The 206,961-nt window shown below is 42.9% G+C and overlaps 4 protein-coding genes, 1 long non-coding RNA gene and 1 pseudogene across 7 annotated transcripts; 2 read left to right on the forward strand and 4 right to left on the reverse strand.

Annotated features, from left to right (window-relative positions):
* The first annotated feature begins 5,719 nt into the window (after positions 1–5,719).
* LOC117389506 (uncharacterized) lies at positions 5,720–9,646 on the forward strand (annotated as a pseudogene).
* A 3,630-nt stretch (positions 9,647–13,276) lies between these two features.
* Positions 13,277–21,434, reverse strand: LOC129457310 (scavenger receptor cysteine-rich type 1 protein M130-like). The gene is made up of 9 exons (XM_055230724.1): positions 21,355–21,434; positions 19,013–19,039; positions 17,375–17,680; positions 16,738–17,016; positions 16,544–16,671; positions 14,979–15,168; positions 14,367–14,693; positions 13,677–13,765; positions 13,277–13,342 (listed from the first exon to the last, which is right to left on the reverse strand). Exons 1-9 carry the CDS (start codon positions 21,398–21,400, stop codon positions 13,277–13,279), a joined length of 1,458 nt encoding a protein of 485 aa, XP_055086699.1. The 5' UTR covers positions 21,401–21,434.
* Positions 21,435–48,363: 26,929 nt separating this feature from the next.
* Positions 48,364–49,763, forward strand: LOC129457283 (uncharacterized). Its single transcript, XR_008649169.1, has 3 exons — positions 48,364–48,470; positions 48,562–48,612; positions 49,559–49,763. It is a non-coding gene; the product is annotated as an uncharacterized LOC129457283 (long non-coding RNA).
* An 8,451-nt stretch (positions 49,764–58,214) lies between these two features.
* Positions 58,215–62,698, reverse strand: LOC129457311 (scavenger receptor cysteine-rich type 1 protein M130-like). The gene is made up of 7 exons (XM_055230725.1): positions 62,657–62,698; positions 61,209–61,284; positions 60,265–60,537; positions 59,895–60,191; positions 59,213–59,539; positions 58,891–58,979; positions 58,215–58,280 (listed from the first exon to the last, which is right to left on the reverse strand). Exons 1-7 carry the CDS (start codon positions 62,696–62,698, stop codon positions 58,215–58,217), a joined length of 1,170 nt encoding a protein of 389 aa, XP_055086700.1.
* A 12,467-nt stretch (positions 62,699–75,165) lies between these two features.
* On the reverse strand, positions 75,166–85,859 carry etv5a (ETS variant transcription factor 5a). 3 transcript variants are annotated; one of them, XM_033987375.2, is made up of 12 exons: positions 85,725–85,859; positions 84,253–84,386; positions 84,039–84,126; positions 83,917–83,964; positions 83,761–83,811; positions 81,234–81,357; positions 80,709–80,930; positions 80,308–80,618; positions 79,261–79,320; positions 78,063–78,298; positions 77,794–77,895; positions 75,166–76,697 (listed from the first exon to the last, which is right to left on the reverse strand). In XM_033987375.2, the coding sequence occupies exons 2-12, from the start codon at positions 84,298–84,300 to the stop codon at positions 76,461–76,463; spliced, it is 1,527 nt and encodes a 508-aa protein (XP_033843266.1). In that variant the 5' UTR covers positions 84,301–84,386; positions 85,725–85,859; the 3' UTR covers positions 75,166–76,460. The 3 variants fall into 3 exon arrangements, with proteins under 3 accessions (XP_033843266.1, XP_055086444.1, XP_033843264.1); XM_055230469.1 differs by having other exon boundaries at positions 84,039–84,123; positions 85,725–85,844; XM_033987373.2 differs by having other exon boundaries at positions 76,245–76,697; positions 83,761–83,964; positions 85,725–85,834.
* Positions 85,860–94,246: 8,387 nt separating this feature from the next.
* On the reverse strand, positions 94,247–189,343 carry LOC117389718 (diacylglycerol kinase beta). Its single transcript, XM_055230644.1, has 27 exons — positions 189,084–189,343; positions 175,210–175,622; positions 167,888–167,964; positions 163,319–163,339; positions 162,280–162,430; positions 158,206–158,514; positions 156,927–157,079; positions 155,573–155,622; positions 154,265–154,339; positions 153,830–153,949; positions 152,542–152,659; positions 152,118–152,206; positions 150,236–150,352; positions 149,860–149,958; positions 147,460–147,570; positions 147,291–147,364; positions 145,068–145,142; positions 142,981–143,066; positions 141,450–141,539; positions 140,157–140,317; positions 127,408–127,472; positions 116,606–116,696; positions 115,152–115,353; positions 99,398–99,518; positions 97,594–97,654; positions 96,831–96,975; positions 94,247–94,465 (listed from the first exon to the last, which is right to left on the reverse strand). The coding sequence occupies exons 2-26, from the start codon at positions 175,274–175,276 to the stop codon at positions 96,877–96,879; spliced, it is 2,682 nt and encodes an 893-aa protein (XP_055086619.1). The 5' UTR covers positions 175,277–175,622; positions 189,084–189,343; the 3' UTR covers positions 94,247–94,465; positions 96,831–96,876.
* Positions 189,344–206,961: the final 17,618 nt, after the last annotated feature.

Here is a 206,961-nt window from a genome sequence, read left to right on the forward strand (position 1 = left end):
TTTATTGACTTAAACATGATCGAGTGAACGAGTTTGCTGTATTTTGAGAAATGTGGCCTTTTTACTCGTGGATTATTCTAGACGCAGCTCTGACCTGAGGACGTGACGTGAGGACCTGAAACGTGCGGCGGGCGGAGTTTGGAACAGCCACGTGTAAATCCACCAATCAGAGCGCGGGATTTATCATTTCAAATAACACAACTATTAATCCACAAAAGTTATATTTTCAACACACACAGATTAGTTGTTTAGGTTAAAAAACAAAACAAAAACACGATTATCGCTATAATTTGACCATAAAACGTTCCACAAAAGTTGCTGCTAATTAGCTACATGACGCTAACAGACGTGATGCTAACAGTGGTTAAGCTAAATCTAAATGAATGTGTTTCTGAATGAAGGGAAAACATAAAAAAATAAAATAAATAAAAAAATATACATAAAAAATAAATTAATAATAATAATAATAATAATAATAATAATAATAATAATAATAATAATTTAATCATATCATATTTGTGCTAATCACCCAAAAACTCTTATTACACTTGATTAAGGCAGTATTTTAAAGGCACTTACTTGTTACTTGTTGATCTGATATTATCGTTAAAGGTGGAAAAACTCACGTGGTCCTGAGATGAGATGTGGCAGAGTCCAGACGTGTTTGTGCAGGATTTAATATCACCACTGATAAAATGTTCGAGCTTGCTCAATAACACTTTTTAATCGAGCTAAAACCAGTGTTGTTTTTGCTCAAAAGCTAAACGTTATTTATTTACTGAGCTAGTTACCGTTGTCTATGTAATGAACCTGCAGTTGTAGTTTGTAGTTGTTCTAGTTGCTCACATGTGTTGCTCTTATAATAACACATCTATAACATGGACCTATAAAAAGAATCGTATTATTCTTCCATGGGGCTTACGTACTAAACTCGTAAATGCAGAAACGTTTAAAACGAGTTCAAATGTGTGAAATTACGACGGAGTATAAGGATCAGTTAAATAAAATAAATTATGCGAGTGCTACGAGAATAAAGTCATAGTACTACGAGAATAAATCGGAATTTTACGAGAATAAAGTCGTATTTTTATTTGAATACAGTCTGCTGTGCGTGAATGAGTGACCAGTGCGTTATGAAGAATTTGGAGCATTTTGTTCAGATAAAGCATTTTCTTCCAAATCTGTCTGGTTCCTCCGACTAAACAAACTCAAACTCTTGCAGTGTCCCTTCAAAGTACTTATACTGATGATAGTGCGGTGATGGTGGACTAAAAGACACAGTATTTCATCCTGCGTAAACCCCAGTTGAAAGTTTATCTGAACAAAATGCTCCAAATTCTCCATAAGACACAACGCACTGGTCACTCACTCACACACAGCAGCCTGTATTATCATAAAAATACGACTTTATTCTCGTAGTACTATGACTTTATTCTCATAAAATTACGTCTTTAATGTCGAAATGCTACGACTTAATCTCGTAGCGCTCGCATAATTTATTTTATTTAACTGACCCTTATACTCCGTCGTAATATCCCACTTTATGTACAACTAATCAATGTTCTGTGGTTTATAGACTATGAATGTAAAATGACACTGTTACCTCCGTCTCTGTTATTACATTTTCACAAGGTTTATTTTGTTAAAGTAATGAAGTAACAATTGGGGGTAAAAAATCACCTCGAACGTTATATTTGCCTATTGATATTAAGTCTAAACAGAAATAAACGGCTGTGACGACGACACCTTGACTTTTTTTCTATTAAATAATAAATAATTAAAAATAACGTACGTAATGTTCGTATCATAGCGGTGGACGTGCGGCCCGTGGTTTAGGCCTGTCCCATTTGGACAAGATGGCGGCTGCACTGAGGAGGACACATTCTCGGCCCGGTGCTTCGAAAGGAACTTTAGAACGGTGTATTTGGCGAATTGGGACACGCCGCAGAGCACACACACAACTAGAACCTGAGCTAGAACCAATGTACTAAATCTAAACACATCAATATTGAACTGAGAATCGAGAGATCAGAGGAAATGACCTGACCCATCTCTGTAACCACTGTGGATTTGAATCAACCTGGTGAGTGGAAACAAAGCGCTAACTGGAGAGCTAACATGCTAATGTTAAGTTAAATGTTAAGCTAAAAACAAATCCACTGTTTTAGATGTGCAGGGAACTGGACTCTCAATGAAATATAACATCGACGTCTCGGTGAGTGACTTTGTACAGAGCTGGAGTGTGTGCTAATTAGCGGCTAACTTAGCAGCTAAAGCTAAGCTAAATGTTTTGGCCATGGGGAAAAATGCTCGGGGTCTCCCCCCGAGCTGTTACGTGTCGCACGGGCACGTCTAAAATGTGTGATTATGGAGAATTTAGTATTATGGAAAATAAGAACCTGAGAACAATAAAATACACCATTGAAGCTAAGCTAGTTCAATAATATAAAGAGATTTAATTTCTCTTCTGTTATGTTGTCGTCATTTGCTAATATTGCACTGTAAAAACACAGATTGAGGTGTTTATTTTTATTTGGTTATATTGCAAATACAAATGTATTATATTGCAAAGAAATGTGAATGTTATTTTGCAGGATTCAGAGTAATGGTTTATTACAATGGTTTTCAGTACAATTTTAAAGTTGCTGTACTATAAAAGTAGTTTACCATAGTTTGGTTTAAACATGTTTAATTGTTTAAAATGAAAGTTTTGATGTTTGAATATGCTTTTATGAGATATATTGTTTACATCTCATGATTATAAGCTACACTGAGAAGACCTATTTGAAGAATAGAATTGTTAGAAATAATTGTTAATGTTAAAGTGTTAGTTTTAAACTACTTGCATTAATACTATGGCCATAATAATAAGCTAGAAATACGAAGTCTATTGTAACAGCTCTGTTCTCCATACAGGAGGAGGTTTTTAGAGGGGACTTTGGAACTGGATTTCTCCCTGACGAGGAGGATGGCGAGCCTGAAATGAGCTGAACCAAACCAAAGTTTGCTTCAGAGAGAGCAGCCTGTTCTCCCACCACTACGGACAATTGAAGTGTGGTAGGATTGTGCCACGCTGCATCAAAGGAGTTTTGACTTGACTAACTAATAACTGACTACTAAGCCGGCAGGACTTTATATAAACTGAGCTCAGATAGGGATACAAGGGTATATTTAGTTTTGTTTTGTGAGTGAATGTTACTCTTAATGTTATTTTCAATACATTTCACCTAAGCTTTACCTGTGGCTCCAGTACTTTTTTGGCTCTTTGCCTTTGTAACCCTCCTTCTGAACCTAATCACTGCTCCATCTTGTACAAATTGCTAGCAGAACAGTTAATGTGCGTCTTTATGGTCACCTGTGCATGTGCACCATTATATAATGTTGACCATTGTGAAAAATATTACCGTAAATGTTGGACTATAAGCCGCAACTTTTCCCCCACGCTTTGAACCCTGCGGCCTATACAGCAGTGCGGCTTATTTATAGAATTTTACTGGATAACGGCCCCTGGGGGGCGCTCTCTACCTTTAAACGTAAAAGTGAGACAGACGTGGGGAAAGATTCTGCTCTGAAGAATTCACTAGTTTTGAACGATCATTTTGCGCATCATGAAATGGATATGATGCAGTTTTTAAGATAAAGAAGGAAATAGAGCAGGGGTCGGCCTTTAACACGCAAAGAGCCATTTGGACCCACTTTCCACATAAAATAAAACACTGGGAGCCGCAAATACTTTTTGACATCTAAAATGAAGATAACACTGTGTATAATAATAATAATAATGTAATGGAATAATGTAGTTTTTATTTTCACGGACAAGCCTTCTACACGTGGCAGATAAATATGGCAAAAATAACTTAAGTGCATAAAAAAATACAACTCACCAAACCGCTGCATCAGTGTGAGCCCTGCGCTGATTATGTGATTATGTCTACTCTGCTCCGCAAAAAAAACCCCTCTAAAGGCGTATCTTTTAATCCCAGGTGCTTATTCTCCATGTGCCAAAGCAGTTTTGAAGGTTTCATTGCCTCATTTGCTTTTCCCGCATATCTTATCACAGAGTCTGCTCTTCCCGCAGAGCAGACTCTGTGCGTGAGAGTCACCTGCAGCGACAAACCCAGATTTTAAGTAGGCATTGTCTGTTAAATTTATCTTTCTTTTTCTTGGAGGTCGTAGTCTCAGTTGTCCTTTTCCCCTTTGTTAAAAGCTCTCCAAAGACTTTTGTTTTGGCTCATTTTCACTCGGTTGTGGCTCTACTTTTGTGCGTCGTGTCTGATGTGTTATACGTGAAACGTCATCGCGGAGACAAGAGCAGATAATATACTTGCTACTACATCAAATAGATTTCTGTGGTGATTTCCAGCAGGATTTTCATGATACATCTACGGACGAGCTTATTAGTGTGTCATTAGGGATGGGCGAAAGTTGCTCCTGACCCCTGTGCGCACAGCGTCTGAAAATCAGGGCTCTTTACGCAGGACAGTGAGCTGTGTCAGTGTCAGTGTCTGTGTCTGTGAGACGTGAGCGGTGATTGTTTTGAACATTGTTCCGCGAGTGTGACGCTTATTTTGAGCAACGAAAAATAAGAAAATATAATTTTATTTTAAGATCATAATAATCTTCCAATTTAAACTACAATAAAAAAGAGCTAACACAAATAAAATACACTACAATTAAATACTTAATATACTTATATTGAGGTGCGCTCTATAGTCCGAAATTTACGGTAATTATGGTCACCTGTGCACATGTGTGTCTTTATGGTCACCTCTGTGCACATGTGCGTCTCTATGGTCACCTGTGCACATGTGCGTCTTTTTGGTCACCTGTGCACATGTGTGTCTTTATGGTCACCTCTGTGCACATGTGTGTCTTTATGGTCACCTCTGTGCACATGTGTGTCTTTATGGTCACCTGTGCACATGTGTGTCTTTATGGTCACCTCTGTGCAGTGCTCAGCTCAGAGCTCACTGTTCTTTTGAGAGATGAGACGTCAGCGTCAAACAAGAGGCAGCACAGATACAGTGGTATCGTCTGTTGGAATCAGCAGCACATTGACGAGTATGAGTACTGGCACCTGATACTGAGCATCTCTAATTATTAATGCACACGTGAATTAATTAATTAATTAATGTGCCTTCTCTGTGTGTGTGTATAGAGTGTGTGCGTCAGTGACTCCTGTGTGTGTGCGTGAGTGACTCCTGTGGGGGTGTGTGTGTGTATAGAGTGTGTGTGACTCCTCTGTGTGGGGGGGGGTGTGCCTGTGTGTGTGTGTGTGCCTCCTCTGTGTGTGTATATAGAGTGTGTGCTTGAGTGACTCCTCTGTGTGTGTGTGTGCCTCCTCTGTGTGTATGTAGAGTGTGTATGTAGAGTGTGTGTGTATAGAGTGTGTGTAGAGTGTGTGTGCCTCCTCTGTGTGTATAGAGTGTGTGTGCCTCCTCTGTGTGTGTGTGTATGGGGTGTGTGGGGGGGGGTGTGTGTGTGTGTGTATGGTGTGTGTGTGTGTATAGAGTGTGTGTCTCCTCTGTGGGGGTGTGTGTGTGTGTGTGTATAGAGTGTGTGTCTCCTCTGTGGGGGTGTGTGTGTGTGTGTGTGTATAGAGTGTGTGTGCCTCCTCGGGGTGTGTGTGTGTGTATAGAGTGTGTGTGCCTCCTCTGTGGGGGCTGAGTATATAACAGAGCGTCTCACACATCTGCAGAGCACAGCTGTGGACGACGTCATGAGGGTCTGGACTCTGCTGTGGACGCTGCTGTGGACTCTGGGGCTGCTGCTGAAGGAGGTCCAGACCTGGAGCTACCAAAACGGCATATTCCACAACTCCATCTGGTTAGGTGAGTACACTTATTTTTACTTTTAACTTTACGCCGAGATAGTTCCATCAGTTCTTGTATTTTAGGATAAAGGGCTCATAACTACCTCCCGTTGTCGTTAGCGTTGGTTTAGACCTGATGTGCACACGTGTCTGCAGGACGGGTTTATTTATACACTCATTACAGGGTCTTTAATCGTCTAAACACGAGTCCAGCTGTGTCTTGTGCCCAGCAGCTCGTTTCTGAGTCCTAATGTGAGAGGTGCCAGTAAAAGGGAATGACTTGACTGTTTTACTTCTACCATTTAAATAAACTGTTGTATTGAGATGATACGAGCTGTGTGTGCTCTTCTGTCTGATCTTCTGCTGTTCACGAGTCTCAAATACAAAAGGAAAAACACAATATTTTAAATTTCAAGGTTTGTCCTACAGCCTTTTGATTATTAACATGTGGGCTTTGCAGTAGGTGTTTTCTCTAGAGCAATGGTCCCCAACCTTTTTTGCACCACGGACCGGAACAATGTAGGTTTTATTTTCACGGACCGGTCATCTACGCATGGCAGATAAATATGGCAAAAATAAGTTAAGTGCATAAAAAAATACAACTCACTACAGTATACCGCCGCATCAGTGGGAGCCCTGCACTTGTTTCTTGTTTCTTTCTTTCAAAAAACTCTAAATCTTATCTTTTAATCCCAGGTGCTTAGTCTCCATGTGCCAAAGCAGTTTTGAAGGTTTCATTGCCTCGTTCACTTTTCCCGTATATCACACAGAGTGGACTCTGCACGTGAGAGTCACCTGTAGAGACAAACCTGTATTTTAAGTAGGACTCCTGCTGTTGTCTGTTAAATTGATCTTCCTTTTTCTTGGAGGTCGTAGTCTCCTCTTCTGGCTCATCAGTTGTGCTTTTCCCCGTTGTTAAAAAGCTCTCCAAAGACTTTTGTTTTGGCTCATTTTCACTCTCTTGTGGCTCTACTTTTGAGCGACGTATCTGATCTGTTAAACGTTATACGTCATCGCGGAGACAACTGCTCTAGAGGAATATCGTCTAAGTTTAAACACCTATAAGTTGTTGTGACGTGGTGCTGAGAAACAAAACTGCTGCACTTTGACTTTTCTGATGAATAAGGCGCCTTTCCTCCAGAGCCAAAAGAAACAGATCCACAAACACCAGGATGAAGGTCCAACTGCTGGAACAAGAGCGCCCCCTGCAGGTCCACAGGGTCAAACACACTGGAACATGAGCGCCCCCTGCAGGTCCACAGGGTCAAATATATTAGAACATGAGCGCCCCCTGCAGGTCCACAGGGTCAAATATATTAGAACATGAGCACCCCCTGTAGGTCCACAGGGTCAAACACATTAGAACATTAGCGCCCCCTGCAGGACACCACATGACAACAGTATTATTTACAGGGGGAAAGAGGTCAGTGCTTGGACTTTTCACACTGCGATGGCACCATCCAGTGGTCAGAAAAAGTCACTGCGTTCCCTCCAGTTTACCTCAGTGTTTTTCACTGGAAATACTTTTATTTCAGTGATTCTGTTTTTAATATTCTTATTCTTGACAATGACAAACCAAATCCTGATTTGTTCTTCCTGATTGGCAAAAGAATCAGTTTAAACTGGTGATGTGACGTTCGTGAACGAGTCTGCTCTTTTGAACGGTTCCTTAATGTTGAACTGTTAGAATCGGATCATTTTTTTTAAAGAACTGAATCTTTTTTTCCTACTTTTTACGTATTTTTACACTTTACACGAGGTAATTCAAAGTGCTTTACAGAATAATAAAGACATTAAAATCTCAATACAACAAACTGACACATAAATAGTCACAAATAATCATCATAAAATTAATATTAAAGGAGAAAAGTGCAGAATAAAACCCTTTTAGTCATATGCACATCTAAAAAGAACTGTTGAGAGCCTGGATTTAAATATTGTCAAAGTCGAGGCTCAAAGTCTCACATCTTCAGGAAGAATGTTTCAGGTTTTAACTGCAGAAAACTGAAACACTGATTCCCCGTGTTTAGTCCTGGTTTAGTCCCGGTTTAGTCTTCTGCTGGTCCCAGAGTCAGGACTAAACCAGGACTAAACATGGGGAATCAGCGTTTGAGTTTTCTTCAGTTCAAACCTGGAACATTCTTCCTGAATTTGACACAGACCTCGACTTTGACAATGTTTAAATCCAGGTTCAAACGGATCTGACTGAAAGGGTTTTACTCTGCCTCTTCTCTTTTAATGTTTATTTTATGATCATTTTTATGTTTTGATTTGTTGTATTGTGATTTTAATGTCTTTCTTTTTCTGTAAAACCCTTTTTAATTACTTTGAGTATGAACTGTGCTGTACAAATAAACTTTCCGTGCTTACTGGTTTGCAGATCTTAGTTTCTTCCTAACTCTTAGTTCAAATGTATCTTATCTATTTGACCTTTGATCCAGTGCTGTGCTCTGTGTCCACTGTCTTAGTGTTTATGTCCTGAGAAGTGTTTTGACCTTGTTGCTCCTTTATCGGCTCTAAACTGGTTTTGTGGTTCATGTGATTCTCATCTGTGTCGTATAAATATGTTGTATGTCCTGACACTGACACAGCTCAGGGACAGGTGGCTCTTTGTGGCTTTAATAAATCAGACTCTTTGATTCAAGACTGTTCTAGCTCCTAGTGTCATATACATCAAGTCCCTGCAGCTGATCCCTGCTTCTTTGTGGAAGCTTTGATCTGACAGAGCTCTCTCCTGATTGGAGCTTTTGCTCACAAGCTGGCACCTGATTGGCTCCTGGACCCTGTGTTGGTGCGACGCCCTAGAGCTCGGCCAATCCTGGGCCTTCACCTGCGGCAGCCACACCTTTAAAGGACCTGCCCCCTGTGCCTTTTTAGTCTTTGTGCCTTTGTATATTGGGTCCTTCGAATTAGCTCTGAGACTGATTTGTTTTGTGTAATTGTAAACCCTGTACTTTTGTTTCTGTTAGTTTTTTTGTTTCTACGACGTCCAGCTCAGCCAGCTCTCCGTCTTTTTCCGCAACTTCATTGTTGAGTTCCAGAAAAATGTCCAAGTTTCCTGGATGCTGCCATCAAAGTGCTCAGGAAGACCCAGTTCCGTCTTCCTGGCTCTGAGGAGATGACCACCCTGCCTGTTGTTCTGAAGGATCTGACCACCAGCATTGCTAAAGTTCTTCGCACCACCATCCAAGTTGCCTATGACAGCATGGAGTACTACTACAATGCTTTTGTGGACACTTTTAGCACCGTGGAGCTGCGCATGCCAATCGGACATGTGATGACGATGTTGGTCAAACCATCGACAATGTCGAAATAACTGGCAAAGGCATCTCTGACCAAATGGTGGACTTCGTGAACAACATGGAGAGTCTGGATACTATGCTGGTCAAGATCAGCCAGACCCTGAAAGCGGTTGTAGACAAAACTCAAGAATTTGTCGATTCCATCAAGTCTGACTATCTGGATGGTATTTTGGCCAATGTGAACGCAGCATACAGATGAGTGGTGACCGCTGTGAAGGACATTGCAGACCGAGTGTCCACCCTGGATATGGAACAGCTGAACCCTGTCTTTGAGTCTGTTGTAGATATGTTTATTTACGTCATCGACCAGTTCAATGTGACCGTGCACAGCACTGTGCAACAAGTGTCCGAGGAGGCTCAGAGATATGTGAAAGCCAGCAATGGCCGCCTGGAGATTGAGCTGCCCCTCCCTTGCTTCAGTGAGGAGCCCAAACAAACATTACCACCACCTCACACAAAGAAGGAGACTGAAGAACAGAAAAAAGTTGGGACTAGCTACTGTGAAGTTGCAATTGCAGAAATACCAAACTGAACTTAAAGAAGAAAGTAGTCAAACACCTAACTGCTGATGTTTTTCCACAATTTGGGATTCCACAAATCATAAGTCAAGGAGTTGTGAACGAATAAATGCCACTGTCAAGAGAAAACATATGAAGGATGAAGAAAGTCGATCAAATCTGGACATCACTGGACACGGTGACCCTGAGGAGCAACCCTGACCACCTGCTACCACTGGGGCTCCAGAGAAGGAGGAGAAAAGGGGGAGAAAAAGACAAAGGAAAAGAGAAGAAGACGAAGGAAAAGGAGAGTATAGGCCATATTTTTTGAAAAATGTTTTGAAAATTTTCCATGTGTATTCTTGATTATGCTAATTTCTGTTGTTCTAGTGTGTGGTACATTCCCCTTATTCATGGAAGTATTGAGAATGGCCTCGGACAGCCAACAATCAAAACAACAAGCTACAATACAACCGAGCTGACAACAAACAATACAGGTAAGAGACAATGGGCACTGAAAAGAGTAAAGAGAGGGACACCAAAACTTGTAAAATATTGTTATAAGGGACAAACTTGCAACATACTATTCAATCTACAGTATGTGAAGTGCTAGACTGTGTGCGAGATGTACCCGCTATAGATCATGCATTAAATGTACAAATTGTCTGTAAGGACACATGTCTGACCAAAATAATGTTTATGATAATAAAGTTATAGAGATCGCCAGAGTTATAACCAGCACCAATGGACAATATAATAAAGAAAAAGATATTTTTGAAACTGACTTACAACAGAGAATTACTTTAATAAAAAATAGGAAAATTATGCTTCTCATCAAACGAACCTAAAACATTGTACAGGGCGCAAATCAATTACTCAACGATGCAATGCTTTAATATTATCTATTAAAAATCCAACATTTATGACTCTGGAATATTCCATAGGATTCAGTGTTCCAAAATTGATACTGTACCTGCAAGAGAAAACTAGTTAAATTTTGAAGGCTACATCTAAACGACAATTTTGAAACCTATAAACCTGCTCCAGAAAATGATTTAATCAAAGCAATAAAAATTGAAACAAATTGAAGCAAACAATATTGAAACATGAAATTAATGAAAATACTTGGCTAAAATGGGTACAGTATACTGCTCATACTTTAACCACGGAAGATTGCATTGTATGTTCTGCAGCTAGACTACAATTAAATACTACATCAATACCATATTCTAATGAAAAAGACCTGACCTGCATACTTAAACTCTTCACTAAAAATCATATGATAAAACTGATGAATGCTATCACTTACATAATAAATTACCAGTAGTAGCTTTAAAAGATGTACCATCTTGGACTATGGGAATGGCTACTTGTTTCCTTAAACATGCAGTTATACATATAGACACAAGAAGTAATGATAAAAATGAAATAGAAAGTTTTACTAATGATTTCTGTTATTAGACTTTATCTTCTGATAATTATGAAGAATTTGCTTTTAACTGAACACACTACTGCTTGTGCAGATATTTGGTGGTTATGTGCAAATTCATGTTTGTATGCCATTCTATCAAAAACATGGTCAGGTGTTTGTACAATAATTATGTTAATTATTCTATTCACTATAAGGTCCAGCAAATTCACTAAATTTGAAACTAATTAAATTGTCATACAGAGTTAACTCAAGAAATAATCATGCATTTAAGAGGTCATTGTCTTATCAATCTAAACCCAAAGGATTGCCCTAGACATGTTACTTGCCAAAGAATCATAAATATGTATCAAGTTTGAAGCAGAATGCTGTACTTATATATATATATACTAAATAATACCTCTCCTGATGGGAGTATTACTAAGGCTCTGAACCACCTTAGGTTTTTGTAAATGGAATTTGCTAAAAATTCTGGCGCATCTGAAAACACTTGGTCAAATTGGCTCTACAAAATGTTTATCTTAGTCATAATTGGATGTTGCGTCATGCCATGTCTTAGATTGCTGGTAGAGATCGAAGACATGGGCAGGGCCACTGTCCTAATGAAGAAGCTCTCTCGTCACAAATTTAATTATTCTCAGTAAGGTCTCAATTCTCATGTCCCGAACCAATTGACGAATTGACGAAGTTTGGTCAAAACTATGTAGATTGATCATTTTTTTTAAAAGATATAAAATCCAAATTCTGAGTCGCAGTAAGTGCTCCTTGTTTCTTATTTGCTGCCCGAGAGTCATGTGTTAATTTATGTTTTATGTTAGCCTAAGGGCTGGGATGTGTTATATTGCAGTGATTAAAGCTAAAGCTAATATTTTACTCATTAGGGGAACTTTAAGTTGAATGCATTATTATGTGAAAGTAGTGTTTTGTTTTTAATTTTGGTTTTGTGATCACATGTGATATGTGATCAGAAGGGGAATTGTGGGATTAATGTTTCATGTAACATGATATTATTATACTTGATATATTATACTTTGACCTGTATGTTTTCCTCCTCCACCAGCGGATCAAACTCACGACCAGGTGGTGATCGGTTGACAGCTCAACTGTGACTAGCACAGAAGTCCAATAACAAAACAACACTTGGGTTCAGATCAGGGAGGCCATTCTTCCCAATCACACCCCTCCAGGTGTCAATGTCATTACCCACATGGGCAAGTCCTGTTGGCTAATGCTAGCTAGCTTGTGACTAACTGATAAACTGTTGGCTAATGCTAGCTAGCTTGTGACTGTGATGTTATTTGAGAGGGACCTGTTTAACAGCACAGATCTGCTCATCTGTTGTAGTTCAGATAAGTCAGTTGTTTATTGTCAGATTGTGTTAAAACAAAGTTCAGATTAAAGTCTAAACAAGCCTCAGACAGAGCAGTGCTTACAGTTAGCATCTCACTCCCAGGGAATGTAAATGACATATTTATAACATTTGTGACCTAAAAGGAAATATTTATAATTGTTCAATATTTCTTCACATGACTTTTCACATTAGATAGAACATTAGAACAAGTTTATAAAATAAATAAACATGAAAAAGTCACATAATCACAGTATTTCACTTAGTTATCTTTTAGAAAAAACTCTCTTAAAACTCTGTTGGTTTGAGTGAGTTCTTTATAGAATACTGAAGTCACCACATGGCCGAAGAGACTGGATTTAGGTTATTCTGGTTACCACGGCGATAATCTGTCTAGCCTTTATAATACATTTATGCCCCCTGCTGCTGGAGCAAAGAACGACACACACACAAGTTCAAATGGCATATTTAAATGTTTTATTTGTTTTACAACTCATTTATTTTGAAAATCCACAGGTTTGTGTGATACAGACGTTTACTACACATTTAATAAACATTGGAGTTATTCTTATTCATGGAGTTATAAGGATAATATGGACACATGTATATGTAATATCTGTATAGAACACACACGTACCAGGCCGGTTTAACCAAAGTACAGAGCAACTCAGGACAAGTTTAAATTCACAAAAGGATGAGGATTAAAAAGTTTATCAAAAATCTGCTAAAGTGTCCTATACAAAAATAAACACAAGCAAAAGAATTCTCACTTTTCACTTCCCAGAAGTCACTCTGTATTTACACAAATGTCCTGAGCACCAGGAGCTCACATCTGGACCGGTCTAAGTCCAGGTCTCATGTGGATCTGAACTGGTCTAAGTCCAGGTCTCATGTGGATCTGAACTGGTCTAAGTCCAATGAGGTCCTCTCTCTAGCGCCCCCTCTGGCCCGGACCTGAAACAACAGGAAACAGCACATCCACATATCAAAAAACAAAGTGTAAACCAGATTTTAAACCAGACCTTAAACCTTAACCAGGACTAAACCAGGACTTAACCAGGACTAAACCAGCTCTAAACCAGTAGTACACCAAGTTGAAACCAGGTTTAAACAATATCTGAACCAGGTCTAAACCAGACATTAAAACTGACCTTAAACCAGACCCTAACCAGGACTAAACCAGGACTAAGCCAGGACTAAACCAGGACAAAACCAGGACTAAACCAGGTTTAAACCAGGTCTAAACCAGGACTACACCAGGTTTAAACCAGGTCTAAAGGTCCAGTACCTTGCAGTAGTAGTAGAGCATTGGAAGGATGTAGAGGAGCTTCAACAGTAGAATGAGCAGGACTCTGATGATCAGGGCTGAGTCTGAAGCTGCAACACAAAAGACCCAGATCAGTCCAGACCAGGACCAAGACCAGGACAAGGACCAAGACCAGGATCAAAAACAGGATAAGTTTGTGTGATGACTTGACCCTCACGTGACCCTGTGTGACCCTTGACCCTGTGGGATTAATGTTTCATGTAACATGATATTATTATACTTGATATATTATACTTTGACCTGTATGTTTTTGTGGGTGCCAGTGTGGCAGGGATATGTCATGATGTACTTGGAACATACATGGATGTGGAAGTGCTATGCTATGCATTTTGTATTAACACATGTAAGTTTCCCAAGAAAGATCAGATAAGAATATATATTTTGCACACTGTGTCTTCATTGAACCCAGATAACATGTACATGTCTGTATATTCTAAGCTAATCATTAAGAGAATGTGACGTGTACTACTAGTATATAGAGCCCACTCTGGAGATGTAAAATGGGGAGATCGTGTCGAATCAGTTTGAATGATGCCTCTGCCGAAATAAAGAACCTGGTTTATGGATCTACTTGAGCCTACTGGATTTTTATTTGCGGTGTGCCTCCGGGAAAAGCTCACAACCCTCACATGAGGTTGTTGCTGGACGTACCTCCCAGAGAGAGCTGGAGGCTGGGGCTCTGAGAGGAGAAGCTGTGGTTGAACACATGCAGGTGGTAAACACAGGTGTAGTTTCCTTTGTGGGCGGGGCCAGTGTCAGAGAACAGGAAGTGTGCGGAGTGATTGACAGCGGGCAGGGTGTGGTTCTGACCGAGGGGCGCCGTGGGAGAGAGGAGCTGGAAGGAGCCTCCCGGGTACTGTGGCTCCACAGAGCATTTGACCCTGAACTTTGACCCCAGCAGCACCCGGACCCCCTGCGGCAGGGCCTCGGAAACCCCGTCAGACACAGACAGAGAGATGACCGGACGATTCAGTAAGTCTGTGGAGAGAGATGATTGGACAGTGAAGAGGAGTGTGACGCAGAGGAGTGTGTGTGACGCAGAGGAGTGTGTGACGCAGAGGAGTGTGTGACGCAGAGGAGTGTGTGCGACGCAGACGAGTGTGTGCGACACACATTTTACACCTGACACTCCTCTGTAGCAAAAACATCTGAGGAAAAATGTAATGTAAATGTTCATTAATATGAGCTGTCCCTTTACAAAGAAATAAAATAAGACGAGAAAAAACATCTGAGGAACATAAAAATGTAAGATCAGACTTTTACCTGAACACTTCACCTCCAGACCCCAGGAAGAGGAGGAAGAGGAGGAAGAATCATAGACACAGTCTCTCACTGCAGACTTCTCCACACAGTCAGATAAGACCCACCACACTGGACTCTGTGGAAAATCCTCTCTCTCTTCTCCATAAACAGCAGAGCCACAGTCCAGGTCTCTGCACACAGCAGCTGTGTCCTCCAGGAGCCAGAGTCTCTTATATTCATAGGGCTGCACCCGTCTCCACTCTCCTCTGTGTCTCACCTCCACAGTCCCAGCACAGCGACTGGCCCCTCCCACCAGCCTGAGCGGCTCTGAACAGACAAGAGACAAAGTGAGCCCCGCCCCTTTACCTGAGCAGTGTGACCCCGCCCCTTTACCTGAGCGGTGAGACCCCGCCCCTTTACCTGACCAGTGAGGCCCCGCCCCTTTATCTGAGCAGGTGAGGTTGACAGCGGCTCCAGAGGAGCAGGTCTCTGAGCCGGAGCGGGGACAGTCCATCAGAGCAGACTCATGGCCCTCACAGTGGAACGTCTGCTCCAGAGGAGAGAGCGCCCCCTGGAGGAGAGAAGGAGCCCCACAGCCCAGCTCCCTGCACAGCACCTCTGCCCCCTGCTGGTCCAAGGCCCCTTCACAGACCCAGGTCCAGGACTGGTCCCAGATCTGCACTGATCCTGAGCACAGACTGGGCCCCGAGACCAGACGCACTGAGTCTGTGGACACACATGTGTGACATCACCGCTCTGAGCCAATAGGACACACACAGGGCTGTGACATCACCGCTCTGAGCCAATAGGACACATGCTGCATTCATCTGAGAGACGTCGTCCTCTTTAGTCCTGGTTCAGTTTTGATTTATTCCCGGTTTGGTCCCGGTTCGGTCCCGGTTCAGTTCCGGTTCAGTCCTGGTTCAGTCCTGGTTTAGTCCCGGTTTAGTCCCGGTTTAGTCTTGGTTCAGTCCTGGTTCAGTCCTGGTTCAGTCCTGGTTTAGTCCTGGTTTAGTCCTGGTTCAGTCCTGGTTTAGTCCTGGTTTAGTCCTGGTTCACTTGTTACTAAACACGTGAGAAGTGAATCTCTCTGTAGTTTTCACAGTAAACATGACAGACACCAGTCTAAACTGTGTGTGTGTGTGTGTTTGTGTGTGTGTGTGTGTAGTGAGTGTGTTGTGTGTTACATTTCCTTTTGTGTGATTGTTGTTCTTTTCTCTGTTGTCGACTATTTTACATCAAGCTGTCGAGGGACTGAAGATGGAAATGTTCCACGTTGGCTTTAATCTTTACATATTAACATTTTTAAATGTTCATTAATATGAGCTGTCCCTTTACAAAGAAATAAATAAGAATAAGACGAGAAAAAACATCTGAGAAACATAAAAATGTAAGATCAGACTTTTACCTGAACACTTCACCTCCAGACCCCAGGGAGAGGAGGAAGAGGAGGAAGAATCAAAGACACAGTGTCTCACTGCAGACTTCTTCACACAGTCAGATGAGACTCTCCACACTGGACTCTGTGGAAAATCCTTTCTCTCTTCTCCATAAACAGCAGAGCCACAGTCCAGGACTCTGCACACAGCAGCTGTGTCCCCCAGGAGCCAGGGTCTATTATATTCATAGATCTCCATCCGTCTCCACTCTCCTCTGTGTCTCACCTCCACAGTCCCAGCACAGCGACTGGCCCCTCCCACCAGCCTGAGCGGCTCTGAACAGACAAGAGACAGAGTGAGCCCCGCCCCTTTACCTGAGCAGTGAGGCCCCGCCCCTTTACCTGAGCAGGTGAGGTTGACAGCGGCTCCAGAGGAGCAGGTCTCTGAGCCGGAGCGGGGACAGTCCATCAGAGCAGACTCATGGCCCTCACAGTGGAACGTCTGCTCCAGAGGAGAGAGCGCCCCCTGGAGGAGAGAAGGAGCCCCACAGCCCAGCTCCCTGCACAGCACCTCTGCCCCCTGCTGGTCCAAGGCCCCTTCACAGACCCAGGTCCAGGACTGGTCCCAGATCTGCACTGATCCTGAGCACAGACTGGGCCCCGAGACCAGACGCACCGAGTCTGTGGACACACATGTGTGACATCACCGCTCTGAGCCAATAGGACACATGCTGCATTCATCTGAGAGACGTCCTCCTCTTTAGTCCTGGTTTAGTCCTGGTTCAGTCCTGGTTCAGTCCTGGTTCAGTCCTGGTTCAGTCCTGGTTTAGTCCTGGTTTAGTCCTGGTTTAGTCCTGGTTCACTTGTTACTAAACACGTGAGAAGTGAATCTCTCTGTAGTTTTTACAGTAAACATGACAGACACCAGTCTAAACTGTGTGTGTGTTTTGTGTGTTACATTTGCTTTTGTGTGATTGTTGTTCTTTTCTCTGTTGAAAAAACATCTGAGGAACATAAAAATGTAAGATCAGACTTTTACCTGAACACTTCACCTCCAGACCCCAGGGAGAGGAGGAAGAGGAGGAAGATGAGGATGAACTAGAGACACAGTGTCTCACTGCAGACTTCTTCACACAGTCAGGTGAGACTCTCCACACTGGACTCTGTGGAAAATCCTCTCTCTTTTCTCCATAAACAGCAGAGCCACAGTCCAGGTCTCTGCACACAGCAGCTGTGTCCTCCAGGACCCAGGGTCCATAGGGCTCCATCCGTCTCCACTCTCCTCTGTGTCTCACCTCCACAGTCCCAGCACAGCGACTGGCCCCTCCCACCAGCCTGAGCAGCTCTGAACAGACAAGAGACAGAGTGAGCCCCGCCCCTTTACCTGACCAGTGAGGCCCCGCCCCTTTAGCTGAGCAGTGAGGCCCCGCCCCTTTACCTGAGTATATCTTTCTTTGTTACTGGGGCAGAGCAAAACAAAAGTTTCACTTCTGTCACCTGAACAAAAGCTTTAGTGCAGTTGTGGCAAAGTGGGGCCCACGAGCCAAACTAGGCCCTCCAGGGGCTCTAATTTAGGCCACAAGGGGGCTCTGAGATTTTAAAAATGATCTGTTTTGATTCAGTTTTGTCGTGAAAAGACTGTCAGGAGATGGAAGGAGGACAGTCCTGTGGATTTCCTCATTTTTAAATCATATATTTGTTTGCAGAGAAACCACAGACTGTATAAAGAAATAGACTAAATGTGTGTGACGTCACCCACAGCGTTTGGCTCCACTTAGTGATGGGACTTTTGGCTCTTTCATGGGATCTGAATCTTTTGGATCTGTTCATTTCAAAGAGCCGTTCAAAAGACTGGCTCTTTTATTATTTATTTCTATGACAGAAGCCAATGTGAGAACTCATTTTATACAAACTAATGACAGAGAAAAGTGAGACCAAGGCTCAGATGTGTTTAAGACGGTTCAAACTGAGAGTGGGAGAGTTTACACTTTGGAGTTATGAACATCTAAACTAAATGTTGGACTACAATATTAATAATAACGAAGAATCTGTTACTGTTCATATGATGATCTGTTTTTCTGCACAAGTCTCTCGCTCGTGTCGCTCTGATGCTGAACTGACACAAGAATCAGAACAGAATCAGTGTAAAAATCCATATAAATTAAAATGAAAAAGATTCAATTCTTTTTGAAAATAGGATCTGTGTCCAACCGTTGACGTTATGGAATCGTTAAAAAAGACGACCTGTTCACAAACGTCACATCACCAGCTCCAGTCAAATGAAGCTCATCGAGGCCTGCAGTTATAGGGCCAATTTGGAGCCATGTTCCATATTGGGAATTACGACTGTGAGTATCATAGCAACCAAAGAGCCAATCTTTAGTGAGGCTGCTCCACTGGTTTAGCAGAGAGCAGGCGCCTAGCAACACTGTCAATCAAACCTGTTGCTAACTCTAGTGAGAGAGACGTCGGGGAAAGAAGACGCCTCATTTGTCTTTTATTAATATTTCTTGATGTACAAACACAATAGTAAAAAAACAAAACAAAACAGGATCATGTAAAGCGAGTTAATAGAAACATTTTAAAACCAAAATGACTAGTTGATCTGAGTGGAGTGTGCATGTTCTCCCTGTGTTACTGTGGCAGAGTGGTTATCCTGGTGTGTGAGTGTCTTTACCTGAGCTGTTGTCTTCTGCCAGGAGCCCTGCACACACAAAAGTCATGTCACAAAATGGCGGTTGTTGGTCACATGACACAGAGCTTCACACAAAATGGCGGCTGTTGGGCTCATTAAAGCCACAGGCTGGTTTCATACGTCTGATGGAAACAGGAAACAGGCCTGGTCTGATCAGGCTGTGTTTGAGTTTAGAAACACTTTTTTATTAAATAAATGTACATTTATTTTCACATGTTCTGAGACAGTTTCAGACACACACGAGCCAGTTCCCCTAAGACTGAAGTAGCTGCAGAGTGAGGCCAAAAGACACTTTGACAAAAACAGTGGTGGAAGAAGTACTTTCTGTTAATTAAGTAAAAGTACAGACACCAGAGCAAAGAAATACTCGAGTTAAAGTATCACATGAAATGGCTCTCTCTCTTTATAGAGAGCCATCTAACCCTTTGTCAAACACTAAGGTCATGATATTGTTGATTTAAGTATCCTAAAGTCATGTATAAAGCAAAGTGCCATGTATCACCTGTAAACATTCAAAGACTGAGATAAGAACAAGTTACTACAGCCAAAAACAAACAAAAGTGTTCAAACAGATTCAGAACCAAGAATATGGAACGAAACAGTGAAAGGAGTTCATTTATGGAGTTGTAACTCAGGTTAACATAGTGATCTTCAAAGTAAAAGAATGTTGATAAAAACAGTAATAAATGCTTTGATTAAAAAGTCAATAAATCTGTGATATGGTTCAAATTAATTTAAAAAGTGTATAATACTTCATTTCATGCTAAAGTATGTTACAAAGTTAAAAATATGTGCATTTATTTGTCTTTAGATTTTATTTTGAAATTCACGTAGCTGTGTGAGAGCTTACACATATTTTATGTTGTCTAAGACAGGATTTTAAAGTATGGTTTGAAAGAATCCAGCTAAATAAGAACTTTGGGAACCACGTGTGTGAAACAAGATGGAGAGTCTCCCACGGACCTTCTGAGCTGTGCATGCGCCAGGAACCCTGTGCTTTCTACTGGACACTGCAGAGTTTTCATCAGAACTGGGAGGATTTACCCAAACTGCTGCACAACGGACACTGGATTAATACGTAGGAGAAAGAGACTTTATTCTGTGCAATACAGAGTGATTCAGCCTTTTGCTGAATTCATTTTAGTTTTGTACAATTTTACCTTTTTATTTGTCTGACCATAACTAAGGGTCACTTAAATAAAATAAATTATGCGATCGCTACGAGAATAAAGTCGTAGCATTTCGACATTAAGGTCGTAATTTTACGAGAATAAAGTCGAAGCCTGAAAAAGTCGTAATATTATGAGAATAAAGTCATATTTTTATGAGACTACAGGCTGCTGTGTGTGAGTGAGTGACCAGTGCGTTGTGTCTTATGGAGAATTTGGAGCATTTTGTTCAGATAAACTTTCAACTGGGGTTTACGCAGGATGAAATACTGTGTCTTTTAGTCCACCATCACCGCACTATCATCAGTATAAGTACTTTGAAGGGACACTGCAAGAGTTTGAGTTTGTTTAGTCGGAGGAACCAGACAGATTTGGAAGAAAATGCTTTATCTGAACAAAATGCTCCAAATTCTTCATAACGCACTGGTCACTCATTCACGCACAGCAGCCTGTATTCAAATAAAAATACAACGTTATTCTAATAAAAATACAACTTTATTCTCGTAGTACTATGAGTTTATTCTCGTAAAATTACGTCTTTAATGTCAAAATGCTTTATTCTTGTAGCGCCTGCATAATTTATTTTATCTAACTGATCCTTATACTCCGTCGTAACAATAAAACAGATAAGAGAAACTTAAACTAGAACTAACTAAAAAGGTTGCAACCGATTAATTTAGAAACTTAAAACTGAAACAAAATCTTTAAATCAAAAGAAAGGTTTAAAGTAAAAAAGGGTTTAAGAATTGAATAATTGTATGTTTAACGTTAATGTCTGTCCATGTATTTGTCCATTTACAAACTGTTCAATATAAGACGACAATTTAAACTTATTTCACTGGTCTGTGGTTCTTCTTATTGCTCGAGTTCTTTCAACAATTTCTCCAGTAGTCGAATCTAACCCAAATTCACAGCTCCATAGAAGAGTTTTGCATAATTTACTTGTTATTCCCCAGTAGTTAACACTTTAAGGTGCTACAGAGTCATCTGGACAAAGACCAGGATCCACAACAATAATGAGATTTAAGAAACATATGAAACCAAACGGCTCTTTCTCCTCCGTTTCATTCATGTCTCGTATGTTTCACTTTATGACACTGTTCATGTCGTTTTATATTTTTGGAAATAAATCAAAGACAAACAAGTCTCACTTACCCAAAGTGTAGACGAACCAGACCAGGACCAGTGCTCCCAGAGCCATAACCAGGACTGAACCAGGACTGAACCAGGACTGAACCAGGACTGAACCAGGACTAAACCAGGTCTAAACCAGCACTGAGACGTGTCTTTAAGAGTTTCCTGTTTTAAACACATTCTTATCTCTTCATCGTTTGTGGGTTTTCTTGGTAAAACTAAATAACATCGTCATAATCTGATGTTTTTTATAATTCAAATATGTGTTTGTTCACTTTTTTAAAACTGTGACTAAACTAAACCAGTGAGGAGCGATGTCCAGTGTGTCTGTGTCCAGATGTCCCCCATGGTCAGTCTTTGCGTTTGGACCATTTGCTGATGTGATTAAAGGTCCTATATTACACAAAATGGATTCATGTGAGCTGTAAGACGTGTTAGGATGTTGTTTTTTCATCAAAAACAGACCTGGAGTTGTGTTTTGTTTCATTCACACATGTTTGAGTAACACTTTATTATTAGTCTGTTACATCTCCAAAGCTCAAAATGCTCTGTTCCACCTTGTGATGTCATGAAGTGGTAGTTGTCAAGTGAACAGCTCCTTTTACCTTTAGTTCTGTAGAGATCGACAAATCCAGGTCTGAAATGATCCAAATGATTCAAGTGAAAGTTTAAAAACACAGCAGAGCACTTCCTGTTTTACCACATGACATCACAGAGTGGAACAGAGTGTTTTCTGTGAGAGAGAAGAAGAACATTATAACATAGATCATAAAATAACCAGACCAGGACCAGACCAGGACCAGACCAGGACCAGACCAGAACTAGATCAGGTCCAGACCAGGACTAGACCAGGTCTAGACCAGGTCCAGACCAGGTCCAGACCAGGACCAGACCAGGACCAGACCAGGTCCAGACCAGGTCCAGACCAGGACCAGACAAGGTCCAGACCAGGACCAGACCAGGTCCAGACCAGGTCCAGACCAGGACCAGACCAGGACCAGACCAGGTCCAGACCAGGACCAGACAAGGTCCAGACCAGGACCAGACCAGGTCCAGACCAGGTCCAGACCAGGACCAGACCAGGACCAGACCAGGACCAGACCAGGACCAGACCAGGTCCAGACCAGGACTATAACAGGAGTTGGAGTCCTGTAGTGTAGAATAGGCCTGTGCTCACACACAGTGGCCTGTTTCTATTCAGGGAGAGCTGATATGACAGGGGTCATCAATAGGCGGCCCGCGGGCCAAATCCGGCCCATTGGCCAAAGGTTTAACAATATAATATTTTTGTGGTGTGACTGTAGCACGAGGGCCGTGTGCTCCGTGTGCTCTGAAGTCTGCTCGTTAGGGTTAAGGTTAGTCCGCTCGTTAATGAGGAGCATTATGTGCAGCAGTGATGTCGTCTTGAGTTGGTCATAAATATGAAAACAGGGGCCATTTAACATTTTTACAGAACATGGTCTGCAGTTGAAATCAGTTTGAGATCTGACATGTTTTGAAGCGTGTGCAGCTCAGAGCTGCTGTTCTGAGAATTGAACCACAAAGGCCCATTTTATCAGAGTGAAGGAAACTCACTATCAGCCAGTATCACGCTCTCATATTTCACACTCTTACTGTGTTTTTACATAAGTCAAGCAAATATATAGATTATACAATATAGAATAGGTTATAAAAAAATAAATAAAACAAAACAAAAAAGTGAAGAGTGAACAACAAGAGGATTCATCCAATATTATCTGTTCAGTTCAGTTGAGTTAAACCTTATTTTTTGTAATTGTAGATGTTTCATGACGTGTTTCATTAAGATCAAATGAGATGGGGGTGTTTTTTGTTTCCAGTTTATTAAATTTAAAAGTATCACAAAATGCACCACAGACTTGAGGGTTTGATAGTTCGACAGCTGCCGACTTCACTCCAAAGAGAAACTATTGGAGCAACTTCAGCGTTTTTTTAAGAGTTTTGGACAAAATATCAAATAGGCTTTTCCAGTAAAATATAATACTAGAACAGTTCCAAAACATGTGAGCTAATGAGGCTGACTGCTGTTTACATGTGTCACATAAAGGACAGTGTGAGTTTTGATAGATGCAGTCTATGCAACACTTTAAACTGAATAAGATTGAGTCAAATACAAACAGAGGAGGAGTGCTCATTCTCTGGAGCTTTTGTCCAGTGAATATCAGTAATGATCATGCCCAGGTCCTTCTGACACACATCTTGTAAGTGATGTAGTTTGGTGGTACAGTCCATAACTGACACAATATTATGAATTTTAGTCACCAAAGCTTTTTAAAATGGACAGAAATAGAGATAGCAATACACTATACAATACAATAGCAATGACACTTGTAGCTTCTGTGCTTATCTCTGTCTGAACTATATTCTGCCAGATATCAAAAATAAATAAAGTCTGATCCATAACTCTCCACAGGAACGTGCCAGAGCCTCCCCCATGTGCACAGATGAGATGCTAATGTGTGCACATCTTATATTTTTACCTACAATAATGCAAACTGCAGAATAAAAAAACACGAGGTCTAATTCTGTCATGAGGCACGTATTATCTGCCTCTCTTGTGTCTCCCTGTGTGTTCTCCCCCTCCCACACCTGCCTGAGTCCGGAGCGGGGCGGAGTTGCTGACTCCTCCCGCGCGCACCTGGAGCGCATCAGCGCAATCACCTCCACCTGCTGCGGAGCTTAAGATGGGCGAGCTTCAGACACTCAGTGCCAGACCGTCCGCGTGTCAACATTCCTGCTCTCGCTCCAGCCCCGGTACAGTCCTCCTCACTGCCTTCCTCCTGTCCCGTCTTGGTCTCTGGCTTGCTTCCCGTCTCCGGCCCTGGCTGTCTTCGTGCCCGCCCTGGACATCTCTGCCTGGCGTGCCCTGGTCTCACCCTGAACCTGTCCTCGTCTCGGTCTTGGTTTCCCGTCCCTGCTCGGCACCACTCCCGTCTGGTTCGCCTCCCGCTCCCTGTGTGTGTGTGTGTTAGATGAACTATTAAGACTGAACCTTTCACTAACTGTAAATAAAACACTGTAAACCTGTCCCGAGTCCTGCACGTCCTTGGTCCGCTACACCCACCTTTACGACAAATTCATACAGCTGACCACAAATGTGCCAGAGCATGGTCCGAATGAGCACTATGTGCACAGAAGCAAAGCTAATGATTACATACGATATATTTTACCTACAATGAAGTCAATAGCAGAATAAAACATGCTTACCGATCGAGAACAGCATCCAATCCATCAAAACATAATGTCCTCTCCTCCTGAGTCCACTGTGGGATTTTTACTCTTTGCCACGAACCGCACCGGGTCAGAGATGCCTCTAGTTTAAGTTTTACAACCATCCACATTGTCCTCGATCACGTACTTCCTTCGTTTTGTCCATTTCATCATGTTTAAAACACAAAACAACAGTGTGTAGAGTGCAGATTTCTGCATCCACTCGGTTTGGCCATGTCCCAATTCGCCAAAATGGCCTTAGATTCACCATTTGAAGTGTGCGCCTACTGAATGCGGCCGACAAACCTGCCCTTCCCTTTGCACCGTTTCCATGGAGATCAGACGTAACTGAAGCGTGCATCCGTGCACACTTCACGCACTTCTATATCCCATCATGCACCGCGGCTACGCAAAAAAGAGAAGAAAATGGAGAGCGCGCAGGAGTACACATTTAAAATGTAAGTACTGGTTCACATGGATTCAACTGGTTCAACAGTGCGACATGAAACTGTTGCTACATGAAACTGTTAGAATTAAATTCAGATCTGTATGGGGCGACTCAACTTAGTGAAGTCCCGTTAAATTGAGTTTACAGTCATCGCTATTTAACTGTAACAATGAGCGAATTATCACTTACACTTGTATATTTGTGTATTAATCGTAATGTTTAATATTGTTCCTTATTTAAGAATATTCTTTGTCTTTAGGGAGCAAGGAGCAGACTTGTTTATCCACCTGAGGGGGGGAAATGCGCACCTCTTTAGTGGCGCCAAATTCTCCGCGCAGGCGGCGTGGAAGTAAGGGCTAAAACACTGCGATATACCCAGATAATATAAGAAGGACCCTAGAAATGCATAAAAGTTGCCCTTACTGCAAATTTAACACCTTTACATTTGTACATACGTGGATAGTAATGACTTAAGATGGATTTCCCTATTTCATTCCCATCTTATCCACAGCCTGTACTTCTGTGAGCAGAAGTACAGAAGAGGCTAACTGATGGCCCTGAAGATGCTTATCTGAGTGGAGAACTAAACGTACCTGTTTTTCAGTAGACTGTTGCTCACAAAAACGTGGGAATTATTCATTTGATTATCATCAAAACCTTCTTTACCAAAGAAGACTCAAAAATATGTAAAAAAAAAAGACATAATGAACTACATAAATGGAATGATAGAATGTGCTGCATAGTAAGTGAACAAATCTTTCCAATAACTGTAGGAAATGTGTAACAGTGTTGAAAAACATTCTGATTGTCAATGTATTATACACTGCTGTATTTATAATTGGGTAAATTGTCAATGTTTTTGTGTGTCACTCAGAACAATACTGCAGAAGATGGGCCTGGAGGGGAAGGTCAACCCCCTTCAGGCCAAGAAAAAGTGTGAAAACCTACAAAAGAAACATAAAGTATGTACATGATTTGAACGTGTACTGTTTTCATTTGTACTTATAAACCATTGTGTTAATCTTGTTTTCACATGTCTTGTATTAATATTTATTCTGTCAAAGGACTGCAAGTATTCACAAAAGCGGGGAAGGTGTGGCAGGGAAGGCGACAGCTGAAACTTGGCCCTGGTTTGTCCTCATGGATGAGGTGTTGGAGCAGAGGGCCTCCATCAACCCCCCTGTCCTCATCGCCTCTATCCCTGAGGACACACCAGGGCCAAGTAGTGCCTGGCAGCCACAGCCGCTGGAGGAGGAAGAGGAAGAGGAGGAGAAGCAGGAGCAGCAACAGCAGCGGGAGGAGAATGAGCCACAAGAAAGGAGAAGAGGCCAAGGAAGGAAAAGGAAGCGGGAGAGTGAACTAGTCAAAGTGTACAGGAAGGATTTAAGGATGCAAAAGGAACATTATGAGAGGGATGCGGAGGAGAGGAAGGAGCGTTTTGACAAGTTATTTGGTTTGTTAGAAAAATTAATAGATAAAGATTAAAGTTTGATTTTGAAACATTTATGAGTTTTTATTTACATTCATCTTACATGTCCTAAAGGAAAATAAAGTACTATTTACAATTTATTAACGTAATAAGTTTAAAGACTAAATTAAAGTGCAAATGAATAATAACCTAAGTGTGCGGGAAGGACCAAGAGGTGCAGACTCGGGGCAAGGTTACAGTGTTTATTTACAAAGGCAGTGAAATTCAGTCTTAATTAGTTCATATAAGTTCACACGGAGAATCACGGAGAGGGAGGCAGACCAGGCGGTCGGAGTGCAGGTCGGGGACGAGGAAACCAGGACCGGGGTGCAGGCAAGAGCAGGGCAAGACCGGGGCAGGCTGGTCCGGCGTAGTCCAGAGAGCGGAGTCCGAGACCGAAGGTAAGCAGCAAACCGGAGACCAGGAGGACACAGGTAGCGAGACGGAGGGGTGACTTTACCGGAGCCGGAGCGCAGAGGCAGGAGCGGGGATGAGCGAGGACAGGGATGTTTACACGCGGACGGTCTGGCGCCGAGTGTAGTCTGCCGAGCCCTCAAGTACTCAGCAGCAGGTGGGGGGATTACGCTGATGCGCTCCAGGTGCGTGCGGAGAAGTCTCGAACTCCGCCCAGCTCCGGGCAGACAGGTCGGGGAGGGGTAGAGAGCACGGGAGGACAGGAACAAATGGGCAGATTTACAGTTTGTGAGAAATCTCTACTTAGGATGCATAAATGTTGAATAAGGATAATTTCACTTTTACACTTTTTTTGAACCAGGTGCGCACATCAGAGAAGAGAGAGGGCGCGCGCCAGAGAAGAGAGTGGACGTAATCTCAAGTAGTTTTTTTTTTTACATTTGTTCAAATGTGTTATTGCTCAGATCCTTCGGTTACATCAAACTGAAGCATCCAGGCACTCGGAAATAACAACACAACTGCTTACATTGCCTTTACAATACACAACCTTTGACGCAAAGTGGGTCGGTTGAAAAAAATGCCGTGGCGTGGGCCGGGTCTCTGAATACCAAATTGCTGGACCCGCGCTACAATACATTTGTGTGGATTGCAGAGACTGAGGCCGTGTACCAATTCGCCAAATGCACCGTTAGATGTACTGTTCGAATGGTGCATTTGGCAAATTGGGACTCTGCCTGAAATGCATCTTCGCGGCAACGAACACAAAATGGCGGCAGCGCGAGACTATCTAAAATTAAACCTTTCACTCATAAGAATATAATTCCACGAAGTGTCAAAAATAAATCCCCCCATATTCTGATGTCCAAATTCATTAATTCAATTTGTTGTAGAAAAGGTGTAGGTCTGACGAGGTCTCGGTCACTTGTTGGAACTTGCCCGAACATTTAGAGCACATGGGACGCACTTCTTCTGCACATCTTTTGTTGCATTATTGAACAGAATCAAGTAAAGTTGTTGCCGGTGCTGCCTCCTGTGTTGGAGGATTGACTTGGCACAGCGCATGCACAAGAAAGGCACAATGAATAAATTATGAATTGGGTCAATGTAACTTGTGAACCACTGTTGATTTGCACGAGCCAAATTGGATTTACATAAAAAATATAAATACAAACACAAGTTTAAATCTGTATCATTAAAATTGTACAGCCCAACTAGATTTTGTTAAATTAAACCAATGGGAAAAAAAACACATTGAATGAACAACAGCAATGTTTCACTTTTTTCAGTGATATTAGTCTCCAGTATAAAAGCACTTGTTGATGAAAAGAGGACAGTTGAATGGGTAGTTTTTTAACATCGAAGTCACATTGGTGAAGAAATTGTAAGCCTCCTAAGTTTGAAAATATTTTAAAAGGAATAATAAACCATAAACTATTTAGATTTTTAAAAAAGGATCTAAGCCAATTTATTTTCAGAGTGCCATTCAGGCTGTCAAATTTGATCGCTTGCAAACCTCCATCTTCACATTTCTTGATTAAATTGAAATTAAAGTTAATTTGATTAATAGATTTAATCGCTGGTTTAGGGATTCCTATAGAATAGGCAGGGTGTATAAGTATAGATATACTCTCCATTTTGGTGAGCAGAATTCTACTGAAGATGGATAAGTCTCTCTGTGCCCAATTATTCAGAGAAGTTGTGCAAATCTGAAGTTTGTCCCAAATATTGGGTTTTTCTAAATCGTTCTTATCTTTAGTTATTTGCATGCCAAGGTATTTAACAGTGGATTTAACAGGGATGTTACAAACACTGGAAACTGCACATGGCTTTAGAGGTAAGATTTCACATTTGTTTAAATTCCATCTGAGGCCTGAGGCTTTAGAAAAGCATTCAATAAATTGGAGTATTTTAGGAATTTCGTTCAAGTTGTTTAAAAACATGGTTGCGGGGTCACGTGGGAGCACCGAACAAGATGGTCGCCTAAGTGAGAACTGCCCGTCAAGGCCCTCATTTTCATCTGAATTCGGCTTCTTCTTAACGAACTATTAATGTTCAGTGGTCATAAGTGGTTTTCTGCTGGATTTGTGATTTTGGAGTAATGACGACCAGAACAGCGTCTGCCAAACACGGTGCTACGGCTCAGTTAGAGGATGAAAACCGCCAGTTACGCAAATCTGCAGACAAGAGTACCAAGAAATGCGAGGAGCTTCACCAGGCCATAGAAGATGCAGCTAATAGAGACAGGAGACAAAATCTGCGTTTGATCGGTCTAAAAGAAAGGATGGAAAACGGCAAAGTAGAAGAATGCGTGAGGCAGATAATAGCGGAGGCACTTGGGGTTGAGCTTGACCGCACGCAGTTACAGCGGGTGCACCGCACCTCAGGGCCGGTGCCGGAGGACGACAAACCACCCAGGCCAATTATTATGCGATTTCTGAGCTACTTGGAACGAGAACGAGTGCTGGCGGCCGCTAGAGCGAAATATAAAAGTAAGGAGGTCATCGTGTGGAGGGGATGCAGGTTGTCTTTTTTCCCTGACATGACAAGAGAAACCGCAGAGAAACGGAAAAAGTTTACCGACGCCAGACGGAGGCTTCACGAGCTGGATGTGCGCTTTACCCTGGCGTACCCGGCAGAGCTGCGCTTCACATGGAGGAACGGATGAAGTTTACTGATCATCGTCAGGCTCTGGCATTTCTAAATAGCGGTGGGCATGAAGATGAGGATCCCCAGGAGTAACGTGGCATCTGGGCTAAATGGACAGACAACAGTGAGTAAAAAAATAAATAAAAACAAAATCACTCCAGAAAGCTATTAGGTTAATATGATACCACTGATTCAGAAAAAGTAAGAAAATGGGCATTATTTCATTTTATAATTTTTCTTTTATTAGTATTATTATTATTATTGTTATTATTATTATTATTATTATTATTTGATTAATTTTCTTTTGATTTATATATAATACAACTTTATTTATTTGTTTATTTTTTACTTATGTATTCATTTATTTATTTATTTTGTGTGTTGTAATTTTTGAATTTTAATTTATTTATATTTATTTTTACTAACCATTACCTTTATTGATGCTTAGAAGAAACACAAAGGGGGACGGGGGCATCAAGGGGTGATCATTCGTGTGTCTCATGGGTCGTGTTTATGGGAGGTATTTCTCTAAAGTGAGAAGTAGGGGCAGGGTTAAGTTGTTCATGTTTAGGGGTTCATTTTGTTTTTCTGTTCCTAATGAAAGTTCTATGTTAGTTTGTTTTTTTGGTGTTTGTAACATTATGACAGCGACACATTTGTTTTCTCTGGCAGTGGAGCTTTATTCAAACTACAAATGTAGTATTAATGGCTAATTGTATAAGAATAATATCCTGGAATGTGAATGGGCTTCAAAATCCAGTAAAACTGAGGAAATGTTTGACCTATCTCAAATCCCACCAGGCTCAACTGGCATTTATACAAGAAACACATTTATTGGACTCAGAGGTGCGTAGACTTAAAAGAGACTGGGTGGGGCAGGTGTTTCACAGTTCGTAGTAAAAAACACGGAGTTGCCATATTAGTACATAAAAAATTGAATTTCACCATGGTGAAGGAGCAGAAAGACTCAGATGGCAGAGTAATATGTTTGGAAACAATAATTAATGGAGTGAAAGTTAATTTATGCAATTTATATGGCCCGAACTTAGAGGATGCAGTTTTCCATAAAATAAACAAGATGATAGGGGACATACCAACAAGTAATACTATAATAGCAGGAGACTTTAATCAGGTCCTGGATGGGGCTCTTGATAAAACTACTTTTTCTAAAAGCAAGTCAAAGGATAGAATGGCTATTGAATTGATGATGAAGGATCTGGGCCTGGTGGATATATGGAGGCTGGTCAACCCCAAAGAACGAGAATATACATTTTATTCTCACAAACATAAATCTCACTCCAGAATTGACTATTTTTTAATTAGTTATAATCTCATAGTAAATGTTTCGGGTAGTTTCATAGGACCAATTGCACTGACTGACCATGCTGCTGTACATATGGGTTTAATCCTGGAGCCGGACCTGGTCAAAAAGAATAGGTGGAGATTAAACGTTTCTTTGTTTCAAAGCCCTGAGTTTAGTAAATTACTGGAGAAGGAGATTGATGATTTCTTTGAGTTTAACATGGGTTCAACAGAAAGAATTGGTACAGTTTGGGAGGCATCAAAAGCCTATATAAGGGGAAAGATAATAGCATATGCCAGTAAGAAAAAAAGAGAACAATTAGAAAGAGTAAAGACAATGGAAGTGGAGCTTAAGGAGTTGGAAAAGAGGCTGTCAGAACGTTACGAGGTGGCAACAATGAGACGTATTTGTGACCTAAAACTGCAGATTAATGAAATATATAATAAGAAAGTAGAATATGTTTTATTTAGGTTGAATACTAATTTCTATGAGAGTGGAGAGAAAGCTGGAAAGCTTCTGGCTAGGCATCTTAAAAAAAAGGAGGCTAACTTCACAATACCTGCCATTAAGGATGAGTCAGGAATGATTAAGACTAACACTGGGGATATCAACAAGGTTTTCTTAACATTTTATAACAAACTTTATGGGTCACAGGTTAAACATGATCTGCGGGAATGTGACAATTTTTTCTCCAAATTTAACTTGCCAAAGTTAACAATGGACCAACAGACAGATCTGGATAGTCCCATAACAACTGAAGAGGTGAAAAAGGCAATTTCCCTTATGAAAATTGGAAAAGCACCAGGATTAGATGGGTTTCCATCAGAGTATTACAAAAAATTTGTAGATAAATTGGCCCCTGTTTTGACTGAGGTGTTTAAAGAATCATTTGATCTGGGAAAGATGCCAGGGACTTTTAATGAAGCTCTAATTTCTTTAATCTACAAAAAAGATAAGGACCCTACAGATCCAGGCAGCTATAGATCGGTGAGCCTAATCAATGTGGATTGCAAAATCCTGACAAAAGTTCTTGCCCTCAGAATGGAAAAAGTATTACCTCACTTGGTTCACACAGATCAGGTGGGATTTGTGAAGGGAAGGACATCATCAGATAATGTTAGAAGACTCCTGCACCTTATGTGGCAAAATCGGAATAATCTTACCCCTGTGGTTGCTCTGTCATTGGATGCCCATAAGGCTTTTGACCGAGTAGAATGGGACTTCCTTCAGTATACACTCAAGGCATTTGGATTTGGGGAGGGCTTACTTAGGTGGGTCAGAGTGATTTATTCGGATCCTAGAGCTGCAGTGTTAGCAAATGGACTAATCTCACCTTTTTTAAAACTGGAACGTGGAACTAAACAGGGAGACCCACTAAGCCCCCTACTATTTACATTGTTTTTAGAGCCTTTGGCAGCTGCAGTTAGACAGGACAGTGGTATTAAAGGAGTGGTGCAGGGATCGGAAGAACACAAAATGTTCTTGTATGCTGATGACATATTGCTTCTTATTAGGGACCCTTCCTCTTCAATTCCAAATATTCTGTTTACAATTGACACTTTTTCAAAATTATCAGGCTATACACTCAATTGGCAAAAGTCAGAGGCTATGCCAGTCTCAAGGAATTGTTTTCCAGCTCACCTTTCTCCATTCAATTTTAGGTGGATCCCGGTTGGTATGAAATACCTTGGTATTAAACTTTGCCCAGAGTTAGCTAATATAATCCCAATTAATATAGAACCACTGGTTCAAAATTTAAAAAACAATATAGATAAGTGGAAGCTACTGAACCTTACCCTGTGGGGTAAAGTCAGTACTATTAAGATGCTGGTTGCCCCACAGTTCAATTATATTTCAATGATGGTACCTAGAACTATTAGTAATACCTTTTATAAACAATATAATGCATTAATTAAAGCATTTCTTTGGAATGGCAAGAACCCAAGAATAGGTTTAAGAAAGCTTTCGACATTGAAGAACATGGGAGGGCTGGCACTCCCAGATTTGGAATTATATAATATTGCTTTTGAAATGAACAAATTATCCAAACATTGGAAGAATCAGGTAACGGATAAGGGGTGGGTTGGAGTTGAAAGGTCATGGGTGGCTCCATTTAATATCATCCAACTGCTTTCACAGAAATCTAAAAGTGAATTACAGCAAAACCCGATCATACAACATTCTCAATGGGCGTGGACCAGGGCGCATCAAAGAATGGGAATCTCTCCATATAAACAGTGCTACTCCTCGGTTTGGAATAACCCAGCTATACGCATAGGCAAGTCTCCCTTTTTGTGGCAAAAATGGTTGATACAAGGAGTTCAAAAGATAGAGGATCTATACAGGGATGACAATTTCTTGTCATTTGTTATGCTGAAAGATACATTTAAGTTGATAGACAAAGGGGATTTCTGGAAATATTTACAAATCAGAAGCAGTGTGAATTCCGTTTTTAGTTTGAACCACCTGCAGAACGAGAATGCTCTACAGGCCAGGCTGAATTTGCCAGTGAATATGCAAACTGCATCATTGTATTATAAGATGCTTTTAAATAACCAGGGTGCAATATGTGAAGGCTTGAGATTAAGTTGGCAGAAAGATCTAAATATTAAGATGAGTGAGGATGTGTGGGATGGGGTGGTTTCAAATGTAGGCTGGGCTACAAGAGATGCTAGAAGTAAGCTTATTCATTATAAAATTATTCATCGATTTTATTTTACTCCATCAAAGCTACACAAAATGGGCCTGTTGCAGAACAATAACTGCTGGAAATGTAAAACCGAAAGTAGTACTTATCTTCATGCCTTCTGGGAATGTCCTGTGGTGTCTCCATTCTGGACTGATGTTATTAAAAATCTGGAAAAGTGGATTGGCCTACCTATCCCAGCATCACCACAGATGTGTCTTTTGGGAGATAAGTCTCTCCTGCCCTCTGGATTCACAATGGACATGTACGGGTTGGCGGTGGCTGGTTTTATTGTGGCTGCCCGGCTAATTCTAAGGGTCTGGAAAAGCCCCAACGGGCCACGGATTGAGGACTGGTTTGGGCTGATGACAGAGACTGCTGCATTTGAAAGACTGAACTCAAAAGAGAACAACACCCACGACAAAACGAACAGGATATGGAGTCGCTTTTTGTCATTTGTGGGGAGTAACAGCTCTGCTGTACAGAAGTAATAGACTGATTGATGTGATCAGCTGTCATATATTTTGTTTTTGAGTTTGTTTGGGTTTGGTTTTTTTGTTTTTTTGTATTTTGTATGTCTTTTGTTCTTATAATGAAAATGAATAAAAACTTTAATGACAAAAAAAAAAGATGGTTGCATCGTCAGCTAGCTGACATATAGATAATTCTGTATCTGCAATTGAGAGCTTGCCAAAGTCTGCATTGATTAGTATGGAAAGCATCTCTGCTGCTGCAATAAATAAAAGGGGTGAAATTGGGCATCCTTGTTTTATTCCTTTGTTTATCTGAAATCTCTGAGATGGTCCCATGGGGTAAACAAACAGAGCTACTGGTATCATTATAAAAGATTTGTATAATGTTAATAAATTTACTCCCAAAACCAAACGACTGCAATGCTTGGAACATAAAACTATTCTCAATCATATCAAAGGCCTTGTAAAAATCTAACAGTAGAATGAAACCTTCATTGTTAATTAGAAAATCATAGTCTATTAAATCTAGGACAAGGCGTATATTATTATGAATAGAGCGACCTTTTATAAAACCAGACTGAGTTTCAGAAACTATTTATGTTATGCTTAGTTTGAGTCTGTTTGCAAAAATGTGAGTTAAGAGCTTGTAATGGTTATTTAAGAGGGTTATAGGCCTTACATTGTCAAGGCGGTTGGGATCTTTACCCGGCTTGGGGATAAGAGTGATCCCTGTTTCATAGTATGAGTGAGGGAGCCATTTTCTAGAACCTCGTTAAGCATTTGGAAAATAAGATCTTTGATGTGATCCCAGAAGAATTTATAAAAGTCACAACCTGGAGCTTTATCTTTGGACAAACAACTAAGGGCTTTATCCAATTCTTGTATAGTTATTTCTACTTCACAGATCTGTTTGAAACTCATCAATTTTGGGGATTAAATCTTTACTCACTTAGCTTCCTGCTTCTGAAGAGTGCAGACGCAAACCTTGCTTGCTCCTGCTGCTTCCTCCTTACTTTGCTTTTTAAATAATTTTACCTCTTCCATTGCTGGGAGATTTGTTTAGTTATGATTTTCTCTTAAGTAAACCAAGATTTTTAAACCATTTTGACGAGCCAACAACATGTCTGCGGGAAGAAACAAAAGGAATTCTTTCTGCGAACGCTGTCGGAACTATCAACAACAAATTATTGAGCTACAAGCACGGATATTTGTTTTAGAATCTGAAAAAGGACTTCACCGAACGCTCCCTGTGACCTCCAGTGGTAAGCAGCCTACAGTTACTTTCAGAGAAGAGAGTGAAAAAACTGCTACTTTCAACTTAAACCTGAGTGATACGGTGTCTTTTCCAAAACTTTGTAAAGACAAGAATTTCAAGCCAAGTGATAAGAGGCAATGCTAATATAGTTACATCACCCAAAATACAACTTACAAACAGATTTTTACCACTGTCACAGACTGATGTTGATGTTAATATACAAACAGAAAATGGATTTTTGTCGCAAAACAAGAGCAATGAAGTTGGCAAAAGAGCGGCGGCAGACAGGCGGTCTGTGCCAAACGTCAAGGTCAGAGATACGCTGCTGCTAGGAGACGGTGCTATCAGAGATGTGACTCACAGAGGAATCCAAACTTGCTCGTACCCCAGTCACACTGTCTCTGAGATTACAAAACTCCTTCCAAAAGTTTTGTCAACACACCAAGGAGCTAAACAGCTGATTGTGCACGTGGGTGCAGTTGACACCAGAATGAATCAGACTGAAATCTTGAAAAAGCATTTCATTGAATTATTTGAGGAGCTTGATAAAGTGGAGGTTAAGACTTTCATCAGTGGACCTCTTCCTACCATAGACAGAAGGAAGATGAACAAATTTACCCGGCTGCTTCAGCTGAACACATGGCTGTTCAACGGATGTGCAGCCAGAGGACTGCACTACATTGAGAACTTTGATCTGTTCTGGAAACGAGAGGACCTGTTCAAGGGAAATGGCCCGCACCTGAGCAGAGGTGGAGTAAGAGTGTTGACGGATAACCTCCTCCACGCTCTGAGAAACCGGCCTGGACAGGGTCCTGGGCCAGTGAGAGAAAAGAGGAATGAGAGAAGCATTCCTGCTGCACCAACCACAGACCGAGCCAATGTGTCAGCACCACCAGCAGCACCACAACTACAACCACCACCTCCCCCAGCGAAGGAGTCACCAGCAGCACAACCATCTCCCCCAGCGAAGGATTCAGCAGCACCACCACCTCCCCAAGAGAACAAATCAGCATCACCACCACCTTCAAAAGTGAAGGATGCATCTCCAGCGTCACTTCCCTCAGGGCCCACATCACAGGCCTTGAACCTGTCTGTGACAGCCCCAGCAGAGGTCCCCTCCCCTGCCCACAGACCAACCCTGGGTCCCCTTTGCTACATCTACTCCCTCTAGGGACTCCTCACTCTCCTTTTCCTCCCCACCTTCACCTATGGCCCTTCCCGACCATCTAGAAAGTCTCATCAGATCAGGAATTAAGATGGCTCCTCTCACACCTAATATAGAGCGATCAAGAGTTCTGGCATCAACTATGCTGAACTCTTCCCCATACCCACCTATCCCCCCTCGTCTTTCACGCAAACTCCCCCCTGCTCCGCCTCCTCGGCCCTCACCTGGTCCCTCACCCAAATTCCCCCCTGCTCATTCACCTGGTCCCTCACCCAAACTCCCCCCTCCTTGCCCTTCCCTGCCTTCCCCCAGAGCTGTTATCAACAAGAGCTAGGACACACAGGGCCTCTGCTGTCTCAGGACATACAGTCATGATAAAGATAATATCATGCTGAGGCCTGTGATGGAGCTATATCTACAGTTACACCACATAGACTGATTAACAGAAGGACAGTTAGACTGTCCAATCAGAGACATTTAGTTCACATTCCCTGTAAGACGATAACATCCAGTCCTACTGAAACTAATCTGAAACTTGCTGTGCTCAATGTCAGATCTTTATGTAACAAGTCCTTTTTAATTAATGATTTTATTTCTTCTTTTAGTCTTGACTTTATGTTTATAACCGAAACATGGCTTGACAAAAACACAGGTAATGCAATTCTAGTGGAATCAACTCCACCCAACTTCAAATTTGAATCTGAAACACGAGTAAACAAAAAGGGTGGAGGTGTGTGTGCATTTTTTAGAGATAATTTAGTTACTCACAGATTGTCATTTGGAGTGTTTTCATCTTTTGAGTATGTTTCATTCAAAATGGAGCTAAAACAATCCCCCTCCATACTCTACTTATCCATCCATCCATTTTCTTCCGCTTATCCGGGGCCGGGTCGCGGGGGCAGCAGTCTAAGCAGGGACTCCCAGACTTCCCTCACCCCGGACACGTCCTCCAGCTCCTCCGGTGGGACCCCAAGGCGTTCCCAGGCCAGCCGAGAGACATAGTCCCTCCAGCGTGTCCTGGGTCTTCCCCGGGGCCTCCTCCCGGTGGGACATGCCCAGAACACCTCCCTAGGGAGGCGTCCAGGAGGCATCCTGAGCAGATGCCCGAGCCACCTCAGCTGGTTCCTCTCAACGTGTAGGAGCAGCGGCTCTACTCCGAGCTCCTCCCGTGTGACCGAGCTCCTCACCCTATCCCTAAGGGTGCGCCCGGCCACTCTGCGGAGGAAGCCCATTTCAGCCGCTTGTATCCGCGATCTTGTCCTTTCGGTCATTACCCAAAGCTCATGACCATAGGTGAGGGTAGGAACGTAGATTGACCGGTAAATCGAGAGCTTCGCCTTCCGGCTCAGCTCCTTCTTTACCACAACGGACCGATACAGCGACCGCATCACTGCAGACGCTGCACCGATCCGCCTGTCAATCTCACGCTCCATCCTTCCCTCACTCGTGAACAAGACCCCGAGATACTTGAACTCCTCCACTTGGGGCAGAGACTCACCACCCACCCGGAGAGAGCAAACCACCTTTTTCCGGTCGAGAACCATGGCCTCGGATTTGGAGGAGCTGATTCTCATCCCAGCCGCTTCACACTCGGCTGCAAACCGCCCCAGTGCCTGCTGCAGGTCCTGGCTCGAAGAAGCCATCAGGACAACATCATCTGCAAACAGCAGAGATGAAATCCTGTGGTTCCCAAACCAGGCCCCCTCCGGCCCCTGACTGCGCCTAGAAATTCTGTCCATAAATATAATGAACAGAACCGGTGACAAAGGGCAGCCCTGGCGGAGTCCAACATGCACTGGGAACAGGTCTGACTTACTGCCGGCAATGCGAACACAGCTCCTGCTCCGGTCATACAGGGACCGGACAGCCCTTAGCAAAGAGCCCCGGACCCCATACTCCCAGAGCACCCCCCAAAGGACACCACGAGGGACACGGTCGAATGCCTTCTCCAGATCCACAAAACACATGTGGACTGGTTGGGCATACTCCCATGAGCCCTCGAGGACCCGATGGAGAGTATAGAGCTGGTCCAGTGTTCCACGACCAGGACAAAAACCACACTGCTCTTCCTGAATCCGAGGTTCGACTATCGGTCGGATTCTCCTCTCCAGCACCCTGGAATAGACCTTACCGGGAAGGCTGAGGAGTGTGATTCCCCTGTAATTGGAACACACCCTCCGGTCCCCCTTTTTATACAGAGGGACCACCACCCCGGTCTGCCATTCCACAGGTACTGTCCCCGACCGCCACGCGATGTTGCAGAGACGTGTCAGCCAAGACAGTCCCACAACATCCAGAGACTTGAGGTACTCAGGACGGATCTCATCCACCCCCGGAGCCTTGCCACCGAGGAGCTTGCCAACCACCTCAGTGACTTCAGCCAGGGTGATGGACGAGTCCGCCTCTGGGTCCCCAGTTTCTGCTTCCTCCTCGGAAGACGTGACAGTGGGATTGAGGAGATCCTCAAAGTATTCCTTCCACCGCCCGACAACATCCCCAGTCGAGGTCAGCAGCTCTCCACCCGCACTGTAAACAGTGTTGGTGAAGCACTGCTTTCCCCTCCTGAGGCGTCGGACGGTTTGCCAGAATCTCTTTGAGGCCGTCCGATAGTCCTCCTCCATGGCCTCCCCGAACTCCTCCCAACCCCGAGTTTTTGCCTCTGTGACTGCCCGAGCCGCGGCACGCTTGGCCTGCCGGTACTCATCAGCTGCCTCAGGAGTCCCACGAGCCAACAAGGCTCGATAGGACTCCTTCTTCAGCTTGACGGCATCCCTTACTTCCGGTGTCCACCACCGGGTTCGGGGATTGCCGCCGCGACAAGCACCACAGACCTTACGACCACAGCTACGAGCAGCCGCATCAACAATAGAGGTGGAGAACATGGCCCACTCGGAGTCCATGTCTCCAACCTCCCCCAGGATCAGGGAGAAGCTCTCCCGGAGGCGGGAGTTGAAGACCCCCCTGACAGAGGGCTCCGCCAGACGTTCCCAGCAGACCCTCACAATACGCTTGGGCCTGCCAGGTCTGTCCGGCTTCCTCCTCCGCCAGCGGATCCAACTCACCACCAGGTGGTGATCAGTTGACAGCTCAGCCCCTCTCTTCACCCGAGTGTCCAAGACACGCGGTCGGAGGTCAGATGACACGACAACAAAGTCGATCATCGACCTCCGACCTAGAGTGTCCTGGTGCCATGTGCACCGATGGACACCCTTGTGCTCGAACATGGTGTTTGTTATGGACAAGCTGTGACTAGCACAGAAGTCCAATAACAAAACACCGCATCGGGGAGGCCGTTCCTCCCAATCACGCCCCTCCAAGTGTCACTGTCGTTACCCACATGGGCGTTGAAGTCCCCCAGGAGAACAACGGAGTCCCCGGTTGGTGCACTGTCTAGTACCCCTCCCAGGGACTCCAAGAAGGCCGGGTACTCTGCACTGCTGTTTGGCCCGTAGGCCGACACAACAGTGAGAGACCTGTCCCCGACCCGAAGGCGCAGGGACGCGACCCTCTCGTTCACCGGAGTGAACCCCAACACGCAGCGGCTGAGCTGTGGGGCAATGAGCAAGCCCACACCAGCTCGCCGCCGCTCCTCGCGGGCAACGCCAGAGAAATGGAGAGTCCAACCCCTCTCAAGAAGATGGGTTCCAGAGCCCAAGCTGTGCGTGGAGGTGAGGCCGACTATATCTAGCCGGTAACGCTCAACCTCCCGCACAAGCTCAGGCTCCTTCCCCCCCAGCGAGGTGACATTCCATGTCCCCAGAGCTAGTCTCCATGTCCGGAGATCCGGTCGTCGAGGTCCCCGCCTTCGACTGCTACCCGGATCTCTCCGCACCCGCCCCTCATGGCTCCTCCCGCAGGTGGTGGGTCCACGGGAGGACGGCCCCACGTCGTTTCTTCGGGCTGGGCCCGACCGGGCCCCGTGGGGAAAGGCCCGGCCACCAGGCGCTCGCTGCCGAGCACCCACCCCAGGCCTGGCTCCAGGGTGGGGCCCCGGTAACGCCAGTCCGGGCGACGTAAACTGCCTTGTTGTATTTTTCTTCATGAAGGGCTTCTGAACCGCTCTTAGTCAGACCCGTCTCCGAGGACCTGTTTGCCATGGGTGACCCTACCAGGGGCATGAAGCCCCCGACAACATAGCTCCCAGGATCATTCGGGTGCTCAAACCCCTCCACCACGTTAAGGTGGCGGTTCGGGGAGGGGATACTCTACTTAGTCATATACAAACCTCCCCAGCACTGTCTGAGTTTTATTGATGATTTTACTGAGATGCTTTCAGTCGTATGCACAGACTTTGATGGTTTAGTCATTACAGGTGATTTTAATGTACATGTGGATAATGTGTTTGACAGAAACACTAAAGAGCTCAGTTCTGTCCTTGAAACCTTTGGTCTGACTCAGCATGTCAGTGAGCCCACCCACAACAGAGGACACACTCTGGACCTGCTCATTACAAAAGGAGTAAATATTTCAAATGTCAATGTGGTGGATGTTGCTCTGTCTGATCATTTCTGTGTCTTCTTTGACCTGTCTGTTATTCCCAAACCAGCGGCTGGTCCTGCAGTTGTTCGAAGGAGACACATAAATGATAAGACAGGTGCACTGTTCATGGAAATGATACACTTTGAAAATGCCTCATGTTCTGATGTTGATGATTTGTTGAACTCTGTAACTTCAAGTGTTTTGAATGTTCTGGACACCATTGCCCCGATGAAGGTTAAAATGGTTAAAGATAAGCAGAAAGCACCATGGAGGAATGATGACTCGGTCAGGGCACAGAAAAGGGAGTGCCGGAGGGCCGAGCGGGAATGGCGCGAGTCAAAGCTCCAGGTTCATTATGAGATTTACAGAGAAAAGATGCACATGTACAAACACAGTTTATGTAGAACAAGGCAAAGGTATTTTTCTGACATTATTGGAAGTTGTAGTAAAAACTCTCGTATCCTGTTTGCAACGGTAAACAGATTAACAAACCCCCCAGCTCCACTGCTGTTAGAACTAATTTCCACATCTAAGTGCAATGAGTTTGCAGTGTTCTTTAATGACAAGGTTCAGGGCATTAAAAATGCCATAAATTCCACAACGCAAATAACAACCCTGCACCCACCTAGACACTTAGAGCTGACTCACTTTGCACCTGTAACTGATAAAACTGTCCAAGAGATTGTCACCAGTCTGAGTTCATCTACATGCTGCCTCGATGTGTTACCCACTAAATTTTTAAAGTCTGTGCTCAACAGTTTGCTATCACCACTCACTCACATAGTTGATATGTCACTTCAATCTGGAACATTCCCAAGAGCTTTGAAAACTGCGGTTATCAAGCCTCTCCTAAAGAAGAACAGTCTTGATGCCACAATATTGAACAATTATCGACCGATCTCAAATCTGCCGTTTTTAGGCAAAGTCCTTGAAAAAGTTGTTTACCAACAGCTTATTAACTTCCTCGAAATGAACAACTCCTTTGATGTTTTCCAATCAGGTTTTAGACCCCACCACAGCACTGAGACTGCTCTTATCAAGGTGACAAATGACATCCACCTGAACACTGATGCAGGCAAAGTCTCAGTCTTGATCCTGTTAGATCTGAGTGCTGCATTTGACAATGTGGATCATGGGATTCTCTTACAGAGACTACGGGACTGGGAGGGCATCTCTGGTACGGCACTAAACTGGTTCAAGTCCTATTTAGAAAACAGGGAGTACTTTGTTGAAATTGGAAAATGTATATCAGATAAAATGTCCCTGACCTGTGGGGTGCCCCAGGGTTCAATCCTGGGACCCCTGCTGTTCAATCTCTACATGCTGCCGTTAGGCCAGTTAATACGCAGCAATAATGTGTCTTACCACAACTATGCAGATGACACTCAGATCTATGTCTCACTAGCAGCAGGTGAATATGGACCAGTGGATTCACTCTGCCACTGCATCCAACAGATCAGTGTGTGGATGTGAAACAACTTTCTTCTGCTAAACTCAGACAAGACTGAAGTCATCATCTTTGGCCCACAGAAACATAGAGAAAGTGTCAGCAGTCACCTCCAGCCTCTCTCTCTAAAACCTTCAAATCAGGCTAAAAATCTAGGGATAATAATGGACTCAGACTTGAACTTTAACAGCCACATCAAATCAATAACATCTGCAGCTTTTTACCACCTAAAAACATTGCAAAAATCAAAGGTATACTGTCAAAGCCAGACTTGGAGAGACTTATCCATGCATTTGTCTCCAGTAGGTTAGACGACTGTAACGGCCTGCTCACTGGCCTCTCCAAACGAGCCTTAACACAGCTGCAGTACATCCAGAACACTGCTGCTCGGGTCCTGACTAGAACCAGGAAGTACGAGCACATACGTCCTGTGCTCAGGTCTCTGCACTGGCTTCATGTAGCTCAAAGAATAGACTTTAAAGCAGCTCTGCTTGTGTATAAGTCTCTCCATGGCCTAGGTCCAAAGTATATCTCCGACATGTTAGTGCCATATGAACCATCTCGCAATTTGAGGACTTCAGGGATCGGCCTCCTGCTGGTGCCCAGAGTCAGGACTAAACATGGGGAATCAGCGTTTAAGTTTTATGCAGCTAAAACTTGGAACAGTCTTCCTGAAGATGTGAGACAGGCCTCTACTTTGACAATGTTTAAATCCAGGCTCAAAACGGTTCTGTTCAGCTGTGCATACGACTGAAAGATTTTTATTCTGCACTCTTCTCTTTTAATGTTAATTTTATGATGATTATTTGTGATTATTTATGTTTTGATTTGTGTGATTTTAATGTCTTTTTTATTCTGTAAAGCACTTTGAATTACCTTGTGTACGAATTGTGCTATACAAATAAACTTGCCTTGCCTTGCCTAATAGTTTGGTAAAAGGACTCAATGTGAGGTTTAGAGTAAGATGACGTGTGCAGCTGCTATAAAAGGAAGAGATTTCTGTGGAGATCAGTTGAGGGTCAGTACAAAGTTGATCATTAATATAAAGACTTTGAACTGCATTTCTTAAGTTACAGAAATATGCTGTACTTTTAGCACCAAACTCCACCCATTTTGCCCTAGATCTAAGATATGCTCCTTTGGCTTTTTTAGTGTAAAGATCATCAAGGGAGCACTGAAGAATACTTTTTCGTCGTTTATCGTCATTATCAAAATGAGGTTTAGATCAGATTTGCTTTAGTTCCTTTATAATTTCAGTTTCTTTCTGTTTACATCGTTTACCTTTTAATTTGCTATGCTCAATAGAGATCTGGCGTACTTTGAATTGAAAGAATTCCCACTTATCAATGTAACCCTTAAGATTTTTGTCAGAATATATTGTTTCTAAAAGTTCAATAACATCCCTGCAGAAGTCTTCATTAGTGAGGAGTGAGGAGTTAAATTTCCAGTAGCCTCTGCTAAAGGGTTTTTCACCTGAGGAGTCAGATTAAGTTGAATGAGACAGTGATCAGTCACAGGAGCAGCAGAGATATTAACATCTACTTCATTTTGGATAAAGTTGTTTGAGATTAGCCAGAAATCAATGCGAGATTTAGCTGATCCATCTGGTTTGAACCAAGAAAATGACTGTGTTAATGGACGAGCAAGTCTCCAGGGATCATGTACATTAACGTCTAAACAGAAATCTTGTAAAACTGTGTTTCTATGATGGGAATGGAATTTAGAAGGCAGTGTATCCAGCCATTCATCTTGAACCATGTTAAAGTCTCCTCCTAAAATAATATCGTCTGTGCAGTATTTTGGACCAAGGTTTTTGATATGATCTGAAATTTCAGCTAATAATAATTTGTTAAGGTTGGGAATGTTGTAACCATAAACATTACACAAAATCAGAAAATTATCAGTCATTTTGAGGACACAAATAAGCCAGTGGCCATTACTGTCATATTTGTGAGTGATTATTTTAAATTGACAGTTTTTAAAAAGCAAAGCAACACCAGAGGATTTGTTTGTACCATGAGAGAAAAGTATTTTTTCCCCCCATTGATTGGCCGTTTTCATCTGCCTCCACAGAGTGTTTTTCCTGTAACAAAATGCAGTGAGCATTTACATTTTTACAAAATAAGAAAATAGATTTTCTTTTGACACCATCTTGTAAACCCCTAGTATTTAAGGATACAAAATTTAAATTCCACATAAATAAAATTCAATAAATAATATAAAAAAAAAAAAAAAATAAGAAGGGTAACAAGTAGTGTGAAAGTGCTATTGAACGTTGAATCTTAAATACAATGAAGGTGTGGTAGACCTCAAGATGTTCCTGCGCAGAACCAGGTGTATGACCTTAAAATGTCAACTACAACATGCCTCTGTGGACTTAAAGCATAGAGCAAACCCTTAAACTGTCCAAAATTATATTATTATTTTTAAACACGCTTTGACAACAGTAAACAGATAACTCAGAACTTCAATTCAACTTCAGGTCAACTTCAGTTTGAAAGAAATCATTCAACCTGGTAGCACACGGACTCCGGTAACGTATGCGATGTGCCCTGGATAGTAGACGTTCTGACCTGCCGCTCTCGCCTGCTCCATTTTAGGCCAGACAGCAGCCCTGGCCTCTCGGTCGAACTTGCAGAAATCTTGCTTGAAGAAGATTCCCATCTCTTTGCAGGCCTTGGAATCTTTGGTGAGCTTCCAGAAAATGTCTCGGTAGTGCCTCACGGTGAACTGGATAATTATCTGGCGGTGCCTCCCGACTTCCCTCTTCCCCAGACGATGCACCGTGTCTACCACGGTATTCAGGGATGATGCGTGTTGTGGCGCGATTTTAGCCAAGATCTCCAGGACTTCTTTGCGGGTGTTCTCATCAAGTTTTTCTTTTAAACCCTGTACTTTCAGATTCCAGCGCCGTTTATAGCGCTCCATCTCCAGCACACGCTCTTTCAAATCAGCATTCTCTTTAACGAGGGCAGGGACTGACTTCTCCAGATCAGAGTCTGCCTTCACAGTGTTTGATTTCATCAGCATTCATTTCAGTCATCTTGGTCAGGTTGGCTAGTATTATAGAGTTTTCCCGAAGTTTCACATCAAAGTCATGAAATGTGTCAGTCAGCTTGTTAATAGCTGCGGTGAGGGCTGTCAGCTCTGGCTCGTTTTTGTTTGAAATGATTACCTCACTGGGTTGTGCAGCGGCCGGCTTTGTTGGTGTAACCGGGATTTTCCATTTGGTTGACGGCACCACTACTTCCATGGCATATTCATGGTCAGTTGCCGCCGCTGGGACCGGGCTTTTGGAGGCTGAAGCTAGCTTAGCCTGAGCATCAGGTTTTTCCCGGGTCATCTTTAACTTCTTCAAAGAGTGCTTAAAGTTCGTATAAGAGACGTCTAATATTGAGTTTTGTTGTTAAAAAAGTAAAGAGAACAACAAATTCCCATTTAGCGGTTCAAAATCGAGGTCTAAATTCATATTCTGAGATTCAAATACCACAACTCAAGGAGTACTGCCCGCCCGGACCAAACATCACTCAACCACCTGTCCCACTTCTGCAAGATGGCGGTTACACTGAGGAGTACACATTTTCTTCCAGGTACGTCTGTTTTTTGTTTGTTTTTTTTATTAAATAATGGTCATTGTAACAATGACACGATACAGAACACAACAACAACATAAGAACAGTACATAGAAAATAAAATGCCAGGGGGGAGGCACACACAGGGACATTTAGACAGTTCCACTGTTACGTTGCACAAAAATGTTCAAAGACAAACAACCTTCAAATGTTAATGTGGCTTTTTTGTTTAAACATTTTGAGATAGTGGATATATAGGATTCTGTTTGATTAACACAGGAACGAACAGACATGCACAAGAAAATTTACTTTTATGGATATAAAACATAATACACATAACAAACATAATAATTAAATTAATTGCTATTTTTAAATTTGTTTCCAAATGATCAGGGTGATCAGCCCTTGGCTTAATGTTGGAGGACGTGTGCCTTGGCCAAGGCTTTATGAAAATACTTTTATGAAAAAGGAGCCATTTGGTCACTAAATAGTTTATAGAATTCTCCTGTCAGTCCATCTGGGCCCAGGCGATTTATTATTTTTCATTTTACTTATAGAAGTGAGTATTTCATGAGCGGAAAAAGGAGAATCACAGAAATCACGTTCAGAAGATTGAAATGTTTGAGAATCAATATTATTTAAGAATGGCTCAGGAGTTTCAGATGTATCATTATAGGCAAACAACTTACTGTAAAAAGAACTAACACATTTGGCAATTTTTAGAGGTTCAGAAGTTATTTGGCCATTGATGTTTAATTGATGTTGTGTGTTTGATGTGACACGATGCTTTTGCAGTTGAAAGAAATAAGATGAGTTACTCTCACTCTCTTCTAACCACTTTAGTGGAGATCTTACAAAGGACCTTCAGCTCTTTTTTAAAGATCATCTCATTTATTTAGTAAAGAGGCGAGACTAATTTTGTTTTCTTCTTCTTCTTCTTCTTTTGGATTTATTGTGGATAGTGTCATAAGGTCCTGGATAATTTTATCTTCTTCTGCCCTCCTGTATTTATTTAAATCAGATCTAAACTTTCTTAAGTTGCAATTTCATATTTGAAAAGTTCCCAGTTTTTATTCTAATAGTTTTCGATGTTCGCTTCATTGAAGTTGTGAGAGGCAGTTTCAGAAATATTTTGTTGTACAGTCTCCAGCCTGAGAAAAGAATAATTTAGGATCCAGTAGGCTTTCTTATTTTGGGCTTTACTTTGTGGTAATTTGATGGAGATGTGGAGTTTTATGATCAGTGAGCGGAGTCGGGAGAATATCATTAACATCTTCTATATCAAGACAATCAGACACCAGCCAATAATCGATTCATGACTGGAACCACTACTGTTTCTCCATGTAAAATCTGATTCTGTTTGGAATTTCTCTCTCCAAAAGTCTTCATTGTAGTTGGCTCCTCCCTTCAGGCAGATATAGGGTAGTGTTCATCAACATCTGACCAGAACTGAAGAAGCAGCTTGGATGAGCTGAGAAACATACTCGACTAAATAAACTTTTGTCCAGTTGACAAATTGAATTTCTCCTTTGCCATGGATTCTACCTGGATGACTGAGGGATTTTACATACATTTCTAAAAACGAATTAATGTTCCATTTGTTACCTGATAGAACATGTTTTTGTTTTTTGTTTTAAGAAAAAATAATTGAAGACAGTGATGCCACAGGCAGCGAAAATGAGGACTGCCTCTTATCCCAAGATTCTGAGGCGTCATCTAATTCTTCAGGCTGGTATAATCCGTCATTATTCCAATCCAATTAAGAAAAGTAGTCAACTGGACAACTTCCTTAACAACTGACACATTTTGATTTTCTACAAAAATTACTCAAGATCATTGTTGAGATGATTACCCTTGAAGCCTTTTGTATATAAAAATCTCCAGGTAGTTGAACCTGACAATGTGGCAGGAAGTGGCAGTTCTTTGGTAATACTTATTATAATTATTAGTGTATTAAACTATACACAGATGTTAAAATAAAACAAATGTAGATCTATATCTTACATTTTGTTCATTGTAAACCGCAGTATTGATGGAGAAGGATTTCGTAATAAAAATTGGAAAAGTGAATTCTTGTTCAAAACTGCAAAACTGATAAGCCCTTCAACATGCATCAATCCAAATCCAACTGAGTAAACTAATGATGAGCAAACACTGTTAGAACAAAGTTAAAAGCTCAGGAAAATGGATTTTGCGGAATAGGTCTCCTTTAAAGTCTTCGCATGTTTTTTCCTACTGCACAAATTATTTGTCTAATAACACCAGAGCCTCTGGGATAGTGATTTGGGTTTTTATCTACATTGTATCAAATGAATCAATGAGTCAGTAGGAGACAAAGACTGAGAGTGTAGGGAGGTAGATGTGGGACAGAAGGAGAGAATGAATTTACAAAAAATAACTGGATTGATTTTGTGATTCTAAACCAAATTATTGTGCCCATAGAGAACACGCAAAAGAGGCCCAAAATTGTTTCAGAAAATGGCACAGACCAATCGGGAGGAAGCATGGGTTGTACCTCAACGCAGGATCCTGAGGTGTCTTCTAAATCTCCAGGTATTTGTACAAAGGGGGAAGAAGGTGATTAGGGGTAGAATAGACAAAAAGCAAAGAAAAATGATAAAATATTTACTTTTTATTCCCATAGAATCATCCCAAATGATATCCACAGATGCATCACAAATTGAAAAAGGCCAAGGTGAGTGCTGATGTGTTGCATAGGTTTATAGGAACACGTAGTTTGAAGGGATCTTGGGTGAAATATGTTGTAGCTGCACTACTGTGAATCTGTTGTACATGACAGAGGCTGAATCACTCATGTTAATGTTAGAAACACCTGAAACTAACTTCAGTTTGTGATTTCATTCTTTTTACCGTCAACTATGCACACTGTTTTTAGGAGCATTTATCTTATTTATCACTAGTCTCTCTTGCTTAAAAACATTAAATATTAGTTTTATTGTTTGTGCTGATGGGGACAGACGAACGCTGTGGTGAGCCCGGTTAAAACTCAAATGAAGAGTCAGGAAGTGATGAGCTGGTTTAATGATCTTGACAGAATCACTGAACAGTTTGCAGCCTCTAGACATTGATGGTAAGATGAATGTATTGCTGGTGTGTGGTTCTAAACAACACAAAAAAATGCTTATTAATAACTATACAATAACATTATCTGTACACAAAAAAGGGGTAAATTACAACACTAACTCATTACACATCTTTAGAATATAGAGAGCACAATGGTGCTAGCGCCTCATTAAAGAAAAGGACACGTGATGGATGCATCAATTCAGGGATTAAACAGCTCAAACTTAACATTACCATGCATTGCAAACTCTACTACAGAGTGCAACTTGAGAGTGGGATGCTTTATAGATTTATTATCTGTTCTTGCATCTGCACCTCATAGATTTTTGGTGATTGTACTTTTTTCCTGTAGGGAACATTTGAAGCTTTAATAAATTGAAATTAGCATAGGCTGTGTAAATGTCTTCAGTAAAACACTGGGCCACCAAATTTAAGTTTAAAAGTTCTCTTTTTGTCGTTCTGTTTGCAAAATGTATTAGCATTTTTTTATTTGTAAATTTATATTTATATATTGATAATTGTATCTTTTTTTTTTTTTCTTTTTTTTTTTTTTTAAGCCTCAAAAGGACAGAAGAGGAAATGGACAGCTGAAGAGGTGGAAGCTGTGGAAAAAACGCTTCTGAATTCAATCCTGACTGGTAGAGTACCTGGTAAAGCACTGTGCCTGGAATGCATCGAGGCCTCTCCAGAAGCCCTGTCAGGACACTCTTGGCAAGGAATCAAATTCTATATAAAAAATCGTATAGATTCAGCCAAAAGAGAAAGCTTTAAAAGAAAGTAGTCAGCTTTGTAACTCATTTGTACGACAGAGTATAAGGGTCACTTAAATTTTAAAAAAATTATGCGGGCGCTACGAGAATAAAAGTCGTAATATTACGAGAATAAAGTCATATTTTTATGAGAGTACAGGCTGCTGTGCGTGAATGAGTGACCAGTGTCTTATGGAGAATTTGGAGCATTTTGTTCAGATAAACTTTCAACTGGGGTTTACGCAGGATGAAATACTGTGTCTTTTAGTCCACCATCACCGCACTATCATCAGTATAAGTACTTTGAAGGGACACTGCAAGAGTTTGAGTTTGTTTAGTCGGAGGAACCAGACAGATTTGGAAGAAAATGCTTTATCTGAACAAAATGCTCCAAATTGTTCTTAACGCACTGGTCACTCATTCACGCACAAAAACTTTTTTCTCGTAGCGCCCGCATATATATATTTTAAGTGACCCTTATACTCCGTCGTAAATTTTGACTTTAATATTGACAAAAATGTTCTGTCAAAATACGTTTTGCTGACATTTGTTGTAACTGTTCACATTAAACCAATTCTGCCATGTTCAGTCATTGCATTTTTTAATGCAGATAATATCCTGTCTTAAAGAAAACCCACTAATGCGAAAAGTAGCCCACCCCATTCATTTACCCCAGTCTCCCCTAAACAATAAATGGGATCACTTATGCACATTTGTGAATAAAGGTTTTGAATAGTTTTCAGATTTAAATAATTCCTGAAATGGAAACCCCAATTAATGCCAAAATACTTGTAGCTTAATTAATGTGCTTTTTGACTCACTTCAGTCATTAAGCTGCAGAAAGTCACTTCTCCAATCAACACTGAGCTTTTGTCAGTCCGGTAAAGTTCTGTCTTTGAACATGTGTAAATCCTGGTACAAAAATAATCCAGTCTCTAAAAGTCTGTCGCTGATGTCATTGGTTTAATTGAAAAATGATTGCCACATTGGATTTACACGCAGCTCTAAACTTATAATGTGGCCAATATATGTATCATTTTCTATGTATTAGTCTTTCATCACTGAAGAGCATTTACATCTAATCTTTTATTAGGATATATTGTCCTAATTTGTCAGATTTCAACTTAAACTGTTGCAATTTTGAATGATGCAAATATCATAAGTCAATATTCATGGAAAAATATAGCCAAAAAGGGGAAAAAATAAAAATAAATAATATTGCCATCTGGTGGTTGTACCCAGTACTACATAATTGGTGCGACCCCAAAAGTCACCAAAAACAAGAAAAATCTCAAACAAGAAAACAATGGACATTTTGGTTTACTTTTTTTTCCTGGACCAAGAAAAAATATTAAAAATTTTGAGTGTGGTTTTGGTGACTCTAAGTCCCTCAGAAAAGTAGGGTCCCCATATGTGACAGTACTGCATGAGGTCCCCAAATGTCTTAGAAAACGTGTAGGTGTGTGTGTATAGAGTGTGTGTATAGAGTGTGTGTGTGCCTCCTCTGTGTATGTGTGTATGGGGTGTGTGTGTGTGTGTGTGTATAGAGTATGTGTGTAGAGTGTGTGTGCCTCATCTGTGTGTGTGTATAGAGTGTGTGTGTGTATAGAGTGTGTGTGCCTCCTCTGTGTGTGTGCGTGTATAGAGTGTGTGTGCCTCCTCTGTGGGGGCTGAGTATATAACAGAGCGTCTCACACATCTGCAGAGCACAGCTGTGGACGACGTCATGAGGGTCTGGACTCTGCTGTGGACGCTGCTGTGGACTCTGGGGCTGCTGCTGAAGGAGGTCCAGACCTGGAGCTACCAAAACGGCATATTCCACAACTCCATCTGGTTAGGTGAGTACACTTATTTTTACTTTTAACTTTACGCCGAGATAGTTCCCTCAGTTCTTGTATTTTAGGATAAAGGGCTCATAACTACCTCCCGTTGTCGTTAGCGTTGGTTTAGACCTGATGTGCACACGTGTCTGCAGGACGGGTTTATTTATACACTCATTACAGGGTCTTTAATCGTCTAAACACGAGTCCAGCTGTGTCTTGTGCCCAGCAGCTCGTTTCTGAGTCCTAATGTGAGAGGTGCCAGTAAAAGGGAATGACTTGACTGTTTTACTTCTACCATTTAATTAAACTGTTGTATTGAGATGATACGAGCTGTGTGTGCTCTTCTGTCTGATCTTCTGCTGTTCACGAGTCTCAAATACAAAAGGAAAAACACAATATTTTAAATTTCAAGGTTTGTCCGTTTGTCCTACAGCCTTTTGATTATTAACATGTGGGCTTTGCAGTAGGTGTTTTCTCTAGAGCAGTGGTCCCCAACCTTTTTTGCACCACTTGTTTCTTCTTTCTTTCTTGCTCACGTTTGTTTCTTTCAAAAAAACTCTAAATCTTATCTTTTAATCCCAGGTGCTTAGTCTCCATGTGCCAAAGCAGTTTTGAAGGTTTCATTGCCTCGTTCACTTTTCCCGTATATCACACAGAGTGGACTCTGCGCGTGAGAGTCACCTGTAGAGACAAACCTGTATTTTAAGCAGGACTCCTGGTGTTGTCTGTTAAATTGATCTTTCTTTTTCTTGGAGGTCGTAGTCTCCTCTTCTGGCTCCTCAGTTGGCCTTTTCCCCGTTGTTAAAAAGCTCTCCAAAGACTTTTGTTTTGGCTCATTTTCACTCTCTTGTGGCTCTACTTTTGAGCGACGTGTCTGATCTGTTAAACGTGATACGTCATCGCTGAGACAAGAGCAGATAATAAACTTGTCACTACATCAAATATATGTCTGTGGCGATTTCCTATCAGGATTTTCATTATACATCTACTGTTAAACCTTTCCTGCTTCAGTCCCTTGACCGTGGTCGGGAGACACAGGGGAGATCCGTCTTCTCCTGGGCCCTAGAGTCACTCTTCCTCCGGGGTTTAACTCCTTGTTCTTAACCTCAAAGTTGTTTGGAGTGTGGTGCGAGCTGAAAGACCCCAGTCTGTTGCTCAAGAGTTGGTGGCTTTATTATCTGTACTGCACTGTAATAACACATCACTTCTGCTCTAACTCACACACAGGCCGTGTCCCAATTCGCCAAATGCATCTTTTGAAGGGTCCCTTCGAAGTACTCTTCAAAGTGTAGTTTGAAGGTTCCGGTCGAGAATGTGTCCTCCTCAGTGTAGCCGCCATTTTGCTGAAGTGGGACAGGCCCACACCACGGACCGCACTTCCACCGCTGTCTTTGAGCGTACGATACGAACATTACGTACGTTATTTTTTAATGATTTATTATTTAATAGAAGAAAAGTCAAGATGTCGTCGTCACAGACATTTCTCTCTGTTTAGATTGAATATCAATAGGCAATTATAATGTTCAAGGTGATTTTTTTACTCAATTGTAGCTACTTCATAACTTTAACAAAATAAACCTTGTGAAAACGTAATAACAGAGACAGAGGAAACAGTATCATTTTTACATTCATTGTCTATAAACCAGAGACACTGATTAGTTGTACATAAAGTGGGATATTACAGTTTAATGGTTCGGTATTTTGGCCAGTGGCTACACCACTTTAATAACAGTAGAGGGCGCTGTTTCCCTTCTATGCCAGTTCTTTTCATCTGATTATTATAAGGTATTTTCTAGCAGTGCAGCTACATCAAACTAGTGTCTTGATTTATTAACACGAAGGTAAATGACATATGGAATGTACCGGAACTCATGAAGATTTTGTGCACGTCTCAGGACTCTCTTCTGTCCTTTCTGGAGAGTCCGTTGCTTCATTGTTCACATTACCTGTGTGGATCATTAAACTCTTCTGACTTTATGTTTCAGTCTCTTGGTCTTTGACGCTTACAATTCTTACATTATTCTTATTGCAGTAATAGTTTTTAATGATAATAACGTCTTCGTATTGTCTAGCAATAACTCCACATTCCTTTATTCCATGTAACTTCCCTCCTTTTTAATCATCAAACACACTGTACAGATCTTTATTCAGATTTAACAGTTTCATGTCGCTCTGTTGTAGATGAGATAAATCAGTATGAACATTTGAACGTGTATTGCGCAGTGGACTCCATTTTCTTCTCTTTTTTGCATAGCCGTGGTGCATGATGGGATATAGAAGTGCGTGAAGTGTGCACGGATGCACGCTTCAATTACGTCCAATCTCCATGGAAACAGTGTAAAGGGAAGGGCAGGTTTCTTGGCCGCATTCAGTAGGGTGCATTGAAATGGGACAGCCCTTGTCGCGCCGGAAATTGCGTAACTGCCCTTCGATGCACACTTTGAATGGTGATTCTAAGGCCAGTTTGGCGAATTGGGACACGGCCACTGTCTTTTTCCAAGTGCATCTGTAGACTCTCACACTCGCCACTTCTCCGCGCTACACTATGCGCCACATGCACGCGCACGTCACGCTCACACACCACACTGAACTAAAGCACATAGGAGCTAGACACACATCTCACAACACTACAGAGGAGCTTATGAGTGCGTCATGAGGGACGGCCGAAAGTTACGTCGGAGAAGATGCGGTCGCTGATAAATTATTTACTGTTTTTGTGCAGCCCGGTAGCAAATGCCTCACGGCCCGGTACCGGTCCCCGGCCCGGTGGTTGGGGACCACTGCTCTAGAGGAATATCATCTAAGTTTAAACACCTATAAGTTGTTGTGACGTGGCGCTGAGAAACAAAACTGCTGCACTTTGACTTTTCTGATGAAACATTTGGAATAAGGCGCATTTCCTCCAAAGCCAAAAGAAACAGATCCACAAACACCAGGATGAAGGTCCAACCACTGGAACATGAGCGCCCCCTGCAGGTCCACAGGCTCAAACATATTAGAACATGAGCGCCCCCTGCAGGTCCACAGGGTCAAACACACTGGAACATGAGCGCCCCCTGCAGGTCCACAGGGTCAAACATATTAGAACATGAGCGCCCCCTGCAGGACACCACATGACAACAGTATTATTTACAGGGGAAAAGAGGTCAGTGCTTTTCACACTGCGATGGCGCCATCCAGTGGTCAGAAAAAGTCACTACGTTCCCTCCAGTTTACCTCAGTGTTTTTCACTGGAAATAATTTTATTTCAGTGATTCTGTTTTTAATATTCTTATTCTTGACAATAACAAACCAAATCCTGATTTGTTCTTCCTGATTGGCAAAAGAATCAGTTTAAACTGGTGATGTGACGTTCGTGAACGAGTCTGCTCTTTTGAACGGTTCCTTAATGTTGAACTGTTGGAATCGGATCATTTTTTTTAAAGAACTGAATCTTTTTTTCCTACTTTTTACGTATTTTTACACTTTACACGAGGTAATTCAAAGTGCTTTACAGAATAATAAAGACATTAAAATCTCAATACAACAAACTGACACATAAATAGTCACAAATAATCATCATAAAATTAATATTAAAGGAGAAAAGTGCAGAATAAAACCCTTTTAGTCATATGCACATCTAAAAAGAACTGTTGAGAGCCTGGATTTAAATATTGTCAAAGTTGAGCCTTCAAAGTCTCACATCTTCAGGAAGAATGTTCCAGGTTTTAACTGCAGAAAACTCAAACACTGATTCCCCGTGTTTAGTCCCGGTTTAGTCTCCTGCTCGTCCCAGTCAGGACTAAACCAGGACTAAAGCAGCACTAAACCAGTACTAAACCTGGACTCAACCAGAACTAATCTGGAACATTCTTCCTGAATTTGACACAGGCCTCGACTTTGACAATATTTAAATCCAGACCTAAACGGTTCTGACTGAAAGGTTTTTACTCAGCCTCTTCTCTTTTAATGTTTATTTTATGATCATTTTTATGTTTTGATTTGTTGTATTGTGATCTTAATGTCTTTCTTTTTCTGTAAAACCCTTTTTAATTACTTTGGGTATGAACTGTGCTGTACAAATAAACTTTCCGTGCTTACTGGTTTGCAGATCTCTTAGTTTCTTCCTAACTCTTAGTTCAAATGTATCTTATCTATTTGACCTTTGATCCAGTGCTGTGCTCTGTGTCCACTGTCTTAGTGTTTATGTCCTGAGAAGTGTTTTGACCTTGTTGCTCCTTTATCGGCTCTAAACTGGTTTTGTGGTTCATGTGATTCTCATCTGTGTCGTATAAATATGTTGTATGTCCTGACACTGACACAGCTCAGGGACAGGTGGCTCTTTGTGGCTTTAATAAATCAGACTCTTTGATTCAAGACTGTTCTAGCTCCTAGTGTCATATACATCAAGTCCCTGCAGCTGATCCCTGCTTCTTTGTGGAAGCTTTGATCTGACAGAGCTCTTTCCTGATTGGAGCTTTTGCTCACAAGCTGGCACCTGATTGGCTCCTGGACCCTGTGTTGGTGCGACGCCCTAGAGCTTGGCCAATCCTGGGCCTTCACCTGCGGCAGCCACACCTTTAAAGGACCTGCCCCCTGTGCCTTTTTAGTCTTTGTGCCTTTGTATATTGGGTCCTTCGAATTAGCTCTGAGACTGATTTGTTTTGTGTAATTGTAAACCCTGTACTTTTGTTTCTGTTAGTTGTTCATTAAATACTACTCTGAGTCTGGATGGATGGAATCCACTATCCATTCGTACATTTTCTTCCGCTTATCCGGTGCCGGGTCGCAGGGGCAGCAGTCTAAGCAGGGACTCCCAGACTTGCCTCACCCCAGACACGTCCTCCAGCTCCTCCGGTGGGACCCCAAGGTGTTCCCAGGCCAGCCAAGAGACATAGTACCTCCAGCGTGTCCTGGATCTTCCACGGGGCCTCTTCCCAGTGGGACGTGCCTGGAACACCTCCCTACGGAGGTATCCAGGAGACATCCTGAGCAGATATCCGAGCCACTTCAACTCAGCTGCAAACTTCCCCAGTGCTGCATGTCCTGGTTCGATGAAGCATCAGGACAACATCATCTGCAAACAGCAGAGATGAGATCCTGTGGTCCCCAAACCGGACCCCCTCCGGCCCCTGGCTGTGCCTAGAAATTCTGTCCATAAATATAATGAACAGAACCGGTGACAAAGGGCAGCCCTGGCAGAGTCCAACATGCACCGGGAACAGGTCTGACTTACTGCCGGCAATGAACACAACTCCTCCTAACCCCGAGTTTTTGCCTCTGCGACCACACGAGCCGTGGCACACTTGGCCTGCCGGTATTCGTCAGCTGCCTCAGGAGTCCCACGAGCCAACAAGGCCCGATAGGACTCCTTCTTCAGCCTGATGGCATCCCTTACTTCCAATGTCCACCACCGGGTTCAGGGGTTGCTACTGCGAGAAGCACTGCAGACCTTACGACCACAGCTTTGAGCAGTGGAATCGACAATAGAGGTGGAGAACATGGCCCACTCAGAGTCCATTTCCCCAGCCTCCCCCGGGATCAGGGAGAAGCTCTCCTGGAGGTGTGAACTGTGAAGACCCCCCTGACAGAGGGCTCTGCCAGACGTTCCCAGCAGACCCTCACGATACACTTGGGCCTGCCAGGTCTGTCTGGCTTCCTCCTCCACCAGCGGATCAAACTCACGACCAGGTGGTGATTGGTTGACAGCTCAACTGTGACTAGCACAGAAGTCCAATAACAAAACAACACTTGGGTTCAGATCAGGGAGGCCATTCTTCCCAATCACACCCCTCCAGGTGTCAATGTCATTACCCACATGGGCAAGTCCTGTTGGCTAATGCTAGGTGCTTGTGACAAAGTGAAAAAAGTGAAAAACTGTTGGCTCATGGTAGCTAGCTAATGCTAGCAATTCAGATTAAAGTCTAAACAAGCCTCAGACAGAGCAGTGCTTACAGTTAGCATCTCACTCTCAGGGAATGTAGATGACATATTTATAACATTTTTGACCTAAAAGGAAATATTTATAATTGTTCAATATTTCTTCACATGAGTTTTCACATTAGATAGAACATTAGAACAAGATTATAAAATAAATAAACATGAAAAAGTCACATAATCACAGTATTTCACAGAGTTATCTTAAAAAAAAAAAAAAAAAATCTGTCTAGCCTTTATAATACATTTATGCCCCCTGCTGCTGGAGCAAAGAACGACACACACAGAAGTTCAAATGCCATATTTAAATGTTTTATTTGTTTTACAACTCATTTATTTTGAAAATCCACAGGTTTGTGCGATACAGACGTTTACTACACATTTAATAAACATTGGAGTTATTCTTATTCATGGAGTTATAAGGATAATATGGACACATGTATATGTAATATCTGTATAGAACACACACGTACCAGGCCGGTTTAACCAAAGTACAGAGCAACTCAGGACAAGTTTAAATTCACAAAAGGATGAGGATTCAAAAAGTTTATCAAAAATCTGCTAAAGTGTCCTATACAAAAATAAACACAAGCAAAAGAATTCTCACTTTTCACTTCCCAGAAGTCACTCTGTATTTACACAAATGTCCTGAGCACCAGGAGCTCACATCTGGACCAGTCTAAGTCCAGGTCTCACGTGGATCTGAACTGGTCTAAGTCCAGGTCTCATGTGGATCTGAACTGGTCTAAGTCCAATGAGGTCCTCTCTCTAGCGCCCCCTCTGGCCCGGACCTGAAACAACAGGAAACAGCACATCCACATATCAAAAAACAAAGTGTAAACCAGATTTTAAACCAGACCTTCAAACCTTAACCAGGACCAAACAAAGACTAAACCAAAACTAAACTAGGACTAAACCAGGACTAAACCAGCTCTAAACCAGTACTACACCAAGTTGAAACCAGGTTTAAACAATATCTGAACCAGGTCTAAACCAGACATTAAAACTGACCTTAAACCAGACCCTAACCAGGACTAAACCAGGACTAAACCAGGTCTAAACCAGGTCTAAACCAGGTCTAAACCAGGTTTAAACCAGGACTAAACCAGGACTAAACCAGGACAAAACCAGGTCTAAACCAGGTCTAAACCAGGTCTAAACCAGGTCTAAACCAGGACTAAACCAGGTCTAAACCAGGTCTAAACCAGGTCTAAACCAGGTCTAAACCAGGTTTAAACCAGGACTAAACCAGGTCTAAACCAGGTCTAAACCAGGTTTAAACCAGGACTAAACCAGGTCTTAACCAGGACTAAACCAGGACTAAACCAGGACTAAACCAGGACAAAACCAGGTCTAAACCAGGACTAAACCAGGACTAAACCAGGTCTAAAGGTCCAGTACCTTGCAGTAGTAGTAGAGCATTGGAAGGATGTAGAGGAGCTTCAACAGTAGAATGAGCAGGACTCTGATGATCAGGGCTGAGTCTGAAGCTGCAACACAAAAGACCCAGATCAGTCCAGACCAGGACCAAGACCAGGACCAAGACCAGGACCAGGATCAGGATCAGGATCAGGATCAGGACCAGAACAAGAACCAGGACCAAGAACCAGGATCAAAAACAGGATAAGTTTGTGTGACGACTTGACCCTCACATGACCCCGTGTGACCCTCACATGACCCTGTGTGACCCTTGACCCTCACATGAGGCTGTTGCTGGACGTACCTCCCAGAGAGAGCTGGAGGCTGGGGCTCTGAGAGGAGAGGTTGTGGTTGAACACATGCAGGTGGTAAACACAGGTGTAGTTTCCTTTGTGGGCGGGGCCAGTGTCAGAGAACAGGAAGTGTGCGGAGTGATTGACAGCGGGCAGGGTGTGGTTCTGACCGAGGGGCGCCGTGGGAGAGAGGAGCTGGAAGGAGCCTCCCGGGTACTGTGGCTCCACAGAGCATTTGACCCTGAACTTTGACCCCAGCAGCACCCGGACCCCCTGCGGCAGGGCCTCGGAAACCCCGTCAGACACAGACAGAGAGATGACCGGACGATTCAGTAAGTCTGTGGAGAGAGATGATTGGACAGTGAAGAGGAGTGTGACGCAGAGGAGTGTGTGCGACGCAGAGGAGTGTGTGCGACGCAGAGGAGTGTGTGCGACGCAGAGGAGTGTGTGCGACGCAGAGGAGTGTGTGCGACGCAGAGGAGTGTGTGTGTGCGACGCAGAGGAGTGTGTGCGACGCAGACGAGTGTGTGTGACACACATTTTACACCTGACACTCCTCTGTAGCAAAAACATCTGAGGAAAAATGTAATGTAAATGTTCATTAATATGAGCTGTCCCTTTACAAAGAAATAAATAAGAATAAGACGAGAAAAAACATCTGAGGAACATAAAAATGTAAGATCAGACTTTTACCTGAACACTTCACCTCCAGACCCCAGGAAGAGGAGGAAGAATCATAGACACAGTCTCTCACTGCAGACTTCTTCACACAGTCAGATGAGACACTCCACACTGGACTCTGTGGAAAATCCTCTCTCTTTTCTCCATAAACAGCAGAGCCACAGTTCAGGTCTCTGCACACAACAGCTGTGTCCTCCAGGGCCCAGAGTCTCTTATATTCATAGGGCTTCATCCGTCTCCACTCTCCTCTGTGTCTCACCTCCACAGTCCCAGCACAGCGACTGGCCCCTCCCACCAGCCTGAGCGGCTCTGAACAGACAAGAGACAGAGTGAGCCCTTTACCTGAGCCCTTTACCTGAGCAGTGAGGCCCCGCCCCTTTACCTGAGCAGGTGAGGTTGACAGCGGCTCCAGAGGAGCAGGTCTCTGAGCGGGGACAGTCCATCAGAGCAGACTCATGGCCCTCACAGTGGAACGTCTGCTCCAGAGGAGAGAGCGCCCCCTGGAGGAGAGAAGGAGCCCCACAGCCCAGCTCCCTGCACAGCACCTCTGCCCCCTGCTGGTCCAAGGCCCCTTCACAGACCCAGGTCCAGGACTGGTCCCAGATCTGCACTGATCCTGAGCACAGACTGGGCCCCGAGACCAGACGCACCGAGTCTGTGGACACACATGTGTGACATCACCGCTCTGAGCCAATAGGACACACACAGGGCTGTGACATCACCGCTCTGAGCCAATAGGACACACACAGGGCTGTGACATCACCGCTCTGAGCCAATAGGACACATGCTGCATTCATCTGAGAGACGTCCTCCTCTTTAGTCCTGGTTGAGTCCTGGTTCAGTTCTGGTTTAGTCCTGGTTCAGTCCTGGTTTAGTCCTGGTTTAGTCCTGGTTCAGTCCTGGTTTAGTCCTGGTTTAGTCCAGTTTGGTCCCGGTTCGGTCCCGGTTCAGTTCCGGTTCAGTCCCGGTTTAGTCCCGGTTTAGTGCTGGTTCACTTGTGAGAAGTGAATCTCTCTGTAGTTTTCACAGTAAACATGACACACACCAGTCTAAACTGTGTGTGTGTGTGTGTGTGTGTGTGTATAGTGAGTGTGTTGTGTGTTACATTTCCTTTTGTGTGATTGTTGTTCTTTTCTCTGTTGTCGACTATTTTACATCAAGCTGTCGAGGGACTGAAGATGGAAATGTTCCACGTTGGCTTTAATCTTTACATATTTACATTTTTAAATGTTCATTAATATGAGCTGTCCCTTTACAAAGAAATAAATAAGAATAAGACGAGAAAAAACATCTGAGGAACATAAAAATGTAAGATCAGACTTTTACCTGAACACTTCACCTCCAGACCCCAGGGAGAGGAGGAAGAGGAGGAAGAATCAAAGACACAGTCTCTCACTGCAGACTTCTCCACACAGTAAGATAAGACCCACCACACTGGACTCTCTGGAAAATCCTCTCTCTTTTCTCCATAAACAGCAGAGCCACAGTCCAGGTCTCTGCACACAGCAGATATGTGCCCCAGGAGCCAGTCTCTATTATATATAGAGGGCCCCATCCGTCTCCACTCTCCTCTGTGTCTCACCTCCACAGTCCCAGCACAGCGACTGGCCCCTCCCACCAGCCTGAGCGGCTCTGAACAGACAAGAGACAGAGTGAGCCCCGCCCCTTTACCTGAGCAGTGAAGCCCCGCCCCTTTACCTGAGCAGGTGAGGTTGACAGCGGCTCCAGAGGAGCAGGTCTCTGAGCCGGAGCGGGGACAGTCCATCAGAGCAGACTCATGGCCCTCACAGTGGAACGTCTGCTCCAGAGGAGAGAGCGCCCCCTGGAGGAGAGAAGGAGCCCCACAGCCCAGCTCCCTGCACAGCACCTCTGCCCCCTGCTGGTCCAAGGCCCCTTCACAGACCCGGGTCCAGGACTGGTCCCAGATCTGCACTGATCCTGAGCACAGACTGGGCCCCGAGACCAGACGCACCGAGTCTGTGGACACACATGTGTGACATCACCGCTCTGAGCCAATAGGACACACACAGGGCTGTGACATCACCGCTCTGAGCCAATAGGACACATGCTGCATTCATCTGAGAGACGTCCTCCTCTTTAGTCCTGGTTTAGTCCTGGTTTAGTCCTGGTTTAGTCCTGGTTTAGTCCTGGTTTAGTCCTGGTTTAGTCCTGGTTTAGTCCTGGTTTAGTCCTGGTTTAGTCCTGGTTTAGTCCTGGTTCACTTGTTACTAAACACGTGAGAAGTGAATCTCTCTGTAGTTTTCACAGTAAACATGACAGACACCAGTCTAAACTGTGTGTGTGTGTGTGTTTGTGTGTGTGTGTGTAGTGAGTGTGTTGTGTGTTACATTTCCTTTTGTGTGATTGTTGTTCTTTTCTCTGTTGTCGACTATTTTACATCAAGCTGTCGAGGGACTGAAGATGGAAATGTTCCACGTTGGCTTTAATCTTTACATATTTACATTTTTAAATGTTCATTAATATGAGCTGTCCCTTTACAAAGAAATAAATAAGAATAAGACGAGAAAAAACATCTGAGGAACATAAAAATGTAAGATCAGACTTTTACCTGAACACTTCACCTCCAGACCCCAGGGAGAGGAGGAAGAGGAGGAAGAGGAGGAAGAGGAGGAAGAGGAGGAAGAATCATCGACACAGTGTCTCACTGCAGACTTCTTCACACAGTAAGATGAGACTCCCCACACTGGACTCTGTGGAAAATCCTCTCTCTGTTCTCCATAAACAGCAGAGCCACAGTCCAGGTCTCTGCACACAGCAGCTGTGTCCTCCAGGACCCAGGGTCCATAGGGCCCCATCCGTCTCCACTCTCCTCTGTGTCTCACCTCCACAGTCCCAGCGCAGCGACTGGCCCCTCCCACCAGCCTGAGCGGCTCTGAACAGACAAGAGACAGAGTGAGCCCCGCCCCTTTACCTGAGCAGTGAGGCCCCGCCCCTTTACCTGAGTATATCTTTCTTTGTTACTGGGGCAGAGCAAAACAAAAGTTTCACTTCTGTCACCTGAACTAAAGTTTTAGTGCAGTTGTGGCAAAGTGGGGCCCACAAGCCAAACTAGGCCCTCCAGGGGCTCTAATTTAGGCCACAAGGGGGCTTTGAGATTTTAAAAATGATCTGTTTTGATTCAGTTTTGTCGTGAAAAGACTGTCAGGAGATGGAAGGAGGACAGTCCTGTGGATTTCCTCATTTTTAAATCATATATTTGTTTGCAGAGAAACCACAGACTGTATAAAGAAATAGACTAAATGTGTGTGACGTCACCCACAGCGTTTGGCTCCACTTAGTGATGGGACTTTTGGCTCTTTCATGGGATCTGAATCTTTTGGATCTGTTCATTTCAAAGAGCCGTTCAAAAGACTGGCTCTTTTATTATTTATTTCTATGACAGAAGCCAATGTGAGAACTCATTTTATACAAACTAATGACAGAGAAAAGTGAGACCAAGGCTCAGATGTGTTTAAGACGGTTCAAACTGAGAGTGGGAGAGTTTACACTTTGGAATTATGAACATCTAAACTAAATGTTGGACTACAATATTAATAATAACGAAGAATCTGTTACTGTTCATATGATGATCTGTTTTTCTGCACAAGTCTCTCGCTCGTGTCGCTCTGATTCTGTTCTGATTCTTGTGTCGGTTCAGCATCAGTGTCAAAATCCATATAAATTAAAAAGAAATGTCACATCACCAGCTCCAGTCAAATGAAGCTCATCGAGGCCTGCAGTTATAGGGGCCAATTTGGAGCCATGTTCCATATTGGGAATTACGACTGTGAGTATCATAGCAACCAAAGAGCCAATCAGAAACGAGGCTGTTGAAGGTAACGCCCCTTCCTGTCTGCACCACAGCGTAACAGGGAGCAGGCGCTTAGCAACACTGTCAATCAAACCTGTTGCTAACGCTAGTGAGAGAGACGTCGGGGAAAGAAGACGCCTCATTTATCTGTTATTAATATTTCTGGATTTAGAGACACAATAGTTAAATAAAAACCCCAGGATCATGTAGAGCGGGTTAATACGAATATTATAAAACCAAAATGACGAGTCTGACAGCAGCAGGTGCAGAGAGAGGGGACACAGTTTTTCAATGTAAAGTGATGGAGCCAGAAGTACGCCCATGATCACTCCCTGTCTGGAACGTGGTCGCTAGCGTGTTATCTATTTTTATGTAGAAAATACTTTGAGCCTCCCTGAGGGAGCAGCTAACTCCCCTGAAACAGTAGTTAGCTCCTCCCTTCAGACACATATAAGGCAGTGTCCACCAGAAATCTGACCACAACTGAAGAAGCAGCTTGGACGAGCAGCCAAACGTCTTCACTCAAAACGTTTTGTCCAGTGACAGAATTGAATTTTTCTTTTGCCCTGGATCCCACCTGGACGACTGAGGGATCACACAGACTCTGTGGCAGAGTGGTTATCCTCCCTCTCACCAGGAGGTTGTGGGTTAGACTCCTGATCTGAGTGGAGTGTGCATGTTCTCCCTGTGTTACTGTGGCAGAGTGGTTATCCTGGTGTGTGAGTGTCTTTACCTGAGCTGTTGTCTTCTGCCAGGAGCCCTGCACACACAAAAGTCATGTCACAAAATGGCGGTTGTTGGTCACATGACACAGAGCTTCACACAAAATGGCGGCTGTTGGGCTCATTAAAGCCACAGGCTGGTTTCATACGTCTGATGGAAACAGGAAACAGGCCTGGTCTGATCAGGCTGTGTTTGAGTTTAGAAACACTTTTTTATTAAATAAATGTACATTTATTTTCACATGTTCTGAGACAGTTTCAGACACACACGAGCCAGTTCCCCTAAGACTGAAGTAGCTGCAGAGTGAGGCCAAAAGACACTTTGACAAAGAAACAGTGGTGGAAGAAGTACTTTCTTTTTAATTAAGTAAAAGTACAGACACCAGAGCAAAGAAATACTCAAGTAAAAGTATCACATGAAATGGCTCTCTCTCTTTATAGAGAGCCATCTAACCCTTTGTCAAACACTAAGGTCATGATATTGTTGATTTAAGTATCCTAAAGTCATGTATAAAGCAAAGTGCCATGTATCACCTGTAAACATTCAAAGACTCTGAGATAAGAACAAGTTACTCCAGCCAAAAAGGAACAAAAGTGTTCAAACAGATTCAGAACCAAGAATATGGAACGAAACAGTGAAAGGAGTTCATTTATGGAGTTGTAACTCAGGTTAACATAGTGATCTTCAAAGTAAAAGAATGTTGATAAAAACAGTAATAAATGCTTTGATTAAAAAGTCAATAAATCTGTGATATGGTTCAAATTAATTTAAAAAGTGTATAATACTTCATTTCATGCTAAAGTATGTTACAAAGTAAAAAATATGTGAATTTATTTGTCTTTAGACTTTTATTTTGAAATTCACGTAGCTGTGTGAGAGCTTACACATATTTTATGTTGTCTATGACAGGATTTTAAAGTATGGTTTGAAAGAATCCAGCTAAATAAGAACTTTGGGAACCACGTGTGTGAAACAAGATGGAGAGTCTCCCACGGACCTTCTGAGCTGTGCATGCGCCAGGAACCCTGTGCTTTCTACTGGACACTGCAGAGTTTTCATCAGAACTGGGAGGATTTACCCAAACTCCTGCACAACGGACACTGGATTAATACGTAGGAGAAAGAGACTTTATTCTGTGCAATACAGAGTGATTCAGCCTTTTGCTGAATTCATTTTAGTTTTGTACAATTTTACCTTTCTATTTGTCTGACCATAACTAAGGGTCACTTAAATAAAATAAATTATGCGATCGCTACGAGAATAAAGTCGAAGCCAGAAAAAGTCGTAATATTACGAGAATAAAGTCATATTTTTATGATAATACAGGCTGCTGTGTGTGAGTGAGTGACCAGTGCGTTGTGTCTTATGGAGAATTTGGAGCATTTTGTTCAGATAAACTTTCAACTGGGGTTTACGCAGGATGAAATACTGTGTCTTTTAGTCCACCATCACCGCACTATCATCAGTATAAGTACTTTGAAGGGACACTGCAAGAGTTTGAGTTTGTTTAGTCGGAGGAACCAGACAGATTTGGAAGAAAATGCTCCAAATTCTTCATAACGCACTGGTCACTCATTCACGCACAGCAGCCTGTATTCAAATAAAAATACAACGTTATTCTAATAAAAATACAACTTTATTCTCGTAGTACTATGAGTTTATTCTCGTAAAATTACGTCTTTAATGTCGAAATGCTTTATTCTTGTAGCGCCTGCATAATTTATTTGATTTAACTGATCCTTATACTCCGTCGTAACAATAAAACAGATAAGAGAAACTTAAACTAGAACTAACTAAAAAGGTTGCAACCGATTAATTTAGAAACTTAAAACTGAAACAAAATCTTTAAATCAAAAGAAAGGTTTAAAGTAAAAAAGGGTTTAAGAATTGAATAATTGTATGTTTAACGTTAATGTCTGTCCATGTATTTGTCCATTTACAAACTGTTCAATATAAGACGATAATTTAAACTTATTTCACTGGTCTGTGGTTCTTCTTATTGCTCGAGTTCTTTCAACAATTTCTCCAGTAGTCGAATCTAACCCAAATTCACAGCTCCATAGAAGAGTTTTGCATAATTTACTTGTTATTCCCCAGTAGTTAACACTTTAAGGTGCTACAGAGTCATCTGGACAAAGACCAGGATCCACAACAATAATGAGATTTAAGAAACATATGAAACCAAACGGCTCTTTCTCCTCCGTTTCATTCATGTCTCGTATGTTTCACTTTATGACACTGTTCATGTCGTTTTATATTTTTGGAAATAAATCAAAGACAAACAAGTCTCACTTACCCAAAGTGTAGACGAACCAGACCAGGACCAGTGCTCCCAGAGCCATAACCAGGAACGAACCAGGACTGAACCAGGACTGAACCAGGACTGAACCAGGACTAAACCAGGACTAAACCAGGTCTAAACCAGGTCTAAACCAGCACTGAGACGTGTCTTTAAGAGTTTCCTGTTTTAAACACATTCTTATCTCTTCATCGTTTGTGGGTTTTCTTGGTAAAACTAAATAACATCGTCATAATCTGATGTTTTTTATAATTCAAATATGTGTTTGTTCACTTTTTTAAAACTGTGACTAAACTAAACCAGTGAGGAGCGATGTCCAGTGTGTCTGTGTCCAGATGTCCCCCATGGTCAGTCTTTGCGTTTGGACCATTTGCTGATGTGATTAAAGGTCCTATATTACACAAAATGGATTCATGTGAGCTGTAAGACGTGTTAGGATGTTGTTTTTTCATCAAAAACAGACCTGGAGTTGTGTTTTGTTTCATTCACACATGTTTGAGTAACACTTTATTATTAGTCTGTTACATCTCCAAAGCTCAAAATGCTCTGTTCCACCTTGTGATGTCATGAAGTGGTAGTTGTCAAGTGAACAGCTCCTTTTACCTTTAGTTCTGTAGAGATCGACAAATCCAGGTCTGAAATGATCCAAATGATTCAAGTGAAAGTTTAAAAACACAGCAGAGCACTTCCTGTTTTACCACATGACATCACAGAGTGGAACAGAGTGTTTTCTGTGAGAGAGAAGAAGAACATTATAACATAGATCATAAAATAACCAGACCATGTCCAGACCATGTCCAGACCAGAATTAGACCTGTAACAAGGCCAGACCAGGTCCAGGCCAATTCTAGACCAGGACCAGGACCAAAACAGGACTACACCTGCTCAAGACTAGGACTAGACCAGGTCCAGACCAGGTCCAGACCAGGTCCAGACCAGGACTAGACCAGGACCAGACCAGGACCAGACCAGGACCAGACCAGGACCAGACCAGAACTAGATCAGGTCCAGACCAGGACTAGACCAGGTCTAGACCAGGTCCAGACCAGGTCCAGACCAGGACCAGACCAGGACCAGACCAGGACCAGACCAGGACCAGACCAGGACCAGACCAGGACCAGGCCAGGACCAGACCAGGACCAGACCAGGTCCAGACCAGGACCAGACCAGGACCAGACCAGGACCAGACCAGGACCAGACCAGGTCCAGACCAGGTCCAGACCAGGACTATAACAGGAGTTGGAGTCCTGTAGTGTAGAATAGGCCTGTGCTCACACACAGTGGCCTGTTTCTATTCAGGGAGAGCTGATATGACAGGGGTCATCAATAGGCGGCCCGCGGGCCAAATCCGGCCCATTGGCCAAAGGTTTAACAATATAATATTTTTGTGGTGTGACTGTAGCACGAGGGCCGTGTGCTCCGTGTGCTCTGAAGTCTGCTCGTTAGGGTTAAGGTTCGTCCGCTCGTTAATGAGGAGCATTATGTGCAGCAGTGATGTCGTCTTGAGTTGGTCATAAATATGAAAACAGGGGCCATTTAACATTTTTACAGAACATGGTCTGCAGTTGAAATCAGTTTGAGATCTGACATGTTTTGAAGCGTGTGCAGCTCAGAGCTGCTGTTCTGAGAATTGAACCACAAAGGCCCATTTTATCAGAGTGAAGGAAACTCACTATCAGCCAGTATCACGCTCTCATATTTCACACTCTTACTGTGTTTTTGCATAAGTCAAGCAAATATATAGATTATACAATATAGAATAGGTTATAAAAAAATAAATAAAACAAAACAAAAAAGTGAAGAGTGAACAACAAGAGGATTCATCCAATATTATCTGTTCAGTTCATTTTCTACACATTTGTGGAGTTACAGAATCTATAAACTGTTGCCCAGTAGAAGAAAATGTTCTTAAATTTCCCTTGAGTTAAACCTTATTTTTTGTAATTGTAGATGTTTCATGACGTGTTTCATTAAGATCAAATGAGATGGGGGTGTTTTTTGTTTCCAGTTTATTAAATTTAAAAGTATCACAAAATGCACCACAGACTTGAGGGTTTGATAGTTCGACAGCTGCCGACTTCACTCCAAAGAGAAACTATTGGAGCAACTTCAGTGTTTTTTTAAGAGTTTTGGACAAAATATCAAATAGGCTTTTCCAGTAAAATATAATACTAGAACAGTTCCAAAACATGTGAGCTAATGAGGCTGACTGCTGTTTACATGTGTCACATAAAGGACAGTGTGAGTTTTGATAGATGCAGTCTATGCAACACTTTAAACTGAATAAGACTGAGTCAAATACAAACAGAGGAGGAGTGCTCATTCTCTGGAGCTTTTGTCCAGTGAATATCAGTAATGATCATGCCCAGGTCCTTCTGACACACATCTTGTAAGTGATGTAGTTTGGTGGTACAGTCCATAACTGACACAATATTATGAATTTTAGTCACCAAAGCTTTTTAAAATGGACAGAAATAGAGATAGCAATACACTATACAATACAATAGCAATGACACTTGTAGCTTCTGTGCTTATCTCTGTCTGAACTATATTCTGCCAGATATAAAAAATAAATAAAGTCTGATCCATAACTCTCCACAGGAACGTGCCAGAGCCTCCCCCATGTGCACAGATGAGATGCTAATGTGTGCACATCTTATATTTTTACCTACAATAATAAAACCTTTAGAATAAATCAACACCGTTCAAACGATCTCTCGGGGTCTTGTTCACGAGGGAAGGATGGCGTGTGAGATTGACAGGTGGATCGGTGCAGCGTCTGCAGTGATGCAGTCGCTGTATTGGTCCGTTGTGGTAAAGAAGGAGCTGAGTCTAAAGACAAAGCTCTCGATTTATTGGTCAATCTACGTTCCTGCCCTCACCTTTGGTCATGAGCTCTGGGTAATGACCGAAAGGACAAGATCGCAGATACAAGCGGCTGAAATGTTGTTCCTCCGCAGGGTGGCCGGGCGCACCCTTAGGGATAGGGTGAGGAGCTCGGTCACACGGGAGGAGCTCGGAGTAGAGCCGCTGCTCCTACACGTCGAGAGGAACCAGTTGAGGCTCAGGCATCTGCTCAGGATGCCTCCGGGACTCCCTAGGGAGGTGTTCCGGGCATGTCCCACTGGGAGGAGGTCCCGGGGAAGACCCAGGACACGCTGGGGGGACTATGTCTCTCTTCTGGCCTGGGAACGCCTTGGTGTCCCACAGTGCCAGACTAGAGTCAGGCTCAACAGGGTCTTCTTTCCCCGCTGATTCTGCCAAGCCCGTTCCCTTGGCTGTGGTTTCCGGTGGTAGATAGGGACAGTGGGAATCTCGTTCATCCATTCATGTGCGTCACTAATTAGATGACGAGGCATTTGGCTATATTAATCGACTCATAGTTACTAGCGCGTTCATTGAATTTCTTCACTTTGACATTCATGGGCTCGGGCGGGAGCAGGGCCGGCCCTAGCCTTTAGGGGGCCCTAAGCTGAATTTGCCCTCGGGGGCCCTCGCCACTTCATCACAACCACTGATAAAAAAGACTGCAAATTCTAGAGGCTCACAACAGCAATAACCACAAGTACAACAGTATGAAAACACGTATGGAAGGGCGGTCTGCCATTTTTTCTTGGTTTCTGGTGCATTTTTATTTTCGCTTTATTTAAAGAATTTATCAGTTCTTTAAGTCATAAAATGCAGAATTGGACAGAGTAACCAAACGATGTACTTAAGCAAAGGTACACTTACTTCAAAATCATATCACTCAAGAAGTACAAAGTAGTGATCCAAGTTAAGAGAAACATCCTGGACAGAACATCAGATTTATAATCATCAGATCATTTGGACTGAACATTAAATAAGAGGATTTTAGGATCACATCATTTTTATGTTTATTGTCAGATTTTGGATGCTGTGATTTCGCCTAAATTCACATATTAATGAGTAGAGATGCACAGATACTGATACCAGTATCAGGTCCCAGTACTCATACTTGTCAATGGACTGCTGATACCAAGAGCCGATACCACTGTGTCGGTGCGGCTCTTGTTTGAGGCTCACGGCTCATCTCTCCACAGAGCCGCTCTGGACATAAAGCTGCACATTCACTGTTTTGCACATTAAACTCAGCTGTGACACATTTTTATATTTCACAGAGGACATCAGCACAATGCTGTGTTTACAATAGTAGCATGCTAATGTTGCTAAGTAGCACTGGTGATTATTTGCTTGTACATACGTTGTAACTTACTGAACTTAACAAACACATTTAGCGACTGAACAGAGTCGGAGCTTTTAAAAGACGAACAGCATGAACGTAAGTGTGAAAGTGTGGCCTTGGTAAAAGTAACACAACAGTCACTGTTATGCTAACAGTGGCTCTTAACACTTAGCACGTTAGCAGTTAGCGCGTTAGCAGTTAGCGCGTTAGCAGTTAGCACGGAGCAAAGAGGAAGTGGCAAATATTAAAGCCAGATGTTTATCTAAATAAATTACCACAAAAGGACGAACCACAACCAAAAACAGCCAATGTAATAAACAGACTCACCTGCTGTCCTCTGTCCCTCTGAGGTGTGTCCTCTGTCCCTCTGAGGTGTGTCCTCTGTCCCTCTGAGGTGTGTCCTCTCTGTCCTCTGTCCCTCTGAGGTGTGTCCTCTCTGTCCTCTGTCCCTCTGAGGTGTGTCCTCTGTCCCTCTGAGGTGTGTCCTCTGTCCCTCTGAGGTGTGTCCTCTCTGTCCTCTGTCCCTCTGAGGTGTGTCCTCTGTCCCTCTGAGGTGTGTCCTGTGCAGAATTCTACACGTCCAGCGTCACTGTTTTCTCTGCAGATCCACTGATGTAAATATATATATTTTTATTATTATGTCTCAAGCCCGTCCTACTTGTCCTTGACATTTTATTGACACAATCATTTGTTTACACCTCTTTAAGACGACTTTCTATTTCCTCAGATGTCTGATGTTAACCATCTATTTTCACGTGTCATATACATTATCCATGGCCACTTTTACTTGTATGTGTGACCCTCCTGTTTTATTGGATCTGAAGATTGGGTTTAAGCAGGGGGAGGAATTATGTCTGAGGCCCTGTCAGTTTCTGTTCTGTTGTATAAAGAACAGGCGCAGAGGCTCGGGAATCGTTCTGCAGATCTTTATTGTACAGTCGGATTAAAAGCAGCGTACAGCAAAATTCAAAGCAGAATCAAATGCAAAGTCTATGCATCCAACAATTTGAGATTACACCAGTGTTTTAAATCATCCCAGAGAAAGAAGCTATTGTGAAGAAGTGCGAAATGTGAGCTTGGCCAAAATGTAACGTTATGTCTGTTTTCTGTGATGACAAGAAATGACACTGTTTTGTGGGAAACAGAACATTTTGTAAGCTCTGTACTATATTTGTATATTGTTCACAGGGCCAAAGATGATGACTTGAGTCTTTCTGAGTTTAGCTGGAGAAAGCAGTTTTGAATCCACACACTGGTCATATTCACCTGCTGCAGTGAGACACAGATCTGAGTGTCATCTGCAGAGTTGTGGTAGGACACGCAAAAAAGAGAAGAAAATGGAGTCCGCTGCGCAGTACACGCTCAAACGTTTGTACTGGTTTATCTCATCTACAACAGAGCGACATGAAACTGTTAAATCTGAATAAAGATCTGTACAGTGTGTTTGATGATTAAAAAGGAGGGAAGTTACATGGAATAAAGGAATGTGCAGTTATTCCTAGACAATAAGAGACATTTTTATCATTAGAAATTATTACTGCAATAATAAGAATAATGTAAGAACCAAGAGACTGAAACATAAAGTCAGAAGGTTTCATGAGTTCCACGGGTAAAGTGAACAATGAAGCAACAGACTCGGGAAAGGACAGAAGAGAGTCCTGAGATGTGACTGTGACAGCTTTTATGAGTCGAGTAACATCTTTATGAGCTCAGGTTCATTCCATTGGTCCGCACCCCCCTGTTGGCACGTGTCATTTACCTCAGTGTTAGTCAATCAAGACAACAGTTTAGTGCTGCACTGCTAGAAAATACTTTATAATAATAAGATGGAATGAACGGGCACATGGCATAGAAGGTAAACAGCGCCCTCTACTGGTATAAAAGGGATTTGGTCACAGATGGTGTCAAAATGCTGATGTCCCTCTCTGTTCAGGCCCATAATGATGATCCTTTAAAGGAGAAGCTGTTTATTGGTCACTCTGAACCATTTTTGAGCTTTAAAACAAATAACAAATGTATAAGAGAACTTATTATAAGGGACGCCATCAGTAAACCAGCTTCAATTTGTGTTTGGAACAACTGAAATCAACTGGAAATATGTTTGGCTTTTGCCTAGGAAATATTTTATAACAATAAGATTTGTGAAGTTTGCCTGAAAATCCCACATAGATGTTGTCCTGTTAATGTGGTTATTTCAAAATGACGTTTAAACGTAGATGATCTAATTAGGAGTTTTAAAACTCCTAATTATGAGTTTAAAACTGGAATTTTTGGGAATGTAACATTTACAAAATGTGAACCTTATCAATTTTGATTAAATGAATTTGGTATTTTAATAATTTCCTCAATAAACCTGCGGGGTTTTGATCAAAGTAGCACTCAGACCAGGAGGACGAGCCTCACAGACCCAGAGCAGAGGTCAGAGGTCAGAACAGCACCCAGGGCCCACTGATCTGTTCAAGACGCCAGAAACTTTACTGGAGCTTAATTTATTCATTTATAAAAGTGTAGGACCTACACTTTCTGTCTGAGCACCCCTGGTGTAGGTGATAAACACAACAGTCCTGTCTCCTCTGCTCTGTACACTCAGTTGCAATGTGCGCACGCGCTACAAGTTTAATTAATTAATAATTAATCATAATTAGGAGTTTTAAAAGTCCTAATTACGAGTCATAACTACGAGTTTAAAACTAATAATTATTTCGACTTTCTGTGGGGCTTTTCTTTCTTTTCATAGCGGAAACGGGCTTCCATAATTATGTATGTAAACAACAGAAAAAAAACATTAAAAAAAGAGAGAGACAAATACAAATAAGAAAACTTGCAGCAACACAATAACGAGAAAACAACATAATAATAAAAACTTAAATAAAGTTACATTTACAGTAAAACAGATAAAACAGATGAGAAGTAGATCTCCCAAAACCACAGTTAAGATCAGTTTATTTTGGTGACGTCACGCGTGGACTTCCGGGTTTGTCCACAGACTGATGTGTAAAGACTTTTTTTTTTTTTTTTCTTTCCGAAATGTTGAAGTGAATGAACAGTTTCAAAATAAGTGGAGCACAGTTTCAGGATGAGTTTGACCCGAGTTGTGTTTTCGACTTGTGCTGTATTCATGTGCATTTCTCAAGTCGTAAAAAAAAACACACTAGGCTGACGCTGCGTAACAATTTAACCTTCGTAGCATAAACTAAAATGAGTGAATGTAATAATTTTGTATTATAAAAAAAAAAATACTGTTTTAAACGAATATAATGCTTTTAATCTTAAAAAAAACTAAAAAAAAAAAAAAAACTAAATGTGATTCATGTCGTAATAACAGGTCGTGTCCACCAGAGGGCAGTCGTCCATAGTAGATGACACAAAAGAAACGTCATTGATCTGTCCAGGCCTCGGATTTGGAGACAGAGTTGTAGGAAATCTAACAGTTTTACCTTTAAAGTCCAATCTTAAGTGTATTATCTAAACTCCATGATAATATCAAGCACATTACAGTCATAATATGGACAAACACTGCATTGGCATTTATGTTTCATGTTGGTGTACGCTTCTATGTTTTAATGTTGCTCCTGAAGAGGTTTTAGATGTCATCCGTGCAGGTTTGAGCAGGTTTCAGACCAGACCAGACAAGACAAGACCAGATCAGACCAAGACCAGACCAGAAGAACCAAGTGAACCACAGTGGATCTACTACTACTACTTTCTACATTTAAATAAACACAGAAGACTTCAAATATATGATGCAAGATATTATGGAGATATGGAATTACGTAGCAAAAAAAAAAAAAAAGTCAAATTACTAAACTAAATGCTTTATATTTCATATTCAGATCCTCAGAGTGTCTTTCCTTCTTCTCTCAACGAGCTTCATGATGAATCCCTGACATTGTTTTCAAGAAATGCAAAGCAAAGACTAAAGGATGTTTATTATTTATTTATTTATTTATACCTAAAACAAAATTGGAGTTATTTTAAGTTTATTTTTAGTTTGCTACATCCCATATGTGGTATTCAGTTTTGATGCTTCAGTGAGATTCTACAGCTCAGGTCTTTTAAACATTAACCTGCACAGTGACTCCGACCATTAAACTGGCACCTTTCTCTGGTTTAGTTTTAGATTTTTACCACATAATCATTGTAAAGTTTCCGCGTACAGTACATGAACGCAGTGTAAATGTCATTTCCGTGTTGCCGTCTCACCTCAGAATCTTCAGCGCCGTTAACAAACCAGCCCAGAGTCTCATAAGGATCAAGATAGTTTATTTTAAAAGGTACATTTCTATAGAGCCAGAACTAATAGCTTATACATGAAAACAAATGCAGCCTTATAGCAAAAATATATACTTTAGAACAGTTTGTCCTTGCCCCGACTCAGAAACAGGAACACGAAAAAGAACCGCAGAATATCACAAATATCTTCGTTGTCCAAAAACTGAAGCGATATGTTTGTGACGCCATGCAAAGAGAAGCTGAGAAGTGGTAACTTAAAGGTGGCAGATGCCCATTCCGTTGCGGCGAAAGTCAATGATTGTTTTGTTTTTTTTGCATGCAAAAGGTTAGCTCTGTGGTACAGTGGTGCGTTTACGTGAGCAATGCCGAGGTGAAACTCAAAGTAGAACACACAGAATACAAAAGAGAGGAGCTGTCTCGTACACGGGAGAGCGACGGGTTAGAAAAGTGAATCTGGACTTTAACTGGGAGTGCTATTTTTTTTAAAAGTTGAGTAACGAGTAACTGAAAGAAGAAAAAAAAAGATACAAGGAGACTACTGCAGATTCTTACATTAAATAAAAGCTGTTTCACTTCTGTTCATGTTACAAGTAGAACATTTAGATAGGAAACCAACTACAGCGTGAAATACAGCGACAATCCCAGAATCCTTCACTCCGGGTAATAAAAACAAAACACACGTGGCGAATGTCCAAAGCAAATATCTACAGAAATACATGGTTTGTGGGGACTGTGGGGGGACTTCTATAAGGTGAGGTCGGACCAGGCCCGTCGGCAGAAAACGCGGGGGCCCGGGGCAAGAAGCCTCACGTGGCCCCCCCCCCCCCTTTAATATAAATGGATAGAAAGGTCCAATTTTGGGCCCCTGAGACCCCGGGATCTGTTGAATCCCCTGGTTTCGGACAATCCTTTTTTTAGTTAAAGCCCTTTTAGTGGATTTCCAGAAAGAACTGAGGGACTAAAAGGCATCTGTATAAGTAGTGCTGCAAAGTTCATCCCCAATATTTCATTTTGTGATTGTCTCATAGAACCAGATTGTAACAGCTCTCGCAGTCTCTTACCAAGAAAAAAAAAAAAAAAAAAAAAAAAAAAAATCACACAGCTTTTTTGAAAGTCCTTGGACCTCGCTGTTTGGTCTCCATGGAAACAGTAACTCCATGCTTTAAGTGTAAAAGCAGGTCCTTCCTCCCTCGTTCGCTCTCAGTTGGGACGTGTTGCCGAGGCGTCCGGTGGAGGAACGCGAGCCAAACGTGTCTTTTCAAAGCTCTGTACAGTTTCGAGCGCGCAGTCTTCACGTACAGAGGCGTTTCAGTAGCCGTAACCGTCTTGGAAAGGTAACCCCGCGACGCACTGCTCCCCTCCTTCCAGCAGATAGGGGGCGGCGTCCTCGTAGTGCGTGAGCGGGACGGTGTCGTCGTCCAAACCCAAACCGGGGAGGCTGTCGGGGTCGGCCTTCAGGTTCGGCCTCTGGTTGTCGGGGAACGCCATGCAGAAGAGCGCCTCGGGGTCGCACACGAATTTGTACACGTACCTTTCACCGGCCACCTGGAAAAACACGAGGGAGTTAGGATGGAAAGGAAAAATACAAGAAAGTGAGGATGAAAAGGGAAAAAAGGAGCAAATGAGGATGAAAAGGAAAAATACAAGTGAGGATGAAAAGGGAAAATACAAGAAAGTGAGGATGAAAAGGGAAAATACAAGAAAGTGAGGATGAAAAGGAAAAAAAACACAGTAAAGTGAGGATGAAAAGGAAAAAACACAGTAGGAAATTGAGGATGAAAAGGAAAAAAAACAAGAAAGTGAGGATGAAAAGGGAAAATACAAGAAAGTGAGGATGAAAAGGGAAAATACAAGAAAGTGAGGATGAAAAGGAAAAAAAACACAGTAAAGTGAGGATGAAAAGGAAAAAACACAGTAAAGTGAGGATGAAAAGGAAAGAAAACAGGAGGAAATGAGAATGAAAAGGAAAAAACACAAGAAAGTGTGGATGAAAAGGAAAAAACAGGAGGAAATGAGGATGAAAATGAAAAAAGAAAGTGAGGATGAAAAGGAAAAAATACAAGAAAGTAAGGATGAAAAGGAAAGAAAACAGGAGGAAATGAGAATGAAAAGGAAAAAATACAAGAAATTGAGGATGAAAAGGAAAAAAACAAAGTGAGGATGAAAAGGAAAAAAACAGGAGGAAATGAGAATGAAAAGGAAAAAATACAAGAAATTGAGGATGAAAAGGAAAAAAAACAAAGTGAGGATGAAAAGGAAAAAAACTGGAGGAAATGAGGATGAAAACAAGGTCAAATAATACTAAGAAATAATAATATTCTTCTTATTAATAAGAGGAAGAAGGAAGGAGGAGGAAGAGGAACAAGAAGAAAGAGGAACAAGAAGAACGAAAAAGAGGAGGATGGAAGCAGAAGAAGAGGAAGAAGAAAAAGAGGAAGGGGAAGAAGGAGGAACAAGAAGAAGACAGAGGAATTGGAAGAAGAAAGGAATAGGAAAAAAAGGCGAAAGACGAAGAGGAAGAAAAAGAAAGAAGAAAGAAAGCAAAAGAAGGAGGAGGAAGAGAAAGAAAAGGGAACAGAAGGAAGAAAAACTAAGCCCGTCTTTTCTACATAGTAAAATAAAAGTGTGCACGTGCCTTTACCTTCTGCATGATGCCCTTCTCGTAGTAGTAGCGCAGGGAGCGGCTCAGTTTGTCGTAGTTCATGGCCGGTCTGTTCTTCTGGATGCCCCAACGACGAGCCACCTGGAAAATGTGTTCAGTACATTTATTATAAAAGAAAGAACTTAAAGAGAAAGTCACAAAACTCCACAATGGGTTTAACGGCTTTTATAAGGGGGCTCATGTGACTTTTCTTACCCCGGGCCCCCAAATGTCTGCAGATGGTTTAACAAAATTCTGCATGAACCAACCTCTTCAGGCTCGATGAGTTTGAACTCCATGCCACGCCCAGTCCACGCGATGAAATGCCCGTTGGCCGGGTCGTCTAATAAAGTGACCAGGAACTGCCAGAGCTGCAGAGAGCCGCGGCGTTGGTACGGGGGGCCCTCCCGGTACGCAGACGGCTCCTGTTTGACCTTCCCCTCCAGCCTCTCGGGGACCACACACGTGTCGTCGAAATAGAGCTGAGAATCTCTGTCGAAAAAGTCTGAAAACAACAAGAGTGAAGTCAGACATGTTCCCCGGGTTTGTTTCGCTGTGAGGAAGCAGATCTGAGTCTAGAACCAAATCTGAGACGTGTTGGAGCCACATGAAGCATCTCTGAGGACTTTAGAGACTCGCCTCCTGGTTTAGTCCCGGTTTAGACCCGGTTTAGACCCGGTTTAGACCTGATTGTGTTTCTTCTTCTGTAAAGCACTTTGAATTACCTTGTGTATGAATTGTGCTGTACAAATAAACTTGCCTTGTCTTGGTTTAGTCCCACTTTAGTCCCACTTTAGTCCCACTTTAGTCCCACTTTAGTCCCACTTTAGTCCCACTTTAGTCCCACTTTAGTCCCACTTTAGTCCCACTTTAGTCCCGGTTTGGTCCTGGTTTAGCCCCAGCCTCCTGCTGGTCCCAGAGTCAGGACCAAACCAGGGCTAAACCAGGACTAAACTAGGACTAAACTAGGACTAAACCAGGGCTAAACCAGGGCTAAACCAGGACTAAACTAGGACTAAACCAGGGCTAAACCAGGACTAAACCAGGACTAAACCAGGGCTAAACCAGGACTAAACCAGGGCTAAACCAGGGCTAAACCAGGACTAAACCAGGACTAAACCAGGACTAAACCAGGACTAAACATGGGGAATCAGTATTTCATTTTTCTGCAGCTAAAACCTGGTTCTGTTCTGTTTATCTGTGCATATGACTGAAAGGGTTTTATTCTCTTTATTCTATTCTGCCTCTTCTCTTTTAACGTTACTTTTATGATGATTATTTATGTTTTGATTTGTTGTATTGTGATTTTAATGTCTTTCTTATTCTGTAAACACTTTGAGTCACTTGTGCTCTACAGATAAACCTGCTTTGCTTCGACATAGAGGCGTCTCTGAGATTCAGTGTAAACACAGTGAACTACAGACAATATTGAAGTATTTAAGTCAAACTGTGCTGTAAAGAACTTACTCTCTTGATTATTCTGGTAGAAGCTCCCTGCTCTGAACGACGACTGACACTGAGGCACTTCTGTAAAAAAGGAAAAAAGGGACATTTCAGAGGATTATTGCTTTTCACTGCAGCGCAACACGTCCATCATAAAAATCACGTTTATTAAATTTGTCCTTATGCACATGGTCGGGGGGGGGGGGGCGGGGTTTTCATGGTAAAGTGAACAGCTCCCATCATCCTCAGAACGATGACCGAGCCCTTCAATAAGATTAACCCGATGGACTCGATTACGTTACACCAGCCCTCCTCACCCCCAGGGGTCGCCATCATCTCAGCCTCTGATAAAAACATCGATCAACGTGGCCGCTCTCGATTGTCCTCACGTTAAAGAGTCTGCAGGACAAAGACGCTATGTGGATTTTAATAAGGCACCGCGGTCAAATATAATGTTTTCGGAGCTGCACCAAAGAGACGAGAATCTGTGACGCTGGTATTTAAAGGCCGTAAGAAGCTAAGAGGATTTGTTATTACATCACTACTCTACAGTCTGCAGCCGCCGAGCAGAAAGCATGAAACCGACGACGAGGGAGAGATTAAAAACTAGTTGAATTTGAAGTGAAAGCTGTCGGTGGAGCAGCAGATGGGTGTGTGGGCTTCAGATGACACGGAGCAAAACTGGCCTCACGTCTTCAGACACCAGAGTATATACTAATGTGAGGCTAACGCGAGGCTAACGGGAGGCTAACGGGAGGCTAACGGGAGAACGCTGTAGCCTCGGGTCAGCGTCTCCTCTGAGCTGTGGCCTACATCCATCTATTCCAGGTAGGCTCAGCGAGGCGCACCTGGCCGTCTAACCCATTTACTCGTTGCCCGTGAAGCTTAGGCCGAGTGACAAGACCCACTTTCCTCTTTCGGACGGGGCTTTGCAGGATGAGGCGATTACGCGCGTGTGTGCTAACAGCGCTGTTAAAGCCACACTCATGAGTAATTGGCTCAAATAAACAAGACTTTCCCAAACCTCGACATTAAGGCAACACAAAGCCTCCTTTATGGTCCGGGACTCACCAGAATCAAAACAGAAGTCCCGAGGCTCCTGCTTGATGCTCATGGGGTGAAAGGGCGGCTGTTGTGGGCCCGGGGCAGATGGGACCATCGTGGGAACGCCCTGCTCCGTGTAGCGAGGATCGAGGAACTCCTGTTTAAAACTCTGCGGAGGTACGGCCACCAAAGGCTCAGACATCTGCCGGTGGTACGGAGGCCGGCTGTCCCGGGGCAGAGCGCTGCTGCTGCTGGGGGGCTGTGGGAGGAACGGCGGGTGTCCTTGGTTTTCTGACTGGGGAAAAGGTAGACACGGTTCTGACATCTGCCTCTGAAACCTAAACGCAAACACAGGGGAGGTCAGCATTTTATATTCCATTTTTACAGTGAAAGAAACGACCTTTGTGGCATTTGAAGGCGACACAGACCTGGTGTTTGCATCCTGGGTCACGGGCGTGCAGGGGACAGCGAAGGGCAGGCTGTGGAGCTGGTTTGGGTGTTGCTGCGTGGGCCTCGGGGTGGGACTGGGCCCATGTTGGGGTGTGGGAGGGGTCTGCTCCCTCAGTGTGTTGGACGCCCCGCATGGAGACACTGGGGTGGAGGGAGGGGTTAATGGCTTGAACCCAGGGGTGGGTTTCCTGTCGCAGGCACTGTGGGTAAGTCAGAGGTCAAAGGTGAGATATTTCTTGAAATCAGATATTTCTGATTTGTCTGTTATTAATGTTCGTCTCTTGATTTACAGACACAATAGTGAAATAAAAACCCCAGGATCATGTAGAGCGGGTTAATACGAACATTTAAGACCAAAATGACGAGTCTGACAGCAGCAGTTACAGAGAGAGGCCACAGTTTTTCAATGTAAAGTGAATTGGAGCCAGACACGATCACTTCCTGTTTGAAACGCGGCGGCTAGCAGGTTAGCTATGTGCATTCATATACATGCTGTAACGTACCTGTAGCTGTAAAGGCACTTCTCTGTGTAGGGCATGGGACTCCTGTCCTGACGACAGGGCGACAGATCTTTGGACGACGTCTGCTCTCGTTTGATCTTGGTGGGAGGAGGGCCATGAAACATCACTGTACAGAGGAACAGACACACACAGACACACACAGACAGAATAATGCATTAGATGAAGTCCAGATCTGAGATGACCACAGCCATAAACAGAAGTGCGCTCTTATCTTAACCACATCTTGAGCTGATGGGCAGATGGAGCATGGTCAGTGTCTATTCCCTGGACCGGCAGAGACACTTAGCAGCATTAATGATGGCCGACTCTGGTTTTTGAAAACAACATCCCTCCACCAGCGTTCGGAAGCATGATCCTAACTGCACAGAACACACTAAAGCTCTCAAACGGCTCGTCTGGCTCCCATTAGGGCGAGCCAATCCCAATGCCCATGAATCAGAGCTGTAACCTAATGGAGCCCAATGATTTTCTTTCTCCCTGCTGTAACCATTAGACACTCTCTGCACTGCTCCTCCGCCGGCTGCAGTTTCCGGCGCCACATAATATCCAGGCCGAAACCAGATCCCCGGGCGCAGACGGACCGAAGGGGGGCACGCAACGGGCACGCGAGACGGACCCAAGAGACGGGCGAGGCTTTGCCCACGAGACCGGAGCAAACGGGGACAAAATCTCAAACTATTTCATTCAAAATCTGGACTCCCATAAGAGCCAGGGTTCTTTCTTTTCGTTTTATTCATACATGTAAACAAAAAAATTGACTCGTTTACTTGTGTTTTTGGTTTGTTTTTCTGGTTGTATTGTATTTTAAACAGGTCGTCTAAGAAAAGGAGAGTAAAGAGAACCCAAGTCTCCTGTAGAAATAAAAATAACGAAGGAAAGAGACAGAGAACACCCTTTTTAAAATACAACACAAGCAGAAAAACAAACCAAACACACACGTAAACAAGCCCATACCAAACATTAAAAACAGGAGCAGGTGTTTGTATAAGTTCGTTAGCAGATTATTAAATTACGATCGTGTTGTGTCCAGTTTTGCTCGTTCTTGGAGTGCGTTTGATTTTTGTCAAGCAGCTAAAAGCCCGTTTCCCGTCTCAGTTTTGACGCGGCTCGTCTTTTGCGTTAAGCGTCATGTGATCTGAGATTAAATGTTCTGGTATCAGTGAACATGGGCTTTAACAAACATCCACTTCTCCAGATATCACAAACAGGATTTAGCTCGCCAGACGCACTTCGGCGTCTAATCAGAGTCTTGTTTTGTTGTCAACTTGTGAAACTAGAGCCACATATTTTCTTGTCATCCAGAAGTCGCTAAACAAAACAAAACACGGCCCCCCCCCCACCACCACACCCTGTCCGCCCACACGCTACGGTTAAAATTAAACGTAAGGAAAACCGAGGGGTAGGGTCCAGAAACTGCCCCGCTGAGTTTGACCTAAAATCCTTTCACGGCCGTAGAACCAAAACACTGGATGTTCTTATCTTTCAGGCTGTGATAAACTGAGCCTCACACTCGAGCTGCTCCGGTGGATCTGGCTCCAGCGGCTGAGTGCGAGAAAGTGTGAAATCAGATTATGACTTGGGCTCATGTGACGCCCCATGCCAATCGGCTGATTACACTCAAAATGGAGGAGAAGGAAGCAGGGCCGCTCCGAGCTCAACTTGAAAAACACTGGATTTATACAAAGAGCAGAGAGTGTGTGGAGCGGTGAGTGTGTGGAGCGGAGAGTGTGTGGAGCGGAGAGTGTGTGGAGCGGAGAGTGTGTGGAGCGGTGAGTGTGTGGAGCGGAGAGTGTGCGGAGCAGAGAGAGTGTGGAGCGGAGAGTGTGTGGAGCAGAGAGTGTGTGGAGCAGAGAGTGTGTGGAGCAGAGAGTGTGTGGAGCAGAGAGTGTGTGGAGCAGAGAGTGTGTGGAGCGGAGAGTGTGTGGAGCGGAGAGTGTGTGGAGCAGAGAGTGTGTGGAGCAGAGAGTGTGCGGAGCAGAGAGTGTGCGGAGCAGAGAGTGTGCGGAGCAGAGAGTGTGCGGAGCAGAGAGTGTGCGGAGCAGAGAGTGTGCGGAGCAGAGAGTGTGCGGAGCAGAGAGTGTGCGGAGCAGAGAGTGTGCGGAGCAGTGAGTGTGCGGAGCAGTGAGTGTGCGGAGCAGTGAGTGTGCGGAACAGAGAGTGTGCGGAGCAGAGAGAGTGTGTGGAGCCGAGAGAGTGTGTGGAGCGGTGAGTGTGTGGAGCGGTGAGTGTGTGGAGCGGAGAGTGTGTGGAGCGGAGAGTGTGTGGAGCGGAGAGTGTGTGGAGCGGAGAGTGTGTGGAGCAGAGAGTGTGTGGAGCAGAGAGTGTGTGGAGCAGAGAGTGTGTGGAGCAGAGAGTGTGTGGAGCAGAGAGTGTGCGGAGCAGAGAGTGTGCGGAGCAGTGAGTGTGCGGAGCAGTGAGTGTGCGGAGCAGTGAGTGTGTGGAACAGAGAGTGTGTGGAGCAGAACTGAAGCCACAGAGAAAAAGTTTGTAAAAGCAACAAGATACTCACAATTATCAGACTGAAAATCAGGGACAAACTGCTCATCGTCGGGCACCTGAGCTGTGGAATCAAAACACACAAAAATGTTAGAAAAGTTAAAAGGATAATATAAGAAAATATTAAAAAAATTATTATCTGAACTTAAAAAGTAGAAAAAGTCAGTACCTTCAGCGATCCAGATCTCCTGTAGTTGGCTGAGGTCTTGGAAAAGTTCTGTAAAAAACAAAAAGAATCATTTAAAACATCATTAAAACAAAAACAAAACAGTCACAAGAAAAACGCCAAACCTTCTGTGTCCTGAGCCAGTTCAGTCTCCACAAATTTCCTTTTCCTGTCGCTCAGAGGTCTGTGCGGCTCCTCCAGGCTGGACTTCTGCTGTTCAGAGAGAGACAGTGTAAAGACCAGAGCTCCAAGAGGACGTCACACACGAGGACGCCGCACGTTTACTCCACAAAACTCAGTTAAAGTGTTGGTTTGAAGATGCGCAGATGCTGCACTTACATTGGGTGGGATTATAAAAGGGACTTGCTGGTCATAGAATCCATCCATGATTTGGTCAGTGGCTCCGGGCTCTGAGTTTAAGGGGAGGGGGGTCGCTTTAAAGCGATAGCGCCACCTGGGACAACCTTTAGATCCTGTAAAACAGAAGTTCGTGGCATTAGAGACATGATGGAGCAAAGACACAAAACTACTGTGATTAAAGGGAAAACATTTTAGAAATAAAATAAAAATAATATGAAAACAACAAGCGCTTCAGGAGGATTTGACACAAAAGTCACTACTGCTGCACGCGCGTGTTTACTCCAAACACGTAACTGTTACATAAGCCACGCGCACGGACCATCTGCGCGCGCTGCTTTCAACAGGAGGAGGGCGCGCGACTGAACCAAACCTTTAGACAGTTTAAAGGGTGAACAAAACTGGATTTAAATCGGTCTGAAAGAAACATAAGTGTAGGTGACTCTAAGGCGCGTTTAAGTCCCAGAGATGAGAAAGTTCCTTTAAAACGATCCTCACTGTGCGCTCTGCTCCGTGACTGACTCACTCCACACTCTGCTATTAATGGATGACGAATAAAGGCTGGCTCCAGGGCAATGATTACAGGCGCCGAGTTTATGGTATTAGAGCGCACTGGACCAAGAGCGCACTGGACCAACAGCGCACTGGACCAAGAGCGCACTGGACCAAGAGCGCACTGGACCAACAGCGCACTGGACCAACAGCGCACTGGACCAAGAGCGCACTGGACCAAGAGCGCACTGGACCAACAGCGCACTGGACCAACAGCGCACTGGACCAAGAGCGCACTGTGTCAAGAGCGCACTGTTCCAAGAGCGCGCTGTTCCAAGAGCCCAAGAAGCAAGACGAGGAGACAGAGACTTTCCACTTTAAAAAACAAACTGCGTCACCGCAGAAGAGCCGCACACCGCAACAGAAGTGAGTTTAACGCAAAATAAACTGGAGACTCCTGTTGTGTTTGATTGACAGTTCAATCCCAACTCTTCTGATGCGCGCGCAGTGATCGGATATTTCTCTTTAAACTTGTTTAACACTTCAAACGGCGCTGGGGCCTCCACGGGGCAGAGACCCCCCACCCCTCCCCGCGGGGCAGCCCCCCCTCGCGGCCCCGCTCCCCCCGCACGCGCGCGCCCTTCCCCCACCGCACGGTCTCTTGTTTTTCTCAATGAAGTGAAACTCGATCCCTGTGGAAACACGGGGAGGACAGAAATGTGTCGTCCATTCATAAAATCAGTGTCCTGACCGCGGCCACAGCTCGGAGCCGCAGAGGAGCCGCAGGGGAGCCGCACTCAGGCACAGCTCGCGTCCTCCGAATATGAAGCAGGGCAGAAAATGGTCGCTCCTAAATGTTTATATAAAGATGGCGTGCGCTCGTCTGTCACCACTAAAATCATGTTTTTTTCCCCTCCTGCAGCAAATCAAAGCTCGTGTGGTAATAAAACCCCGCATCCTACCTGCGCCTGGTGTTGTGCGCCTCTCGCTGGAAAAATGCACAAGTTAAATCCCAAAGAGAGCAGCGGCGGAGTGGAGAGTCGGATCTGCGCACTGACGAGCCGCTGCGCCTCCGTCGACTCACAAAACTTGACTGAGCCGTTGGTTAATGGTCCGGCTCTCTCCAGGGCTCGAGCTGCGCGCAGAGACGCGCGCTGATTGGCTGGAGCCGTCTGTCTGTTTACGCTCCACCCAATTGACTTTCAGACGCTCATTAATTATACATGAAGCCCTCAGCAGCCAATCACAGCGAGGCACTGGCCTATTTTTATGAATGGCTGGACTTCATTCACATTTTTTTTCAACCCTTAAAGCCAAGCTGCATTTAAAGAGCCAGAGCCACACAAATGGAAATGTACTGGCGCGTAAAGGCACTGGCTCTGGCGCACAGGGTCCTCTGAAACAACTACAATAACTAAGAATAACTATAGTACTTTTTACTTTTATTCAGGCTATTTATGTAATGTGGGAAGAGAATAGTATGTCATTTATATATAAATATGGGCAGTCAGCATTTGAGTTTTGTGCAGTTAAAACCTCCTCCCTGAAGATGTGAGACAGGCCTCGACTTTGACAGTGTTTATATCCAGGCTTAACGTTACTTTTATGATGATTATTTATGTTTTGATTTGTTGTATTGTGATTTTAATGTCTTTCTTATTCTGTAAACACTATGGGGCTAAGTCTTACATAAAGCACTATAAAGGCGTTCATTGCGGTTGATCAGTGAAAGTGGCTCCTCTGTGTTTTTAAAAGTCTGACAGAAAATATCCCACGACGACGCTAAATCCTGGCGGTCACATTCAGTCCGACTCCACAGAGGTGAGCCGCGTGCCCCGGGTCCTCGGCTCCCGGAGGATCACTTTCAACATGGCCGACAGAACACGACCTTCTTCGCGTGTTGTCTTGTCTTAAGGGTTTATCGTCTTTGCTATTTGCAGTGAAGAGAGAGCAGCGTATCTATAAGTGTGTGATACGAGCCTCAGAACCACGTCCTTGAACAACCAGGACGATACGTGGCTCCACAGACCGTACGGGGAGTGTGACGTCACCACGGCTCCAAACGAGTCTGACAGCAGCAGTTACACAGAGAGGAGCCACAGTTTTTACATAGAAAGTGAATTGGAGCCAGAGTCGATGGAGCAGGAAGTGCGCACATGATCACTTCCTGTTTGGAAGGCGGCGGCTAGCGGGTTAGCTACGTCCGTTTATATATATATACAGTTTATGGTGGACACTCGCCGTCTTTCCGTCTGGTTTTTACAAGAATCAAACCTAAAACCAAAATGTGTCAGAAAGAAATATCCCCCCACCACTAAACACAAAAACACGAGAAACACTAGAAAAAAAAAAAAACACCAGTGCAGTGTTTTGCAGCAAAGATAAAGATTAAAACTTTCCAAAATGATTAAAATATACAAATACTTTCCGAAATACTTTACATGTACTTGAAGGAATATCCTCTCTTGTTCCTTCAACCTTTGACGTCAGCCAGTGTTTAAAGTGACCTGCATCAGGAGAACTGTAATCCTCTGTAATCCTGCAACCAACAGAGATTTAGCACAGGCCTGAGTACTGGAAGGAGTAGTGATAGTAGCAGTAGAAGTAGTAGTAGTAGTAGTAGTAGTAGTCGTAGTAGTAGTAGTGATAGTACTTTAAGACAGTACTTCTTTGGTTGTTCCATATGTGCAGAATCATCATGAATCCTGGTGTAAAAATACCTCTCTGTGTTTATTTGAAAGCAGAGGGCGCGTGTGCTCGTGTGCGGCTGAGGGGGGCGCTCATGCGGAGGCGTCTGGACACAGGACATTTTGTTATTCTTATTCTTTCCAAAAATAAAGGTGCCGTGTGCAGAGGGGACGTGCTGCCTCTGTTCAGAGCTCTGTGTGGTTGGGATGGGGGTGCCCTACATGGACGCGTTGGTTATTTTCCTCAGCGTTCGGGCTCCTCCTCCTGCCCTGTGGGTCAGTGTCACGCTGACTTCAGATCAGGTCAGAGCTGCAGCGGAGCGAAACGGACTAATCCAAACTGTCCCTCGGACGACAGAAGAGTGAACGAGTGTAAAGAGTGAATGAGTGTAAAGAGTGAACGAGTGTAAAGAATGAACGAGTGTAAAGAGTGAACGAGTGTAAAGAATGAACAAGTGTAAAGAGTGAACGAGTGTAAAGAGTGAACGAGTGTAAAGAATGAACGAGTGTAAAGAGTGAACGAGTGTAAAGAGTGAACGAGTGTAAAGAATGAACAAGTGTAAAGAGTGAACGAGTGTAAAGAATGAACAAGTGTAAAGAGTGAACGAGTGTAAAGAGTGAACGAGTGTAAAGAATGAACGAGTGTAAAGAGTGAACGAGTGTAAAGAGTGAACGAGTGTAAAGAATGAACGAGTGTAAAGAATGAACGAGTGTAAAGAGTGAACGAGTGTAAAGACTGGACGAGTGTAAAGAGTGAACGAGTGTAAAGAGTGAACGAGTGTAAAGACTGGACGAGTGTAAAGAGTGAACGAGTGTAAAGAATGAACGAGTGTAAAGAATGAACGAGTGTAAAGAGTGAACGAGTGTCAAGAGTGAACGAGTGTCAAGAGTGAACGAGTGTAAAGAGTGAACGAGTGTGAAGAGTGAACGAGTGTAAAGAGTGAACGAGTGTGAAGAGTGAACGAGTGTGAAGAATGAACGAGTGTGAAGAGTGAACGAGTGTGAAGAGTGAACGAGTGTAAAGAGTGAACGAGTGTGAAGAGTGAACGAGTGTGAAGAGTGAACGAGTGTAAAGAGTGAACGAGTGTAAAGAGTGAACGAGTGTGAAGAGTGAACGAGTGTGAAGAGTGAGCGAGTGTAAAGAATGAACGAGTGTAAAGAGTGAACGAGTGTAAAGAGTGAACGAGTGTAAAGAGTGGACGAGTGTAAAGAGTGAACGAGTGTGAAGAGTGAACGAGTGTAAAGAGTGAACGAGTGTAAAGAGTGGACGAGTGTAAAGAGTGAACGAGTGTAAAGAGTGAACGAGTGTAAAGAATGAACAAGTGTAAAGAGTGAACGAGTGTGAAGAATTATGTAGCAAAGAAGTCCCACAGGAGGAGCTCGGAGTAGAGCTGCTGCTCCTCTACCTGTAGCAAAGAAAAAAAATGAAATAACTAAACAAAATATTTGTATATTTAATATTGAAACCCTCAGAGTGTCCTCTCTGCTGGAGCTCAAACCCGTGTCCTTCTGTCCATGAGCTTCTTGACGAAGTTCCTGACACGGTTTCCACAGATCTGACTCATGAATCAAAAATAAAACCTGACTTTGACCTGTTTCTGCCAAACCTCCGTCAGAACATGTCTCAGATGCTGTGGACAAGATGAGGCCTGTTGTTGATGTCTCTGAGTTCACTCCTTGTTTGCTCTTCTGTTTTTCTATTCACGCTTTTCTTTGGCACATTTCTACAGTTTAAGTCGTTTACTGAAGGTTTTGTTTCCGTGTCAACGAAGCACTCGGCCAAAGTGTTATAATTACACAGAATTATAGTTATTTTATTGATAATCAGTTTGGTCACATTTAGTCATTCATTTCACTTTCAAAAGATAATATTTAGTTTTAAATTCTATATGGCAACGGTCCTAGTTTCTCATCAGTCTATAACCCACAGACTCCAGCGACGGGACCGTACACTGTGTAAAGAAGTGGACTAAGTGACTGTGTCGGAGCGAGGCTGTTGAAGGAAACGTCCCTTCCTGCCCGGACCGCTTAGCAACGCTGTCAATCAAACCTGTTGCTAACGCTAATGAGTGACCTCCAGAAAGAAGGCGCCTGATTTGTCTTTTATTAACGTTCATATCTTGATTCACAGACAGAAGAGTGAAATAAAAACCCCAGGATCATGTAGAGCGGGTGAACTTCACGCTGAACAGAACAGTTTGTAGGACAGCTCCACTTCAATTATTTAAGTTCTTATGTATTATGTATTTCAAACATATTTCATATTTGCTCCTGTCGTCCTTGTATTTGTTCGTGGTCTAAGGACGTTGTTGTACTGATTCTGCAAAGGCTTTGTTCACTCACTGGCTCTTCCTCCATCAGTGACTCATAACACAGTGACCTCTGACCCCTGCGTTAATGTAAACACTGTCACTGTGGGGGCGTGTGGAACGTCTACAACTATTACTATTACTATTAGCCTTTCAACGGTTGTGAAAATTAAATACACAGCAGAAGTCTTACATTTTGTCTGGTTTACTGCTTCGACAAAGTAGTCATTTTGTTGAAGCGCCCCTCACAGGTCAGACCTGTCACTGCACGAAAATACAGATCGTTATATTTAAGACTTTACTAAACTTGACTTTTTTTTATATGTATATATTCCCAGTTTCACCATTTTTTAGGTTTAAAATGTACTTGTATGTAATGTACACTTTTGTTGAAATCATGTTTAAAGTATTGAAAAAATGTAATAAATACCAAACTTTTGGATAGAATTCTCCAAGTGTGACATCATCAGTGTGACGTCATCAGTGCGACGTCATCAGTGTGATGTCATCAGTGTGACGTCATCATTGCGATGTCATCAGTGTGATGTCATCAGTGTGACATCATCATCTTTTCATCACAAACTGCTTCCTGATTTGTGTAAAACTCTCATTTATATTTACAACAGGTTTTATCCAACAGATTAAGTCAAAATTAGAGAATCATCAAAACCCGTCATACCAACTTTAAAAAGGCACTATGGAATTTTTCTTGTTGAGGACGGCCACCTTCTTGTCTCCATGGAGAAGTTATTATTTTGCCTGTTTTGTAGTTTGAGGAATACAAAACATGTAACTGAACAACGCTCGATAAATTAGTTTACTGTGGAAAATTACAGGCAAAGTCCCACAGTGCGACTTTAACCCAGATTTAAACCTATGGCCTGTGCCCGGTGTTCACTTTAGTCAATAGTGTTGTGCCATGTGAAACCGCACACAATGGCTGACTATAGAACTCGTATTGATTATATTACTGTCCAATCACATGATGCAGAGCGAGCGCATGACCTTGACCCCTCCCCAAATGACCCGAGGGGGCGTCGATCCTGACACGTTCAACATCTCTCTGTCCAAAGCCCCTCAGGTCCCTCACACTGGTGTCAGGTCTTTGATTGGAAGCTCTTCAGTCTCTGTGTTATTCCGTTGTGTGTCCTGTGTTACGACATATAGACCTGTGATGTCACTTTGTACAGAGAATCTGATTGGACAACATGTACTTGTGCGTTAAAGGGGGAGGTGGCGGGGGAGGAGGAAGCCGCCCAAAGAACATTAAAGACGACACAGACGGAGACGATGACTCACCGTACTGGTAAATCAATCTCTCAATGTATAATGAGGCACATGTAGGATGTTAATATATATATGTGTTTGTTTTACTGAATTTAAAAGGCCTGTACACGATTTCTTTGTGTTTTTGACCAAAATTTGTCTTATCAGGAAGTGCGCATTAGCATGCTAGCTGTTGTTAGCGTTAAAGTGATGGTCCATCTAAAGACAGATTTAAAGGCCCACCTAAAGGTCCATCTAAAGACCCACCTAAAGACCCATCTAAAGGTCCATCTAAAGACCCACCTAAAGACCCATCTAAAGACCCACCTAAAGACCCATCTAAAGGTCCATCTAAAGGTCCACCTTAAGGTCCATCTAAAGGTCCACCTAAAGGTCCATCTAAAGGTCCACCTTAAGGTCCATCTAAAGACCCACCTAAAGGTCCATCTAAAGACCCACCTAAAGATCCATCTAAAGGTCCATATAAAGGTCCACCTAAAGGTCCACCTAAAGGTCCATCTAAAGGTCCACCTAAATGTCCACCTAAAGACCCACCTAAAGGTCCATCTAAAGACCCACCTAAAGATCCATCTAAAGGTCCATATAAAGGTCCATCTAAAGGTCCACCTAAAGGTCCATCTAAAGGTCCACCTAAAGGTCCACCTAAAGGTCCATCTAAAGGTCCACCTAAATGTCCACCTAAAGACCCACCTAAAGGTCCATCTAAAGGTCCACCTAAAGGTCCATCTAAAGGTCCACCTAAAGGTCCACCTAAAGGTCCATCTAAAGGTCCACCTAAAGGTCCACCTAAAGGTCCATCTAAAGACCCACTTAAAGCTCCAAATTTTCAGTGTATACTTTTTACTTTTACTTGAGTACATTTGAGAGCAGTATCTGTACTTTCTACTCCACTACATTTTTGAACAGGACTGGAAAGTAAAAGTATTTTCTATTATTGTGTGAGACCTGCTGAAAAGGCTGAGGGTTTATTTTTAACACATTCAGAATCTGAAACAACAAAAATACACAAATAAAAACTAATTCAATTGTTTCACTACATGAAGCTTTGTTCTATTTTTATTTATTCTACTTAAGTAGATTTTTTCATGTGATACTTTTACTTTCACGTAAGTACAATAAAAGAACTGAAGAAGCCTGTTTTTGTGACAGACTTTAATACTGTAGTTCTTTTCCGTTGGCTCCTCCCTGGACGACTGAGGGATGACACAGAGTACTTTTACTTCAGTAACTTCTTGTGCCGCTGTGTTCTTGGCTAACACCTGGAGTGGCGTAAGGTCGTGTACATATCCAACTGTACTTGGTTCTAGCGTGTGTGTTTTTTCATCGTCAAACAGAAAACCGTTTACACTTTAAAGTTGTGTTTTTTGATGTTCCTGCTGATGACGCAGACACGTTCTCCGCCGTGTTCCTGTTTCAAGGACGACTCGACTGACTCATCGCTGTAACCGCACGGATCTTTAGAAACATGAACGTTTATGTTATATACTGTGATGGGAGAATACTCTGAAAATGTGTTTAGGTACGGAATACTGAAGTCCTGCAGTAAAATGTACTTTGTAGAGTATTCAGAGTACTGTAATCTGAATATGTGGAATACTCTTTTACACAGAGTTGCATTTAAATTATGAAAACGCAACACGGGATTATGTTTATGTGATCAGAGAAGTTAAAATCTCACCTGCTTTTTCTTATTAATTCTGTGCAGTTTGAGCCTAAATTGTGTGAAATACTGAAATATATCCATAGATTTTATAAAAGTAACTGTACTTCTTTTATATCAGGGTCAAGAGATGTTAAAGTAAATGTGACTGGGTTCAAATAATATAAAAAATCAAATATCTGAACTCGCTGACGTCTTTAACTCAACACTTCCAGTTTTTTTTTGCAGAATTTTGATCCTCAGTGTGTTTTATATACTGTATTATTCTATTTGTACATACAACAACAATACAACAAATCTGTATATTTATGTTTTTATCTTAAAGGGCTCAAACGACTCTACTCTCTGATCTGTGTTCTAATGTCGTTTCCTCGTCACAAACAGACCTGGAGTTGTGTTTTTTTTTTTTTTTTGTTTCATTCACACATGTTTAACACACAGACCCTGCACATTTAGGCTGAACGCTCTGTTCCACCTTGTGATGTCATGTAAATGGTTTAAATAGTCACATTTTTATACAGCACTTTTCCCCCTTCAAGGCTCAAAGCGCTCACACATTCATTCTCACATTCAGCCCCCTTCATGCCCCCCTTGTTGCCCCCCTCGACACCCCCCCCCCCCGTTGCCCCCTCGTCACCTGCCTCACTGCTCCCCTCTTGTTGCCAACCCTCCTTGTTGCCCCTCTCGTCACCTCCCTCGTTGTCCCCCTCGTCACCTCCCTCGTTGTCCCCCTCGTCACCTCTCTCGTCACCTCCCTCGTTGCCCCCTTCGTCACCTCCCTCGTCACCTGCCTCACTGCCCCCCTCTTGTTGCCAACCCTCCTTGTTGCCCCGGCTTGTTACCCCCCGACACCACCCTCGTTGCCCCTCTCATCACCTCTCTCGTTGTCCCCCTCGTCACCTCCCTCGTTGCCCCCCTCGTCACCTCTCTCGTTGCCCCCCTCGCCACCTGCCTCGTTGCCCCCCTCTTGTTGCCAACCCTCCTTGTTGCCCCCCGCTTGTTACCCCCCGACACCTCCCTCGTTGCCCCTCTCATCACCACCCTTGTTGGTTGCCCCCCCGCCACCCCCCTCTTTTTGCCACCCTTGTTCCCCCCTCTCCTTGTCGCCCCCCTCGTCACCTTGCTCTTTTTGCCAACCCTCCTTGTTGCTCCCGCTTGTTGCCCCCCCATCACCTCCTTCGTCAACCCCCTCTTGTTGCCCCCCCCATTACCACCCTCGTCACGCCCCTCTTGTTGTCACCCTCGATGCCCCCTGTTGCCACCTTCGTCGCAACCATCGTCACGCCCCTCATCAACTCCCTTGTCACCTCCCTCATTGCCCCCCTTGTTGTCCCCAGGTGCCCCCCTCGTCGCCCCCCTCGTCGCCCCCCTCGTCGCCCCCCTCGTCGTCCCCCCTCGTCGCCACCCTCGTCGTCCCCCCTCGTCGCCACCCTCGTCGCCCCCCCCCTTGTCGCCCCCTGCAGTCAAACACAGGTCATGACAGACACAACTAGAGGCACAGCGTCGTCTCTTTTTGCACCAAACAGTTTATTGTCCCTGTCTTTATATGTGATGATGAACATGCCAGAAAATATCACAACAAATTATAAATAGAACAGATTGAGCAAAGCAAAGTCATGGTCGTCTGGATGCACACGCGCCGTTACGTTCTCCGGTCGTCTCGATGCACACGCGCCGTTTCGTTCTCCGGTCGTCTCGATGCACACGCGCCGTTTCGTTCTCCGGTCGTCTCGATGCACACGCGGCGTTTTGTTCCCTCGCTGTTTGAGGCATGCGGTGATGGAGTTCAAATATTATAAACAAATATATACACTTGTAATATAGTGATTTAAAACTATTCTTCATTAACTGTAATCACTGTAAACATGCACTCGTTTCACACTGCTCCCTCACACCCAGGCTCCGTCACCATAAGCTCCGCCCACAGTGATGCGTTTACAAAGTGCCTGTTGTGTTTCTAAATATCAAACTCGTGTAGAAAGAATCGTTGTTTTTTTTTTTTTTTTCTTGAATACTGAAAAAAGTGGATGTGTTTCTGGGCCCCTGGGTTTTCCGAGGGCGTCCCGGTGTGGTTAAAGGGAGGCGGGGTCAAAGCGGCTTGGCCTCACCCCACAGTGGAGCGCGCGGCCCGCAGTCACTCTCGGAGGAGTCCAGGTTTCCGCGGTAACACAGTGAATGGTAGAAACGCACGCGCCCCCCCCCCCCAAACAAACAAAAGGTCGTTTAAAATATTGTGGCATTGAAGAATTAAAATAAACATCATAAGGACAAATCGCAAATGAAATGACGAGTTTGATTTGACTTAAACAAAGTGAAAAATATTTGGAATTTAAAAATGACACGCATAGACTGTGTAGAGAAGCTAATCGAGGCTAGAGCAGTTACAGCGGCAAATTTGGAGCAGCGTTCCATATTTGGGATTCTGACCACGAGTATCATAGCAACCAAAGAGCCAATTAGGAGTGAGGCTGTTGAAGTTAACGCCCCTTTCGCTCACACCGTTGGTTTAGCAGGGAGCGGATGCTTAGCAACTGTTATTAATGTTCATATCTTGATTTAGAGACACAATAGTGAAATAAAAACCCATTTTAAGACCCAAACGACGAGTCTGACAGCAGCAGTTACAGAGAAAGGGGGCACAGCTTTTCAATAGAAAGCGAACTGGAGCCAAAGTCGATGGATCCGGAAGCACGCACACGATCACTTCCTGTTTGTAACGCGGCGGCTAGCAGGTTAGCTACGTCCCTTCATATAAACAGTCTATGATGACGCTTCGATACTCGATGTGCGCGAAATGACGTAAAAATATAAATGTTTAAAACTCGCTGTGAAAACTCGATGAATTTGATTAAAAATAATAAATAAAAAAGTAACAAAACAAACCTCAGAAAACCCACAGTGTCACAGATCGGGCCGTCACAGTTCTTCTGGCATTATAAAAGCTGAGAGGAGCGTTAGTAATCTCATAATCGCGCAGTAATATTCGGCGCTCTCGGTTTTCAGGTTTCAGATTCTCCCTGGATGAACGGACGCCTCCAGAGAGTGACTGCAGCAGCTCAGTGAGAATACTCGTCCAAACCCGTCTACGCTAAGACTTTTTTTCTTTTTTTTTTTTTACATTAACAATGATTCAAACACATTCAAGTGTACAGTATATGTGCTCTAAGCCTACGGTCCGGAGACGTACATGTACTTACTCTATATGACTTCATTTGCAGTATTTCGGGGACACGTTTATACATTCGTTATCACCGACAGAGACCTAACGCCTCTTTTTTAACAGATCCTTAATGAGTATTTTCTTCGACACAAGTCCGTCGTTCTCCCCCGTGTGTGTGTGTGTTTTCGGTTCTTAAAATAATAATGAATAGGCTGCGGATGGTTGACGTTGTAATTAGGCGCAGTCTCTGTCAGTGAGAGATCGTTTTGAGGTCCCGTCTCAATGCGCTGGTAAATAAAAACCCCTCAACGCTCTCTCGAAGGTTTATTTCGATCCACGACGTCAAATTACAACGAACCGAGCCGCCGAGCTGAGTCAGAGCGTGAGTTAAGACCGTGTCCTCGTGTGCGTTTCAGTCTGTAAGTGGGTACTTTCTTTCTTTCTTTCTTTTCTTTCGTTCTTTGCGGTTAAAGGTTTGTGTTTTTTTTTTTTAGGTCAGTGACGCTTAAGGGGCTCCTGGTCGTCGCGTGTTGCCAGATTCGCGTCCGGTACCGCCGCCGTCCAAGCAACAAACAAAATAAGTCAATAATATATGAGGCATTTCCTGTGGCACGGCTCCACTCAGCTGTCGTCAGTGTGTGTGTGTGTGTGTGTGTGTGTGTGTGCGTTTGTGTGTCTGCGCAGCCTCTTACAACCAGCTCTATTATTTATATAGAGACGTTGTTATGCCCCAAGCTTCAGCCGACTCAGCGTTCGTCGTCCGTCGTCCAAATGGTCGCAGTTCTTGGAGTCCAGGGTCGTGTCGGTCGGGCAGTGCTGTACCGAAATCCACGAGGGGCTAAAAACGATGATAGTGACGATGCTTCCACAGGGATTGGTCAAAAAGTCTTAGTAGTTCGGAGAGAGTCCTGATTTTTTGGTCAATCGAAATCCAAACAAATCCACGTTCTCGCGCTTCACCTCACCTCACGGAGCTGCCTGTGTTCGACGTTCCCATTTTCAGTTGTGGTTTTAGTCGCGACTCCGATTGCGCTTTTTGAAGAAGAAAAATGGAGTCTTCTGAGGCGGGCCCAGCAGCATCGGGACCTGGTTCTTGTGTGTGATTCGAAGCTGGAAAAAAAAAATCACATGAGAAACAGAAAAAGAAGAATTTACAAGAAGAATTAACAAACGTCTCAAAAGTCAGATTCCCCCCGACGCCACTTCCACAGAAAACAAACGTCTGTTCTAAGTCAAGGTGAACGCACGACTGTGACTTTGGCAGACGGTTTGTTTTGTGAACGTGATTAGAACGTCTGCAGCGTTTAGACACGGGCCAAATGTGTTTATGGATAATGAAATAAATACAGCGATGAGTTTAAACCATAGACTGTAAATGTATCTGGACATAGCAAACCTGCCAGCCGCCGTATTAACCTGCTCTACATGATCCTGCGTTTTTTATTTCACTTTTGTTTCTGTAAATCAAGATATGAACATTAATAACAGACAAATCAGGCGTCTTCTTTCCCCGAGGTCACTCCAGCGAGCGTTAGCAACAGGTTTGACTGACAGTGTTGCTAAGCGTCTACTCCCTGTTAAACCAGCGGTGTGGGCTTGAAGAGGCGTTACCTTCTACAGCCTTGCTCCTGATTGGCTCTTTAGTTGCTATGATACTCGCCGCTATAACCGCTCTGTCCACTTCTTTACAGTCTGTGGTGTAAACTTGTGCCTATAAAGTTCACTCACCGTACACGGCGGCTGCATCCAGGGCTCACCATCGATCTGCATCGGCAAACGCCGGGACGTCCTGTGACGGAAAGAGAGAGAGAGAAGGAGGGAGGAAAGAGAAAGAGAGAAGACAGAGGAAGAGGGGAGGGAGAGAGGAGAGAGACAGACAGTGAGAGAGGAGAGTGAGAAAGAAATAGAACAGAGAAACAGAGAGAAGGAGAGAGAGAGAGAGAGAGGGAGGGAGGGAGAGAGAGAGAGAGGGAGGGAGGGAGAGAGAGAGGAGGTTATGAAGGTCAGATCACACACTCCTCTGAGGCCGATCTCTCTATCCCAGGACAGAGTCACACACTGCAGCCTTTGTCCCATCAGACTCACCCCCAGACAGGCCCCCCCTGTGCAAACTGTACTGCAGTATACACAGTACTACACTACTGTATACAGAGTACTACACTAATGTAGACACAGTACTACAGTATGTTAACACAAAGTCACAGTTTAAAGCTTCTGTTTGGCCCCTGCAGCTAAAGCCAGTTTGAGAGAGGGGGATTTCACTCGTCTGTTCAGTTTGTGAGAGGGGGATTTCACTCGTCTGTTCAGTTTGTGAGAGAGGGATTGCACTCGTCTGTTCAGTTTAAGAGAGAGGGATTTCACTCGTCTGTTCAGTTTGTGAGAGAGGGATTTCACTCGTCTGTTCAGTTTGTGAGAGAGAGATTTCACTCGTCTGTTCAGTTTGTGAGAGGGGGATTTCACTCGTCTGTTCAGTTTGTGAGAGAGGGATTTCACTCGTCTGTTCAGTTTGTGAGAGAGGGATTTCACTCGTCTGTTCAGTTCTTGGAAAATGAGTGACATGGAGTTAGAGGAGGTGTTTGTGTCGCCTTTATTAGGCCCTGAGGAGAATATCAAATGTTTTAAAATCGTTTAGTTCATCATTTACAAACTTCTCCAGAGACATAAACATCTGAGACACTGAAAACTAAACTAAAGTCTGAATCCCACAGAGTCTAAAGTCCAGGACACGTCTGGAGACAAAAAAAACATTCTGTCGAAGCCTTTGCCATTTCATTACTAACCTTAACGATAAAACTATGTAATTTTTCTGGTGAAGGGGTGTGTCTCCAAGGAGACAAAACACTGACACCATGCAGATCCACCAAAAAAGTTACACAGAGCATCTTTAAAGTTAGACACTCATTTGACTTTTTCTAACTATTTCTTTCAGCGTTTGATCATTTTTTAGGTGTAAATATTTACTTCCTTGTTGCAAATCATGACACTACACTCTGGAGTTTCATAACTGTTACCAAGCAACCGTGTGGTCCACTGGGCCGAGCGCCGCTAATGTCACAGATTATCTGACAAATAAAATAAAACACCTTTATTTTGTTGAAATCATGTTGAAATTGTCAGAAAAATGTGTTTCTTGTGTAAACTGTGTCAAACTTTTTGTGTGATGTCATCAGTGTGATGAACAGTGTGTGTGTCTGTGTGTCTGTGTGTGTGGGGGTGTGTGTGTGTGTGTGTGGAGGTGGGTGGGGGTGTGTGTGTCAGTGTGTTTTAAAACACTCTACTTCCTGTAATATTCTTCATAAACTGTTTCTTGATCGGTGTAAAAGTATTATTTTATATTTATAACAGGTTTCATCCTCCAGATTAAGTCAAAATGAGAGAATTGTAAAAATGTACGTACGAATTTGTACTTGTACATGTATATTTGTACTTGTATATTTGTACATGTTTGTACTTGTATATTTGTACATGTATACTTGTACTTGTACTTGTACATGTTTGTACTCGTACACTCACAGGAGCATGTGTGACTGACCTGATGGTGACACTGGAGCACTGGGCCAGTCTGCGTCCCGCGCTCTTCAGGCCGGTGTAGATCTGTCCCATCTCTATGGCCCCCTCCAAACCCACCACCTCCAGCAGAGTGTCACTGAGGTCTGCACACACACAGAGGCACTTACACACTGCACACACACAGAGGCACTTACACACTGCACACACAGAGGACACACTGCACACACACAGAGGACACACTGCACACACACAGAGGCACTTACACACTGCACACACACAGAGGACACACTGCACACACACAGAGGACACACTGCACACACACAGAGGACACACTGCACACACACAGAGGACACACTGCACACACACAGAGGCACTTACACACTGCACACACACACAGAGGACACACTGCACACACACAGAGGACACACTGCACACACACAGAGGACACACTGCACACACACAGAGGCACTTACACACTGCACACACACAGAGGACACACTGCACACACACAGAGGCACTTACACACTGCACACACAGAGGACACACTGCACACACACACAGAGGACACACTGCACACACACAGAGGACACACTGCACACACACAGAGGACACACTGCACACACACAGAGGACACACTGCACACACACAGAGGCACTTACACACTGCACACACACAGAGGCACTTACACACTGCACACACACAGAGGCACTTACACACTGCACACACACAGAGGCACTTACACACTGCACACACACAGAGGCACTTACACACTGCACACACACAGAGGACACACTGCACACACACAGAGGACACACTGCACACACACAGAGGACACTCTGCACACACACAGAGGCACTTACACACTGCACACACACAGAGGACACACTGCACACACACAGAGGCACTTACACACTGCACACACACAGAGGACACTCTGCACACACACAGAGGCACTTACACACTGCACACACACAGAGGCACTTACACACTGCACACACACAGAGGACACACTGCACACACACAGAGGACACACTGCACACACACAGACGACACACTGCACACACACAGACGACACACTGCACACACAGAGGACACACTGCACACACACAGAGGACACACTGCACACAGGTCCACACGTGCTGGTCCGGGTTTAGTCTGGATGTAGATTTGATCTTGTTTTTCCTCTGGTTTTACGGCTCCATCGACTCTGGCTCTAATTCACTTTCTATTGAAAAGCCGTGTCCTCTCTCTCTGCACCTGCTGCTGTCAGACTCGTCGCTTTGGTCTTAAATGTTCGTTTAAACTCTCAACATGTGACTGGGGCTGATGTCACACTCTCAGTCCACTTCTTTACACACTACATTACATAAGCATTTTTCATATCGTCAAAAGAACTAAATATTTACTGAGGCAAGGAAAAGATTACGTAAACTGTGTCTGTGCGAATAAATAATGTAAAATTCCGAATCTGTCTTTAAACAATGAGGTACAGTGAGACAGCATCGTGTTTTTTTTCCACGGCGCGTTCGGCTGGTTCGGTTTTGCTCAGTAAAACAAATTAGCAAAAAAACGATTGTGAGAAAAATTTCATCTCCACAGCTGGTCCGATAATTTGTGAGCTGTCAAAATCAATCCTCATACTCACTTATACATCTGCGCTGGTGTCAGTTACACTAACCGTCAGACACAAACTGCAATGCCGCCGTGCAACAGAAAGCACAAAACACTCTCAAAACACTCTCAAAACACTCTCAAAACACGCACTCCTCTTCACAAATACCGAGCGTTTTGTTTTCATTCAACCTCGGCAAGTTCCTGTTTCATTTTAAAAGCTCAGAATTACACGAAACTGACTCTTGTAGCTTTAATCCATGTTCTAACGCTGTTCCCTCCTCAAAAAACACACCTGGAGTCGTGTTTAGTTTCATTCACACACATTTGAGTAACACTGTACGACATCTCCAAAGCTCAAAACGCTCCGTTCCACCTTGTGATGTCATGAAGTGGTAGTTTTCAAGTGAACATCTCCTTTTACCTTTAGGTCAGTACAGATTTGGCAATTCCAGATTAGCTGAAATGATCCAAATGATTCTAGAAATGAAGGTGTGTGGAGTTTAAAAACACAGTGGAGCACTTCCTGTATCACCACACGATGACATCACGAGGTGGGAGTGATATATCTGGTGTGAGTCGTGTCTGTTTCCGTCTGTTTATCGTCCAAACACAAATCACGAGGTCGAGACGTGTCTGAGAATAAACAGAGACACAGAACCAGAGCAGCCAACGCCCGAGGGTCTGAGCGCCCACACATGTCTGCTCCTCTGTCTGCTCCTCTGTCTGCTCCTCTGTCTGCTCCTCTGTCTGCTCCTCTGTCTGCTCTGTCTGCTCCTCTGTCTGCTCTGTCTGCTCCTCTGTCTGCTCCTCTGTCTGCTCTGTCTGCTCCTCTGTCTGCTCCTCTGACTGCTCCTCTGTCTGCTCTGTCTGCTCCTCTGTCTGCTCCTCTGACTGCTCCTCTGTCTGCTCCTCTGTCTGCTCCTCTGTCTGCTCCTCTGTCTCCTCTGACTGCTCCTCTGACTGCTCCTCTGTCTGCTCCTCTGACTGCTCCTCTGTCTGCTCCTCTGTCTGCTCCTCTGTCTGCTCCTCTGACTGCTCCTCTGTCTGCTCCTCTGACTGCTCCTCTGTCTGCTCCTCTGACTGCTCCTCTGTCTGCTCCTCTGACTGCTCCTCTGACTGCTCCTCTGTCTGCTCCTCTGTCTGCTCCTCTGTCTCCTCCTCTGCCTGCTCCTCTGACTGCTCCTCTGTCTGCTCCTCTGACTGCTCCTCTGACTGCTCCTCTGTCTGCTCCTCTATCTGCTCCTCTGTCTGCTCCTCTGCCTGCTCCTCTGCTCCTCTGCCTGCTCCTCTGTCTGCTCCTCTGACTGCTCCTCTGTCTCCTCCTCTGCCTGCTCCTCTGCCTGCTCCTCTGACTGCTCCTCTGCCTGCTCCTCTGCCTGCTCCTCCGCCTGCTCCTCTGCCTGCTCCTCTGCTCCTGTGCTCCTCTGTCTGCTCCTCTATCTGCTCCTCTGTCTGCTCCTCTACCTGCTCCTCTACCTGCTCCCTCCTCTTTCTACGTATCATAAAACACAGAAAACATAAACATGAACAACACGGAGCAAAGTCCAAACTCCATGTGACAGAAAAACCGTTCCAAGCCCCTCGCTGCTCTTCAAACGTCTTTTGTTTAAGTGAAGGACATTTCTGCGTCGGAAATGAGCGTTTGGCATTTCAAAAGTGCCGCCATTTTGTCCAAAGTTTCAGCGTTGACGGAGAAGCATAAGGGAATGTATAATTGTGTCTGACTCAGTGACTCTTTAAAATCTGAAGCAAAATGTCAATCCAAAAAAGGAAACGAACATCTGAAACAACAATAATTACGTATGTAGAGAGAACCTTTTACCTTTTACCTTTTACCAGAAATCTGCGAGGTAAAAACGCATCTACACACATCGAAAATCTAAAAAAGATAACGAGCACTTCCTGTTTATAGCACAAAGCTCCTTTACAAATCCAACTCTAATTATGTCACATATCGCACTGGTCTCTCAACACAGCACCTTAAAAAAACACATAAAACAGCATTGACTGAAATGTATTTATCTCCATGGAGACGAGGAGATGATGTAATAAGCCCGAGTCACAAGTCACAAGTCTGATCTGTGGAGAAAATGCACGTTTGAGCAGTAAAAAAACGCAGGAAAACAGAGATATTAAAGTCCCCGTGTGACTCTATTCTCTGTTCTAGTAACTTTAAAACTACCACTTCATGACATCACGAGGTGGAACAGAGCATTTTGAGCTTTGATGTAGAGTCCAGGGGTGTCAAATTCACCGAGGGCCACATCAGCAAAGTGGTTTGTGTCATGTTTGTGTAACTGCGTAACTTCTGATAAATTGACATTTTAACATGACATACATTTAAATTTACCTTGTCGCGGACCATATAAAATAATATGGCGGGCCGCATTTGTCCCCCGGGCCTTGAGTTTGACACGTGACGTAGACAGATTATCAATAAAGTGTTGCTCAAACATGTGTGAATGAAACAAAAACACAACTCCAGGTTTGTTTTTGAGGAGGGAACAGAATTAGAACATGACTTAACACTCACAAGGTTCAACAGGAGCTTTAAAGCCGTACAGCGGAACATTCCAGGTAGTTACATTTATATAGAGACTTGTATAAAACGCAGCTAAATCTACATTTACATTTGCGGCTGAATACAACGGTGGCGTCTTATCGTTACATAAAGCCTTTTTTTTTTTTACAGTAGATGCCATGTCGTCCCCGTCGCGCAGAAGGTCAAACGTTCGTCTACGTCAGCTGCCATCTTAAGACCCCAGGAACAACCGCCGCACGTACGGACCAGATGTGCCCCTCTGTCCAGGCCTTCCAGGAATCACTGTAATAGGATTTGGCGTCCATTAAAATGCAGCGGGCAGTTGGGAGGCTGAGTGACCGGGACGAGGCCGGAGTGACAGATGGAGGACATGACAGCGGTGGCGTTTTGTGTCGGGCTAAGGAGATAAAAACGTGTTCTATTTTTGTAGTTTGGATCTGATAAAAATGACAGTTTTCTTTGGGTTTCGGTCATTTTGAAGTAATAATGTTGTTGTTTTTTTCAAATGAAACTCAGCAACAGATGAATATAGAGCAGGGGTCGGCGACGTTTAACACTCAAAGAGCCATTTGGACCCGGTTTCAACGAAAAAAAAACACAGAGACGCAAATACTTTGACATCTATACACTATATATTGTTTTTTTTACCTTTAGGCTTCGTATAAACAACTATAGTGTGTTGCTTATGAAATTCATGACGTGTTACAGAGACTTGTGCACAGCGTCTGCGTCTGTCAGGGCTGTACGAAGTCGTCTCTGAGGCGTAAGCGAGGTTTGTTTTTCACATAGTTCATGGTGGAGAAAAGCTGCTCATAAACGTCTGTGGATCTGAAGATCGACCGGACTCCTTATGCAGATGTCTTCGTGTTTACGGATGAAGAGTCTCGATAAATGCGCGGCGTTTTGGCGGGTAGACCGGCGTCCGCGAGTGTGACGCTTATTTTGAGCAAGAAAAAGTTGACGAGCAGCGAAACGTCTTCACTCTTACGACGATTTGTGCAGTTGAGAGATTTAAAATTGATCAGACCTGGACGACGGCGGGATTACACAGACAACAAAATAATAAAATATCGTTTGATTTTAATATTTTAACATCACAATAATCTTCCAATTTAAACTACAATTTAAAAAGGAACTAACCCAAATAAAATACAGTTATAATATATTTTCTTTCTTTTTTTTTTTTACTTTTTTAAAATTGATTTTATAGTACAAAACATGCATATATTGTACAATTGACATACATCTTTTTTTTATCTTAAGTAGAAAAAAAAAAAATTAAATTAAATAAAAAATAACAATAATATTAAAAATAACACATTTGAGCAGCAGAACCAAAACAAGGGGGAACAATGGCATTTAAATAAAGAATAAAGTCAGATTTTAGTGGTTTTACCAAATCCAACCAGTCTTTCCATATATTTTCAAATGTCTCTGTCACATCAACCCAGTTTTTCCATTTTTGGGGCCTCTGCCTTTAACCATTTCCTAATAAATATATTTTCTCAAGCCACGTGGAGCCGCAGTGTAAGGATGAAAGGTTGTAGAAGATAGAAAGAAGAAATGAAAATGGACAAGCAACAGGAACAGGGGCTAAACCTTATCTCCACATGACACCGACTGAGGGGCATTTACGCGCGAAGAAGCTCATTTTCTGCAGCTCTGCCGTAATATTTCAAGTTAGGCAGAGCGAGGCGACCTGCTGATTTTCGTCTTCGCAACGATCCCTTTCTAATACGCGCCGAAAACGAGACAAGAGAGGGAGAAACCGAACTAAAACTCGGAAGTCTGGAATCATCTCAAGGACCCACAACATTAGCTTAGCGACGAAGCGACGCCAAGAGGAACAAACGCAACATGTCAGCGTCTTATTTTAGCCGTTTTAAATTTGTCCTTTATATATATTTATCCCTTCTCACGTACTATTAAATTTATACTCCTCCTCTGCCCGCCCACGCGTACACCTCTACTTCCTGTTTCCAAATTTGGTCATGCCATCCTGCCCGTGTCCCGTTTGGGCGCCCGATGGCAGAGTAACCCACTGCGCCGTTTGCACCTCACTGACTCCTCCCTCATCAGATCTGTGCGCTTTGACTCTCAGGCAACCGGCGCAGTTACTTTCTCAGCGAGGTAGAGCTAAGAATAGACCAGAACAGTCTCTTACATAACCCGGCCGCGGTGCAGTGCATTATGGGATGGGATGGCTTCAGCTCTGCCAAACAGCGGGGCAGCTCGGATTGTGACTGCTGCGCGCGTTACTTTCTCATTGTTAAGTCGACGGAAACGTGTTGGAGGCGTGTAAAGATGCAAACGCTCGTAGTAAATTAGACAAACGCTGGTGTTAAAACGCTAACGGACAAAATGTTTATACTTTGATATCGTTAAAGTGTAAATTAATAATCCATCTCTTTTTATGAGAAATCAAAAATGTGTTTCTTAGGAGTAGAAAATACACAAAACGATGGACTGACAATTGGTTGATGTGTGTACGACAGATTTTTGATTGTTTTCCTGAAATGATGTAATTTTAATGTACTAAAAACTCACCTAGTAACGTCTTAATTAAGAGGTTAAGATTTAAGATTTAATAAAATATCTGTAAATTCATGTTTTTTTTTAGAAAATGCAACACTCAAAAGTCCATTATTTAAAAAAAACAACCTCAGACCTTTATTTGGCAATTACAAAAGATGAAAATGTGTCATGTGTTTTATTATTATTATTATTATTATTATTATTAGTAGTAGTAGTAGTGGTAGTAGTAGCTAGTTGGTCAGCACCAGTGGTGGAAGGTAACAAAGTACAAGTAGTACTGTAGTAGTAGTGTACTTTTTACTTTTACTTGAGTACATTTGAGAGCAGTATCTGTACTTTCTACTCCACTACATTTTTGAACAGGACTGGAAAGTAAAAAGTACTTTTCATCTGATTTGAGGGGTTATTTTTATCATGTTCGTGGAAACATCCTGACTAAAGTTTTTGAGTTCATTAAATAAGGACAAACAGATGAATATTTTCTCAGCACTTTACACAAAGAGTAAAAAATATCACATGAGATAAAAAGTCAACACTCGTCCAAACACTGTGTTTCTGCAGGCGGTTCATTCTTGTTTTATTGTTTCTGTTCATGAAGTATTTACATTTACCGCCCCACGTTCTATCCCGCCGTCCCCGAGGTCCGCTCCACGTTCTATCCCGCCGTCCCCGAGGTCCGCTCCACGTTCTATCCCGCCGTCCCCGAGGTCCGCTCCACGTTCTGTCCCGCCGTCCCCGAGGTCCGCCCCACGTTCTGTCCCTGAGGTCCGCCCCACGTTCTGTCCCCGAGGTCCGCTCCACGTTCTGTCCCCGAGGTCCGCCCCACGTTCTGTCCCCGAGGTCCGCCCCACGTTCTGTCCCCGAGGTCCGCCCCACGTTCCGTCCCCGAGGTCCGCCCCACGTTCCGTCCCCGAGGTCCGCTCCACGTTCTGTCCCTGAGTTCCGCTCCACGTTCTGTCCCGCTGTCCCCGAGATCCGCTCCACATTCTGTCCCACTGTCCCCGAGGTCCGCTCCATGTTCTGTCCCTGAGGTCCGCTCCATGTTCTGTCCCTGAGGTCCGCTCCACGTTCTGTCCCCGAGGTCCACTCCACGTTCTGTCCCACCATCCCTGAGGTCCGCTCCACGTTCTGTCCCCGAGGTCCGCTCCACGTTCTGTCCCCGAGGTCTGCTCCACGTTCTGTCCCCGAGGTCCGCCCCACGTTCTGTCCCTGAGGTCCACTCCACGTTCTGTCCCGCTGTCCCTGAGGTCCGCTCCACGTTCTGTCCCCGAGGTCCGCTCCACGTTCTGTCCCCGAGGTCCGCTCCACGTTCTGTCCCCGAGGTCCGCTCCACGTTCTGTCCCCGAGGTCCGCTCCACGTTCCGTCTCTGAGGTCCGCTCCACGTTCTGTCCCCGAGGTCCGCTCCATGTTCTGTCCCCGAGGTCCGCCCCACGTTCCGTCTCTGAGGTCCGCTCCACGTTCTGTCCCCGAGGTCCGCCCCACGTTCTGTCCCTGAGGTCCACTCCACGTTCTGTCCCGCTGTCCCTGAGGTCCGCTCCACGTTCTGTCCCCGAGGTCCGCTCCACGTTCTGTCCCCGAGGTCCGCTCCACGTTCTGTCCCCGAGGTCCGCTCCACGTTCTGTCCCCGAGGTCCGCTCCATGTTCTGTCCCCGAGGTCCGCCCCACGTTCCGTCTCTGAGGTCCGCTCCACGTTCCGTCCCTGAGGTCCGCTCCACGTTGGGTCTGTTACAGTCTGCTCGTAGCAGCAGGGCTGAGTAATTATAGTCTGTAGTTTTCTGATGTGTGAGAATAAAGAATCTCAATCTGGAGCCTCTCGTGCTGAGGCTTAAAATAGTAATAGTGATAATAATAATAGAGTCGTGTGTGAGTTTAACGATGCAGGAGGCTGGACAGAGCTTTGTCCAGTGAAAGGATCAGTGAGGTGATAATGGAGAAGTAGATAATGAGTCGTGGTCACAGGGAGCTCTAACTCTAACCTTGACACTCACACTAACCTCTGACCTTAACTCTGACCTGAGCAGACTCATAATTAAAGACCAACTGGTTTGATTTACAGACATGTCAATGAACAGACATGAGATACATGTTAAAACGTAAGACTGGAGCCTCTGGGGGTATAGGTCCACACACACACACACACCCACACCCCACACACACCCGCATGCCCACACTCACACACCCACACCCCACACACACACACCCACCCCCCCCACCCCCCCCCCCCACACACACACACCTACTGCTAATGCTTCTACTGCTAATTCTTCTGATGCTAATGCTTCTACTGCTAACGCTTCTACTGCTAACGCTTCTGATGCTAACGCTTCTGATGCTAACGCTTCTGATGCTAACGCTTCTACTGCTAACGCTTCTACTGCTAACGCTTCTGATGCTAACGCTTCTGATGCTAACGCTTCTGATGCTAACGCTTCTACTGCTAACGCTTCTACTGCTAACGCTTCTGATGCTAACGCTTCTACTGCTAACGCTTCTACTGCTAACGCTTCTACTGCTAACGCTTCTGATGCTAACGGCCTCATTAACAGCTGGAGGGAAACGCCTGATGAAACCTGAAGCTGCGGAGGAAACAGGGAGGAAAGTGATGTGGCTCAGATAAGTGAAATCAGGCCTTGGTTTACATCTACTCAAATCCTCTTCCTGTGAACACACTGCATCTTAGAGTTTCCCAAAACATTCAGAACGACCATCTGACACAGAGCAAACAAGAGCTCAGTACTGTTTAAAAAAAACACACGATTAAACAAACATCAGAGCCATCAACACTTGTTCCTGCTCAAAACTGGAAGATTTAATTTTGTTCAGTTTCTTTTTTACTTTGTGAATTTAGTGGAAAACGGCTAACGGCCTGTTGTTAGCATCAAGTAAGCAGCATTTATTTCTGGTGTGGTTGTCCAAAATCAAGTAAAAAAAGAAGTAAGTTAAAAAAAAATAAAAAAAAGCGATTCTAGCTCCTACAGATGAACGCTGTCGTTGTGTCCTTGGGCAAGACACTTAACCACCTCGCCCCAGTGTGTGTGTGCTCTGGTGTATGAGTGTGTGTGAATGGTTGAGCGCTTTGAGTCTTGAAGGTGGAAAATCGCTGCATAAAGACGTCACCATGACCTTTGACACTGACAGGTTCTTCTTAAACGCCTCATGTTGTTTTCTGGAGTATTTTCTCTTGAAGCTAAAGTGTAGACTACAACATATGATCTGGTCTTTTCCGATCAATAGACATTATATATAAATGGACGTCGCTAACATGCTAGCCGTCAGACTCATCATTTTAGTCTTAAATAAGATAAGATAAGATAAGATCTGCCTTTATTAGTCCCACAGTGGGGAAATTCCAGTATTGCACCGCACAGTTAAAGAACAGAAGGAAAATGGTACATGCAATAAAACAAGATACTAGATAAATGGCTTAAAAAAAAAAAAAAAAAAGACTTAAAAATAAACTAAAAATAGACTCTAAATAAACAAAAAATAGACTCTAAATAAACAAAAAATAGACTCTAAATAAACTAAAAATAGACTCTAAATAAACAAAAAATAGACTCTAAATAAACTAAAAATAGACTCCAGGCGAAATACAATAGAAGAAAAACTGAAACTAAACAGAAACACCTCGTTTCTGAAAATGCACACTATTTACAAAAAGTGCCAAACAAACAAAGAGGGTAAAAAGTAAAAAGAGTAGAAAAAAAAAATGTTAAAAAATAAATGTTCGTATTAACCCGCTCTACATGATCCTGGGGTTTTTATTTCACTATTGTGTCTGTAAATCAAGATATGAACATTAAAAACAGACAAATCAGACGCCTTCTTTCCCCAAAGTTGCTCCCGCTAGCGTTAGCAACAGGTTTGATTGACAGTGTTGCTAAGCGCCTGCTCCCTGCTAAACCAGTGGTGCGAGCGGGAAGGGGCGTTACCTTCAACAGCCTCGCTCTGGATTGGCTCTTTGGTTGCTATGATACTCGCCGCTATAACTGCTAGCTTCATTTAGAGCATTTAGAGCGACTTTTTTTTACACAGACTATGGTACAAACAGCCACTGGTGAAAATGGATGAACGAGGAAAAACATGATCTGCGTAAAACGAGCTTAAAACACTGCTACCTGCACGCGCCCAGACGTCCACAGATGGCGCTGTAGATCACACATGTTATCACAGATGCTGAACGTTAGCACGGAGGCCCTTTGAATGTGCGCGCTGTCATTTTAGAACAAAAGCCAGGACAGAGTCTGAAACACCTCAGGCCTCGTTCGCTCAGCCTGATCACATTGTCTGAGCTAAATAGATTCGAAAGATTTATTTTATCGTTCCAGAGAGAGCTCACTGCCATAAACAATTACACTGAGCGTTCACGATGTCTGCAGCAGCGTGCGCACGGAGCCGCAGAGGGACAAACGCACGGACACATTTGAGGCTGATTTCAAACAGCGCTTGCAGGAGATGCTATTTTTGCGATGCTAACGGCTAACGTTTTTTTTATCTAGGTTAATGGTAAATGCATATAGACCTGTTTTGTGCGCGAGGAGTTAAGTTGTAATGAGATAAACACAATCCCCTCATGAGAGGTCAGTGTGTCGACCTTTAAGACACAACGAGAGGATTATGACTCGGAGTCAGGTCAAGAGTCAGGACTGGGCTAATTGATACTTTGGAGTGACGTAACACTGGGGCCGTTCTGCATGGATCTCTACGGCGGATTGTTCAGCAGTTATCGCGGTGAAACGACGCACACATTAGCATTAGCGAGCACTGACAAAAAAAGTTCTAAGATCGTCTGAAAACATTTAAAGAGCACATTTCTAGGAGTCTGCGATCACTCCGAGTCTGATTTTCTGGAAAAAGGCGAGGGCGACTAACTGGAAAAACTGTTGGCTAATGCTAACGCTAATGCTAATGCTAGCTAGGTTGTGACTGTAAGTTTATTCGAGAGTGAAGTGTTTAACGGCACAAATCAGCTCACCTATCGGAGTTGTAGTTCCAGTTAACCCAGTTCTTTACGGTCAGATTGTGTCAAGACAAAACTCAGATTAGTCTAACTGAGCTTCAGACAGAGCAGTGCCTCCAGTTAGCATCGCACTCCCGGGGAATGTTAATGACATCAGCTGCAAAGTGTCAGTAGGGCAAAGCTCCTTGTTGTGTACAGGTAACGTCAAACACGCCTGTTGTATTAATCTATGACATTTTTTGATTATATTTTATTTAATTTCATCAGTAAAACAAACAATTAAATATTAATTTCACTCCTGATGAAAAAGATTCATGGACTAAATTCGAAGAACTACACACCCCTCAAAAGCAGACTCCTAACCGCACGTGGACGAGTGTGGCTTTTCACAAAATATCATATAACTGATCAAGAAAGAAAATCAAGAAAATATAATTATATTTTTTTCTCTTGCTGATAATTTCATTTTGACATTTGCGAGTTCAGGCATTGATGAAAATGTGCCAAAAGGATCATTCTTCTGGATATTGTTTCTGTGATTAATATTTAGATTTTTAAAGCACTTTATGTATTTTTGTCGTCCAAACTCTAACACATTGAATGAACCAACACAGTGAAAAGTAAACACCAAAGAAAACGATAATAGTTACGTTAAACTTGTAAAAAAAAGCTATGAGCCACTGTCAAACCTCTCAAAACGCTCCATTATTCACTCACTCCAGCCTCAGTGATGGTGAGGTACTACCGCAGCCACGTCCGCCCTGGGGCAGACCGGCAAAAGCGAGGCCGCCCCTTCGACTAGACCCGTCACAATAATCACTATATCGACTCATCGTTCGATACGTGAAGCTGGAACTGCATGTTTTGGGCCTCAGTGTGTATCGTGAGTTCTTTTTCTTTGCGAAAGTGGGAGTTTTGGAGTGTTTTTGTTGTAAAATGTTCAAATTCGAGCTGTGGAGGTTGAATAAGTCACGTTTTATGGCTGATTACAGGAACATTCTGCTGTTAATTTGCTCCAGCTCATGTCTTTTAATGAAACAGCCTAATTAAAAATGTTTCACTGGGATGATCTTGCATTATTTTAATTTAAATAATGACATTAAGTAGTTTCAGTGTTATCATTTATCGCAATACAGTGGTCCCTCGTTTATCGCGTGGGGTTACGTTCTAAAAATAACCCGTGATAAGCGAAATCCGCGAAGTATCAGCTTTATTTTTACAGTTATTCTCTACGTTTTTGTCTGTAAAACCCCTCACCACACACTTTATACACTTTTCTCACACAGGCGTTAACATTTTCTCACATTTCTCTCTCGTTTAAACTCTCTCAAAGTTCAAACCTTCGTAGGCGTCTTTGTCGGTGCAGAACGTTTCATCGACATTGTGGGTTTTGTCGGGGAGGAAACAAATTGCAAACGTACAGCACTTCAGAATCACACTGAGATCCAACGTTTATGTAAATTTGCCACTAACATATTACTCTCACCTTTCTCTTGAGGCTGTGGTTTGGCGGGTCACAATTAGATTTAATATGACGTATTTTCTCGCTTCAATAGACCGACACGGCAGGACAGTTACAGCTTGTCTTTATTCAACAACTTTCATTAGTTTTATCTGTGCGCTCCTCAAATGTGCTGTACCGCAACAATAAGTAGGAACCAATATTATTATGAAGAAAGTAAATAATGTGTCCAATATAATGTAATAAATAATAATCATTGTTAATAACATAAGCACAAAGTAATAAACAAAATACTAATCACCCAAATAAATGTTAATTCGTAAAAAATAATATACGTCAAATAAATCGAGGGTTACATAAATTTGTCTGAACACATTCTGGACTGTACAGGAGACACGGCACGGAGGAGACTGATGGACAATGGTCTACAGTCCAACAGCCAATCAGGACGCACGACACAATGGTCTACAGTCCAACAGCCAATCAGGACGCACAACACAATGGTCTACAGTCCAACAGCCAATCAGGACGCACAACACAATGGTCTACAGTCCAACAGCCAATCAGGACGCACAACACAATGGTCTACAGTCCAACAGCCAATCAGGACGCAGGACACAATGGTCTACAGTCAACAGCCAATCAGGACGCACAACACAATGGTCTACAGTCCAACAGCCAATCAGGACGCACAACACAATGGTCTACAGTCAACAGCCAATCAGGACGCACAACACAATGGTCTACAGTCCAACAGCCAATCAGGACGCAGGACACAATGCACGTTCATCAAAACATGTAAAATTGAACTAAAAAAATCCACGAAACAGCGAGACGACCGAACCGCGATACAGCGAGGGACGGACCTACCTCCAACCACTCACGCACACACAACGCTTTCATACCAGGCAATGTGGGTGAAGTGTCTTGCTTAACCTCCTGAAACCCGAGCTCTTGCAGGACTTTATTTGCAAAAACTATTAAGAGCTTGAACACAGACATTTTGTGTAAAAATCAAAATGAGAAACAATTGTGCCTCTAGGAACAATGTGTCTCATTTGTGCGGCTGACAGGTGCAGGAAGACATATACCTTTAAATAAAATTTAAATTTAAATTAAAATAAGTAAATAAAATAAAAATAAAATACAATAAAAAAATAAAATAAAAAAATAATAAAAACAAAAAATAAACAAAATAAACAAAATACATTAAAATACAATAAAATAAAAATGATAAAAACAAATAAAAAGAAATAAAGAAATAATTAAACAAAATTTAAAAAAAATTAAAAAATACAATTAAAAAAAAAAGAAAGAAATATTCTAAACTCTTAGAAATATTCAAAATTGAACATGTTCTTGTTGCTGTTCTTCTAAAAATTTGCACTGTGGCCTAAACAACCCAAAATGTGTTGTCCACAGATGAGGACACCAGGTCTCAGGAGGTTAAGGACACAACGACAGAACCTGGTACGAGCGGGAACCGATCCTCTGACCTTCAGGTTGAGGGACCACTGCTCTAACTCATTCCAGTGCCCGTCGTTCCTGGAGGGGCCACACCTGAGGCTCATCGGGTCAAAGTCGTTCAGACTCAAACCAGCTCAGGAAACAGACTGTGTGAACTCAGACCTACTTCTCGTGTCCTTCTGTGTGATTCAAACTATGGTATATTTGTTCAGTTTCTGTTTGCTTTCCTCGGCTTGTGTCTTTGCTCAGGGATCTCCATGGAAACAGTCGGCAGAGACAGAGGATTGAAGCGAGACCGAGCACGGCGTTTTCAAAAGTGAATCTGGATGTTTAAGGTTAAATATAAATGTTTTAAGTTTTGTTTTTTGTTCTATTAGACTATAAGGCTCGGCTGAGTCGATCGATACTCTGCGGCGACGGGTTCTACGTGCGTGTATGTCTATGGTGGAATGTGCAGCTGCGTTACCATGGAAACGCAATGCACACTGTAGCGAACGCCGTCAGAAAAAAAGTTTGAAAGATTGTTTGAAAATGCAAGAAAAAAACTCAAAATGTTATTAAAGAGCACATTTTCAGGAGTACGTGATCAATCTGAGCGTTTATGGTCCTGTTTAGAAGTTTGATTTTACACAAAAAAGAACTGTCGAGGTGCTGAAAAACTGTTGGCTAATGCTAATGCTAATGCCAGCTAGCTTGTGCCTGTAATGTTATTTGAGGGGGACTTGTTTACATCACATATCTGCTCACTTCTTGTACTTCAGCTTCCTGGTAAGATTGTGGTAAAACAAAGCTCAGATTAAAGTCTAACTCGAGCAACAGAGCTTCAGACAGAGCGGTGCCTCTAGTTAGCGGCACACCCCCAGGCAATGCTGATGACATCCGCTGCAAAGTATCAAAACTGTTTGGATATAAATGAGTAATTTTTACATTGAAAAGTGGGACTTAGATCTCGTCTGCGCCTGTCCCTTTTATCAATTTATGTTTAATTTTTAATATTCAAGCAAAGATATTTATTTAAATTATAGTTTCTGTCATTCTGATTACTTTTTATTTTGTTTTAATTAGCAAAAATATGCCTGAGAAAAAATATTTTAGCTGACAAAATGAACACTGTCTATAATAAGTATTTTTATTTTTATTTCTACTTTAATCTTAATGTAACAGTGCGGTGTCTGTGATCTGCTCTTTCACTCACCTTGAACACAAAACTTGAGTTCTTTGGCGTCGGTGACCGTGCTGGACGGGAGCCTGTCAGGGACCTTCTTACTCATGCGGTTGTAGTTCCTCCTCTTCTTCGACTCGCCCCACAGGTTAGAGCCGCCGTGCATGCTGGGAATGTTGAGGACCGCGATGCCCTCTAAAGACGTGTTGCTGAGGTCCAAGATGATCCCGTCACACTGAAGAAACACAACAGCACAACATGAAGACGAGAGGTTGGTTTAATGTGTTTACTGAAAAATACTCGTTTACTGTAAAAATGACACAAAGATGTGTCCCATGTGGTCAGGGTTTTATGCAACCAGCTGATTTCATCTGCAAATGGATGTGCGTTAGTCCTGGACACATCTGTAACCTGCCTGTCCTGGTTTAGTCCTAGTTTAGTCCTGTTTTAGTTCTGATTTAGTCCTGTTTTTGTTCTGGTTTAGTCCTGGTTTAGCTCTGGTTTAGACCTGTTTTAGTTCTGGTTTAGTCCAGGTTTAGCTCTGGTTTAGACCTGGTTCGGACAGAGTTTCATCCGGGTTCAGTCTTGGTTTAGTTCTGGTTCTGCCCTGGTTCATTCCTGATTTAGTCCTCATTTGGTCCTGGTTTGGTCCTGGTTCAGTCCTAGTTTAGTCCTGGTTCAGTGCTGATTTAGTCCGGGCTTGGTTCAGGTTTAGTCTCAGGTTTAGTCCTGGTTTGGTCCTGGTTTGGTCCTGATTTAGTCCTGGTTTGGTGCTGATTTAGTCCTGGTTTGGTCCTGGTTTGGTCCAGGTTTAGTCCTGGTTTGGTCCTGGTTTGGTCCAGGTTTAGACCTGGTTTAGACCTGGTTTGGTCCTGGTTTGGTCCTGGTTTGGTCCTGGTTTGGTCCTGATTTAGTCCTGGTTCGGTGCTGATTTAGTCCTGGTTTAGTCCTGGTTTGGTCCTGGTTTGGTCCAGGTTTAGACCTGGTTTGGTCCTGGTTTGGTCCTGGTTTGGTCCTGGTTTGGTCCTGGTTTGGTCCTGATTTAGTCCTGGTTCGGTGCTGCTTTAGTCTTGGTTTAGTCCTGGTTTGGTCCTGGTTTAGTCCATGAGTCGTCTTCACTGTGTTTCTCCTCGAGGTCGGGGTTTGTTGGAGTTGTTCCTGCAGGAGGAGGGTCTGAGCACAGGGGGCGCTCTGGGACAGTTCTCTATTTGCTTGTTTTCTGTGTTGGTTAAATTGGTTAATCTGTGTCTGTTTTCGTCTGTTTCACTGTTTCTAACTTTTTATGTAGGTTAAATCCACGATCTTGCTCAGAGGCGACTGCTGCGGTGAGTTTTTTGGAGAAGTTTGATAAAAAGAGACAATCACCAAATGTGTGGAGCATTAAAATAAATAACCCAAACTTTTAACATCACAAAACTCGCAAAGATGTTGAAAAATGAAATGAACGGAGGATGTACGAAGCACACGGTACAAAAAACAGAACTCACCTCCACTTCGATGCATTCGTTCAGTTTCTTGCACGTCGCCGATATCGTCTCAGTGGTGCCAAACTCAAAGTACCAGAGTTTATTCTTCATTCTGAACAAGACAAAAGACACAAATATGTACGTGAAGTTTGATTGCGTAACCATAGCAACCAAAGAGCCAATCTGAAACATATCTGTCGCACCACTGCTTTGGGAAGAAACGGGCCCTTAGCAACGCTGTCAATCAAATCCGTTGCTAACGCTAGTAGCAGCGAAATCGGGGAAAGAACAACTGATCTGTCCGTTATTAATGTTTATATCTTGATGTCTGTGTAATCCCTCAGTTGTCCAGGTCCGGTCCATAGCAAAAGACGAAGTTTAAACGTGTCAACTGGACAAATCGTTGTGGGAGTGAAGACGTTTCGCTGCTACAGATTTAAACTTCATCTTTTGCTGTTTATATCTTGAGGAAAAAAAAACATAAGATCATGTAGAGCGGGTTAATACGAACATTTTATGACCAAAATAACGAGTCTGACAGCAGCAGTTACAGAGAGAGGAGCCACAGATTTTCAATAGAAAGTGAATTGGAGCCAGAGTTGATGGAGCAGGAAGTGCGCCTATGATCACTAGCATGTTAGCTATGTCCATTTATACACACAGTCTATGGGTGTAACAGTTTTTTCTGTCCTGTGGTGCAGCAAAACGCAAAAACTCAAAAACAAATCATATTTTGTATTTTGAATTTAACAAAACTAAGAATAGGATCATTATTTCTTTTGATCTGTATCTTAAACCATTAACCCCAGAGCGCCCCCTGTTGGCATAAATGTCAGCTCCTTGTTGTTTTTCTTTTCAAATATGTGATTTTTCATGTCATGTATGTATCTTTTTTTTTACAAAGCAAAGAAATGAAACATGACTTCATTCTAAAACTGTCACTTTAATTGTTGAATTGAATTTTGGAGGAAGAAAAACATTTAGAAATTCATCTAAAGCGGCGAAAATGGGCGTCACATGGAGCACTCGTCACAAATTTCGAGACACGTTTAGCTTCTGCTGACATGGACACGCTTACGCAGTCACAGTATCTACATGTAACTGCATCGCTATGACAACAGCGCCAACTCCACGCCAAGGCCCCCCGCAGCGATGAGCTAACAGGTGAAGTAGGTCGGGCACGTGAGGCCCCAGACGTCATTCGCACCATCTGTCAAAGGGGCGTTCTGCTGCCGTCGTCCATTTTGAATCCACGTTTGTGCCGGGGCCAGGCGTTAGCGCGTCAGCAGTGTCGGGCTCCAGGGGCCGCGGGGTCGTGGTCCGTCAGTGTAAATATTATTATGATTCACAGCGGTCGGCACATGGACACGGCTGGACCCGGTCACAGTGAGGCCGGTCAGACGAGTCCAGATGACGTGGAGAAGATACTGACACGTTTTATAACCAAATGAAAACTGATGGTTTATGTGGTTATGTCACGATAATATGTTTATATTTATTATTTATGTTTAGTTAAGTGGTCGTCATAGGCAACCACGGTCAAATTAATGTACTTTACTCCTCTTCGTCCAGATGTGGTCCTGGTTCAGCCCTGGTTCAGCCCTGGTTTAGTCCTGGTTCAGTCCTGGTTTAGTCCTGGTTTGTACTTGTTTAGTCCTGGTTCAGTCCTGGTTTAGACCTGGTTTCGTCCTGGTTTAGTCCTGGTTCAGTCCTGGTTCGGTCCTGGTTTAGACCTGCTTTCGTCCTGGTTTAGTCCTGGTTTAGTCCTGGTTCAGTCCTGGTTTAGTCCTGGTTTAGTCCTGGTTTAGTCCTAGATTAGTCCTGGTTTAGTCCTGGTTTGGTTCTGGTTCAGTCCTGGTTTAGTCCTGGTTTAGTCCTGGTTCAGTCCTGGTTCAGTCCTGGTTCAGGACTGAAGCAGATTTTGGGCCACCCCCAGACAGTTACGCACTGGACCCTCCACCTTCAGACCCTCCACCTCCAAACCCTCCACCTCCAGACTCTCCACCTTCAAATCCTCCATCTTCAGACCCTCCACTTCCAGACTGTCCACCTTCATATCCTCCATCTTCAGACCCTCCACCTTCCAGCCCCACACCTTCAGACCCTCCACCTTCAAACCCTTCACCTCCAAAACCTCCAGACCCTCCACCTCTAGACCCTCCACCTCCAGCCGCTCCATCTCCAGACCCTCCACCTCCAGCGTGTCATTTTGATATTTCCCAGGTGTCAGCGTGTTGTGGCTGACCTCTCACCCCGCATCACTTCTTCTGAAATGACTCACACTCGTTTATGGTGCGACAAGGCGCTGCTGATACTGAAAACACTCCTATTGACACAACAGCTGCGTTATGGGGGTGTGCTGAGGCTAAGAGCCGCCGTATTGTGAAACGGGCTAGGACAGGATCAAAACATGAATTACAGGAACAAAGCTGCTTACTGCGCCGTTTCTCTTATAATGCTTCAGTGAGGAAACTAAGGATGGAACGCTATGGGATTTTCAGTACAGTATAGCGCGGACTTGTGTAATTTATAAAGACTGACGAGGATTTGGTGAAACACAGATCAGTAAAAAAACAGGCTGCAGTTAGCTACACGTGGATTTAAACATTACTAAATATATAATTGACTATGGAAAGATATTATTTGGGCGTTTGAGATGGAATTTGACCAAATTTAATCATAGAGTCAATGGGTTTTCTTTGCAATTTTAGCCAATAATGTTCTCGTGCTCATCAGTTACCGCCGTGGATTTATATGAACGTGACGTGACGCCGTTCATGTCCACGTCGAGCAGCTGTGTGCACCTGAAGAAGTTAAACAAAGTGGAGACAGGAGGAGCGTTTCATCCTCTTGAGCCGATTGGACAAAGTTTTGGGGATGAAAAATGAGCAGACGAGACAAGAGAGGACAAAAACCATGTGGCACCACCCAGAGACTGTTTAAAGAAGTGGACTAAGTGAGTGTGACGTCACCCACGGCGTTCAGCTCGACATGAAGCTCATCGAGACGAGCGGTTTTGGAGCCACGTTCTAGCTGCGAGTGTCATAGCAACCAAAGAGCCAATCCAGAGCGAGGCTGTTGAAGGCTCCTGTCTCTGTAACTGCTGCTGTCAGACTTGTCATTTTGGTCTTAAATGTTCGTATTAACCCGCTCTACATGATCCTGGGGTTTTTTATTTCACTATTGTGTCTGTAAATCAAGACATGAACATTATTAACAGACAAATCAGGCGCCTTTTTTCCCTGAGGTCACTCCTGTTAGCGTTAGCAACAGGTTTGATTGACGGGGTTGCTAAGTGACTTCTCCCTGCTAAACGGTGCGAATGGGAAGTGGCGTTACCTTCAACAGCCTCGCTCCTGATTGGCTCTTGGATTGCTATGATACTCGCAGTCGGAATTCCAAATAATGAACTCTGCTCCAAATTAGCCGCTATAACCGCTAGCCTCGATGAGCTTCATTTGACTGGAGCTGAACAGTCTATGGTGTTAATCTGTACCACTGCTACACCTACTGCTACAGGCCTTTTCACTTGAGCTGGGGAACAAAAACCCAAGAATTATCATTATTTTTTTACGAGCAGATGTTCCGATCAAACATCTTAAGCTGCTGTTGTCGACTCCCCTGTTCCACTTTTGCCTAATTGGCTCTGCTCACCTAAATACCTCCCCAGAAACCTCCGCTCTGTCAAATCACAGGATTAAGTCCATATTTGAGATCACAATTAGGAACCGTAGCGACGCTCACACTGCCTAACCTCATTAAGCCGCTTCCACATGAGACGCGCAGTAAAAAAAACACAATTTGCTTTTCCTCCTCTCAAATGGACCGAGCGACAGGGAGGCCCACTTACTTTTATAAACCTTCCTGCGCTATTCCCACGTCTCCGCGTCCGAAACGACGCCACAAAAAGCCTAAAAAAGACTCCCCCCCTTTTGCTAATCGTCACGAGGAAACCATTTTTATCTCTCTATTTTGTCTTCGACCCTGGGGCTTTTTTCTGGTAAAGAGGCTAATGAGGTCGCATGAGCATTACTTCAGCGGCTCACGGTTCGCGCACAGCTGACGCCCAAAACACACAACAGCTCCCGCCATACTTTGGACCTTTTTAATATAACTTCTGGGGCACAAATAGACTCACAGTTCCTTTGAAAGAGCAGAGGAGTGAGGTATGTTGATATGAAAACAAAGATCACATGGCCCGTCGCAGCTGAGTGCCTTTTAAAACCGCCCTGTTGTGTTCGTTCCCCCTCGCACTTTCGAGATAAACATCTTTGTTAATCCCACGCTCGCTTCGGCCCGGTCCCTGATTTTTTACGCCTTTAGCCTCTCCCAAACCAAGAACATTGTGTTTTATCAGCCCAAAGAGAGTCCCTGATAAGACGCACACAAACGAGCTATCTGAGAGCGCACTGTAACCTGACCTGATTAGTTTCCGCACAGTTTGTATTGATTTGCGTTTTATCTTTATTATATTACAAAACTAAACAAACGCAACACTTGGACTTTACGAAAAGAAGCATTTGAAGAGGTCAGTCAATAAAAACGCACATCTGTTTTGAAAAAATGCCCCCAAAAAAGTGTTTATTTTGTAGATATTAGCCATGACAATATGTAAAGTGGATTTTATCATTAATGAGGTTATATTTTAATAGCAGTAAAATAAATTTGGCTTTTGAAAACGTGACTATACTAAAGTAAACTACAAACTTCTGATGATTTATCTGTTTTTGCAAATTAACTCTTAAATTGTTCTTCAGTTTTGATTTGATTAGGAATTTAGCAATATCCAAATCTCTCGGTACAATGTTGACTGCAATGTTTTGTGGAGGCAGAGCAAAGGATCATGGTCTATGTAGTTCTCTCTGTTTTTGCTGCACCGTAACAATGAATGTTGATATTATTGTGAGACCACAGACTGTAAAAAGAAGTGGACTGAGTGAGTGTGACGTCACCCACGGCGTTCGGCTACAAATGAAGCTCATCGAGGCCGGACCGGTTATAGCGGCCAATTTGGAGCAGAGTTCTGACCGCGAGTATCATAGCAACCGATGAGCCAATTCGAAGTGAGGCTGCTGAAGGTAACTCCCCTTTTCCATTCGCACCACTGGTTTAGCAGAGAGCGGGCAACACTGTCAATCAAGCCTGTTGCTAACGTTAGCTGGAGCGACCTCAGGGAAAGAAGGCGCCTGGTTTGTCTGTTTTTAATGTTCATATCTTGATTTACAAACACAATAGTGAAATAAAAAAAAAAACAGGATAATGTAGAGCGGGTTAATTCGAACATTTAAGACCAAAATGATGAGTCTGACAGCAGCAGGTGCAGTTAAAGGAGCTACAGTTTTTCAATAGAGAGTGAATTGGAGCCAGAAGCGCGCCCATGATCACTTCCCATTTCGAAGCTAGCAGGTTAGCTACATCCATTTATACATACACAGTCTATGCGTGAGACTTTTGACGACACGATCTCACGATATTTTGGTTATTGTTACATCGATATATTTGATTAGAACCAGATCAAAATGACAAATACAATCACCGTAAAAGATTTGACACAGAGCTGATCCGTAAGCAACAACAAAATGCCACTGACAGAGAAGGGCTCCAGGTGCAGAGCAGTGGCCAAAAGTGGAAGTTGTTGATGCCAAAGCTCTGATCTCTAATCCACTTAGGTCTGTGAGTTTTACAGGGCTAAGGCGCTTATGAACAGAGCTATCTATACGACTTAACATCGCCAATGGGAAAAAAAAACGCAGGGTTAACTGTCCTGTAAAAGTGGAGCCCATTGTTACATGTGTACGACCTCGTCCTAAAGGGCAAACTCGACCCGGGACGACCACGACCAGAACAAAAAGATCACAAAGTTTCATTTATTTATGTATCTTTATTTATAGAGATAGAGAGTCCAGACTCTCCCTGATCAAATGCTGAACAAAACAAACAAAAACAGACCAAGAAACTGCACAGGTCCATTTGAAACGTTAAAAACAGGAGCAGGTTGATTATAAATGTTTATCTCCACATTATTAAAGTGCTGCAGTTTTTCATGTCATTCAAATTAACTCCATTTTAGTAAAAAAAGTAAAAAGTAAAAAAGTAAAAACAAAAACAAAAGTGCGGCCAGTTTTTAGACAGAGATCTTGGATTAAAAGTTCTTCTCTACCTCTTCTCTTCCCCCTCTTCTTAAAGCTCCTCCTCTCCTTCTCCCCCCTCTCTCCTTCTCTCTATTGTTCAGTTTTTAGACCTAGACCATCACGAGATCTTGTATTAAAAGTTCTACACCTCTTCTCCCTCTTCCCAATGCTCCTACTCTTCTCTTTCTCTCTCCTCCTCTTCTCTCCTCCTCCTTCCCTCTCCCCTCATCTTTCTCTCTCCTTTCCTTTTTCTCTCTTTTCCTCCTTCCCTCTAACTCCCTATCTCCTCCTTCTTCCCTGTCTCCTACTCTCCTCTTTCTATCTCCTCCTCCTCTCTCTCCTCCTTCTTCGATGTCTCCTCTTTTAATCTTTCTCTCTCCTTCCTGCCGCTCTCCTCCCGTCCTCTTTCTCTCTCCTTTCCTCTTTCCTTTTGCCTCCATCCCTCTAACTCCCTCTCCTCTTTCTCTCTCCTCCCCTCCTCTTTCTCTCTCCTTTCCTCTTTCCCTCTTTTCCTTCCTCCCGTTAACTCCCTTCCCTCCTCTTTCCCTCTTTCCCTCCATCCCTCTAACTCCCTCTCTTCCCCTCCTCTTTCTCTCTCCTTTCCTCTTTCCCTCTTTTCCTTCCTCCCTCTAACTCCCTATTCCCCTCTCCTCTTTCTCGCTCCTCCTCTCCTCTTTGCCTCTTTTCCTCCATCCCTCTAACTCTCTCCTCCCCTCCTCTTTCTCTCTCCTCCCCTCCTCTTTCTCTCTCCTTTCCTCTTTCCCTCTTCTCCTTCCACCCTCTCTCCTCTCCTCCCCTTCTCTTTCTCTCACCTTTCCTCTTTCCCTCCGTCCCTCTAACTCCCTCTTTCCTCCTTCTTCCCTCTCTCCTCCTCTCTCCCTCTCACTCCTCCTCTCCTCTTCTTTTTCTTTCTCTCTCCTCCTCCTTCCCTCTCTCCTCATCTTTCTCTCTCCTTTCCTTTTTCCCTCTTTTCCTCCTTCCCTCTGACTCCCTATCTCCTCCTTCTTCCCTGTCTCCTACTATCATCTTTCTCTCTCCTCCCCTCCTCTTTCCTTCTTTTCCTTCCTCCCTCTAACTCCCTCTTCTCCTCTCCTCTTTCTCTCTTCTCCTCTGCTCTTTCCCTCTTCTCCCCTCCTCTTTTCCTCCATCCCTCTAACTCCTTCTCCTCCCCTCCTCATTCTCTCTCCTTTCCTCTTTCCCTCTTTTCCTCCGTCCCTCTAACTCCCTTTCCTCCTTCTTCCCTCTCTCCTCCTCTCTCCCTCTCACTCCTCCTCTCCTCTTCTTTTTCTTTCTCTCTCCTCCTCCCTCCGTCTCTCTCTCAGATCTTGTATTAAAGCTTTAAAGTGTTACATTAAGTCAGCCTGTCGTCGTAGTAACACATTTACAAATATATTTCATACATTTACACAGTGTTATTGTTCTGATAGTGATGTTCAGTCTTTTCATGTCGTGTTCACTCATGGGAACTGAGACTACTACAAAAAGTCACAGGTGAGATCTGCGGAGGAGGCGCCTGTCTACAGTAAGCATTAATGTTTTCCAATGCATTTATGAGCAGCAAAAATAGATACGTTTAATGCCATACTGTGGAACATTCTAGGCAAAGCAATAACATCTCCATAGAGACAAGACGCTAGCGGACCGTCCACCGTAAACGTAACACAGAGCGACTTATGTGCTGCATTTAAACCTGTGTTACACCCCTTCCTGCAACGTCGCTGGGTTAGCAAAGAGCGGCCCCTTAGCAACGCTGTCAATCAAACCTGTTGCTAACGCTGGCAGGAGCGACCTCGGGGAAAGGGGAAGGCGCCTCATTTGTCTGTTTTTTAATGTTCATATCTTGATTTACAGGCGCAATAGTGAAATAAAAACCCCAGGATCATTAATTTAAGACGAAAATGACGAGTCTGATGGCAGCGGTTACAGAGAGAGGAGCCACGTTTTTTCAATAGAAAGTGAATTGGAGCGAGAGTCAACGGAAGTGGAAGCGCAGCCCATGATCACGCGGCAGACCAATCATATTTATATTTATTTTTTGTTGTAATACAGTGAGTTTTTTGGGTCTAGTAAAAAAACATTTGTGCTTTTACCTTTTGGATATTTCATGGTAAAGTAAAGCACAGTGTGACCTATGCCCCCATCTGGGAGTATGACGTCATCACACCTCCAATTCTCACTCCACAGACCCTCGTTCTTTCAAGTGTGAAAAGCAATGTCCTCCCACGATGGGGCATTACAATCAGCATCTCCACGACCGTCCCACTGCCGCCGCCCCCCTCGCTCCAGATAACGCTCACATCGCCGTCGCCGGGGGGGAAGCAGCGGAACAAGTAATTAACACGACGAAGGCTACGGGCTCCTGAAGAAGAGCCCAGTGTGAGGTGTGAAGAGCAGCACCTCAGTATGTGCCCCCGTCCCTACCCCCAAAAGCCCCGGGCCGGCAGACGAGCGGGGGGAGGGGTCATCAGTCAGATCAGTCAGATATATCAGCTTCTCGTTCAGTTTATAAAAGATGGGTTTTCAGTTTATATCTTTGGGGTCAATATTATGATGCATTGCTTTTTCTTTCCACTACTGGGAATTTTTTGGGATATTTTTACGTCAATATGATCCGATTTAACCTGTAAAAGTTGGATACATAACTTGTCTGACTCAAACTAACGACTAAACGGTTTCATTCTGCTGTCTGCAAATATCGCACATTGAAAATTGCTGCTGTGAAAGGCCTAAGTACGAGACAGAAAACACATCGAAATGCAATAAGATAAGATCTTTGAATGACACACAAGATAATGAGGCTAAAAGTGCCGACGGGCTTCTCTCACGAGGTCAAAGTTCATGCGTCGTTTGGCTGCTCCACAGACTCCAGTTAAACGATGACGCCACCACTCACTCAGGTAACGTAAAAACAGGTTAAGTTGCCTGTCGCTGGTTTGAGATTTTCAGGAGAGCAGTTGTGGTTAGTTTTTGTCCATATAGAACGTAAAAAACAGGCAGAAAATAATACAACCCCCCAGGACGATGACAGCGCCCACGGCAACGTCCAGAAGAACGTCTTCACTCCTACAAGATTTGTCCAGTTGACAGATTTAACTTCGTTGTTTGCTGTGTCCAGAGGAAGGCGAATAATCCTTAAAACCTGTGCGTTACATCAGATGTAGGGCCAGTGCTGGGTTTATCACATTCTATGGACCAATCATATTTAAGACAGATGACATCACCACATTTTATAGACCAATCATATTTAACACAGATGATGTCACACTTTCTATGGACCAATCATATTTAACGCTAATGACATCACCACATTTTATAGACCAATCATATTTAACGCAGATGATGTCACACTTTCTATGGACCAATCATATTTAACGCAGATGATGTCACCCTTTCTATGGACCAATCATATTTAACGCAGATGATGTCACCCTTTCTATGGACCAATCATATTTAACGCAGATGATGTCACCCTTTCTATGGACCAATCATATTTAACGCAGATGATGTCACCCTTTCTATGGACCAATCATATTTAACGCAGATGATGTCACCCTTTCTATGGACCAATCATATTTAACGCAGATGATGTCACCCTTTCTATGGACCAATCATATTTAACGCAGATGATGTCACCCTTTCTATGGACCAATCATATTTAACGCAGATGATGTCACCCTTTCTATGGACCAATCATATTTAACACAGATGATGTCACCCTTTCTATGGACCAATCATATTTAACACAGATGATGTCACCCTTTCTATGGACCAATCATATTTAACGCAGATGACATCACCACTTTCTATGGACCAATCATATTTAAGACAGATGGGGGCAGATTTTGAAGCAGATTTCGCTCCTCGGGCCCAGGGCTAACACCGACGTTAATCCTCCTCTGGGATAAAGCCTCTGGACGTCCACATGTGCATCTGGGCTGAAGCGTTTGGACTTCCTCGTGCGCAGAGTGTTCGATCTGTGACGGGTTTTCAGACTGAAGTGTGGAACAAGTGAGCGCATCTTTGTCCCACGCTTTGAATATAAAAGGCGGAGCGTTTGCATTTTCTGACAAAGCTAGGAACGGAGCGGAGTTCACACCTTAGCGGCCCTTAGTCACAATTGTATTTGCAGTATGGATAATGCCCTGACTCCCCGTTTGCTCTTTCTCCGGTGTGTGTGTGTGTGTGTGTTAAACAGGTCAGGAGATGTTTCTTTGCACGCCACAGTCTCCTCTGTACCGACACGAGCGTCCTGTTTGACGTCAGCGCTCTGCCCCCTCACACTGCAGCAGCATTCTTCAGCACATCATCTGACTTTTGAATTAGTTAAAAAAAAAACAAAAAAAAAACGTGCGCAGCAAACGGAGTGTTCTCAAACTGGAGCCGGACACAGGCGTCATCCGAGCAAATATTAGGAAACGCCGCATTGATTTGAGCGTCCTCTCCGTGACCCGCTGACCACGAGGCTCCGTGTGGTATTAGGTTTCTAGATAAGGGTCATCTGGTTCACTAATGACACAGCGGTCAGACCATAGACGGTGTAAAGAAGCGCGAGCGTGATCACTTCCTGTTTGGGACGCGGCGGCTAGCGGGTTAGCGATGTCCATTTATATAAACAGTCTATGGGTCAGACGGAGCGGCAGACGAGACAGAGTGAAAGAAATCTACTGTGAAACGTATAAAATTGCGTGTTACCTGCTGTTGAACTTCTCCGGGTGCTTCTCTCTCATCAGATGGAAACGATGTGCGATGGAGGCGTCCTGGAAACACAAGACGTTTCGCGTAAAGTTCAGCAAAACAACATTTAAAGAGCTGATCTGATCTGGTCTGATGTCGTTTCCTCGTCACAAACAGACCCGGAGTTGTGTTTTTTTGTTTGTTTCATTCACATGTTTATCACACAAATCCTGCATATTTAGGCGTTAGTTCTTCTCTCAAACTGAAAACACTCTGTTCCACTTTGTGATGTCATCGGGAGTACAGGAAGTGCTCCACTGTGTTTTTAAACTCCACACACCTTCATTTCTAGAATCATTTGGATCATTTCAGACCTGGAATTGCTGAAAAAAAGGTAAAAGGAGCTGTTCATTTAAAAAAAAACTACCACTTCATGACATCACAAGGTGGAATGGAGCATTTTGAGCTTTGGATGAATGAAACAAAACACAACTCCAGGTCTGTTTTTGAGGGAACAGCATTAGGACACGACTTAAAACTACAAGAGTCAGTTTTGTTTAATATAGGACCTGACATTTTACTACATTCTCAGTTTATTTATGTCCGATGGAGCTTTTTCAGTCCCGATACCGATTTCGATATTATGGGTTTAAGCTTCTACCAATTCCCCACATCAACAGCAGTTATTTTATTTAAACAAAAATTAAATAAGACGGAACTGATGCAAATGTGTTGTACAGCTGTTTTTATCTCTAAAGTAACGACAAAACAACTTTGTATAAATAAAAGTTAAAATGTTATGAGACTTTCTGCGCAATTTATGACGAGTGTATCGTCTTTTTACATCAGTTTGTGTTTCCAGAGCCGATATTTCAAAGCCGATATTTCAAAGCCGATATCCTGTCCTACAAATAGTTCAGTAACGGCGCCAATATCGGTGCATCTCTATAAAAAAAATAAAAATAAATCAACGTACTTAAAGAGACATCCACCAAGGCAATAGCACACTGTGTACTCTGCCCCCTGGTGACTGGAGTCAGTATTTACATTAAAGTCAGTAAGTACATTAAAAGTACAGCTGATCCATTATGGTTTGTCTGAATGTTTCCAATTAACTACAATTCACAAATACAACTAATATAAAAATCCAACAGTGAAACTTTGTGCTGCACACGCTGTTTTACACAACAGGTTGTGTTACATAAGGTGTTGGGTTTAGTGTAAACTGCACGTAGCTTTAGATACACACACAACCAGGTCACACGCTCGTCTGCGCTGGACCCAGTTCTCCTTGTATTTAACCTTTGCCCCTGGGGTCAAAGGTCAAAGCAGTCCTGATCAGTCACAAGCACAGCCTCTGTGACCTGCCGCTGTCCACACTCTGAGTCTGACCAGTGACGTTTGTGAGATTTTACTACTTTACCTCTGTTTTCTACAGAAAATAGAGGTAAAGTAGTAAAAAGTACTGCACTTGAGTATACATTTTAAGTATCCATGCTTTACTCAAGTACATTTTACAGTGTGTACTTTCTATTTTTACTTCAGTACATTTGAGAGCAGTATCTGTACTTTCTACTCCACTACATTTTTGAACAGGACTGAAAAGTAAAAGTATTTTTATTATTGTGAGACGCGCTGAAAAGGCTGAGGGTTTATTTTTAACACGTTCATAATTTGAACAAACAAAAACATATATATAAAAAAAAAGATCGATTCAGTTGTTTCTGTTGAACAAAATTCATCTCAAATCTTTATCAAAATCACCACATTTGAAGCTTTATAAGACTCAGAATCTGTGAGAAATACTTTTACTTTTTACTCTTTAAGTATATTTTACACAGGTACTTTAATACTTTTTCTTAAGCAGATTTTTTTCTTTTTTTTTTTCAATTTTTCTTTTATTTCGGGAGGAAAATTCAAGCACATTCCTTCCAATTCAGATATTACATGAAACAGCATTATTATTCAAAGTACTACTTACTTATACTTAAAAGTAACATAACTACACCATGTTTTTGGTCCAGTATGTGTACTTTTACTCAAATATAACACAATGCAGTACTTCTTCCACAGCTGTAATGAACCACATAAACTATTATGAACGGTGCATTCACAGTGTTTCTCTTTATAATCCTATTTGTGAAATTATCCCAGTGTTTCACATGGTTTTGTCTTTGAGTTTAATAATAGAAACATCATTTGAAGTGAACCCTGAGGCTGCGCTTTGGCCAAAGTGAATCCTGATGGAACAGTTTGCCCCTGAATCATAAAACTCACCATAAAAACTGCAGAAACCACATGTTCTATTTCTAATGCTGCTTTTTGATTAAGTTATGGCTCATGTATTTGTGACTGACCCCCAGGGAATCGCTATAAACCTCGTAACGCCTCACAGCTCCCCCTAGTGTTGAAAGAAAACTGCGTACAGAGGAAAGCTTTGGAATTAAACATTTGTGAATAATCAGAATGAGTGACATCAGCAGTGGTGGAAGAAGTACTCAGTTTTGTTACAGATAGAGGTAAAAAGTTAAAATAAAAGTATCACACATAAACTGTATATATAAAAGGACATAGCTAACCCGCGAGCCGCCGTGTTCGCGACAGGAAGTGATCGTGTGTGCACTTCCAACTCCATCGACTCTGGCTCCAATTCACTTTCTATTGAAAAACCGTGTCCTCTCTCTGTAACTGCTGCTGTCAGACTCGTCATTTTGGTCTTAAATGTTCGTATTAACCCGCTCTACATGATCCTGTTTTTATTTCATTCATTTATTTTATATAAGTATCTAAGTACCTGTTTAAAAATGTACTTTAAGAGTAAAAAGTTAAAGTATTTCACACAAGTGTTGGTCATTTGTTAAAGTGTAAATGTAGCGACACTGAATCAAAAATGAGACATATTTTGGTCACAGTAACAATACAAATCATGTACTTTTCTTCTGAATTTTGCATATTTATTTTTATTTTTTTCTCAAAAACGTTAGTCAGGATGTTTCCACGAACATGGTAAAAATAACCCCTGAAATCATATGAAAAATACTTTTACTTTCCAGTCCTGTTCAAAAATGTAGTGGAGTAGAAGGTACAGATACTGCTCTCAAATGTACTGAAGTAGAAATAAAAAGTACACACTGTAAAATGTACTTAAGTAAAGTACAGATACCTAAAGTACAGCACTTTACTACTTGTACTTCGTTTACCTTCCACTTCTAGAGAAATGTTTCCAGGTAATTGCGCAAAGATGAACCATTTTCAGCTACAAAACAAAATAATAACTTTCCATTGAGCCGCCTCAGCTGCAGTGCGGCACAACAAGAACTGTAATCCTTTTATAAACGTAATACAATAAAAAACATTCTGTTACACAAGTACATAAAGACGTTTAGATGCACCAGATCCACGAGATGAGATCTACAGACAGAACATCTAGTTTGAACCACGGCCATCTGCTTCACTTTTAAATGTGCAAAGTAAATCTGAAGAAGAACGATTCAGGAGTCCCACGTCAGATAAGAAACAGAACAGAGACGAGTCCAGGAGAGGACGGGCGGGTCGTTACACAGAGGGACGAGTCCGGCAGAGGACGGGCGGGTCATTACCGCTGCCCTGAGGAAAGCAATACTTCCTTTAGACGTGACTCTGGTAATGTAATATGACAGAGTTTTACTGCGGGGCGGATCAGGTTGTGGCATCGATGGGAAATGCTCTTGCACTGCCATGACGAGCTCAATCTGATCTGATATTTCTGCACAATCCGATGACGGGATAGTGTTTTTTTTCTCTATGTGGCATTGAGCACGTTCGCACGGGAGAGGGGAACTGAAGGTTACGACGGGACAGGTGAACAAACGCTCGTAAACGCACCTCCTGAGCGTCTGTAAGGGCTAAGACGCAGCATGACGCGCCTCCTCCAAGCCACGTTTTTTTCAAATCTCACAGCCTCAGCGAACATCACATGGTAAAAATAGCTGTGCTCTATCTGCTCTGGTCATTTTATACTTGAAGGTGGAAGTAAACACGGAGATTGGGCGCTTTGGTGATTAAAAAAAAAGCCTAAAAGTGTGCGTTACCGAAGAGAAACACGGAGCAGATGTTTACGTTTGTTCAGAGCGTGTTCCTGTTCTGTGTTTTGGCCTAAAAACATGTTTTTCTTGCGTGTTCAAAGCCTCCGCCTCCGCTAAAACCAGTACACAGTGAACCTCTATGTGAAATGTATTCTCAGTGATAGAAGCTCGTGATGATGGACAGCTGTCGGAGAGTGAGGCCATCTACAGGCAGACATGGGAAGAACAGTCGCCCGCGAGGTCTACACGAGTCACCCTTATGTTTATATAGGCTTAAAAATGACAATATCTTAAAAATATGTTCGTTATACGTGAATTTAGATAAGTTAAGGTGAACTCTGACCTACTTAGTTCAAAGGTCGGTATTGTGCGCGTGACAAAACCAGTGCTCCTCTCGTGAGCGCTGTGGAGATGCTGAATGAAGTTTACCCACAAAAACATGTCAGAAAAAAAAAATCTTTCACAACGAATTTTAAGACTGTAAAAGAAACCTGCGTGTGTCTCATCTGTGGCGACGGCAAAGGCACAACGCGGAGGGACACTTCACTACGTGTCACAAAAGCTCCACGCTAACCACCACCAGGAGGCGCTCTACAGGCAGAAAAGGCCCCCGAGCTAAAGGCAGATTTGGGTAAACGACAGATTTATTTCATGAGAACAGCGAAAAAGTCACAAAAAAGCAACTGAGATTTATTAAAAAATATGTAAATGTATTTTTCTTTGACATGACATAATTGAAAACTTTTTGAAACACGGTGCAATGTATATTATTCACGTTTTGTTAAATAGGTAATAAATAGGTTTGTCAGTGGCTCGTGAAAATGTGACACTTTTCCAATGAGATGTAGTGATGTGAGTGTCATCTGGAAATTTTACGTTAAAGTGCTGAATATTGTTATCCGTTTCCCATGTCGCTCATTGTTGATAATCGTGAGAAATCATTAACGTGATCAGTGTTTTCACAAAGATAATTACCATTTATTATTATTAATAAAGTAGAACTAAAGACAAACTGAGTAAATGTGTTATTTCAGAAGAGCGTCTCAAACCGGTCGCTCTTCGTACGTCCCAGCGCTCATGAAGTCGCTCTCAGGGTAAAAAAAAGGTTGGTGACCCCCAGATTGGACCGTGTTTCAGAGTCCTGTGTTCTGCTCATGTGACTGGAGCTGGACGCTGTGGGGGACGTCCCTTTGTCCTCTTCTTTAAACAGACTGTGGTCCCAACACTGTCTATAAATCACAGTCTCGTTTAAGAAACCCCCAAATCACCAGCACGTCCATGTGACAGCGGCTCTTTTCTGACCCTTTGCATTGCACCGCTTCTGTAAATGGCCGGTGAACATCCCAGCAAGGGTCAGAAGCACAGATTATAGGCAGTTTTTTATCAAAGGTCAAAGGTTACATGACAATACTAGACCCTATAGAGCGACCTCTTCACCTCAGGCCTTTGCGCAACAGAGAAAATGGACCCTACAACTCACTAAAACACGTTGTATCATTTAAAAACAAGCCAAGTGCGCGCTGTCTGGTTCGTAATACTCAGCAGTCAGCGGATGTCATCAACATTCCCTGGGGGTGTGATGCTAACCGGAGGCACTGCTCCGTCTGAAACACTGTTGCTCGAGTTGGACTTTAATCTGAAGGTTGTTTTAACACAATCTGACCATAAAAAACTGACTTGTCTGAGCTGATTTGTGCTGTTAAACCAGTCTGTGTGTAATAACATTACAGTCACAAGCTAGCTAGCATTAGCGTTAGCCAACAGTTTTTTCAGTTAGCCACTTTCACCTTTTTGTTGAAACACAAACTCCAAAACAAGACCATGAACGCTCGCTCCTCCTGAACATGAGCGCTTTAAATCCAGTTTGAGTTTTCAGACAATCTTAAAACTTTTTTGGCAGTGCGCGTTACCGCCGAACATTCCGCCGTAGACATCCGCGCAAAAGATTTAAGCTCCCTGCCTCTTAAACGCAACATACGTGCGGCGTTTTTACATAACCCGCGTGGTGTTTTCCCGTTTTCCCGAGCGTGCCGTCCTGCGTGTGGCCTCGGGAGCAGCCAGGTGTCACTCAGCACGTCCGTTCATCCCCGCGGTAACCTGGTCTGAACCTGGCGCCGCTCGCTTCCTGTCACCGATACTCCCCTGACCTTCAGCGAACGCCAGAGCTGCTTCAAACCTCGCCGTCGCTCTCACAAAAAAACAAAAAACCCAAAACACTCGCCCTCTTTGTTTGCCCCGCTTCTGAACAAATACTAAAAGCACAACCGGCGAGAAAAGAAATCATTTGTTTAGCGCTTCGCCTGGACCTGAGAAGTGCCAGCTGCTGTAGAGACACAATATTACTCAGCTCATTGCCTTTGGTTTGGCAGGACTCACTGTCACGGCACAATTGATGTTTGAATCAACTGAAAGACAAATTTTGAGAAACATTTGGATTGCTCCGAAATGCAACCACATTTTTTGTTCCAGCGTTCAAATTCTAGCGAGGGACTTATCTCTGCACCGGCCCACAATCTCTAAATATAAAAGTACAAAAACAAGGAAGTAAAAATAGCACAAAACAATGATGACATAATGGAGACGGGTCCAGTCCTTCGATCATAAACCACATAAAGGAAAGTAGCAGAAGTGTCTTGCCTAAAAAAAAACACTGACCCGAGCTAAAGTAAACAAAACGGAGCAGAATCGTAAACATATTTTGATGCCGGTCAGATTCAATACAAGATAATGGGACCCCCGACTGTTTGAGGCGCCGTCCCCTTCGCCGCCTGAGGTCCAGTTTCACATCAGGAGCCGCCACTTCACACGGACTCGTCTTTCAGGTTCTTCGCAGATACAATGGCTGCTGACACAGTGTGACTTCCTACTCTCCAATTCCTCGCACAAGATTGTTTCCAGGCTCCAGGTCCAGCGCTGATCCTGGACAGTGCTGCTAATGGGGACAGATGAAACAGATGGTGGTGTCTCCTGATCGGTGCTAAAGGCGTGGTTTGTCTCAGTTTAAATTTTCTTTTCATTCTAAGATATATATCGTGATAAATAAGGTGACGATGATGTGAAATTACAATCGCCTGGCCTGGGGAACACACGGACACTTCCTCTGGGCTGAAGGTGTGAACGTGTCAAACATGGAGGTTTATAGAAGAGTTTTGGTTCGTTTGTTTCCTCTTGATGAAGCGACAGGTTTTTGCTGAAGTCAGATGGAGCTGAGCTGGAAACAGGAGGCACAAACTGTTCACATGATCTGACACTGTCCTGTGTTTAGTGTAACACCACCAGCCCCCATACACACACACACACACACGAAGAAACACACACGTACACAGAGAAACACACACACATACACAGAGAAACACACACACACATACATGCACACACACATACACAGAAACACACACACACCCACGTACACAGAAACACACACACAGCAAACACACACACATACAAGCACGGTTACACACAGGAACAGAAAAAGAGCATACACAAACACACACACACCCACTGACACAAACGCAGACACACATACACACACAGGGCAAACATACACAGAGCATACACACACACACACACTGACACACACACATGCACACCCCCACACACACACAGAGCATACACACACACGTACACCCCCCCATACACATTGACACACACACACACAGAGCACACACACACACACATGCACACACACAGACACACACACACACAGAGCAAACATACACAGAGCATACACACACACACACACTCACCCCCCACACACACACTGACACACACACACAGCAAACATACACAGAGCATACACACACACACACCCCCACACACACACAGAGCATACACACACACACACACAGACACACACACAGAGCAAACATACACAGAGCATACACACACACACACACCCCCACACACACAGAGCATACACACACACACACACACACAGACACACACACAGAGCAAACATACACAGAGCATACACACACACACACACCCACACACACACAGAGCATACACACACACACACACACAGACACACACACAGAGCAAACATACACAGAGCATACACACACACACACACACACACAGCAGAGCATTTTCCAAACCACAGCCCCTCCCCGACTCAAGACCTACATAACTTAAGTACATGTTTTGTTTATCCCGAGGTTTTGTGTTTCAAACTCGGTCCAAACTACTACATTTGGTCTTCCTACCTGTTCTATTTATACTTCCTTTTAGGCAGATCAGTGATGTAACAGTGTGAGACCAGACCGCACAACGTAACCAAAACACCGCTCTGTGTGTAACTCGTCTTGAGCGACGCACAAATATTAAAACGTCTTGAAATCACGTAACCATTTGCAGTTACGGGGTCTTGGCTGAAGCGGCGGCGCGCTCCCCACCATGTCAGCCCCTATTAAGTCAGCGAGATAAAGGACAGATGACGAGGAGCTTTCAGAGTCGGCCTTGCCAGCCTCCCGTCACCATGGCAACCGTATCCCGAGTAGCAAGCCCTGCGACGGGACAGCAGGAAACGAGCGCCGTGTATGGTTAGTAAAAGGCGAGTTGAGGGTTAGCGGTGGCGTCGCGGTGAGTCACCGTTGGGTTTGTTCAGGTGTTGTGCCTGTGACAGATATAAAGGCATCTGTCAGCCCGGATCAAGCGCCGTGCCACAGGAGCAAAGAGCTTTACAACACTGCCCTCCATTATCCTCTCAACCTGTGATTTATGATCCACAAACGCACGTTAAAACACAAACGCCAGATCCACACGCGGCTCTGGATGGGAGACGTTGGCCCGGTTGTATCTTTGAGCTCGTTACAATTGGACCAACTCACAATTTTGGTCACATGATTTTTAATTGGTTTATTTTTATATGTTGTGTTTTATTATGTGTTGATCATAGATGGTGTAAAGAAGTGGACTGAGTGATGTCACCCACAGGCTCCAAGTGAAGCTCATCAAGGCTACGGAGTTTAGTCCTGGTTTAGTCCTGGTTTAGTCCTGGTTTAGTCCTGGTTTAGTCCTATTTTAGCCCTGGTTTAGTCCTGGTTTAGTCCTGGTTTAGTCCTATTTTAGTCCTGGTTTAGTCCTGGTTTAGTCCTGCTGTAGTCCTGCTGTAGTCCTGGTTTTAGTCCTGGTTCGGTCCCGGTTTAGTCCTGGCCTGACTCCCAGACTCAGGGCTAAACCAGGACTAAACTAGGACTAAACCAGGACTCAACTAGGATTAAACCGGGACTAAACTAGGACTAAACTGGGACTAAACCAGGACTAAAAAAAAGAACTAAACTAGGACTAAACTGGGACTAAACCAGGACCAAAAAAGGACTAAACTAGGACTAAACCAGGACTAAACTAGGGCTGAACTGGGATTAAACCAGGACTAAACCGAGACTAACCCGGGAATGAACCAGGAATAAACCAGGACTAAAATAGGACTAAACCAGGACTAAACCAGAGCTAAAATAGGACTAAACCAAGACTAAATCAGGACTAACCCAAAACTAAACCAGGACTAAACCAGGACTAAACCAGGACTAAACCAGGACTAAACCAGGACTAAACCAGGACTAAACCAGGACTAAACCAGGACTAAACCAGGACTAAACCAGGACTAAACCAGGACTAAACATGGGGAATCAGCATTTGAGTTTTGTGCAGCTCAAACCTGGAAAAGTTTTATTCTGCCTCTTCTGTTTTAATGTTACTTTTATGATGATTATTTATGTTTTGATTTGTTGTATCGTGATTTTAATGTCTTTTTTATTCTGTAAAACACTTTAAATTACTTTGTGTATGAAATGTGTTACACAAATAAACGTGTATTGTATTGATTACATTTGGTAATTAGTGTAACTTCTCCCCAAAAGATTGTTTTGACCCTGATGCCAAACACGTTATGCATTCGTTCCACAGTTTATTTAGATGTTCGCGATCAGTGAAGTTTTCCTTATAAATCTTGTTTATAGCTGTAGAAGGTTGGAGAGGAAAAACAGCAGATGGCCGACTGTAAGTGATGACTCAGCTCCAAACCTGGCAAAACCTCAACTCCAACAGGATGATGGCACTTCTGAAAACCTACAGTAAAACCAGCTCCAAAACCAAGAGTGAAAAACCCCCAAACTGTAAGAGTCACTCCTCGGAGCAAAAGGCCGAGGTCTGGAGCAGGATTTATCGTCTGAAGGACAGGTCCATCAAAGTCTGATCAAACTGCTACATAAAGATGATGTGGAAGCAGCAGTTTTGTGCATCATGTTACACAGACACGTTAAAATCTGCACCAACGCTCAAAGAAACATGTGTCTGTGCAAAGAAAGAACTTTATTATGAAATACTGAAACTAAACCAGGACTAAACCGGGACTAAAACAGGACTAAACCAGGACTAAACCGGGACTAAACCGGGACTAAACCAGATCTAAACCAGGATTACACCGGGACTAAACCAGGACTAAACCAGGACTAAACCGGGACTAAACCAGGACTAAACTGGGACTAAACCGGGACTAAACCAGGACTAAACCGGGACTAAACCAGGACTAAACTGGGACTAAACCGGGACTAAACCAGATCAAAACCAGGATTACACCGGGACTAAACCGGGACTAAACCAGGACTAAACCAGGACTAAACCAGGACTAAACCAGGACTAAACCCGGACTACATCGGGACTAAACCGGAACTAAACCAGGATTAAACCAGGACTACATCGGGACTAAACCGAGACTACATCAGGACTAAAACAGGACTAAATCAGGACTAAACTGGGACTAAACCAGGACTAAACCGGGACTACATCAGGACTAAACCAGGAATAAAACAGGACTACATCAGGACAAAACTGGGATTAAATTGGAACTACACCGAGACTAAACAAGGACTACACCAGGACTAAAACAGGACCAATGACGATATGTATCTGGAATCACAGCGCCAGCCTGTGGGTCAGTGGATCTGATCGCTAAACCAATAACGTTTATGTTGAGAACGAATTTCGAACTACCAACCTTCACATCGGAGAACAAATGCTCGACCAACTGAGCCACTGTCGCCCCAAGATTTGCGCTGAAACACTTCTATGGTTAATGACTGGTTCAATGTGCCATTTATTCCTTGCAGTTTGGCCTTTTAATGGCACTGTTTATTTAAAACGTGTTTACTGCTTTGTGACAGTGTCTTAATAGTAGTTTCAATATCATCGTTTATCTCTAAATTCCTTCTGGTGCCAGGCCGGGCGTTGCGTTGTGTAACCGGGGCGGCGTCTGTCAGCTCCGAGCCCACAGCGAGGACAGGTGAGCAGTATTTAAACACGCTTACACATAAATCAGTGACTCGCCCCTGTTTATCTGCTCACATAAACGTCTCTGAGCAGAGCACCACTTTCTCCATCAGGACACACCATAAAAGGTTACCTAGCAACTGCAGCCTGGCACCAAACGACTTTCCTCCAATCAAACGCGAGCTGGCGGAGTGGGAGCAGATATTCACTGATGAAACCATTAATTGCTTAAGTCCACACAGACCTGTAATCCTCACATGGGCTCGCGCAAAACAAGACACTATAACACAAGACAACACAAAGCAACGCAACACACTGTAATAATAAACAGGTCCGTACCACTCAAGAGGACTGCGATTGTTCTGCCACATTCCAAACAGGCTCGTACTTAAATATTTTTCAGCTTTGACCACAGACTGTGTAAAGACGTGGACTAAGTGAGTGCGACATCACCCACAGTGTTCGGCTCCAAATGAAGCTCATCGAGGCCAGAGCGGTTATAGCGGCCAATCTGGAGCAGAGTTCATATTTGGAATTCCGACTGTGAGTATCATAGCAACCACAGAGCCAATCAAGAGAGAGACTGTTGAAGTTAAGGCCCCCTTCCTGCCCACACTGATAGTTTACCAGGGAGCAGGCGCTTAGCATCGCTGTTAATCTGTCAAGATCCCAGTCTGCCTTGTGTTTTGTGCTGTTTTCCCTCTTCCTTCCGTGTCAGAGCCTGGAGCTGGGCGGAGATTCGGGCTCCTCCCACACACACCTGCAACTAGTTAATCAAGCTGCACCTGGGGAGGACAAAGGGACCCAGGACTTGAGACTCAACGCCAGATCGTCCACGTATCCACGTTTTTCTAAGTTGGATGTTTTTTGCTCCTCGTCAGATCCCGCTCAGCTCCTCTGTCTCCGACCCAGCTCTCCATGACCGGTTCGAACCTCACACCCTTTGACCCAGCTCACCACGCCCGGTACTGCTCACCTCATCTCTGACCCCGCTGCCCACGATCTACTGAAGGACAACTGCAAACAACTCTCAAATGTTTGATCCATCTACCTACTACTGCACTATATTCCTTGTAAATAAACTCTGTTAAACTGTTACCCGAGTTCTGAATCTTTGGCCCCTCTGTTAGTCATTACGACATAATCAAACCTGTTGCTAACGCTTAATGTTCAAATCTTGATTTACAGACACAATAGTGAAATAAAAACACCAGGATCATGTAGAGCGAACATTTTAAGACCAAAATGACGAGTCTGACAGCAGCAGTTACAAAGAGAGAGGCCACGGTTTTTCAATAGAAAGTGAATTGGAGCCAGAGTCGATGGAGCCGGAAGCGCGCCCATGATCACTTCCTATTTGTAACGCTCCAGCTAGCGCGTTAGCTATGTGCGTGTATGTATAGAGTGTATGGTTAACACAGAACACGGGCTCACCACTCCTATAGAGAAGTAGTTGTTGACGATGCTGTAGGGCACCGGGTCGCCCTTCTCCTCCTTATCGTCTGGAACAATGTCGATGTTCCAGCGATCCAACACCACCTCTGTGCTGTGCTCGATGTCCCGGAGGAACTTCACCAAACTGCCACCCTCGTAACCTGCGCAGGGCAGAAGAACACAGCACAATATGAGGCTAGTGTTAAATGCCAAGGAGAAGAGGCGGGTCTAGTGTTAAATACCAGGGAGAAGAGGTGGGTCTAGTGTTAAATACCAGGAAGAAGAGGTGGATCTAAAGTAAAATAACAGGGAGAGGATGTGGAGGTGGGTCTAGTGTTAAATACCAGGGAGAAGAGGTGGATCTAGTGTTAAATACCAGGGAGAAGAGGTGGGTCTAGTGTTAAATACCAGGGAGAAGAGGTGGATCTAGTGTAAAATACCAGGGAGAAGAGGTGGATCTAGTGTAAAATAACAGGGAGAAGATGTGGAGGTGGGTCTAGTGTTAAATAACAGGGAGAAGAGATGGGTCTAGTGTTAAATGCCAGGGATAAGTGTTAAATACCAGGGAGAAGAGGCGGGTCTAGTGTTAAATACCAGGGAGAAGAGGTGGGTCTAGTGTTAAATACCAGGAGAAAGAGGTGGGTCTAGTGTTAAATGCCAGGGAAAAGTGTTAAATACCAGGGAGAAGAGGTGGGATTTCAGTGTAAACCTCAGCTACAAAACATAATTCTCGATATAGACACTACTTTCAGAAAAATAAAGTAACGACAGGGACTAAATTCTGAGAAAAGACTTGCAAAGGAGATCTCATCCCTACGGCAGCTTCATAAACTCACAGCCAGATTGTCAAGTTAAAGTTTGCGGTCCACAGAGCTTTCTTTGTCTTCAAATACATGGCAACTTATTGACAAAATTAATTCAAAAGCTTTTGTTGGTCCTTCAAGAAGCACAATGGCGCCGTCATGAGCCCTCACTCCAGTCACTGCCAAAGCGTTTACACCACAAGTGCTCTGCATATTAACTATTTATAATTCATGCATAAACGCCCCTTTGTATTTCCCGCCTCAATATTGTAATAATAATAATAATAATAATAATAATAATAACACATGAGCAGGTACAGGATGTTCTTGAGTCACCAAAGATTATCCAAAACGCAGCATTATCATCGCACCGCCAACCTCTGGGTCAACGGATCTGACCGCTCTACCGACTGAGCCACCGTACGACATCGTGTTGCATTTGCGGAGTTGGAAAAAGACGGCGTTTGGACGGTTGGACCTCGGCTCTTACCTCCTCCCCAGCGTAAACACCGCGCCAAGTCGTTCCCTGTGCCCAGAGGGAGGATGGCCACTGGGGGGTGCCGCGCAAAGCTGGCCTTGTCTGAAAAACAAACACAAACACATGACCTGCTGCGCGCGCGTGTATTTGTGTGTGTGTGTGTGCGCTCCTCTCAGAGTGATGGGAAAAACATTACACATTTACAAATTATAACGTCAGATTGTTATAGTTTCTTGTATTTTTTGTTAGTCCAACTTAAAGGCGACACATTATGAAAAACGAAAGAAGAGTTTTAAGAGTTTTAAACCGTGATACAAAAGGTTTGATCACCTGCAGCTTAAGATCATTTAAATGAAACCACAGACTGTGTAAAGAAGTGGATTAAGTGAGTGCGACGTCACCCACAGCGTTCGGCTCCAAATGAAGCTCATCGAGGCCAGAGCGGTTATAGCGGCTAATTTTGGAGTCGAGTTCAATATTTGTAATTCTGACCGTGAGTATCATAGCAACCAAAGAGCCAATCCAGAGCGAGGTTGTTGAAGGTAACACCCCTTCACACCTGCACCGCTGGTTTAGCAGGGAGCGGGCACTTAGCAACGCTGTCAATCAAACCTGTTGCTAACGCTAGCAGGTGCGACCTCGGGTAAAGAAGGCGCTTGATTTGTCTGTTATTAATGTTCATATCTTGATTTACAGACACAATAGTGAAATAAAAAACCCAGGATCATGTAGAGCGGGTTAAAACGAACATTTAAGACCAAAATAATGAGTCTGACAGCAGCAGTTACACAGAGAGGGGACACAGTTTTTCAATGTAAAGTGAAGCGCGCACATGATCACTTCCTGTTTGGAACGCAGCGGCTAGCAGGTTAGCTATGTCCACATACATACAGCAAAATCTGATAATAATAATAATAGATTTTATTTATCAGGACTTTCTGGACTCAAGGTTGATTTACAACAGTGAGCAAAAACAAAAGCATTATAAACACAAGTCAAATATATACATTAAAAACAATAAAGCTTACAGTTAAAGAGACAGTGCACTGCGGTCTGTGCTGGAGTAAATAAAACAGTTGAGTTTGGAGTTTGGATTTGAAATGTGGGAGTGCGTTGGTGTTATCGAGGTCAGGAGTGTTCCAGAGCTGATGTGAGTAATCAGAGGGATCATGATCACACAGAGAGATCAGAACATTTTCATTCTAACCTCATAACAACAGAAATGGGATAATAATCAGATTTAGAGTGTGCACGTAACCGCAGCTAATGATTTATGCAACGCACCCCTATCCCCGCCCACTGCTCTGTTCTTACCATACATTTTTTATATAAATGGACGTAGCTAACCTGCTAGCCGCCGCGTTCCAAACAGGAAGTGATCATGGGCGCGCTTCCGGCTCCACTGACTCTGGCTTCAATTCACTTTCTATTGAAAAACTATCTCCTCTTTCTCTGTAACTGCTGCATTTTGCTCATTTTGGTCTTGAAATGTTCGTATTAACTCGTTGTTTTTTTTTTTTTTTTGCATCTTTTAAAGTATTACCTATGCAGTCCAGGATCCAGCCCACAGTCCCATCGCCTCCGCAGGCCAACACTCGGAAATCAGGGACGTCATGAAAGAAGTTCAGTCTAAAGAAGCAAAAGTACAGTTATCTTTGACATATTTATGATTTTAGTTTGACTCAATGAACTGAACGAAACGGCAGAGAAAGACACAGGCGATATAATCAATACGTTTCTTCTGTAGCATCGCTGCCTTGAAACGGGGGTAAGGGGAGGTGCCCTTCAAAGGGACCTTTAATGCACGTGGGACAAAGAGAGGACAGAGCTTTCATCTCCGCTGGTCCTAAACAGATGCACACAGCCCCAGAGGAACAGCTGGAGAAACAGATTAAAGCTCCTGTATCACACAAACTGACTCTTGTGTGAGCGCCGTGTTCTAACGCTGTGACCTCCTCAAAAACACACCCGGAGTTGTGTTTTGTTTCATTCACACGTGTTTGAGTAACACTTTATTATTCGTCTGTTACATCTCCAAACCTCAAAACGCTCTGTTCCACCTTGTGATGTCATCAAGTGGTAGTCACACTTTCACACAGTATTAAAAGTGCGCGGTCTAACTTTTTTTTTGTGAAGATCTATTGGGTTATTGCTTTCCTGTGAGTGTTCCTCTTTATGGCTTCAAACTTAACTATGGACACACAACCTACTGCTCAGATCTACGGAAAGGCGAGCATGTTTTTGGACTAACAGATGAATGATTTCCATACAGACAAACACATAGCGCATTCTCTCATATATAGCAGCTTTAACTTCATAATATAGTCACAATTTCAAACTAAATGTCGATGATCCTTATGGATGCGTCTCCAAAGTTCAAAACGCTCTGTTCCACCTCGTGACGTCATGAAGTGGTAGTTTTTAAATTAACAGCTCCTTTTACCTTTAGTTTTGTAGAGATTGGCACTTCCAGATTAGCTGAAATGATCCAAATGATTCTAGTGAAGGTGTGTGGAGTTTAAAAACACAGTGGAGCACTTCCTGTATCGCCACATGATGACATCACAAGGTGGAAGAGAGTGTTTTCAGTTTGAGAGAAGACTCTAAATATGCAACAAAACACAACTCCAGGTCTGTTTGTAATGAGGAAACAACATTAGAACAGATCAGAGAATAGTGTAATATGGGCCTTTTAAGGATGAGCATGTGACCTGAGGGGGAGGAGCATGTCACCTGAGGGGGAGGAGCATGTGACCCGAGGGGGAGGAGCTACACTGTTTTGAGCCTAAACTCTGTATGACTCTGTGGAAACGGCTGTGCTCATTTGTGAATATTTAACAGACCTTGAGGTAAAAACCACTGGATCAGTAATGACTTATCAAAGTGTCAGGTCCCAGCACAAGTCCCATCAAACCATCTGTCACTGACACTTTAAAATGTGCTGCTTGTTGCTACGGACGACAGTTCACAAACACGATTAACTCTTTGTGATACAGAGGGGTTTATTTGTGATCATTCTGAACCAGTCCCATCGTCACAGTATAAAACTTATAACTGTATAACGTTTGATTCTGTAAAAACTGAAACATGTTCTGAACGTCATCTCATTCTGCTCTTTGTGAGTCCAGTGTTTTGGCAGGAGCTCGCCCTTTAATGATGAGTTTAACAAGTTATTACTTTTGTCTTTAAATAAATACATTTTTCTGCACTGTGACTGGTACAGTCAATGATGGACAAACGGCTCATCGAGAGCCGCTCATCGAGAGCCGCTCATCGAGAGACGTTCATCGAGAGCCGCTCATCGAGAGCCGCTCATCGAGAGCCGCTCATCATGACCAGAGACACGAGGAGGAAGGAGGTGCTGTGGGGCTTCTGAGTCTGAGGTCCATTGTGCTGTTTTAACACATGAACAGTGACAGAAACAGGATCGTCCTCAAGAACAAACTGAGCCCAGAAAACTGTCCCTCCTCTGACCTCAGAGCGACGCTCATGGAGCCTCAGTTTCTGGTCTGTCCTTCTAAAGTCCACATTAAGACTCGGTATTTTGAGGGTTCTTGAAAAGAGTATTTAGTATTTTCTCTTTTAAATTTGCCACCACACATTAAATCACACACATCACTACAGACTTACCCCACCATGGGCCCGCCCTGGTCCAGAGTGTAGACCTGCCTCGGGTTCAGTAAGTACCGGAACTTTCTGAGGACCCTAAACATAAACACAGCACAATGAGACAGAATTAGACAAGAAACAGCAGATCCCATCAAGGACAGAAGGACAGAAGGACACAAGAACAGAAGGACACAAGAACAGAAGGAAGCAAGAACATAAGGACGCAAGGACACAAGAACAGAAGGACGCAAGGACACAAGGACATAAGAACAGAAGGACACAAGAACATAAGAACAGAAGGACACAAGGACACAAGGATACAATTCATGAGGACAGACAAATACTATTGTAATTGATCACTATTATACTTTTATAAAAAAATATTACATGAATTACTTTGCATATATTGGTTATATGTGCACTAAGACTTATGCAACATTATTATTATTATTATTATTATTATTATTAGTAGTAGTAGTAGTAGTAGTAGTAGTAGTAGTAGTAGTAATAGCAGTAGTAGTATTAACTCAAACAGGCCTGTTTTAACGGCGTTAGAGTGAACAGATCTCCCTCTGCCTGTCGTTCCCGTGGACTCTGAGGACGCTGTGTCACGCTGAGTCCTTGTGAGCGTTACATAAACTGCCCTAAACTCACAAATCATTTACTTCCACGTTCCTTTAGTGGAATAAAAACAATCATGGACACGGTGTTTTATAAAGCGTCAGACCAGCTTCCAGAGCAAAACACTACGACCAGAGATGGAACGTAACCAAGTAGAAGTAGTAAAGCGCTTTTAAGTAGATTTTTTTCCATGTGATACTTGTACTTTTACCTGAGTATTTCCTTTGCTCCAGTATCTGTACTTTTACTTAAATAACACAATGCAGTACTTCATAAACATTTCAGCAGTGGAGAAATATTTTTACTTGTTCAAGAGTTCCAGCTCGTTCAAACTGACACTTTTCCAACACGGGGAGCTGTTTTGTTCCAAACTGAAGTGATTTTTGTTCTTGTCATGTCTATTATTAGTCAATAATTTTCTTTTGTAATGGTAAAAGGGCATGTTGCTATGGTAATGTGTGAGGCGGAGGCAGAATAGCCGCGTCTGATTGGCTCCGTGGTGTGCTAAATGCTGAGCAGCGCCACACTCGACACATGTATTTAGTGCTTTGTGGGCAGTATACAGCCTGTCAGCTTTAATGACAGTGTTCAGCCCGAGCAGAAGGGGGCGACAGAGAGCAGCAGCGTCGACATCTGAGGTTTATAAACAAAAGCCGTGAACATTCTACAAGATCATCCCATAGTCAGAGATCCACGAAAACATAATACACGTTTAGTAATAGTTAAGATTCTGAGGAATAAGCTGCAGTTTGTCCTTTTGCTGCCCCCTTGAGGTCAGAGGTACAATCTGCAGTCGAATCTCGCAGTGGTGTGGTGTTTGAGACATGACTAGAGGCACTTCACGAACCAAAATCACTATATTCTCCAGCAGTAGTGGAACGTAAGAGAGTAAAAGTAATAAAGTACTATATTTACGTACAAATTGAGGTATCTGTACTTTACATTTTACAGTGTGTGCTTTTTACTTTTACTTCAGTACATTTGAGAGCTGTATCTGTACTTTCTTCTCCACTACATTTTTGAACAGGACTGAAAAGTGAAAGTATTTTTATTATAGTTTGAGACCTGCTGAAAAGGCTCATCATTTAGTTTTTTTTTTTTTTTAACAGGTGTATAATTCGCGCAAACACAAACACACAAGAAGCCGTGCGTTCTGGCTCCTCATCGTTTACCGCTGTTACCACGACGACAAACTGAAATGTGCCGCCTGTGAACGTCAAAAGCCTGTTCCCCGTCTGTAAATGTCTCAAATCTGAGTTATTTTGGTGTTTTAAAAGAAACTAGTCCCTGCCTTCTACCCAGAGCGTTTGTTTACCCGTTGCTATGGTGATGTCATGGCGACGGACGCGGAGCAGTGATACGGAATGTGATTTAACCGTTGCAGGAACTACTTGTGAGTTATGCAGAAATACGGCGCTGCAGTTAGACTTTGGGATTCTCGTTAACGGCGGTATAATCCAACCACAGACTGTATGAAAAAGGCGGCTCCAGTCAAATGAAGCTCATCGAGACCAAAGAGCCAATCGGGAGCGAGGCTGTCGAAGGTAACGCCTCTATTTGGAACGCGACGGCTAGCAGGTTAGCTATGTCCATTTGTATATACAGTCTGTGGATGCAACTTACCGCTCTCCTTGCCTTCCTCCGCTTTTCGGGTTGACCATCACGAGGAGCGGGTGAGTACCTGGCAGTGGGGTGATCTGAACAAAACAAAACAAAGCAAAAATAAATGTACGCTAGCAGAGCCGCCGCGCACACAGGAAGTGCAGTGGTCGAGATGACGAGGAGCCTCTACCTGCAGAGCCTGTCCATCACCCGGGCTGAACTTGAACGTCTGATTGGCGTCTTCGGGACTGGTGCTCGGCGGCGAGTCTCCTTCACCGCGCTTTACCACCGAGTGACGATCCTAAAGCAAGATGAGAGTGTGCAACATGGTATTTATAATGTTTATTTATAATGTTTATCCAGGTTTTTGGCCAGATTCACTCAATTCAATTCAAGTTTATTTCTATAGCACATTTAAAACGACTCTAGCTGACCAAAGTGCGTCACATTAACGTCAACAAAAAACATTCAGAGAACACGATACGCAGGAAAAAAACTATAAAACACCTGTATTTCCTGTCTAGTGTTAAATACCAGGGAGAAGAGTGAGGTTTTCGGTCTAGTCTTAAGCTGCGTTAACGACTGAGAGGAACTGACAGGCAGAGGGCGCTGTTCCGTAGTATGAAAAGGCTCTAGCTTTGGGCACATAAGGTGAAAAGAGGGGAGAGACATTCAGAAAATAACTGGAGCCAGGAGCTTTGTGTAGATCTGCCCCAAGACCCCAAGATTAATGCACCAGCGCAGACCATCCAGGGTTTGAACCATTGAAATGAAGTGTTTTTGACGCTAAAGATGGCCGCCAGGTTAGCTCTTGAATGATCCAAATGATTCTAGTGAAGTTGTCTGGAGTTTAAAAACACAGTGGAGCACTTCCGGTACTACAACATTTGAAAAATAACCCCCAAATCTGTAAAAAAATATCCCCATAATCTGGTGTTCTGTTGGTATTTTCACGCAGCAGGTGAGGTCAGCCTGTTATTCAGCTGTTCAAAGTCAAACCTCATTATAACGTATAACTAGGAGCACTTTAAATAGACGTGAAAGTGCGGTATATATAGTTTGTGTTTGTTCCGAGCTCATCTCAAGTCCCAAAATAGAGCCATAACAGAGTGTGAAATTGAAACAGGTGTGAGCCGTAACTCGGAGGCTCAGTGTCAAGCTTCATTCAGCCATGAAATAATCACTTATCAGGTATTCGCCCAGCTGTGTGTGCCCTGTATCTGCTCTGAGAAGGACAGTAGCGTGGGAGGCTCGTGTTTGTGCTCACTGTTGACAGCGCCCTCTGTTGGTGCGGCACACACACCTCCAGCCTCGGTTTAGACTCTGCTTCACACAGCAGCTGACGCGCACACTCATGTCTGTCACTTCTGTGCAACCCAGATACCTATTAACCCAGAGGTAACGCTCAACCCAGCAAACAAAACCCAAATCCTGATATCACAGGGTTTTCATATACTTATACTGACCCCTTGTGGCTGGAGGTAGAACTGCACCATATATAATTTTTTATTTTTAATATATAAACCAAGAAGATCAAGACAGTTTGTTCTTTGACCTATTAATCAATCATGTAAAAAATCAGATTTTTTTAAAATATATATATTTCTAGGTACGTGAAACAGCTAAAGGCGAACAGACCCGGCATTACGTGCTCTGATAATAACCTAATCAGTCAAGTCTGGACACGTTTTTTCCTCTTTATTCTCTACTTTCTACATTTTATATACATACTAAATATATTTTGGACTTTATACTCAAATCCTCAGTAGAATTAGTTCACTTTTTTTTCGTTACTGCATAATTCCATATATCTATCTTCATATATCTGATAAAAAATAAAATGTAAAAAGTAGTAAATATATGTGTCCAGACTTCTGACTAGTCGTGTACGTTAACGTCGACACCATAATGTGCTAAAGAGGAAACACCAGCTTTAGAGTATGAGTATGTATTTGAGCGTCACAAAAAGTCTCATTTGTGGTGAAGGATGTTTTCAGTCTTTATAATGAAACTATTGCGAGGTTTATATTTCTGTAGCTATTGTCCCGTAAAACCACAGACTGTGTAAAGAAGTGGACTGAGCGAGTGTGACGTCACCCACGGCGTTCATGTAGAGCGGGTTAATACGAACATTTTAAGACCAAAATGACGAGTCTGACAGCAGAAGTTACAGAGAGAAGAGACACAGTTTTTCAATGTAAAGTGAATTGGAGACAGAGTCGACGGAGCCGGAAGTGCGCCCAAGATCACGTCCGGTTTGGAACGTGTCAGCTAGCAGGTTAGCTACGTCCATTTTTATATACAGTCTATGATAAAAACCTAAAATGCTCAATGCTCCTCAGGATTTATCATAATTTCCATCACACACGTCACAATCTGAGTGTTTTTTTTATTCACCAAAACCATCTTGATTTGCAACATTTTAAAATATTCCCAATAATCCCAATTTCTCTGCTGGAACTGCTTAATATTCGACTGGACTTTTGCCTCCAGATCCATCCATTCCATATATAAGCATGTCATTTATAAACTTTTAAAGGGTTTATTAAAATGTTCTGAATTTGTGCAGTAGAACAGAAATCGTTCTCACCAGGACGGCGGGGCAGATGTACGAGGGCAGCAGCGTGTGGTCCCTCAGAGCGCCGCCGTCACATTCGGGCTTGACATTAGATGCACATTTATTATGGAGCTGTGACAGAAACAGAGGAACTGTGGGAGGGACCCATCTGTGACACTGAGTCAATCAAACGCTAATGAGGACACACACACACGAGGTCATTAATCACGTCATCTTCTGTACGTGCAGACAAAGTAAAACAAATATGTGTGTTTCTATAAGCTCTGACTAACTTAAAAAAAATACTTTCCTTTTAAAAATGACTCCCAGTTTCAATAGTATGGCAGGTAAATGTAAGACTGTGGCGCCATCTAGTGGAGATACAAGGCACTGCATAACCATTACTCACAGTGATTTGACACCAGACACAGTGGAGTCCAGTCAGACCCTGGTAACACTTGATGCTTCTGTGGCAGCGGTCACACTTTGTCGGAGAATTCCCCTCCATCCACACGTGCTGCATAGCCTGATTGAGTCACAAGAGAAGGACACATGTACAAGAGACGCGTGTACAAGAGACACATGTACAAGAGACGCGTGTACAAGAGACGCATGTACAAGAGACAAATATACAAGAGACGCGTGTACAAGAGACAAATATACAAGAGACACATGTACAAGAGACGCGTGTACAAGAGACAAATATACAAGAGACGCGTGTAAAAGAGACAAATATACAAGAGACGCGTGTACAAGAGACACATGTACAAGAGACAAATATACAAGAGACACATTTACAAGAGACAAATATACAAGAGGCTCATGTACAAGAGACAAATATACAAGAGACACATGTACAAGAGACAAATATACAAGAGACGTGTGTACAAGAGACACATGTCAGAGCAGTTTAGTCTGGGTTTAATCCTGGTTTAGTCCTGGTTTAGTCCGGGTTTAACCCTGGTTTAGTCCGGGTTTAATCCTGGTTTAGTCCTGGTTTAGTCCGGGTTTAACCCTGGTTTAGTCCGGGTTTAATCCTGGTTTAGTCCTGGTTTAGTCCTGGTTTAGTTCTAGTTAAGTCCTGGTTTAGTCCTGATTTAGTATTTCTTATTGATGATGATGCACACACTCATGTCATTTCTTATAGCGGCTAATTTGGAGCTAAGTTCCAATCGCAAGTATCATAGCAACCAAAGAGCCAATAAGGAGCGAGGCTGTTGAAGGTAACGCCCCTTCCCGCCCGCACCACTGGTTTAGCAGGAAGCGGGCGATTAGCAACGCTGTCAATCAAACCTGTTGCTAACGCTAGCGGGAGCAACATCGGGGAAAGAAGACGCCTGATTTGTCTGTTATTAATGTTCATGTCTTGATTTACAAACACAATAGTGAAATAAAAACCCCAGGATCACGTAGAGCGGGTTAATACGAACATTTAAGACCAAAATGACGAGTCTGACAGCAGCAGTTACAGAGAGAGGGGACACAGTTTTTCAATGTAAAGTGAATTGGAGCCAGAGTCGATAGCCGGAAGTGCGTCCATGATCACTTCCTGTTTGGAGCGTGACGGCTAGCAGGTTAGCTACGTCCATTTATATAAACAGTCTATGGTTCAATCTTGGGCAGTCACTTCTACTGACATTACGATTATATTTACTTGAGTATAAGTTCTGAGGTCTGAGTACTTCTTCCACGTCTCACAATACAATTAAAGTAAAGAGTAAACAACAGGGTAAATACCAGGTTAACGTAATACTGACTGTAACTGTTTAAGACAAGACTGACTTAGTTATTTAAGTAAAAATACAGATACTGCAGCAAGAAATACTCAAGTAAAAGTATCACATGAAAAATTGACTTAAGTAAAAGGATTAAAGTACCTGTTTAAAAATGTTCTTAAAGAGTAAAAAGTAAAAGTATTTCACGCAGATTTTGAGTCTTATAAAGCTTCAAAAGTGGTGATTTTGATAAAGATTTGAGCTGAATTTTGTTTGTTGACAGAAACAACTGAATCGATCATTTTTTTCTGTTTTTATTCAAATATTTTTGTTTTGTTCAAATTCTGTTAAAAATAAATCCTCAGACTTTTCAGCAGGTCTCACACAATAATAAAAAATACTTTTACTTTTCAGTCCTGTTCAAAAATGTAGTGGAGTAGAAAGTACAGACACTGCTCTCAAATGTACTCAAGTAAAAGTAAAAAGTACACACTAAAATAAACTTAAGTAAAGTACAGATACCTAAAACTAGCTACTACTACTAGTACTACTACTCCTCGTACTGCACATACTCACGTTTGTGTGCCGGCGTGACTTGGCGTAGGTGCTGATGCAGGCGGCGATGTCTTTGGACACACAGCGTTCGTGTACTGTGTATTTGCATACTGCAGAAAGACAAACAAACAGCATTAGGGACTTTTGTACTTATATTATTCAAATATATTTACACTGCAGTCGGTATTTGAAAAGTTTAGAAAAGGCTGAGTGAAAAAGAGAGAGTGAAAAAGCCGGAGTAATGGCCCTAAACGCTCCTGTGTCATAAAGTCGATCGATACTCGTCATCATCAAAATACAAAAATCAATCACGTCATTACACATAACGACTTCATAATGATTTCTGTGAAGACTTTTAATGAAATAACAACTTTAACTCTGATAATGACGGATGTGACGAGTGGAAAAGAGGAAACAGACAAAATGGAGGCTTGTTCAGACTCACGGGAGCAGCACAGGCCCTGCTTCCTCACGCCCAGCAGCATCGTGTGGCAGTAGTTACAGTACGCGGGTTTATTAAAGTGTTTCAGACGCCACACGTGCTGCCCGTCCTCTTGTACATTCTGAGAACACAAACAAGGAACACAAGAATGAGAAAGAAGAAATGCACAAACAAGAAATACAAGAAGAAGAAATACAAAAAGAAGAAATACAAGAAGAAATACAAGAAGAAGAAATATAAGAAAAAACATGAGAAGAAATCCAAGAGTAAGAAATGCAAGAATAAGAAATACAAAAAGAAGTAATACAAGGAGAAATGGACGAAGAAATACAAGTACAAAAAGAAGAAATGCAAGGATAAGAAATGCACGAAGAATAAATACAAACGAAATACAAGAAGAAATATAAGAAGAAAGAAGAAACAGAAGAAATCCAAAAATAAGAAATGCAAGAAGAAGAAATACAAGAATAAGAAATACTAAATCAGGACTAAACCAGGACTTAACTAGAACTAAACCAGGACTAAACCAGGACTAAACCAGGATTAAACCCGGACTAAATCAGGACTAAACCAGGACTTAACTAGAACTAAACCAGGACTAAACCAGGACTAAACCAGGATTAAACCCGGACTAAACCAGGACTAAACCAGGACAAAACCAGGATTAAACCCGGACTAAACCAGGACTAAACCAGGACAAAACCAGGATTAAACCAGGACTAAACCAGGACTAAACCAGGATTTAACTAGAACTAAACCAGGACTAAACCAGGACTAAACCAGGATTAAACCAGGACTAAACCAGGACTAAACCAGGACTAAACCAGGACTAAGCCAGGATTAAACCCGGACTAAACCAGGATTAAACCCGGACTAAACCAGGACTAAACCAGGATTAAACCAGGATTAAACCCAGTCTAAACCAGGTCTAAACGAGGACAAAACCAGGACCAAACCAGGACTAAACCAGGACTAAACCCAGACTAAACCAGGATAAAACCAGGCCTAAACCAGGACTAAACTGGGAATAAACCAGAAGTAAACCAGGTCTAAACCAGGACTAAACCAGGACTAAACCAGGACAAAACCAGGACTAAACCAGGTCTAAACCAGGTCTAAACCAGGTCTAAACCAGGTCTAAACCAGGTGTAAACCAGGTCTAAACCAGGACAAAACCAGGTCTAAACCAGGTCTAAACCAGGTCTAAACAAGGACAAAACCAGGTCTAAACTGGGAATAAACCAGAACTAAACCAGGTGTAAACCACATCATGTCAATAGCAGAGATTCACCGTGTCCATGCCCAGAAGGACCAGTAAAGGGATGGTGGTGAGGCCTCCTCGGATCCACTCCTCCAGTGTGACGGTGCCGTCCCGGTCAAAGTCGATCTCCTCCATCATCTCCTTCAAAATCTACAGAAACACAAACATGATCTGCTCAAAAACACTCCACCAAATACAGAAATACAGCCCGATTCAGACGAGCGCTTTAAGACCCATTTAAACGCCCATGTTACACTATTCTCTGATCTGTTCTAATGTTGTTTCCTCATCACAAACAGACCTGGAGTTGTGTTTTTTTGTGTTTTTCTGTTCCACCTTGTGATGTCATGTGGTGATCCAATAAACTGTATATAAAAGGACATACGTAACGCACAAACCGTTGTGTTCCAAACAGGAAGTGATCATTACACCATAGAGATACACGTAGAACACCCCAGTACTCACCGGCCTCAGTTCTGTTGAGTCCCACTCCAGATACTCCGCCACGTGGACCATCTGATTTATGATGCGATCCAACTCCTAGAGAAAGAAAAACAGATATAAAAACTATTAACGCCAACAGTCACAGTGACCCGCCCACTTTATGTGACGTTTAAAATGTACATCTCCATCTTTGAATCATCTGGAGGTGAAAGTGTCACATGAAAACACTTCACACTTGGGCTGACCTTTTTGGACTATTGGACAAATCAAAAGGATTTTTGCTTCTAAAACTTGTATAATTATATATATTTTTAGTTTTTATGATTATACTGTGAGTTGAACACTCTGTCGCCCCCTGTAGGTTCTCTGCAATTACATAACATCTATGTAACTTACTACTCCTACATTTAGTTTTCTTATATCACACAAAACTGATGCTGCGTTCACACCAGGGCGTCAAGGACGCGCTGGATGCCTCTATTTGCACGCCTGTACATTTGAGGGCAGACACCTCCGAGGCGTGTCTTGGACGCTCTCGACGTGCGTCAGCGTCTGTGTTTTCCCGCTCTTTTTGTGTACAATGGCAGACTAAGTTGAGAGAGTGGCTTTGGTGTATTTATTGCACAAAAGTCATCAACGGAGGCCATCAGCTCGGCGGCGGCGTGTCTGGGTCCATAACATAATTCAGAGGCGTTCTGAGTTTGGAGAGTTTTATCACTTGCTCCTGGAGCTCCGCCTACATGACCTCCAGCTTCCAGCGGTACTTTCGTCTGTCTCTGATTGGTTGACGCTGTGCGTCGAACGCCAAAACGTTCAGCTTTTTCAACTTTTGGACGCGCGTCTTGAATCTCTGACGCCTGGACACTTGGGACGCGCCGCGTCAATGCCGGATTCGCACCACTGTGCAAAAACGCAGGATGCCCAAGATTTGCTTCTACCATAGATTTTGAATTTAAACTGGACGCCCCTGATGCCCCGGTGTGAACGCACCATCATCTTGTAGCTTTAAGTCTAATGCTGTTACCTTCTCAAAAACAGACCTGAAGTTGTGTTTTGTTTCATTCACACATGTTTGAGTAACTTTATTATTAGTCTGTTACATCTCCAAAGCTCAAAATGCTCTGTTCCACCTTGTGATGTCATGAAGTGATGGTTGTCAAGTTAACAGCTCCTTTTACCTTTAGTTCAGTAGAGATTGACAATTAAAGAACTGAAATTAACCGAATGATTCTAGTGAAGCTGTGTGGAGTTTAAAAACACAGTGGAGCACTTCCTGTATCACCACATGATGACATCACAAGGTGGAACAGAGTGTGGGGGGGCACTCACAGAGCTGTCCAGGACCCCGTTTCCGTCCGTGTCGTAGAGCCGGAACATGACTACAGGGAAAGAACAGAGCAGAAATGATCGTGATATAATCGTTAATCGTAATTATTTTTATCCTGACGATAACACATGATGTCACTCTAGATTTATTAGCAGGAAAAAGCTGAGGAAAAGTCCGCTAGCATGAGACGCTAACTAATGCTACCATGGCATTTTCTGAAAAAGTTGTTAACACTTGTTGCCACAGTGGGTTCATCTACGCAGTTTACCCTGGTATAAAACTTATTAAAATGTTCACAAAGCATCATAATATCACATAAAGGCTTCACTGTACATAAACCAGTTCAGCCGTCGCCACAGTAACCACGGTCCCTCTAGCCCCGCCCCCTCTGTCTAACAAATCAGTGACAAACTCAGTGCAACGAATGTCTCAAAACTCGTAAAAGTGTCATTTCACATTTGGACTTGTTGTGAGCATAAAACAATATTTGTAAGTGTAAAAAGTCTATATTTTTTGTATGTACAAATTAACACTGACACATTCAAACTTTTTGGAACAATTTTACCTTCACAGACTCCAGACTCTGAACGATCCTGTTGGACTTGGCGTTGGCAGATTTGAAAAATCATGTGACTGACCAGTCCCGCCCCATCCCTCCATCCCTCCTTCTGTCACCCACAATTTGGTCCCACCCCCATCCCTCCGTCTCTCCATCCCTCCGTGTGTCACTCACACTCCAGTCCCGCCCTCCGTCCCTCCATCTCTCCTTCCCTCCTCCCTCCATCTCTCCATCCCTCCGTGTGTCACTCACACTCCAGTCCCGCCCTCCGTCCCTCCATCTCTCCTTCCCTCCTCCCTCCATCTCTCCATCCCTCCGTGTGTCACTCACACTCCAGTCCCGCCCTCCGTCCCTCCATCCCTCCTTCCCTCCTCCCTCCATCTCTCCATCCCTCCGTGTGTCACTCACACTCCAGTCCCGCCCTCCGTCCCTCCATCTCTCCTTCCCTCCTCCCTCCATCTCTCCATCCCTCCGTGTGTCACTCACACTCCAGTCTCGCCCTCCATCCCTCCGTCCCTCCATCTTTCCTTCCCTCCTCCCTCCATCTCTCCATCCCTCCTTCTGGCACTCACACTCCAGTCCCGCCCTCCATCCCTCTGTCCCTCCGTCCCTCCATCTCTCCTTCCCTCCTCCCTCTATCCCTCCATCCCTCCTTCTGTCACTCACACTCCACTCCTGCCCTCCATCCCTCCTTCCCTCCGTGTGTCACTCACACTCTGCCCCTCCATCCCTCCATCCCTCCGTGTGTCACTCACACTCTGCCCCTCCATCCCTCCATCCCTCCGTGTGTCACTCACACTCCAGTTTGTCCTCGGGGGTCCCTCTCTCCAGCAGCGACAGGTAACACACAATGTCCTTGAGAAAGACGACCTGAGGGGAGGGCAGGGGGAGGAGCTTCTGCGGCGACGGGCTCCTCCGCAGCGACAGGTGTTTCTCTGAGTGACTCCGCTCTGTGGATCCAACACACAGAAACTTACAAGCTGAGCCATAACAAGATGACGCTAACTGTATGAAACAACGGGATGGGCGTAGTTACAGGTGTGAGGAGGAGGTGGAGGGGGAGGGGGAGGGAGAAAGAGAGAACAGGAAGACAGAACAAAGAACAGAGGAGGAGGAGGAGGAGGAGGAGGGAGAAAGAGAGAACAGGAAGACAGAACAAAGAACAGAGGAGGAGGAGGAAAAGGAAGAGTCAAAAGTAAAAGTATTTCACGCAAGTGTTGTTCATTTGTTAAAGTGTAAATGTAGTGATATTGATTCAAAATGACACATATTTTGGTCATAGAAACAATACGAATCCTGTTCTATTTTTTTTGTGAGTTTTGTGTATTTACTTTTGTTTTGCTTAAAGTCAAAGCTTGAACTCAAAAACTATAGTCAGGATGTTTCCACGATCACGGTAAAAAATAACCCCTCAAATCATATGAAAAATACTTTTTACTTTTCAGTCCTGTTCAAAAATGTAGTATTAAGTAGAAAGTACAGATACTGCTCTCAAATGTACTGAAGTAAAAGTAAAAAGTACACACTGTAAAATGTACTGATACATAAACACTCCACTAGAACAGTATTTTACTACCTGTACTTGTATCTTCCACCACTGCTAACGATCATAACTTCTGTCATTTTGTGCTTCTCAAATACAATCAAATGTGTCCGAATGTCTCCCCCTGACCTCTGACCCCTGACCCCTGACCCCTGGTGCACTCCACAGCCCTGCGCTCTGTATCAGACTCTACAGAGACTCACAGAGATTCAGACTCACAGCTCACTTCACTCTGGTCATGTGACTCTGGGTCTGGGTGTAAAAAGTCTAGTTTAAACTGTGATAAAAGTCGATTTGTGTCATAAACTCTGCTCAGATTGGACTCACTCAGGTCTTTATGGTCTAATAATAATCTCACAGGTTTATGTCAAACTGGATCTCACATAAACAGACTGGAGTTTTCATGTTTTAATCTGAGACGTGGAAATGAACGCTCAGTTAACAGCTCGAGCTAAAGAACAAGTGTGAAAAATCCTGCTCTGTAAATCCAGGGCATTTAAATCACATGTGTTACGACGCTCATAGTTTTTTACCTGGGGAGAGTTTGGGGGACACGGGTGACCTGGAGGGGGCGGTGTTGGGCGTCAGGGCGTTGTTATTGTTGCCCTCGTTGGATTTGACTTTAGCGCAGGGCGACCGGTGTTGTCCCTCGGGCGTCTGGATCCCGGGCGTCTGGATCCCGGGCGTCTGACCCCCCGGCGTCTGCCCCCCCGCCCCTGACCGCTGTGAGGAGGAGCGGGAGGAGCAGGGGGAGGTGGTGGCCCCTGAACCGGCCGTGCTCATGACGCTGTGCTCAGGAGTGTGGCGTCCCATGGCGCACAGGATGCTCTTACCGTTCATGCCTGTTTGGAAAGAGAAAGAGAAAGAGATTTAGATAAAAACACGTAAACGAGCATTAAAAAAAAGAGCATGATCGGTAAATATGTGAAAGCAAAACTGCACTTAGGGCTGCAACCCGTACTCAGCCATCGTCTCTAAAAAAAACACAGCTGTATTTGGTGATTGTATCTTTTTTTTTATAACAAAAACATCAACTTTATGTAATTAAAATGTCACAAAAGAAGAAACGAGCTCAGATCAAAACCACATTAGTCTCAGTCTCCAAACACGACCAGCCGAAAGTCCGACAGTTTTTATTTATTTTTACTACTTTAAACATTTTATAAACACACAAGACATCAGATCAAGTATGTGACGTAACATTTATGGAATTATGTAGGAAAGAAAGAAAGTTAAATCACTCTTTCTACAAGACAAAAAGGAGGAGACTTTGAGGATTTGAATATAACATGTAGAAAAACTATTTAGTACAGTTTTTTTGTTTTTTTTTATTACATAATTCCATATATCTTACTTCCTATATTTGATGTCTTCTGTGTGTATATAAGACGTAGTAAAAGTAGTCAAAATAAACCCAAAAAAAAGCACTGAATGAGAGGGTTTGTCCAAATTTTTGGCTGGTCGTGTACAGTTGTCCCTTGTTATATCGCGTTTGTGGATTATTTTAGTGCTATTTTACATGCTTTTTTTCCCAGTGTGTTCAGACAAATTTACATAAACGTTGGATCGCAGTGTGACTCTGAAGTGCTGTACGTTTGCAATTTGTTTTCTCCCCGACAAAACCCACAATGTTGATGAAACGTTCTGCACCGACAAAGACGCCTACGAAGGTTTGAACTTTGAGAGAGTTTAAACGAGAGAGAAATGTGAGAAAATGTTAACGCCTGTGTGAGAAAAGTGTATAAAGTGTGTGGTGAGGGGTTTTACAGCAAAAAACATATAGAATAATTGTAAAAAATAAAGCTGACGACTTGATTTCGCCTATTGAGGGTTATTTTTAAAACGTAACCCCCACGATAAACGAGGGACCACTGTATTTCAACATCTATTTTCTCAATAATGTTTTGAAAAGTCTCACTAAACAACATAAATAAAGGTTAATAAATGTTGCAGCCCTATTACACTTTCACAAGGCAGTTCAGACGCAGGAGAGATTTAAGACAATAAAAAAGTACAAGAGCAAAGTACAACAGTGTCCACGGCTCCACAGGCAGACGTCACAGAAATCACAAAAGCAGCATCACGACATGAGCTCAGCCCGAAGCCGGCGGGGCTCGTCCCACTGAGCGGCCGCGCCTCTGGTACCTGTGATGGGGGCACAGGCCACTTCAGTCTGTATAGAGATGCCTGCGTCTATGGAGCGCGCGTCTGCCGGTGTGTGGATGGAAAAAGGAAGTCATAAGAGGTGTAATAAATGAACAGCACATCCTTCAAATCAACTGAAATAAATCATAAGTCATATCTGAGAGTTGACCGAGGTCATTTCAGATATAAACGGAACAGAGTTATAGCTCAAAACTATAACTGCAAAAGCACGGGGGCGACCAAACACGGCACGAAATTATAAACTGAACAAAAATGAGGCTGCGGCTGTGTCCGAATGTCCGCGCTATCACCAGCAGGGGGCGATATTTAGGGGTCACGTCATTTTTAGCGGTGTCCAAATTGTCCAGTTGGCGAAAAAGTAGCGCAATCACAATTTACCACAATGCACGTTAAAAAGTAGTGGGCAACCGTGGTCACTAGAGCTGTCAAAATATCCCACAATGCACTGGGAGAGTCGTGAAAACAGCAGTGGACAGAGACAGGTGTTTAACTGGACACAACACGACTAATGAAGCAGAGAGAAGCGCTGGTTTATCACTGTGGATCCTGATTATGAATAATAATCTACCCACGGCCACCAGAGGGCCCCCAAGAGCCCATATAATAATATAATATGTAAAGTTATACTAGAAACAGTGCGCAGGTGTTTACAGCAGCCTGAATATCTCTCTATAAAGATGACGTTTTTGTTTTTTTATATATAGAGTAGCAAAATATCTGATGCCTACATTTGTTTTATTTATGTGTTTTTACCCCCCGAGATGCGCTGAGGTACTTTTGAACAGCTGTTTTACAAGTTAGATTAAAATGTTTCAGTCTTTTCGTCATATAAATGGAAGCACAACTGCGAGTCACCAACAGCTGAGCCCAAGAACATCCAGTGTCCAGGGGCCCACAGACACACTCCGCTTAGGGTCCCCTGAAAACTAGCGTTAGCCGTGTACCTTAGCTCGAGCTGTTGACAGAGCGATTATTTCTACATCTGAGACTAAAACATGAATACGTGTGAGAGTATTATTAGTCCATCTGAGCAGTATTTATGACACAAATCAACTTTTATCACAGTTTAAACTTTAGATTTTCTTCAAACAGACCCCGAGTCACATGACCTAAAGAGTCCAGGTCTGTGGAGCAGGGGCTGGAGGAGACATTCGGACACAGCCTTTAATGTTGCTTAATAAGAAAAAAATCCTGTTTAATCAGAGCGGCCACAAGAGGGCAGTGTTGCACATGTGTTTTGTATGTCCCGTAAGAAGCTCTACAAAAAGGGGAGTCAATATACAGTGTTTAGAAATGTGAATTGTGAAAAATGTAAATTATTTATAAAGCAAAAGAGTGGGAGATTTTTTTTTTTTTTACTTAAACAAGAATTTCTGGAACCCACATGATGTATTTTGAGCCACACAAAGCCAAACATATTTCAGAAACAGAAGCGAGGAGGGAGAGAAAAGGGTGCACCATCAGCCCACGGTATAAACATCTGAGCACAAAATCCACATAATCTTTGAAAAACAACGCGGCAGATGGAGCGACGCCGACGGCACCGGTTTATGTGAAGTTTGGACTCGTAAACGCCCAGCTCCTGTGACCCTCGACGTACGCGCTCGCCAGGGGTGGAAGGTACTTCAGTAGAATGTTTATGTTTACTCTAGTACATTTTACAGTGTGTACTTTTTACTTTTACTTCAGTACAGTTGAGAGCAGTATCTGTACTTTCTACTCCACTGCATTTTTGAACAGGACTGAAAAGTAAAAAGTACTTTTCATCTGATTTGAGGGGTTATTTTTACCGTGTTCGTGGAAACATCAAAGTAAAGTTTTTGAGTTCAAGTTTTGGCTTTGAGCAAAACTAAAATAAACAAAACAAACAAAAATAAATACCCAAAATTCATTAGAAAAATTAAGATTCATATTGTTCCTGTGACCAAAATATGCTTTGTTTTTAATGTGCTGTTTAAATCCAGTTTATATTTAAAAAAAAATCAATATATCAAATATATCAATAAAAAAAAAGGTCACTTTGCTGTCCACAAAACATTATTAATAAAATCCTGTTTAAGAAAACCCTCCATTTTGTATTTTTTCTCGAGTTTTCAGACTAATAAAATAAACAAAACAAACAAAAATAAATATGTGTATAAAAAAATAAAAAAAATAATGTAAACATAAATAATAATAATAATAACAATAATAATAATAAATCTCTTTGCTAGCCACAAAACATTATTATTAAAATCTTGTTTAGAGGTTAAAAAAAACAACTCCATTTTGTATTTTTTCTTGAGTTTTCAGAGTGGTCTGTTTGCTAATATGTGTATTGCGTCACCGCGGTAACTGCTGAACACTCCACCACAGACACACACGTACAACCCCCCTTCCCCAGAGTGCGAATCCCGAGTGTATTTCCCACCTCTGACGTGATGTGAGCGGACAGGACTCACCGAGGAGACTGGTCCCGGCTCTGGACTGTTCGGGGGAGCAGCCTCCAGACTTACTCTTGAAGGAGGTGAACAGGTGCTGACACAGCTCCTCCGGGAGGTCGTTCTCCAGGTACGTGGCCATGAAGAGCTGAAAGCCTTCATAGTCGATGGGCTGAGGAGAGGAGACAGGGACGAAGCGGTCAGAGGAGGTTATTTCACTGCTGTGGTGAAAGAAAAGCACAAAAAAACAAGGAAAAAAAAACAAAAAAAACATGCGAGCCTTTCAGAGCGCTCTGTGGGAGAATGACCTTTACAGAGCCATAATTTGCATGATTTAAAACAACTTAATTACAGTTTGGTGTTAAGCCGTTACATAAAAACAGTTTCCTCATGATATTTTTAAAGGGCCCGTATTACGCTGTGTGCTCTGATCTCTGTTCTAATGTCGTTTCCTCCTCACAAACAGACCCAGAGTTGTGTTTTTTTGTTTCATTCACACACGTTTAGCGCACAAACCCTGCAGATTTAGGCTGAGTTCTTCTCTCAAACTACCACTTTATGACATCACAAGGTGGAAAAGAGCATTTTAAGCTTTGGAGATGTAACAAACTAATAATAAAGTTACTCAAACATGTGCGAATGAAACAAAACACAACTCCAGGTCTGTTTTTGAGGAGGAAACAGCGTTAGAACATGACTTAAAGCTACAAGAGGCAGTTTTTACGGAACATAGGCCCTTTAAGACAGAAAAATGTCACGGCAGATCAGAGGCAGACAAAAACAAACATGTAAAACTCCTGAAAATGAAAGTATGACAAAAGAACCTTACTCACACTCCAGGTTTAGTTTAGCTAGCGAGTTTATGACGTTATAAACCATCCGTCACACTGTAAAAGCTCTGAGTTTAAGTCCGTGGAGCGACCCCATGACCTCCTGACCCTCGCCCCCACGGCGGGCCCCTCTGTGATGGTGAGGCGTGTGTATGTTGTGCGGGTGAATGATGTGCATGCGCTCCGCCGACTGACACACAGCACACAGCATGCAGACGGCCCGGGCTTACTTGGTTCAGAACATCTTGCTTCTGATTTACAGTGGAGAAAGTGAAAAGGAAGGAAACAGTCAGTGCCATTTTTTTATTCGTTTTATTTTGAATAGATTCTTTTTCACGTGACCACTCTGAGAACGAAACCTTGGTCTGGAAAAAGAATCTATTAAAATAAATTATGGGAAGAGCAGATGGACCATAGACTGTGTATATCAGGAGTCTCAAACTCACGGCCCGGGGGCAAATTGTGGCCCGTGAGACGATATTTTGTGGCCCGCAGGACAGTATTTAGTTTGATGTTAGTGTGGCATTACCATGTTGCGTGTAGAAGGTTCCGCCAAATCGGTAAACCCCAAACACACCTATCACTCACGCCGTCTACCCCCGTTACAAAAGATTAAACAAATAACGACGTATATCCATAAAATACACAAGAACTGGCAGATTTCCTCACGTATGTTGCAAACAGCGACGATGTTTGAGAAGATTTTAACAAAGCTTTTTTTGTGGAATACCTGATACGGCCCAGCCTCACCCAGACTCTGCCTCCTGTGGCCCCCAGGTAATTTGAGTTTGAGACCCCTGGTGTATATACATGGACATAGCTAACGTGCTAGCATAATGGCCCCTCGCGCTGTACCTGCTGCTGTCAGACTCGTTGTTTTGGTCTTAAATGTTCGTATTAACCCGCTCTACATGATCCTGGTGTTTTTATTTCACTATTGTGTCTGTAAATCAAGATATGAACATTAATAACAGACAAATCAGGCGTCTTCTTTCCACTAGGAGGCTCTCGGTAACGTTGGCAACAGGTTTGATTGACAGCGTGGCTAAGCGCCCGCTCCCTGCTAAACCTGCAGTGTGGGCGTGGGGTGGGAAGGAGCGTTACTTTCAACACCCTCGCTCTGGATTGGCTCTTTGGTTGCTATGATACTCGCGGTGGGAATTCCAAACACGCAACTCGACGAGCTTCATTTGACTGAAGCTGAACGCTGTGGGTGACATCACACTCGCTCAGTCCACGTCTTTACACAGTCTACGGTCCATCAGAACGGGCAGTGAGATTCTCCTCCAGCCAGTCCTGATATAACCCAGCGTTTCCTTTTTTGGACAAACCAATCACGAGACTTTAATTTGCGTTGCATGACTCCTGAGCTCATAAACAGCGGCGGTTCTCACACAGAAACAGTCGGCGCTCTGCTTCTGCTTCTTAAATACACCCAGATGCATTTGAGCAAAAACACTCCCCGAGGACGGCACGTTTGGAGTAGCCACATTATGTTCCTCTCGCTGAATGATGTCAGTCTGTCGCCGCGTCCCCAGGGTCACCCACAGTTTACATGCACCATTTATCCGCTTTCATGCTGGCGTTTGGGATGGACTCAAACTGCTTTTTATAGCGCACAAACTGGGCTAATGTGGGGTCACTTAGTTTACACACTAACTGTTAACACAAGATGAACACGCTAAACACTGCACTTAAAGACATTATTTTGTTCCTTTCAACACGGCAACACAAGCAGAGATGCACCGATCCAGTACTAGTATTGGATATCAGGCTCCAAATATCGGTTCAGTCGATATCCTTAGACTTTTACACGTCAAAACTGGCCCAAAAAGTCTCATTATGTTTTATACAAAGTTCTGTCATTACTTAAGAGATAAATAAAACAGCTCCATTACCATCCGTCACAGGCCTCACACTTTAAATGAATAATATCAGCTTATAGAACGTTGTCATGAAATATAACTTACATTGATTCAATTACACGTGTTTCTACAAGTGCAGAAAATACCTGCAAAAACATTCTTACTGTGAGTGGAGTCGCATCTCCACAGATCAGACCTGTAACCTGCCTAATGGTGTTACCTGCTTGTCTCTTAAACACAAAGACAATTTACCGGCTTACCGACTTAAATTGTGATGTAATTGTAATGTAATTGTACATAGTCCCTTTATAAATAAATAAGTAAAAAAAAAAAAAAATAAAAAAAAAATAAAAATAGCTAGTTTGCACCAAATTTAAAAAAATAAAAAATAAATAAAATAAAAAATAGAGAATGCTCCTAAAATACCATGTTGGTCTTAGTCCCACTTTAAAGGTCCTTTTCTGGTCTGAGATCCACCAAATGCTTGTATTTGATCTTGCAGGTGTTTAAACTCCTAAAATATCCTTAAAAACACGCCTTTCAACCTGACTGGGCCTGGTTATCTCCATGTAGCTATACATTTGACATACTGTGGAACATTCCAGGCAAAGCAATGTCATCTCCATGGAGATGAGCAGGTGGTGGACCCTCAACCTTAAAAAGTGACATAATGCACGTTTAACATAATATGATCCCTTTAAACGCTCAGAGAAGAACCTTTAAGAGACTAATAATGGACTCAGACGTGAACTTTAACAGCCACATCAAATCAGTAACATCTGCAGCTTTTTATCATCTAAAACATGTCAAAAATCAAAGGTAAACTGTCAAAACCAGACTCAGAGAGACTTATCCTGCATTTGTCTCCAGTAGGTTAGACGACTGTAACGTCCTGCTCACTGGCCTCTCCAAACGAGCCTTAACACAGAACAGAACATCCAGAACACTGCTGCTCGGGTCAGGACTAGAACCAGGAAGTACTTCACACATGTGTCCTGTGGCTCAGAGAATAGACTTTAAAGCAGCTCTGTGTGAACAAATCTCTCCATGGACCAGCACCAAAGAACATCTCCCACATGTTAGAGCCACATGAACCATCTCACACCTGGTTTAAGTCTGATTTAGTCCCGGATTAGTCCTGGTTTAGTCCTGGTTTTGTCCCGGCCTCTTGCTGGTCCCAGAGTCAGGACTAAAGCAGAACTAAACATGGGAAATCAGTGTTTCAGTTTTCTGCAGCTAAAACCTGGAACATTCTTCCTGATGATGTGAGACAGACCTCTACTTTGACGATGTTTAAATCCAGGCTCAAAACGCTTCTGTTGTTCTGTGTCTTCTCTTTTAACGTTTACTTCACGATGATTATTTATGTCTTGATTTGTTTTGTGATATTAATGTCTTTCTTATTCTGTAAAGCACGTTGAATCACACCAGTTGTTCTGTACAAATAAACCTGCCTTTCACTGTCATAATATTGATGCTGTGTTTAATATGGTGATTTTTCGTTCAGATACTGCGGCTCGGTCAGATGCTGCGGCGTCTCTTCTCTCTTCTCCTCAGACATCACGGCAGCGCGGCGCAGAGGGGGGAGGTGGCCTCGTGCCCCCAGCCCAGATAAATAGATTTCACTACAGCTGGGACGACGCGCTTCATTTTTTTTTTTTTACACTGACAAATTAGAGAGAGCCGTGGGCCGCGGGGGTAACGCCGGCGCCAGGTGACAGTTCCAGACACGGAGCATAGGGGGGGCCGGTGGCGCCTTGGTGCTACCCACCTCTGAGTCACGACGTCACAAATAAATACTCACGAGATAAAGACCAGAGAGGAAGTGCAGATGTAGAAATGATTGGCTTCTACCGAGAATTGGAGGGACGTGATACCTTCAACATCCTCGCTCTGGATTGGCTCTTTGGTTGCTATGATACTCGCCGTCGGGACTCAGCTCCACTTAGTCCACTTCTTTACACAGTCCACGGTCTCAACGAACACATATTAAACGGACAAATATTTCCGTTGGATTCACGTAAAATCATCTCAATATTGTTATCGTCAATATCGTCCATTCCTGGTCACAAACACTGTCCTTAACCTAAGATAAAATCACTAAAATCATATATAGAGATTTAATTACATGAACAAAAACGTCCCAAGTTCAGGTCTTTAGCTTCATTGCGTGGGTGGATGCTTTGGTGGTAGAAGTACGTACACTCTCGACTCAATGTTCTGTAACCTGGACTTTTCAGATCTTTAACCATGTTCTAGTTGTTTCTTCTAAGTTGTATTTGGAGCGATTCATGTTTGAGTGATCGTTAATCTCTTATTTTGTCGATCTACGCCTGTTTTCACCTCTCTGACGTACGGCGTTCAGTTCAGCGTAGATATTCAGACACACATAAGGCAGCGTCCAGCAGTAATCTGACCAGAACTTGGATGAGCAACCAAACGTCTTAAAATTTTTCTTTTACTATGGATCATTGCATGTCTGAAATAACAGAAAAGTGAAAAGAATCAATAGGGTTACCCACAGTGCACAGTCTAGCGTCAAAGCAGGTGGTTTTACGGTTTCAGGCTGCAGTAAATCGTGTGCATTTTGTGCTGGTTAATGAGTCAGACGGTCCAAAGTGACACAGCTACAACGCTTTTTACAGAACCAGGCCTGAAGAAACACAGGGCTGGTTATAACATGTGTCTGCGTTCTGTGGCTCGGAGCTCATCGTCTGACGTCATGGTTTGATGCTGATGGTGTGATCAAGCGCTTTGGCTTTTCATCTAAAAATGGAACCAGTGAGTAAGCACTTCGGTAATGGGTATTACACATGAATCAGACGAACCAAACAGGCCCAACACCCGCTAAAGTCTCATAATGTGTTTCCAAATCGCAAACAAGAAGGAGATGCTGGGAGTTATTACTAAAAATCCAATCGAACTAAGACTTACTTGCTCTGGGTTGTATTTAGAGAGGACGCCGTCTCCGTGAAACTCATCCAGGACATCTTTAAGCTTCTTTGTCGAGTCTGCAAAGAAGATGATCATCTGTTTTAGATTTTCCATGTGACGCAAACATACAGATCACAGACTGTATCCACCCGCATCACTGGTTTGTCTGTTATTAATGTTCATATCTTGAGTTACAGACACAATAGTGAAATAAAAAACTCAGGATCATGCAGAGCGGGTTAATACGAACATTTAAGACCAAAATGTCGAGTCTGACAGCAGCAGTTGCAGAGAGAGGGGGAACGGTTTAACAATGTAAAGTGAATTGGAACCAGAGTCAGTGGAGCCGGAAGTGCGCCCATGATCACTTCCTGTTTGGAACACGCCGGCTAGCAGGTTAGCTAACTCCATTTACATATACAGTCTCAACCCACGTTTTGGTTATCTCTCATCCGTATGTTATGTGTCAGGATCTTATGATTAAAAAAAACTCTTTGTAGGCAGCCATTTTGGTGTGAAACATTATCGGGGGCAGACATTTTAGTTTGAACGAGTTTTGGTGGAGCTAAGGCCATTTGAACATGTTTAGTTGAAATTGGATGTGCTGTGAAAGTGGGGCAAAAATCTTTGAGGGAGCCATGGGGGAGCAATGGCCATTCTAGGGGAGGCTCGTGACCCCTCTATGCCCCCCCCCCCCGGCTCCGCCGCTGAGCATTATAGAGAGCAAAATTTGTCAGGTTATTATAGAAACAAATCTTGCGTCCAGTGAATTACAGAAAAGAAATAGTTCTGTTCTGGATTCTGTAGATTCAACACACACAGACTTTACACCTGTAGATTCACTCTTTCACTCCGCCCTGCGTTTCATAACAGGTGATGAGTTTAAACACGTCACTGTTCACTCTGTGGAAAAGCAGGTCGGCCATCGCTGTGTCAGAAGAAAACAACACTGTGTAAATGTTTTTATGGGACAACGACGATAGACTGGCTCAATACGCTACATGTTTGTTGAAAAGGAGAGAGAGGAGGAGTAAGAAGGAGGAGGAGAGGGGAAGAGGAGAGGAGAGAGGAGCATTTGGAAGAAGGAGAAGAGAAGAGGTGGAGAAGAACTTTTAGTCCAAGATCTCATGATGGTCTACGTCTAAAAACTGAACAATAAAGAGGAGAGGAGAGTGAGAGAGAGGGGGGAGGAGAGAGAAAGAGGGAAGGAGGAGAGAGGGGTAAGAGAAGAGGTGAAGGACTTTTAATACAAGATCTCATGATGGTCTACGTCTAAAAACTGAACAATAGCGAGGAGGAGAGAGTGAGAGAGGGAGGAGAGGAGGGGAGAAAGAGGAGAAGAAGAGAGGAGGAGAGAGGGAGTGAGAAGGAGGAGGAGAGGGGAAGAGGAGAGGAGAGAGGAGCATTAGGAAGAAGCAGAAGAGCAGAGGTGGAGAGGAACTTTTAGTCCAAGATCTCATGATGGTCTATGTCTAAAAACTGAATAGAGAGAAGAAGAGAGAGGGAGGGAGAGAGAGAGAGAGAGAGAGAGAGAGAGAGAGAGAGGGGAGGGGAGGGAAGAGGAGAGGGAAAGAGGAGAGGTGGAGAAGAACTTTTACTCCAAGCTCTCCCAATGGTCTGCACCTAAAAACTGAACAATAAAGAGGAGGAGAGATGGAGTTAGAGGGAGGGAGGGGGGAGGAGAGAAAGAGGAGAGGAGGAAAGAGGGATAAGAGAAGAGGTGAAGAACTTTTAATCTAAGACCTCATGATTGTCTACGTCTAAAAACCGGCGGCACTTGAACTGAAATGGGAGAAAAAACGTTTGGGTATTTTCAAGTAACATGCAAAATCTCCCTAATTTTGCAAAGAAAAAAGTCCCCACAACAAACACTGAGCCCCTCCGAGGTTTTATATGTAGAAGATGTGGTGATTTTTGTGACAGGCCTGGTCCACTCATAGAATCATTAAAGGAACTCCTATTATTTGGTCTTGAAATCTAAATTCTCTTGTGCAAAGGTGTGTTTTAAATGACTCACAAAAACAGTACCTTGGTGTCTAAAAGTATTTAAAAAAAACATTAGTATCGTGACGGCACTAACCTCTTCATACGAGCTCACTCTAACGACCTGCCGCGATGACCTCCCCCTCCGTCTCCTGCCAAACAATTACCGAGGACAAATGGACAGAGGCTAAACCGTCGTGTGTGTGTGTGTGCGTACAAACTCAACTCCCCTCCTCCGTCTCATCCTCCCATCGCTCATAATCGAGTTGAGTTGACAGTTCACTTCATTATTTTTAGTGCTGTGTATCTTTTGAGGGCATCCAATTTTAGAGCTCGGTTACATATTAATGTCAACAAGAGAAAAGGAGCCGAGAAGATCAGGAAATAGAGACGTGATTAAAGATGGAGACGATATTTTAGAACCCGGACGCGCTGTCGGAGCCGCGCAAAAACACAAAGCTTTAAAGCGTCGGTGCGGTGAGGCGTTACTATGGCGATGATCAGGGCGCTACATACATCCGAAAAAGCATCGCTAAAAGTATTCATCGTCGTCGTCGCTGGTGGTGGTGGTGGGGCTAGAGTTTGCGCGTTCTCCCCCGTGTCTGGGCGGGTGTTCTCCAAATCTAAAAACACAAACCGTGACAAGACCAAGACCAAGTCGAGAAGCGAGGTCCCCGTTGGCGCGGGATCTGACACGACGCCGCAGCGGATTTGAACGATGGGTCAAATTTGCAAACTGCGATAGTAAAATCTTAACAACACTGGTTCAGTTCATCAGTAACTATCATTACACAGGTTTTATTTTAGACGACTGTTTATAGAAATGGACAGAGCGAACCTGGAAGATGCTGCGTTACAATTTCATATTAACCCGCGCTACATGATCCTGTGTGTTTATTTCGTTATTGTGTCTGTAAATTAAGATAAGAACATTAAAAACAGATAAATCGTAATCATTCATAAAAGATGTGATTTGATGACATCTTTACTCGAAAAGACCGATATAATTTTTTCCACGGCTGATTTTTTTGGCTGATTTCCCAAATATATAATTTTTTCCCAAATATATAACATTTTTTTTTCCCAAATATCTAACATTTTTCCCCAAAATATATATATAAAAAAAATGTTCCCAAATATATACATTTTTTTCCCAAATATCTAACATTTTTTTCCCAAATATATAACTTTAATTGATTACAAACTCATCTACCGCTCTGTTTTAATACAAATTGTGAGGCAATTGTGAGGCAAATTTTGACATTTTTTCCCAAATATATAATTTTTTCCCAAATATATAAAAAAATTTCCCAAATATCTAAAATTTTTTCCCCAAATATCTCATTTTAATTGATTACAAACTCATCTAATACAAATTGGATAAATTTTGTGCAGTGTCGTCTTCACGCCATTTCCAAAAACAAAATATCGCCCTCTGCTGGAGATTTAACGCGGACAGTTGATACGCTAAAAAGTACAAATAGTGAAACGATATACGTGCCAACCTATCTGTGTTCTGTGTGACTTCTACGGCCTCGTCCGCTCGCCATATTGCGTGTATTTGCGTGTTCATCGCCATCACCAGAAGCGCGTCCCTTAAGCTTGGCGTGTCTAGACTTATGCAGCCAAAATGAGAAAGAGATTACCCAGAATCCACTTTGCGTGAGTGGCTGCGGAGGGTAAAAAAGTCTGATAAACCGTTGTGTCTGGCTAACGACCTTCCTGTCAATGTGTCACACCTGACGTGATTAAAATAAAGAGATTTGATTTTAGCTGTGCATAAAAAAAGTCTGCCCCCTCCTGGTGCGGATGTATAGTGCGGCGCTAAAATAAGCAAATCAACACCTGCAACAACGTGAGACAAGAAAGAAGATTTTTACTAACGAAATAAACGTGCGCAGGGGTGAGACGTAAACAGTATGAAGTAAAAATAGTACTGTACTTAAGTATACATCTGAGGTATCTGTACTTTTACTTGAGTACATGTGAGAGCAGTATCTGTACTTTCTACTCCACTACATGTTTGAACTGGACTGAAAAGTTAAAGTATTGTTTATTATTGTTTGCAACCTGCTGAAAAGGCTCAGAGTTTATTTTTAAGACGTTTGAGCAAAATAATTTAAGCAATATGCAAATAAAAACACAAATTCAGCTCAAATCTTCATCAAAATCACCACATTTGAAGCTTTATACGACTCAAAATCTGCGTGAAATACTTTTACTTGTTACTCTTTAAGAACATTTTTAAACAGGTACTTTAATACCTTTACTTAAGTACCTCTCCCGCCTCTGAAAATGTGTCCTGATTCACGGTTTCGCAGTGGGTTGAGTCATAATGACGTCACACGGGGGATGTACGGGGTCTGTTTGCGAATTCGGAAAAAAACGAACCAATTTCCAGGAGGTCAGCGTTCCCGTGTGATATGATCTCATTTGTCACTGCAGTTTTCTCCTGGCCTATTGATCCACTGTGTATTAAGTCAGGTCCGTGCACAGGAATTTTGGGGCCCAGGGCAAGAAGCCTCGCACGGGCCCCCTCGAATATAAATGAACTCGTCATTTTGGTCTTAAATGTTCGTATTAACCCGCTCTACATGATCCTGGTGTTTTTTATTTCACTATTGTGTCTGTAAATCAAGATATGAACATTAATAACAGACGAATCAGGCGGCTTCTTTCCTCGAGGTCACTCCCGCTAGCGTTAGCAACAGGTTTGATTGACAGGTGATAGAATATAGTCCTGTTGTATACTATCGGCTGTAAGTGTGGGCGGATCGAATCCAACAAGGACAACACTGAATAAAATAACAAACAAACAAACAAACGCGGGGTTTAAAAGTTCACATTCACAATAGAATAATCACATCAATGCATCTGACTGAATCTGTTCAACTCGTCTTCTGTGTCCTTGTGTGAAACAGCTTTTCCACCTTCAACACTCAAAGCGCTTTACATCAAGAACTACTCACCCACACACCAGAGCACACAGACACCGGGGCCGAGGGGGGTTAAGTGTCTTGCCCAAGGACACAATGACAGCGTTCATCTGTGGGAGCTGGAATCGCACCGGCAACATGTGGGTCTGCGTATGTGACCGCTCGACCAATGATGTTTATGTAAAGTGGATAAAGACTCTACCAACTGAGCCACTGTGTTTGATGCAGTTTAAGACAGTGGTATTTAACACTAGACCCGCCTCTTCTTCCTGGTATTTAACGCTAGACCCGCCTCTTCTTCCTGGTATTTAACGCTAGACCCGCCTCTTCTTCCTGGTATTTAACACTAGCCCCGCCTCTTCTCCCTGGTATTTAACACTAGACCCGCCTCCTCTCCCTGGTATTTTACACTAGACCCGCCTCTTCTCCCTGGTATTTAACACTAGACCCGCCTCCTCTCCCTGGTATCTAACACTAGACCCGCCTCTTCTCCCTGGTATTTAACACTAGCCCCGCCTCTTCTCCCTGGTATTTAACACTAGCCCCGCCTCTTCTCCCTGGTATTTAACACTAGACCCGCCTCCTCTCCCTGGTATTTAACACTAGACCCGCCTCCTCTCCCTGGTATTTAACACTAGCCCCGCCTCCTCTCCCTGGTATTTAACACTAGACCCGCCTCCTCTCCCTGGTATTTAACACAAGCTACACAGTACCAATATATATATTGGTGTTTTATCGTGCAATTTCTCTCTCTCCCTCCTCTCTTTCTCTTTCTGTATCTTCCCCTTTCTCTCTGTATCTCTCTCCCTGTCTCACTCTTTCCTTCTCTCTCCCTTTCTTTCTCTTGCTCTCTGTCTCTCTCTTTCCCTGTCTCACTCTATTTCCTTCTCTCTCCCCCTCTATCTCTCTTTCTGTATCTCTACCGTTCTCTATCTTTCTCTTTCTCTCTGTATCTTTCATTCCCTGTCTCACTCTTTCTTTTTCTTCCCCCCTCTCTCTCCCTTTCTGTATCTCTCCCTCTCTCTCTGCATCTCCCTCTCCTTGTCTCACTCTCTCTCCTTCTCTCTCCCTTTCTATATCTGTCCCTCTCTCTCTGTATCTCCCTCTCCCTGTCTCACGCTCTCTCCTTCTCTCTCCCTTTCTATATCTCTCCCTCTCTCTGCATCTCCCTCTCCCTGTCTCACTTTCTCTCCTTCTCTCTCCCTTTCTGTATCTTTCCCTCTCTCTCTGTCTCTCTCTCCCTGTCTCACTCTTTCCTTGTCTCTTTCTTTCTCTCTCTCTCTCTCTCTCTTCTCCCTGGTATTTAACACTAGACCGGACACACAGATGATGTATTGTCCTGTTCCTGTGTATTGTGTATCTGTATATTTGTGTGTATCTGTATATTTGTATTAAGTATCTATATATTTGTTTTGTTTATCTGTACATTAGTTTTGTGTGTCTGTACATTAGTTTTGTGTATCTGTGTATTAGTTTTGTGTATCTGTGTATTAGTTTTGTGTATCTGTACATTAGTTTTGTGTATCTGTACATTAGTTTTGTGTATCTGTACATTAGTTTTGTGTATCTGTACATTAGTTTTGTGTATCTGTACATTAGTTTTGTGTATCTGTACATTAGTTTTGTGTATCTGTGTATTAGTTTTGTGTATCTGTGTATTAGTTTTGTGTATCTGTACATTAGTTTTGTGTATCTGTACATTAGTTTTGTGTATCTGTACATTAGTTTTGTGTATCTGTACATTAGTTTTGTGTATCTGTACATTAGTTTTGTGTATCTGTGTATTAGTTTTGCGTATCTGTACATTAGTTTTGTGTATCTGTACATTAGTTTTGTGTATCTGTGTATTAGTTTTGTGTGTCTGTACATTAGTTTTGTGTATCTGTACATTAGTTTTGTGTATCTGTGTATTAGTTTTGTGTATCTGTACATTAGTTTTGTGTATCTGTACATTAGTTTTGTGTATCTGTGTATTAGTTTTGTGTATCTGTACATTAGTTTTGTGTATCTGTACATTAGTTTTGTGTGTCTGTACATTAGTTTTGTGTGTCTGTACATTAGTTTTGTGTATCTGTGTATTAGTTTTGTGTATCTGTACATTAGTTTTGTGTATCTGTACATTAGTTTTGTGTGTCTGTACATTAGTTTTGTGTATCTGTACATTAGTTTTGTGTATCTGTACATTAGTTTTGTGTATCTGTACATTAGTTTTGTGTATCTGGTTTGAATAAGTCCAGGGCCGTCCTCACAAACAACACACCACAACATTTGCTTCTTCAAACGAAGCATTTACGCCGCGACCACTGCCCCCGACACACAACGCACAACTCGCCCAAATCATCTCCTCTTTACACAAATGAACAAACCCGGTTTTATCTACACTTTACACACACAAACACTCACACTCGCTGTACTGCTGCAGCTGGCTGAACTCAGCTGGGCTCAGGCACACCCAGCCCCGATCTCCCATGATGCTTTGGAGCCACAGTCGGATCTCGGAGACTTCAGGAGCCACGAGTCAGCCCACGAGCGGCGCCGAGGGGACCGACGTTATCCTCGGATCGATGGGTGAAATAAGGAGAAGGTTTGGGAAGTCAGGACTGTCCATGTCGTTGGAGTTTCATCAAAAAACGTTCGATTATAATGTGGTTTTCGGCGGCGGTTTGTCACTCCGGAGTTTGGGAGGTGTGAATTGGTGCCACGGCCCTCTGCTCCGTAGACGGGATTAGTCCAGGCGGAATCTATAGCTCCGCCGTTAGCGACTTGTCATGGCTCCGCACGCACGACGGGACAGCGGATCTCTGCAGTGAAACGATCTGGAGACAAAGAGAAAAAGAGGAGAGAAACGAAACATCAGAATAATAATAAATAGCATTTCATTTGTAGTGATTGTGACGAGTTAATTACTGAGCGCGTCTGCGGAGCGGCGGGATCGTGTTCTCTGGACGTAAGAGCGGAACTATGAAAATGTCCAAAGCTGCGCGTTAACGTTACACACGAATGGTCATCGGTCGTTTAGTTTTATTAAGGAAACAAAACTCGTGACTTCAAATGCAAAACGATGCAAATGAGAGATGTGGTCAGGATCTCCACGGCGACAGATTTTTATAAAAATAAAACTGAAAATGACCCCAGGCAACTTTTTATTTATGCCGATATTTCTGTACGACAATAGAACTTTATGTAAATAGAGATCGACCCGTGTGTTTACTTCAGTGACAACGACAAGACTGATGGAATCTAGAGCAGTTTAAACTCACAATAAACTCACAATAAACTCACCATAAACTCACAATAAACTCAAGATTAACTCACAATAAACTCACTATAAATTCACTATAAACTCACTATAAACTGACGATAAACTCACTATAAACTCACTATAAACTCACTATAAGATCACTATAAACTCATTATAAACTCACAATAAACTCACTATAAGCTCACTATAAACTCATTATAAACTCACAATAAACTCACTAAAAACTCACAATAAATTCACTATAAAGTCACGACAAACACAATAAGCTGAACTGATGATAAACTCACTATAAGCTCACTATAAACTCACTATTAACTCATTATAAACTCACTATAAACTCATGAAAAACTCACAATAAACTCATGATACACTCTCAACAAACTCACTATAAACTCATGATAATCTCAATATAAACTCACTATAAACTCAGGATAAACTCACTACAAACTCACGAAAAGCTCACGATAAAGTCACTATAAACTCCCAATAAACTCACTATAAACTCACGATAACCTCTCAGTAAATTCACTATAAACTGACCATAAACTCACTATAAATTCATAATTAACTCACTATAAACACATGACAATCTCAATATAAACTCATGATAAACTCACAACAAACTCACTATAAATTCATCATAAACTCACTATACGCTCACTATTAGCTCACAATAAACTCACTATAAACTCTATAACCTCACTATAAACACACTTGAGACTGGTGAATTTAACCCATCAGAGTGAAGTGTGACCTCCAGAAGAAGACGATCGATTTAATTAGTTTTAAGGCTGATCTCAGGTTTGTGTCTGAGGAACTTTACATCAGCCTCTCTCTCTTTAATAGATTTAAACAAAATGAACTGATGCAACACGATCTGCAACACAACCTGATAATATAATACACACACACACACAAAGCACACACACACAGACACACCCCGACACACACACACACAGACACACACCCCCCCACAGACACACAGACACACACAGCACTCACAGGCACACAGCACACACACACCGACACACAGCACACACACACAGACACATAGAGACACACACACAGCGCACACACACAGCACACACACGCAGACACACAGCACACACACAGACACACCCCACACACACACACACAGACACACAGCACACACACACAGCACACACACAGCATACACACAAAAACACACAGCACACACACACACAACACACAGCACACACACACCACACACACACACACAGAAAAACAGCACACACAAACAGCACACACACAGCACACACATATACACACAGACACACACACGCCTATACACACACACACCCCCACACACCCCCACACACATACATACACACAGACACACACAGCTCCACTGCTAACTGTGTTTTCATAATGGATTTATATTTTTACACCTGTCTTTTTACACCTGTCGAGCTTAACGATAAAATAAATAAATAATAAATTTTTAAAAAAGTGATAAACAAGTATATTTTTGTCTGGGGAGGTTCCGCAGGTATCGTCAGCCTCATCACCTCTCGGACAAAGACTGTGTGAAGAAGTGACGTCACCCACAGCGATCAGCTCCAGTCAAATGAAGCTCACCGAGGCTGGAGCAGTTATAGCGGACAATTTGGAGAAGAATTCCAACCACGAGTATCATAGCAACAAAAGAGCCAATCCGGAGCGAGGCTGGTGAAGGTAACGCCCCTTCCTGCCTGCACCGCTGGACTAGCAGGGAGCGGGCGCTTAACAACGTTGTCAATCACACCTGTTGCTAACGCTAACATTTATTATAACTTGCCTTTAAAGATAAAATGTCTGTTCTCAGTCTTGGTTTTTGTAAAATAAATTTCCACAAAAAATGCGAATTATATATTATTTTTCTCCATTATTACGCATTTTTTCACTGGTGCGACTACGGTAGGCACCTGATTTGTCTGTTATTAATGTTCATATCTTGATTTACAGACACAATAGTGAAATAAAAACAACCGGGATCATGTAGAGCGGGTTAATACGAACATTTAAGACCAAAATGGTGTCAATGTAAAGTGAATTGGAGCCTATTAGCACTTCCTGTTTGGAGCGCGGCGGCTAGCAGGTTAGCTCTGTCCGTTTATACATACAGTACACGTCTCCGCTCTCAGTGTGAATGGAGGTACGTTTGCTGAGAGACATGTCCAGGCGTGTGATTGCGTGAGTTAAGATTTAGATGCAAAGCAGGTGGTCAAGACGAGTTTGACAGTTTTACGACAAATAAAAGGCTTAAAAGGTTATGATAATGAGGCACATGCAAATACAGCACTGAGCTCCAGTCAACACAATGTTCCACTGCGTTTGAACGATTCACACACAACAACCACGACCCAAACGTGAACTTAAGACCATTCAGCTTTTAAATTTAGCATAAAAATATTAAATACACAAATCTAAAAAAATACAGCTTTTTATTATTATTTTTTTGTGTCTTAGAAATGATAATATTTAAACAATAGCCATGGAAAACACCACACTCTTCAATTTCAAGTCAAAATCATAGTGTATATATAAATGGTCATAGCTAACCTGCTAGCCGCCGTGCTCCAAACAGGAAGTGATCATCGGCTCTGGCTTCAATTCACTTTCTATTGAACAGCTGTGGCTCCTCTCTCTGTAACTGCTGCTGTCAGACCCGTTATTTTGGTTTTAAAATGTCCGTATTAACCCGCTCTATATGATCCTGGGGTTTTTAATTTGCCATTTTGTCCGTGATTCAAGATATGAACATTAATAGCAACAAATCGTGCGCCTACCGTATTTTCTGGACTAAACGTCGCTCCGGAACATAAGTCGCACCAGCCAAAAAATGCGTAATAATGAAGAAAAGTCGCATTTTTTGTGGGAATTTATTTTACAAAATCCAAGACTAAGAACAGACATTTTATCTTTAAAGGCAAGTTATAATAAAAACAATAAAATGTTGAACAACAGGCTGAATATCAGTACATCACGCTAACGTAACACATTTACATTTATTCAGACAGAACTGAACACGTGTCTGATTTGTAAACGCAACAGTTAATCAGATAATTAAAGAATAAAAACAAGCAATAAGTTTACTCTGGATCTCACTCCAAATCACTAAATCCATGGAATTCTTCATTGTCGGTGTCGCTTCTGAACAACTCCACCACTCCGGAGGTAAATGAAGCGTAGACGTCATCAGACTGAGCAGAAAACGATTTCTTTTAGGGGCATTTTTTTTCCGTCTTTCTCAAATGTCTTTTAAATTACCGTAATGTTGAAATTACTGGTACAGAAGTCTAGAGTGACCACGCGCGGTTGTTAGCGTGATAATAACGAAGATGTGAATTTATATATTTTAATAATTTCACATATAAGTCGCATCTGAGTATAAGTCGCATCCCCAGACAAACTATGAAAAACGTGCGACTTATACTCCGGAAAATACCGTACTTTTGTCGCACTGTCTTAGTCACTTCTTTACACAGTCTATGGTCTAAACCAGACATGGGCAAACTACGGCCCACTGGCCACACAAGGCCCTTTGATTTATTAATCCGGCCCACCGTATGTGATCAATCTATATTAAAATAGGTAAGGGTAATCCTTGTTCAAAGTTTTTCTGCTGTGTTTATTTAACTGAAATTCAAGAAATTAATTATTAATTTAATGAATGCATTTGGAAAACAATTTGCACAATATTCAGACTTTGCTACATGTTACAGGCCAAATCTCTAATATAATATATACATATATGTCCTGGCGTGGCCCCTCTGTCAAATTTTAGAACCCACTGTGGCCCGTGTCTCAAAAAGTTTGCCCTCCCCTGGTCTAAACCCTGGTCCACGTTTCTCAAAGAAGAGTTTTTGAGTAAGATCATTCCTATTTTATCCTGTTAACCTCGTCCCATCCGTTATGTTTTTATTAGTGCTCTTTAAACACCAGCCTTATCTTCTCCAGAGTGCGTTCACCGGCTGGACCAGAGCCTCAGGAGCTGCAGCCAAAATAGGAGGCTGATGATGATGAAAGACCACAGACGTCTGGGGTCATAAACAGAAACATGAGCCCACACTTAAGAACAAGCCTTACGACGAGGAGAACGATCGGGCTAAAAATAATCTCGAGGAGGTACTGTTACTTTACTAGAATATTTACATACAAATAAAACATGAGTTAAATCACACGGATTCTGCAAAATGGACTTTTCAGAGCCTTTAAACATACAGTTATCTCATTTTGGGGTTGTTTTATTTTGCATTGGGCAGATTTTGAGAGTAAATTAGTTCTATGGGGACAGAGGCGTTGTCCACAGACATGTTGGTCACATAAACACTGAACTTTTTACACAAATTAACTTATTTTATATCAGATTTTAGCTGTAAAACTTTCCCAAACTCTCCATTGAAATGAATGAAATTCCACCTTCACCGAAAGAGCCGCCACAAAGAAAGTGAGTTTTTAGTTCCATTTAGGCCGAATAAGGTTGAGATCAGGAGCTCATCACCAACCTGCCAGCCCTCTGACTACTGCAACTACTACTACTACAAATACTACTACTACTGCAACTACTACTACTACTACTACTACTACTGCAACTACTACTGCAACTACTACTACTACTACTACTGCAACTACTACTACTACTACTACTGCAACTACTACTACTCCTACTACTACTACTACTGCAACTACTACTACAAATACTACTACTACTGCAACTACTACTACTACTACTACTACTACAACTACTGCTACTACTACAACTTCTTCTGATTTGCACCAATATAAAAAATATAAATGTTAAATGTGATTAAATGTTATTCCATAAATAATATATATATATGTGTGTGTGTGTATATATATATATATGCATACACACACACACACACACACACACCCCTATGTACACATATACACACATATATACAAACATTCACACTGCAACTGCATATAAAATAAAGGGACGTCTCAAACGCCTATGACAAAACTTACACCTACTCACTCTGAACAGGAAGAGTGTGAACGGCGCGATAACAACAGCAAAGTTCACGACTGACACACACACGTACACACGCACACGCACACCCCCACACATGCACTCACACCCACACACATACACACGCGCACACACCCACACCCACGCACACGCGCATACACACGCACACACACACCGCTGTTTCACAGGCAAAAAGTTATGAAAAGCTCAGGAAAACGGCGGTATATGTTTAAATGGATAACATTTTTGTCTGTGTCAAAGAGCCGACATTTACAGCACAGAGATAATCTTCATGATCCAAGCAGATGCTAAATATAGACGTCAAGTTATAACTAGGTCGGTAGCTTACTGAACAAGTGCACAAATGTCTAATTCAAGCGTCACTTTGCATATGAATTATGCACCGCCCCCTAGTGAAACAATGCTCACGTAAAACACCATATTTAGAGAGGATTATGTGAACTTTGACTTTAGTGAGCTTTTCATGCCACGACATACGAGGCTGAAGACGACGAATAACAGTTCAAATCAAGTCAAAGATCTAAACCCTATTTTCCACAGACTCAATGAGCTCATGGCACAAACCACATCAGCTGCCGTGCAAAACAAGCCTCAATATTGGTCTAAATATACATTTCAGATTTGTTTTTGTTTTTTTATAACTGCTACAAAACTGGAACATTCTAAACATAAAAGAATGTGCCACCACCATCGCAAGAGCAGCTCAGGACCACAATCTGCTGTACAAAGAGGCAATTTTTGTTAGGAAAGACTCCATCTTTGAACAGGAATCTCTTATTTATAACTCCATCCTCAGACCTAGATGTAAACAAGGAAAACAACAGTGCTAGCCAGTATGCTAATAGCCTGTATGCTAATAGATGTGAGAGCACCCATTAGGGGCCTGACTGATTATGATAAATCTGACTCAGGCACAGTTCACACTTAGTGTAGCTCATTAAAGCCAACAAACAGAAACTGTAAACAAACAGGTGTGTTAGCTTCAGTGTAGTTAGCTCCTCCCTTCAGACAGATATAAGGCAGAGTCCAGCAGGAATCTGACCAGAACTGAAAAAGTGACTTGGATGAGTAGCAGTGTCTTCACTCTAAAACCTTTGTACAGTGATAGATTTGAATATTTCCTTTACAACAAATATTCAAAATGTTTCATTTGTCACAAAGTCTCAAAAATAAGACAGAGACAAGTGAGAATTTTACAAACTAATAAAACACTATGCTCCTCTCTGTCTCACTGAGAATATGTTGTATTCATTTTAAATAAACAGATTTCATATTGTGTTATGTTTACAATTCTGCACTTCCCACGTTATATTTACATCAGACTGAGGCTTCGTTTGCATTAATTACCACCTTCTGCTGACGGGCATGTAGAGTATGAGTCAATCCATCTCTTAAATGACCAGCTCTATCTAAGGAAATCCAATTGCTTAATGTTTTGGTAAACAAGGCACTTGAGACTCCTGCCGCCGCTGTTGTGCTGTGTTCACAGCCATTACACCTGTAATGAGCCATCAGGCTCTTTGTAATGATCAGGCTCTTTGTAATGGAAAGATCTTGTTGATAGAGCGTGATCGACCAAGAGCCAAACACTCTCACTATAAAGACATAGACTCAATGAGCAGAGGAAGCACACGTGTTCTCCCATGAAAACAGAAACTTTTAATTAAACAAGGATCGTAAACAAAATTATGTCATTAATCAGTGTGTCAGCGATATAACTCTAGACTGTGTAAAGACGTGGACTGAGTGAGTGTGACGTCACCCACAGCGTTTAGCTCCAAATGAAGCTCATCGATGCTAGAGCAGTTATAGCGGCCAATCTGGAGCAGAGTTCCATATTTGGAATTCCGACTGTGAGTATCATAGCAACAAAAGAGCCAATGTGGAGTGAAGCTGTCGAAGGTGACGCCCCTTCCCGTCTGCACCACTGGTTTGGAAGGGAGCGGGTTCTTAGCAACAATCAAACCGACCTCAGAGAAAAGAAGGCGCCTGATTTGTCTGTTATTAATGTTCATATCCTGATTTACAGACACAGCAGTGAAATAAAAACACCAGATTTTAAGAACAAAATGACGAGTCCGACAGCAGCAGTTACAGAGAGAGGAGCCACGGTTTTCTGATGTAAAGTGAATTGGAGCCAGAGTCGATGGAGCCGGGAGAGCGCTCATGATCACTTCCTATTTGGAACGCAGAGGCTAGCAGGTTAGCTCTACGCTCCAGACAGAAAGTTCAGAGTTTTCCAGCCACAGGGCGCTACAGTAGTTAGTTAACCCTACCTCAGACCATAAGGTGACCAGTTAATTTAGTTGAAAAGCATACTTCCACTCAGGTCATAATGATGTGGCTGGTGGACACAGCGAGGCATCTGGTTTAAAACATCTGCAAAATCACAGTGAGCTTGATTATTGTTAGCGTTATTTTCACATGTGTTGCTCAGTTTACCTCAGATAGTCGTTAAATCCCTGGTTTGAGTGCGTTTGATCCTAAATTCCTCTTGCGTGTGTGTGTGTATGGCGCGTATGACAGAGAAAAAAAACATATACGATCCAAAATAATGTCTTTAAGAGAAAGGAAAGTTGAAAATAGCTGTGCGCAGAGACTGTGACCGTGTTTCTTCGTCTGCGGAAACAATGAGCCAGGTCAAACAGAAACATGTCCAAAAGGTAATTAAAGGCAGATTTAGGAGCTAATATCGTCTGACAGACTGAAGCGCATGGGGCCCAGATGACCTCAGGACTGCCACTCAGAGCTATATCTTTTGCCTTAAAAGGTCTGCAGTGTGCGAGAGTGTCCAGACCAGCGCGTACACACACACTCACACTGTCCCTGTCAGGCGCACACTTATTCAACACAGTCTTATCACAGCTCAGTTTCCACTCTGCCCCGTCTTTGAAAGCATCTCGTGTTCTCTCTAATAACTTCCCCTTTTTTTCTAAGACAAAGCAGTCTATCAGCGTCTTTAGGGATGTTTAGGTCTTAACTGTTCTGCTGTGTAAGTGTCAATCTGACGTGAGCTCAAACACGTCCTCCTGGAGCTGTCAATCACACATAATTAGACACGTGCAGATAAAGCCCGTCATGATAATCACTATATCGACTTCAGCGATCAGTTTATGAAGCCGGAACTGTATTTTTGTGTTGCATTTTCTTTGCGCTACTGGGAAATTTTTGGTTATTTTTTTTTTATTTTAGCTGTAAAAGTTTGAATAAATAACACGTCTGACTCATTACGGACTCAAACTAACGACTAAACTGTTTCATTCTGCTGTTTATTTCTTGGCACTCGTGATTTTGAACAATATTGTAGATTTAGAATAGTTTTTTGTGGTTTAAATCAGCTCTTTTTTTGTGTCAGTGGCAAAAATTAGTTTCAATATTATGGTTTATCGTCTATATTTAACTTCAGACAGGCCTATATACGATTTTGTTTGTCATGTAGATAAATGGAAGTATGGCTGTGAAATGGAAAACGGTTACGGCTCGTTGAACAGAGCCGCGTACAGCACATAATAATAAAACTTTTCACCACACATGACCGCATAAAAACCTCAAGATGCAATCTACAAAGCTCCTGCACACTTTAGTTTCACTTTCGAAAGACTTTCCATTTTCGAGGGTTACGCGCCGCTTTATCTGACAGGTCTGAAGCAGAGTGCCCTGAGATAACATCTGAACAGTCACACAGGCCCTGGTCTTCCTGTTGTCCAGCAGAGGACAGACGGACACAAATACCACGAGTATTTATGGAAGACCCTGGCGTCATGGCAACAGAGCGATTGTCTGCGAAACACGGAGGGAACGGCCAAGCTATACACCACACACTACACCGTGTTCGGATGGAAACGCCGCCCGCTTTACATACGCGGACGTGAACCAGCTCGGGACGCAACCGAGCTTTAAACACGCGACATCCAGGAGAAGAAACCACTCAAATGTACAACTCATAACAGGCCAATCAGGGACATTTTGTGACTAAAGTCTGTGGCGTTACAGTTGACCACTGCTGGTTTCCATAGCAACTTCAAGTTTCAGTTAAATCACCAGTCACCTCACAGCCCGCCCCCGCACACGTAACTTTACTGCTGAGTCTGTAAAGCACAACTACGGTAGCTCTGTGGGACAAACTTGGGTGAAAACATGATAAAAACATATTGGACTGGTGCAGAAATGAACAAAGTAAACTAATGTTAAATACGGTTTAGCTGAAGCTGAAACGAGGCCTGTCGCGATACTATGCACAATCCTGCGATAAACGATAATATTAAAACTACTTTAAGCCACTGACACATTAACAATAAACCAGGATGATCCCAGTGGACCCTTTTTAAATAGACGGTTTAATTAAAAAGCCTGAGCTGCAGCAGAAAAATAACAGATCGTACTTTTACTGGTCATTATTGAGCCAGAGAAGTCACTTTTTCAACATTTTACAGCTCAAATGGTATCAAATTACAACAAAAATACTCAAAATTTCCATATTTTTACAAAGGAAAAGTAACACGATTAATATTGAGCCCCACAATATATAGTTCTAGTTTTCATATATAGAACAGTAAGTGGATATAGAGACATCGTGACAGGCCTAATGCAACAGAACTGCAATAGTCATAGTGGTATTTTGATCATCTTAACTGCTCTCAAAAAGAAGCATGTGTGTCTGTGCGTGTCTGTGTGTGTCCTGTGTGTATTTGTTCTTACTGTGATTTCGTTTAGTGTTTGTGTTTGTATCTTAATGGTTATGGGAGCTACAGGCCACACACGCAATAAGATTTTAATGACAGTGGCATTATTAACTCAAACTGTATTAATATTACACTTTTTTTTTTACCATACTTCAACTTTTATTTGGTTTATAATGTATCGTAAAAGTCTAAGTGTCATATAGAAATCAGTTGTGTCACAATAATCACTGTAATGACTCATCGTTTATAAAAGATGGAACTATATTTTGCGGGGAGTTGGTTATTTTGTGTCTGTATGATCAGATTTAAGCCGTAACAGTTTGAATAAATAACTCGTCTGACTCATTACAGACTCAAACTGACGACTTAAGTGTTTCATTCTGCTGTTTATTTCCTGCAGCTCGTGATTTGTAACAATATTGTAGATTTAGATTCGTTTTTGTGGTTTAAATCTGAGTTTTTCGATGTATTTGGAGCCGGAGTCGATGGAGCCGGACGCGCGCACATGATCACTTCCTGTTTGGAACGCGGCGGCTAGCAGGTTAGCTATGTCCATTTATATATACATATAGTCCAAACTTTTGCCTGGTGTAAATCATATTCTACTAGAAGAAAACTAAACACAGCAGTGATAATATAAAGTGATTCAAACTTGTTCTACGGTTGTAAAATATCTTTAAACTCGCAGATGTTGGGAGCAGTTGGAGCGGCTCAGACTGCGCTGGGCTGTGGACCCCTTCAGCAGGTTTGGTCCAAGCCTCGGGGTTAGCTTCCCTCTCTCAGCGCAGACTAAATCAATTGCAGAGTTATTTTAAGGTGAAACACTTTCCTACAGCGGTGTACGGAGTATCACTGTACCACGTTAAGGGCGTCTATGCAACAGCGGGATTCTAATCTAATTCTAATGCGTCCAGGTCCTGTTCCAAAGACAAAACGTAAAGAATGAATGAGGTTGATTTTTCCCTTAAACACACAAAGCATCTATGGGAGCGTTACGTACAGCTTCAGCCAGGCCACGATCCACCAGAAAGACCCTATAGCACAGACCCTGTAGACCCTATAAACCCTTTAGACCCTACAAATCCTATCGACCCTATAGCGTTGGGAAATAACGGAACACATATTCAGAATACTCATTTTGACTAGCTGTGTTCTGGTACAGTTAGCTTTCATTTGGTGGTATTCAGAGTACAGTTACTTTTATAGAATCAAAGACAAATGAAGCTGAATCGAGGCTAGAGCAGGTACAGCAGCGAATTTGGAGCTGATTTCCACATTTGGAATTTCAAGTATCACAGCAACCAAAGAGCCAATCCGGAGTGAGGCTGTTGACTGTCAATCAAACCTGTTGCTAACGCTAGCTGGAGTGACCTCAGGGAAAGAAGGCGCCTGATTTGTCTGTTATTAATGTTCATATCTTGATTTACAGACACAATGGTGAAATAAAAACACCAGGATCATGTCGAGCGGGTTAATACGAACATTTAAGACCAAAATGACGAGTCTGACAGCAGCAGGTACAGAGAGAGGAGCCACAGTTTTTCAACGTAAAGTGAACTGGAGCCAGAGTCGATGGAGCCGGAAGCGCGCCCATGATCGCTTCCTATTTGCAACGTGTCAGCTAGCGGGTTAGCTACGTCCATTTATATATATACAGTCTGTGACTAAATACGTTTTTAAAGCGTTCTTCCATCTCCGCCTGTCGCTCACACGCCTCCGACAAACCGTTCAATCACTTGCTCCTTTACTTTTGTGTTTTTTAACCTTCAGCCAAACTCACTCACACACCTCCACCAGCAAAACACCAGCACCTCAGACGTAATCGTGTGTGAGTTACTAAGCTACGGGTAGGAAACATATCAAAGAAATTCAAAATATTACAACTGCTGTTTTGGAGATATGGAATATATAGAAATGTGGATTATCGTTTATAAAAAAAAACTGTTAGAGTGAGATTTAATAAAAGTTTAAACATTCTGAGACTTTCTGGGCTGATGTCTGACACCGGCATCAGATCTGTGCTTTGCTAATGTCAACACAACGTCATCAGGACAATCCAACTAAATACCTCCACGTATGTATGTATAAATGTGCGTGTATGTCTGTATATATGTCTGTATGTTTGTATTTTTATCAGTATGGCCCACCCTGCTGCACATTTCACTCATTTTTCCACCTTTGTCGTGACATTTTAGCAGCGTGCTTCACCTACACTGTTCTCTTAACCTTGACTCCTGGTGTGAAATATCTAGGCCACTATCGCTTTTGAGATGTTGGATGTTATGTCAATTCTTGGTTTATTCTTACAAAAACTATTTACGTCTTAAAACAAAACTGGAGTGTCAGTTGCAGTCATCCTATATCCGGGTCAATACTGAAATTAAAAGCATCAGTTTGAGTGTTTTTTCCCCCCCGTCTTTCGTTCTAATCACGCCATTCACACAGGCGATTGTTCACTCTTTAATCCCTGTGATGCATTAGTGTCTAAAATAATGACCAGCGAACCATCTAGGCGGACCTCCCTGACCCAACACCAGCTGGCCGCGCTGTTACCGTGCCGTTTGGCGTGAATGACGGCGTCGGTGCGCGCTCACACACAGCCCGTATAGCTGTACCTCACTCCGGTGCCTTTGTAAGACGTGGGAACGTGCGCTGCATAACAGAAACACAATAATCCCGCACCCCATTTCAGCTGATCCCCCGTCTCCTCTCACTCCTCATCCTCATCCTCGCCTCCGCCTGCCTCCAGCTCCAGCCCAGGCTCCTGTCACAGCCGGCATGTTTATCGCCAGCCAAGTGGACGCTGTCAAGGCATAAATAAGCGTTTGCGTTTACTGATTGCCTGATGAGATGTAATTAGACGTGCTGACTTGAGATTAATCACAAAAAGTCAGTCGCTGGGGCTCCTCAAGGGAATCAGCCTGGAATTCAAAGCATACACTCAAATAACATTCAGAGCTCTTTAATTAAACCAGGATTATTCCACGTTTGTTGGAAGTTGCTGTTTGGGAGCGGATCTCAAACAGTGTCAGTACAAGTAGCGGCGGTCGAACTCTGAGAACTGACCAGAGCTGGTTCCCACAGTGTCCTGCGTGTGACCGAGATGTTCCCACAGCTCCTCACACAATATCAATGCAAAAAATAAATAAATAAATAAATCAATGCATAACCAGCTTAAATGAGTGGGCTGCTTCCTAAAGTGTGAACATGTTTAAGGAAAAAAAAAAACCATACACTGAAAAACAGGAAAAAATATGACAGCTTCAAAGGATCGATCAGCCATTTGGTCACGTGTCTGAGCCTTCTCACAGCTTACCTCCGGGGTTTTTTTCTGGTGCCCGCTGCTGCTGTTACGGTCCATATGACATCCCCGTGAGGTCTGGACACGAAGAAGTGACGCCTCGTGCACAGGTCTGGGCGCTCTCCTCGCGCGTTTTCCTGCGTAAAGGACGCAAACGCGCGGTCAGATGTCCAGCAGCGCGGCTCACGGCGCGGACACAAACCACCCTCCCATCTCCTGCCTGATTAATGAAGGTTTTTTCTCTTCCTCTGTCCTCTCCCTCCGCTGCTGCCCTCGCTCTCTCTCTCTCTCTCTCTGTCTCTCTCTTCCTCTGTTCTCGTCGTTCTCTCGCGCGCACTCGCTTAAGCCCTGTGCGTCTGTGCGTCTGTGTGCGTCTCTGTGCGTCTGCGCGTCTGTGCAGTTTCCTCCCCGGTTTGTCGCCTCTCTCGAGTCTCACAGCTGTGTCTCTTGCTCGTCTCTGCTTCAGAGTCTCAGCTCAGAGTCTCAGCCGCTGTACCGCTGTGTTTTAGTTGTATTTATTCACTGTGCGTCATTAGGAAACGCGCTGTTTGCTGCGGTTTGGAAAAGGCCTAAAGCAGGGATTCTCCAAAGTGTGAGGATCAGACGCTGCTGGGAAGTAACTGATATATGTACTGAGAATACAGGCTCTGAATACTGTGAGCTGGTACAGTTACTTTCATTTGGTGGTATCACAGGAGAGTTACTTTTCTTAATTAAAAGGAAAACATGGTGGTGCTTCATCTGTAATTTTTGGTTTTAAACTGCACAGTATTAGTGAGAAAGTAGTGTGTGTGTGTGTCATTTTACTTTTCTAATTACACATAAATGATTGCAGAATAAACTGAACCAAAACTCATGTTGTTTTGTCATCTTTTGTACACTATAATGTACTGCAACTCGATGTAAAAGTACTCAACATGTAGGACTATTAGAAACACTGCCTGTAGTTTTAGACCAGGTGAAACACGTAGCCTTTCATGATGAGCATACGATCAAGGCCAGTTACGTCGCCCGGGCTGACATTACCGGGGCCCCACCCTGGAGCCAGGCCTGGGGTGGGTGCTGGAGAGGAAAATCCGACCGATAGTTGAACCTCAGATCCGGGAGGAGCAGTGTGGTTTTCATTCTGGTCGAGGAACACTGGACCAGCTCTATACTCTCCATCGGGTCCTCGAGGCTCATGGGAGTTTGCCCAACCAGTCCACACGTTCCTACCCTCACCTATGGTCATGAGCTCTAGGTAATGATCAAAAGGACATGATGGCGGATACAAGCGGCCAAAATGGGTTGGCTGGGAGCTCCCTTAGAGATAGGGTGAGGAGTTTAGTTACACAGGAGGAGCTCGGAGTAGAGCCACTGCTCCTCCACATCGAGAGGAGCCAGCTGAGGTGGCTCGGGCATCTGCTCAGAAGTCTGGGAGTCCCTGCTTCGACGGCTGCCCCTGCGACCCGCCCCCGGATAAGCAGAAGAAAATGGATGGTGAAACAGGTTTAGTTTTTGGGTTTATTTTGTGTTTATAAAGTTACTGTGCTGCAGGTGAACTATCGGCTGCAGGTCACACACTCGTCACTGAATGAAAACCTAAATGTTTCTGGCAATAATAATAAAGATCGTAATGGGGCGACAGTGGCTCAGTTGGTAGTGTTTGCCCATTGATCTGAAGGTTGGTGGTTAAAGTCCGGCTCTAAGCCAGACCCACTGACCCACAGGTTGGCGGTGTGATTCCAGCTCCCTCGCCCCCAGTGTCTCTGTACACTGCTGTATGAATGTGTGTGTGAATGGGTGAGCTCCTTGATGTAAAGCACTTTGAAATATGACCTTTGACCATTTACCAAGGCCGTGGTGCTGTTTAAGAACAGGACTTCACCAAATACCTGCTGTAAGTAAAACAAGGCACAAGGTTCTGTGCTCATAATATTTAAATCAAAGAACACATTTACATAATCCTTCATGATGAGGTCATTAGATACACCACACTGAATACATTAATAGGTCAGTGTTTATGTAGCAGCGCAGCCTTTTCCAGTCGTCCTATCTGACCTTTACAGGTGAAACTGAACGAACGCAACAGCTCCAGCCTCAGAGTGTCCAGACTGCACATGTTTGATGTGGAGAATAATTAACCTCATTAATCCCAGTATTATAAAACAGTGCTGTACTTATTCATTAGCCGCTAAATGACAAACACACTGTTCAGACGGCCACTCGCCCTGAGACGTTTGGGTTTAAGTACATTTATATTGCCTGGTCAAATTAATTCCACACGACTGTTTTCACAATATTTAAATTTGATACTAACAAACAGGGTTGATAGTAGTTTTGATGCCGTAATATTTCTTTAACATTGATGTGGTCGTACACTAGTCCTGATAAATATAAAGTCACCTGCTCAAATGAACGTTTCAGGATTGATTGATAATTGCCTTTTTTTACATCACTGTTGCATTTTTGTATACGGTAAATGTTTTATACAGCACTTTTCCACCTTCAAGACTCAAAAGCGCTTTACATCAAGGAACCACTCACCCATTCACACACACATTCATACACCACTGTACAGAGACACAGACCAACTGACCCACTGTCGCTCCATATATCACTGTATTATTCCCTCACATACTGTTCTTGTTGGGACTTTTGGTTAAGGCTAAGCTGTTGTAAACATAATAAAAATGGCATATTCCCATGGCGTGAACGGGCAGAATGTGGCTGGACGCTGATGTTTAAAGATCTTTTCAGTAGCACATCTCACAGACTGGGGCTTTGGACACGTCAGGTTCCCTCCAAAGTGCCGCCGCGTTGGTCTTTTCTGCTGGTCACTCGTGTTTCGCAGAGGGTTGGGGTTGGCTCATTTCACATAATCAGGCGCAGTGCTTCCTGTCAGTCTATAAGAGGCCATCCCCAGAGAAGTCCCTCCTCTTCTTATGTTTCCATTTTCCTGTAGCAGCGATCGGCTTCTGGCTCCAGCACAACACACAACGGCAAAATAAAAGCAGGCCACAAATTGGACTCAGAATGTTTTTTCGCTAAGAATGTTAAAAAATGTCATGAAGAAGTAAAACTGGAGATGTCTGTGTAGATTAGTATTTTTATTTACATTTAAAGTAAACACATTCTGGACACTACCAGTCAAAAATCTGGACACACCCTCTTGTGTTTTTTTTTCTTTATTTGTACTACTTTCTGGAATTTTGAAGCAAAGAAAAAAAAATAACTTTACTAAATATTTTTAAATATTTACATACTTATATCACCCTTTGCTTTATCAAAAAAAAATGTACTAGATCCTTTCATCCATCTTCTTCCTCTAATCCGGGGCCAGTCACAGGGGCAACAGTCTAAGCAGGAACTCCCAGACATCCCTCACCCCAGACACTTCCTCCAGCTCCTGCGGTGGGACCCCAAGGCGTTCCCAGGCCAGCCGAGAGACATAGTCCTGAGCGAGTCCTCCAGCGAGTCCTGAGTCTTTCTAGGGCTACTCTCAGCTCCTCCCCTCTCTCTAATGGAGCGCCCAGCCACCGTGTGGAAGAAACACATTTAACCATCATGTCCTTTCAGTCATTAGCCAAGTAATTTAGTACAGTTATTTAAGTTTTTTTCTTTACTACATACTTACTATGTATATAAAATGTAGAAAGTAGTAAAAAAAAAACGCATAAAATGAGAGGGTGTGTCCAAACTTTTGACTGGTAGAGTATGTATTTGTGGAAACTGAAGACACAATGCCATTCATGAACGTAGACTGTATACGGTATATAAATGGACGTAGCTAACCCGCTAGCCGCCATGTTACAAACAGGAAGTGATCATGGGCGCACTTCCATTTCACTTTACATTGAAAAAACTGTCCTCTCTCTGTAACTGCAGCTGTCAAACTCGTCATTTTGGTCTTAAATGTTCATATTAACCCGCTCTACATGATCCTGGGTTTTTTATTTCACGATTGTGTCTGTAAATCAAGATATGAACATTAATAAAAGAGGTCACACCCGTTAGCGTTAGCAACAGGTTTGATTTAGAGAATTGCTAAACGCCCGATCCCCGCTAAAACAGCATGCTATGATACTCACGGTGAGAATTACAAATATGGAACTTAGATCCAAATTATCCACTATAACTGCTCTAGCTTCGATGAGCTTCATTTGACTGGAGCCGAACGCTGTGGGTGACGTCGCACTCACTTAGTCCACTTCTTTACACTGGTTTCACACATCAACAAAAGTCCATGTCCCCGGGGATCGAGGTCACATTGAGTTGACTTAAAGTTATCAAACACACCGGCGCAGTCTCCATAGTGAGGAGCAGACGGGCAAAGCGCTGCAGCCAAGACAAATGGCCCACAGGTTAATTTGAGGCGCAGACAAACAGGGTAAAAATAGCCCAACGTTAGCAGTGTACTGTTTGTGATCAGAAGCAGATAGTTTTCATCTGCCTTACATCTGAGTCACTGCCCACACAGTCAGCTCCAAATAACTCCACCACTTACTCTACAGCAGATCGATGTGTAAAGGTGTTTTTAGAAAGGTTTATTTAATATAGCTCAACATTAACCAGCTTATGTATTCACCACCAAGGTTTCACTATGGTTTTATATGCTACTAAAAACTAACGTCAGAGGACTCACATAGACACCACCTGCAACATCTGAGTTTAGCGTATTTATAGTTTTTTTATCTTTAAATTAAAGTCTGACATATTTTGAGCTTTGGAAATGTAACAGACTATTAATAAAGTGTTACTCAAACATGTGAATGAAACAAAACACAACTTGAAGTATGTTTTTGAGGACGTAACAGCATTAGAACATGACTTAACGCTCACAAGAATCCATTTTGCGTAATCTAGGACTTTTAAAGATGCACTACGTAACTTACATTGTAGAGCGTCCCCTACGTGTTTGTCCCTGGGATGCGGCACACACGGCATTAAACTTATCCATCTCATATTTATTCAATTAACTGTTTTTGTTGCTTAAAAATACAACTCAAAAACATGCATTCTTACTGTAAATGGGAACACCTCCTCGTAGATCTGGCTTTCTAACTAAAATTGCCACGATAACAACTTTGAAGTACGGTATATTGCTTAAGAAGATGTAGGCGATAAGCGATAATACTGAAACAAAGAGCAGATTTAAACCACTAAAACTATTCTAAATCTACAATATTGTTCAAAATCATGAGCTGCAAGAAATAAACAGCAGAATGAAACAGTTTAGTCGTTAATTTGAGTCAGAGAAGTTATTTAATCAAACTTTTACGGCTTAAATCTGATCATACAGGCCAGAAAATGTTCAGACTATGAATACTGACCCCAAAAATATATTGTTCCAGCTTCATTTACTGAACGAAACGTGGATTTAGTAAGTATCATGACAGACCTGCTGCTGTAACTTGGATTTACCTGCTTGTCTGAAACAATATATATGTTTAATGCCATACTGCGGAACATCCCTGTACGCGTCTTTAACATTTTCAGTCAATCGAAGTAGAGCTAATATGTAACCCATTGTATTTTTCCCCCCAATAATAATTCCATTAACAGTAACCTGCCCGACAACACGCAGTAACTTGAGTGAGGACAGTCAGAACAGTCTTGATTATTTTGATTATATTGATAACGATTATATTCTGGGATCGTTTCACGTCTTCCGTCGCTCACACACTTCTGTTCTGCCGTTCCACTGATTCACCGTCTCTTTCCAATCACAGTGTGGGTCTTCAGAGCGTCTGGAGCCAGGTGTTTTCGACATTCTGACTAACAACATGTTGAGCCATTGTGAAATCAGTTTAAGAAGTGGGCTGAAAGTTTAAAGGTCACGGGGCGGCTGCGTGTCACACCTGTTTGACAGTAGAGGAAGTAGAATCCGAGCTTGTTTGTTGTTGCGCTTCCAGAGTCTCTGCGAAGGGCCGTGGTTAGGTTTACAAAACAACTCCGCCTGTAGTGTAAGCCCGAGCACGCCGTTTCACTTCCTCTGAGGCCAACGAGCCGCTCGATCGTTTACGTCACAGCCAAGAACACGAGTATTTGCCTGTCACAGAACGCGCAACACCACAAGTCACTATGAAGAAAGGAAAAGTGAGTTCTGCTTCTCACTAAAGCTTCCAAGTGTTAACAAGGGCTACAACCTCCACCTCCTGTCAATTCACTTCAAGTTTACGTCTACAGCACATTTAAAATAACCTCAGCTGAACCAAGGAGTTTCACGTACAAGTTAGAACAAAACAAATATACAAAGAACACAGTATCAATATATCAATATAGTTATATCAGCAGCTTAAATATGACAGATACTAGTGCTATTATCTGCTCAAAATAAGGCAAAAGACCCTGAACAATAACAATGTCTACAGAACATAGACTGTATATATAAATGGACATAGCTAACCTGCTAGCTGCCACATTCCAAATAATAATAAACAAATAAAAATAATAATAATAATTCCTGGAGTTTTTATTTCACTATTGTGTCTGTAAATCAAGATATGAACGTTAATAACAGACAAATCAGGCGCCTTCTTTCCCCGAGGCCGCTCTCACTAGCATTAGCGACAGGTTTGATTGACAGCGTTGCTAAGCGTCTACTCCCTGCTAAACCCGCGGTCCAGGCAGTCGGAAATCCAAAAACGTAATTACTGTAGGAAATTACTGGATCTCTCCCCATAGATCTGATTTGTTACTTGTTCTGGTGGCTTTACCTGCTTGTCTCCAGGGATTTATATGTTTAATGCTACACTGTGGAATATTCCAGCAGGGGAGTTGATGGTGGTGGTTGATTTATATTAGAAAGGGGGGGCCCATGTGAGGCTTCTTGCCCCCGGTCCCCAAATTTCTGTTGACGGGCCTGCATCCCAGTACACATCTTTAACAATTTTAGTCAATCAAAACAACTAGTAACTAACCATTTGTATTTTTCCCCAGTAGTGATTCCTCCAACAATAACCAGTGCCGACAACATGCTAGCCCCTATAGCTGCTAGCCCCAATGAGCTTCATTTGACACTCCCTTAGTCCACTCCTTTATACAGTCTGTGGTGCTCACCGTGCTGAAATGCTCAGAATGTACCGGTACATAACATTTATAGGTCATGTACAGTGACAGCTGTATCTACATTCATTTATCACATTCGGTGCCTGAGCCGAGACACGGAGGCATCTCTCAGACAAATGTAACGAGGCGTCAGGTTAATTACTCATGGAAATTAACAGCAGCAGCAGCAGTCACTCACTTCCTCTCAGTCCGTCCTACTCATCTGACTTCAGCTGCATCAACACCTCCTCCACAACACATGAATCAAACATTTTCAAGAAGCATGGACACTCTCCAGAGCCTTTGGAAACAGAAGCTCTTCATAAACGGATTTCAAATGTGGCTGCGACTGACAGTAGAGGCTCCTGTCTATCACTAACTGCAGAATCACTACGTTTAAAACATGTGGAGCAGAACTACATATATAACCCATCAGGGACATCTTTAATCAGGAATCGTGGTTAGAATTATTTGAATAATATTGAGGATTTTTGCCAATTCATAACCTGGTAAATTAATTTCTTCTTAATGTATGTATTGCCTCTCATGCCCGTGCAGCAGGGGGCAGTAATGCAGAAAGAGGAGTGGAAATTTAACCCTTTAAGGACTGAGCACACTATGGACCAGTGTAGCTCACCTAGACTTTTATTCTTTTTTTTAGCCATAAAAATCATGTTAAAGGAAGTATCAGAATTTATTGCATTTTTTTCACACAACTCTTTCTATTTTACACATCCATCCGTATATTTTCTTTTACACATCGAATAAATGACTGGGAAAATCCCCGCAGCGCCCACGCTCTCATTCGTCACCTTCGAGGGACAACAGAGGCAGATTACCGTAATGTCGATAAAATATTTAAATAGCCCCGTGACTCTGCTTTGAGACGCCGTTTGAATTTACATGAGAGCACGACTGGTTGCGGAGTTACGCTGCTGGAAAATCTGCAACCGTGCTCTATCTATCAGCGACGATAGCATCCGACGCTATAGGGTTAAAATGCACACAATATTGTCGAAAGGAACAACAAACTCGCTCATGTAAATCCCACAGACTGTGTAAAGAAGTGGAGTAAGTGAGTGTGACGTCACCCACAGCGTTTGGCGCCAAATGAAGCTCATCGAGGCCAGAGCAGTTATAGCGGTGAATTTGGAGACTAGTTCCGGCTGCAGGTACCATAGCAACCAAAGAGCCAATCCAGAGCGAGGATGAGCGGCCCTTCCTGCCCACGCCGCTGGTTTAGCAGGGAGCTGGAGCTTAGCAACGATATCAAACAAACCTGTTGCTAACGCTAGCGGGAGTGACCTCGGGGAAAGAAGGCTTCTGGTTTGTCTGTTATTAATGTTCATATCTTGAGTCACGGACACAATAGTGAAATAAAAAATGCTGGATCATATAGAGCGGGTTAATACAAACAATTAAGGCCAAAATGAGCCAGAGCCGACGGAGCTGGAAGTGCGCCCATGATCACTTCCTGTTTGGAACGCGGCAGCCAGCAGGTAAGCTATGTCCATTTATACACACAGTCGAAGGTAAATCCTCAGTTCCACACTTTGTTCCTCCTCACTCTGCTGCTCTGATGTGTGCGGCTGATCCTGATCCGTCACAGGGCGTCGATAATGGGATTCGATAATGAGATTCCTACGGTATTTGGAATATGGAGCGGCTGGTCCCACCTCTGCAGAGAGCGTGTCCACATGAGTAACGCCGCAAAACACAAAGATGCAGACTCAGAGTTCTTCTGTAATAACGGGCGCCGGTTTCACAGAACTCGTTGGAGATGACGAGTTGCTTGACATAAAATGGAAAAAGCGATTTACTCAGGACTGGTACATTGACTGACTGACTCATGTACAGCACTGCGTTTGATATTCAGATTTTTGAGATTTTATGACTGTCCCCGGGAAGCAGCATGTAAATGAACGGCAGGGACTGTCCTTCTCTGATACGGAGAGATTCTTATAAATGACAGAGAGACGTTTAACTGACAGAACCAGTGATGGAAGAACACTTTGAAAATGTATTTAGTTACAGAATACTGAATATCTGCAGTAAAATGTGTACAGCGGTCCCTCGTTTATCGCGGGGGTTATGTTCTAAAAATAACCCGCAATAGGCGAAATCCGCGAAGTATCAGCTTTATTTTTTACAATTATTATGTATGTTTTGCAGCTGTAAAACCCCTCACCACACACTTTATACACTCCGAGTACTGCATTCTGAATAGTTAGAGTACTGTTACATCACGTCGCATTTGAATTAAGTGTAAAAACAAACATAGGGTTAAAAACAGCTTTATATTTTTTCACAGTTTGTTATGCAAGGTAAAAATCACACACTCTCACCACAAGAGCTGAGTTTTATATTTTTCTCACTGATTCTGTGCAGTTTGAAGCCTAAATTGTGCGATCAAATACTGGCATATATTGATTTAATTTTAGGAAAGTAACTGTACTGTGAATACTGTGAAATGAAAGAGTAACCACAGTGTACCAGAATATCAGAAACACTGCTGCCAGCCAATGCAAAACAGCACAGGGCAAATAGATGTAAACTAACCAAATGCTAGCCACATTAAGGTACCAATGATATTTATTTGTATATATAAAGTTTACAGTTTATATGGTTCAAATGTGGTTTAAACATCACAGCCGCTCAGGCGACTACGTCCAGCCCAAAAAAAACAGAACCGGAGCACAAATATAACGTCATAAACGAAATACCCTGTGTCTGTTAATAAGACACATGAGGAAACAAACAAGAGCAACTAAAATCGGCCATTTTGGATCATTGTAAAAGAGAGAAACACATTATGGACTGGGACGGGACTTTAAACCGGGACGAGGGGGCCTTTTCACTCTCACACACCTGGGATACTGTCGTGAAGAAGTCGGACTGCAGATGGTGCTGTCGTCCTGCCTCCACCGATAATAAGGCGGCGACAAAATCTGTTTAAATCAGCTGACCAATAACGTCACAACTACATCACGTCACCACTCTGAGGCGCTAGTGAGGGATGAAAATAAACTAAACCTTGGTCTAGAAAAAGAAGAAAAAGAATCTATAAAAATAAAACGCAGACGGTTGATTTTAATACGGTTCTGTTTAACCCATAGTGACTAAATTTAAAGGTGTACTATGTCATTTTTATGGTTACCTGGTTCCTTGAAAATGTGTCTGTGTCCTTGACTGTATGGCATTAAACGTATCTATCTCCATGGAGACAAGCAGGAGACCAACGTCAAATCTCAAGCAGGTGGCGGATCCTTAACCAGAAAAGTTGCACAGTGCACCTTTAAGCCTGTAAAGTGGTCTGTCTGATAAAGTATCTGGAGGCACTGCTCTGTCTGAAGCTCTGTTAGTTGAGTATAACACAATCTGACCATAAACAGTTCAAACAAGTCCATCTCAAATAACATTACAGTCACAAGCTAGCATTAGCATTAGCCAACAGTTTTCCAGTTAAAAATCAAAATCCTAAACAGGACCATAAACGCTCTTGGAAATTAGTTTGAATAAATTTTGTATTTTTTGTATTTGTTTGAGACTATTTAAAAAGATGTTTGTCCGTGTTTTCTAAGGTGTGCATCATGTCACCATGGTAACTGAACATTCCTCCATGGAGTTTTATTAGTCTTAATTCAGCCGTAACATGTGCACTATGAAACTTCAACATTTCTATATGCAAAAATATGTGAACGATGCAGTTACAGGACGAGGTAATAAAAATACAACGTTATTACAGATTTGTGTCCTTATAGCGCTGACCTCAGCTCCTCAGACGCTCAATTATTTAAATCCTGACTTCAATTATTTCATGTTTAATTCAAAGAAAAATGCATAAATTGTTCTTTAAATATTCAAATGCATCAGACTTCCAGAGCTGCTGCTGGTGGATCTGAAATTCTTATTAGGATTAAAAGCTAAAGGGTTGTACAATTATTCTCACATAATATTACATATTTTGAACACTGTTCATTTTGCCTTTTTAGTAGCTTGGACTGTCTTTTGAGCTTTACTGCAGTGATCTGGAGGTGTGGGTCAAGTGTCTCGTTTAGGGTCACGAGTATACACTTAAAACCAGAAGTGTATAGTCACTATATAAAAAGACGTGTTTTTTTTTCTCTCATTGTCTGGCATGAAATCAGACAAAACTTTTCCTGTTTTAGGTCAGTTAGGATTAACAAAACTATTTCAATTTGATAAACACGAGAAAAATGAGACGCTTTATTTTCAACGTCAGAAGTTTACATACATTTCATTAATATTTGGTCCCATTGCCTTTAAACTGTATGACTTTCCTTCCACAAACTTCTTACAATAGTTGGCTTAATTCTGGCCCATTCCTCCTGACAGAACTGGTGTAACTGAGCCAAGTTTGTGGCCGTCAGGTCTGTTCGTACATTTTCAATAGGACTGAGATTAGGGCTTTGTGGGGCCACTGCACACCATTGACTTTGTTATCCTTAGGCCACTTTGTAACCACTTTGGCAGTAAGCTTTAGGTCATTGTTCATTTGGAAGACCCATTTGCGCCTGAACTTTAACTTCCTGGCTGATGTTTTGCTTGGCTGTTGTTTCAGTATTTCCACATAATGTTCTTTCAATTTTGCGAAGTGCACCAGTCGCTCCTGCTGCAAAACAACCCCACAACATGATGCTGCCACCCCCCTATTTCACAGTTGGGATGGTGTTCTCAGGTTTGCAGGCTTCCTCCTTTTTCCTCCAAACATAACGATGCACATTTTGGCCAAACAGTTTAATTTTAATTTCGTCAGACCACAGGACACGTCTCCAAAGTGAAGCTCTTTGTCCCTGTGTGGATTTGCAAACTATTTGTCTTTTTTATGTTTCTTCTGGAGTAATGTCTTCTTCCTGCAGAGAGTCCTTTCAGTTCATGTCGGTACAGTCCTCGTTTCACTGTGGATAATGACAAACTCTTACCAGCTTCAGCAGCATCTTCACAAGGTCTTTTGCTTTTATTCTTGCGTTGAACCAGACTTGTGTCACAGTTCTCTTTCTGATTTCTTGGCTAATTTCTTGTGACTTTCCCACGATGTTACACAAAGGAGCAGTTTGTTTCAGGTGTGTCTTCAAATACATCCACAGGTTTGTCTCTAATTAACTCAAATGTTGTCAATAAACCAATCAGAAGCTTCCAAAGACATGACATCATCATCTGGGTTTTCCACAATTGCTTAAAGTCATAGTAACCTTACTGTATGTAAACATCTGACTTTGAAGAATGTCATGAAAACAAATCCATCTCTTATTTTTGGCATTTAGCAAATCAAAATAATTGTGCTAATTCTAACTGACCTAAAACAGGAAATGTTTAGTCTGATTTCATGTCACACAGTGAAAAAAAAATCGTATGTGTTTTTATAAGTGTGAAAACTTTTGGTTTCAGCTGTACGTGCTGCAGCAGGATGTGCCAACGGCTCCACTGTGCTTTTGGTTTCACAGCAGTGACGTCATTACTGTTCAGTGAAGGTACAAGTAGAAAAGTACTGTACTTAAGTAAACAGTTTAGGTATCTGTACTTTACTTAAGTACATTTTACAGAGCAGCATTTGCATTTTTCATATGATTTGAGGGGTCAGTGTTATGTAAAAACAAGGACATTTTGACTCTATTCACCTTCAACATGTGGAGTAAAACTGGAACTGAGCATCAGAATGAAAACTGACAAAAACTATTAATCTAACACACACATATGCACGCACTCATACACACACACACACACACACACACACACAGACTGCAGGGGAGCGAGGTCTCTGCTCCAAAAGGGAAATGTCACCAGGACCTTTGTATTCAACCATTTGACATTCAAATCAGTCATTTGCCATTTTTCCAAAGAATCATCCCGAGTGTTTTGTTTGGACATTAGAGAAACCACACAAACAGAAGATGAATGTTTTATCACGTCACAAACACAAGACCAAACTCTCCAGGCTCATCAGACTGACACTTATACAAAATCAATTAATTTGAATTATCGGTTTGTACAGCATTTTTATACAGCACTTTTCCACCTTCAAGGCTCAAAGCGATTTAAATCAAGAACCACTCACACATTCACACACACATTCACACACCAGTATACTCACACACTGGGGGTGAGGGGGGTTAAGTGTCTGGCTCAAGGACACAATGACAGTGTTCATCTGTGGGAGCTGGAATCAAACTGTTTATTAATCATGTGACGTTTACTAAGCCTAACCTGGTATTATTATTAGACAGATTCGTATTAATATTTAAATTGAAAACAGAAATATTCCTTTAATGTTCCGTACATTATGTAAATAAATGCTGATCTTTTGGGCGTATTAAGCATGTCTAAAATAACGTGCATTTAATAACAGCACTGGAACAATCACACTCTGTAAAAAGAAGTGGACTGAGTGAGTGTGACGTCACCCACAGCCTTCAGCTCCAAGTGAAGCTCATCGAGGCTGGAGCAGTTATAGGGGACAATTTGGAGCAGAGTTCCACATTTGGAATTCTGACCGCGAGTATCATAGCAACCAAAGAGTCAATCCGAAGCGAGATTGTTAAAGTTAACCACCCCTTCCCGCCCACTAGGCCAGGGACGACATTGAAATTCTGTGTGACAATTATCACGGCCAAAGTAACTGCGCTTAACGATTATATCATGATAATGACTAAAGCTGTTATGGATATGAGTAATTATAACTTTAAAACAAAAAATATTATGGATGAGCAGGGCTGTTGACTGACATTTGGAGGCCCGGGGGCAATAAGCCTCACATGGCCCCCCTGTGATACAAATTAATAGTAAGAGAGTCCAATTCTGGGCCCCGGACAACAGACCCCTTAAGTTGTTTTTTTCTACACATTCTAGTGATATAAGGGCGATTATCTTTGTTGCCGATTATCACAATTATATAAAATGTCCCACAAATGATTACTGTCAACCCTTTCTATCACGATAAATTATATTATTGTTTATTGTCGCATCCTTACCGCCTGCACCGCTGGTTTAGCAGGGAGTAACAGTCACCCAAACCTGTTGCTAACGCTAGCGGGAGTCACCCCGGGGAAAGAAGGCGCCTGATTTGTCTATTATTAATGTTCATATCTTGATTTACAAACACAATAGTGAAATAAAAACCCCAGGATCATGTAGAGCGGGTTAATACGAACATTTAAGACCAAAATGACGAGTCTGACAGCAGCAGATACAGAAAGAGGGGACACAATTTTTTTATTCATTTGGAGCCAGAAGCGCGCCCATGATCACTTCCTAGCTAGCGCATTAGCTATGTCCATTTATATATACAGTCTATGGGAAGATTCTAGCCATAATAAGTTTATCGAACACATTTTTCTTTTTCACTCATTTTAGATGATGCTGTAATGGAGACTCGTGCACACACTGTTCCCTGCATCCAAAGTGCACAAACTGTCATGACAGGAACAAGAAACAGGATAATGGGCTATTAGCAAATCAGAGGATCCCCAGTGGAATGGTCATCACAAAGCTTTATGTAATCTTCCCAGATCATTTTGTCTCATTTCCGCCCGAGCACATGGACACACTCTGCTGCTGCAAGTAAACATGCTCATATTCTGCTCTCCGACGTCAAAAAAAAAATCACTCTTCATATCGTTAGCATGTCACACAAATGTTACAAGCCACAGTGTGCTCGTCGAGGGAGTCAATTACACAAGATGCGGTAGAGACGTGTGCAAAGGCAGTGGTCGTTACTGAGAAAAACAAAAAAAGTAAAAGAAAAATTCAAATCTAAAAAAACTGAAAAAAATACTGAAATAATGTAAAAAAAAAAAAAAGAAAAGAAAAAAAGAAAAAATATATATAAAAATGCACTCAAAATATTGAAGTACCTTTTAAAAAATATTTAGAATAAAAAGTAAAATTATTTCACACAGATTACAGCATTGTTACAGCATTGAATGGAATGATATTGATGAAATCTTTTAATTTTTCAAGTGAATTTTATGAATATATGTTTACGTTGTTATTATTATATTATAAATTTTTATTAGTCACGTTGCAAAACTTCAAAATCTACACTGTAATCTCTGAATCAGAAATACTCATCTGAAGTAACAGACGGAGGCAGATGGAGGCTCTTCTCACTGCCCTATATGAACGTCATTTTAGGACGGGACATTCGTGCATGAGGCGGGGAGTAACTCTCACCTCTTCTTTCTGAATCGCTCTGTCTCAGCAGTTTTTAATTAAAAGACTCCACTTGTGCCGCCTATCCCAGCTGCTGCCAGAATAACTCACTATATCGCTGCTGGCAATCTCAACAGTTACACAGCGACTCATTAAGCCCGGTGAGATACTCTTAAAACCATATCTGGCGGCTTGTTTACTCAAAATAGTAAAAAAAAAAAAAAAAAAACAGTATAAATGACTATTTTAAGCCGGGGATGTTACAGGCAAAGTAGATATAAATATAATCAGATGTTGAGCAAAATAGTAAAACTGGAGGTTGAAGTTGAGACTTAAATAGAGAAAATGTGATTCTCCATTGGGGCCATTTGACATTTGTATCCCACACTGTGTCGCTGTGTCTGCCATCTTGGGGTTACCGAGATTGTGAGAGAGATCTGGCTGCAGACCTCCATCGAGAGGACCCTCAAGAGACTCATCTACATCCACATGTCACTGAAGGTAAAAAAACAAACAAACAACAACAATAAAACAGCAGGCGTGACAAAAGACAACCAACGTCTGCGATTTCCTGACTGCTGGACGTAACGTTACAAAACCAACCGCTTTGGCTAATCTTAACCGTTACAGACTCGGGACTAATCTTAACCAGACACGAGGACTACGGCAACACGCGTGGACAAACAACATTTTTATCCAGCTCTTTTCCAACTTCAAGGCTCAAATCGCTTTACATCAATGAACCACTCACTCATTCACACACCAGTGCACACAGACGCTGGGGCTGAGGTGGGTTAAGTGTCTTGCCCAACGACACAATGACAGTATTCATCTGTGGGAGCTGGGATAACACCGCCAACCTGTGGGTCAGTGGGTCATGTTTTAAACCGCTAATTTGATTGTGAGAGTAGAGACCACACAAATTAATATGAAAACACTTTTAGAAATGTATTGGGAATTAAACGTAGGTCTACAGTCTTTGAAGTGCTAATAAGTGCAAAAAAAAAAAAAAATTGAAACGAGCTTCATCACCTTTAATGACATTTAATAGAGAATGCAACAAAAGTCAACAGCTAATAAAAGTGTAATTAAATTGCTTATAGAGAGTGAAATCAAAGAGTAGAGACATGTTGATGGAGGTCTGCTGGGGTGGGTCCTCTGGGTGGAGGTCTGCACACAGACTCTGTTGGGGGGTTTGCAGTATTTGCTTGTTTGTATGTGTTTCTAGCCTATTTTGCTCAATTATACACTCATTTCTTTTCATATTGGTTTTGATTTGGCATAATAAGAGTAACTGCGACGTGGAAATTCGACAAAAGCCTGTGTTAGAGTCACTGTAATAAACGTACACTGTATTTTAAACTGATAATTTAACTATCCACTGGTAGAACAATTGCCCGCATAAGTTATAAGCATAGACTGTATATATAAATGGACATAGCTAACCTGCTAGCCGGCTCCAGTTCACTTTCTATTGAAAAACTTCTGCTGTCAGACTCGTCATTTTGGTCTTAAACGTTCGTATTAACCCGCTCTACATGATCCTGGGGTTTTTATTTCACCACTGTGTCTGTAAATCAAGATATGAATATTAACAAAACAAATCAGGCGCCTTCTTTCCCCGAGGTCGCTCCCACTAGCGTTAGCAACAGGTTTGATTGACATCACATTCACTTAGTTCACTTCTTTATACAGTCTATGGTTAAAAGTTGTGTTTACTCATTCAAGATGGAAATTTTTTTAAGTTCTGAGCTCTTAATAAACTCATTTTAGCAGAAAGACAAAAGCAGAATCTAAACTTTTGTCACAAACCAAAAAAAAAACAAACTAACTAACTAACTTCCTTCTTGGCAAAAACTCAGCTGACATTTCCAAAAATAGAAAATATTTAAAAATGCTGTGACGCTGAACCAAAGTCCAGCGTCGAGATGAAAGGTTGAGGGAAGGAAAACACACCAGTTCATCCCGGTCTCTTTCCACTCGGAGCTATCATTAGATACGGCTTTGGGAAACTCGGATTCCAGCATCAGAATGTTTTGCTTCTTGGTCTCCATGGTAATATCCCTTCAAAGAGTTAAGCTAATCTCTAAAAATATACAGTGTCTAAAGCGGAAGGAGCAAGAGAGGAGTCGAGGTCTTTGGGTTCGGCTGATTTACAGATTGATTCTCATTTGTTCAAAAGGGATTTACAAAGTTTGTTAAAAATTATACCCAGACAAAACTCATTACTAGAACTATTTAGGTATGTAACTACAGTAAACAGCATTATTTTATTTATTTATTTAACCTTTATTTAACCAAGAAGGTCCCATTGAGATTAAAAACCTCTTTTTCAAGGGAGTTCTGGCCAAGCGGCTGCAGCAAATAAAAAATACAGTTACATAATTAAAAAGACGACATAAGAGGAAAAGACAAACAGATTAGTTGTGGAGTCGGCCTCGAGACCTCTCAGTTTAGATTTAAAAGCATTCAAGGAAATCAACTCTGTCATGTTCCATATCGTTTATCATGAGACATTTTATATCCTCGTGAGAATCGCCAGCAAACTGTCAGCGTTACATCACCAGAATGTTCCAAAAAAAGCTACTTAACCACAAGGGAGTCAACGGGGAAGGACAAAGGGGTCTGTTGTCCCGTGCCCCAGGGTCTTAGGGGCCCAGAATTGGACTCTATTCCTATTTATTTGTAAAAGAGG

This window comes from Periophthalmus magnuspinnatus, chromosome 21 (assembly GCF_009829125.3).
Source record: "Periophthalmus magnuspinnatus isolate fPerMag1 chromosome 21, fPerMag1.2.pri, whole genome shotgun sequence".
NCBI lineage: Eukaryota > Metazoa > Chordata > Actinopteri > Gobiiformes > Gobiidae > Periophthalmus > Periophthalmus magnuspinnatus.

Bases quoted from the DNA above. Each gene is read 5' to 3' on its own strand.
- etv5a (XM_033987373.2), bottom strand. From the start codon at position 84,300: ATGGATGGATTCTATGACCAGCAAGTCCCTTTTATAATCCCACCCAAT. The intron at 80,931-81,233 runs GTACGTTACAGC...ACTTACCCACAG, and splicing joins AAGTGCCTTTACAGCTACAG to TGCCTGCGACAGGAAACCCA. The intron at 77,896-78,062 runs GTTGGTTCATGC...CACATTTTCCAG, and splicing joins AACTCATCGAGCCTGAAGAG to GTGGCTCGTCGTTGGGGCAT.
- LOC129457311 (XM_055230725.1), bottom strand. From the start codon at position 62,698: ATGGGGCCCTATGGACCCTGGGTCCTGGAGGACACAGCTGCT. The intron at 60,192-60,264 runs GTAAAGGGGCGG...TTGTCTGTTCAG, and splicing joins TGTCAACCTCACCTGCTCAG to AGCCGCTCAGGCTGGTGGGA. The intron at 58,281-58,890 runs GTACTGGACCTT...CTGTTGTTTCAG, and splicing joins TGCTCTACTACTACTGCAAG to GTCCGGGCCAGAGGGGGCGC.
- LOC129457310 (XM_055230724.1), bottom strand. From the start codon at position 21,400: ATGGCTCTGGGAGCACTGGTCCTGGTCTGGTTCGTCTACACTTTGG. The intron at 19,040-21,354 runs GTAAGTGAGACT...TTGTGTGTGCAG, and splicing joins CTGGTTCGTCTACACTTTGG to GGCTCCTGGCAGAAGACAAC. The intron at 14,694-14,978 runs GTAAAAGTCTGA...CTCTCTCCACAG, and splicing joins TCTGGAGGTGAAGTGTTCAG to ACTTACTGAATCGTCCGGTC.
- LOC117389718 (XM_055230644.1), bottom strand. From the start codon at position 175,276: ATGGGAGATCGGGGCTGGGTGTGCCTGAGCCCAGCTGAGTTCAGCCAG. The intron at 162,431-163,318 runs GTAAGCCCGGGC...TCCTCTCCTCAG, and splicing joins AGCAAGATGTTCTGAACCAA to CCCATCGACTATGAAGGCTT. The intron at 157,080-158,205 runs GTAAAAAACTAT...TTGGATCCACAG, and splicing joins GTCCCCCAAACTCTCCCCAG to AGCGGAGTCACTCAGAGAAA.